The 288,358-nt window shown below is 41.3% G+C and overlaps 1 protein-coding gene across 2 annotated transcripts; it reads left to right on the top strand.

Moving 5' to 3' along the window:
• Positions 1-21,965: 21,965 nt before the first annotated feature.
• Positions 21,966-235,716, top strand: GOLGA3 (golgin A3). Of its 2 annotated transcripts, none has more exons than XM_053701891.1 (24): positions 21,966-22,308; positions 22,593-22,937; positions 63,827-64,096; positions 78,443-78,555; positions 108,112-108,791; positions 110,320-110,431; positions 123,733-124,039; positions 151,712-151,914; positions 152,061-152,198; positions 152,839-153,000; positions 153,113-153,481; positions 153,653-153,730; positions 160,038-160,301; positions 161,640-161,734; positions 173,733-173,949; positions 188,321-188,464; positions 198,038-198,235; positions 199,107-199,223; positions 199,324-199,463; positions 212,315-212,447; positions 212,719-212,841; positions 213,069-213,233; positions 214,211-214,371; positions 234,726-235,716. In XM_053701891.1, the coding sequence occupies exons 2-24, from the start codon at positions 22,805-22,807 to the stop codon at positions 234,928-234,930; spliced, it is 4,527 nt and encodes a 1,508-aa protein (XP_053557866.1). In that variant the 5' UTR covers positions 21,966-22,308; positions 22,593-22,804; the 3' UTR covers positions 234,931-235,716. The 2 variants fall into 2 exon arrangements, with proteins under 2 accessions (XP_053557866.1, XP_053557867.1); XM_053701892.1 differs by having other exon boundaries at positions 63,827-63,982.
• The last annotated feature ends 52,642 nt before the right edge of the window (positions 235,717-288,358 follow it).

Consider the following 288,358-nt stretch of genomic DNA (forward strand, 5'->3'; position numbering starts at 1 on the left):
TTTCGAGCGGTGTTACTGATGCCAGGATGTCCAGAGAGGGGACTATCATGAGCCCAATATAGGATCTTGGAACGAAGACGTTCAGGAACAAAGAGTAGACCATCAGGAGGTTTACAAGACAAAGGAAGGTTCTTCTGAGCAGACTGTAAATCTTGCAACCAAGAAGTTGATAACTGGGCTATGACTTCATGAGGTTGGAGAATGGTACCAGAGTCAGGAACTGAAGTATCTTGAAATTGTCTGGAAAGGGCGTCGGCTTTAATATTTTTTGAACCGGGTATATAAGACAAATTGTACTGAAAACGTGAGAAGAATAAAGACCAACGTGCTTGCCTGGAATTCAATCGTTTGGAGATAAAGGAGGTTTTTATGATCTGTGAGTATAGAAAACGGCAAAGAAGTACCCTCCAGCCAATGCCTCCATTCACCCAGGGCCATTTTAATGGCAAGCAACTCTTTATTGCCTACGTCATAGTTCAATTCAGAAGGAGTGAACTTCTTGGAGAAGAATCCAACAGGATGGATTTTCCCAGTATCAGGTATTCGTTGGGAAAGAACAGCCCCAGCCGCAACAGAGGAAGCATCAACTTCCAAGATGAATTGAAAATCTGGATTTGGGTGACGGAGAATAGGTGCAGAAGAAAAAGCTTCTTTGAGAGACTCAAAAGCTTCAACAGCCTCAGGAGGCCATTCTTTACAATTTTGCTCCTTTCTAGTGAGAGAAGTAATAGTCGCAAAATTTTTTATGAATTTCCTGTAATAGCTGGCGAAGCCCAGAAAATGTTGCAGAGCTTTCAGAGAATCCGGTCTAGGCCAATCCAAAATGGCAGAAAGTTTAGTAGGATCCATTTCAAATCCAGATTCAGATATTACATAACCCAGAAAGGGTATGGATTTTTGATGGAAAGAACATTTCTCCAGCTTAGCAAACAGATGGTTTTCTCTTAAACGTTGAAGTACCCTCTTGACGTGGTGCACATGATCTTGGTGGTTTTGAGAAAAAATCAGGATATCGTCAAGGTATATAATGAAAAATCTCATTCACAAAATGTTGAAAAACCGCAGGAGCATTACATAGCCCAAAAGGCATGACCAGATACTCGTAATGCCCAAATCGAGTGTTAAAAGCCGTCTTCCATTCATCACCCTTGTGCATACGGATAAGATTGTATGCACCACGTAGATCTAGTTTGGTAAATATGGTGGATCCTTGAAGGTAAGTAAACAATTCAGGAATAAGGGGTAGAGGATAACTGTTCTTGATGGTAATTTGATTTAGTCCTCTGTAATCAATACAGGGTCGCAGTCCGCCATCCTTCTTTCCTACAAAAAAGAAACCAGCCCCTACAGGGGAAGAGGTCGAATAAATCCTCTAGCCAGATTGTCTTCTTTAATATATTCTACCAAAAGCCACGTTTTCGGGTCTGGAAAGTGGATACGTTTTGCCTCGAGGATAAGTAGCCCCAGGAAGGAGATCAATGGGGCAATCAAAAGGACGGTGAGGAGGAAGACGTTCAGCCTCTTTCTTGGAAAATACATCTACAAAGTCATGATAAGGCATAGGTAGAGAGTCCGGGGTTTCGGTAGTGAGAGCGATAGTAAGTGGTAACTTAGTAATCCTTTGAAGACAATTAGTCTGGCATGCTGATCCCCAGGAGGTAAGTTCACTATAAGTCCAAGAAAAAATAGGATTATGTAATTGGAGCCAGGGAAGTCCCAAGATTATGGGAAATTGAGGAGTATAAATGACATCAAAACATATTGTCTCCGAATGAAGAATTCCAACAGAAAGAAGTAAAGGTTTAGTAGCAAACTGAATGTATCCGGAACCCAAAGGATCTCCAGTAACCGTAGAGACAGAAATAGAATACCTTTTCTTTAATAAGGGTATTGTGTGCGAAGTCACAAACGTGGAGTCAATGAACACTCCTCCAGCACCAGAGTCAATAAGAGCTTGGGTATGTATCTTACTATGTCCAAATTGAAGGGTTACTGGAACATAGAGTTTCTTGTATAGGGAATGACTACTCTTTTGGCTTAACTTGACAAAAGTTAAGCCCTGGCTTTTACTGGTCTGGTTGGACAATCCCTCAATAAGTGCCCTTTAAGGCCACAATACAAACACAGACCAAGAGAACTGATACAAAGATTTATTAAAGCTTCTAGAGATTCTGGAAGTTCCTGATACACCAATTCATCCTTGAGATGCTCAGAAAGTCCTTTACGGAAAGCAGCTCTTAGTGCTCCCTGATTCCAAGTAGTTTCAGAGGCAAGAGTGCGGAACTCAATAGCATATTGAGAAACTGGTTGGCTACCTTGTCGTAGATCTAAGAGAGTAGCTTCAGCATTGGAAGATCTTCCAGGTTTATCAAATACATTTGAAAATACAGAAAGAAAAGCATCTACATCCAGTAGTATAGGATCATTCTTTTCTAGTAAAGGTGATACCCAAGCCAAAGCTTTTCCTTTCATTAAGGAAATGAGAAATGTAATTCTAGAAGAGGGTGTAGCAAAAAGGGTAGGGCTATTTCGGAAATGAAGACGGCATTGATTCAGAAAACCCCTACAGTCTTCAGGATTCCCATCATATTTGTCCGGAAGAGGTATCCTGGGACTCAGTTGTACTTGAGACTGGTTGTTAGGAATCGAAGGAGGTAATGCCTCAATAGGATTTAGATTGGGAGGTGTAGGAGCAACCAAGCTCTGTAACAATGTAGTTATTTGATCAAGTTTGGGGTCCAGGGATTGCAAGAGGGTAGCATAAGATCCCAGTAGTTGTCCCTGGTGGGCCACGGCCATGGATAATTCAGTGGGGTCAATTTATGGCCCGTTTGTAATGTCAGCCGTTTAGAAATCTGTCCTGGGTTTAACCCAACTGCTAGCGAGAAAGGTAAAACACACGCTAGCACACTGAGAAATAACCAGGACGTGACCCACTCAGGAAACAAATAAGGTAGGATGCAAAAATATAAAAGTTCTTTTAAGCAGGTTAGCAACAGAAGAGTTAACGTACTTTGAAGTAGATATGAATCAAACAGAAAACAAGGTTCCTTTAAGCAGGTTTGAAGTGAATAAAAGTAAATCCCTTTAAGCAGGTTTGCACAAACAAATAATAAAGTTCTCTTTGGCAGCTTGTAAAAGTAAATGTCCCTTTAAGCAGGCTTGCAACAGACAAATGTTAATGTTCACTTTAGCAGCTTGTAAAAGTAAATGTCCCTTTAAGCAGGTTTGCAACAAACAAATATAAATGTTGACTTTAGCAGCTTGTAAAAGTAAATGTCCCTTTAAGCAGGTTTGCAACAAACAAATATAAATGTTGACTTTAGCAGCTTGTAAAAGTAAATGTCCCTTTAAGCAGATTTGCAACAAACAAATGTCAAATGCTCACTTTAGTCAGGACTGTAGAAGACTCAGACAGGCAAAGGAAAAATATATATCCAGGAGATAGTTTGAGGGTCCAGGCAAAAGCAAGGTCAGGCAGGCAATAGTCGGTATCCATCAGTCAGAAGAAGGGTCTAGGCATAAGCAAGGTCAGGCAGGCAATAGTGAGTATCCAGGAGTCAATATAGAGGAAAGGAAGGCTTGGTCAGGAAGGAATAAATGAGTACTCACAGCACCGGAGATAATTAGACAAACGGGCACTGAGAAGATCTCCCGCCGAAGTTTAAAAGGCAGGAGCAGTGAAGTCATCGGAGAGAGTGTCGGAGGACGCGTCACGTTGCTAGGCAACGTGACGTCATTCACAAAGAGAAGATCCGGGAGCCGCTGCGACACGGCGATGAACGGTAGGATCATGATACCATGGTAACTAGGTTGTGTTAAGTAGTACTGTTCTTAGCAGTTTAATACCTGTTACTCCCCATATCGGGGGAGGTCTATATAGCCTGCATGATTACCCTGACAAAGTATAATAATAAAATATGCGGTCTGGGACCCATCATAAGTAGGTTGTGTTTAGTAGTACTATTCTTAGCACTTTAATCCTTTTTACTCCCCTATCGGGGGAGGTCTATATGGCCTGCCTGATTACCCTGACAAAGCATAACAACAAGACATGTGGTCTGGGACCCATGGTAACTAGGTTGTGTTAAGTAGTACTGTTCTTAGCACTTTAATACCTGTTAGTCCCGATATCGGGGGAGGTCTATATGGCCTGCATGATAACCCTGACAAAGTATAATAATAAAACATGCGGTCTGGGAGCCATGGTAACTAGGTTGTGTTAAGTAGTACTATTCTTAGCACTTTAATCCCTGTAACTCCCCCTATCGGGTGAGGTCTATATGGCCTGCCTGATTACCCTGACAAAATATAACAATAAGACATGCGGTCTGGGAGCCATGGTAACTAGGTTGTGTTAAGTAGTAGTATTCTTAGCACTTTAATACCTTTTACTCCCCTTATCGGGTGAGGTCTATATGGCCTGCCTGATTACCCTGACAAAGTATCACAGCAAGACATGCGGTCTGGGACCCATGGTAACTAGGTTATGTTAAGTAGTACTCTTCTTAGCAGTTTAATACCTGTTACTCCCCATATTGGGGGAGGTCTATATGGCCTGCCTGATTACCCTGACAAAGTATCACAACAAGACATGCGGTCTGGGACCCATGCTAACTAGGTTGTGTTAAGTAGTACTGTTATTAGCAGTTTAATACCTGTTACTCCCCATATCGGTGGAGGTCTATATGGCCTGCATGATTACCCTGACAAAGTATAATAATAAAACATGTGGTCTGGGACCCATCATAATTAGGTTGTGTTTAGTAGTACTATTCTTAGCACTTTAATCCCTTTTACTCCCCCTATCTGGGGAGGTCTAAATGGCCTGCATGATTACCCTGACAAAGCATTACAACAAGACATGCGGTCTGGGACCCATGGTAACTAGGTTGTGTTAAGTAGTACTGTTCTTACCACTTTAATACCTGTTAGTCCCGATATCGGGGGAGGTCTATATGGCCTGCATGATTACCCTGACAAAGTATTATAATAAAACATGCAGTCTGGGAGCCATGGTAACTAGGTTGTGTTAAGTAGTACTATTCTTAGCACTTTAATCCCTGTAACTCCCCCCTATCGGGTGAGGTCTATACAGTACAGGTATGGCATCCATTTTAGGAACCCGGAGATAATTTTTAGGAACCGGGAGATGGAAAAAGATGCTTGGACACCCAGTACAGCTCGTTCTCCTTCAGCCTTTTTATACGAGGGTCCCGGACCCTCAACAGAAACAACAGCATGAAACACCACATATGCCATCCTTTTGAACAATCCAGTACATGTATGGCATCCATTTTAGGAACCCGGAGATAATTTTTAGGAACCGGGAGATGGAAAAAGATGCTTGGACACCCAGTACAGGTCGTTCTCCTTCAGCCTTTTTATACGAGGGTCCCGGACCCTCAACATAAACAACAGCGTGAAACACCACATATGCCATCCTTTTGAACAATAGAGTACAGATATGGCATCGATTTTAGGAACCCGGAGATAATTTTTAGGAACCGGGAGATGGAAAAAGATGCTTGGACACCCAGTACAGCTTGTTCTCCTTCAGCCTTTTTATACGAGGGTCCCGGACCCTCAACAGAAACAACAGCATGAAACACCACATATGCCATCCTTTTGAACAATCCAGTACAGGTATGGCATCCATTTTAGGAACCCAGAGATAATTTTTAGGAACCGGGAGATGGAAAAAGATGCTTGGACACCCAGTACAGGTCGTTCTCCTTCAGCCTTTTTATACGAGGGTCCAGGACCCTCAACATAAACAACAGCGTGAAACACCACATATGCAATCCTTTTGAACAATAGAGTACAGGTATGGCATCGATTTTAGGAACCCGGAGATAATTTTTAGGAACTGGGAGATGGAAAAAGATGCTTGGACACCCAGTACAGGTCGTTCTCCTTCAGCCTTTTTATACGATGGTCCACGACCCTCAACAGGCACAACAGCATGAAACACCACATATGCCATCCTTTTGCACAATAGAGCACAGGTATGGCATCGATTTTAGGAACCTGGAGATTATTTTTTAGGAACCGGGAAATTGATCAAAAAACGTGCTTGGACACCCAGTACAGGTCGTTCTCCTTCAGCCTTTTTATACGATGGTCCACGACCCTCAAAAGGCACAACAGGATGAAACACCACATATGCCATCCTTTTGCACAATAGAGTACAGGTATGGCATCGATTTTAGGAACCCAGAGATAATTTTTAGGAACCGGGAAATTGAAAAAAAAACGTGCTTGGACACCCAGTACCCTCAACAGGCACAACAGCATGAAACACCACATATCCATCCTTTTGCCCAATAGAGTACAGGTATGGCATCGATTTTAGGAACCCAGAGATAATTTTTAGGAACCGGGAAATTGAATAAAAAACGTGCTTGGACACCCAGTACAGGTCGTTCTCCTTCAGCCTTTTTATACGATGATCCACAACCCTCAACAGCCTCTTAGCACTTTAATCCCTTTTACTCCCCCTATCTGGGGAGGTCTAAATGGCCTGCATGATTACCCTGACAAAGCATTACAACAAGACATGCGGTCTGGGACCCATGGTAACTAGGTTGTGTTAAGTAGTACTGTTCTTACCACTTTAATACCTGTTAGTCCCGATATCGGGGGAGGTCTATATGGCCTGCATGATTACCCTGACAAAGTATTATAATAAAACATGCAGTCTGGGAGCCATGGTAACTAGGTTGTGTTAAGTAGTACTATTCTTAGCACTTTAATCCCTGTAACTCCCCCCTATCGGGTGAGGTCTATACAGTACAGGTATGGCATCCATTTTAGGAACCCGGAGATAATTTTTAGGAACCGGGAGATGGAAAAAGATGCTTGGACACCCAGTACAGCTCGTTCTCCTTCAGCCTTTTTATACGAGGGTCCCGGACCCTCAACAGAAACAACAGCATGAAACACCACATATGCCATCCTTTTGAACAATCCAGTACATGTATGGCATCCATTTTAGGAACCCGGAGATAATTTTTAGGAACCGGGAGATGGAAAAAGATGCTTGGACACCCAGTACAGGTCGTTCTCCTTCAGCCTTTTTATACGAGGGTCCCGGACCTTCAACATAAACAACAGCGTGAAACACCACATATGCCATCCTTTTGAACAATAGAGTACAGATATGGCATCGATTTTAGGAACCCGGAGATAATTTTTAGGAACCGGGAGATGGAAAAAGATGCTTGGACACCCAGTACAGCTTGTTCTCCTTCAGCCTTTTTATACGAGGGTCCCGGACCCTCAACAGAAACAACAGCATGAAACACCACATATGCCATCCTTTTGAACAATCCAGTACAGGTATGGCATCCATTTTAGGAACCCGGAGATAATTTTTAGGAACCGGGAGATGGAAAAAGATGCTTGGACACCCAGTACAGGTCGTTCTCCTTCAGCCCTTTTATACGAGGGTCCAGGACCCTCAACATAAACAACAGCGTGAAACACCACATATGCAATCCTTTTGAACAATAGAGTACAGGTATGGCATCGATTTTAGGAACCCGGAGATAATTTTTAGGAACTGGGAGATGGAAAAAGATGCTTGGACACCCAGTACAGGTCGTTCTCCTTCAGCCTTTTTATACGATGGTCCACGACCCTCAACAGGCACAACAGCATGAAACACCACATATGCCATCCTTTTGCACAATAGAGCACAGGTATGGCATCGATTTTAGGAACCTGGAGATTATTTTTTAGGAACCGGGAAATTGATCAAAAAACGTGCTTGGACACCCAGTACAGGTCGTTCTCCTTCAGCCTTTTTATACGATGGTCCACGACCCTCAAAAGGCACAACAGGATGAAACACCACATATGCCATCCTTTTGCACAATAGAGTACAGGTATGGCATCGATTTTAGGAACCCAGAGATAATTTTTAGGAACCGGGAAATTGAAAAAAAAAACGTGCTTGGACACCCAGTACCATCAACAGGCACAACAGCATGAAACACCACATATCCATCCTTTTGCCCAATAGAGTACAGGTATGGCATCGATTTTAGGAACCCAGAGATAATTTTTAGGAACCGGGAAATTGAATAAAAAACGTGCTTGGACACCCAGTACAGGTCGTTCTCCTTCAGCCTTTTTATACGATGATCCACAACCCTCAACAGCCACAACAGCATGAAACACCACATATGCCATCCTTTTGCACAATAGAGTACAGGTATGGCATCGATTTTAGGAACCCGGAGATAATTTTTAGGAACCGGGAAATTGAAAAAAGAAACGTGCTTGGACACCCAGTACAGGTCGTTCTCCTTCAGCCTTTTTATGCAATGGTCCACGACCCTCAACAGGCACAACAGCATGAAACACCACATATGCCATCCTTTTGCACAATAGAGTACAGGTATTGCATCGATTTTAGGAACCCAGAGATAATTTTTAGGAACCGGGAAATTGAATAAAAAACGTGCTTGAACACCCAGTACAGGTCGTTCTCCTTCAGCCTTTTTATACGATGGTCCACGACCCTCAACAGCCACAACAGCATGAAACACCACATATGCTATCCTTTTGCACAATAAAGTACAGGTATGGCATTGATTTTAGGAACCCGGAGATAATTTTTAGGAACCGGGAAATTGAACAAAAAACATGCTTAGACACCCAGTACAGGTCGTTCTCCTTCAGCCTTTTTATACGATGGTCCACGACCCTCAACAGGCACCACAGCATGAAACACCACATATGCCATCCTTTTGCACAATAGAGTACAGGTATGGCATCGATTTTAGGAACCCGGAGATAATTTTTAGGAACCGGGAAATTGAATAAAAAACGTGCTTGGACACCCAGTACAGGTCGTTCTCCTTCAGCCTTTTTATACGATGGTTTACCCTGACAAAGTATTATAATAAAACATGCAGTCTGGGAGCCATGGTAACTAGGTTGTGTTAAGTAGTACTATTCTTAGCACTTTAATCCCTGTAACTCCCCCCTATCGGGTGAGGTCTATACAGTACAGGTATGGCATCCATTTTAGGAACCCGGAGATAATTTTTAGGAACCGGGAGATGGAAAAAGATGCTTGGACACCCAGTACAGCTCGTTCTCCTTCAGCCTTTTTATACGAGGGTCCCGGACCCTCAACAGAAACAACAGCATGAAACACCACATATGCCATCCTTTTGAACAATCCAGTACATGTATGGCATCCATTTTAGGAACCCGGAGATAATTTTTAGGAACCGGGAGATGGAAAAAGATGCTTGGACACCCAGTACAGCTCGTTCTCCTTCAGCCTTTTTATACGAGGGTCCCGGACCCTCAACATAAACAACAGCGTGAAACACCACATATGCCATCCTTTTGAACAATAGAGTACAGATATGGCATCGATTTTAGGAACCCGGAGATAATTTTTAGGAACCGGGAGATGGAAAAAGATGCTTGGACACCCAGTACAGCTTGTTCTCCTTCAGCCTTTTTATACGAGGGTCCCGGACCCTCAACAGAAACAACAGCATGAAACACCACATATGCCATCCTTTTGAACAATCCAGTACAGGTATGGCATCCATTTTAGGAACCCGGAGATAATTTTTAGGAACCGGGAGATGGAAAAAGATGCTTGGACACCCAGTACAGGTCGTTCTCCTTCAGCCTTTTTATACGAGGGTCCAGGACCCTCAACATAAACAACAGCGTGAAACACCACATATGCAATCCTTTTGAACAATAGAGTACAGGTATGGCATCGATTTTAGGAACCCGGAGATAATTTTTAGGAACTGGGAGATGGAAAAAGATGCTTGGACACCCAGTACAGGTCGTTCTCCTTCAGCCTTTTTATACGATGGTCCACGACCCTCAACAGGCACAACAGCATGAAACACCACATATGCCATCCTTTTGCACAATAGAGCACAGGTATGGCATCGATTTTAGGAACCTGGAGATTATTTTTTAGGAACCGGGAAATTGATCAAAAAACGTGCTTGGACACCCAGTACAGGTCGTTCTCCTTCAGCCTTTTTATACGATGGTCCACGACCCTCAAAAGGCACAACAGGATGAAACACCACATATGCCATCCTTTTGCACAATAGAGTACAGGTATGGCATCGATTTTAGGAACCCAGAGATAATTTTTAGGAACCGGGAAATTGAAAAAAAAAAACGTGCTTGGACACCCAGTACCCTCAACAGGCACAACAGCATGAAACACCACATATCCATCCTTTTGCCCAATAGAGTACAGGTATGGCATCGATTTTAGGAACCCAGAGATAATTTTTAGGAACCGGGAAATTGAATAAAAAACGTGCTTGGACACCCAGTACAGGTCGTTCTCCTTCAGCCTTTTTATACGATGATCCACAACCCTCAACAGCCACAACAGCATGAAACACCACATATGCCATCCTTTTGCACAATAGAGTACAGGTATGGCATCGATTTTAGGAACCCGGAGATAATTTTTAGGAACCGGGAAATTGAAAAAAGAAATGTGCTTGGACACCCAGTACAGGTCGTTCTCCTTCAGCCTTTTTATGCAATGGTCCACGACCCTCAACAGGCACAACAGCATGAAACACCACATATGCCATCCTTTTGCACAATAGAGTACAGGTATGGCATCGATTTTAGGAACCCGGAGATAATTTTTAGGAACCGGGAAATTGAATAAAAAACGTGCTTGAACACCCAGTACAGGTCGTTCTCCTTCAGCCTTTTTATACGATGGTCCACGACCCTCAACAGCCACAACAGCATGAAACACCACATATGCAATCCTTTTGCACAATAGAGTACAGGTATGGCATTGATTTTAGGAACCCGGAGATAATTTTTAGGAACCGGGAAATTGAACAAAAAACATGCTTAGACACCCAGTACAGGTCGTTCTCCTTCAGCCTTTTTATACGATGGTCCACGACCCTCAACAGGCACCACAGCATGAAACACCACATATGCCATCCTTTTGCACAATAGAGTACAGGTATGGCATCGATTTTAGGAACCCGGAGATAATTTTTAGGAACCGGGAAATTGAATAAAAAACGTGCTTGGACACCCAGTACAGGTCGTTCTCCTTCAGCCTTTTTATATGATGGTCCACGACCCTCGACAGCCACAACAGCATGAAACACCACATATGCCATCCTTTTGCACAAGAGAGTACAGGTATGGCATTGATTTTAGGAACCCAGAGATCATTTTTAGGAACCGGGAAATTGAGCAAAAAACATGCTTAGACACCCAGTACAGGTCGTTCTCCTTCAGCCTTTTTATACGATGGTCCATGACCCTTAACAGGCACAACAGCATGAAACACCACATATGCCATCCTTTTGCAAAATAGAGTACAGGTCTGGCATCGTTTTTAGGAACCCATAGATAATTTTTGGAACTGTGAGATGGAAAAAGATGCTTGGTCGGTCCTCCTACTTCAAATTTGGGGCACTGCGCGTGCAATCTACTGTGCCACCAGATATGAGTGGTGTGTTAATGAGTACTATTCTTAACAGTTTCATCACTGTTATGTGCCTTTTTTTGGTTTGGGTTTTGTAGCCACAGTGCAGCACCAGAGGCAAAATTGATGTTTGTAAAACAGTTAGAAAGTGCCCTAAAACCTTGCGGCTTGAACACTAGTTGTTGGCGGATAAGTCACGCAAGTCATCCGGCATTCTAAGAAAAAATACGGCAGCGTGTGTACCATTTGTAGCCCAAGGCAGCTCATCTCATCATCAGGCCTTTTTTACTCAAATGTATCGCCCAATGTCAGTCCCTTCAGGATCCATCCCTCATTCATTTTAATAAAGGTGAGATAATCAAGACTTTTTTGACCTAGGCGACTTCTCTTCTCAGTGAAAAAACCTCCTGCTGCACTGAAGGTCCTTTCTGACAGGACACTTGAAGCGGGGCAGGCCAGAAGTTTGATTGCAAATTGGGATAGCTCAGGCCACAGGTCAAGCCTGCACACCCAGTAGTCAAGGGGTCCATCGCTCCTCAGAGTGTCGAGATCCGCAGTTAATGCTAGGTAGTCTGCTACCTGTCGGTTGAGTCTTTCTCTGAGGCTGGATCCTGAAAGGCTCTGGCGATGCATAGGAGTTAAAAAGGTCCGCATGTCCTCTATCAACAACACATCAGGAAAGCGTCCTGTCCTTGCCGCCATGGTCGTGGGAGGAGGAGGATTACTTTCATCTCTTCCCCTGTTAGATTCCCTTTGTGCTGTGAAATCACCCTTATACGCTGTGTAAAGCATAGTTTTTAATTTATTTTGGAACTGCTCCATCCTTTCCGACTTGCGGGAATTTGGTAACATTTCAGTCACTTTATGCTTATACCGGGGGTCTAGTAGCATGGACACCCAGTACAGGTCGTTCTCCTTCAGCTTTTTTATACGAGGGTCCCTCAACAGGCACGACAGCATGAAAGACCCCATTTGCACAAGGTTGGATGCCGAGCTAATCATGTCCCGTTCCTCGTCCTCACTGATGTCACTGAAGGTATCTTCTTCCCCCCAGCCACGTACAACACCATGGGTACCAGATAGGTGACAACAACGAGCACCCTGGGATGCCTGTTGTGCTTGGTCTTCCTCCTCCTCCTCAAAGCCACATTCCTCCTCTGACTCCTCTTCCTCACAATCCTCTTCCTGCGTTGCCGCAGGTCCAGCAAGCAATGCTGATAAAGCTGTTTCTGGTGGTGATGGACACCACAACTCTTCCTCTTCACGCTCATCTACGGCCTGATCCAGCCCTCTTCGCAGGGCACGCTCCAGGAAGAAAACAAATGGTATGATGTCACTGATGGTGCCTTCGGTGCGACTGACAAGGTTTGTCACCTCCTCAAAAGGACGCATGAGCCTACAGGCATTGCGCATGAGCGTCCAGTAATTTGGCAAAAAAATCCCCAGCTCCCCAGAGGCTGTCCTAGCACCCCAGTCATACAAATACTCGTTAACAGCTTTTTCTTGTTGGAGCAGGCGGTCGAACATTAGGAGTGTTGAATTCCAACGTGTCGGGCTGTCGCAAATCAAGCGCCTCACTGGCAGGTTGTTTCGACGCTGGATATCGGACAAGTGCGCCATGGCCGTGTAGGAACACCTGAAATGATCACACACCTTCCTGGCCTGCTTCAGGACGTCCTGTAAGCCTGGGTACTTATGCACAAAGCATTGTACAATCAGATTACACACATGTGCCATGCACGGCACATGTGTCAACTTGCCCAATTTCAATGCCGCCACCAAATTACTTCCATTGTCAGAAACAACCTTGCCAATCTCCAGTTAGTGCGGAGTCAGCCACTGATCCACCTGTGCGTTCAGGGCGGACAGGAGTGCTGGTGCGGTGTGACTCTCGGCTTTCAGGCAAGTCAACCCCAAGACGGCGTGACACTGCCGTATCCGGGATGTTGAATAGTACCTGGCGAGCTGGGGGGTGCCGTTGATGTGGAGCAAGACACAGCAGCAGAAGAGGACTCAGCCGAGGAAGAGGTTATGGAAGAGGATGGAGTAGGAGGAGTAGAGGAGTTAGCAGCAGGCCTGCCTGCAAGTCGTGGCGGTGTCACCAACTCCTCTGCAGAGCCACGCATTCCATGCTTGGCAGACGTCAGCAGGTTTACCCAATGCGCAGTGTAGGTGAAATACCTGTCCTGACCATGCTTTGCAGACCAGCTATCAGTGGTCATATGGACCCTTGCCCCAACGCTGTGTGCCAGACTTGCCATTACTTCCTTTTGCACAATCGAGTACAGGTTTGGGATTGCCTTTTGTGAAAAGAAATTTCGGCCAGGTACCTTCCACTGCCGTGTCCCAATAGATACAAATTTTTTGAAAGCCTCAGACTCCACCAGCTTGTATGGTAAAAGCTGGTGGGCTAAGAGTTCAGACAAGCCAGCTGTCAGACGCTGGGCAAGGGGGTGACTTTGGGAAATTGGCTTCTTACGCTCAAACATGCCCTTGACAAACACCTGACTGTGGGCAGATGACCAGGAACTGCTACGTAAGAGAGACTGAGTGGAGGATGGTTGAGAGGGGGCAAGGAGGACAGCAGTGGTTGACGTGGCTGAAGATGCTGGAGGAGGAGGGTGGCTTTGAGTTTGTGTGCTGCTTTTACTCATGTGTTCTTCCCATTGGCGTTTGTGATGTGAGATCATGTGCCTTCGCAAAGCAGTTGTAGCTAGGTGGGTGTTGGACTTCCCATGACTCAGTTTCTTTTGGCACAGGTTGCAAATGGCATTGCTGTTGTCAGAGGCAGACACACAAAAAAATGCCACACTGCTGAGCTCTACGATGACGGCATTCTGGTGGTGTCAACAGCATGCGTTGATTGGCGTGCTGTCTGGCCGACCCCGGGTGCCAATGCATGCTGTCTGACTGTGCCACTAGCTCCTTGCGACGACCTCCCCCTGCTTCCAACTCGTCTCCTCCTCCTCTCTGTCTCCCCATCTGAACTTTCCCCCTCTTCTTCTTCTCTTCTAGTGGGCACCCACGTGACATCCACGGACACATCATCATCAACCGCTTCACTTGTATCTGACACATCAACAAAGGAAGCAGCAGCAGGTACATCATCATCATCACACCGTACGTCCATGTCTGTAATGCTGCCTGACTGAGACATATCACTGTTATCTACATCCTCTGTCAATGATGGTTGCGCATCACTCATTTCTTCCAACTGATGTGTCAATAACTCCTCTGACAGATCAAGTGAAGCGGCTGTGGTGCTAGTGTTGGTGGTGGCGACAGGCGGGCGAGTGGCACTGGTCACTTGAGAGGTGCCCAAAGCACAGGTGGAGGTGGATGGTGCGTCAAGGTTAGGACTAGGAGCGGAAGCTGTAGAAGATTGGGTGTCCTGTGTTAGCCATTCAACTAGGTCCTCCTCAGAACTTTTCGCATCCCTGGCCTCTGAACACTGTGCATAGTTATAGGGTCTAAGGGAATCACAGCACCACGACCACAACGGCACCTGCGGGGTGGCCTGCCTCTGCCTGTCATTTTTTTTAAAATGTACACTTACAATACTATTAAACAAATTATGAGTGATGACACTGGGCAAGTGGGCACAGTATACGCTGTGAGCCTGACACAAAAAAGCAGACTGATGTTTCAAAGTCAAAAATGTTTATTTTTTAAATATTAAAAGTACTGTGACAACAAATATGAGTGGTGCCACTAACTTGGCAAGTGGCTCTGGCACACACCCTGGCAGGCAGGCAACTTCAATTAGATTACTATAGTAGACTGATGTTTCACAGTCAATTTTTTTTTTTATTAAATATTTAAAATACTGTTATAACAAATATGATTGGTGGCACTAGTTGGCAAGTGGGCCTGGCACACACGCTGGCAGGCAGGCAACTGCAATTCAATTGCACTAGCAGACTGATGATTCACAGTCAAAAAAGTTTTTATTTTAAATATTTACACTACTGTTATAACAAATATGATTGGTGGCACTAGTTGGCAAGTGGGCCTGGCACACACGCTGGGAGGAAGGCAACTGCAATTAGATTACACTAGCTGACTGATGCTTCACAGTCAAAAAAGATTTTTTTAAAAATATTTACACTACTGTTATAACAAATATGATTGGTGGCACTAGTTGGCAAGTGGGCCTGGCACACACGCTGGCAGGCAGGCAACTGCAATTCAATTGCACTAGCAGACTGATGATTCACAGTCAAAAAAGTTTTTATTTTAAATATTTTCAAAACTGTTATAAAAAATTGGATTGGTGGCAATAGTTGGCAAGTGTGCCTGGCACACACGCTGGCAGGCAGGCAAGTTCAATTAGATTACACTAGCTGACTGATGTTTCACAGTCAAAAAAGATTTTTTTAAAAATATTTACACTACTGTTATAACAAATATGATTGGTAGCACTAGTTGGCAAGTGGGCCTGGCACACACGCTGGCAGGCAGGCAACTGCAATTCAATTGCACAAGCAGACTGATGATTCACAGTCAAAAAAAGTTTTTATTTTAAATATTTACACTACTGTCATAACAAATATGATTGGTGGCACTAGTTGGCAAGTGGGCCTGGCACACACGCTGGCAGGCAGGCAACTGCAATTCAATTGCACTAGCAGACTGATGATTCACAGTCTAAACAATTTTTATTTTAAATATTTACAATACTGTTATAACAGATATGATTGGTGGCACTAGTTGGCAAGTGGGCCTGGCACACACACTGGCAGGCAGGCAACTGCAATTCAATTGCACAAGCAGAGTGATGAATCACAGTCAAAAAAGTTTTTATTTTAAATATTTTCAAAACTGTTATAACAAATATGATTGGTGGCAATAGTTGGCAAGTGGGCCTGGCACACACGCTGGCAGCCAGGCAACTTCAATTAGATTACACTAGCAGACTGATGTTTCACAGTCAAAAAATATATTTTTTTAAATATTTACACTACTGTTATAACAAATATGATTGGTGGCACTAGTTGGCAAGTGGGCCTGGCACACACTCTGGGAGGAAGGCAATTGCAATTAGATTACACTAGATGACTGATGTTTCACACTCAAAAAAGTTTTTATTTTAAATATTTACAATACTGTTATAACAAATATGATTGGTGGCACTAGTTGGCAAGTGGGCCTGTCACACACGCTGGCAGGCAGGCAGGCAACTGCAATTCAATTGCATTAGCAGACTGATGATTCACAGTCAAACAAGTTTTTATTTAAAATATTTACACTACTGTTATAACAAATATGATTCGTGGCACTAGTTGGAAAGTGGGCCTGGCACACATGCTGGCAGACAGGCAACTGCAATTAAATAACACTAGCAGACTGATGTAAAAGTTTTTTTTTTTAAAAAAGTTACACTAATGTTACAACAGATAGGAGTGGTGGCACTCAGGATAGAAGTAGGCACAGTATGTGCTGGCAGCCTGACACACAGGCTGGCACTAGTGGCAGGCTGGCCTGGCAACTAAAATTAAATAACACTAGAAGAGGACTGATGTAAATTTTTTTTATTTTTTTTTATTTACACTAATGTTACACCAGATATAAGTGGTGGAAAACAGAGCTATTAATCACAGTATATGATGTGGGCCTGACACACAGGCTTGATGGAAAATGAAATTAGATTACACTAGCAAAATGATGTAAAAGTTTTTTTTTAATTTTACACTAATGTTACACCAGATATCAGTGGTGGCACAGAGCAATTAACCACAGTGTATGCTGTGTGAGCCTGACACACAGGCCTGATAGAAAATGAAATTAGATTACACTAGCAAAATGATTTAAAAGTTTTTTAAAAAAAATTACACTAATGTTAAGCAGATATGAGTGGTGGCTGGCACAGAGCAATTAATCACAGTATATGCTGTGTGAGCCTGACACACAGGCCTGATAGAAAATGAAATTAGATTACACTAGCAAAATGATTTAAAAGTTTTTTTTTTAAATTTACACTAATGATTGTTAAGCAGATATCAGTGGTGGCACAGAGCAATTAACCACAGTATATGCTGTGTGAGCCTGACACACAGGCCTGATAGAAAATGAAATTAGATTACACTAGCAAAATGATTTAAAAGTTTTTTTTTTAAAATTTACACTAATGATTGTTAAGCAGATATCAGTGGTGGCACAGAGCAATTAACCACAGTATATGCTGTGTGAGCCTGACACACAGGCCTGATAGAAAATTAAATTAGATTACACTAGCAAAATGATGTAAAAGTTTTTTTTTAAAATTTACACTAATGTTAAGTAGATATGAGTGGTGGCTGGCACAGAGCAATTAACCACAGTATATGCTGTGTGAGCCTGACACACAGGCCTGATAGAAAATGAAATTAGATTACACTAGCAAAATTATTTAAAAGTTTTTTTTTTTAAATTTACACTAATGTTAAGCAGATATCAGTGGTGGCACTAATTATAGTATATGCTGTGAGCCTCACACACAGGCTGAGAGCCAGGCAAATGTAAATAAAATTACAAATAAAAAATAAAAAATAAACGACTGAAGTTCTAGCCCTAAAAAGGGCTTTTTGGGCTGAAGTTCTAGCCCTAAAAAGGGCTTTTTGGGGTGCTGTCCTTACAGCAGAGATTAGATGAGTCCTTCAGGACTGTAGTGGACACTAAATACACTAGCCTAGCTATCTATTTCCCTATAATATCAGCAGCAGCAGCACTAAACCTCCTCTCACTAACAATGCAAGATCGTAATGAATCTAAAATCGCTGCTGCCCAGGAGCTGGGAGGGTCTGTGAGGGAGTGTCTGCTGCTGATTGGCTCAAATGTGTCTGCAGGCTGTGAGATACAGGGTCAACGTTTCCTCAATGATGATGAATAGGGGGCAGATCGAACATCGCATATGTTCGCCCGCCGCGGCGGACGCGAACAAGCTATGTTCGCCGGGAACTGTTCTCCGGCGAACTGTTCGCGACATCACTAATTGGAACCAGACATTTATACTACCTCCTTTTGTTCAGGCTAGTATCTCTAATAATAATCCAGTACATACGGTTGTTGAGTGCTATGTATGTACACTCCTCAGTCCAGGACTGAATCTTTTTTGTGCATATTCTACGATGTGAAGAACATTGGAATGTGAAATATTCATATTTCATGTTGGGTTAGTGAGCTTGAGTCAATGCATTGGGTTTGTGCGCGAGCAAGGGTTGTTAGTTTCCCCCCCCCCTTTTCACGCTCCATTGAAGTCTATGGGGGGAATACGTTAATGTTTTCTCAATATTCGAAGTTCGGCTTTGTGTGCCCATTGGGTTAGCGTTCATGTGAAATCTTTTTACTTTCAGCTTGTAATATGCGCGCTACCTGACACACGGAAAAAAACGTACTTCTAGTGAAAATATTTATTGTTTATAAAGATAGATATAGATATTGAATTAGTACACTTTTTACCTCTGTGATTACCTTGCATCTAAGCCCCTGCAGACTGCCCCCTTATCTCAGTTATTTTAAATAACTTGCATTTTAGCCAATCAGTGCTGACTCGTAAATAACTCCAAGGGAGTAATAACAATGTTATCTATATGGCACACGTGAACTAGCACTGTCTAACTGTGAAAAACTGTCAAAATGCACTGAGATAAGAGGCTGCCTTCAACAGCTTAGAAATCAGTTTGAGCCTACATAGGTTTAGCTTTCAACAGAGAATACCAAGATAACAAAGCAAATTTGATCATAAGAGTAAATTGGAAAGTGTTTAATATTGCATGCCCTATCTGAATAATTAAAGTTTATTTTTGACTTGACTGTCCATTTAACCCCTTAACGACCGAGGACGTGCAGGGTACATCCTCTAAAAAAATACCCTTAACGACCAAGGACGTACCCTGCACGTCCTCGGTCTGGAAAGCAGCTGGAAGCAATCCTGCTCGCTTCCAGCTGCTTTCCGGTTATTGCAGTGATGCCTCGATATTGAGGAATCCTGCAAAAACCCTTAGTAGCCATCCGATGCAGAGAGGGCCACTCTGTGGCCCTCTCTGCACCGGACATCTATGGCTTTCATCGTTGGTGGGTGGGAGCGTGTATGGGAGGCGGGTGGCGGCCATCGATGGCCCAGATGATGTGGAGGGGGGCGGGATTGTGGGCGGGGATGCCCTGGGGCGCACACGGATGCGCGCACGTGCACGGGGAGGCGGGGGCGTGCACTGGGAGGGAGCGGTGGGAACCGCTATACTACAGAAAATAATATAAGTAAAAATGTAAAAAAATAATAAAAAAAAGGTCATCAGCGAATGTTGGATGCTCTGTGGAGGGAGGGAAGCTACACTACAGAAAAAAAATGGGAGAGAAAAAAAATAAAACCATTTTTTTCTGCAAACTGGGTACTGGCAGACAGCTGCCAGTACCCAAGATGGCCCCCAATAAGGCAGAGGGGGAGGGTTAGAGAGCTGTTTGGGGGGGGATCAGGGAGGTTGGGGGCTATGGGGGATTCTACAAAGCAGCATATGTAAATATGCCAAAAAGAACAAAAAAACCCCCCAAAAAGATACCTTTTATTTTAGTACTGGCAGACTTTCTGCAAGTACTTAAGATGGCGGGGACAATTGTGGGGTGGGGGAGGAAGCTGTTTGGGAGGGATCAGGGGGTGTGATGTGTCAGGTGGGAGGCTGATCTCTACTCTAAAGCTAAAATTAACCCTGCAAGCTCTCTACAAACTACCTAATTAACCCCTTCACTGCTAGCCATAATACATGTGTGATGCGCAGCAGCATTTAGCGGCCTTCTAATTACCAAAAAGCAACGCCAAAGTTATATATGTCTGCTATTTCTGAACAAAGGGGATCCCAGGGAAGCATTTACAACCATTTGTTCCATAATTGCATAAGTTGTTTGTAAATAATTTCAGTGAGAAACCTAAAGTTTGTGAAAAAATGTTTTTTATTTTTTTTATTTGATCGCATTTGGCGGTGAAATGGTGGCATGAAATATACCAAAATGGGCCTAGATCAATACTTGGGGTTCTCTACTACACTACACTAAAGCTAAAATTAACCCTAAAAGCTCCCTACATGCTCCCTAATTAACCCCTTCACTGCTGGGCATAATACACGTGTGGTGCGCAGTGGCATTTAGCAACCTTCTAATTACCAAAAATCAAAGCCAAAGCCATATATGTCTGCTATTTATGAACAAAGGGGATCCAAGAGAAGCATTTACAACCATTTATTCCATAATTGCATAAGTTGTTTGTAAATAATTTCAGTGAGAAACCTAAAGTTTGTGAAAAAAATTTGTGAGAAAGTGAACAATTTTTTTTATTTGATCGCATTCGGCGGTGAAATGGTGGCATGAAATATACCAAAATGGGCCTAGATCAATACTTTGGGATGTCTTCTAAAAAAAAATATATATACATGTCAAGGGATATTCAGGGATTCCTGAAAGATATTAGTGTTCCAATGTAACTAGCGCTAATTTTGAAAAAAAAAAAGGGTTTGGAAATAGCAAAGTGCTACTTGTATTTATGGCCCTATAACTTGCAAAAAAAAGCAAAGAACATGTAAACATTGGGTATTTCTAAACTCAGGACAAAATTTAAAAACTATTTAGAATGGGTGTTTTTTGGTGGTTGTAGATGTGTAACAGATTTTGGGGGTCAAAGTTAGAAAAAGTGTGTTTTTTTCCATTTTTTCCTCATATTTTATATATTTTTATAGTAAATTATAAGATATGATGAAAATAATGGTATCTTTTGAAAGTCCATTTAATGGCGAGAAAAACGGTATATAATATGTGTGGGTACAGTAAATGAGGAAGAGGAAAATTACAGCTAAACACAAACACTGCAAAAATGTAAAAATAGCCTTGGACCCAAACGGACAGAAAATGGAAAAGTGCTGTGGTCATTAAGGGGTTAAAGGGACTGTATACACCAATTTTCATATAACAGCATGTAATAGACACTACTATAAAAACGAATATGCACAGATACTGATATAAACATTCAGTATAAAAACTTTTAAAAACTTCCTTAGAAGCTCCCAGTTTAGCACTGTTGATGAGGTTAGGCTGGGACACCCAGTGAAAGGGGCTGAGGAAAACAAGAATAAGCAGACACCCCCCTTCGCAGCATATGATAAGATCCATTAAACAAACAGGAGCAAACTTGAATCTGTAGTCATCAGTACACATCTACAACTTTGGGGCTTGGTTAGGAGTCTGAAAATCAGTACAATGTTATTTAAAAATAAGCAAAATTATACATAGTTACAAAAACACTCCTAGAGTACAATGTCCCTTTAAGTAATAAAACGTGTATTTACAAACACGAATAGATTTGATTACTCCTACAATCATGGTCTCCAATCATAACAATATAACTGTCAAGCTGATAGCGGACTACATAACTGTCAAACCTGTCTCTAAATATTGTGGTTTAGAAAAAGGTTAATCTAACCACGCCTTTTTCTCCAGGTGTCACCGGAAGTGCTGTGTCCGACATTGTTCTTCTTCCGACAGAAACAGTCAGCTGAGAATTGTACAGTAAACATATCGTTTCACGTAATGGAAGACATTAAATATAAAAGCAGCACCCTCAGTAAGATTAAGTAAGAGAGCGACTTCGACATAGTACTAAACAACTATAATGGTGGAACCGGGTCGTTAGGTTTATTTAGTTCCGTGTAGTTTGTGTTTTCGGTGGGGAAATAAAATTAAGAAACATCTAATTGGTCGCCAAGAGCCACGTCTAGTGGGAGAGGCCAAGGAAGAGAGGAGTCTGGAGAACTGAAGAGGAATCACTGAACGCTGAGTAGCGGGGGTCTGGAGGGCCGAGGCTGAATACCTCCCAGGTGAGGTGCTTGACTGTCACCTCCCCTGTCGCACTTGTTGCCTGACAGACACGTAGCAGAATCGCCGCATATCCTGCTTCTTTCCATACAGTCTTTTTTTCAGACTGTCACAGACACTACCCTTGTGCCCTGTGTAAATATAACATAGCCCTCTCTTACACAAAAAATGTATATTGCACACTATCAATTTGTAGTTTACATTTTTGTTTTCTGAATCTAGAACATGCATATAACTGTTAGGGTTATATTTAACAGCTTCTGTCTTAATGTTTTTGTCTTATCAGGGAAGAACCATATTCTAGTGACTTTTTTATGCAGTCACATGACCGTCAGCTGCAGTTTTAGAATGCATTGCAAATCGGTGTTTCTGAAGAAATTCAAAATAGTTCCAGGACTTCCATGCTGCTCCTGATGGAAATAATCAACACGTTGTAGTTTATTCAGAAGCAAAGTGATTATACAAGCATTTATTATAGTACACTAGGTAGCCTTAGCAATGGAAACGAAAACTGCCTCTGAAAACAACCTCCATGACACTGTGGTTGAAAATGGGATTTCTGTCAGTCAGGGAGAGCAATCTGATGCCAAAGCTAAATTAAACATGCCTCTTGAAGGGGAGGGGACAACTGGTAAGCAAATCATTTTATTATGTTATTTATAAAATTGTACATGGGATAATATAATGTCAACCACAAATAATTAGTATATAACTCACAAGGTACTCTGTGTCATATTCAAGTATAACAGGGGTGTACATAGTTTAGTGATGTGTTGTCTACATTTTTTGAGACGTTTGTCAGTGTGATCTATGTGCTATCCATAGGAAAAATAGAATGTACTTGAGCAAAACACAATTTTAAATTTCTTTTAACTTGAGTACATTCTATCACTACAGTGTGGCAGGGAAATGGAAAAATCACAGTAGAAGTACTGTTTAGGGCCCACAGAGCATATGATTTTTGGGTTATTATTGCCCTTTAAAGTCCTAAAAGTTTAAAGTGTTTTGCACTGTATGTAATGTCGATTTTGGGAATGTATTTCTCACAATATTCAGCATTCCAAAAAAAAATCCAAACATATTTTGTCACATGCTATAGTATAAAAATGGTTTTGTGTTACATGCATAATTTTTTTTTTTATATTTTCAGTAGTATAGCTTGGGTGCATGGCTGATGTTGTATCCGATTTTTAAAAAAAAATAAAAAAAAAAATATGTTTTTCAGGACAAAGCTGAATATTATTAGCACTGTACTATTTAGATGTTTCACATTACATTTTGTTTTATAATTTTTTTTAATGCTGAAATCCTTCCTATGGTGAACAAAATTAAACAGCAACTTAAAATGTGTTAAATCAACGTAATGTGTAGAGAGAGAGATCTCTCTCTGATTGGCTGAACTGCCCCTTTTGGAAGATGGGAAACAAAAAAAGCATTTGGCGGGGGGTGCTTGCAGGAACGCACACACTAAATTTAAGTTAAAGGGTCACTGAACCCAAACTTTTCTTTCATGATTCAGATAGAGTATGCAATTTTAAGCAACTTTCTAATTTACTCCTATTATCACATTTTCTTAATTTTCTTGGTATCTTTTTATTTGAAAAGCAAGAATGTAAGTTTAGATGCCGGCCCATTTTTGGTGAACAACCTGGCTTGTTCTTGCTGATTGGTGGATACATTCACCCACCAATTAACAAGTGATGTCCAAGGATCTGAACCAAACATTGTCTGGCTCCTTAGCTTAGGTGCCTTCTTTTTCAAATAAAGATAGCAAGAGAACGAAGAAAAATTGATAATAGGAGTAAATTAGAAAGTTGCTTAAAGATTACATGCTTTATCTGAATCACAAAAGAAATAAAAAATTGGGTTCAGTGTCCCTTTTAAATGTCAGTGCAGAGGCTGTGAAAATGAAGTAGTGTCTCTATCCTGGATTATTAGTGACAGCTGCGCCTAATTGCTGTTATGTTTTTTTTATATATTAAAGGGACACTGAACCCATTTTTTTTTCTTTTGTGATTCAGATAGAGCATGCCATTTTAAGCAACTTTCTAATTTACTCCTATTATCACATTTTCTTTGTTCTCTTGGTATGTTTATTTGAAATGCAAGAATGTAAGTTTAGATGCCAGCCCATTTTATGTTGAACAACCTGGGTTGTTCTTGCTGATTGGTGGATACATTCATCCACCAATAAAGTGCTCTCCAGAGTTCTGAACCACAAAAAAAAAGCTTAGATGCCTTTTTCAAATAAAGATAACAAGAGAATAAAGAAAATTGATATTAGGAGTAAATTAGAAAGTTGCTTAAAATTGCATGCTCTGAATCATGAAAGAAAAAAATTGGGTTCAGTGTCCCTTTAAGGTAAACACCAGGGTGGGTATTGGAGGGCTAGTGCTTGCAGAGCAGGGTAAGTTGTGTAGTTAGAGTTGCAGCTGTAAGAAAGAGAATGGTAAGGTGAAAAATCCTGGTTATAAAGTAAGGGGGAGGTGTAGTTTGAGACAGGGTAGAAAAGGAGACAAGGGATTGGAATGTTACAATAATAAAAGTTAAAAGTAATTCCATATTAGCCCAACAGATATAAGAATAAGACATAAATGCACTCATTGTCTTGATTGGAGTTATCTTTCAGATGAATTGCCTTTTAAAATGGTTTGCAGAGCAGGGTACGTTGTGTAGTTAGAAAACATTTATTTAGTATGCAGATGTTGTGCAATTCAGTGATTTATTTCTGATGAGTATGCAAAGCAACGGCTTTTTTATCCTTTAAAGGGACAGTGTACACTAATTTCTATATAACTGCATGTAATAGACACTACTATAAAGAATAATATGCATGTATACTTATATAAAAATCCAGTATAAAACTTACTTAGAAGCTTCCAGTTTAGCTCTTTTTAAAAGGTTACTGGAACACCCACTGCAAGTGGAAAATATCAGACACTTCCCCCCCCCCTTCCTTTGTATATGAAAATACTCTTTACACAAACAGAAGCAAGCTGGAGTAGGTATATGTCAGTATTCTCCTAAAACTTTGGGGATTGGTTAGAAGTCTGAGAATCAGTGCAATGTTATTTAAAAATAAGCAAAACTATCCATTAAAAAAAACAAAACTTTATGGGCTATATAAATAGATCATCTACAACATTTGTGCAAAGAAAAAAAACTAGTGTATAATGTCCCTTTAAAGAAGGAGAGAAGAGGAATTTTTACTCCAGTCAATAAAGTTGCAGGCGTCATTTTCAGCATTCTTTATATATGCACCACCTGAAGAGTTTCTTGACTTTGTACAAGTAAAATGTTATTAACATTTTGTTAAAACGTGTTATTGTGCTTTCAAATCTCAGTTACCTTAGAGATACTTTTCAATATTTCCTGTCAAGTCTGATTTTGAGCTGATGTTGAGAAACACTGCCTTTTGGGAGCATGTCTGTAATAACACACAATTAGTTTGAGAGTAACTAAGTGATTCTTTCTTTGCTATGACAAAATAGTGGTCTTCATTCCCTAGAAGTAGTTTTAAAATGTGTCCATAGTTGTGTCCCCCCCCCCCCCCGCTACCTTTTTATCCTGAGCTCTTTTGTGTTGTTACATCACATAAAATGGTTTAAAATGACCTTTGAATAATGTTGCTGATTATGTTACTGGTTATACATGTTTACATTTATGCCACTATTTGTATGATTTAGTAGTTTTACATGGTTGTATATCTGCCCACTGTTTTGTTATGGTTTACCAGTTTGTTACTTTGGTGACTAAAAATGATCTATCTTGTTAGCATAAAGCAATTTCAAGTTAAATGGACAGTCACACAAAAATTAAACTTGCATTATTCAGATAGGGCATGCAATTTTAAACAACTTTCCATTTTACTTTTCTAAACAAATTTGTTTTTGTTCTTTTGGTATTCTGGCCTTTTTTTAGGTTCTGCACCATGGATAGCACTTGCTTTTTGGTGACTGAGATTTAGCCACCAAAAAGCAAGCATAATCCAGGTTCTGAACCAAAAATGGGCTGGCTCCTATGCTTTACATTCCTGCTTTTTAAATAAAGATGGCAAGAGAGTGAAGAGAAATTGATTATAGGAGTGAATCAGAAAGTTGCTTAAAATTGCATGCACTGGACTTCCGGAAGGCGGCTCACCAATATGGCCACAGCTTCACAATGCTCCGTGACTGAAACTTGCTTATGAATGCAGTGTGGCAGAATATCCATCCATCCATACCTCTCTTGGCAGTAAGTGTGCCCGGGAAAGCTACAGGATCAGGACATTGTAACTCCTTGCCTCCGAGAAGGCACTAAAATGTTAAAATTTGTCTTTGGGCCTGCAAACCTGCTTACTCCGATAAACCGGATGGCGCACATTACTGAGGCCCTAATAGATGTCTTTGCGCCACGATTGGATTCCCTAACAGCTATGGGGGAACTCCTCTGTGAAGTGCAAGATCTTTGCACACCCGAACACACTAAAATAATTCCTATTTGTCTAATTGCACCTCGGCAGATCTCCAACTAATCTGAACGCAGGCACTCTGGATATCGGCATTATAGCACGGATGGAGGAGCCACACTCCCCTATCCTTCTATCCCAACCAAGCTACCTGGTCATGTTGGAAGCGGGGATAATAAACAACATGAATGTCTCCCATACACTGACTTACCCCAAACTTACTCCTACAGAAATACACCAGATTTCAGGATTCCTAGCCTTCAGTGGAGGTGGGGTCGCTGACGGCTTCACGGTCTGTGTCCCAGGTCCTTTTCGGTCCTGCTCTCATGCCGTCGACATGGCTGAACATTGTCTTAGGTGGAAAAGAACGACGCCACAACTCCTGAGCCTACTGATGCTCGGGCTGAATTATATACACGGGGAGCAGACGGCAGCTTTGTGATCCATGCTGCAAAGCGGAGGGGACAAGCCGCAGCTGTAATTGACCCACTGCAGGATACCACTTTTCTGAAAGCCTTGAAGTCTGACTCAATAGGTGGCGGCTGCCCTTCAGTTGCACTGCTGTATCTAATTCCCGCTATTAGGCAGCCCCTTTTCCCTCCGTAAAACAGCTGCATTCTTCTGAGGCATGGATGCCATGCTCCATCCCGTGCTGGGGTTGGGTAATCTGTTTATTGTTACAGCCCTATGTACCAGCTGACTGTTTAACAAAATAGTTATATGAGCTAATATCCTCGTCTAGTTTATATACAACTGTAAAATACCTAGCACCTTTGAATATCCGCATGTATTTGTTCAATCCCATCCAATATGCAAACTTGTTAGTCAGTGGATGCCCCAACTTGTTTTAAACCTGACTGTTATGTGTGTGTTGTTACATATATGTTTGGTTTTAGTCGTTTTACTGTTTTTATTATTTTTACCTCCTAAGATATACTGTGCGCAGAGTAGCGGGAGATTTGTAACCACCCATATCCGCAACGCTGTATTCATTATAAGCAGAACCAACCAATCACCCTGTATTTCTATGAACTAGAGCTCTATTTAATATTTGTATGTCATTCATTATACTCTTTTTAGACAGCCGGTGGTGGAGAGTGGAAGGGAGATTTTAACCTGCTTACGTAATGCTGTTTTTCTCTCTCTATTTTTCTTTATCACTTCTCATGGATGTTGGTGAAAACGGTTGGTTGTTTTCTGTGAGTCCCAGTGCCCTGTTAAATTTTAATATAATTAATTCATAATCGCCCTGGTCATCCCCAAGAACTTGATTTTTTTATACGCGCTTTAAGCCACGGGCAATAAAATCTGTACTCAGGAGAGTCACACCTTAAAGTCACGGTAATTTAGTCTCCTCCATATCCTTTTAAACAAGCATATTCTGGCTGGTGGTTTGTGCATTGCCAATATTATCCTCTTTAGGCATATCATGAAACATAACAGGTTTTTGCAGGCGTACATTTCACCACCAACTCAAATGGATTATTTAACTCTAAGTCAACTGGGCTCTTACATAACATACACATTTATATTTCCTTAGTGAACCGCTAGAACACTGCTTATTAAAGTAAAACTTTTGGAGAGTACAATTCATTAGCAGCATTGTATACTCATACTAATTAAATCTCGGTAGGCTCATTGTTTAATCATAAGCATAGGTTTGTTAACCTTACAATACTGGATAGCACAAATATTGTCCTTTTTTCCTATATACATAATGGGGATGGCACACCTCTATAGTCTCTGGATCAATTAGGGAGGTGTTTAGTTGACATATTTTGGTTTGGTTAAGATGTTATGTTTATTGTATTATATAAAAATAAGGAACACGGATTGTACAGGAACTGTTAACTGACTGCATTGATAAAGCTTTTCTTATAAGGATATACCTATTTCGAGCATTATCAAAGGACTATAACGATTTCTAACAAAATGGCATTCTGCAGCCTTTATTTGAAGCCTGCGGTAATAGCTGCATGATGGTTACGGTTTTCTGTAATGTTTAATGCAACTCCGCATTGTGAACTGTTTATAACCTCATTCTGTATATGCATACAGTTGTTTAACTGTACCTGTGTTAATTCAATTAAAAAAATAAATAAAAAAATTGCATGCGCTATCTGAATTAAAAAAATTGGGTTTAGTATCCCTTTAAGAGTAAGGGATAGTTATCTGTATATTGATATATAAAGAATAATACAAAAGTTTTTAGGAGCCAGAAGATGATTCTCGGATCTTTGTGATATCTAATCAGTGGTGTATCTGGTGTGTATTACTTATTTGTAATTTGTGTTTTGGTGAATATATTTCACCTTATGTACTGTAGGGGATTGTCTTGAATGTCGGTTTATGGCATTGTTTTTGTTAATATATTACAGATAAAAGTAAGAAGTACTATTTGCTTAGAAATCTATACTTGGAGATGTGGTCATCTTGCTAAATCGGGCCTGATTTGTCTTCAAGGATATAATTAAAAAGGTCATGCTTGAATGGAGAAGTCCCCCCCATAGAAGTCAATGGAGCAAAAAAAGTGGGGGGAAAAAAAGCTAAGACCCTACTCGCACGGAAACCTGATTGTATATTTTCAAGTGCGCTAAACCAAATGAAAATATTATTTCACATTCCAATGTTCTTCACATAGAATAATATGTTCAAATTATTTATAAATAAATATTTCTATATCTGGTATTTTTTACAAATATATTTTTATGCCTAAATACATATACATGATTGTGTGTATATGGGTGCAAGAATCATAGGGAAAATTACAAAACAAATTAATACGACACACAGAGAAAGTCCAGCACTCACTTACAAGCTCACAACTAAGATAAAAAGCAAAAATGGAAGGGTTAGTTACCGCATCTGGCCAAATGGGACAAGCCCAGGTACCACATCAAGGTCTCTTCCAAAACCTGGGACCCTAAAACAGCCACACAATGCAAGCTCTCAATCCAACAAACTGGGAGAAAGTGAAGGGTGCACAGGCTTATGTAATCTCCCTAGACCTATTTAAAACACGGAAGGGGACTCTTAGACTGGACTGGGTACACATCCCATGACCCTGCAACATGCTCAGCCCTGGGTGCTCACTGGCACTCACAGGAAACTGTGCTGTCCCCAGAGTCACAGGCATTTAACCCCAGACAGGTCTGGGTGCAAGAACCATAGGGCTAAGCATGTTGCAGTGTCATGGGATATGTCTGAGTGTAGTTCCGTGTTTTGTATATGTCTAGGGTGATTACATAAGCCTGTGCACCCTTCACTTGCTCCCAGTTTGTTGGATTGAGAGCTTGCATTGTGTGGCTGTTTTAGGGTCCCAGGTTTTGAAAGGGACCTTAATGTGGTACCTGGGCTTGTCCCATTTGGCCCTTCCATTTTTGCTTTCAATTTTGAGAGAGAGATATCATTTATTTACATCTTAAGTTTAAAGAAAATATACACAGTAAAACAGTATTTTATTTATTGAATAGGAACACGTTACCAGTATTTAACACTTTTTGGATATCAATTATGCAGTTAGTCCTTCTTTTGATGGCATATGTTATATGCTCACAGAAGTATTGAAAACTATTTTGTAGTTATACCATAAATAAAAAACGAACTAGGAGACTGATGGGATCACCATCTCCCCTGCACAACAATGGTAACAATAATTGATTAAATTAACACATGAGTGTATAGAAAGGAAGATAAAAACTTAGTGATATTTAAATTGCAGCCAGAGTCCTAGGAGCAAGAAAATGCACAATGTCAAAAAAGGCATAAAAAAATAGCATATTTGAAATAGCATTATCGAATTTAACAGCTGTCGATAATATTGCATGACATTGGACGTCGTCGATAACGTCCCGATTATAGGATGCACCCCTAATTTAAAGATTTAAATTAGGGATGAAAAGTGCGGCCTATACTCGGGACAATACGGTGTGTGTGTATACGCACACATTTATTTATATTAACCAGACTAGAGAGTGCTTCCATTTTGTTTTCAGAAAACTTAAACTTCATAGGATTATAAAAGGACCAGAGAGTGCTTCCCTTTCGTTACTGCATTTGAACCGTTAGAACCCTGGCAGTTGTGGATGAAAGTGAGATTGTGCTTTACTGGACTATGTTACTATGTTAAAGCTCTTTGCCTGCCTTTTTTTCTTCTAGCACCTGAGACCTCATATCTTTAAGCCCTTAACTTTTTTGTGCAATATTTAAAAAAAATAAAAATATATATTTTGTTATTGTGTTGTTTATGAATGTAAGTGTACTTTTCAATGTATTTTTGATGTGTTTTGTGATACTTTCTTTGCGAAACAGTTAACCAAAGTTCTGAGGATGCAGTATCCTGAGGAGCGTTAAATTCAATTGCACTCAAGCGATCGAGTTTACTTTCAACTTGTAATACGAGTGAAAAAGCTGATGCGAGCACACCCGCGATAAACCCCTTTTTACTTATGCATAACTGTTAGCGCTCCACTCGTAATCTGGCCCTAAATATGATAGAGGAGGGAAAATAGAATAAACTTTGAAATTTTCCAGAAAAAAAATCTACTTATTTTTATTATGTATTTGTAGATTATGCAATTCTACTATAATTAAAGTGATGGTAAATTCTAACAAATAAGTTTGAATATCCTAAATTTAAATAATTTAACAGGACACTAAAGTTAAAAGAGCACGCACTTTTAAGAGGCTTTCCAATTTACTTCTATTATGAATTTATGCTCAGTCTTTTTTATATGCACGCTGCTACTGAGCATGTGCAAAAGCTCAGTGTATACTTATGATTCAGGGATTGGCTGATGGCTGTCACGTGATATAGGAGGCCAGCAAATTTAAAATACATTTTGAAATGTGTCCAAAAAAAAAGTTTACTGCTCTTTTAAAATTCAGAGTAAGTGCTATTGCATTATCTTTTCATTATGCACTTGTTGATTTTGCGGATATACTGTATTTTCTATTCCCTATGTTTTCTGCAATTTCCCTTTCCTGTTATTCTCAAATTCTCTTGGTATCCTTTCCACCACTGCAACACTGGGTAAGCTCTGGAGCAAGCATTACATAGCAGCAGTGTTTGCCTTATAGCATTCAAGACATGTGTATGCTCCTTAACCTGTATGCTGTCATGGAAAGGAGCTAAGCTTTTCAAAAAGATACCACAAGATTAAAGGTATTCTAATGCAAAAAATGACCATCTCTAATTTTCTAGCACATGTAATTTGTGCATTAGTAGCGCAATCCTGCTATGTGCTAAAGGGATATGAAACTCAATTTTTTGTTCCTTTCATGATTCAGGTAGAGCATGCATTTTTAGTTTTCCAATGTATTTCTATTTAGTTTCTGTGTATCCTTTGGTGAAAAGTATACCTAGTTAGGCTGAGAAGCTATTGATTGGTGGCAGCCCACATATGCCCTTTTGTCATTAGCTTTCAGCTAGCTAAGTTCCCAGTAGGGCATACGACTCCTTCAACAAAGGATACCAACATAATTAAAAGGATTGGAAAGTCAAGATTAAACTTGCATGATTCAGATAGTGCATGTAATTTTAAGACATTTTAAAATCACTTCTATTTTCAAATGAGCTTTGTTTTTCTTGGTATCCCTTGTTGAAAAACAACACACACACATCCTACACTAGTAGGAGGTAGCTGCTGATTGGTGCCTGCACACATTTGTCTCTTGTAATTGGCTGACTAGATGTGTTAATCTAGCTGCCAGTAGTGCAATGCTGTTCCTTTTTAGTAAAGGATAATAAAAGAATGAAGCAAATTTGATCATAGAAATTAATTGGAAAGTTGATCAAAATTGTATGTTCTATCCAAATCATGAAATAAAATGTTGGGGTTTCCTGACCCTTTAAGCAAATTTAGATAATATAAGTACATTTGTAAGATCTACCTGAATCATGAATGTAACATTTTGGGGTTTCATTTCCCTTAAACTCTCTGAAAGGGGTTAAACTTGTGGGTTAGTTCCTCCTATGTAAGGACGGCAACATTCTTTGTACTCTTGGGTGCTTTGTTTTGCCAACTCATGTCAGTCTAAGACAATGCACAACTATTTTTGGCTTTCAGATCTTGTTTAGCTGTAATGTTACGTGACATCAAGAGGAAGATATAGAATATAACCTTATATCAGCCCTAACCAGTTAGTTCAGCTAGATAGACAGGATCTGTCAAGCAAAGATCACCATGCTAACCATTTTTACATCAAAGTAATGTAGTGGTTATTGTGATGTATGCTTTTTTTTTTCTCTAATTATCTGACCCCTTATCCCTGCAGCACATTCAGTGAACGATCACAGTTATGTTATGTAAAATGTGAATGTTATGTAAAATGTAAGTTGATTTTCAAAGATTTGAGGGAGGGGCAGTAGTACGACACCCCCACTAATCGCCACCTGTGTTCACCTTAGGAGCAGCAAAGCTTCTGTCTCCTGAGCAGCACTTTTACCTATGTGTTTAAAGGGGCAGTATACACCAATTTTCATTTAACTGCATGCAATAGACATTACTATAAAGAATAATATGCACAGATACTGATCTATAAATTCAGTATAAAACAGTTTAAAAACTTACTTAGAAGCTCCCAGTTTAGCTTTGTTACAAATATTAGCTGGAACACCCACTGCAAGTGGGAAATAGCAGACCCCCTTCCTCTGCATATGAAAAGACTTTACACAAACAGGAGCAAGCTGGAGTAGATATACATCAGTATTCTCCTAAAACTTTGGGGCTTGGTTAGGAGTCTGAAAAAAAAAGTGCAATGTTATTTATTTTTTTTTTTTTAAAAAGAAACGCTGTATAGGTTATATAAATGGATCATCTACAAAACATTTATGCGAAGAAAAATCTAGTGTATAATGTCCCTTTTGTTGGATAAACACATAGTTTTCAACAGTGGGTGCTGAAGGGAGTACATGTTCTAACCAATTACAGCATGTCCTTTTTTTCACTGTCCCTTTAAATAGTAGTGCTGCACAAAGACATAAGGGGCTTTTGTGTATGCAAATTAAGTTTTGAAAGCAAATGGGGAAAACATGTAAACTTTGTGTTTAGCAAAATGCAGTAAGAGTTTATCTGCTTACCATTTATGTTCAGCTATGGAAAAGTTCACAAATCATTGACCACTCAATTGTTGTTGGAGGAACAATGCAGTGTAAAATTGGCTTCCCCATAATGTGTTTCCAATTACTTGTTATACCAGTTTTATAATTTGTATGATAAACTTAACATTGACTCTTATTTCAGAGAGTACAGATCTCATTGTGTTATAACTTTATATCAGGGATTTTCAGTGTTTTAGGCAGTGAGCCTCCCCTCTGGCAAAATTCACAAGACAGGCCCCTCCCCATAACAGTTGTTACTTTTTTTTCTCTTTAAAGAAAATTGTAATATTTATTTTATTTATTTAATTTTGGGGATTTACATCTGATCCAGGGTTCACACACAGCTCTCAAGAGCCAAAAAAGTCGATTTTTTTTTTTTTTTTTTTTCACCTTAATACAGGGAGAGTCCACAGCTGCATTCATTACTTGTGGAAAATACTGAACCTAGCCACCAGGAGGAGGTGAAGACACCCCAGCCAAAGGCTTAAATACCTCCCTCTACTTCCCTCATCCCCCAGTTATTCTTTGCCTTTTGACACAGGAGGTTGGCAGAGAAGTGTCCGAAGATTTCAGAGTAGTTCCTTAGGAAGGGTATCTACCCTTCAAATTGGGACTGGAGTTTTAAGTAGTCTTGTCAGCCTCTCAGTGAAAGCATTGATGAAAGTTAGAGTCTGGAGATGCAGGGATAGTCTTCCTGTGAAACCATCCAGACTCATATTAACAGCTCCTAAGCAATCAGCGTTGACGAGTTTTGCTGCCTGCTTTTCTTCACTGAAGTCCATGTCAGAAGCAGCGCTACAGTCTGTCAATCTTTGAAGGACTGTTTTCTCTTCCACCGCATAGATTCCGGTAATATCGTTTCATTTTTTTATACATATGTTAATGATAGAAGACAGGGTCACAGTGGGACTCCTTTTATCTTTATGGAATCAAGGGTTAATATCCCCTGAGGGAGATTATTGAACAGTGGGGTTTGTTAATCATTTGTTATGTGATTTCGGTTGCTTTATGTCTAGAGATGTTTGGGCTCATAGGCTGATCGGAACGTACAGGTTAATATTTTATTTTTATTTTTTTATTATTCATATTTGAGAGCTGCGCAGTTTTATTAAGCTGGCACGCATTTCCTTAGCAGGGGTGGTCCCGCATTTCCTATTCCTGACAGAGTGTCTGCGGAGAGGAGCAAGTTTTCTCTATCTGTCTGGGTCATAGATGGTGGTGAGTGCCCCAGAAAATGAGGGGTATAAGGTGCCAGTTATTTTTTTTTTTTTTCTAGAATTTAAATTCGACAAGTTATGGAGGATTCTGATAATTTAGAGGGGGTTCCCTCTAATAGAGAATTTGATACCTGTGTATATTATGAGGAGGCCCGGATAGTCCAGCCCTCTCAATTATGTTCCGTATGCCCCTACAGGGTGTTCTCATCAATGTTGAGATGTTAGAGACCACTGAGCCCTCCGCCTACTGAAGATTCCTCGTCTGGTGAGGTGTGTTCCCTAGAATCTTCTGTTCCTACACATGCAGTTTCCCCAGGTTCCGCTGATCCTTCACCTGAAGGGGGCTTTTTTCCACCAGATCTTACTGCGCAGTTCCGCATGGCCATCTCTACGACCTTAGCGATTTTTGTCTCTTCCTGCTACATGCAAGCGAAGGGTTAATCCATGTAAATTGACGATTTGTATTAGATCAGTCATCTGGGGATGCGGTTCCCTCTGAGGCTTCAGAGGTGGGACCTCCAGAGTCTGATGATTTGATTCCTCCAACTGAAGAGGATTAAGATTTAGAATGGCACGCCTGTGTTTACTTCTGAAAGAAGTTTTGGCGATGTTAGAGATTCCTAGTACTGATCTGTCAGTCAAATCTCAGTCCACTAAATCAGATGGCGATCTTGATTAGACGGGGGGAGTAGGATGGAGATCTTATTCCTTCTTGTGTGTGTATATGTATATGTATATATATATATATATATATATAGTTATCTCTATCTATCTATATCCTCCATAACTTGTCTAATGTATATGTGTGTGAATTAGCCCGTGGCCTAGCACTCCAACCTTGGTGTTGTACTGACCTGGGTGCAATCCTCAAATGAAACTTGTTTCAAGCTATAAATAAGTTTTATTCTGATGACATCAGAATTATATTTACAGAAGATCCCAGTCGACGTTTCTTCAAGACAAAACATATCTAGAAAAAGAACAAAAGAAGAAAACCTTACACTCAATATATGATCAGTGATGACCTATAACAGAAACACCCAGCACCATACATACAATTTAAAAATACTGATGGATAAACTAACTCAATACAGATGAGAGGCCAAACACCCACAGCAAGTCAAAGTACTAGAATTATGTAATACAAGCGGAAATAGTAGCGCTCTGCTAGAATACACCAGCTCATAATAGAGCCAGTCGGCATCTGTCAGAATAAACATATTCATCAAACATAAAAGTTATATAGGGACAAGACATCTGTAATACCGAAGTGGTTAAACATAACACCACATGACCTAGAATTAGTACTGAGCCATATATAACATGAAAATAACTACACATTCAGGGAAAACCCACATATAATAAAGCTGCTATAGATTGTTACAAGCAGAACATATAATCGGACAAGGAAAGCTAGAAAAATTCACAGAACAAGTGACTCAACATTGTAAGTCACTGCATAGTTACAGTAAACTAATGGCAGAGCACTTATTAGCTGCTAAAGACAGAATAACTGCCAGGACACTGGCTAACCCAGTAAAGGACAGGGGAAACATATAGGGAATCACAGCATAGTTGTTAAAGCCTGCGTAACCTCAAACTGTATGCCTAACTAATTGTCCACCATCCCCGCCATATTACAAAAGAGTCATCACACGCAATAGGGAGGAAGCTCAACCAATAGGAGAGTTGAAAATCTAAATGCACTGAAAACTGAGATTAAATCTAGACAACATGAAGTAACCATGCTCCAATCAGTATCTTAAAGGACCAGTAAACACATTAGATTTGCATAATCAACAAATGCAAGATAACAAGACAATACAATAGCATTTACTATGAATTTCAAATGAGTAGTAGATTTTCTTATAACAAATTTCAAAGTTATGTATATTTCCACTCCCCCTGTACCATGTGATAGCAATCAGCCAATCACAAAAGCATATACGTATAGTCTGTGAATTCTTGCACATGCTCAGTAGGAGCTGGTGACTCAAAAAGTGTAAATATAAAAGACTGTGCACATTTTTTTTAATGGAAGTAAATTGGAAAGTTGTTTAAAATTACATGCTGTATCTGAATCATGAAAGTTTAATTTGACCTGAGTGTCCCTTTAAAGATATCACTGAATGTAACCCGTGATAGTATGTAAGGCCTACAGGCCAAGCTCTAACATGTTGTCATCGGTCATAAACAGATATAATGGAAAACGGACAAACGCTTCCTAACCCACTGCATGACACGATCCATATTAAATAGTGCTATGCGAATAATAGCAGAGATATAGATTTCACTAAAAACTGCTATCAAGGCGAACCCATAAGCGAAAAATAGACATGTAGTGCATGAGCCACCGGCTCCTCCATTACTAGCTAAAATCACGTTACCGCTAAAACATGTTTTTAAAAAGATACGTTATCTGCACTGCTGCTGCTGTCAAAACCTCTAAACACAGCCTCAGTTAGGAGACCTGTTAATCCCACACTAGCAAAATTACACCATCCTTGTGGTGAAGCAACACCCTGCTGGAAGGGAGACCCCAGTGTACGGGCACAATCATAAAAAGCCTCCTAGGTTGCGAAAACAATCAAACATGTAATATCCCTGTAACAGCTAAGATACAGAACTTACCGTTAGTCGCCTATTAAGCCGTACACCCAGGCGAAAAAGTGAATATACACTATATGAGCTGCCTGCTTCTCCTTAAATAGCGTCAATCACGTAACTATGGGATTGACATCCGCTGTCTACACTCCAGCAGCTGTCATACACCTGATGGCTGTCTCAGCCCAAAGCCCTGATGAACATTCCACATAACCAAAGGACAAAAGGATAACCTGCAGTACAAGAAACCCAGTGAATTACAATATAAAAGCTGTAGCGAGTGTATATATATATGTGGAAGAACCGCCAGGTAGAAAAAGAAAAAAAAAACTCTAATAAGTTTAAGCCATATAAACACTAACCACCCAATTGGACAGATAAACAAGTTATCAATAAGAAATATGCGTAGCCCGCTAGACTCACCATAGTGTTGTATAAGATGCAAGGATCTAAGGTAGTACACCTAGAGTGCCACCAGGACAGATCTGACTAAACTGGTGTGACATATAGTATGCATAAATTGCTTAAAGACAGACGACGAGCACCTGTAAGGCAATGCTCTATAGCGGAACTCTCCGCACGTCTTTAGCAGGGATCAACAGGTTCATTGAGTCAGATGAAGAGGACAACCTCAAAGACTATATAGGTAAACTCATTGCAATAACCAACCCCTAACCAAGAGGGTAGCTATGAAGGTGTACGAAGCACATCTGAGTTAAAATCCCAGGAGATCCAAGGCAGTGCCACGTACAACTAAAATCAAGAAAACAGGTCAGAAGAAAAACTTCAATAAATGCCCCAAATTTGGTCACGTTGCTATAACATGGTCTCCCTGGAGTGTTTGAAATCCATATCTTCCAGGAGCACACAGTACACAGGTACTAATATGCATGACTCAAGATTCTAATCCGCCCATACTCCAGTACAGTACGTGTCAACCCCTATCAGGGGACCAAATTAACCCGCAGCTGGGAGAAAAAGTACAAACCTCTAAAAAAGGGTCTATCCATCAGACTAAACCTAATATTATGGTGCGGGTGCCTCACAACAAATAAAGGCATATGTGGATTAAACAGAGGCATAACCTAAAACTAGCAAAACATTAATAAAACAGAGTAGTCAAGGTGTACATTTAGCCCCTGGGGGGCAAGGGTATTTGTTACGGTACCAACAGTGTACCAAGGGTTAATACCTGGGAACAATGTCCTGCATACAGAATCAGCACTTCACAACCTCGATCAGTTTCCCTGCAAACATGAGACCAAGCTCCACATTTCAGGTTTAAAAAAGAATATATTTATTAAAGGCTGAATGCCTAGTATTTATACAGGTTTTGACCCCAGATGGGGGGGTTGAATATAACCCTGGCTTCAGGTTACAGAGGGCATTGGTTAAACAGTAAAGCAAACATATGAACAATGCATCAAACCTCTAACAATTGTCTATTCACAGGTAAAACAGATTAACATATTAAGTACTCAGACAATCTGATGTTGGGCAGTCTAGTTAACATAATCACACAAAACCCAATCAGTTTACCTAGACAGACTCCTGAGACACAATCAGATCTTAAACATACATAGAATACATCTTATTACAGAATATAGGAACAGTTCTTATTAGCTATAAAGTCTTTTATGCCCACTTGGGTTATAGAGTCACAATTGCTCCCACAAGGGGCACTCACACCCTGTACCCATCCTGTATTTATGGATACAGGGTGACATAGACATAAGAGAGTTATGAAAGTACATGGGGTATCCAGCATATAAAATTCCATATTTCCATGCAGTCTCTGGGTATCCTTAAGCCCATGTACCTCCAGCCCAAAGAATGTTCCATAACAGGCCCTCCAATGTACAGTGGCGAGATTGGTTTTGTCACAGTATTCAATCTGAAGATCCACTTTGTCTCACAGCGGAGCAATTCCCTGTCTCTATTGCTTCCCCATTTTAAGGGGGCCACTCTGTCAATTAACATCGCTCTCAATGAGGCTATGGGGTGTTTGAGTTCCGAAAAGTGCCGGGCATCTGCTTGATCTGATTGTTCATCCTTAAAGGCTGCCCTTATTGCACTCTTATGGTTTGCTAGTCGTTCCCAGAAAGACGTGCTGGTCTTTCCAACATAGTAGCGACCACATGGGCAAGAGAGAAACTAGATCACATACTGTGACGTACAAGTGAGCCGGTGTCTGATCAAATATGTTTTAGTGGAGTTAGGGTGATGAAATTTTGGGCCAGTCAATAAAGAACTACAAGTCACACAACTGCCACACTTGTAGCAGCCATTTTTAGTCTTGGCTAACCACGTCTTATCACTGCGCCATGGATCAGTCTTCATTAGTAATGTTTTCAGACTCCGTCCACTCCTGTGTACCACACTGGGGGGGGGGGGGGTGTATCGCTGAATGGTAAAGATTGCTCCTATCTGACCAAGTGCCAATTCCTCCTGAGGACATCCCCAACCTGCTTAATGATAGGGGTATAATTGATAATGAAATTGATGGTTGTATCTATCCTTGTCATTCTCAAATTTCTGTTTCTTTTGTATTAGAGCAACTTGATCTAGATTAACAGATAAAGAAGTAACAGTGATAGACAAATCACTGTGCTTCTATAGGAGGCGCTACAAAAATTATAAGTAAATATGTCAACACATAAATACAAGGTTAATAATATAAATCCCTAAATAGGCAAGTGATATAGTAATAATAAACAAATAATTAATAAAACAAAAGGAATAGACAAGCCAGATAAAGAAAGTCCAACAGGTGTCTTCAACGTCCCATAACTTGATAGGCCGCTCTCTGTCGTCACCCAAAAGGATGATGCACTTCTATGATGATGAGATAAAGACAAAAACAGAGGCGCCACATGTGTAGGTCAATAAAAACAAATGAATCCAAACAGCAGCAGAATAAGGGTACTCACAAAAGTGGCGGCACTCTATTATGCCAACAGGGACGGGCTGGTGTTCTACATCAAACCAGCTAGCTGTGTAAAAGATCCCCACCGGATACGTTCAGCGCTGGAATTCTCTGCCTTTGGGGCCTCTAGCCAATGTTCCCAGTGTAATATTTCCCCTCAACTGGAGCTGCAGATAGAACGGGGAGAAGGGCAGCTCCCAGGGGATTGACCGCCTTTCAAACTCTTGCTCCTGCGGTATACTCAGCCGACCTCAGCTATGAACGAAGCGGGAATATCCTCTCACTCGCTTCAACTTGTTCCAGCTCACAGGTTACTTAAGGCTAGCCCCGCAGTGTATACCACCAATGCCTCACGTTGCTCCGACCTCACATACACTGCGGGGCTAGCCTTAAGTAACCTGTGAGCTGGAGGTCGGCTGAGTATACCGCAGGAGCAAGAGTTTGAAAGGCGGTCAATCCCCTGGGAGCTGCCCTTCTCCCCGTTCTATCTGCAGCTCCAGTTGAGGGGAAATATTACACTGGGAACATTGGCTAGAGGCCCCAAAGGCAGAGAATTCCAGCGCTGAACGTATCCGGTGGGGATCTTTTACACAGCTAGCTGGTTTGCTGTAGAACACCAGCCCGTCCCTGTTGGCATAATAGAGTGCCGCCACTTTTGTGAGTACCCTTATTCTGCTGCTGTTTGGATTAATTTGTTTTTATTGACCTACACATGTGGCGCCTCTGTTTTTGTCTTGATCTTGATTAACCATTTAATTTCATATTTCTGTAACCATGTTCAGACCGTAACCCCTCTCAAGGAACTTGTTCTTCATCTCATTCAATTGTACCCCTTTAAGGTCGGGTTCTGAATTCTTCCGGATAGCCCTCAGGAATTGAGACTTAATTATTCCTTTTTTCAGCTGTGCAGGGTGGAAACTGGTACATTGTAATAGTGTGTTACGATCTGTCAGTTTAGAGAAGAGGGTGGTTTTCAGAAGACAGCCACCTTCAGTGTCACTCCTTGAAGATGCATAGATCAAGAAAGTGGATTTTAAGTTCATTGCTCTCACTTTTGAGGGATATAGACGCTTCTACCCGATTGAGGAACTGGATCCACTCAGTAAGTTCCTGTCGGGTGCCACCCCATACCACAAAAAGGTCATCAATATACCTACAGTATAGTAGGACATTGGAATTCTTATTTGTAAAGATGTATTTTCCCACAAACCACGCCATGAACAGGTTGGTGTACACTCCAGGGAGACACAGGTTGGTGTACTCTCCAGAGAGGGTTTGTTATTGCAATGAGTTTACCTATAAAGTCTTTGAGGTTGTCCTATTCTTCTTTTCATCTGACTCATTGAATCTGTTGATCCCTGCTAAAGACGTGCGGAGAGTTCCGCTATAGAGCATTGCCTTACAGGTGCTCGTCGTCTGTCTTTAGGTGAATTATGCATACTATATGTCACACCAGTTTAGTCTAGGTGTACTACCTTAGCTCCTTGCATCTTATACAACAGTATGGTGAGTCTAGCGGGCTACGTATATTTCTTATTGATAACTTGTTTATCTGTCCAATTGGGTGGTTAGTGTTTTTATGGCTTAAACTTATTAGAGTTTTTTTTTCTTTTTCTACCTGGCGGTTCTTCCACAAATATACTCGCTACAGCTTTTATATTGTAATTCACTGGGTTTCTTGTACTGCAGGTTATCCTTTTGTCCTTTGGTTATGCGGAGTGTTCATCAGGGCTTTGGGCCGAGACAGCCATCAGGTGTTTGACAGCTGCTGGAGTGTAGACAGCTGATGTCAAACCCATAGTTACTTGATTGACGCTATTTAAGGAGAAGCAGGCGGCTCATATAGTGTATATTCACTTTTTCGTCTGGGAGTACGGCTTAATAGGCGATTAATGGTAAGTTCTGTATCTTAGCTGTTACAGGCATATTACATGTTTGACTGTGTTAACGTAGGAGGCTTTTTGTGATTGTGCCCGTACACCGGTGTCTCCCTTCCAGCAGGGTGTTGCTTCACCACAAGAATGGTGTAATTTTGCTAGTGTGGGATTAACAGGGCTCCTAACTGAGGCTGTGTTTAGAGGTTTTGACAGCAGCGGCAGTGCAGATAACGTATCTTTTGTTTTAGCTGTTATGTGATTTTAGCTAGTAATTTAGGAGCCGGTGGCTCATGCACTACATGTCTATTTTTCACTTATGGGTTTGCCTTAATAGCAGTTTTTTAGTGAAATCTATATATCTGCTATTATTCGCATAGCGCTATTTAGTATGGATCGTGTCATGCAGTGGGTTAGGAAGCGTTTGTCCGTTTTCCATTATATCTGTTTATGACCGATGACAACATGTTAGAGCTTGGCCTGTATGCCTTACATACTATCACGGGTTACATTCGGTGATATCTTTAGATACTGATTGCTGATTGGAGCATAGCATGGAGCCATTGTTGTCTTAGACAAACCTGAGTACATGGCAGAAATTAATAGACAGTTAGCTGACAATCAGGTCTATCAGGTATTAAGTAGAGATCCAACTGCTCAGATAAATAGAGAAATTAGGAACATCTTAGATCTTGCTGTTTAAAAGAGAAATAATAACTGAGACTTTTAAAGAAGCCTTATATGTTGATAATCCAATAAGACCAGTAATATGTCTTACCAAAAATCCACAAGGCAAAAGAGAAACCCCCTGGTAGGCCCATTGTGGCAGGGATGGGCTCTATTTTTTCTTCTATCTCTGTCTTTTTGGATAAAGCGTTGCAGCCATTTGTTAAAAAAGCAACTTCATTTGTCAGAGATACTAATGATTTTTTATCTAAGCTGAAAGATCTTGGATATGTTGGGGAAAAGTGTATTTTATTTACTTTAGATGTCTCCAGCTTATATACCTCTATAAAACACATATAATTATTTTTTGTTTGGAGACACATATTATTTACAAAGACAGGGGACGGCAATGGGCTCCAACATCGCCCCCACATACGCCAACATTTTCATGAATAGTTTTGAGGAATACTATGTATATCCTCATCCTTTGTTCTAACGCGCCTCCTGGTGGAGGTATATTGATGATGTGTTTGGCGTGTGGGGGGGGGGGCGACGTTGGTAGCCTCTTGTCTTTTGTACAAGCTCTAAATAATTCAGTCACATGACTTAAATTTACCCTAAATATGAACGAAATAGGTATTGAATACTTGGACACATTTGTATATAATAAAGGAGGATTCTTGAATACAGATCTTTACATCAAGAGTACAGATAGAAATAATCTGCTAAAATATGGCAGTTATCATCCTGAAAGTATATTTAAGGCTATTCCCAGAAGCCAATTTACCAGAGTTAAACGTATCAGATAAAGATCAATGTAAATATAGGCTGGAACAGATGACCAATAAATTCATAAATAGGAATTATCCTCTTACATTAATTGCAAAACAACTAGATGCAATCACTAAGGATATTGATGTAGAAAATAAAAATAAAAAACAGGAATTAAATTGTATGATGTTTGTTACACAATTTAATAGGGTAAGCAATAGAATCCATGCTACCCATGTCTGAATTTCAGCAACTGCAGTTCTATGATAAAAGGAGAGAATTTCTATCATCCCATCAGTGGGAAGAAATTTAAAATTAACAAATATTTAACCTGCAGGACAACACGCTGTGTTTACCTTATTAAATGCCCTTGTGGCAAAATTTACATTGGCGAGACCTGTAGAGAGGTAAGGGAAAGAATAACTGAACATAAGTCCAACATAAGATGTAAAAATAAAGAAGCTCCAGTTTCCTCTCACTTCCTCTCTATGGGTCATAACATCAGCCAACTTAGGTTTCAAATTTTAGAACAGGTAGATAGGCCCAGAAGAGGTGGAGGTAGGAAGCGATTATTAAAAACCATGGAAATGTTTTGGATATATAAATTAGAATCAATGAGGCCAAAAGGAATGAATAAGGATTTTGATTGGAGTCTTTTTTTTTTTTTTTTTTTTTTTTTTTTTTTTCTAGAAAATAATTCTTTTGTGTAAAGGGATTTTTTTTACATTTCTAAGAAAATATGTAAAACATTGAGTTGATCAAAATGTTTTGTGTAAGAGTTGTGCACAGTACCTCTTTTTAACTTATATGTACATGGGTTTTATGTTTTTTTAAAATTTGTTTTGTATATACATTTATTCACCTCCTGTGATAACTTTGTGATGCATTGCTTTTTTGTATCCACAAGATGGCACTGTTCAATTAGTTTAACACAGGATGATGAATAACAGCTGAGGGTATATAAAGACCTTTACATGTGTATGTCCAATTATACATGACTAAGAGCCTGTTGATGCTTGAAACGTTGTATGTTTGTTGCTGAGGACCCTATGTGGAAATAAAGGTTCTTTTAAAGAAATTTGGTGGCTGGAATCTACTTTGTTCTTGGAGCATAGCTACTTCAGGTTGTCTAGATTTAATCTCAGTTTTCAGCGCATTTAGATTTTCAACTCTCCTATTGGTTGAGCTTCCTCCCTATTGCGTGTGATGACTCTTTTGTAATATGGCGGGGATGGTGGACAATTAGTTAGGCATACAGTTTGAGGTTATGCAGGCTTTAGCAACTGTGCTGTGATTCCCTATATGTTTCCTCAGTCCTTTACTGGGTTAGCCAGAGTCCTGGCAGTTATTCTGTTTTTAGCAGCTAATAAGTGCTCTGCCATTAGTTTACTGTAACTATGCTGTGACTTGAAACGTTGAGTCACTTGTTCTGTGAATTTTCCTAGCTTTCCTTGTCCGATTATATGTTCTGCTTGTAACACTCTATAGCAGCTTTATTATATGTGGGTTTTCCCTGAATGTGTAGTTATTTTCATGGTATATATGACTCAGTACTAATTCTAGGTCATGTGGTGTTATGTTTAACCACTTCGGTATTACAGATGTCTTGTCCCTATATAACTTTTATGTTTGATGAATATGTTTATTCTGACAGATGCCGACTGGCTCTATTATGAGCTGGTGTATTCTAGCAGAGCGCTAATATTTCCGCTTGTATTACATAATTCTAGTACTTTGACTTGCTGTGGGTGTTTGGCCTCTCATCTGTATTGAGTTAGTTTATCCATCAGTATTTTTAAATTGTATGTATGGTGCTGGGTGTTTCTGTTATAGGTCATCACTGATCATATATTGAGTGTAAGGTTTTCTTCTTTTGTTCTTTTTCTAGATATGTTTTGCCTTGAAGAAGGCTCGTATAGGAGCCAAAACCTCGACTGTGATCTTCTGTAAATATAATTCTGTCGTCAGAATAAACTTATTTATAGCTTGAAACAAATACCCTTAGAGTGCCATTCTTTACAAATATATTATTTATTTATATATATATATATGTATGTGTATATATATATGTATATATATGTATATGTATATATAGCCACACTTGATGTAAATCTGCCCTCCAACGGCCAACCACCCGGATGTTCTGTGGAAATAATGCAGCTTCACAACAACAGCAAACAAACGAGAATTTCTTCAAAGTGAGTCAAGTTTATTAACGTTTCGGGAAGTAAACCTCCCCTTCCTCAGAGCATAAAGTGTACAAATACACAAACGTTTAAATAAGTGAACTAATATACAGTAACCTCCTACATCCTGTTCAAAAAAATGGGCCAACATTACATCATGTCTGGTTTCACCCTACCTAGACCTGGAAGTTTACATATCAATTACTTTCGGTGTCATCACTGCCTATTACATTTACCTAGTGTTTAACATCAAACTCATTTATTGACATATTCCATCTCTAATTCAAATATGCAAATTTCTGTGTCCACACCCATATGCATCAAAACAAAACCTCTCTTGTTACCCTTATCACCTCAGTGATTGCTACTTACTACTAACGTGTATACGGTATAGGAAGTTACGTCACTTAATGCGGAGATACGTCGGTGCTGACGTTATTCTGTATTAATGTTTATCAACATTCTCGTGTCATATCAGTACCTCCTAGTCATCACAAAATGTGTCCTAAATGAAAACGTTTACACCTTCACTGAACAGGTAGTATAATGTGGACAATACACTCGTGGAACATTGGGAATAGTGTAATCAAAAACCATAGTGAATCAAACATAAATAACATTAAAAATTGAGGCAAAAACCTCAACTAAATAACTGGTCAAACAAGAAAGATATATATATATATATATATATATATATATATATATATATATATATATATATATATATATTCTCTTTTAGAATCCCAGTTCCAAGCTCTATAGGGGTGTTTGTGTCATATGACAGGCAGGTCCTGTTTTTTTGCAAATTCCTTCTTGGTTATCACTTTTTGTGCACTTACCTATTTTCTTTTTCTAGTCCGTTTCAGGATAGTTTTTTGTTTAGAGCTCTTGGTTGTTGTAGACACTCTCTTTTTAGGAAGACGTTTCGTCATATGGGATATTAGATATGGACGACTTCAGTTGTCACAATCTCTGGAGAGACTACCTTTGGAAGCATCTCAGTCTCAGTTCGAGGTGATGGTTCCCTCGATATTTTCAAGACAGATTTTAAGACATGGAGCTTATACTTAATTATCTGAATTATTCTCAGTCTTCTAGCATAATCTGGAACTTCAGAATTTTCTGTTTAGTCCTTGAGTTGCTCTGGCAGATATGTTGGTTAATTCTACTCTTTCCTTCTACTCGTGTTGACCTGAACTATTCCGGTTAAGTCCATGCAGAGCAGGTCCATGTAACCTAGATGACAGGAAGATCCTGTTTTTAGGTACTGCCTTGGATAGGTGCTTGATTCTGAATCATATAGGATCCAGGAGTCCTAGAGGCCAGAGCTAGTTTTTTTTTTTTTGAGGGGATCTGAAGTTTAACTTGGCAGTATCCTGATTCCAGAATTATCAGTAGCGCCCTGGTCTTGGTGATTCTGGTTTACTTACCATCTTCTGTTAGAAGACTTGTAGGGATTTTCATATGTCTTCTTTGATCCTCAGAGATGGATCTAGACCAGAGTTCTCTGGTATAGGCACCAGGGTGGATCCCTGGATGCTAAATTGGTCTTTACAGTCAGGAAGATTTTTCCTTGGTTCTTGTGAAGTTAGTTTACTTCATCAGGTTGTGCCCTCCAGACCCCCTTCAGGCCATCGCTGGTACTGTGGTGGGGGGTGATGTTTTTGGTCTTGGGGTCCTTCTTGGGTTTCTTTCCTTTGACAGGTCTCATCTCAGCTGAGACATAGGCATGGTGCTGTTTTGAATCTGTCTTAACAGATTTATCTGGAATACCGGTTGGGAGAATCGCTCTCCATTGTCCTTGTCCAGATCTCCCTGTCCTGAGGGACATTTCTCTTAGCTCTCCCGGGGCGGTTTTGACTTAAGTCTCAAGCCTGTCAGTGTGGGGAGAGCGTGTCCTATGTGCGACCGTGGATTCAGGAGATTCCCTCCTGATTTATTCTTATGGTTCCTCAGGCAAGCATTTTACTCTGAGGGTTTGGTCTTCTGGGTTCGTTCCAGTTTATGGATTCTAGTCAGCCTTTTTCTCTCAGTATATTATATCCTTTTTCTGAGAGAGAGATTCTCCTGCATAGAGGGTAGTATCTCGAGTTTGGTGTTGGGCGGCAGCCCACTACTGCTCGTTGTCAGCGATACACTCTGAGTGTGATCCTTGGACGGATGTTCCCTAAAAGCATTCCCTTGATCTGGGGAAAAGCTCTCTATCCGAAGGTTTTCGGATGTTTGTATCTGAATGGGGACGCCGTTCGAGAATCTCAGGATGTCCATACCTATCCCATGTAACCCATTAATGGGTCGTGGTTTAGGGATCCTCGGGCGGAGCTAATGGATCGTTAACGGCGCCTTGGAGGTTCAATACAACATTTTTCTTCTGCCTTATCACTCTTTCTTGAGTGATGGCTCGATCCTAGTAGGAGCAGGCGTCGGACTGATTGCTCCATTTGTGACCGCGGTATGGTGTTCGTGGTCTAGGGGTTTAGCCTCCATGGGGGTTACCTTGTCACAGGGATCTGCTGGGTCAAGGCCACTTTTTGCTTTATTGAATCTTATTCTGCTGAGGCAGACTGCGAGAGGTTGCTTAGTCTTAGCCGAGAGAGGTTTTTCTTTCTAATGACACGATGAGTCCACAAATCATCTAATTACTAAAGGGATATATCACTCCTGCCCAGCTGGAGGTGGCAAAGAGCACCACAGCAAAGCTGTTAAATATCACCTCCCTTCCCTCCCACCCCAGTCATTCTCTTTGCCTGTGTTAGAGCAAGGAAGTGGTAAAATTCGGTGTTAGAAAATTATTCTTCAAGCAAGATTTTATTAGTTTTTTAAGTAGTGCAAGATTGTGCTGCTTTGTGCTAGGGTGTAGCCGTAGTCCACATCAGTCTCTTCAGTAGGGCAGTGGTGGCTTTAGAGCAATTGGAACTTGTGGGACATAATTCTCACTGCGCCTCCCATATAATTTATGCTGCCCTAACTCTGAAAGCCTGATTGAAATTACTCAGTCTTTATTCTTTCCACAGGTCTATGTGAGGGAGAGGACCAAACCTGGTGAGCTGCCTTGCTGTCGGCAGATTTGTGAGGTAAGTGCTGACTTTATTTCTGGGAAGGAGAAGACACTCAGAAAAAGTGGGCACTTTATTTCAAAGAGAGAAGAAAAAAGGGGGCCATTTTATTTTAAGTCACTTTAATTTAAATAAGGGACACTTAAACTCTCCTATACTGGAGAGGACTTTCAGATAGCAGTTTATGCAGGCACTGGGGCTGAGAATAGTCTGCTTGGTATTTAAACAGTGGTGGTTCCCCTTCTCCCGGCGGTTAAACTTTAAACAATATGCCGACCGGAAGATTATTGTTGTTGTCCCATGAGGGGAGGAGCTAAGTGAGGCGTCAATCTGCATTGCGCGCCACTTTATTCACTTCCTAGTGCGGAGGATCAGAATTTCCAGGGTCTGTCTAGAAACGCATGATTTCTGAAAGAATGTGTTTCTAGGACCGGAGAACGGCTCATTTCATCTGCTGCTGGAGTCCGGATCGTTTAACTACTGAAAGGGGACCAAACTCTGGTGTAGCAGGAAAGGTTGGCACCTTGGCAAAGAGGTGCAGAGCTGTGTCTTTTCTGTTATTTAGCTTAATACCTCATTCTGCAGTCTTAAGTAAAAAAAAATTTCAGTTTAAAATTTAAAGGGACAGTAACGTTTTTTTTCTATTATAATTTTTATTAAAAAATTAAGGTTATTTGTTAATTTGATCCATTGTGAGTCAGAATGGACCAAGAGGCTTTGCAAAATATCACTTGTTCTTTGTTTTTTGATGCCAATGTGGAACCAACAATCCCTTTCTGTTCTCATGTATTGAGAGGACTTTAAATTTATAAGGATAGACGTTTTTCTGAGCCAACATTTTCCAAGGAGGATGCTGTTCAGGAGTCTAATGACAATGTTCAATATATGCCGCAGCTTTCTCCTCAAGTGTCCCAAATTTTACCGCCCACACATGCAGTGCCCTGCGCTTCCTCCCTAGCTCCTCCTGGAGTTACGTTGCAAGACATCGCTTCTCTCATGTCTTCTTCAGTTTCTGATGCGTTGTCTGCTTTTCCCATGTTGCAGGGAAAGCATAAGAGGAAAAACAAAGATTCAGTAAGCGAGGTTTCTGACGCAGTTGTTGCTATTTCGAATGCCCCCTCCCAGAAGCCTGAGGAGGAAGATACTTCGGTAGCATCTGAAGGTGAAATTTTAGATTCTGACAGTGTAATTCCTCATGCTGATACTGAAGTTGTTGTATCTTTCAGGTTTAAGCTAGAACACCTCCGTCTGTTACTCAAGGAGGTTTTAGCTACATTGGATGACAGCGACACTATGGTTGTAGTTAATCCTTAGAAATCCAGTAAGCTAAATAAATATTTTGATGTACCTTCCTCGGTAGAGGTTTTTCTAGTACCAGACCGAGCTTCTGAGATCATTGATAAGGAATGGGAGAGACCTGGTATCACTTTTTCTCCATCTATATTTAAAAAAATGTTTCCCATAGCGGACTCTATCAAGGAGGCTTGGCAAACAGTACCCAAGGTGGAAGGAGCTGTCTTCCACTCTTGGTCTGCAGATGTGTCATCTAAGTCTAAACTTTTAGCGATTCCTTACAACCGAAAGACCTTGTTTAGACCAGGTTTGACGGGAAATAATCTCTGATATTACGGGAGGAAAGGGTCCTCTTCTCCCTCAGGATAAGAGAAATGAGCAAAAGGGTCGTCGGAGTAATTTTCGCTCCTTTTAAAATTTCAAAGGAAATTCTTCCACTTCCTCTTCCAAGCAAGAACAGTCTAAACCTTCCTGGGGACCCAATCAGTCTTGGAACAAGGGAAAACAATCCAAAAAGCCTACTATTGAATGAAAGACAGCATGAAGGGCCTGTCCCCAATCTGGGACTGGATTTTGTGGGGCAGGCTTTCCTTCTTTGCTCAGGCTTGGGTTCGAGATGTTCAGAATTTTCCTCCCAGAGGCAGGTTTCTGCTTTCAAGATTATCTGTAGACCAGACAAAAAGAGGTGTTCTTACACTGTGTACGGGACCTCTCTGACCTGGGAGTGATAGTTCCTGTTCCGATGCAGGAACAGGGTCTGGGGTTTTATTCCAATCTGTTTGTGGTTTCCAAAAAGGAGGGAACCTTCAGACCAATTTTAGATCTCAAGAGTCTAAACAAATTCTTCAGAGTACCGTCCTTCAAGATGGAAACTATTCGTTCCATTCTTCCTTTGGTCCAAGAGGGTCAATTTATGACAACGGTGGTTTTTAAGGACGCGTACCTGCATGTTCCCATTCACAGTGATCATCACACGTTTCTAAGGTTTGCATTTCTAGACAAACACTTCCAATTCGGGGCTCTTTCTTTCGGCCTTGCCACAGCTCCCAGAATTTTCTCAAAGGTTCTGGGATTCCTGTTAGCGGTGCTTCGATTACGGGGTATTGCAGTGGTTCCCTATCTGGACGACATCCTGGTTCAGGGGCCATCTTTTCAACAAGCAAGGTCCCACACGGAAATGTTGTTATCCTTCCTGCAATCTCACGGATGGAAGGTAAATTTGGAAAAGAGCTCCTTGGTTCCAGATACAAGGGTAACTTTCTTGGGAACCATAATAGATTCTCTATCAATGAAGATTTTTCTAACAGAAGTCAGGAAATCAAAGATTTTCGATTCTTGCCTAGCGATTCAGTCTGCTCCTCGGCCATCAGTGGGTCAGTGCATGGAGGTAATCGGGCTGATGGTGGCGGCAATGGACATAATTTCGTTCGCTCGTTTCCACCTCAGACCTCTGCAGTTAAACATGCTCAGTCAATAGAACGGAGAATATGCGGATTTGTCTCCACGAATACAGCTGGAGCAAGAGACAAGGGATTCTCTACTTTGGTGGTTGTCTCAAGATCATCTCTCCCAGGGAACCTGCTTTTGCAGACCATCTTGGGTAATTGTGACAGACTCCAGCCTTCTAGGATGGGGGAGCAGTCTGGGGCTCTCTAAAGGCGCAGGGAACTTGGACTCAGTCAGAGTCTGTTCTGCCCTTAAACATTCTGAAACGGAGAGCAATCTTCAATACTCTTCTGGCCTGGCCCCAGTTAGCCTCGGCCTGGTTAATCAGGTTCCAGTTGGACAACATAACTTCAGTGGCTTACATCAACCATCGGGGAGGAACGCGGAGTTCCTTAGCCATGACAGAGGTAGCCAAGATAATTTGGTTTGCGGAGACCCACAATTGTTGTCTGTCGTCGATCCACATCCCAGTGGTGGACAACTCGGAGGCAGACTTCCTGAGCAGACAGACCTTACACCCGGGGGAGTGATAACTCCATCCGGAAGTGTTTTCCAGCCTGATTCTCAAATGGGGTCAGCCGGAATTGGATCTCATGGCATCTCGGCAGAATGCCAAGCTTCCGAGGTACGGGTTGAGGTCAAGGGACCCTCAGGCTGTACCTTGGAATTTCAGTCTTGTATACCTATTTCCTCAGTTAGCTCTTCTACCTCGGGTCATTGCTCGAATGAAGCAGGAGAGGGCGTCAGTGATCCTCATTGCACCGGCATGGCCTCGCAGAATTTGGTATGCAGATCTGGTGGACATGTCATCTCTTCCACCTTGGAGACTCCCGTTGAGGAAGGACCTTCTACTTCAAGGCCCTTCCTTCATCTAAATCTAGTTTCTCTTAATCTGACTGCTTGGAGATTGAACGCTTAATTTTATCCAAGCGGGGATTTTCATAATCTGTCATAGAGACCATGATTCAGGCGTGTAAACCTGTGACTAGAAAGATTTACCACAAGATATGGTGTAAATATCTATATTGGTGTGAATCCAAGGGCTACTTTTGGAATAGAGTTAGGATTCCCTAGAATTCAATCCTTTTTCCAAGAAGGTTTGGAGAAGGGCTTATCGGCAAGTTCCCTAAAGGGTCAAATATCTGCCTTGTCTATTTGTTACATAAATGTCTGGCGGACGTACCAGACGTGCAATCGTTTTGTCAGGCCTTGGTCAGGATCAGGCTTGTGTTCAAACCAGTTGTTCCTCCCTGGAGTCTTAACTTAGTTCTTAAGGTTCTTCAAGGGGCTCCGTTGGAGCCTATGCATTCCTTAGATATTAAGTTGTTATCTTGGAAAGTTTTGTTTCTTGTTATTTCATCTGCTCGTAGAGTGTCAGAGCTCTCGGCATTGCAGTATCAGTCTCCTTACCTTATTTTTCATTCGGATAAGTTAGTTTTACGTACCAATTTAGGGTTTCTCCCTAAAGTAGTTTCTGACTGGAACGTTAATCAGGAGATTGTTGTTCCTTCTTTATGTCCTAATCCTCCTCAGAAGGAACGGCTTCTGCACAATCTGGACATGGTACGTGCACTTAAATTTTATTTACAGGCGACTAAGGATTTTAGTCTGTCTTGTTTGTGGTTTTCTCAGGAAAACGTAAGGGACAGAAAGCTACGGCTACTTCTCTTTCTTTTTAGCTGAAGAGTATCATACTCTTTTGCCTATGAAACTGCTGGACAGCAAACTTCAGAGAGAGTTACGGCTCATTCCACAAGAGGTGTTGCTTTTTCATAGACATTCAAAAATGAAGTTTCTGTGGAACAGATTTGCAAGGCTGCGACTTGGTCCTCTCTTCAAATTTGATACTTTTGCATCTGCTGAGGCTGCTTTTGGAAGGTTCTTCAAGCAGTGGTGCCTTCCGTTTAGGTTCCCTGTCTTGCCCCTCCCTTATCATCTGTGTACTCTAGCTTGGGTATTGAATCCCATTAGTAATTAGATGATCCGTGGACTCATCGTGTCATAAGAAAGAAAACAAAATTTATGCTTACCTGATTTATTTATTTCTTGACACGATGAGTCCATGGCCCTCCCTGTTTTTTAGACAGGGTATGAGTATGTTATAAACTTCAGACACCTCTGCACCTTGTTACTTCCTTTCCTTCCTTACTTCGGTTGAATGACTGGGGTGGGAGGGAAGGGAGGTGATATTTAACAGCTTTGCTGTGGTGCTCTTTGCCGCCTCCTGCTGGGCCAGAGTGATATATCCCATTAGTATTTAGATGATCCGTGGACTCATCGAGTCAAGAAATAAATTTATCAGGTAAGCATAAATTTTGTTTTTTTTCTGAGAGGTTATGGTCCTTTCCTTCAGCGCCTAAGCTGGTTCCTTGTCCTCTGTCATAGGTGTGGAGGACACCTTCTGTCGAGAAGGGCAAGCTTCGTCCTGGCGCTCTATTCTGGCCTGCCAGGGTTCCCTTTTTTTCCTACATGATGATCTGGAGAAGGCCTTCTTAGCTAGTTACTTGTTGGAACAGTTTTCTGGGTCCTGTTTGTTTCTTCTGCTCTAGAGGCTTGTTGAGCTTCTGGGCATACAGTTTTTTTTTGCTAGGGCTCTGACTGCATTCAGGCCCGTGAGTCAATCTGATGCTCCTTCCTGCTTCTACGTGCAATAGTCTGTGTTGCAACCTTGCAATACATACTCCTTATTGGGTTTTCCTCTATAAGAAGTCTGTTCTAGGACCCTAGTTAGGTTTTTCTTCCTAAGGTTGTGTCTATTTGTGACTTCAATTGAGAGGTTGTGGTCTTTTTTTTTTATATGTCCTATTCCTTCTCTAGAGGGAGAAGGTTTTCTCTTTTTATGGAATCGTGCCTTAATGTCTTTTTCAGGCTACATAAGATTAGACAGATTTCTCTGTTGAATATTTGTCTCTGGGAAGCGTGAGGGTCAGAAGGCATTGGCGACTTCCTTATTTTTAGTTGAGTGTCTTCCGCTTGACATAGGAGATAGTGGGGCACATGCCTCCTCTGAGGTTTACGGCTCATTTTGAGAGCAGTGATGTCATTTTGGGTCTCTGGCATGAGATCTCTATGGATCTGGTTGTTGGGTGGCTACTTGGTCCTCCTTACTTTCTTTTTGCTTCGGTTGAAGCAGCCTTCGGAGAATGGGTTTTTGCAGGCTTTGGTGCCCTCAGATGGGGGCCGCCTCTCCTTTTGCCCTTCCGTTAGCATTCAGTGTCCTCTGTAGCTTGGGTATAGTTTCCCACAAGTAATGGATCTATACACCAAAACCTGTTGAAGACGCGTGCCAAACTCTAGGGGGCGCTATATAAAAGTAATCTATATAATAGAACTATATTGACCAGTATATCTAATCATATAAAATAAAGTAATAAAAAACATACATACATACATACATACATACATACATACATACATACATACATACATACATACATGTTAATCCAATGTTAGGCAAAAAACCTCCTTATGTAGTCACGGCAGCTCCTCTCAGATAGTAGAACAAAAACCAGGAATCTGAGTGGAGAATCACAAAAAAGAGGGTGCCTCCTAGTGTGATACTGCGATGATGGTTAAATTAAACGTAACTTGTACTGTGGTTATACTCACAAATAAAGCAGTACCCAGTGTGCTAATTGACGCAAGCTGGGAACTCCGTGTCCCAGCAAAACTGATCCCAAGGCACAGGATACCAAGTGCTAGGAATGATGATTCACGCTCAGGCTTCCATATAATCCAAAATATATTTTTATCAAAACAGGTAATATAAAAACCTATGGGTATTGATGTGACCCAAGGTATATAAAAACAAATATTTTGTAACAGATTGCTTGTTATAAAATTTGTTTCTTTTTAAAGACACAATGAGTTCACGGATTTCATCCTTACTTGTGGGATATTCACCTCCTGGTCAGGAGGAGGAGGCAAGAGCACCACAGCAGAGCTGTATACATAGCTCCTCCCACTCCAGTCATTTTCTTTGCCTACGTTAGTGATAGGAAGAGGTAAAGTGAGGTGTTAGAAAGATTCTTCAATCAAGAGTTTATTATTTTTAAAGTAGTGCCAGAGTGTGCTGCTTTATTCTAAGGTGTAGCCGTAGTCCATATCAGTCTCTACAGTAGAGCTTTTGATGGCTTTAAAGCAATGGGAACTTGTGGGACATAATTCTCACTGCGCCTCCCAGAACTTATTTGCTGCTCTAATCCTTCAGTCTGAGGTAGTGGTTCAATCAGCATTTCGTTTTTCCTCAGGTCGATGTGAGGGATAGGACCTCTCAAACCTGAGAGCTGCTTTTACTGCCAGGCAGAAGACAAGGTAAGTGCTGCCTTACATTCTGGGATTAAGGACTCAGGTTTATTTTTCAGCATCAATAAGACAGACCTAAAGGGCTTATTTTATTGCATAGTACTTTATGTGGGGACACAAATACTTTCTGGCCAGAAGGTTATATTGGGCAGTGTAAGGAACAGGGCACTGGGGCTAGAGAAAGCGGTACTTGCTAGAGGATTGTTTATTTAGGCTCCGGTGGTTTCACAGTGTATGTGTAGGACACGCCCACGATGACTAAGTGTGCAGTTTCCCGGTCTGCTCTGGAATAGCATGATAGTCATGTTTTTCTAGTGCAGACACGGATTTGTTACGGATCGTTTTGCTTTACTTCTCAATTTGTATTGACAAGGGATCGTTCTTATACTAAGCAATATTAGCACTTCAGCAGAGTGCTGAGGTGCTGGTGTTATTATTTTCTTCATAAGAGAATTGAAAACGCTTGCAATGTGCATAAAAATCATTAATTTCACATTTTTGCAGCAAAAAAGAAGAGTTTTAAATTTAAAGAGACGGTAACGTGTTTTTTTTTTTTTGTCAATTTTTATTTGGATATTGAAAAATTGTGTGCAAGCATGGTCCAAGGAGACCTACAAGATGTCACCTGTGCTTTGTTTTGATACTAATGTGGAACCACCAGTCCCTTTATGTCCTTCATGTATGCAAAGTATTTTAAGTTATAGAGATCTAAAAAAATAAATAAATTTCAGAGCCAATCTCCTCTAAGGCAGATGTTGTCCAAGAGTCTAATGTTGAAGGTCAATTTATGCCGCAGCTTTCTCCCCAAACGTCCCAAATTTTACCGCCTTCACAAGCAGTGCCCTGCAGTTCCGCTATAGTGCCTTCGGGGATTTCATTGCAAGACATAGCCTCTCTTATGTCTTTAACTATTTCTGATGCCTTGTCGGCCTTTCCTATGTTACAGGGTAAGCGTAAGAGAAGGGCCAGACATTCAGGAAGCGAGGTATCGGACGCCATTGTCGCAATTTCAGACATCTCACAGCAACCAGAAGAAGAGGGTTCTACAGTAGCTTCTGAAGGAGAAATTTCAGATTCAGAGGGTTGATTACCCCTGACAGATTCGGAGGTGGTATCTTTCAGATTTAAGCTAGAACACCTTTGTCTGCTCCTTAGGGAGGTTTTGTTTACCTTGGACGATAGGGACTCCACAGTGGTGGTTGTCCCTCAGCAGTCTAGTAACCTGGACAGATATTTTGAGGTTCCTTCCTATACTGATGTATTTCCAATCCCTAAAAGAGCTACTAAAATCATTGCTAAGGAAAAATCCACAGTAGTGGTGGCCACTTTAAAGTCTAGTAAACTGGACAAATATTTCGAAACTCCTTCTTACTCAGACGTATTTCCTGTTCCAAAGTGAGCTTCAGAGATCGTTACTGCAGAATGGGAGAGATCAGGGATCCCCTTTTTCCCTCACCTATCTTTAAGAAGATGTTTCCATAGCTGATGCCTTCAAGGAGGCTTGGCAGGCTGTTCCTAAGGTGGAAGGGCCTGGTCCCACCTTAGCCAAGAGAACTACTATTCCCATAGAGGACAGTTGTTTTTTCAAAGATCCTATGGCTAAAAAGGTAGAGGGTCTACTTAAGAAGATTTATGTTCACCAGGGTCTGCTATTACAGCCTGCTGCGTGCATTGCTACCGTCACGTGTGCAGCAGCATACTGGTTTGATGATCTATCGGAGTCTCTCAGGACCGAAACTCCCTTGGAGGAGATCCAAGACAGGATGAAAGCTCTGAAGCTAGCTAATTCCTTCATTACAGATGCTTCTCTTTAACTCATCAAACTGGCAGCTAACAGTTCAGGTTTCTCTGTTCTAGCCCGCAGAGCCCTATGGTTTAAACCTTGGTCTGTGGACGTGTCATCTAAGTCTGAACTTCTAGACTTTCCTTACAAGGGGAAGACCTTGTTTGGCCCCTGCTTGCCGGAAATTATTTATGATATAGCGGGAGGTAAGGGTTATCTACTCCCTCAGGATAAGAGAAACAAGCAAAAGGGACGACAAAATATTTTTCGAAATTTCAAGGGAATTTCTTCCTCTTCCTCCTCTAAGCTGGAACAATTCAAGCCTGCATGGAGACCCAACCAGTCTTGGCACAAGGCCAAACAGTCCAAGAAGCCTGCTGCTGATTCCAAGACTGCATGAAGGGCATGCTCCCAGTCCGGGTCCGGATCTGGTAGGGGGCAGACTATCCTTCTTTGTTCCTACCTGGGTTCTGGACGTTCAGGATCCCTGGGCAATAGAGAGAGTGTCCCAGGGATACAAATTGGAGTTCAAAAGTTTGCCTCCCAGAGGCAGCTTTCTACTTTCAAGATTATCTGCAGACCAGATAAAGTAAGAGGCGTTCTTACATTGTGTAAAAGACCTCTCTATCATGGGAGTGATTGTTCCCGTCCCAGTACATGGACAAGGTCCAGGTTTTTTATTCCAACCTGTTTGTGGCCTCAAAAAAGGAGGGAACCTTCAGACCAATTTTAGATCTCAAGAGTCTAAACAAATTTCTCAGAGTTCCGTCCTTTATGATGGATACTATACGTTCCATTCTCCCATTGATCCAAAGGGGTCGATTTATGAATTTAAAGGACGCATATCTACATGTTCCCATTCACAGCGATCATCACAAGTTCCTAACGTTTGCCTTCAAGGACTAGCACTTCCGGTTCGTGGCTCTGCCTTTTCGGTCTGGCCACGGCTCTAAGAATATTTAAAATGGTTTTGGGGTCTCCGACCACAAGACCTAGTTCAGCCGCCATCTTTTCCACAAGCAAGATCCCATACCGACCTGGTGTTACCTTCCTAAGAACTCACGGGTGGAAGATAAATTTGGGAATAAGTTCCTTGACTCCAAGTACAAGGATTACTTTCTTGGGAACCATAATAGATTCCCTATCCATGAAGATCTTTCTGACAGAAGTCAGGAGATCGAAGATTATCGATACTTGTCTAGCCCTTCAGTTCTCTCTTCGGCCGTCAGTGACTCAGTGCATGGAAGTTATCAGCAATGGATATCATTCCATTTGCTCGGTTCCATCTCAGACCTCTGCAGCTAAGCATGCTCAGGCAATGGAACGGGGATTATGCAGACTTGTCTCCTCAGCTAAATCTACAATGATGGTTGTCTCTGGATCATCTTTCCCAGGGAACCTGCTTTCGCAGACTGTTTTTGGTGATTGTGACAACAGATGCCAGCCTTTTAGGGTGGGAAACTGTCTGGGGCTCTCTAAGGGCTCAGGGACTTGGACTCAATCAGAGTCTGTTCTTCCTATAAACATCCTGGAACTGAGAGCGATCTTCAATGCTCGCCTGGCCTCAGTTAGCCTCGGCCAAGTTTATCAGGTTCCAATCGGACAACGTTATTTCAGTAACCTACATCAATCATCAGGAGAGTTCCTTAGCGATGACAGAAGTAACCAAGATAATACAGTGCGCAAAGACGCATTCTTGCTACCTGTCAGCGATCCACATCCCAGGGGTGGACAACTGGGAGGCGGACTTTCTGAGCGGACAGACCTTTCATCTGGGGGAGTGGGAACTCCATCCGGAAGTGTTCTCCAGTCTGATTCGCAAATGGGGTCAGCCGGAGTTAGATCTCATGTCATCTTGACAGTATATAAAGCTCCCTAGCTACGGGTCGAGGTCCAGGGCCAACCAGGCGGACCTGGTAGATGCCCTGGCGGTTCCTTGGAACCACATTCTTGTATACCTATTTCCTCCGTTTACGCTTCTTTCTCGAGTCATTGCTTGAATCAAACAGGAGAGGGCATCAGTGCTTCTCATTGCTCCTGCATGGTCTCGCAGGATTTGGTATGCAGATCTGGTGGACATGTCATCTCTGCCACCTTGGAGACTTCCGTTGAGGAAGGACCTTCTCATTCAAGGGTCCTTTCTTCACCCAAATTTAGTTTCTCTGAAGCTGATTGCTTGGAGATTGAACGCTTAATTCTAAGCGTTTTCTGGTCATAGAGATCATGATCCAGGCTCATAAACCTGTGACTAGAAAGATTTTTCCATAAGATATGGCGTAAATATCTTTATTGGTGTGAATCCAAGGGCCACTCATGGAGTAGAGTTAGGATTCCCAGAATTTTGTCCTTTCTCCAAGAAGGATTGGAGAAGGGTTTATCAGCAAGTTCCCTAAAGGGTCAGATCTCTGTCTTATCTATTTTGTTACACTAACGTCTGGCTGATGTCCCAGATGTTCAATCCTTTTGTCAGGCTTTGGTTAGAATCAGGCCTGTGTTTAAACCAATTGCTCCTCCATGGAATCTGAATTTAGTTCTTAAAGTTCTTCAAGGGGCTCCGTTTGAGCCTATGTTATCTTGAAAAGTTTTATTTCTTGTTGCCATTTCTTCAGTTTGAAGAGTGTCTGAGCTTTCGGCATTGCAATACAATTTGCCTTACCTTATTTTCATTCGGATAAGGTAGTTTTATGTACTAAACTAGGGTTCCTTCCTAGGGTTGTTTCAGACAGGAACATTAATCAGGAGATTGTTGTTCTTTCCTTGTGTCCTAATCCTCCTTCTCAAAAGGAACGTCTTTTGCACGTTTTGGACGTGGTTTGTGCTCTGAAATTTTTATTTACAAAGCGACTAAAGACTTTCGTCCGTCGTCTAATTTGTTTGTCGTTTTCTCTGGAATGCGTAAGGGTCAAAGACTACGGCTACCTCTCTTTCTTTTGGCTGAAGAGTATCATCCGTTTTGCATATGAAACTGCTGGACAGCAGCCTCCTGACAGTTACGGTTCATTCCACTAGGGCTGTTGCTTCCTCATGGGCATTCAAACATGAAGCTTCTGTAGAACAGATTTGCAAGGCTGCAACTTGGTCTTCTCTTCACACTTTTTCAAAAATTTTACAAATTTGATACTTTTGCCTCGACTGAGGCTGCTTTGGGAGAAAGGTTCTTCATGCAGTGGTGCCTTCCGTTTAGGTTCCCCGTCTTGTCCCTCCCTTATCATCCGTGTACTCTAGCTTTGGTATTGTATCCCACAAGTAAGGATGAAATCCGTGGACTCATCGTGTCTTTAAAAAGATAAGAATATTTATGCTTACCTGATAAATTTGTTTCTTTTTAGACACGATGAGTCCACGGCCCGCCCTGTTCTCTGAGACGGGTTATTAATTTTGGTAAACTTCAGACACCTCTGCACCTTTAAAAATAAAACAAAGAAAGAGGCGCCGTATGTGTGAATTTAGTGTAGTTCCCTACTATGGGTATAACAGTAAGGTAGGACTGTCTCACATATATTATATAACTGTGTATATTGATTGTTGTTAGTTACAGAGAGCATCAAATGAATTATAAATAAGAATGTGTTAGAACAGATGTATATGTGTAGTGCATTGATGTGTGTATTCATACTACTATAGATTTAATTATTATATCACAATAATATGCACTATGAGAAATGTCCAGGTGTTTCACCTCATTAGCAATTAAGCAAAGGGCTATTTTGATTGGTGTACTGGTTTTATGGGTGTGGGTGGGGACAGGTAGCTTAGCCCTATTTAAAGGTCTTATTCATAACATAACACATGCCTGATGAAACGGTTTACACTGTGAAACGCGTTGCATGCTATACACTTATTCTGCATGAGTGATATATTTTATAATTGTTTTTATCTTATATTAAATTCATTTTTATCATATATCCTCATTGCTGATTGTTATTTTCTGAGCTACCTGTCAATTCCACTGCTTGGGGAGTTCCCGTATTTTGCCTTATACAGCCAGCTGGTTTGCTGTGATAACCAGCCTGCCTCTATAGGCACATTGGAGTGCCGCTACAGAATGTGAGTACCTAGTACTTGTTTAAACAACCAATTGGGTGATTACAGATTCACACAGTCTGCGTGCCTTTCTGTGTCCTTGTGCTCAGCTCCAGATCTCCTTACCACGGGATGGAATGCTAATACCTAGTTGAAGCACCTGTGGACTCTGCATTCTGTGATATCCTGCTTGTGCCTTGTACAGCTAGCTGGTTTGCTGAGAACACCAGCCCGCACCTACAGGTACAATTTGAGTTCCGCTCCATATTGTGAGTACCCTGCACTTGTTCTATTTTGGTTGCTGCAGATTCACACATACGGCGCCTCTTTCCTTGTTTTATTTTTAGATATGCTGACCTTTGCATCGTGAAGATTGAGTGCTGCCTTCAGATCTTTTGGACAGTTATACTGGACTATTCACCATAATCTTTCATTCTCATTAAGGACTCTGATATCCATTGGTGATTTTATATCCACCTTGTGTTTTCTTATATACAATGATGTATGGTATTTTGTATATATATTAGCGCCCCCTATTGGCTTTATTACCCTTGCTACCTCTGCACCTTGGCTTTTCCTTTCTCTTCCTAACTTCGGTCGAATGACTGGAGTGGGAGGGAAGGGAGGAGCTATATATACAGCTCTGCTGTGGTGCTCTTTGCCTCCCCCTGCTGACCAGGAGGTGAATATCCCACAAGTAAGGAAGAAATTCGTGGACTTACAGTGTCTAAAAAAGAAACAAATTTATCAGGTAAGCATAAATTTTCTTTTTTATATACCTTGGGTCACATCAATATCCATAGCTTTTTATATTACCTGTTTTAATAAAATATATTTTGGATTATATGGAAGCCCGAGCGTGAATCATCATTTCTAGCCCTTGGTATCCTGTGCCTTGGGATCAGTTTTTGCTGGGACACTGTGAGTTCCCAGCTTGCGTCAATTAGCACACTGGGTGCTGCTCTATTTATGAGTATAACCACATTACAAGTTCTGTTTAATTTAACCACCACCGCAGTATCACACTAGGAGGCGCTGTCTTTTTTGTGATTCTCCTCTAAGATTCCTGCCACAAGTAATGAATGCAGCTGTGGACTCTCCCTGTATTAAGAAGGAAAACATAAATTATGCTTACCAGATCATTTCCTTTCCTTCTGTACAGGGAGAGTCCATAGCTCCCGCCCGTGTTCTCCGATGGGCGGCCCTAAATGTTATCTTGTTTCTTCTCGCACCTTTTTCACCTGATATTCCTCCTACTGTTCCTTGTTCCCTTGGCAGAATGACTGAGGGAAGTGGGGGAGGTATTTAAGCCTTTGGCTGGGGTATCTTTGCCGCCTCCTGGTGACCAGGTTCAGTATTTTCCACAAGTAGTGAATGCAGCTGTGGACTCATCCTGTACAGAAGGAAAGGAAATTATCTGGTAAGCATAATTTGTTTTTTTGTTCTAACAAATTCCATTATGTCTATTTCCACTACTCCTGTATCATGTGACAGCCATCAGCAAATCAGAAATGCATATATATCTTGCACATGATCATTAGGAGCTGGTGACTACAAAACGTGTAAAAATAAAAACTGCACATTTTGTTAATGGAAGCAAATTTGTTTAAAATTGCTGCTTTATCTGACTCATGGAAGTTTAATATTGACTTGAGTGTCCATTTTTAAAACAGCTATTTCAAATGACAAAACAAATGCAATTGAGCTGTTTGTAAACAATGTAATACACACAGCAGGTTAAATGGATATTTGGGAGCACATTTAAAGAGTTAAAAATATACAAGGTTGCTGTGTATTAACACTTTTTTTTTTCTCCTCTAGTAACCAGTATTAATTCAAATGAATTGCCAAAGGAAGGTGCTGGAATGCAGATAAAGAAGGAAGACACTGTTCAGAATGGAGCACAGCACCATTATCCAGAGCCCCTTTTACCTGCGCCCATCACCAGCGACAATCCTACTACTGCATATTCCCCAGGTGTGGCTGGTTCCCATAACACCCTAATGGAGTCTAGCTTTGAATCCCTAGATCTTAGAAAAGAAGCTTTGCAATCGCTGAAATTAAGCCTTCATATGCAGGAAACTGATTTATGTAAGCATTTCTTTCACTGTAGAGCAGCTTCACCCTTTTGCTTTACTAACATTTCTTATAAAGTGCATGGAATGTTTCTGGCTTGAGGTCATCAGTGACCTATTAATACAGCTATTTATTCTCAAATTGGTGCTAAAATGAAAGGTTGGGAGTGGCTAATTTAAGAAACAACTAATCCGATTACTAACGGAATATTTATGTTGTAGCTGATTCCTCATGCTAAAAAGTTAAGGCAGACAACAAGTATCTGCGTTTTGTGCCCCATGAAGTTGGTGCCGTATCTTCGTTATATGACAGGAGGGATATGAAAACCCAATAAATTGTTTTGTGATTCAGACAGAGCATACAATTTATAAAAAGTTTCTTATTTACTTCTATTATAAAATTTGCTCTGTTGTAAAGGCGATGCCTAGATTGGTGTCTGGAGCACTACGTGGCAGGAAATAGTACTGCTATCTAGTGTTCTTCAAACGTGCCTAAGCTTATGTCCCTGCTTTTCAGCTAAAGATACCAAGAGAACAAAGAAAATTAGATAATAAAAGTAAATTAGAAAGTGGTTTAAAATTGCATGCTTCATGTGAATCATGAAAGAGAAACATTTTAATTTTCATGTCCCTTTAGAAAGGAAAATTCCACTCTATATTATGTGGCTATATGTATTAGGGTGGCATCCTCTGAACCCACCGTAAAGGGATTCAAGCAGAACATGGAGTTTTAACCCCTTAATGACCGGACCATTTTTCAATTTTCTTACCCTTAATGACAATGGCTATTTTTACATTTCTGCAGTGTTTGTGTTTAGCTGTAATTTTCATCTTACTCATTTACAGTACCCACACATATTATATACCGTTTTTCTCGCCATTAAATGGACTTTCTAAAGATACCATTATTTTCATCATCCTATATTATAAAAGGCCAAGTGTTTGTCTGAAGCCGTCATGCGCAGTAGAGACAAACACTTGGCCTTGAGATAGGGAGCGCGAGGTACACAAACAGCTGTGAGGTCTGGGGAGCGCGAGGTAAGCTGATTGAAACAGCCTGTGGCAAGAGATATTGAGCGCGAGCTACTCAACAGCTGTGAGGTGTGCTGCGTGAGAAGCGGCCGCACGCTCCCCAGACCTCACAGCTGTTTGTGGCCGACGGGAGCGTTGCGATGGGGGCGTGGCCGGGCGGGTGCCGCCGCGATGGGGCGTGGCCGGGCGTTGCGATGGGCGTGGCCGGGCGGGTGCCATCGCGATGGGGCGTGGCTGGGCGGGGTCCCGCGATGTGAAGACTTCAAGCCAGAGCCAGAGAGGGAGCAGGAGAGGGGGGGAGAGAGAGCCAAAGAGAAGGGGGGAGAGAGAGCCAAAGAGAAGGGGGGAGAGAGAGCCAAAGAGAAGGGGGGGGGAAGAGCCAAAGAGAAGGGGGGAGCCAAAGAGAAGGGGGGGGAGAGCCAAAGAGAAGGGGGGGGGCAGAGCCAAAGAGAAGGGGGGGGGGCAGAGCCAAAGAGAAGGGGGGGGGGCAGAGCCAAAGAGAAGGGGGGGGGCAGAGCCAAAGAGAAGGGGGGGGGAGAGCCAAAGAGAAGGGGGGGGGAGAGAGCCAAAGAGAAGGGGGGGGGGCAGAGCCAAAGAGAAGGGGGGGGGGGAGAGCCAAAGAGAAGGGGGGGGGGAGAGAGCCAAAGAGAAGGGGGGGGGAGAGAGCCAAAGAGAAGGGGGGGGGGAGAGCCAAAGAGGAAAAAGAGCCAAAGAAGGGGGGAGAGAGAGCCAAAGAGAAGGGGGGGGAGAGAGCCAAAGAGAAGGGGGGGGGCAGAGCCAAAGAGAAGGGGGGGGGCAGAGCCAAAGAGAAGGGGGGGGAGAGAGCCAAAGAGAAGGGGGGGGGGAGAGAGCCAAAGAGAAGGGGGGGGGGGGAGAGCCAAAGAGGAAAAAGAGCCAAAGAAGGGGGGAGAGAGAGCCAAAGAAGGGGGGAGAGAGAGCCAAAGAAGGGGGGAGAGAGAGCCACAGAGGGGGGAGAGAGAGCCACAGAGGGGGGAGAGAGAGCCACAGAGGGGGGAGAGAGAGCCAAAGAGGGGGGAGAGATAGCCAAAGAGGGGGAGGGAGAGCCAAAGAGGGGGAGGGAGAGCCAAAGAGGGGGGGAGAGCCAAAGAGGGGGGAGAGAGAGAGCCAAAGGGGGGGGGGGGGGCAGAGCCAAAGAGGGGGGAGAGAGAGAGCCAAAGGGGGGGGGGGGGCAGAGCCAAAGAGGGGGGAGAGAGAGAGCCAAAGGGGGGGGGGAGAGAGCCAAAGAGGGGGGAGAGAACAAAAGAGGGGAGAGAGAGAGCAAAAGAGGGGGGGGAGAGCCAAAGAGGGGTGAGAGAGAGAGCCAAAGGGGGGGGAGAGAGCCAAAGAGGGGGGAGAGAGAGCCAAAGAGGGGGGGAGAGAGAGCCAAAGAGGGGGGGAGAGAGAGCCAAAGAGGGGGGAGAGAGAGCCAAAGAGGGGGGAGAGAGAGCCACAGAGGGGGGAGAGAGAGCCAAAGGGAGGGGGGCATAGCCAAAGAGGGGGGGAGAGCCAAAGAGGGGGGAGAGAGAGAGCCAAAGGGGGGGGGGCAGAGCCAAAGAGGGGGGAGAGAGAGAGCCAAAGGGGGGGGGGGAGAGAGCCAAAGAGGGGGGAGAGAACAAAAGAGGGGAGAGAGAGAGCAAAAGAGGGGGGGGGAGAGCCAAAGAGGGGTGAGAGAGAGAGCCAAAGGGGGGGAGAGAGCCAAAGAGGGGGGAGAGAGAGCAAAAGAGGGGGGAGAGAACAAAAGAGGGGAGAGAGAGAGCAAAAGAGGGGGGGGAGAGCCAAAGAGGGGGGAGAGAGAGAGCCAAAGGGGGGGCAGAGCCAAAGAGGGGGGGAGAGAACAAAAGAGGGGAGAGAGAGCGCAAAAGGGGGGGGGGGAGCCAAAGAGGGGGGGCAAAGGGGAGGGGAGAGCCAAAGAGGGGGGAGAGAGAGAGCCAAAGAGGAAAGAGAAAAGAGAGCCAAAGAGGGGGAGAGAGCCAAAGAGGGGGGAGAGAGACAAAGAGGGGGGGGAGAGAGCCAAAGGGGGGGAGAGCCAAAGAGGGGGGAGAGAGAGAGCCAAAGAGGAGAGAGAGCCAAAGGGGGGGGGGGGCAAATAGGGGGGGAGAGAGCCAAAGAGGGGGGAGAGAGAGCAAAAGAAAGGAGGGAGAGAGCAAAAGAGGGGAGAGAGAGAGAGCAAAGGAGAGGGGGGAGAGAAAGCAAAAGAGAGGGGGAAGAGAGAGCAAAAGAGAGGGGGGAGAGAGCAAGGGGTGGGACCACTGTACTGCAAAAAATGGCCCGTGTACACGGGCTTTAGTACTAGTATCTTATAATTTACTAAAAAAAATAAGATAAAATATGAGGAAAAAATTGAAAAAAACACACTTTTTCTAACTTTGACCCCCAAAATCTTTTACACATCTACAATCACCAAAAAACACCCATGCTAAATAGTTTCTAAATTTTGTCCTGAGTTTAGAAATACCCAATGTTTACACATTCTTTGCTTTTTTTGCAATTTATGGGGCAATAAATACAAGTAGCACTTTGCTATTTCCAAACCACTTTTTTTCAAAATTAGCGCTAGTTACATTGGAACCCTGATATCTGTCAGGAATACCTGAATATCCCTTGACATGTATATAATTTTTTTTTAGAAGACAACCCAAAGTATTGATCTAGGCCCATTTTGGTATATTTTATGCCACCATTTCACCGCCAAATGCGAGCAAATAAAATTTTTTTTTTTACATTTTTCACAATTTTAGGTTTCTCACTGAAATAATTTACAAACAGTTTGTGCTATTATGGCAGAAATTGTTGTAAAAGCTTCTCTGGGATCCCCTTTGTTCAGAAATAGCAGACTTATATGGCTTTGGTGTTGCTTTTTGGTAATTAGAAGGCCGCTAAATGCTGCTGCGCACCACACGTGAATTATGCCCAGCAGTGAAGGGGTTAAATTAGGTAGCTTGTAGGGAGCTTGCAGGGTTAATTTTAGAGATCAGCCTCCCACCTGACACATCCCACCCCCTGATCCCTCCCAAACAGCTCTCTTCCCTCCCCCACCCCACAATTGTTACCGCCATCTTAAGTACTGGCAGAAAGTCTGCCAGTACTAAATAAGTTTTTTTTTTTTTTTTTAAATAAAAATAATAAAATCTTTTAGCTGGGATGGACCGCTGCCTTAGCCCCAACCTCCCTGATCCCCCCCCTACCTAATTACCGCCATCTTAGGTACTGGCAGCTGTCTGCCAGTACCCACTTTGGCCCCAAAAAACAAAGTATTTTTATTTTATTTTTTAATTAACTCTTTCTGTAGTGTAGCAGCCCCTCCACAATACCCCCTCCCAGATCCATTTATATTTAAAAAAAAATTTTTTACCTTTCCCTGGCTTTCTGCCCTCATTGGTGTCAGTGTGGCTAATGCGCGCGCGTGCACGTGTACATGCGCGGGCGACTCGTGCACGTGCACTATGTTCACGCGCACGCACGCGCATCTCGTGCACGCGCACGCTCCCTCCCACCCGGACAACGGCACCATCACTACCGGTGCAGAGAGGGCCACAGAGTGGCTCTCTCTGCATCGGAGGCTTGTAAAGGGGTATTGCAGGATGCCTCCATATTGAGGCATCACTGCAATACCCTCAGAGCTGCTGGAAGTGATTGTGATCGCTTCCAGCACTCTGTTAGACAACTGACGTACCAGGTACGTCCATTGTCATTAACTGTTAGTTTTTGCATGACGTACCTGGTACGTCAGTTGTCATTAAGGGGTTAAAGGGGCACTAAAGACTTATGCACCTCCCTCTAATCATGGGTGCTGCCATTATGGAACCTAGGTTACACTGCAGGTATGTGAAGGAGATTTGTGCACGTCAGCACTGCAATATAGAGCAAGTTGGATTTCAACATTGCAGCACTTAATGCTAGAGAGAGGCTTGGTATAACCTCAATACTTTGCTTGTAAAATGTATTTAGTGTTACCTGTCCCTTTTTAAACTACTTTCCAATGTACTTCTATTATCAAATTTGCTTTATTCTCTTGGTATCCTATGTTGAGGAATACGTCTAGGTATGCTTAAAGTAGCTCAGGAGTGTGCATGTGTCTTTAGCAGTCTAATACAGCAGACTTTGTTTATAGCAATGTTATAGATAGTTACAATGTTGCAAACACTGCTGCGAAATGGCTGAAGACATGTGCACACTTCTGATCAAATTGATTATAGAAGTAAACTGGAATGCTGTCCAATACATTTAAGTGTAATTTCACTTGACTGTCCCTTTAAACATTTAAACCATTAAAATCAAGCTTATACGGAGAACATAAATATATATTATATAAATAAAAGTTGGTAGGGCTTAGCACTCTCACCTCTTTGGATGTCTGCTGGGGTTTCTTGAATGGTAGATTATAACATCTCTCTGGGCATGCAAGGGAATCATAAAACATTATTTTAAAGGTGATGTTTCAGGGCACAATAACCCCTTCTGCCCTGAAACATCACCTTCAAGGAAAGTTTTTTTTTCTCCAACATAGGTGTGTCCGGTCCACGGCGTCATCCTTACTTGTGGGATATTCTCTTCCCCAACAGGAAATGGCAAAGAGCCCAGCAAAGCTGGTCACATGATCCCTCCTAGGCTCCGCCTACCCCAGTCATTCTCTTTGCCGTTGCACAGGCAACATCTCCACGGAGATGGCTAAGAGTTTTACTTCACAAAAGGCTGGCAGCTGTGCCAGACGTTCAAGCGTTTGTTCAGGCTCTGGTTAGAATCAAGCCTGTTTACAGACCTTTGACTCCTCCCTGGAGTCTTAATCTAGTTCTTTCAGTTCTTCAAGGGGTTCCGTTTGAACCCTTACATTCCGTAGATATTAAGTTATTATCTTGGAAAGTTTTGTTTTTGGTTGCAATTTCTTCTGCTAGAAGAGTTTCTGAGTTATCTGCTCTGCAGTGTTCTCCGCCCTATCTGGTGTTCCATGCAGATAAGGTGGTTTTGCGTACTAAGCCTGGTTTTCTTCCGAAAGTTGTTTCCAACAAAAATATTAACCAGGAGATTGTTGTACCTTCGTTGTGTCCGAATCCAGTTTCAAAGAAGGAACGTTTGTTACACAATTTGGACGTAGTCCGTGCTCTAAAATTCTATTTAGAGGCTACTAAAGATTTCAGACAGACATCTTCTTTGTTTGTTGTTTATTCTGGTAAAAGGAGAGGTCAAAAAGCAGCTTCTACCTCTTTCTTTTTGGCTTAAAAGCATTATCCGATTGGCTTATGAGACTGCCTGACGGCAGCCTCCTGAAAGAATCACAGCTCATTCCACTAGGGCTGTGGCTTCCACATGGGCCTTCAAGAACGAGGCTTCTGTTGACCAGATATGTAAGGCAGCGACTTGGTCTTCACTGCACACTTTTGCCAAATTTTACAAATTTGATATTTTTGCTTCTTCAGAGGCTATTTTTGGGAGAAAGGTTTTGCAAGCCGTGGTGCCTTCCATTTAGGTGACCTGATTTGCTCCCTCCCTTCATCCGTGTCCTAAAGCTTTGGTATTGGTTCCCACAAGTAAGGATGACGCCGTGGACCGGACACACCTATGTTGGAGAAAACAGAATTTATGCTTACCTAATAAATTACTTTCTCCAACGGTGTGTCCGGTCCACGGCCCGCCCTGGTTTTTTTAATCAGGTCTGATGAATTATTTTCTCTAACTACAGTCACCACGGTATCATATGGTTTCTCCTATGCATATTTCCTCCTGTACGTCGGTCGAATGACTGGGGTAGGCGGAGCCTAGGAGGGATCATGTGACCAGCTTTGCTGGGCTCTTTGCCATTTCCTGTTGGGGAAGAGAATATCCCACAAGTAAGGATGACGCCGTGGACCGGACACACCGTTGGAGAAAGTAACTTATCAGGTAAGCATAAATTCTGTTTTTTTTTTATGATTCACTTGCAAGCCCAGAGAGTGCAGAACGTTTTGATAATTCTTGATATAGACACACACACAGGCTCTTGATAATGTGCATTAAAGTACTTATTATTAAAGTGAAGGTAAAGTCAAACGCCTTATTACAAATAATTAGAGATATGATGGCAAATAAATATGTTTCATTCATCAATTTGTTATAAAACATATATTACCTGTGATATCTAATGTTTTTATCATCTAATCGGCTTTCCGAAAAACAACCCGTACATTTATCTTTTTTTCTAAATACCTATAACGTGCTTCAGAGATCCAATTGATTTTCTGGCCGTTAGGCGGCCGTCAAATTTCGTCATCAACATTGCGGTTTACATGCGCATGCGTGACAATTTCTCCTCCTCAATTTGCAAGCGAGCGCGTCCTCGTTTCGAGCATGCGCATTACCAAATTTGGGTTGTAGTCATTGAAGGAGCTGCCAAGTTTTTTCGCATGCGCAGTAGAGCCAAACAAAACAGATTAACGCCTGCACAAAGATCACTGTCTATAATTGATGCGCATGCGCGGTTAATCCGTGCTCGATGTGCACGAGTATGCAAAACACGTATAGAGCGGATGGGACCGCTCTATACGTCAGAGTGTCTTAAAACAGGAAATGGAGCGTGGGAGGAGATTATTCAAGGAACGGTAGGAAATATAAAGTTATAAATAGAACATAATAGATAAAAAAATTTAATAAAAAAAACCTAGCGACTGCATTGGGGTTATTAACAGTAACATAAAAACGATTGCTGGTTAGAACAACTTTACCTTCACTTTAATTTATAGTCAGAAGTGTTTTTTGCTGATAAAGCGCATTTGGTGGTTTGTTGATATAATTTCATTATGGGCCTAACACCTTGGTAGTTAGAATGGTTGGAGTAAGAGTAAGGATAGTAATCAAAATTTAGTAGCTGTATATAGTTTTTCATCTTAATACGAGGAGAGTCCACGGCTTCATTTATTACTTGTGGGAAATACAGAACCTGGCCACTAGGAGGAGGCAGACACCCCAGCCAAAGGCTTAAAGTGAAGGTAAAGTTACCTTGACTATGATCCACAATCCAATTCTGTGTTAAAAATCAATAGGACTTTAATTCATATTTTTTTTTTTAAATATTTATTCTAAACCAAGTAATCTCACTTTTTTAAATACCCTTTTTGATGCTCTAAAAAATCAACCCTTTTTTTTTTTTTTTTTTTTTTTTGAATTCTGGGTCATGTTGTGTTTTTTTTTTTTTTTTTAACAGCCAGATGAAAATCTGGCCGTTAGGCGGCTGTGACCCTACATCATCCGCCTACTTGTTGATATGCGCATGCTCTATAGTCTAATTATTCCTCTCATAGTACACGCGCGTACTAGTTTTGCAATACTTGTTGTTCTCCTCTTAGGGTAGTCAGTCGGTCCCAATCTCACACCATGGAGGGAATGAGGGTGAGCGGCACAAGCAGTGCAAAAAAAGAGAATTCCATGTTTATTTTGGGTAAATGCTATTAGGCTGCCGCAGGCATTACAAGAATTAAAAATGGTATCGTGCTTTAATCATGTGTTGTATAGCTATTTGCCTTTTAGGATGGAACTTTTCCGAGTACACTGTTAATCAAATGCCGATACGTGACGCTACCTCTGTTGCTCATGTTTTTGGATAGTACTCCGCTGTGCTGAAGTCTGGAGAGAATTTTAGTTTTGTGCACCTGTCAGAGAGATTACTCCCACGGCTGTTAGACATGCAGCATCTCGCTATGAAGGATTGATTGCTTTATTGTGTTTTTTGTTGCGACATGTGTGAGATGTGGCTCTGGCAATGTGTGAACAGTCAAGTTCTTCATTCTTTTGGATTATTGCGCAGCCTGTTTAGTTTGGCACGCTTTTGCTTGGCTGCAGGGGCGGTCCTGCATGGCACTCCATGTGACCGGGTGTGGCCTCATTCTCTTCCTTTTCCTGACCTTCGGTTGCAGGAGACGAAAGCAGTTTCTCTGTGGGCCTGGGTCATAGGAGATGGTGAGTGCCCCGGCCATTGGGGTATAAAGGTGCCATTTATATTTTTCTATAGTCCATATTAAAGGCGCAAGCTATGGAGGACTCTGATGCGTTAAAGGGTACTCCCTCTCTGCCTAAATCTAATGCCTGTGTTTATTGTGAGGAGGCTACGGTATATCCGCCGGCTCAACTATGTTCCACATGCCTTGATAAAATAGTGAGATCTAAAAAGAACAAGATGTTTAGTACGACTGAGCTGTCCACCTCTGAGGGGTCTCCGTCCCGTGAGGTGCGTTTCCTACAATCATCTCCAATTACGGGAGGGGCCCTGTGGCCGCCAGATTTTGCTGATCAGTTGCAAACGGCGGTGTCTGCGGCCTTAAGTGCTTTACCTCGTACTGCTAAGCGCAAGCAAAAGGTTAAACATTGCTTTCCTTCCCAGGGGTCATCTACTCCGTTGGATTTATCTGAGAATAGTTTATCTGCTGATGCAGAAGACTCCGATACTTCAGAGGACTCTTTCTCTGGGTAGGAATCTGTGGCCTCTAAACCTCCGACTGCGGAGGAACCAGACTTTAGGTTTAGGATGGAACACTTATGCTTTTTATTAAAAGAAGTGTTGGCTACTCTAGAGGTTCCGGAACCGAAGTTACCGGAGGAACCTTCTATTCCTAAGCTTGATAAAGTTTATAAAGACAGAGTGGTGCCCCAGACTTTCCCGGTTCCCTTAAAGATGGCGAATATTATTAAGAATGAATGGGAGAGACTTGGTTAATCTTTCTCCCCTTCTTCATTTAAAAAAACTGTTCCTGATTCTCAGCTAGAATTGTGGGGATCTGTCCCTAAGGTGGATGGAGCTATCTCCACGCTCGCTAAGCGCACCACAAGGGTGCCTTTCTACCGCAGGATAAGAAAAATAAACCTAATCTAATTTTCATCCCTTTCGTTCGGATAAGTCCCAACGACAGCAGCCTGCTGCGAAGCCCGAGCAGTCCAAGGGATCTTGGAAGCCTTCTCAGCAGAGCAAGAAGCCCGCCGAGACAAAATCGCCATGGATGGCCCCCGATCCGTCTCTGGATCTTGTAGGGGGCAGACTATATCCTTGTGTTCTGGAGGATATTGCCCAGGGTTACAGGATAGGTTTCAAAACTCATCCTCCCAGGTGTAGATTCCTCTTGTCAAATCTATTGTCAAGACCAGAGAAACCAGATGCCTTTCTAGAGTGCATGAGGGATCTCTCCTCTCTAGGCATAATTGTACCGGTACCTCTAGCAGAAAGAGGTCTAGGGTACTATTCAAACCTTTCTGTGGTCCCAAAGGAGGGCACGTTTCGCCCGATTCTGGACCTAAAGTGCTAAAACAAACACGTTTCTGTCAGTCCCATCGTTCAAGATGGAGACGATAAGGTCTATTCTGCCCTTAGTTCATAACTACGATAGACTTGAAGGACGCTTACCTTCATGTGCCAATACACAAGGATCACTTCAAGTTCCTAAGATTCGCTTTTCTGGACCAGCACTTCCAGTTTGTAGCTCTCCCCTTAGGTCTGGCTACTGCCCCAAAAGTCTTTTACAAAGGTTCTGGGAGCTTTGCTCGCGGTGGCGAGATCCATAGGTATTGCAGTAGCACCTTATCTGGACGACATACTGGTACAGACTCGGTCCTGCTGGCTGGCGGAGGACCATTCAAGAGCTCTTCTTCAATCTCATGGATGGAAGATGAACTCAGGAAAGAGTTCTCTGGTTCCCAGTACGAGAGTGGAGTTCCTGGGCACGATAATAGACTTTATATCCATGAAGATATTCCTGACAGATTAGAGACGTTGCAAAATTGCCTCCAGCTGTCTTACCCTTCAAACCTCAAGGCCATCTGTGGCCCGGTGTATGGAGGTGATTGGGCTCATGGTATCCAGTATAGATGTAATTCCATTCGCCAGGTTCCATCTCCGACCTCTTCAGTTGTGCATGCTGAGGCAATGGAACGGCGATCACTCGGATCTATCCCAACAGATCTGTCTGGACAACTGGTCGAGGGAATCCCTCTCTTGGTGGATTTGTCCAGATCTGCTGTTCCAGGGGACATCCTTCCTGAGACCATCCTGGGAGATTGTGACTACGGATGCAAGCATCTCCGGATGGAGAGCTGTTTGGGGAGCCAGTAAGGCACAGGGCAGGTGGAATCGGGAGGTGTCGCTTCTTCCGATCAACATCCTGGAACTTCGATCGATCTTCAACGCTCTGAGGGCTTGACCCTCCTGGGTTCGTCCCAGTTCATCAGATTCCAGTTGGACAACATTACCTTACATCCACCACCGGGGGGGGTTGGGGGGAAACGAGAAACTCGCTAGCCATGAGGAAAGTATCTCGGATTCTGAATTTGGCGGAGACCCACAACTGCTCGCTGTCAGCGATTTACATCCCAGGTGTGGACAACTGGGAAGCGGATTTTCTCAGCAGACAATCGTTTCATCCGATGGAATGGGCGCTTCACCCCGAAGTGTTTGCAGAAATTTGCAACAGATGGGGGACTCCGGAGATAGATCTTGTAGAATCTGCTAACTTTTTAGTTACTGTTTCCTCACTAATATTACCTTTATCTTAGTAAATCAGGACGCTGCTTGATGACATTATTTATTTTATTAGACAGAAAATAAGTATTTACATAGAAACAAGTTACTGACTAATGTAAGGAAAGGGAAGGGGGAGAGAGAAATGGAAGGGAAGAGGTGAGTGAGAAGAGAGCTTAGCCTAGCCTACATACAATGGCAACTAATTTATATAGTCATTCATTCACTCACCCAGCCCACACTCAGTTGTAAATTCCTCATTCGGAGACAAGATGACATCATTAGATCAATGGGGGTAGAATGTCACTTCCTTAGGCTATTGCTGGTAGATAAAATCAGGGCCTTGTACACCATCTGTGCTGAAATGCTAAATGTTGTAAGGGTTGTAAAATTTCTTAGTAAATCCTGTGGTATCCTTTTGATCTATTGTTTACATACAGTGGTTGATCAGATTTCCAACTGGTTTTCACCAAACTTTGTCTTGTAACCTCTGAACTGGAAAAGCTGGTAAGTGTAGGTCAGTCTGCATTTAACCCTTTGTATCCTTGATGTTGTAGAGAAATGTCCCTTAGCATTTCAATATCCTATAATGTCCATGAAAAAAAGTCTGATTTTAAAATTAGGTGTGTTCATAAAATACAACAGATCTCATGGTCTCCAGACTCAACCTCAAGCTACCCAGATAGGGTCGCAGTCCAGGGATCCCCAGGCAGAACTGATAAATGCCTTGGCAATGCATTGGGGATTCAACCTAGTTTACATATTTCCTCCGTTACCACTTCTACCTCGTGTAGTGGCCCGCATCAAGCAGGAGCAAGCATTGACTATTCTGATTGCTCTGTTGTGGCCACGGCGGATGTGGTTTGCGGATCTGGTGGGGATGTCATTGTCTCCTCCGTGGAGGTTGCCCTGTCGCAGGGATCTGCTAGTACAGGGCCCCTTTGTGCATCAAAATCTAGTTTCTCTGAGGTTGACTGCGTGGAGATTGAACGCTTAGTCTTAGCCCAGAGAGGGTTTTCTGAGAGGTTGAATGATACTCTCGTTTAAGCCAAGAAGCCGGTCACCCGTCGCATCTATCATAAGGTGTGGAGGACCTACTTACTCTGGTGTGAGACCTGTGGATATTCTTGGCACAAGGTCAGAATATCCAGGATCTTTTCCTTCTTCCAGGATGGTTTGGAGAAGGGACTTGCCGCTAGTTCCTTGAGGGGACAGATTTCGGCTTTATCTGTGTTACACAAGATGCTTGCGGAGCTTCCTGATATACAGTCTTTTGTTCAGGCTCTATCCAGGAACAGGCCTCTATTCAAACATTCTACTCCTTGGAGTTTGAATCTGATTCTTAGGGTTTTGCAGAAGACCCCTTTTGAGCCTATGCATTCTCTTGACGTTAAGATACTGTCTTGGAAGGTTCTTTTTCTACTGGCTATTGCTTCAGCACGCAGAGTCTCTGAGTTGGCGGCCTTGCAATGTGAGTCTCCTTACTTGTTTTTCATACCAATTAGGCTGTCCTTCCTACTGGGTTGGGATTTCTCCCTAAGGTTATGTCTGATCGCAACGTTAATCAGGAGATTGTAGTTCCTTGTGTCCTAACCCTTCTTCAAAAGAACAGTTACTTCATAACTTGGATGTGGTTCGAGCTTTGAAGTTTTATCTTTAGGCTACGAAGGATTTCTGACAGACTTCAGCATTGTTTTTTGTCTATTCAGGAAAGTGCAAAGGGCAGAAGGCTTCTTCCACTTCCCTATCCTTTTGGCCGAGGAGCATGATTCACCTGGCTTATGAGACAGTGGGATATAAGCTTCCTCAGAGGATTACGACTCACTCAACTAGAGCTTTGGCTTTTTCTTGGGCCTTCAAGAATGAGGCCTATGGAGCAGATTTGTAAGGTGGCTACCTGGTCCTCCTTACATACTTTTTCAAAGTTTAACAAATTTGACGTGTTTGCTTCGGGCTGAAGCAGCTTTTGGGAGAAAGGTTTTGCAGTCTAGGGTCTGCCTCCTTTTTTTTTTTTTTTTTTTTTTTTTTTTTTTCCATTCAGTGTCCTCTTGAGCTTGGGTATTTGTTTCCCACAAGTAATGAATGAAGCCGTGGACTCTCCTCGTATTAAGAAGGAAAACCTAAATTATGCTTACCTGATCATTTAATTTCCATCTGTACGAGCTTCCGCCCGGTTCTCCATTGGGCGGACCTAAAAAATTTTTTTTCTTCTTCTAGCACCATTTATACCCTGATATTTCTCCTACTGTGCCTTGGGGGATGAGGGGAGTGGGGGATGAGGGGAACGGGGGAGGTATTTAATCCTTTGGCTGGGGGTGTCTTTGCCTCCTCCTGGTGGCAAGGTTCTGTATTTCCCACAAGTAATGAATGAAACCGTGGACTCTCCTCGTACAGATGGAAATGAAATTATCAGGTAAGAAGATTTTATGTTTTTTTTGTTTTTACTATTGTGGTGAGACCGTCTTTGTGTTTGTGCATAGAGGGGCTGTTTGCCAGTGTTGCACAAATAAGAATACTTGATTCTTCTCAACTGTTTCTATTAAAAAAAAAAACAATTTTGTATGGTAACAGAGAGACTGCAATACTCCGAATAGAGGTACAAAGTTCCTGTGGGAGAAACTTTAAAGACATAGCATATTACAGAGGGAGAAAGTATTCTTTTGAATATAATTTCTTGCTCTGTATTCCTATTTTATATTAATGTATAATGCTCTTATGCTTGTGCATGCTATTTCTAAATGTGTTATTGGTTCTGTTTTTTGATTATTATTACAAAACAGAATTGGAATCAGTCAGATTATCTTTACCCTTTTTCCCCTCACATTGCTTCCCCCCCCCTATTTTCTCTTACAACTGTAGGTTCCCATGATGCACCACTTCCCCCAGAGAAAGAAGAGCAGATCCGAATGCAGGCTCGACGCCGCTTGGAAGAACAGCTAAAACAGTATAGAGTGAAACGTCATCAAGAGAGAGTAAAGTATTGTAGTTTATATTTCCATACATACTTGTTGGATATTGGGGTTATGCCAAATTGCTAAATGAATAATTGTCAGACTGCAAAATCTTCTGTATAAAACACATCCTCTGCTAGATTTTTCTAATAAAGTAAATTGTTAGGCACACAAGTATATTGACAATCACTGTATGTTTTAAATAATTTTGTAAAATGTAAGAGCGGCAAAAACAGATTAAATAAAATAATACATCACTACACGTATACTACTGGGCATAATATTGGCTAATCTACAAAAATGACAAAAGCACTTGCCAATAGTCTCACGAGTTGTTTTAAATATGGAAGGCACAAGCCTGTAATGCAAATCAAAAGACTATGGAGTTGAGTTAAGGACAATATGTCATAAAATGTTTTTCCCTTAATGTTTTTCTGATAGCTTCATTTACCAGTTGCGGATTATACGAAATTAGTTTATTTTTGCTCTTTTAAACCACAGCCATTAAAATGGGCTGAACTTAAGCTGTCCTGATATTTTTTTATTTTTTTTTTATTTGATTTTTTAAAATTATTATATCGGTCTTTTGATACAATGAAACAACAATGCTGTTACAGTACAATTATTTTCAAGATAGTACAGGTCATCACATTTGTAACGTGGTAAATCACAACCAGCTGCAAAGTCTATTCAATCTGAATGTCCAAAGTGTTCCTTCCTGATAACAGTTGACTCGCAGTGGTTAAACAAAAAGAAAAAAGTTAAATTGGTCCATGATAAACAGTATCACAGACATAACAAATAAACTTATAACTATGCCGAATCTCTCAAAGCAAAAAAAAAATAATTGGATACATCTTTAGCTCCTCCCATACCCTTCAAACCAATCCTTATGTATATGTAAAATAATTAGTGTGTTGGTCTAGGGATTAGGCATGGGAAAGAGGAGAATGAAAATGAAAGTGAGAATGATGGGCAGAGGCAAGATCACCACTTGTGATTTCCTCAGTAAGTTCAAATGCAGGTAATAACTCCTCATGTTACCCCAGAGTCCTGCACCTCTCCTTATTTTATCATGTTTTATGCACAGAAATGCTTCTTTCTTTTACAAGATATGAAGAGTCCACGGATTTCATCCTTACTTATGGGATATCGCCTCCTGGTCAGCAGGAGGAGGCAAAGAGCCCCACAGCAGAGCTGTATACATAGCTCCTCCCTTCCCTCCCACTCCTGTCATTCTCTTTGCCTGTGTTAGTGATAGGAAGAGGTAAAGTGAGGTGTTAGTTAGATTCTTCAAGAAAAGTTTATTATTTTTAAATGGTACCAGTGTGTACTATTTTTTTTTTTCTCAGGGCTAGCACTTCTGGCTTTTCAGCAATGAACAAGGGGAGATCTTTATTCTACTAAAACGCTCCCATATTGGTTGATGCCCTGCTGATGGTCCTAGCAGATATTATCTAAGACCCTAGTTGTTTCCCACTGATGTGCTGAAGGTGAGGAAAAGGAACATCTTCATTGTGTGGGACAGCGTCATACTGCATTCAGCATTGAGGTATGTACAGTCATTTATTTCTGGGGAGACTGAAGTATCTCAGAATAGACTAACACTCCCGGTACAGGGAAGGGGTAATCGTTTATGCACAGGGTCGAGTTATGTGCATAAGTATTGCCTTTTTTATTTGGATGATCAGTGGCCTAATAAAGGGTTAACCGGTGGCTATTCTTTTATTATGGGCTTGACGCTGGGGTTTGGCATGCGCGGCAAAAGTGTTCTATATTATGGCAAATATCAGAATATGTGTGTTTATTGTGAGGGGACACATTGGTGGTTAGCGGTACTTGTTTAAAATACACCGACATGTTTATTTCCAATGCGGTTCTTCTCTAGCCAGGGACTTTTGTTTGCGCCCACGATGGGCGGGGCTTAGAGTTTCGCGCGCTCAGACTCGCATTTACTATTCAGAGCCTGTCTTGGAGCAGCATGTGTCTACGCTCCGGTGTGGCCTAAGTCGCTTGGGTTCAGTCATCACAAGCGGCTTTAGGAGCACCGTTTCCACGTCTAGTCAGTGTTCGATTGGGGCAGGCAGGTGCCACAGCAGAGCTGTGGTGAGGTGCAGAGGGTTAATTAAGGCCTAATTTTGTAATTATTCGTTCATACACTTACAGTATAAACTTGTCAAAGTATTTGAGTGCTTCCAAATTACTGCAGTTTTATTGTAAAGTGGCAAATGCATATATGATTTTACTTTTTAAAGAGACAGTACACTCGTTTTTCAGCAACTTTGCTTATTAAAATTTGTTGAATTTTTAGTATAAAACGACCAATATTGCTAGTTTGTTTGTCATGGCTGAACTTCAGGAAAGTACATGCTCTATGTGTCTAGATGCCAATGTGGAACCCCCTATTACCTTTTGTCCCTCATGTACTGAGAGGGCTTTACAATGTAAAGAACAAATTTTCTTTAATGCAAGTATGTCTAAGGATGCTTCTCATACTGATGAGAATCGGGGTATGCCACAGCTTTCTCCCCAAGCGTCACAACCTTTAACGCCCACCCAAGTGACGCCGTGTTCCTCAACCGCGTCCACTTCATTCACTCTGCAGGATATGGCTGCAGTTATGTCATCCACTCTTACAGAAGTTTTATCTAAGTTGCCAGTGTTACAAGGCAAATGCAGCAGGTCAGAGGCCCATGTGGTCCCTGCGACTTCTGATGCTTTGAGCTATCTCCAATGTACCCTCCCAGGGCTCTGAATTGGGGGGGTAGGGAGACCCTGTCTGAGGGGGAACTGTCTGACTCAGGAAGTGCGTTGCCCCAGACAGATTCGGACGTCATGTCTTTCAGATTTAAGCTTGAACACCTCAGTCTGTTACTGCGAGAGGTTTTGATGACTCTGGACGACTGTGACTCTATTGTGGTCCCACCAGAGAAATTGTGTAAGATGGACAAATACTTAGAGGTCCCTTCTTATTCCGATGTTTTTCCAGTTCCTAAGAGAATTTCGGAAATTGTTACAAGGGAATGGGGAAGACCGGGTATTCTGTTCTCTCCCTCCCCTATTTTTAAGAAAATGTACACTATAGCTGACACCATCCGAGGCTCTTGGCAGACGGTCCCTAAGGTGGAGGCAGCTATCTCTACTCTGGCGAAGCGTACGACTATTCCTATTGAGGACATTTGTGCTTTTAAAGACCCCATGGATAAGAAGTTGGAGGGTCTTCTCAAAAAACTCTATGTTCATCAAGGGTTTTTATTGCAACCAGCGGCCTGAATTGTAACAGTCACGACTGCAGCTGCTTTTTGGTTTGAAGCTCTAGAAGAGTCTCTTAGGACTGAGACTTCCTTGGAGGAAATACAAGATAGAATTAAGGCCCTTAAGCTGGCTAATTCTTTTATTACGGATGCTGCCTTTCAGGTCACCAAATTGGCGGCTAAGAGTTTGGGATTCTCGATCTTAGCACGGAGAGCCCTATGGTTGAAATCTTGGTCTGCGGATGTGTCCTCTAAATCCAAGCTTTTGGCTATTCCTTTCAAGTCAAAGACCCTATTCGGGCCTGACTTGAAAGAAATCATTTCTGACATTACGGGAGGTAAGGGTCACCTCCTCCCTCAAGATAAGGCATCTAAGCAAAGGCGACGACAAAATAATTACTTTCGTAATTTCAAAGGAGTCCCCCCTTCCTCTTCTGCTAAACAGGAAGGGAATTATCCTCAAGCCAAGCTCACCTGGAGACCCAACCAGGCTTGGAACAAGGGTAAACAACCCAAGAAGCCCGCTGCTGCTCCCAAGACAGCATGAAGGGCAGCCCCCGATCCGGGACCGGATCTAGTAGGGGGCAGACTTTCTCTCTTTGTCCAGGCTTGGATAAGAGACGTTCAGGATCCCTGGACACTAGAAATCGTGTCCCAAGGGTATCAGTTGGAGTTCAAAAATTCCTTCCCAAGGGGAAGGTTTCTTCTTTCACGATTGTCTGTAGACCACATAAAGAGAGGCGTTCTTACGTTGTGTAAAAGACCTCTCCACTATGGGAGAAATTTGTCCCATTCCAGAACAGGGGCAGGGGTTTTACTCAAATCTTTTCGTGTTTCCCAAAAAAGAGGGAACTTTCCGACCCATTTTAGATCTCAAGAGTCTAAACAAGTTTCTCGGAGTTCCATCCTTCAAGATGGAGACTATTCGGACAATTCTTTTTATTGATCCAGGAGGGTCAATATATGACTACCGTGGACTTAAAGAATGCATATCTTCATATTCCTATCCACAGAGATCATCACAAGTTTCTGAGGTTTGCCTTTCTGGACAAACATTTTCAGTTCGTTGCCCTTCCTTTCGGGCTGGCCACGGCACCCAGGATTTTCACAAAAGTTCTAGGGTCTCTGCTGGCTGTTCTCAGGCCGCGGGGCATTGCAGTGGCGCCTTATCTGGACGATATTCTGATCCAGGTGTCGTCTTATCAGCTGACAGTCTCATACTGACATGGTTCTAGCCTTTCTAAGGACTCACGGGGGGAAGGTGAATCTAGAAAAGCATTCACTAATTCCACAAACAAGGGTTCCTTTCCTGGGAACTCTAATAGACTCTAACCATGAAAATCTTCTTGACGGAAGTCAGAAAGTTAAAGATTCTGAATTCATGCCGATCCCTTCAGTTCAATCCTCGGCCATCAGTGGCTCAGTGCATGGAGGTAATTGGATTGATGGTGGCGGCAATGGACATCATTCCGTTTGCTCGTTTTCATCTCAGACCTCTACAACTGAGCATGCTCAGACAGTGGAATGGGGATTGTGCAAATTTGTCTCCTCAGATAGATCTGGATCAGGAGACAAGAGACTCTCTTCTTTGGTGGTTGTCGCAGGATCATCTGTCCCAAGGGACGTGCTTCCACAGACCCTCATGGGTGATAGTGACAACGGACGCCAGTCTACTAGGATGGGGTGCAGTCTGGAATTCCCTGAAGGCTCAGGGTGTGTGGACTCGGTCGGAATCTCTACTTCCAATCAATATTCTGGAGTTGAGGGCAATATTCAATGCGCTTCAGGCTTGGCCTCAGTTGGTTTCGGCAAAAGTCATCCCATTTCAGTCGGACAATATCACGACTGTGGCTTACATCAATCATCAGGGAGGAACAAGGAGTTCTCTAGCGATGACAGAAGTATCCAAGATAATTCAGTGGGCGCAAATTGAACGCTTGATTTTATCCAAGCGAGGGTTCTCTGATTAGGTCATTGATACCTTGATTCAGGCACATAAGCCTGTTACTAGAAAGATTTATCATAAGATATGGCGTAAATATCTTTATTGGTGCGAATCCAAGGGTTACTTATGGAGTAAGATTAGGATTCCTAGGATTTTGTCCTTTCTCCAAGAAGGATTGGAGAAGGGGTTATCAGCAAGTTCCTTAAAGGTACAGATTTCTGCTTTATCTATTTTGTTACACAAACGTCTGGCAGATATTCCGGATGTTCAATCCTTTTGTCAGGCTCTGACTAGGATCAGGCCTGTGTTTAGACCTATTGCTCCTCCTTGGAGTTTGAATTTAGTTCTTAAAGTTCTTCAAGGGGTTCCATTTGAACCTATGCATTACATAGATATTAAGTTGTTATCTTGAAAAGTTTTATTTTTGTTTGCTATTTCTTCTGCTCGCAGAGTTTCTGGGCTTTCGACTCTACAATGTGATTCTCCTTACCTTATTTTTCATTCTGATAAGCTAATGTTACGTACTAAACCTGGTTTTCTTCCTAAGGTTGTTTCCAACAAAAATATTAACCAGGAAATTATTGTTCCTTCATTGTGTCCCAATCCTTCTTCTAAGAAGGAGCGTCTGTTACATAACTTGGACGTGGTCCGTGCCCTGAAGTTTTACTTGCAGGCGACTAAAGAATTTAGTCAATCATCTTCATTATTTGTTGTTTTTTTCCTGAAAACGTATGGGCCAGAAAGCTACAGCTACCTCCCTTTCTTTTTGGTTGAAGAGTATCATCCGTTTTGCATATGAGACTGCTGGACAGCAGCCTCCTGAAAGAATTATGGATCATTCTACTAGGGCTGTGGCTTCCTCGTGGGCATTTAAAAATGATGCTTCTGTTGAACAGATTTTCAAGGCTGCAACTTGGTCGTCTCTTCACACTTTTTCCAAATTTTCCAAATTTGATACTTTTGCTTCGTCCGAGGCTGTGTTTGGGAGAGAGGTTCTTCAAGCAGTGGTTCCTTCCGTTTAGGTTCCTGTCTTGTCCCTCCCTTTCATCCGTGTCCTATAGCTTTGGTATTGTATCCCATAAGTAAGGATGAAATCCGTGGACTCTTGTAAAAGAAAAGGAAATTTATGCTTACCTGATAAATTTTATTTCTTTTACGATATGACGAGTTCACGGCCCACCCTGTCATTTTCTAAGACAGGTCTTTATTTTTGATAAACTTCAGTCACCTCTGCACCTTGGATTTTCCTTTCTCTTTGCCTCCTCCTGCTGACCAGGAGGCGATATCCCATAAGTAAGGATGAAATCCATGGACTCGTCATATCGTAAAAGAAATACATTTATCAGGTAAGCATACATTTCCTTTTATCTTTTCTCTGTCTGTATTACAAATCCCAGTATTTAGAGAGGACAATAGAAAATAAACATTTTATTACACGTCATTTCTTTTTTTGTTTTGTTTTTTTGTCACTTGGAAAATTGTTTACTAAGTCGGTGCAGTACAGAAAAGTTTTCTACTCCTGTATAAAATAAAGTTAAAGGGACAATATACACCATTTTTTATATAACTGCATGTAATAGACACTACTATAAAGAATAATATACACAGATACTGATATAAAAATCCAGTGTAAAACCGTTTAAAAACTTAGAAACTTCCAGTTTAGCTCTGTTTAAAAGGTTACTGGAACACCCACTGCAAGTGGGAAATATCAGACACTCCCCCCTTCCTCTGCATATGAAAAGACCCTTTACACAAACGGAAGCAAGCTGGAGTAGGTATACGTCGTATTCTCCTAAAACTTTGGGGCTTGGTTAGGAGTCTGAAAATCAGAGCAATGTTATTTAAAAATAAGCAAAACTATCCATTTAAAAAACCAAAAAAAAACAAAAACTTTATAGGCTATATAAATAGATCATCTACAAAACATTTATGCAAAGAAAAAACTGTGTATAATGTCCCTTTAACTGTACAAATAGAAGTGGTAAAAGTATTAGCAGCAATCAGTGATCCAAATGCTATACTGAGTTCTCTTAATGTTCTTACATTATTCCAGAAACCAAGATCATATTCCATTTCAGCTCATTTGCTTTAGAAATATAGGCAGTCATGGCATCTGATTTGGAAATACCTTTCTTTAACCCCTTAATGACTGGACCATTTTTCCGTTTTCTTACCCTTATTTTTACATTTCTGCAGTTAGTGTTTAGCTGTAATTTTCCTCCTACTCATTTACTGTACCCACACATTATATACCGTTTTTCTCGCCATTAAATGGACTTTCTAAAGATACCATTATTTTCATCATATCTTATAATTTACTATAGAAAATATATAAAATCTGAGGAAAAATGGAAAAAAACACACTTTTTCTAACTTTGACCTCCAAAATCTGTTACACATCTACGACCACCAAAAAACACCCATGCTAAATAGTTTCTAAATTTTGTCCTGAGTTTAGAAATACCCAATGTTACATGTTGTTTGCTTTTTTTGCAAGTTATATGGCAATAAGTACAAGTAGCACTTTACTATTTCCAAACCACTTTTTCTCTTGTTAAGTGTATCCAGTCCACGGATCATCCATTACTTGTGGGATATTCTCCTTCCCAACAGGAAGTTGCAAGAGGATCACCCACAGCAGAGCTGCTATATAGCTCCTCCCCTCACTGCCATACCCAGTCATTCTCTTGCAACTCTCAACTAAGATGGAGGTCGTAAGAGGACTGTGGTGTTTTATACTTAGTATATTTCTTCAATCAAAAGTTTGTTATTTTTAAATGGTACTGGAGTGTACTGTTTATCTCAGGCAGTATTTAGAATAAGAATCTGCCTGCGTTTTCTATGATCTTAGCAGAAGTAACTAAGATCCTTTGCTGTTCTCACATATTCTGAGGAGTGAGGTAACTTCAGAGGGGGAATAGCGTGCAGGTTTTCCTGCAATAAGGTATGTGCAGTTAAAATAATTTTTCTAGGGATGGAATTTGCTAGAAAATGCTGCTGATACCGAAGTAATGTAAGTAAAGCCTTAAATGCAGTGATAGCGACTGGTATCAGGCTTATTAATAGAGATACATACTCTTATAAAAGTGTATTTCTCTTGTTAAGTGTGTTCAGTCCACGGGTCATCCATTACTTATGGGATATATTCTCCTTCCCAACAGGAAGTTGCAAGAGGATCACCCAAGCAGAGCTGCCATATAGCTCCTCCCCTCACATGTCATATCCAGTCATTCTCTTGCAACCCTCAACAAAGAAGGAGGTCGCGAGAGGAGTTGGAGTTTTTACTTAATTATTCTTCAATCAAAAGTTTGTTATTTTAAATGGCACCGGAGTGTGCTGTTTTTTCTATCTCAGGCAGTATTTGGAAGAAGAAACTGCCTGCGTTTTCTATGATCTTAGCAGGCGTAACTAAGATCCACTGGCTGTTCTCGACATTCTGAGGAGTGGGGTAACTTCAGAAAATGGGAATAGCATGCGGGGTCCCCCGCAAATGAGGTATGTGCAGTACAATATTTTCTGGGAATGGAATTGACTAAGAAAACACTGCTGTTACCCGTATGATGTAAGTACAGCCTTAAATGCAGTAGTAGCGACTGGTATCAGGCTGATAAATGTATGCACAGTAGAGTTATTTTCTAGGGACTAGAATTTGACTGAGAAAATACTGTTAATACTGAAATAATGCTAAGTGATAACTTTGCATGACATTAAAAAAGTGTGTTTTTAAAACGTTTACTGGCATGTTATTCGTTTTGTGAGGTACTTTGGTGATAAATCCTTTTGGGCATGATTTTTTTCCACATGGCTAACGTATATTTCTGCATAGAAACCGTTATATCAGGTCTCCCACTGTTGTAAATGAGTGGGAGGGGCCTTTTTTAGCGCCTTGTTGCGCAGTTAAAATTCTAGCACAGTCTTCCTGCTTCTTCCTCCTTGATCCAGGACGTCTCTAGAGAGCTCAGGGGTCTTCAAAATTCGTTTTTGAGGGAGGTAATCAGTCACAGCAGACCTGTGACAGTGTGTTTGACTGTGATAAAAGCGTTAAATCTTAATTTGATATCCGTTTTTGGGTACTGAGGGGTTAATCATCCTTTTGCTAATGGGTGCAATCCTCTGCTAATTAATACATTTAAAGAATTGTTGACTATAACTGAATAGTTCTTTGTTATGCAACTGTGTTTTTAAAAGCGCTGCAGCGTTTTTTATATTGCTTGTAAACTTATTGAAAGTAATTTCCAAGCTTGCTAGCTTCATTGCTAGTCTGTTTAAACATGTCTGATACAGAGGAATCTGCTTGTTCATTATGTTTAAAAGCCGATGTGGAGCCCAATAGAAATATGTGTACCAATTGTATTGATATTACTTTGAATAAAGGTCAATCTGTACCGATAAAGAAATTATCACCAGACAACGAGGGGGAAGTTATGCCGTCTAACTCTCCTCACGTGTCAGTACCTAAATCTCCCGCTCGGGAGGTGCGTGAGATTGAGGCGCCAAGTACATAAAGGCCCTTACAAATCACTTTACATGATATGGCTAATGTTATGAAAGAAGTATTATACAATATGCCCAAGTTAAGAGGCAAGCGCGACAGCTCTGGGTTAAGGACAGAGCGCGCCGATGACACGAGAGCCATGTCTGATACTGCGTCACAATTTGCAGAACATGAGGACGGAGAGCTTCATTCTGTGGGTGACGGTTCTGATTCGGGGAGACCGGATTCAGAAATTTCAAATTTTAAATTTAAGCTTGAGAACCTCCGCGTGTTGCTAGGGGAGGTGTTAGCGGCTCTGAATGATTGTGACACTGTGGCAATCCCAGAGAAATTATGTAGGCTGGATAAATACTATGCGGTACCGGTGTGTACTGACGTTTTTCCTATACCAAAAAGGCTTACAGAGATTATTAGCAAGGAGTGGGATAGACCCGGTGTGCCTTTTTCCCCTCCTCCGATATTTAGAAAAATGTTCCCTATAGACGCCACCACATGAGACTTATGGCAGACGGTCCCTAAGGTGGAGGGAGCAGTTTCTACTTTAGCCAAGCGTACCACTATCCCGGTGGAGGATAGCTGTGCTTTCTCAGATCCAATGGATAAAAAATTAGAGGGTTACCTTAAGAAAATGTTTGTTCAACAGGGTTTTATATTACAGCCTCTTGCATGCATTGCGCCTGTCACTGCTGCAGCGGCATTCTGGTTTGAGTCTCTGGAAGAGGCGATTCGCACAGCACCATTGGATGAGACTTTGAGCAAGCTTAGAACCCTTAAGCTGGCTAATGCGTTTGTTTCGGATGCCGTAGTGCATTTAACCAAACTTACGGCTAAGAATTCCGGATTCGCCATACAGGCGCGCAGAGCGCTATGGCTTAAATCCTGGTCAGCAGATGTAAATTCTAAGTCTAAACTACTGAACATTCCTTTCAAAGGGCAGACCTTATTGGGGCCCAGCTTTAAGGAAATTATTGCTGACATTACTGGAGGTAAGGGCCACACCCTTCCTCAGGACAGGGCCAAATCAAAGGCCAAACAGTCTAATTTTCGTGCCTTTCGTAATTTCAAGGCAGGAGCAGCATCAACTTCCTCCGCTCCAAAACAGGAAGGAACTATTGCTCGTTACAGACAGGGTTGGAAAGGCAACCAGTCATGGAACAAGGGCAAGCAGGCCAGAAAGCCTACTTCCGCCCCTAAGACAGCATGAAGACAGGGCCCCCTTTCCGGAGATGGATCTAGTGGGGGGCAGACTTTCTCTCTTCGCCCAGGCTTGGGCAAGAGATGTACAGGATCCCTGGACGTTGGAGATTATATCTCAGGGATACCTTCTGGATTTCAAAACTTCTCCTCCACAAGGGAGGTTTCATCTGTCAAGGTTATCAATAAACCTAGTAAAGAAAGAGGCATTTCTACAATGTGTACAAGACCTCTTAGTGATGGGAGTGATCCACCCAGTTCCGCAAGCGGAACAAGGGCAAGGGTTTTACTCAAATCTGTTTGTGGTTCCCAAAAAAGAGGGAACCTTCAGACCAATCTTAGACTTAAAAATCTTAAACAAATTCCTAAGAGTTCCATCGTTCAAGATGGAAACCATTCGGACCATCCTACCCATGAACCAAGAGGGTCAATATATGACCACAGTGGACTTAAAGGATGCCTACCTTCACATACCGATTCACAAACATCATTATCGGTACCTAAGGTTTGCCTTTCTAGACAGGCATTACCAGTTTGTAGCTCTTCCCTTCGGGTTAGCTACGGCCCCGAGAATTTTTACAAAAGTTCTGGGATCACTTCTGGCGGTACTAAGACCACGAGGCATAGCGGTGGCTCCGTACCTAGACGACATTCTGATACAAGCTTCAAGTTTTCAAAATGCAAAGTCTCATACAGAGATAGTTCTAGCATTTCTGAGGTCGCATGGGTGGAAAGTGAACGTAGAAAAGACTTCTCTGTTACCACTCACAAGGGTTCCTTTTCTAGGGACTCTTATAGATTCTGTAGAGATGAAGATTTACCTGACGGAGTCCAGGTTATCAAAGATTCTAAATGCTTGCCGTGTCCTTCACTCCATTCCAAGCCCATCAGTAGCTCAGTGCATGGAAGTAATCGGCTTAATGGTCGCGGCAATGGACATAGTGCCATTTGCGCGCCTGCATCTCAGACCGCTGCAACTATGCATGCTAAGTCAGTGGAACGGGGATTACTCAGATCTGTCCCCTTTGCTAAGTCTGGACCAGGAGACCAGAGATTCTCTTCTCTGGTGGTTGTCACGGGTTCATCTGTCCGAAGGAATGACCTTTCGCAGACCAGATTGGACGATTGTAACAACAGATGCCAGCCTACTGGGCTAAGGAGCAGTCTGGAACTCCCTGAAGGCTCAGGGATCGTGGACTCAGGAGGAGAAACTCCTCCCAATAAACATTCTAGAATTGAGAGCAATATTCAATGCTCTTCTAGCTTCGCCTCAGTTGGCAACACTGAGGTTATTAAATTATAACTCCAGTCACCACTGCACCCTATAGTTTCTCCTTTCTCGTCTTGTTTCGGTCGAATTACTGGATATGACATGTGAGGGGAGGAGCTATATGGCAGCTCTGCTTGGGTGATCCTCTTGCAACTTCCTGTTGGGAAGGAGAATATATCCCATAAGTAATGGATGACCCGTGGACTGAACACACTACAAGAGAAATAAATTTATCAGGTAAGCATAAATTATGTTTTTAAAACGTTTGCTGGCATGTTTAATCGTTTTTTACATATGTTTGGTGATAAAACTTATTGGGGCCTAGTTTTTTTCCACATGGCTGGCTTGAATTTGGCCTAGAAACAGTTCCCTGAGGCTTCCCACTGTTGTAATATGAGTGGGAGGGGCCTATTTTTGCGTTTTTTTGCACAGCAAAAATTACAGACACAGACATCCAGCTTCTTCCTGCATGATCCAGGACTTCTCTGAAGGGCTCAAAAGGCTTCAAAAGTCGTATTGAGGGAGGTAAAAAGCCACAGTAGAGCTGTGGCAGTTGTTGTGACTGTTTAAAAAAACGTTTTTGTCATTTGTTATTCCTTTTTTGGTATTAAGGGGTTAATCATCCATTTGCAAGTGGGTGCAATGCTCTGATAACTTATTACATACACTGTAAAAATTTCGTTAGTGTAACTGCATTTTTTCACTGTTATTTCAAAATTTGGGAAAATTTGTGTTTCTTAAAGGCGCAGTAACGTTTTTTTATATTGCTTGCAAACTTGTTTTAAAGTGTTTTCCAAGCTTGCAAGTCTCATTGCTAGTCTGTTTAAACATGTCTGACACAGAGGAACCTACTTGTTCATTATGTTTGAAAGCCATGGTGGAGCCCCATAGGAGAATGTGTACTAAATGTATTGATTTCACCTTAAACAGTAAAGATCAGTCTTTAACTATAAAAGAATTATCACCAGAGGGTTCTGTCGAGGGGGAAGTTATGCCGACTAACTCTCCCCACGTGTCAGACCCTTCGCCTCCCACTCAGGGGACGCATGCTAATATGGCGCCAATTACATCAGGGACGCCCATAGCGATTACCTTGCAGGACATGGCTGCAATCATGAATAATACCCTTTCAGAGGTATTATCTAGATTGCCTGAATAAAGAGGCAAGCGCGATAGCTCTGGGGTTAGGAGAGATACAGAGCGCGCAAATGCTGTTAGAGCCATGTCTGATACTGCGTCACAGTATGCAGAACATGAGGACGGAGAGCTTCAGTCTGTGGGTGACTCACAGATTTCTAATTTTAAATTTAAGCTTGAGAACCTCCGTGTATTGCTTGGGGAGGTATTAGCTGCTCTGAATGACTGTAACACAGTTGCAATTCCAGAGAAATTGTGTAGGCTGGATAGATACTATGCGGTGCCGGTGTGTACTGACGTTTTTCCTATACCTAAAAGGCTTACAGAAATTATTAGCAAGGAGTGGGATAGACCCGGGTTGCCCTTTCCCCCACCTCCTATATTTAGAAAAATGTTTCCAATAGACGCCACTACACGGGACTTATGGCAGACGGTCCCTAAGGTGGAGGGAGCAGTTTCTACTTTAGCAAAGCGTACCACTATCCCGGTTGAGGACAGTTGTGCTTTTTCAGATCCAATGGATAAAAAATTGGAGGGTTACCTTAAGAAAATGTTTATTCAACAAGGTTTTATGTTACAGCCCCTTGCATGCATTGCGCCTGTCACTGCGGCGGCATTCTGGTTTGAGGCCCCGGAAGAGGCCATACAGACAGCTCCATTGAATGAAATTATTGACAAGCTTAGAACGCTTAAGCTAGCTAACTCATTTGTTTCTGATGCCATTGTTCATTTGACTAAACTAACGGCTAAGAATTCCGGATTCGCCATCCAGGCGCGTAGGGCGCTATGGCTTAAATCCTGGTCAGCTAACGTGACTTCAAAGTCTAAATTACTCAACATTCCTTTCAAGGGGCAGACCTTATTCGGGCCTGGCTTGAAGGAAATTATTGCTGACATTACTGGAGGCAAGGGTCATACCCTTCCTCAGGACAGGGCCAAATCAAAGGCCAAACAGTCTAATTTTCGTGCCTTTTGAAATTTCAAGGCAGGAGCAGCATCAACTTCCTCCGCTTCAAAACAAGAGGGAACTTTTGCTCATTCCAGACAGGCCTGGAAACCTAACCAGTCCTGGAACAAGGGCAAGCAGGCCAGGAAGCCTGCTGCTGCCCCCAAGACAGCATGAAGGAACGGCCCCCTATCCGGAAATGGATCTAGTGGGGGGCAGACTTTCTCTCTTCGCCCAGGCATGGGCAAGAGATGTTCAGGATCCCTGGGCGTTGGAGATCATATCTCAGGGATATCTTCTGGACTTCAAAGCTTCTCCTCCACAAGGGAGATTTCATCTTTCAAGGTTATCAGCAAACCAGATAAAGAAAGAGGCATTCCTAAGCTGTGTGCAAGACCTCCTAGTAATGGGAGTGATCCATCCAGTTCCGCGGACGGAACAAGGACAGGGATTTTATTCAAATCTGTTTGTGGTTCCCAAGAAAGAGGGAACCTTCAGACCAATCTTGGATCTAAAGATCTTAAACAAATTCCTCAGAGTTCCATCATTCAAAATGGAAACTATTCGGACCATCCTACCCATGATCCAAGAGGGTCAGTACATGACCACAGTGGACTTAAAGGATGCCTACCTTCACATACCGATTCACAAAGATCATCATCGGTTCCTAAGGTTTGCCTTTCTAGACAGGCATTACCAATTTGTAGCTCTTCCCTTCGGGTTGGCCACTGCCCAGAGAATTTTTACAAAGGTTCTGGGCTCACTTCTGGCGGTTCTAAGACCGCGAGGCATAGCGGTGGCTCCGTATCTAGACGACATCCTGATACAGGCGTCAAGCTTTCAAATTGCCAAGTCTCATAAAGAGATAGTTCTGGCATTTCTAAGGTCGCATGGGTGGAAAAGAGTTCTCTATCACCACTCACAAGAGTCTCCTTCCTAGGGACTCTTATAGATTCTGTAGAGATGAAAATTTACCTGACGGAGTCCAGGTTATCAAAACTTCTAAATGCTTGCCGTGTCCTTCATTCCATTCCACGCCCGTCAGTGGCTCAGTGCATGGAAGTAATCGGCTTACTGGTAGCGGCAATGGACATAGTGCCATTTGCGCGCCTGCATCTCAGACCGCTGCAATAATGCATGCTAAGTCAGTGGAATGGGGATTACTCAGATTTGTCCCCTCTACTAAATCTGGATCAAGAGACCAGAGATTCTCTTCTCTGGTGGCTTTCTCGGGTCCATCGGTCCAAGGGTATGACCTTTCGCAGGCCAGATTGGACGATTGTAACAACAGATGCCAGCCTTCTAGGTTGGGGCGCAGTCTGGAACTCCTTGAAGGCTCAGGGATCGTGGACTCAGGAGGAGAAACTCCTCCCAATAAATATTCTGGAGTTAAGAGCAATATTCAATGCTCTTCTAGCTTGGCCTCAGTTAGCAACACTGAGGTTCATCAGATTTCAGTCGGACAACATCACGACTGTGGCTTACATCAACCATCAAGGGGGGACCAGGAGTTCCCTAGCGATGTTAGAAGTCTCAAAGATAATTCGCTGGGCAGAGTCTCACTCTTGCCACCTGTCAGCGATCCACATCCCAGGCGTAGAGAACTGGGAGGCGGATTTTCTAAGTCGTCAGACTTTTCATCCGGGGGAGTGGGAACTCCATCCGGAGGTGTTTGCTCAACTGGTCCATCGTTGGGGCAAACCAGAACTGGATCTCATGGCGTCTCGCCAGAACGCCAAGCTTCCTTGTTACGGATCCAGGTCCAGGGACCCGGGAGCAACGCTGATAGATGCTCTAGCAGCTCCTTGGTTCTTCAACCTGGCCTATGTGTTTCCACCGTTTCCTCTGCTCCCTCGACTGATTGCCAAAATCAAACAGGAGAGAGCATCGGTGATTTTGATAGCGCCTGCGTGGCCACGCAGGACCTGGTATGCAGACCTAGTGGACATGTCATCTCTTCCACCATGGACTCTGCCTCTGAGGCAGGACCTTCTAATACAAGGTCCTTTCAATCATCCAAATCTAATTTCTCTGAGACTGACTGCATGGAGATTGAACGCTTGATTCTATCAAGGCGTGGCTTCTCCGAGTCAGTCATTGATACCTTAATACAGGCTCGGAAGCCTGTCACCAGGAAAATCTACCATAAGATACGGCGTAAATATCTTTATTGGTGTGAATCCAAGAGTTACTCATGGAGTAAGGTTAGGATTCCTAGGATATTGTCCTTTCTCCAAGAGGGTTTGGACAAAGGCTTATCAGCTAGTTCTTTAAAAGGACAGATCTCTGCTCTGTCCTTTTGCACAAGCGTCTGGCAGAAGTTCCAGACGTCCAGGCATTTTGTCACGCTTTGGTTAGGATTAAGCCTGCGTTTAAAACTGTTGCTCCCCCGTGGAGCTTAAACTTGGTTCTTAAAGTTCTTCAGGGAGTTCCGTTTGAACCCCTTCATTCCATTGATATTAAACTTTTATCTTGGAAAGTTCTGTTTTTGATGGCTATTTCCTCGGCTCGAAGAGTCTGAGTTATCTGCCTTACATTGTGATTCTCCTTATCTGATTTTTCATTCAGACAAGGTAGTTCTGCATACCAAACCTGGGTTTTTACCTAAGGTGGTTTCTAACAGGAATATCAATCAAGAGATTGTTGTTCCATCATTGTGTCCTAATCCTTCTTCAAAGAAGGAACGTCTTTTGCATAATCTGGACGTAGTCTGTGCCTTGAAGTTTTACTTACAGGCTACTAAAGATTTTCGTCAAACATCTGCCCTGTTTGTCGTTTACTCTGGACAGAGGAGAGGTCAAAAAGCTTCGGCAACCTCTCTCTCCTTTTGGCTTCGGAGCATAATACGCTTAGCCTATGAGACTGCTGGACCGCAGCCCCCTGAAAGGATTACAGCTCATTCTACTAGAGCTGTGGCTTCCACCTGGGCCTTTAAAAATGAGGCCTCTGTTGAACAGATTTGCAAGGCTGCGACTTGGTCTTCGCTTCACACCTTTTCAAAATTTTACAAATTTGACACTTTTGCTTCTTCGGAGGCTGTTTTTGGGAGAAAGGTTCTACAGGCAGTGGTTCCTTCCGTTTAAGTTCCTGCCTTGTCCCTCCCATCATCCGTGTACTTTAGCTTTGGTATTGGTATCCCACAAGTAATGGATGATCCGTGGACTGGATACACTTAACAAGAGAAAACATAATTTATGCTTACCTGATAAATTTATTTCTCTTGTAGTGTATCCAGTCCACGGCCCGCCCTGTCCTTTTAAGGCAGGTCTAAATTTTAATTAAACTACAGTCACCACTGCACCCTATGGTTTCTCCTTTCTCGTCTTGTTTTGGTCGAATGACTGGATATGGCAGTGAGGGGAAGAGCTATATAGCAGCTCTGCTGTGGGTGATCCTCTTGCAACTTCCTGTTGGGAAGGAGAATATCCCACAAGTAATGGATGATCCGTGGACTGGATACACTACAAGAGAAATACATTTATCAGGTAAGCATAAATTATGTTTTTTCAAAATTAGCGCTAGTTACATCGGGACACTGATATCTGTCCGGAATCTCTGACATGTATATATGTTTTTAGAAGACAATCCAAAGTATTGATTTATGCCCATTTTGGTATATTTCATGCCACCATTTCACTGCCAAATGCGAGCAAATAAAAAAAATTGTTCACTTTTTCACAAATTTTGTCACAAACTTTAGGTTTCTCACTGAAATTTACAAACAGTTTGTGCAATTATGGCACAAATGGTTGTAAATGCTTCTCTGGGATCCCCTTTGTTCAGAAATAGCAGACATATATGGCTTTGGCATTGTTTTTTTGGTAATTAGAAGGCCACTAAATGCTGCTGTACACCACACATGTATTATGCCCAGCAGTGAAGGGGTTAATTAGGGAGCTTGTAGGGACCTTGAAGGGTTAATGTTAGCTGTAGTGTAGTATACAACCCAAAGTATTGATCTAGGCCCATTTTGGTATATTTCATGCCACCATTTCACCTCCAAATGCGAGCAAATAAAAAAAAAAAGTGACTTTTTTCACAATTTTAGGTTTCTCACTGAAATTATTTACAAACAGCTTGTGCAATTATGGCACAAATGGTTTTAAATGCTTCTCTGGGATCTCCTTTGTTCTGAAATAGCAGACATATATGGCTTTGGCGTTGGCGTTGCTTTTTGGCAATTAGGAGGCCGCTTAATGCTGCTGCGCACCACACTTGTATTGTGCCAAGCAGTGAAGGGGTTAATTAGGTAGCCTGTAGAGAGCTTGCAGGGTTAATTTTAGGTTTAGTGTAGAGATTAGCCTCCCACCTGACACATCCCACCCCCTGATCCCTCCCAAACAGCTCTCTTCCCTCCGCCACCCCACAATTGTCCCCACCATCTTAAGTACTGGCAGAAAGTCTGCCAGTACTAAAATAAAAGGTGTTTTTTATTTTTATTTATTTTTTTAAATTATTCAGCTGTGATGGACCCCTGCCTTAACCCCCAACTTCCCTAATCCCCACTCCAAACAGCTCTCTAACCCTCCCCACCTACCTATTTGCCACCATCTGCCAGTACCCAGTTTTCCCCAAAAAATAAAGTTTTTATTTTTATTAGTTTTTTCTGTAGTGTAGCTGCCCCCCAATACCCCCACCCCCTATCCCTATTAGATCCTATTAATTTTTTTTTTAAAAACGTTTTATGCCCCCCTCCCTCTTAACAGTAATCATTGGGGGCAGTGGTTGCTGCGTGCACGCGCGCACACGCAGGCCCCCCCTCCGCGCGCCCCCAGCATACGGCGTGCACAATGCACTTACAGGAACCGGATGCCGGGTAGCGATGGGCCGCCCACCCTCCTCCCTTGTAAGCTTCCACCCACCATCGAACGGCACCATCGCTACCGGTGCAGAGAGGGCCACAGAGTGGCTCTCTCTGCATCGGATGCTTTTTAAAGGGTATTGCAGGATGCCTAAATATCGAGGCATCACTGCAATACCCTGAGAGCTGCTGGAAGCGATTGCGATCGCTTCCAGCACTCTCTTCGACAACTGTTTTTGAGGGACGTACCTGGTACGTCGGTTGTCATTAAGGGATTCAATTCCATGCTTCCCTCTTTGCTTTTTCCTTCAGATCTAGACCTCCAGGACATTCTATATTTATGTCCCCAACAGTTGACTGCTTGTTAAGGCCATACAGCTCCTTCAGTTCATCATCAGTTGGTTTGGTTTTCAGCTTCTTTACATCCTGTGCTGCCTTGTCAAAGTTGGCCTGGGGAGATATGTCAGATGCAGGATGTTGCAGATCAGCTGGCGGTGATAATAGTACAGTGCTACTCCAACACTCGTATAAATGCATTTTACGTTTAAGTAAAAACAATTTTTGCAATATTCTTCCATTGGCAAAAATGCTTCTAGAAAAAGTTATTATTGATTCAGGGGCATTTGCACATATGCTACATGTGACTAGCTGTTCAGGATTCAAACATTATGCCTGCTCAGAGAACTGGTGATGGTGTGTATTGTTTCAGTGAAGACTTAATTTGTGTCATAAAAACACTGCTGACTCTCTAAAAAGGTGTTGTGTGCAACAGGCACTCACAAAATAGGTGCATATGTCCCTGAAAAATAATACTAACTTTTAGCAGAAGACTTTTTGCTAATAGAATTTTAATACAAAAATGTATTTATTTAAAATGTAAATACACCCATGCATATTCCAATTTTGACCTTCCTATCCCGTTTAGTATTGAAATTTTGAGTATAGATAGTGGATTCAACATGAAAAATCAACTACTTCATTGAACAAAATAAAGATATGAGGTACCAGCAAGATGGAAGTTTTATTTTTTAGGGTAATGATCGATTTTTATGGAGCTTTTGGTTGTTGTGGCGATTATCTGTTTTTCTTTTGGAGTAAGATTTGAGGATCGTTCTCCTATTTGTTGAAGTAGTGGGGATCTGTATTGGAGTCAAATTCTAAAAAAAGTTTATAGAATAGTGATAAGTGTCTTGCTGCAGTCCCAGAGCTACAATTTTGCTCAAATGTAGTGAAAGGGCAAAGGAAATTGGTCTTGTGCTTATGTGAGTAACACAGTTTCTTACTTGGAAATATGATAGCCAGTGTTTGAATGGGTGACTAAATTCTTCAAGTTCTATCAGATATTAACCAGAATGGCTAATTTTAAAAATTGGAATTTTACATGTGAAGTCTGAAGGGGTATTGGGTGAAGGTATTTTACAAAGGGGAGATTCAGATTTCTTTCCTAAGATAAAGAGAGTCCACAACGTCATTCAGTTACTAGTGGGAATATCACTTCTGGCCAACAGGAGGAGGCAAAGTGCACCACAGCAAAGCTGTTAAGTGTCACTCCCCTACCCATAATCCCCAGTCATTCTCTTTGCCTCTGTCAATGGAGGAGGTGAAGTTTGGTGTCTGAAGAAATGAATTCCTTTTTTGGGTACTTTTCCGTGCAAACAAGGATTTGGGTTTAGCTGAGTCCACATCAATCTCTTCAGTAGAGTAGTGGTGGCTTTTAAGCAGTTAGGAAGTTGTGAGTTAGTCCTTGTTTTGTTTCCTAACACATTGCTGCCCATAGTATAGAAAGCCAGAGTTGGTTACTCTGTTCTTTCTTTTTCTACAGGTCTCTGTAGGGAGTATGTGTCCTTTCATTCCTTTGTGAGCTTGTTTTCTTGCTAGACTGCTGGTAAGTGCTTTTGTCTTCTAGGTCTTGGAGACTTTCACTTCAGAAGAATATGTCATATGCAGTAGATGGGGACATTTTTAAAATCCTTTTATACAGGATTTTCTTTGGCAGTGGGCAGGCACATTATGTATGTTGAGACTAGGGGTTAATCTTCCCTTTATTGCAACGTTTTTCCTCTTTGGGCTTATTTTGTTGAAATACTTTATTAGTATGTGTGTGGCTTATGTTTTATACAGGGATTTATGTATAAACTTAAAATTTGACAGTTGGTTTTCTTTGCTTGCTTAGCTAGAACAGGCTAACTGACAGACTGCTTGAGCGTTTGTGTAAATTAAGCTCCGGTGTTGTAGGCAGAGGGAAACGCCCGCCTTTTACTTGCTGCGTAGTTTCTGCTCTCTGCCGGTCATGTGACTTCTTTCTGCTGTCGGATATTCATGGAGTGGAGCGGCGTCTTTGATGTTCAGTCTCTTCAGTGTTGATCTACTATATGATCGTTTTAGAGACTTCTGGCAGCCACATTGTGTATAAGTGTTACGGTAAGGCACCTCAGCCTGTCTGAGGTGTAGGGGGCCTGATTGGTTTATTATTTTAGAGAATTTTTGCATAACGTTAAGTGACTGTGGTATTAAAAATTCTTAAAGTGACCGTGTATTTAAAACATTTCTACAATTTGGGGAATATTTTATTTAGTATTATGGACCAAGACTCTGTAAATGCTTGTTATGCCTTGAGGCACAAATTGTTTTGCCTATGCAATTCTGTGCTGCATGCTTAGCTACAACACTTCAATTTAAAGATAAATTGTTGCCCTCTGAGCCCAATGTCTCTCAGGATGATGCTCTTCAGGCAATGCCACAGCTTTCTTCCCAAGCCTCCATGGTGTCACATATAGTGCCCTGCAGTTCTTCTCAGCCTCCTGGAGGAGTTTATTTGCCTGCAAATTTTGCTACACAGATATCTTCTGCTGCATTATCTGCTTTTCCTATGCTGTGAAAGCGCAAGAGGAAAATTAAACATTCAGATAGTAAGGTTTCTGTTCCACCTACTGCTACGCAGGTTGCCCTCCCTCATAAGTCTGAGGAGGAGGATACATCGGTAGCCTCTGAGGATGAATTCGGGCAGTATTATTCCATCATCTGATACTGAAGAAGTAAACTTCAGATTTAAGCTTGAACACCTTTGTGTACTGTTAAAGGAGGTATTGGCTACTTTGGACAACTCCGATACTTCTGTCATTGTCAACCCTAAGACGTCTAGTAAACTTAATAATAAATACTATTATGTTCCTTCCTCTGTGGAAGTTTTTCCTGTCCCAGACCATGTGACGGAGATTATTTCACAGGAATGGGAGAAGCCAGGGATTACTTTCTCCCTGTCTCCGGTATTTAAAAAGATGTTTGCCGTTGCTGACTCCATTAAAGATTCTTGGCGCACAGTGCCTAAAGTAGAAGAGGCTATTTCTACCTTGGCTATCCTATAGAGGATATCTGCTCCTTTAAGGATCCCATGGACAAAAAGCTGGAAGTTTATTTGAAGAAGATGTATGTTCAAGGTCTTTAATGGCAACCTGCAGTTTGTATTGCCACAGTAGCAAGTGCGGCATCTTATTGGTGTGACGCCTTGTCTGAATCAATTTTAGTAGAGACTCCGTTGTGGGAGATACAAGATAGGACTAAGGCTCTCAAACTACCCAACTCCTTTACTGGGAGCCAAGATGTCTGGCTTCTCTGTCCTAGCCCGTAGGACATTGTGGCTAAAATCTTGGTCAGCTGATGTTACCTCTAAGTCCAAGCTTCTGTCGCTTCCTTACAAGGGTAAGACCTTGTTCGAACCTGGTCTGGCAGAAATAATTTCTGATATTATGGGTGTAAAAAGGTCTTTTCTACCTCTAGACAAGAAGAACAGACTCAAAGGACGTCAAAGTAATTTGTTGTTCCTTTCGTAACTTCAAAGGTCAAGTCTTCCTCTCCCTCTTCCAAGCAGGAGCAGTCCAAGTCTTCTTGGAAGCCCAATCAGTCTTGGAATAAGTGGAAGCAATCAAAGAAACCCTCAGCTGAGTCTAAGCATGAAGGGTCGGCCCCCGGTCTGGGATCGGATCAATTGGGGGCCAGATTTCCCTGTTTTGTCAAGCGTGGAGGCGAGATGTCCCAGATCCTTGGGCTGTGGACATAGTATCTCAGGGTTACAAAATTCCTCCCTGGAAGTGATTGTTCCAGTAAGGGAACAGGGTCTAGGATTCTATTTAAATCTGTTTGTGGTGCCCAAAAAAGAGGGAACTTTTCAACCAGTTTTAGACCTCAACAAGTTTTAGTGCCTCAACAAGCTTCTCAGGGTACCGTCCTTCAAAATGGAAACCATTTGTTCCATTCTTCCTTTGGTCCAAAAAGTGATGGTATGGTTGATATTTTTGGACTTTTATATACAATCTTTTCCCAGACTTTCATGGAGGCTGATATTAAATAGTCTGCACATACTTCATAAATTGCTAAGACATAAGGTCTTCTTCTAGACCCACCCATTGATTCTCTGCACGACCTCTATGCCAGTTCCAAACACGTACCAAATGGGAAGCTTAATAGTAGATTGATATATTAGGTGCTCCCAAGCCCCCTTTTCTTCTGTTAAGTGTGATCAGTCCACGGGTCATCATTACTTCTGGGATATTACTCCTCCCCAACAGGAAGTGCAAGAGGTTTCACCCAGCAGAGCTGCATATAGCTCCTCCCCTCTACGTCACTCCCAGTCATTCTCTTGCACCCAACGACTAGATAGGATGTGTGAGAGGACTATGGTGATTATACTTAGTTTTAGATCTTCAATCAAAAGTTTGTTATTTTAAAATAGCACCGGAGTGTGTTATTATCTCTCTGGCAGAGTTTGAAGAAGAATCTACCAGAGTTTTTGTTATGATTTTAGCCGGAGTAGTTAAGATCATATTACTGTTTCTCGGCCATCTGAGGAGAGGTAAACTTCAGATCAGGGGACAGCGGGCAGATGAATCTGCATAGAGGTATGTAGCAGTTTTTATTTTCTGACAATGGAATTGATGAGAAAATCCTGCCATACCGATATAATGTCATGTATGTATACTTTACACTTCAGTATTCTGGGGAATGGTACTTCACTAGAATTACACTGTAAGAAATACATAAAGCTGTTTAATAACTAGAGATTATGTTTAACGTTTTTGCTGGAATGTAAAATCGTTTTCATTTACTGAGGTACTGAGTGAATAAATGTTTGGGCACTATTTTTCCACTTGGCAGTTGCTTAATCTGTTTTTCTGACAGTTTCTGTTCTCCCTCACTGCTGTGTGTGAGGGGGAGGGGCCGTTTTTTTGGCGCTTTTACTGCATCAAATATTTCAGTCAGCAACTCATTGTATTCCCTGCATGATCCGGTTCATCTCTACAGAGCTCAGGGGTCTTCAAAACTTATTTTGAGGGAGGTAATTTCTCTCAGCAGAGCTGTGAGAATTATAGTTTGACTGAGATAAAAAACGTTTATTCTGTAATTTGTTTCCTGCTTTCAGAATTTGTTATCTTTGCTAATGGGATTAAACCTTTGCTAAAGTTGTGTTGTTTACAAGGATTGAGGCTATAACTGTTTCAATTTATTAATTTTCAACTGTCATAGATCTTCTGTGCTTCTTAAAGGCACAGTACGTTTTAATATTATTCTAATTGAATTGTATTTCCAAGTTGCAAGTTTATTTGCTAGTGTGTTAAACATGTCTGATTCAGAGGATGATACCTGTGTCATTTGTTGCAATGCCAAAGTGGAGCCCAATAGAAATTTATGTACTAACTGTATTGATGCTACTTTAAATAAAAGTCAATCTGTACAAATTGAACAAATTTCACCAAACAACGAGGGGAGAGTTATGCCGACTAACTCGCCTCACGTGTCAGTACCTACATCTCCCGCTCAGAGGGAGGTGCGTGATATTGTAGCGCCGAGTTCATCTGGGCGGCCATTACAAATCACATTACAGGATATGGCTACTGTTATGACTGAGGTTTTGGCTAAATTACCAGAACTAAGAGGTAAGCGTGATCACTCTGGGGTGAGAGCAGAGTGCGCTGATAATATTAGGGCCATGTCAGACACTGCGTCACAGGTGGCAGAACATGAGGACGGAGAACTTCATTCTGTGGGTGACGGTTCTGATCCAAACAGACTGGATTCAGATATTTCAAATTTTAAATTTAAACTGGAAAACCTCCGTGTATTACTAGGGGAGGTGTTAGCGGCTCTGAATGATTGTAACACAGTTGCAATACCAGAGAAAATGTGTAGGTTGGATAAATATTTTGCGGTACCGACGAGTACTGAGGTTTTTCCTATACCTAAGAGACTTACTGAAATTGTTACTAAGGAGTGGGATAGACCCGGTGTGCCGTTCTCACCCCCTCCGATATTTAGAAAAATGTTTCCAATAGACGCCACCACAAGGGACTTATGGCAAACGGTCCCTAAGGTGGAGGGAGCAGTTTCTACCTTAGCTAAGCGTACCACTATCCCGGTGGAGGATAGCTGTGCTTTTTCAGATCCAATGGATAAAAAGTTAGAGGGTTACCTTAAGAAAATGTTTGTTCAACAAGGTTTTATATTGCAACCCCTTGCATGCATTGCGCCGATCACGGCTGCAGCGGCATTCTGGATTGAGTCTCTGGAAGAGAACATTGGTTCATCTACTCTGGACGACATTACGGACAGGCTTAGAGTCCTTAAACTAGCTAATTCATTCATTTCGGAGGCCGTAGTACATCTTACTAAACTTACGGCGAAGAATTCAGGATTCGCCATTCAGGCACGCAGGGCGCTGTGGCTAAAATCCTGGTCAGCTGATGTTACTTCTAAGTCTAAATTGCTTAATATACCTTTCAAAGGGCAGACCTTATTCGGGCCCGGGTTGAAAGAGATTATCGCTGACATTACAGGAGGTAAAGGCCATGCCCTGCCTCAGGACAAAGCCAAAGCCAAGACTAGACAGTCTAATTTTCGTTCCTTTCGTAATTTCAAAGCTGGAGCAGCATCAACTTCCTCTGCACCAAAACAGGAAGGAGCTGGAAACCTAACCAGTCCTGGAACAAGGGCAAGCAGACTAGGAAACCTGCTGCTGCCCCTAAGACAGCATGAATTGAGGGCCCCCGATCCGGGATCGGATCTAGTGGGGGGCAGACTTTCTCTCTTCGCCCAGGCTTGGGCAAGAGATGTTCAGGATCCCTGGGCGCTAGAGATAATATCTCAGGGATACCTTCTGGACTTCAAATTCTCTCCTCCAAGAGAGAGATTTCATCTGTCAAGATTGTCAACAGTCCAGACAAAGAAAGAGGCGTTTCTACGCTGCGTACAAGAGCTCTTGTTAATGGGAGTAATCCATCCAGTTCCACGATCGGAACAGGGACAGGGGTTTTACTCAAATCTGTTTGTGGTTCCCAAAAAAGAGGGAACTTTCAGACCAATCCTGGACTTAAAGATCCTAAACAAATTCCTAAGAGTTCCATCGTTCAAGATGGAGACTATTCGGACAATTTTACCTATGATCCAAGAGGGTCAGTACATGACCACTGTAGATTTAAAAGATACTTGCCTTCACATACCGATTCACAAAGATCATTATCGGTACCTAAGGTTTGCCTTCCTAGACAGGCATTACCAGTTTGTGGCTCTTCCATTCGGATTGGCTACAGCTCCAAGAATCTTCACAAAGGTTCTGGGTGCTCTTCTGGCGGTACTAAGACCGCGGGGAATCTCTGTAGCTCCATACCTAGACGACATTCTGATACAAGCTTCAAGCTTTCAAACTGCCAAGTCTCATACAGAGTTAGTGCTGGCATTTCTAAGTTCACATGGATGGAAGGTGAACGAAAAGAAAAGTTCACTCGTTCCACTCACAAGAGTTCCCTTCCTGGGGACTCTTATAGATTCTGTAGAAATGAAGATTTACCTGACAGAGGACAGGCTAACAAGACTTCAAAGTGCTTGCCGCACCCTTCATTCCATTCAACACCCGTCAGTGGCTCAATGCATGGAGGGAATCGGCTTAATGGTAGCGGCAATGGACATAGTACCCTTTGCACGCTTACACCTCAGACCACTGCAACTGTGCATGCTAAGTCAGTGGAATGGGGATTACTCAGACTTATCCCCTTCTCTGAATCTGGATCAAGAGACAAGAAATTCTCTTCTATGGTGGCTTTCTCGGCCACATCTGTCCAGGGGGATGCCATTCAGCAGACCAGACTGGACAATTGTAACAACAGACGCCAGCCTTCTAGGTTGGGGTGCCGTCTGGAATTCTCTGAAGGCTCAGGGACAATGGAGTCAGGAGGAGAGTCTCCTGCCAATAAACATTCTGGAATTGAGAGCAGTTCTCAATGCCCTCCTGGCTTGGCCCCAGTTGACAACTCGGGGGTTCATCAGGTTTCAGTCGGACAACATCACGACTGTAGCTTACATCAACCATCAGGGAGGGACAAGAAGCTCCCTAGCTATGATGGAAGTATCAAAGATAATTCTCTGGGCAGAGTCTCACTCTTGCCACCTGTCAGCAATCCACATACCGGGAGTGGAGAACTGGGAGGCGGATTTCTTAAGTCGTCAGACTTTTCATCCGGGGGAGTGGGAACTTCATCCGGAGGTCTTTGCCCAAATACTTCGACGTTGGGGCAAACCAGAGATAGATCTCATGGCGTCTCGACAGAACGCCAAGCTTCCTCGTTACGGGTCCAGATCCAGGGATCCAGGAGCAGTCCTGATAGATGCTCTGACAGCACCTTGGGACTTCAGGATGGCTTACGTGTTTCCACCCTTCCCGTTGCTTCCGCGATTGATTGCCAGAATCAAACAAGAGAGAGCATCAGTGATTCTAATAGCACCTGCGTGGCCACGCAGGACTTGGTATGCAGACCTGGTGGACATGTCATCCTGTCCACCTTGGTCTCTACCTCTGAAACAGGACCTTCTGATACAGGGTCCCTTCAAACATCAAAATCTAACTTCTCTGAAGCTGACTGCTTGGAAATTGAACGCTTGATTTTATCAAGACGTGGGTTTTCTGAGTCAGTTATTGATACCTTAATACAGGCTAGGAAACCTGTTACCAGAAAGATTTACCATAAGATATGGCGTAAATACCTATATTGGTGTGAATCCAAAGGTTACTCTTGGAGTAAGGTTAGGATTCCTAGGATATTGTCTTTTCTACAAGAAGGTTTAGAAAAGGGTTTATCTGCTAGTTCATTAAAGGGACAGATCTCAGCTCTGTCCATTCTGTTACACAAACGTCTGTCAGAAGTTCCTGACGTCCAGGCTTTTTGTCAGGCTTTGACCAGGATTAAGCCTGTGTTTAAAACTGTTGCTCCACCATGGAGTCTAAACCTTGTTCTTAATGTTTTTCAGGGCGTTCCGTTTGAACCCCTTCATTCCATTGATATAAAGTTGTTATCTTGGAAAGTTCTATTTTTAATGGCTATTTCCTCGGCTCGAAGAGTCTCTGAATTATCAGCCTTACATTGTGATTCTCCTTATTTGATTTTTCATTCGGATAAGGTAGTCCTGCGTACTAAACCTGGGTTCTTACCTAAGGTAGTTACTAACAGGAATATCAATCAAGAGATTGTTGTTCCTTCTTTATGCCCAAATCCTTCTTCAAAGAAGGAACGTCTACTGCACAACCTGGATGTAGTCCGTGCTCTAAAATTTTACTTACAGGCAACTAAGGAATTTCGACAAACGTCTTCTCTGTTTGTCATTTACTCTGGGCAGAGGAGAGGTCAAAAAGCTTCCGCTACCTCCCTTTCTTTTTGGCTTCGTAGCATAATTCGTTTAGCTTATGAGACTGCTGGACAGCAGCCTCCTGAAAGAATTACAGCTCATTCTACTAGAGCTGTGGCTTCCACTTGGGCCTTCAAGAATGAGGCCTCTGTTGAACAGATTTGCAAGGCTGCAACTTGGTCTTCGCTTCATACTTTTTCCAAATTTTACAAATTTGACACTTTTGCTTCATCGGAGGCTATTTTTGGGAGAAAGGTTCTTCAGGCAGTGGTTCCTTCTGTATAAAGAGCCTGCCTATCCCTCCCGTCATCCGTGTACTTTTGCTTTGGTATTGGTATCCCAGAAGTAATGATGACCCGTGGACTGATCACACTTAACAGAAGAAAACATAATTTATGCTTACCTGATAAATTCCTTTCTTCTGTAGTGTGATCAGTCCACGGCCCGCCCTGTTTTTAAGGCAGGTAAATATTTTTTAATTTATACTCCAGTCACCACTTCACCCTTGGCTTTTCCTTTCTCGTTGGTCCTTGGTCGAATGACTGGGAGTGACGTAGAGGGGAGGAGCTATATGCAGCTCTGCTGGGTGAATCCTCTTGCACTTCCTGTTGGGGAGGAGTAATATCCCAGAAGTAATGATGACCCGTGGACTGATCACACTACAGAAGAAAGGAATTTATCAGGTAAGCATAAATTATGTTTTTCTTAGCATGGAATTTTAATTAATATTGAAATACATTATGAAAATGCATATATAATAAATTGCCTGTCTCATTGCCCTTCATTTGCAGTTTTGATATTTACCATTTTCTTGTTTTTTTTCTTTTTTTTTCTTGCACCTTCTTGGAAATGTTTTGATTTTCCAGTCCAATCAGTCTACTCCCAAAAGTCGCCCCTCTAGTACCTTGGACCCAGAACTTATGTACAATCCAGAGAACCTTCCAAGAGCCAGCACTGTTGCTATGACAAAAGAATATTCCTTTATGCGCACAAATGTTCCAAGGGGGCCAAAATTAGGCAGCTTAGGCCTTCCATCGTCTTCCAAAGATAAGAAGTCATCTAAATCCTCAAAGTCTTCCAGCAAGATTAGATCGCTGGCAGACTATCGAAAAGAATCCTCAGAAGCCAGCAATATGAGCCCGGGCTACGTTGATTCATCCCCAGGATCCCTGAAGCCTAATAGGGGTAGCCTAACATCTGTCGTGTCTGAAATCAGCCTAGAGGGGGAACGCCTTGAGACCTTAACTTACAGTGGAGACAATACTTCAGAGTTTGATGGTAGTGATATTGGGACAAAGCATGATGGAAATGAGAGTGACAGTTCCACTCATAGCAGTGTGTCTACTGGTAGAGGGGCTTACCTTAGCACTCCATCCAGAAAAAGAGGAGAGGATTACACTGTGAATGGCCAGATTATTGCAGCAGAGGATGTAGGACTGTATCCATCACTGAAAGAGGTGTTGCAGGCTGCAGCAGCTGAGCATCATGCGCAGGAAGATGTGGTCAATGGGGAACCCAGGAGCCGAAGAGACAGCATTTCAAGCAGGTTTGAAATAATCTTATTTAGCTTGTTAACTGCCATATCATAAGAACAAGTAGACACAGAGCTACTAAATTGACTGTAGTCGAATATCATTCAGGAAACTGAAGACTGTATATTTATGTCTATTAGGGTTGTGCATTTTAATCTTTTGTGAGGATCTGAATGCAGGCATAAGCAGCGGTTAATGCCCTTCGGATATTTTCGTAGCTGGATAGATTCTTATAAAAGATCCCCATTCTAAGATATGGATTTGCATAGATCTTCCTGTGGGGATCTTTAAAAGGAATCAATCTGGCTATGAAAATATCCAAAGGGCACAAACTGATGCTTAATTCCGCATTTGGATCCTCACAAAAGATCAGAATGCGCATCACATGCAGGCATGCATACATACATACATATCTCTCTCTCTCTATCTATCTATTTATATCTATCTATTTATATCTATCTATTTATATATATATATATATATATATATATATATATATATATATATATATATATATATATATATATATATATAATATATATATATATATATATATAAAAGCAACAAACTTGCACTCACTGGTCCTTTTTTTTTTTTTGTGAAATAATTTTACTGAAAACTGTGCTGCTGGTCTGACGTGTGACTCGATGCTATTGGTCACTACGGCAACGGTAAACAATTCCGGTGATTGGCCGATTGCCTCCCTAGATATAATACTGAGCAGTAAATGGCGGTATGAATGATTAATTGGAAACCGTTACTCCATCTTTTGTGTGATCTGTCTGTGTTTCATGTGTGCCTCCATTCGCTTCACAGTTCCCCTATTGTGCACTTGGGCTGTCACTGTTATGTTAGAGCCAGGATGGCTCACGTATAGTTTTTAACATATGATAACACTTGTTTGTTTATAATGTGACTCAATGGTCACCATAGTTACCTGTTTGGCGGTTTTTTGATCTAATTGAGGGGAGGGGTTGTTTTACACAGTGTATAAATTCACTATTGTTTGTTACACACATTGTCTGAAGAAGGGGATTTTTTGTCCTCGAAACGTCAACAGTTTTCAGTAAAATTATTTCACAAAAAAAAAGGACCAGTGAGTGCAAGTTTGTTGCTTTTCTACATTGATTCCTACTAGCACCCTGGCAGTTGTTACTAAGTGAGAGTGCACATCTCTGCTATTGAGATATATATATATATATATATATATATATATATATATATATATATATATATATATATATATATATATATATATATATATATATATATATTTATAATATCTATATATATATATATATATATATTTATAATATCTATATATATATATATATATATATTTATAATATCTATATATATATATATATATATATATATATATATCTATCTATATCTATATATCTATATATCTATATCTATCTATATCTATCTATATATATCTATATCTATCTATATATCTATCTATAGATCTATCTCTATCATCTCTCTATCCAACTTTAAATAGTTTATTTTCTCTAATGCACTCTCTACTGTGATTTGTAGTGTCTCCATGGAAAGCTCTATTGCTGGAACTCATGATGAGCTACTGCAGGTTTTAAAGGAGAAGATGAGACTGGAAGGACAGTTGGAATCTTTGTCTGCAGAAGCTAGTCAGGTATTTCTAAATAAGTTTAAAAACACTTTGCTCTTGGCTTTTAAATAAAGCCATGAATTATGTGCAACACAATTATTTTCCTAAGAGGGATATAAAAGCAATAAGGCTGCAATTTGCCTAATTATTTTTAATGAATTTATTGTATTTTTAGTCAAAATTTAAAGGGACTTAACACCAGAATTTTTGTTGTTTTAAAAGATGGATAATCCCTTAAGTACCCATTCCCTAGTTTTGCATAACAAACAGGTATAATAATTCACGTTTTACCTCTAATTACCGTGTATCTAAGCCTCTACAGACTGCCCCCTTATTTCAGTTCTTTTGACAGACTTGCATTTTAGCTAATCAGTGCTCACCCCTCGGTAAATTCAGGTGCATGAGTTATCTATATGAAAAACATGAACTAACACCCTCTAGTGGTGAAAAACTGTCAAATGCAAAGGCGGCCTTCAAGGTCTAAGAAATTAGCATATGAACCTCCCTAAGTTTAGCTTTCAACTAAGAATACCAAGAGAACAAAGCAAAATTTGGAGATAAAAGTAGATTGGAATGTTGTTTAAAATTACATGCCCTATTTGAATCATGAAAGTGTTTTTATTTTTTTACTTGACTGTCCCTTTAATTGCACAATACAGAATAAACAAACAACTCAGATCATGCATCATTAGGCTGATATTCAGAAGAGAGTAGACAACAGCTTGTATCATAGTATACACATTGATTGTTCTCCCTAGGACTCATTTAGGGCCAGATTAAAAGTAGAGCATTAGTTAATGCTCCTGCTCGAGAGTTAAGTGCGCTAGAAGTTAGCTTTTTGCGTGCATCTGGTTGTGCTTGTATTGCAAGTTGAAGGTAAAAAGTTATCGCTTGTGCTCTAACCCGACATATGCAAAAAGCCAAACTTAGAATATTGCGTGCACATTCACGTATTCCCCCGTAGAAGTCAATGGAGCAAAAAAAGTGTGGGGGGGAAACAATCACCCTACTCGCACGCAAACCCAATCGCATATTCTCAAGTGCATTAACCCGATATGAAAAAAATTAATATTTCACATTTCAATGTTCTGCACATAGCAGAATATGTTCTATGTATGCATAGATACATATTTCTTTATATATCTGATGGTATTTTGCACAAATATATATCTATATATAGATTATTACAGATGGTCAGTCTCCCTGGTAATTTTAAATACAAATACCAAATTTGTTTTTTTAGCACACCTTACAAAAAGTTTAAATCCACATCTGGGAGTGCTGCCAATATGACCCAGTAATTACACAAACAAAGAGGTATCAGCGCACATCCATTTTCCAAAGCACAACATATTTTTTTACTGCTGCAAAAATTGCCTGCAAATACATCAAGAGACAACTATTCTTTTTTAAATAATATTGGGAACTTAGTCACACAATATGGCCATATTCTGCTTAGCCAGTCACCACTTTCAAGGTGCCCCAATTCGACTGGTCCTACTCTACAGTCCTTTTGCCACAGAGGGCTGAAACATTCCTGCTTTTACTCTTCATAATAGAATGAGACTCCCTGGCTTTTTACTCACAACTCTATAACACTGTTATGAGCACACATATATATATATATATATATATATATATATATATATATATATATATATATATATATATATATATATATATATATATATATATAATGTATGTCCCAAAATAAAGAGCACTCACTAGGGCTTATATTAATATAGCAATCAAAGCTTTTATTCCATAAAGTGACGTTTCGGGGGTTTTAACCCTGTCCTCAGACCTTACAGCAATATACATACCTCATAACTTATATATCCTTCACCGACTATCATCGCCGATGTACGGGAAGTCACCCGGCGTCCTGATCACACAACTGCGCATGCTCAGACCGTCGGCATGGCAACAGGCCGCGGCGTTGGCTAAAAAACACAGAAAATGTGATTAAGAAGATTACAACATGGGAACAACGTATATCGCTTAGGTTATTAGCATTTAACATCAATTAAATATGTGAGCCACTGTTGTCAATAAGCAGTACTTCAAACATTCAGAGTCCCTATATTAATTATGCATTCTTAGGTGCACCGTAACAGTCTATATACTATATTGTTACACATACTTGAGTAGGACTGTCATAATATTAATATCTATCTTATGAATTGTTACTCCCAGCATTACTGTTAAACATTCCATATCTACAATACTTTTCAAAAAGGGGCAGATCTAGCTAGCTAACATGTTCTATCTTATTTACAGAATATTATTAAGTAAATTCACTGTATTCATATTGAATTCATGCTATAGATATATGTAGATCCTAAACCTTTTTACAAAAACTAATTTATCTATAAACAATCCATATTATAGAAAACAGTGCCAGTCTAGGTGGGTATTCAGCCCACCAGGCACCAAAGTGCCCAAATTAAAAATCCATCTAGACTCACACTGTAATTGTAACCTGCTCCTATCCACACCCCTCATTAAGGGTGGAATGTGATCTATAATCACATAGCTCAAATCCGCCACCACATGGCCTGGCCCATCAGCGCAAAGTGTCGTGCCACAGGTTGTTCAGAACCCTTCTTGTTTATGGCTGACCGAATGGCAGCGCAATGATTGGCCATACCGGTGTGGAGATCATCTGTAGTCTTTCCGACATAGAATAACCCACACGGACAATGCAACAAATACACTATGTGTGGTCGTGCAGGTTACCCTATGTTGAATAGTGTATCTGATTGGTAGCCGGGTAGGTAAAAAACTTAGCATTGGAAAGACCGTTGCACATAGTACAACCAACACATTTGTAACATCCAGGTTTGGCTGTATGTAACCAGTTCGTTTTGCCATAGCTCTGAACTGGGTCCACCTTCACCAAGATGTCTCATAGCGATCTGGATCTTCTGTATCCCACCTGTGGGTGTGTTAAACCCTGAAACTGTAGGTTCTTCTCACTCTCCACTATGTTCCAGTTCTTCTTTACCAACTGTTGTAGGTTCTGTTTATCCGAAGTATATGTAGTGGTAAGAATCATTATTTTTTCTTTATCTCTTAACGTTGCAGCTTGTAGGGCTGTATCCTGATCCATCGAGACGAATCTTTCGAAATGTTGATCGATATGTTTCTCATGGTAACCCCTCTGGAGAAACCTCATTCTCATCTCCCCCAGTTGTTGTTAAGCATAACCTTGTTTGCTGTTATTTCGTATGACCCTCTTAAATTGGGAGATTGGAAGGGCATTCTTTAGTGATGGTGGATGGCAGCTTGTAGCCTCCAACAGCGAGTTCCTATCAGTCTCTTTCTTAAATAAGATTGTACACAGCATGTCCTCTTCCAGGGATATTCTCAAATCCAGAAAATCCACAGCTGTGGAACTCTGGGTCATCTTAAACTGTAGATTAGAAGAAACGGCATTCAACTTCAAAAAACAATTTTCCAATTTAGATTCCGTGCCAGACCACAGGATGAACAAATCATCTATGTAACGTCTGAAATACCTGATGTGATGGTATGCAAATATGTCAGTGTCTCTCTCCTCAAACTCGGCCATATTGGACCCCATCGCCGTCCCTTTTAGTTGCAGACAAAATGACTTTTCGAATTTGAAGTAGTTTCTACTGAGATATAATTCCAATAGTTCCAAAATCAATTTTACCTGTGGGCCCACATATGGGTACCGGTTTAGTTGTTTATGGACGGCCAAAGTCCCTTGTCCATGTGGGATAGCGGTATACAGACTTACATCTAATGTTACCAAGATGATCGGCTCTTCAATTTTGGGGAACAATTTTATTTCTTTAATTAGACTAATGGAGTCTAGAAGAAATGAGGGCATATTTTGTACAAATGGCTGTAGGATAATATCCAAAAATATTGCAATGGGCTGTAGAAGGGATCCTATAGAGGACACTATAGGTCTTCCAGGTGGACTAGTGAGGTTCTTATGGACTTTTGGTAGCTTATAAAATGCAGGTGTCCGAGGATGTTCCAATGCTAAGTTTTTTTACCCACCCGGCTACCAATCAGATACACTATCCGACATAGGGTAACCTGCATGACCACACATATTGTGTATTTGTTGCATTGTCCGTGTGGGTTATTCTATGTCGGAAAGGCTATAGATGATCTCTGCACCCGTATGGCCAATCATCGTGCTGCCATTCGGTCAGCCATAAACAATAAGGGTTCTGAACAACCCGTGGCACGACACTTTGCGCTGATGGGCCATGCGGTGGCGGATTTGAGATATGTGATTATAGATCACATTCCACCCTTAATGAGGGGTGGGGATAGGAACAGGTTACTATTACAGTGCGAGTCTAGATGGATTTTTAATTTGGGCACTTTGGTGCCTGGTGGACTGAATACCCACCTAGACTGGCACTATTTTCTATAATATGGATTGTTTATAGATAAATTAGTTTTTGTAAAAAGGTTTAGGATCTATATATATCTATAGCATGAATTTGATATGAATACAGTGAATTTACTTATTAATAATATTCTGTAAATAAGATAGAACATGTTAGCTAGCTAGATCTGCCCCTTTTTGAAAAGTATTGTAGATATGGAATGTTTAACAGTAATGCTGGGAGTAACAATTCATAAGATAGATATTCATATTATGACAGTTCTTCTCAAGTATGTGTAACAATATAGTATATAGACTGTTACGGGGCACCTAAAAATGCATAATTAATATAGGGACTCTGAATGTTTGAAGTACTGCTTATTGACAACAGTGGCTCACATATTTAATTGATGTTAAATGCTAATAACCTAAGAGATGTACGTTGTTCCCATGTTGTAATCTTCTTAATCACATTTTCAGCATTTTTTTAGCCAACGCCACGGCCGGTTGCCATGCCGACGGTCTGAGCATGCGCAGTTGTGTGATCAGGACGCCGGGTGACTTCCGGTACAGCGGCAATGATAGTCGGTGAAGGGTATATAAGTTATGAGGTATGTTTATTGCTGTAAGGTCTGAGGACAGGGTTAAAACCCGCGAAACGTCACTTTATGGAATAAAAGCTTGGATTGCTATATTAATATAAGCCATGGTGAGTGCTCTTTATTTTGGGACTTTATATTTATATTTGCATTTGCATTGGATGCACCCCAGGCAGTTGCTCAGCGAAGTGAGTGCAGAGTTCATCTGGGACTGTTTTATTTATATATATATATATATATATATATATATATATATATATATATATATATATATATATATATATATATATATATATATATATATATATATATATATATATATATATATATATATATATATATATATATATATATATATATATATATATATATATATATATATATATATATATATATATAATATATATATATATATATATATATATATATATATATATATATTAATAATAATAAAATTATTAACCTGTTAAAACACAAAAAATAATAAGGCAAATAGAAAACAATGTGTTAGTGCAAAAAGCATAAGTCCAAAAAAGTCAATTGCAGAATAAGTCTCAACTGCAAATGTGCATAAGTGATCCCAGGGATTACTTCTCAGTGAAGATGAATGCTGCAGTCGAACTCCAATGCTTAATCTCAAATAAAACAGATCAATGCTGAAGTCCTGTGAGACTACAGGGTTAATTCACATGTAAGTTGTATACTCACATACTGCAGAGCTTCACATCAAGCTCTAGGTGTATATATAGAGAGATATCTATTTATAAATACATACATACTTATCCATCCTTAGACATGTATATGTATGTATCTCTATGTTAAAGCCCTTTGCCTGCATCATATCTTTGAGCTTTTATAACTTTTTTTTTGTGAACAATTCTTATTAGATGGTGTTACTCTTCTGTGTAATGTGTTTTGTGACACTTTTTTTGTTTTGTGAAACAATTAACCAGAGCTCTGAGGATGCATGGTAATCATTCTAGCATAAATCGCGATTGCACTCGTGATTGTGTGCACTTTCAACTTGTAATACGAGAGGAAAACATGACGTGTGCAAACACCTGCGATAAACCACTTATTGCTTGCGCGCAACTGTTAACACTCCACTCATAATCTGGCCCTTAATGAGCCGCCTGATTTTACTGACCACCCTGCTAAAATTAGCTATTATATATATATATATATATATATATATATATATATATATATATATATATATATATATATATATATATATATATATATATATATATATATATATATATATATAAAACTCATTGTGTAGTTCATTAACAAATTTAGACAGGCCCAGAGGCTTGTTTTCCCACAGAAAACCTCTGAATTCCATTGTTTCCAATGCAGCAAAGGATTCTGGGTAAGCTATGCAAATTAACTACACAATGACTCACTTTTCTCCAACATAGGTGTGTCCGGTCCACGGCGTCATCCTTACTTGTGGGATATTCTCCTCCCCAACAGGAAATGGCAAAGAGCCCAGCAAAGCTGGCCATATAGTCCCTCCTAGGCTCCGCCTACCCCAGTCATTCTCTTTGCCGTTGCACAGGCAACATCTCCACGGAGATGGCTTAGAGTTTTTTGGTGTTTAAATGTAGTTTTTGTTCTTCAATCAAGAGTTTGTTATTTTAAAATAGTGCTGGTATGTACTATTTACTCTGGAACAGAAAAGAGATGAAGATTTCTGTTTGTAAGAGGAAAATGATTTTAGCAACCGTTACTAAAATCGATGGCTGTTTCCACACAGGACTGTTGAGATGAAGTAACTTCAGTTGGGGGAAACAGTGGGCAGACTTTGCTGCTTGAGGTATGACACATTTCTAACAAGACTTGGTAATGCTGGAAGCTGTCATTTTCCCTATTGGAACCGGTAAGCCATTTTCTTAGTTTAAGTAAAAGAATAAAGGGCTTCATTAGGGCTTAAAAAACTGGTAGACATTTTTCTGGGCTAAAACGATTACTTTACTAAGTATATTTGGCAGATTATTACTTTTAATAGTTGTTAAATCTTGGGGATTGTTTTAATAAAAACGGCAGGCACTGTATTGGACACCTTTTTCACTGGGGGCCTTTTCTAGTCATAGACAGAGCCTCATTTTTGCGCCTCTAATGCGCAGTTGTTTTTGGAAAGCATGGCATGCAGATGCATGTCTGAGGAGCTAAGAACCACTGAAAAAGCTTATAGAAGGCATCATTTGGTATCGTATTCCCCTCTGGGCTTGGTTGGGTCTCAGCAAAGCAGATACCTGGGACTGTATAGGGGTTAAATGTAAAAACGGCTCCGGTTCCGTTATTTTAAGGGTTAAAGCTTTCAAATTTGGTGTGCAATACTTTTAAGGCTTTAAGTTACTGTGGTGAAATTTTGGTGAATTTTGAACAATTCCTTCATACTTTTTCACATATTCAGTAATAAAGTGTGTTCAGTTTAAAATTTAAAGGGACAGTAACGGTTTTATTGTAAAAGTTTTTTGTGCTTTGTTGACAAGTTTAAGCCTGTTTAACATGTCTGAACCATCAGATAACGATGTTCTATATGTATGAAAGCCAATGTGTCTCCCCTTTTAAATATTATGTGATATATTTGTGTCATAATGTCCAAACAAAGTAGGGATAATAATGCCATAGATATGATATTGCCCAAGATGATTCCTCTAATGAGGGGAGTAAGCATGGTACTGCATCATCCCCTTCTGTGTCTACACCAGTTTTGCCCACACAAGAGGCCCCTAGTACATCTAGTGCGCCAATACTTATTACCATACAACACTTAATGGCTGTAATGGATAATTCTATTGCATGCATTTTTTCCAAAATGCCTACTTATCAGAGAAAGCGTGATTGCTCTGTTTTAAACACTGAAGAGCAAGAGGACGCTGATGATATCTGTTCTGGCATACCCTCACACCTATCTGAAGGGGCCAGGAGGGAGGTTTTGTCTGAGGGAGAAATTTCAGATTCAGGGAAAATTTCTCAACAAGCAGAACCTGATATTGTAACTTTTACATTTAAATTAGAACATCTCCACGCACTACTTAAGGAGGTATTATCTACTCTGGATGATTGTGACAATTTGGTCATTCCAGAGAAATTAGGTAAGATGGACAAGTTCCTAGAGGTTCCGGTGCCCCCCGATGTTTTTCCTATACCCAAGCGGGTGGCGGACATAGTAAATAAGGAGTGGGAAAGGCCCGGCATACCTTTTGTCCTCCCCCTATATTTAAGAAATTATTTCCTATAGTCGACCCCAGAAAGGACTTATGGCATACAGTCCCCAAGGTCGAGGGGGCGGTTTCTACTCTAAACAAACGCACTTCTATTCCTATAGAAGATAGTTGTGCTTTCAAGATCCTATGGATTTAAGGTTAGAGGGTTTGCTTAAAAAGATGTTTGTTCAGCAAGGTTACCTTCTACAACCAATTTCATGCATTGTTCCTGTCACTACAGCTGCGTGTTTCTGGTTCGAAGAACTAGAAAAGTCGCTCAATAAAGAATCTTCGTACGAGGAGGTTTTGGACAGAGTTCAAGCTTTTAAATTGGCTAACTCTTTTATTTTAGATGCCGCTTTGCAATTAGCTAGATTAGCGGCGAATAATTCAGGGTTTGCTATCGTGGCGCGCAGAGCGCTTTTGCTTAACATCCCTTTCAAGGGTAAAACACTGTTTGGCCCTGACTTGAAAGAGATTATTTCAGACATCACTGGGGGAAAGGGCCACGCCCTTCCTCTGGATAGGTCTTTTAAGGCTAAAAATAAACCAAATTTTCGTCCCTTTCGCAGAAACGGACCAGCCTCAAATTCTACACCCTCTAAGCAAGAGGGTAATACTTCTCAAACCAAGCCAGCCTGGAGGCCGATGCAAGGCTGGAACAAGGGTAAGCAGGCCAAGTCACCTGCCACTGCTACCAAAACAGCATAAAGTGTTGGCCCCCGATCTGGGACCGGATCTGGTGGGGGGCAGACTTTCTCTCTTTGCTCAGGCTTGGGCAAGAGATGTTCAGGATCCTTGGGCGCTAGAAATAGTTTCTCAAGGTTATCTCCTGGAATTCAGGGAACTACTCCCAAGGGGAAGGTTCCACAGGTCTCAATTATCTTCGAACAGGCATTCTTACACTGTGTAGAAGACCTGTTAAGCATGGGAGTGATTCATCCTGTTCCATTAGGAGAACAAGGGATGGGTTTTTACTCCAACCTGTTCATAATTCCCAAAAAAGAGGGAACATTCAGACCAATTTTAGATCTCAAGATTCTAAACAAGTTTCTAAGGGTTTCATCGTTCAAAATGGAAACCATTCGAACGATCCTTCCTACCATCCAGGAAGGTCAATTCATGACCACGGTGGACTTAAAGGATGCGTACCTACGTATTCCTATCCACAAGGAACATTTTCGGTTCCTAAGGTTCGCCTTTCTGGACAAGCATTACCAGTTTGTGGCACTTCCATTCGGATTAGCCACTGCTCCAAGAATTTTCACAAAGGTACTAGGGTCCCTTCTAGCGGTGCTAAGACCAAGGGGCATTGCAGTAGTACCTTACTTGGACGACATCCTGATTCAAGTGTCGTCTCTGTCAAAAGCAAGGGCTCATACGGACATTGTCCTAGCCTTTCTCAGATCTCACAGGTGGAAAGTGAACATAGAAAAAAGTTCTCTGTCCCCGTCAACAAGAGTTCCCTTCTTGGGAACAATAATAGACTCCTTAGAAATGAAGGTTTTTCTGACAGAGGCCAGAAAATCAAAACTTCTAAGCTCTTGTCAGGTACTTCATTCTGTTCTTCTTCCTTCCATAGCGCAGTGCATGGAAGTAATAGGTTTGATGGTTGCGGCAAGGGACATAGTTCCTTTTGCACGAATTCATCTAAGACCATTACACCTGTGCATGCTCAGACAGTGGAATGGGGATTATACAGACTTGTCTCCGACGATACAAGTAGATCAAATAACCAGAGATTCACTCCGTTGGTGGCTGACCCTGGACAACCTGTCACAGGGAATGAGCTTCCGCAGACCAGAGTAGGTCATTGTCACGACCGACGCCAGTCTGGTGGGCTGGGGCGCGGTCTGGGAACCCCTGAAAGCTCAGGGTCTATGGTCTCGGGAAGAATCTCTTCTCCCGATAAACATTCTGGAACTGAGAGCGATATTCAATGCTCTCAAGGCTTGGCCTTGACTAGCAAAGGCCAAATTCATAAGGTTTCAATCAGACATCATGACGACTGTTACATATATCAACCATCAGGGGGAAACAAGGAGTTCCCTGGCGATGGAGGAGCACCCGGGGGAGTGGGAACTCCATCTGGAAATCTTTGCCCAAATAACTCAATTATGGGGCATTCCAGACATGGTTCTGATGGCCTCTCGTCAGAACTTCAAGGTCCCTTGTTACGGGTCCAAATCCAGGGATCCCAAGGCGACTCTATTGGATACAATAGTAGCACCTTGGATCTTCAACCTAGCTTATGTATTCCCACCGTTTCCTCTCATTCCCAGGCTGGTAGCCAGGATCAATCTGGAGAGGGCTTCGGTGATCTTGATAGTTCCTGTGTGGCCACGCAGGACTTGGTATGCAGACCTGGTGAATGTGTCATCGGCTCCACCATGGAAGCTACCTTTGAGACAGGACCTTCTTATTCAGGGTCCATTCGAACATCCGAATCTGGTTTTCCTCCAACTGACTGCTTGGAGTTTGAACGCTTGATTTTATCAAAGCGTGGGTTTTCAGATTCTGTAATAGATACTCTTATTCAGGCTAGAAAGCCTGTAACTAGAAAAATTTACCATAATATATGGAAAAAATATATCTGTTGGTGTGAATCTAAAGGATTCCCATGGAACAAGATAAAAATTCCTAAGATTCTTTCCTTTCTACAAGAAGGTTTGGAGAAAGGATTTTCTGCAAGTACAGATCTCTGCTTTATCTGTTTTACTTCACAAAAGGCTGGCAGCTGTGCCAGACGTTTAAGCGTTTGTTCAGGCTCTGGTTAGAATCAAGCCTGTTTACAGACCTTTGACTCTTCCCTGGAGTCTTAATCTAGTTCTTTCAGTTCTTCAAGGGGTTCCGTTTGAACCCTTACATTCCGTAGATATTAAGTTATTATCTTGGAAAGTTTTGTTTTAGGTTGCAATTTCTTCCGCTAGAAGAGTTTCTGAGTTATCTGCTCTGCAGTGTTCTCCGCCCTATCTGGTCCATGCAGATAAGGTGGTTTTACGTACTGAGCCTGGTTTTCTTCTGAAGGTTGTTTCCAACAAAAATATTAACCAGGAGATAGTTGTACCTTCTTTGTGTCCGAATCCAGTTTCATAGAAGGAACGTTTGTTACACAATTTGGACGTTGTCCGTGCTCTAAAATTCTATTTAGAGGCTACTGAAGATTTTAGACAAACATCTTCTTTGTTTGTTGTTTATTCTGTTTAAAGGAGAGGTAAAAAAGCAACTTCTACCTCTCTTTCCTTTTGGTTTAAAAGCATCATCAGATTGGCTTTTGAGACTGCCGGACGGCAGCCTCCTGAAAGTATCACAGCTCACTCCACTAGGGCTGTGGCTTCCACATGGGCCTTCAAGAATGAGGTTCCTGTTGACCAAATTTTTTTTAAATTATATACTTTTGCTTCTTCGGAGGCTATTTTTGGGAGAAAGGTTTTGCAAGCCGTGGTGCCTTCCGTTTGGGTGACCTGATTTGCTCCCTCCCTTCATCCGTGTCCTAAAGCTTTGGTATTGGTTCCCACAAGTAAGGATGACGCCGTGGACCGGACACACCTATGTTGGGGAAAACAGAATTTATGCTTACCTGATAAATTACTTTCTCGAACGGTGTGTCCGGTCCACGGCCCGCCCTGGTTTTTTAATCAGGTCTGATGAATTATTTTCTCTAACTACAGTCACCACGTTACCATATGGTTTCTCCTATATATATTTCCTCCTGTCCGTCGGTCGAATGACTGGGGTGGGCGGAGCCTAGGAGGGACTATATGGCCAGCTTTGCTGGGCTCTTTGCCATTTCCTGTTGGGGAGGAGAATATCCCACAAGTAAGGATGACGCCGTGGACCGGACACACCGTTGGAGAAAGTAATTTATCAGGTAAGCATAAATTCTGTTTTTTACTTCAGTCTGCTTTTCAGCAGGTTCCCTTTACGCCAAAGTATCACTGTTTACACAGCTTATAAACTTAGCTAGGGTTAGTTCAGTGATTCATAACCATCCCAGGACGTGGTTTTTGCCACTCATCAGCTGGGAGAAGATTAGAATCACTGCTGAGTGAAGTTGATTCCAGGCAGAATACAACAACATTTTAAATTAGGGGGAGATAAAAGGCGAGTTTAAAATCCTCCACTACGCACAAAATATAGAAAATATAACTCATTGTGTAGTTCATTAACAAATCTAGACAGGCCCAGAGGCTTGTTTTCCCACAGAAAACCTCTGAATTCCATTGTTTCCAATGCAGCAAAGGATTCTGGGTAAGATATGCAAATTCGGTACACAATGACTTGGCGTAAAGGGAACCTGCTGAAAAGCAGACTGAAGTAAAAAGGTGTGTCGTGTACTGAATTTGCATATCTTACCCAGAATACTTTGCTGCATTGGAAACAATGGAATTCAGAGGTTTTCTGTGGGAAAACAAGCCTCTGGGCCTGTCTAGATTTGTTAATGAACTACACAATGAGTTATATTTTCTATATTTTGTGCGTAGTGGAGGATTTTAAAGTTGCCTGGAATCAACTTCACTCAGCAGTGATTCTAACCTTCTCCCAGCTGATGAGTGGGAAAAACCACGAAACAGTCTGTCCTGGGATGGTTATGAATCACTGCACTAACCCTAGCTAAGTTTATAAGCTGTTTGAACAGCGATACTTTGGCGTAAAGGGAACCTGCTGAAAAGCAGACTTGTAAAAAGGTGTGTCATTGTGTACTTAATTTGCATATCTTACCCAGAATCCTTTGCTGCATTGGAAACAATGGAATTCAGAGGTTTTCTGTGGGAAAACAAGCCTCTGGGCCTGTCTAGATTTGTTAATGAACTACACACTGAGTTATATTATCTATATTTTGTGCGTAGTGGAGGATATATATACATCAACATACACAATGCTAATTTTTTATAAATCTTCAGCTTCTCTAAAAATGCTAGAATTTAAATTATAAAAAAAATTTACTCAGCTGGTATCTCACCCCAGCATGTTTAAATAAAAAATAATTATATATCTATATATCTCTATCTATATATCTATCGTTTTATAGTATTTGTTATTTTATACTTTTGTTTGGGAAATCACAAAATTGCATGACTGACATTGTTTACTAAATAAATATTTATAATGCTTTTTCCCTCTCCTTTCTAGGCTTTGAAAGAAAAGACAGAGTTGCAAGCCCAACTGGCTACAGTAAATACTAAATTCCAAGCTGAGCTTGAGCACAGCCAGATGAGCCAGCAAAAGCAGGAATCTCTGAGCAGTGAAGTGATCATTCTTAAGAAATCTTGTTTAGATTTGGAGAGGGCAATGGCTGATCTTCAGAGCAACTTGGAGGCAAAGAATGGCAGTTTGGCGTCTTTGAGCAATGATCTTCAGTTGGCAGAGGAACAGTATCAGAGACTGATGGGGAAGGTAGAGGAACTGCAAAGAACAATCCTCCAGAAAGACAACTCTGGTAAGCTATATAGTGCCTCTACAGTAGAACTTTATAAAGTGTGAGCTATGAGTGGAGATTATACTTTTGATGACTATTCAGGACATGAAATCATTACCTGTTATTACTTAGTAGGTTGTTCACTGAATAAAATAGGACAATAACTCTCACAACTAACACCTCTCCAAAGCAGGTTGAAACATTAACTGGAGCATGTTGGGCGATATTGTTGAGTTAAAGGGGTATTAAGCCCAAAAGTTTTCTTTCTTTTTTTTATTTTCAGACAGAGCATACAGTTTTTAAAAGAGTTTCTAATTTACTTTTATTGTCAAATTTGCTTTGTTCCCATGGTATTCTTTTTTGAAGAGGTACCCAAGTAGTTGTCTGGAGCACACAATGGTAGGAGCTAGCGCTGCCATATAGTACTTTTGCAATTTAATAAGTCTCGCAAAACTGCTGCCATCAAGTTCTCCAGACACATGTATTCTCCTGAGTGAACAAGGAAAATTAGATAATATGAGTAAATTAGAAAGTTATTTTATTGTTAACCAAACATTAATGCCAGGATGTTGTCCACAATATATAACCATTGTTTTAAAAAACTTTTAACACTAGTCCTCATGATTAAGTTTTCAAATTGGTGCGAAGGTTTATCATAATGTCTCTGTGTGTATCTTATAACAGTATGTTAAGTTGCAGCATGTGTGTAATGCATACATTTAACTGACAATAGTCTTGTTTCTTTCTAATGACACAGTGAGTCCACGGATCATCTCTAATTACTATTGGGAATATCACTCCTGGCCAGCAGAAGGAGGCAAAGAGCACCACAGCAAAGCTGTTATGTATCACCTCCCTTCCCTCCAACCCCAGTCATTCGCTTTGCCTATGTGAAAAGCAAAGAGGTAGTAAAGTTTAGGTGTCTGAAAGAAGATTCTTCAATCAAGATTTTATTATTTTGAAGCAGAGCAAGATTGTCTTGCTTCCTCCTGGGGTTTAGCCGTAGCCCATATCAGTCTCTTTTTAGTAGAGCAGTGGTGGCTTTTAAACAATTGGGAACTTGTGGGGTATAAACCCCACTGTGCCTCTCAATCAGTTATTGCAGCCCTAATTTGAAAGCCTGAGTAAGTTTATTCAGTCTTTCTTTTCACAGGTCCATGTGAGGGAGGAAGCTCTCTCAAACAAGGTGAGCTGTCCTGCTGCCGGGCAGATTTACATTCAAGTAAGTGCCCATTTTTATACAATCAGCCTATTAGGGGTCATTCAAGTAAGTGCCCATTTTTATACAATCAGCCTATTAGGGGTCATTGTATGGCAGTTATGCAGGCACTGTGGACGATATAGTGCTTATCCCCTCTCTTTTCTTGTGCTCTTTGGAATGCTCGCTCTGTAACAAATTTACAACTGTTCATGATCTGTTTGTTTCTAACACCTTCAATCTTCTAGAAATTACTGAAACCTACCTATCCACCCCTTCACTCTTTCCTTCTGTCCTTTCTCACATCAGTGTCTGCTTATCTGGCATTTCTTCTTGGATGCCCTCTCACCACCTAAAAATCAATATGTCCAAGACTGAACTCCTTCTAATGCCCCCTCTCTAATACTACCCCGGTTCCTAACTTTTCAATCACTGTTGGTGACACCACTATCTCCCCATCACCCCAGGTCCGCTGCCTAGGAGTTAAACTTGACTCCAATCTGTCCTTCATACCCCACATCCAATTGCTCTCTTCCTCCTGTCGCAACCACCTACGCAATATCTCCAAAATTCGTCCGTTTCTCAATGCTGAAACTATTAAACAGCTAATCCACTCCCTGGTAATCTCCCGACTTGACTACTGTAATAACTTACTAACTGGCCTCCCTCTCTCCCGCCTCTCCCCTCTTCAATCCATCCTAAATGCCTCTGCTAGGCTAATCCACCTCTCCCGACGCTCTGTATCTGCTGCACCTCTCTGCAAGTCCCTTCACTGGCTACCCATCCACAGTGGAATTAAATTCAAAATTCTCATCCTGACCTACAAAGCCCTTACCAACGCAGCCCCCCCTACCTGTCCTCACTCATCAACAAATACACTTCAGCCCGCCCCCTAAGATCCAACAATGACCTGCTCCTTGCATCTTCTACCATCACCTCCTCCCATGGTAGGCTACAAGACTTCTCTCGTGCGGCACCAACCATCTGGAATACACTTCCTAGAGCTGTCAGACTCTCCCCTAACCTTTCCTCCTTTAAATGCTCCCTAAAGACCTTTCTGTTCATGGAAGCCTATCTCCAAATCAGTAACAAATTAATTCCACTTGCCTAATTGCTGCCCCCATCTAACTCCACACTAACATCATTCTCACCTTTGCAGTCCCCACCTCCTGTTTCTCACCCTCCTACCCATCCAGATTGTAAGTTCTCACGGGAACAGGGCCCTCAATTCCCCCTGTATTTGTTTGTTAAACTTTGGTGTCTTTTATATTGTACTGTACTTTTATTTTTGTACCCATGGACAGCGCTGCGGAATCTGTTGGCGCTTTATAAATAAAGAATAATAAAAATAATATAAAAAACCAAAAAGGGTACAGGACAAATGGCTACTATAAATGTCTTTTTCCATGGAAAAAATTATCAAAATTTAGAAAACATTAATGTTATGTTAGATTATAATTTTAATGTGGTGCAGACCCTATAAAAAAAAATTTCTTCAACAAACTACAAGAGGAGAACAAGGATCATCAAAAATTTCCTAAGGCCCTGTATAGATAGGGAATCAAGCACTCTTTCTCCTGTTAAGTGTAGTCAGTCCACGGGTCATCCATTACTTATGGGATTATATCTCCTCCCTAACAGGAAGTGCAAGAGGATCACCCAAGCAGAGCTGCTATATAGCTCCTCCCCTCTACGTCATACCCAGTCATTCTCTTGCACCTAACTAATAGATAGGACGTGTGAGAGGACTGTGGTTGTTAAACTTAGTTTTTATTTCTTCAATCAAAAGTTCGTTATTTTAAACAGCACCGGAGTGTGTTGTTTTTTCTCAGGCAGCATTAGAAGAAGAATCTACATGAGTTTGTGTATGATCTTAGCGGTCGTAACTAAGATCCATTTGCTGTTCTCGGCCATTCTGAGGAGTGAGGTAACTTCAGAACAGGGGACAGCAGGCAGGGTTCACCTGCAAGGAGGTATGTTGCAGTATATTATTTTCTAAGGAATGGAATTGACTGAGAAAATACTGCTAATACCGATGTAATGTAAGTGCAGCCTTAAATGCAGTAGTAGCGACTGGTATCAGGCTGATATGTATGTATGTTTACACTGAGGTATTTCTAGGGAATGGAACTTCACTAAGAAAATACTGTATACATTTAAGTTATATTTGAGCCTCCACTGCAGTGAAAGCGACTAGCAGCAGGCTTATTAATAACATTTCATAATTTTATTTTTTAAAAACGTTTACTGGCATGTTAATCGTTTTTTTCTGAGGTACTTGGTGATAAAACTTTATGGGCATGATTTTTACCACATGGCTGTCGTTTGTTTATGAATAAAATCAGTTTACTGAGCTTCCCCACTGTTGTATTATGAGTGGGAGGGGCCTATTTTAGCGCTTTATTGCGCAGTAAAAATTCAGTCACAGTCTTCCTATTTCTTCCTCCATGATCCAGGACGTCTCTACAGAGCCCAGGGGTCTCCAAAACTAGTTTTGAGGGAGGTAATCACTCACAGCAGACCTGTGAGAGTGTGTTTTGACTGTGATAAAAACGTTTATATTAAATTGTTATCCGTTTTTTGGGTACTAAGGGGTTAATCATCCATTTGCTGGTGGGTGCAATCCTTTGCTAACTTAATGCATTTACTGTAAAAATTTGGTTGCTATAACTAATTTGGTTCATTGTTATTTCAACTGTGACAGTTTTTTGTGCTTCTTAAAGGCACAGTAACGTTTTTTATATTGCTTGTAAATTTATTTGAAAAGTATTTTCCAAGCTTGCTAGTCTCATTGCTAATTTGTTTAAACATGTCTGACACAGATGAATCTCTTTGTGCAATATGTTTAAAGGCCAATGTGGAGCCCAATAGAAATTTGTGTACTAATTGCATTGATGCTACTTTAAATAAGCCAATCTGTACATGTAAAGAAAATTTCACCAGACAACGAGGGGGAAGTTATGCCGACTAACTCTCCTCACGTGTCAGTACCTTCGCCTCCCGCTCAGGAGGTGCATGATATTGTGGCGCCAAGTACATCAGGGCGGCCCTTACAAATCACTTTGCAAGACATGGCTAATGTTATGACTGAAGTACTATCTAAATTGCCAGAATTTAGGGGTAAACGCGATCACTCTGGGGTAAGAACAGAGTGCGCTGATAATATTAGAGCCATGTCTGATACTGCGTCACAATTTGCAGAACATGAGGACGGAGAGCTTCATTCTGTGGGTGACGGATCTGATCCAAGTAAACTGGACTCAGACATTTCAAATTTTAAATTTAAGCTTGAGAACCTCCGTGTATTACTAGGGGAGGTTTTAGCGGCTCTGAATGATTGTAACACGGTTGCAATTCCAGAGAAAATATGTAGGCTGGATAAATATTTTGCGGTACCGGCGTGTACTGACGTTTTTCCTATACCTAAAAGGCTTACAGAAATTGTTAACAAGGAGTGGGATAGACCCGGTGTGCCTTTTTCACCCCCTCCTATATTTAGAAAAATGTTTCCAATAGACGCCACCACACGGGACTTATGGCAGACGGTCCCTAAGGTGGAGGGAGCAGTTTCTACTCTAGCTAAGCGCACCACTATCCCGGTGGAGGATAGCTGTGCTTTTTCAGATCCAATGGATAAAAAGTTAGAGGGTTACCTTAAGAAAATGTTTGTTCAACAAGGTTTTATATTACAACCCCTTGCATGCATTGCGCCTGTCACGGCTGCGGCGGCATTCTGGTTTGAGTCTCTGGAAGAGACCATTATCTCAGCTCCATTGGATGAGATTATAGACAAGCTTAAAGTCCTTAAGCTAGCTAATTCATTTATTTCTGATGCCGTAGTACACTTAACTAAGCTTACGGCTAAGAACTCCGGATTCGCCATTCAAGCGCGTAGAGCGCTGTGGCTTAAATCCTGGTCAGCCGATGTGACTTCTAAATCTAAATTGCTTAACATACCTTTCAAAGGGCAGACATTATTCGGGCCCGGTTTGAAAGAAATTATCGCTGACATTACTGGAGGTAAGGGCCATGCCCTGCCTCAAGACAGGGCCAAACCAAGGGCTAAACAGTCTAATTTTCGTGCCTTTCGTAACTTCAAGGCAGGAGCAGCATCAACTTCCTCCGCTCCAAAACAGGAAGGAACTGTTGCTCGCTACAGACAGGGCTGGAAACCTAACCAGTCCTGGAACAAGGGCAAGCAGGCCAGAAAGCCTGCTGCTGCCCCTAAGACAGCATGAAGTGAGGGCCCCCGATCCGGAAACGGATCTAGTGGGGGGCAGACTTTCTCTCTTCGCCCAGGCTTGGGCAAGAGATGTCCAGGATCCCTGGGCGTTAGAGATCATATCTCAGGGATATCTTCTGGACTTCAAAGCTTCTCCTCCAAAAGGGAGATTTCATCTTTCAAGGTTGTCAGCAAACCAGATAAAGAAAGAGGCGTTTCTACGCTGTGTACAAGACCTTTTACTAATGGGAGTGATCCAACCAGTTCCGCGGTCGGAACACGGACAAGGGTTTTACTCAAATCTGTTTGTGGTTCCCAAAAAAGAGGGAACCTTCAGACCAATATTGGACTTAAAGATCCTAAACAAATTCCTAAGAGTTCCATCGTTCAAAATGGAAACTATTCGGACAATCTTACCTATGATCCAAAAGGGTCAGTACATGACCACAGTGGATTTAAAGGTTGCCTACCTTCACATACCGATTCACAAGGATCATTACCGGTATCTAAGGTTTGCCTTCCTAAACAGGCATTACCAGTTTGTAGCTCTTCCCTTCGGGTTAGCTACGGCTCCAAGAATCTTTACAAAGGTTCTGGGCTCTCTTCTAGCGGTACTAAGACCGTGAGGAATAGCGGTAGCTCCGTACCTAGACGACATTCTGATACAAGCGTCAAGTTTCCAGACTGCCAAGTCTCATACAGAGTTAGTTCTGGCATTTCTAAGGTCGCATGGGTGGAAGGTGAACGTAGAAAAGAGTTCTCTATTGCCACTCACAAGAGTTCCCTTCTTGGGGACTCTTATAGATTCTGTAGAAATGAAAATTTACCTGACAGAGGACAGGTTATCAAAACTTCTAAATGCTTGCCGTGTCCTTCATTCCATTCAACACCCGTCAGTGGCTCAATGCATGGAGGTAATCGGCTTAATGGTAGCGGCAATGGACATAGTACCTTTTGCACGCCTGCATCTCAGACCACTGCAATTGTGCATGCTAAGTCAGTGGAATGGGGATTACTCAGATTTGTCCCCTATGCTAAATCTGGATCAAGAGACCAGAGATTCTCTTCTATGGTGGCTTTCTCGGCCACATCTGTCCAGGGGGATGCCCTTCAGCAGGCCAGATTGGACGATTGTAACAACAGACGCCAGCCTGCTGGGTTGGGGCGCTGTCTGGAATTCCCTGAAGTCTCAGGGATCATGGACTCAGGAGGAGAGACTCCTTCCAATAAACATTCTGGAATTAAGAGCAGTTTTCAATGCCCTTCTGGCTTGGCCTCAGTTAGCAACTCTGAGGTTCATCAGGTTTCAGTCGGACAACATCACGACTGTGGCTTACATCAACCATCAGGGAGGGACAAGGAGTTCCCTAGCGATGATGGAAGTCTCAAAGATAATTCGCTGGGCAGAGTCTCACTCTTGCCACCTGTCAGCGATCCACATCCCAGGCGTGGAGAACTGGGAGGCGGATTTCCTAAGTCGCCAGACTTTTCATCCGGGGGAGTGGGAACTTCATCCGGAGGTGTTTGCCCAACTGCTTCAGCGTTGGGGCAAACCAGATCTGGATCTCATGGCGTCTCGCCAGAACGCCAAGCTTCCTTGTTACGGATCCAGGTACCAGGGACCCGGGAGCGGTACTGATAGATGCTCTGACAGCACCTTGGGTTTTCAACATGGCTTATGTGTTTCCACCCTTCCCGATGCTTCCTCGATTGATTGCCAGGATCAAACAGGAGAGAGCATCGATAATTCTAATAGCTCCTGCGTGGCCACGCAGGACCTGGTATGCAGATCTAGTGGACATGTCGTCCTGTCCACCTTGGTCTCTACCTCTGAGACAGGACCTTCTGATTCAGGGTCCTTTCAAACATCCAAATCTAATTTCTCTGAGGCTGACTGCATGGAGATTGAACCCTTGATTCTATCAAAGCGGGGATTCTCGGAGTCAGTGATTGATACCTTAATACAGGCTAGGAAACCTGTTACCAGGAAAATTTACCATAAAATATGGCGTAAATACTTACATTGGTGCGAATCCAAGAGTTACTCATGGAGTAAGGTTAGGATTCCTAGGATATTGTCTTTTCTACAAGAAGGTTTAGAAAAGGGTTTATCTGCTAGTTCGTTAAAGGGACAGATCTCAGCTCTGTCTATCCTTTTACACAAACGTCTGTCTGAAGTTCCAGACGTTCAGGCTTTTTGTCAGGCTTTGGCCAGGATTAAGCCTGTGTTTAAAACTGTTGCTCCGCCATGGAGTTTAAACTTAGTTCTTAACGTTCTGCAGGGTGTTCCGTTTGAACCCCTTCATTCCATTGATATCAAGCTGTTATCTTGGAAAGTTCTGTTTTTAATGGCTATTTCCTCGGCTCGAAGAGTCTCTGAGTTATCGGCCTTACATTGTGATTCTCCTTATCTGATTTTTCATTCAGACAAGGTAGTTCTGCGTACTAAACCTGGGTTCTTACCTAAGGTAGTTACTAACAGGAATATCAATCAAGAGATTGTTGTTCCATCATTGTGCCCTAACCCTTCTTCAAAGAAGGAACGACTTCTGCACAATCTGGACGTCGTCCGTGCCCTGAAATTTTATTTGCAGGCAACTAAAGATTTTCGCCAAACTTCTTCCCTGTTTGTCGTTTATTCTGGACAGAGGAGAGGTCAAAAAGCTTCGGCTACCTCTCTCTCTTTCTGGCTTCGTAGCATAATACGTTTAGCCTATGAGACTGCTGGACAGCAGCCTCCTGAAAGAATTACAGCTCATTCTACTAGAGCTGTGGCTTCCACTTGGGCCTTTAAAAATGAGGCCTCTGTTGAACAGATTTGCAAGGCTGAAACTTGGTCTTCACTTCACACTTTTTCGAAATTTTACAAATTTGACACTTTTGCTTCTTCGGAGGCTGTTTTTGGGAGAAAGGTTCTACAGGCAGTGGTTCCTTCCGTGTAAAGATCCTGCCTGTCCCTCCCGTCATCCGTGTACTTTTAGCTTTGGTATTGGTATCCCATAAGTAATGGATGACCCGTGGACTGACTACACTTAACAGGAGAAAACATAATTTATGCTTACCTGATAAATTCCTTTCTCCTGTAGTGTAGTCAGTCCACGGCCCGCCCTGTTTTTACGGCAGGTCTAAAAAAAAATTTTTTGTATTTTTTTTTTTTTTGTATTTTTTTTTTGAATCAACAATTTTTATTGAGGGAATACAATAAAAAGAAAGAACATGAAGACAATGTACATTTTGCATTACCTTGGAAATTTTTGCATATAAGACATTGTTTATCTATTGAATGCTGAAACCTTTACAAATAAGAGAATAAAGAGATCATAATTCAAGTACTATATATGAATCTCACTAATCAAACAGAAATCATAGAAAACATTGTATGCATATACAAAATCAAATATATAAAATCAAGCATTCCCTCTTTTTTTTCCTTTTGTTTCCTATGTAGATACATAATAAAATGATAGAATTTAAACAACCCTGGTAAATTATACTTCCTATAGAGTGATACATTAATTATAATAGAGCTGTATTTATTTTTGAAGGATTGACAAATTATAGGGAATCATAACAAGTTGCTCCTATTAGATTCATGTGAACAGGGGGCAAAGAGCCTCATTTTCATGATAAACAAAAGACTAAGAGCAACTTATGACAAAGTGATGTTTGTGGCGGGTTAATACCGCTTATTTATCCACCTAATATAAGAGTGGACTATAGCTATGGGGGCGGGGGGCGGAGCTATAGATTCTATTAGAGTTTACAAACTTTCCAGGCTGTCATCATTATAGCTGAACTCTATGCATACGCTTACGTAGAAAACTGCTCAAGTATCCTGGGTTTTAGTGTATAATACGGGTCAGATTACATTCTAGAACAATTATTCTCATAGCAGAGTATCAGGATGTATGTAACATGAGATATAAGGTATATAATATGGAACATAGTATAAAACGAGATATAAAGGGCTTCTAGAGGAGCTCCTCTCCTGGGGAGATGCCATCTACCGGCGACAAGGGAAAAGGGAGTAGGGGTATGACCCGCAGGCAACAAGTACCGGCAGGAAAGGGAGGAGAGGAGTCCCTTCTGTATTATTTACGTATAATGCCAATTCCACTGGCCCGGCCGCAACCAGCAGAACAAGCCTAGATTAGTATACCGAACCCTTCCAAGTAAACATACATTATCCATGTACACTGCAACATCCTGACTCACAATTAGGGTGTCTATAGTGAACTTTCTAACTTAGAATGATTTGAAAGTATAACCTTGACAGATGTCAGTGAGATACTAAGAAAAGGTTACCTATCTGGAGCAAGCTTATGTTATTGAATAGGAGCCCTATTGAAGTGCATTTAAATGTAAGCAATGAAATCAACTTGGGGTGTCCTTTTTAGATTACCTGCTTCCAAAGTAGGAAATGGATATGCTTAAATGCAATTCGGGGCCCTATGAGGCATCTTAATCTGTAGACTATTGATAAAAATAATCAGTATTATATAGAAAATGAACTAGTATTGGGCAAAGGCTGAGCTCAGAAATTATATCTCACATAAACCAGCAAAAGACGTGCACACTGTTAGCAAGTAAAACTAAGTCCCTGCTAATAATATAAAAATAAAACAGTACATGCAAATAGACACTGGACATGGGAGTCATGACAGAATACCTATGACAAACAAATATACATTAGTACAACTACTAGGTCATGTGTGATCCTAGTGGCCTCTAATAGTGTCGGATAACTTCTTAACTATGGGGGAGGGGATGCAGCAGGCAAAAGCCGAAAATATATGGGCATGTTATGGAAGGAATAAGTAGAAGGCTTGACGGTCAATAGTGGTTCCCCTATGTACTACCATAGTAACACTGATGTTTCTATACCCCACAACACTAGTACAATTTGAGGGAGATAAGCAGCAAGCTAGGGTATGAAGTCTGTTGAAATTACTAATATTATGTAGGTGTTCAAGATAGTTGGGGGTATGTTAGCATATGAGCACTAAACTAACAACCTGGGAAAAATGTGTATTTTCTGCAATCAATAACAGCCTTCAGGACTGCAATAGGTAGAGATTGGGGACTCCCAGATTAAACTCAGTAGGAATGTGGTTAAACAGAACTTTAGCATATAACACACAATAAGAGTCCTGACAGAAGGTATTCAATAAAACAGGGAAAACCGATAACATAGGGGGACAGAATTATACTAGCAAGTGCAGTAAACAGAATTGTCATCAGTCCTGAATAAAACTTGAAGCGTGAGTGTAGTTAGAGTCTGCATGCACCCTGCTATATATTGACGATCAGAACAGTAGACTGGGGGTTGTAAATAGTGGATCTTCATCCTATACCCTAAGCGGATCAGTCATTTGCCCATAAACCCGTTCTCCTGATCTGTCCGGGACCCAACGATATGAATGTTTACCCGATTCCAGCTCGAGCATCAGGACATTCCTCTCTGGAGCGGTAGGCTTGACTTTTAGGTAACACAGGCAGGGAATGTCGTCTAGAAGTAGGCTCCAAGTGGGTCACAACCTCTAATCTATTAGAACCTATAGTGCGGTACACCGGTGATCCATTTTCACATCCTATAACCTTATTTCCGACGGCTAGTAAAATTGGGGAGGCCAAACCAGAGTCACTGTGAACACAGGGGTCGGAAGTGTCCCCCAGCCCTGCGAAATGCTTGCTGCTGCTGGAGTCGGAATCCGGTGACTCTGCTAGGCTGCGTGTGCTCCCTGTAGACCAAGTGGTACTCTCTAAGGTGAAAGGTAAGTGAGCGCCCATGCTTGCATGAGTGAGGCAGTTTTCAGACTTGAGCCCCTGCGCTTGAAATGGGGAGGAAGCGACTGAGAAATCATCCAGATGCGGAGGTTGTGTTGTGAAAGGACCGCAATCCTCTCCTGCAGCTTTCCGCTTCAACGTAAGTTCCTCGCGCAGCTTGAAAAAGTGGGTGTCCATCTTGGCCTCCAGTTGTTGCAATAAAAGTAGGACCGTCGCCATCTTGTTTAGGATTCCTCTCTAGTGTACTATAGCAGCCCTCATGAGAAGTTAACCGTATAGGTGGTTATAGCAATAAGAGTGTTCACTGAGAGGCTTGCTGCTGGATATAAGCCACATTAACGGCTGGCTCTTTAGTTTATGACATGCTTTGTCGCGTGATGGTTCCTTGGCAAATGTGCTAAAACCTCCGTCAAATCTCCACACCTCTGATGTTTCCCCAGCTCAGTGTTCATTCCTAATCCATCTGAGATTCAAATTGATAAAGCTTGGGGATAGTTTTTGAGGATATTAGCTGCTGGAAAGTAGATAATGTCTGGAGCTTCATTAAAACATGTCTTGCTTCTTCAACGGCTAGCTCCGCCCCCAGGTCTAAATTTTAAATTAAACTCCAGTCACCACTGCACCCTATAGTTTCTCCTTTCTCGTTTGGTTTCGGTCGAATGACTGGGTATGACGTAGAGGGGAGGAGCTATATAGCAGCTCTGCTTGGGTGATCCTCTTGCACTTCCTGTTAGGGAGGAGATATAATCCCATAAGTAATGGATGACCCGTGGACTGACTACACTACAGGAGAAAGGAATTTATCAGGTAAGCATAAATTATGTTTTTTTTATAAAAATAGCTCAAAAGTGTAGTTAAATTAAACAAATGGAATGAATCTCTGACCAGTACAATCACAGAGAACCAAAAAACAATTTATTAATAGTACAGAAAGAAGTAAATCCTAACTGTCCAAACATAGCAATAGGCCAGTTGTGCGCTGGCCTCGGGTATATGTTAGCAACACAAAGTAAAGTATGTTGAACAAACAATATAGTGCATGTGGCCAATTAAAACCCTGAAGATGTGCACATCATAATCATAATATTGGCAAAAATACAATCCAAAGACACCTAGTACACCTAGTTGACTTCAACCCTCTGCCTACCTTGCAATCAAAACTTTTCACAATTTTGAACGATGCCAGAAATGATGGGACAATTACTAATACAGAATTTGGTTATTTGATGGTAGACAATCCAGTTATGCCTATATTTTACTGTATACCTAAGATTCATAAGAACATTAAGAATCAGCCTGGACGTCCCATCATTTCTGGCATCGGGAGTCTGGTTGAACATGTAGGTCACTTTATTGATCATGCTCTGCGTCCTTTCTTGGTGACTTTACCGTCATTTGTTCTTGACACAACCGACTTTTTGAAAAAAATTAATGGGATGCCAGTTGACAAAGAATCACTTTTAGTGACAATGGACGTAGAGGGACTTTATTGCAGTATCCCACATGATACTGGTATAAAAGCCTGTGAAAGTTTCCTGTCAAGCAGAGGTACAAAATTTTCCAAACATACTGAGCTCATTGTTGACCTTCTAAGATTCATTCTCAATAATAATGTTTTCATGTTTAATAACAGAATTTACAAGCAATTAAGAGGAACAGCCATGGGGGCCACATGTGCCCCCACATACGCCTGTTTACAGGCAAATGGGAGATGGATTCAGTCTATCAACACGATTTGTTCACTAAATATGTCAATTTCTGGCTGAGATATGTGGACGATGTATTCCTCATTTGGGAGGGTGATCAAGTTGAATTATTGCAGTTTGTCAATAGTTTAAACCAAAATGATCTAAATATACGACTTACTATGCACTTTAGTAAATCTGAGATTGATTTTCTTGACATTAAGGTCAAAAATGTGAACAATATGTTGGTCACTGAAAATTTTAGAAAGGCTACGGTTACTAATAGCCTGTTACTGGCAAGCAGTCACCATCCCCGACACCTTATAGGAGGAATTCCTAAAGGCCAATTTCTTCGGCTACGCCGCAATTGCTCGTCGAAAGAGAAATTTGAGGAACATGGAAAGCTCATGCAAGACAGGTTTCTTGAACGTGGCTATTCACGGCTTAAGATTAAAAAAGCTATTACTCACGCAAGAAAAATTGATAGAGATGATCTCCTGTTTAAGAAGACTAAACAAAGTCAGTAATACGATTAACCACGACTTATAATTGTCATTGGCAAACCATTAAGTCAGTTCTCAATAAGCATTGGCCAATCCTTTTAAGTGATGGCAACATTGCTGAAGAAGTTGGGACCTATCCCAGCCTTACAGCAAAAAGAGCAAAAAATCTTAAAGATAACCTGGTCTCGAGCCAATTTAAACCCACAGAAAAAGAAGGAAATTGGCTTAAGAAGCACATCCCTAATGGCAACTTTCCTTGTGGAAAGTGCGTGACATGTGAATTTATGAAAAGGACCAAGACATTTTCTGGCAATAGTAAAAAATCTTTTCAGATTAATTACTTCTTCAATTGCAATACGGAGGATGATATAAAAGGTAAAATACAATCTAGCAGCATTGCGAGACATTACCAAGCTGTACATAACAGCAACCCAGGTTGTCTACGCTTTACAGGTATAGACAAAGGTATTGTGCATGGAAGAGCGGGGGACAACGATAAAAGTCTGCTCCAAAAAGATTGTAAGTGGATATTTACTTTGAACACTCTTTCGCCAGTTGGTCTTAATGAAAAGTTGGATATGGCTAGTTTCATCTAAAAAAGCCCCTTTCTATTATAATATTCATGTATATTAGAGTATTTGGATGTTATTAAAGTGAATAGCTTTCTAACATCACTACTTGCTCCCTGAGTTTCTATTTTTAATCTTAATTAAAGATTACTTATTTCATTCTTTTGCTTATCTTTTGTTTTTCATTTTTTCATTTTTTTTTATTTATTTTTTTATTTGTTTGTAATTTTGAACGTCATTAACTAATTTGACTTATGTCTCATCAATTTTTTGCTATTTACTTCTCTATTTACCTTCTTCTTTAGGAATAGTTAGGTTTGGTATGTATGTTACACATTGTTTAGCATCAAGATTAAGGTACATAATTGGTTAGAACTGGGAGGAGTCTTTGTGGATATATTCCCTCCCAGCAGGGCTAAGATCCATCCGCCCTGAGGAAGCCCCGTCTATCATTTGGCATTGTGGGTGAAACGATCAGGATCGTAGGCATTGGATCACGGACACACATGTGACCAACCAGGAAGTAAGCACGCAGTCCTACCACGCTGCAGTTTCAGCGTGTAGCATTCAACTGGCTCAGCAAACTCAATTATAAGGCAGTATTTCAGGAGGCAACCGGTAACAAACAGCGGACCTCAATTGTGGACACCTCCAGAATCAGATAAGTGCATGCTTACGGCTTAACATAGGAATATAGCTGCTTTCACATGCAATATGGGGGGTTAGCCTGGACTGACTCCCACTGCTCATTTGGCTTGTTTGCTGTTTTCACACATCTTCAGCAATAAGACATACTATGCTTTACTAACACGCATGCAGCTTTGGCAGCACTTATCCCATTTTGCATATCTTGGACTTATGCTAAGTTTGGCTGAAAACAATACCGCTATATGTGGAAAATCATCCTGGTGTGATTTGGATGTTTTCTTCAGCAATACACTCTTGTGAGAATTTTATCTCAATATATGCAGGCATCTCTATGTAAACTGCTGTGTCTCTATGTAACTGCTGTACTGAGGCAATTCATTATGGAGGATGTATTACTATGTATTACTATGTTCCACTATCTATCTTATTGCTAATAACCATTGCAATAGTTATTCTTCATACTTGTATATAACTCACTATCTATCTTATTGCTAATAACCATTGCAATAGCTATTCTTCATACTTGTATGTAATTCTTTGTAATTGTTGCTATACTGCCATTATTGTTGTTCCTGAAATCTTTACAAAGCACCTATCACTACTTAGATCCCTAAAAATTTACCTGTCCGGTAACTATCCCTTGTATTGACTTGGGTACCGTGTACAGCTTGGGTGTAGCAGTGTACTAGGTGTCTTTGGATTGTATTTTTGCCAATATTATGATTATGATGTGCACATCTTCAGGGTTTTAATTGGCCACATGCACTATATTGTTTGTTCAACATACTTTACTTTGTGTTGCTAACATATACCCGAGGCCAGCGCACAACTGGCCTATTGCTATGTTTGGACAGTTAGGATTTACTTCTTTCTGTACTATTAATAAATTGTTTTTTGGTTCTCTGTGATTGTACTGGTCAGAGATTTATTCCATTTGTTTAATTTAACTACACTTTTGAGCTATTTTTATAAAAAAAGAGTGCTTGATTCCCTATCTATACAGGGCCTTAGGAAATTTTTGATGGTCCTTGTTCTCCTCTTGTAGTTTGTTGAATAAAAATAATATATGGAGGTTCAGTTTAATTGGAGTGTATAAGTATCTGTGTTTGGGATATTATGCAACACTGTTGTGTAAGATCAATTTTTTGACTTGCTTTATGTACTATGATGAGGGTACAGTAAATGCAGCTTTACTTCTCTCTCCCTGCGTTTTTTCCCTAAAGGGAAGTTAATGGCGACCGGAAAGTTCAGTTAGCCGCGCCCACGAAGCGGCAAGGACATTTCTCTGCGCGCCTTTTTTCTGCTTCCTGTGTGTCCCTGATGCTGAATATCCGTTGCATAGCTTCTCAGAGGACGGTTCAGCGATCTCTAGAGCTGGCTGGTGCAGCTGTGGTGGGAGTTCGGATCGCTATCTGCTATTGATTCCAGCAGGACAGGTAGGCACCTCAGCAGAGCTTGCTGAGGTGTGGAGGTTGCCTGTTTTTTCTGTAGAGCCGCTGCTCTGCTTTTAAAGAAATAAAATGTCTGTTTGAATTTAAAGAGACAGTAACTTTTTGTCACAATTAAATTCTGAGTTGATATGGTTTTTTTTGTATTGCTGCCCTACTGTTAAAGAAATAAAGTGACTGTTTAAATTTAAAGGAACAGTAGCGTTTTTGTCACAATACAATTCTAAGTTGATATGAGTATTTTTTTGACTGGGGATTTTCTTTTGGGTAAAGATGCACCAAGAGGCCCTGCAAAATGTTACTTGTGGTTTTGATGCTAAAGTAGAGAACATTGCATTACAAGTATAAACCTTTTGATACTGAGCCATCATTAACTAAGGCGTAGGTTGTTCAGGAGACTCCTTGACATGCCGCAGCTTTCTCCTCAAGTGTCCCAAACCTTATCGTCCACACATGCAGTGCCCTGTGTTTCCTCTCACACTCTGGTTGGTGTTACTTTACAAGACATTGCTACCCACATATCCTCTGCGGGAACCGATGCGCTGTCTGCTTTTCCCATGCTGCAGGGAAAGCACAAGAGGAAATATAAAGAATCGGTGAGTAAGGTTTCTGACAGTCATGGCTATTCCGAATGTTCCCTCCCAGAAGTCTGAGGAGGAGGATACTTTGGTGGCATCTGAGGGTGAAATCTCAGACTCAGTGTAATTCCTTCTTCTGATGCTGAAGTTGTATCTTTCAGGTTTAAGCTAGAACCCTTCTGTTTGTTACTTAAGGAAGTTTTGGCCACCTTGGACGACTCTTGACATGACGGTCGTAGTCAATCCTAAGAAGTCTAGTAAGCTAAACAAATACTTTAATGTACCTTCCACGATGGAGATTTTTCCTGTACCAGACCGGGCTACAGAGATTATTGCTCGGGAATGGGAGAGACCTGGTATTCCCTTTTTTCCATCCCCAGTTTTTAAGAAGATGTTTCCAATAGCTGACTCTATCAAGGAGTCTTGGCAGACCCTCCCTAAGGTGGAGGGAGCAATTTCCACTTTGGCTAAGAGAACCACTATCCCCATAGGATAGCTGTTCTTTTAAGGATCCTATGGATAAAAAGTTGGAGGGGTTGCTTAAAAAGATGTGTGTACACCAGGGTTTCCATTGGCAACCTGCAGTATGTATTGCTACCGTCACCAGTGTGGCAGCATACTGGTTTGATGCGTTTTCTGATTCTATTCAGACAGATACCCCTCTTGAAGAGATCCAGGATAGCCTTAAAGTTGGCCAATTCCTTTATTACGGATGCTTCCCTTCAAGTTTTTAAGTTGGGAGCAAAGATTTCTGGGTTTGCAGTACTGGCTCACAGAGCTTTATGGTTGAAATCCTGGTCCGCGGATGTATCGTCTAAGCTTTTGGCGATTCCCTACAAGGGTAAGACCTTGTTTGGGCCGGGCTTGGCTGAAATTATTTTAGACATTATGGGAGGAAAGGGTAATTTCCTTCCTCAGGATAAGCGGTATAAGCAGAAGGGAAGTCAGAGTCATTTTCGTTCCTTTCGAAACTTCAAGGGTAAAAATTCTTTTCCCTCTGCCAAGCAGGAACAGTCCAAGCCTTCCTGGAGGTCCAACCAGTCTTGGAACAAGGGAAAGCAATCTAAGAAGCCCGTTAGTGACTCAAAGTCAGCATGAAGGGTCTGCTCCTGATCCGGGACCGACTTTCTTTCTTCGCTCAGGCCTGGGTTCGGGATGTGCCGGATCCCTGGGCGGTGGACATCGTGTCCCAGGGATACAAACTAGAGTTCAAAACCTTTCCTCCCAGGGGCTGGTTTCTGCTCTCAAGGTGGTCTGTAGACCAGATAAAGAGGCGTTCTTACACTGTGTCAGGGACCTTTCCGACTTAGGAGTGATAGTTCCTGTTCCAATGCATGAACAGGGTTTGGGATTCTACTCCAATCTGTTCGTGGTTCCCAAAAAAGAGGGAACAGTCAGACCAATTTTAGATCTCAAAAGTCTAAACAAGTTCCTCAGAGTACCGTCCTTCAAGATGGAAACTATTCGTTCCATTCTTCTCTTGGTTCAAGAGGGTCAATTCATGACAACAGTAGATTTAAATTATGTGTACCTACATGTTCCCATCCACAGGGATCATCGTAGGTTTCTGAGGTTTGCCTTTCTAAACAAACACTTCCAGTTTGTGGCTTTTCCATTCGGCCTTGCCACAGCTCCCAGGATTTTCTCAAAGGTCCTGGGAGCCCTGTTGGCGGTGCTCCGATTGCTGGGCATTGCTGTGGCGCCTTATCTGGACGACATTCCGGTCCAGGCACCTTCCTTTCAACAAGCAAACTCTCACACAGAGATGTTATCTTTTCTGCGTTCTCACGGATGGAAGGTGAATTTGGGAAAGAGTGCCTTGATTCCTGCCACAAGGGTAGTGTTCCTGGTAACCATAATAGATTCCTTATCAATGAGAATATTTCTGACAGAGGTCAGAAAATCAAAGATCATCGACTCCTTGTCTGGCCCTTCAGTCCTCTCCTCGGCCGTCTGTGGCTCAATGTATGGAGGTGATCGGTCTGATGGTAGCGGCCATTTGCCCGGTTCCATTTCAGACCTCTGCAGTTATGCATGCTCAGGCAATGGAACGGGGATTATGCAGACCTGTCTCCGCAAATTCTTCTGGATCAGGCGACAAGACACTCTCTTCCTTGGTGGTTGTCTCTGGATCATCTCTCCCAGGAACCTGCTTTCACAGACCCACCTGGGTGATTATAACAACGGACGCCAGCCTGCTGGGATGGGGAGCAGTCTGGGGCTCACTAAAGGCTCAGGGGACATGGAATCAGGAGGAGTCTGTTCTCCCCATAAACATCCTAGAGCTGAGGGCAATCTTCAATGCTCTTCTGGCTTGGCCTCAGTTAGCTTCAGCCCAGTTTATCAGGTTCCAGTTGGACAACATAACTTCAGTGGCTTACATCAACCATCAGGGAGGAACTCAGAGTTCCTTGGCCATGACAGTGGTAGCCAAGATTATTCAGTGGGCAGAGACCCACAACTGCTGTCTATCTCCGATCTACATTCCAGGGGTGGACAATTGGGAAGCCGATTTTCTGAGCAGACAGACTTTTCACCCGGGGAGTGGGAACTCCATCCGGAGGTGTTTACAAACTTGATTCTCAAATGGGGACAGCCAGAGCTGGATCTCATGACATCTTGACCGAATGCCAAGCTCCTGAGGTACGAGTCGAGGGATCCTCAGGCTGTACTAATAGATGCTCTGGCGGTCCCTTGGAATTTCAGTCTAGCATATCTATTTCCTCTGTTCGCTCTCCTTCCTCGGGTCATTACTTGAATCAAACAGGAGAGGGCGCTGGTGATCCTCATTCCACCGGCGTGGCCTTGCAGGATCTGGTATGCAGATCTAGTGGAGATGTCATCTCTTCCACCTTGGAGACTTTCATTGAGGAAGAACCTTCTACTTCAAGGGCCTTTCCCTCACCCAAATCTCGTTTCTCTGAAGTTGACTGCTTGAAGATTGAACGCTTAATTTTATCTAAGCGTGGTTTTTCTGAGTCGGTCATTGAGACCATGATTCAGACTCGTAAACCTGTTACCAGAAAGATTTACTATAAGATATGGCGTAGATATCTGTATTGGTGTAAATCCAGAGGTTACTCTTGGAGTAGATTTCGAATTTCTAGGATTTTGTTTTCTCTCCAGGAGGGCCTGGAGAAGGGATTATCTGCTAGTACCTTGAAGGGTCAAATATCCGCCTTGTCTATTTTGTTGCATAAATGTCTGGCGGATGTACCAGACGTGCAATCTTTTTGTCAGGCCTTGGTCAGAATCAGGCCTGTGTTCAAACTGGTTACTCCTCCCTGGAGTCTTAACCTTATTCTTAAAGTTCTTCAGCAGGCTCCATTTGAGCCTATGCATTCCTTAGATATTAAGATGTTATCTTGGAAAGTTTTTGGTTTCTTATTGCAATTTCTTCTGCTTGCAGAGTCTCAGAACTCTCGGCATTGCAGTGTGAATTCCCTTACCTTATTTTTCATTCTGATAAGGTAGTTCTGCGTACTAAGTTAGGTTTCCTTCCTAAAGTGGTTTCGGATAGGAACATTAATCAAGAAATTGTTGTTCCTCCTTTGTGTCTTAACCCTTCTTCTCATAAGGAGTGTCTGCTGCACAGCCTAAATGTGGTGCGTGTGTTGAAATACTATTTACAGGCGACTAAGGACTTTTGCCAGTCTTCTGCCTTGTTCATTGTTTTCTCTGGGAAACGCAAAGGTCAGAAAGCTACGGCTACTTCTCTTTCTTTGTGTCTGAAGAGTATAATTCGTTTGGCCTATGAAACTGCTGGACAACAGCCTCCTGAGAGAATCGTGGCTCATTCAATGAGGGCTGTTTCTTCTTCCTGGGCATTCAAAAATGAAGCTTCTGTGGAACAGATTTGCAAGGCTGCAACTTAGTCCTCTCTACACACTTTTTCAAAATTCTATAAATTTGATACTTTTGCCTCGGCTTCTTTTGGGAGGAAGGTTCTTCAAGCAGTGGTGCCATCCATTTAGGTTCCCTGTTTTGTCCCTCCCTTATCATCTGTGTCCTCTAGCTTGGGTATTGATTACTAATAGTAATTATTTATTTATTTCTTGACATGGTGAGTCCACGGCCCGCCCTGTTTGTTTAAACAGTTTTTTGTGTTCTAAACCTCAGGCACCTCTGCACCTTGTGTTACTTCCTTTCTCTCTTTTTCCTTCGGTCGAATGACGGGTTGGAGGGAAGGGAGGTGGTACTTAACAGCTTTGCTGTGGTGCACTTTGCCTCCTCCTGCTGGCCAGGAGTGATATTCCCAATAGTAATTAGAGATGATCCGTGGACTCACTGTGTCAAGAAAGAAATACATTTATCAGGTAAGCATAAATTTTAGTTTTTGCTACCTAAAATTTTCACACTTCATATTTTTTCATCTACACTAAAAAAAATTCCACTTTAATTTGTTTCCAATGATCCATTTACCTGCTGGAGTGTATTAAATTGTTTTTAAATATCTCCTTTTATCTGTGAAGTATAGAAACAGAGGCGCCAAATGGCCTAATACAGTCTTACATTGAGATAAATATATAGCTGATTCACTACTCACATAGCAGAAGCACCTAGAAGGCGCTTAAAAAGCGGCTGGCACTTCACAGTAGTCCAGCTAACTGGTTGGCGTTTGTGCATGTCCGCTGAAAATGATGATGGAAAAATTCAATGCTATGTTAGGGACCCCTATAGTGATGAAACACAAAGCCAAATAGCCCAACACCGTTTGAATAGCAAAGGAATCAAGATTAAACACACATCTCTGTAGCACCAATAGGTGCTGTGTAAACAGCCTGGAACTTCTCAGCCGCCCAGCTGACTGCTCTCCGGTATGATACAGGAATCGATCCAAAAAGAGCAAAAATGATCCATATCCAGGACAAGCAAGTGTATAAAATAAAACTTACATTTATTAAAAAGAGCAACACGTTTCTCAGCCAATACAGGGCTGCTTCCTCAGGCTATACTTCAGATATTCCTTGTATCAAGTGCCTGACCACCTCTGGACAGAGAGCTGCCGTGACGTACTAGTACATTGGAGGATCACAAACTTTCATTGATTATTTATTTACTTACAATTATTTTTATTCATATGATTGATTATTTATCTTCTACAAGATACGACGAGTCCACGGATTCATCCTTTACTTGTGGGATATTATCCTCCTACTAACAGGAAGTGGCAAAGAGCACCACAGCAGAGCTGTCTATATAGCTCCTCCCTTGACTCCACCCCCCCCAGTCATTCTCTTTGCCTATACTAAGTAATAGGAAGGGTAAAGTGAAAGAGGTGATAAAATGTTGGTTTTTATTTTCTTCAAGCAAGACTTTTTTTATTTTAAATGGTACCGGTGAGTGCTATTTTTTCCCAGGCAGCAGATGGATGAAGGAGACTGATGATATTAGCAGTTGTCACTAAGATCCCGTGTAGTTCCCACAGAATGGCTGAGGAGTACTTAAGAAACTTCAGTGTGAGGAACGGTTTTCATGCTACAAGCATTGAGGTATGTTCAGTCATTTGACAGTATCCCCATGAGGGAAGGGGTAAGCAGTAATCCTAATGTGAAAGAGAAGGGTATTACTGGACCTGTATGTTGGGCTGTAAAAAAATGGTTGACACTGATAACATAATGTTTGTGGGCAAACGATTATATGTTGGGAGGTAAATTAATGTTTTTTTGTGACAAACGTTTTCATTTTTATTGGCAATGGAGGGTACACATGGCTTCAGTTAGACTTGGGTATATGAACCCACATGGCTAGGTTTTTAGACCGCTTTGTAGCGGTTCTTTTGCAAGGCTGTGAGACATCGAGGTAGATGGACGGGGCCTATTTTCGCCTCAGTTGCGCAGTTGTATTCCCCATGCAAGCAGCAAGCTCCGGTGGGCCCTTCAGGAAAGTTTGGGCCTAATCGAAGGGTTAATCTGATTTTGCAGACCCCTGACTGCAGGTAGGAGCCACAGCAGGGCTGTGTCGAGGTGCGGGTTTTTTTTTTTTACTAATCATAACGTGTTTTTTTTGTCTAACGTTTTTATACATAAGAGTTAAGTGATCCTTTTCTTGTGGTGCAATCTTAGCTGGCAAGTTAGGATACATATATAATAAAATTGAGATAATTTTATTATTTTGAAGCAGTTTTGGAAAAATTGTATGCTTTTTTTCTCTTAAAGGCGCAGTACCGTTTTTTCAGATTATTTTTTCCACTAAATAAAGTGTTTTCAAGCCTGTTTGTGGTCATTACTAGCCTGTTTAACATGTCTGACATTGAGGAAAGCCAATGTTCCATGTGTTTAGAAGCCATTGTGGAACCCCCACTTCAACTGTGTCCCTCATGTACTGAAAGGGCCTTACATTGCAAAGAACATATTTTAGCTGATAAAAGTATGTCTCAGGGTGATTCGCAGTCAGAAGAGAATCAGGTTATGCCATTAAGTTTAAGCTTGAACACCTCCGCTTGTTACTCAGGGAGGTCTTAGCGACTCTGGATGATTGTGACCCTATTGTCATCCCACCAGAGAAACTGTGTAACGTGGATAAATATCTAAAGGTCCCTACTTACACTAATGTTTTTCCAGTCCCTAGAAGAATTTCGGACATTGTTACTAAGGAATGGGATAGACAGGCATTCCGTTCTCTCCCCCTCCTACTGTTAAGAAAATGTTTCCCATATCTGACACCATTCGGGATTCGTGGCAGACGGTCCCTAAGGTGGAGGGAGCTATTTCTACCCTGGCTAAGCGTACAACTATACCTATTGAGGACAGTTGTGCTTTCAAAGATCCTATGGATAAAAAATTAGAGGGTCTTCTAAAGAAATTGTTTATTCATCCAGGTTTTCTTCTACAACCTATAGCGTGCATTGTTCCAGTAACTACTGCAGCAGCTTTTTGGTTCAAGGCTCTAGAGGAGTCTCTCAAGGTTGAGACCCCATTAGATGATATTTTGGATAGAATTAAGGCTCTCAAGCTAGCTAATTCTTTTATTACAGATGCCGCTTTCCAAATGGCTAAATTAGCAGCAAAGAATGCAGGCTTTGCCATTTTAGCGCGTAGAGCGTTATGGCTTAAGTCGTGGTCTGCTGATGTGTCCTCTAAATCCAAGCTTTTAGCTATTCCCTTTAAGGGTAAGATCCTATTCGGGCCTGAACTAAAGGAGATCATTTCTGACATTACTGGAGGTAAAGGTCATGCCCTTCCTCAGGACAAGACGGTTAAAATGAGGACCAAACTGAATAATTTTCGTTCCTTTTGAAACTTTAAAGGCGGTTCCTCTACTTCCTCATCCGCCTCCAAGCAGGAGGGGAACTTTGCTCAATCCAAGTCAGTCTGGAGACCTAACCAGACCTGGAATAAAGGTAAACAGGCCAAGAAGCCCGCTGCTGCTACCAAGACAGCATGAAGGGGCAGCCCCCGATCCGGTAGTAGGGGGCAGACTTTCTCTCTTCGCTCAGGCTTGGGCAAGAGACGTTCAGGATTCCTGGGCATTAGAAATTGTGACCCAGGCGTATCGTCTAGAATTCAAGGATTCTCTACCAAGGGGGAGATTTCAGCTTTCGCGTTTGTCTGTAGACCAGACAAAAAGAGAGGCGTTCTTACGCTGTGTAGAAGACCTATATACCATGGGTGTAATCTGCCTAGTTCCAAAATTAGAACAAGGGTAGGAGTTTTACTCCAATCTGTTCGTGGTTCCCAAAAAAAGAGGGAACCTTCAGACCGATTTTAGATCTCAAAAGTCTAAACAAATTTCTCAGAGTCCCATCGTTCAAGATGGAGACCATTCGAACAATTTTACCAATGATCCAGGAGGGTCAATATATGACCACCGTGGATTTGAAGGATGCGTATCTTCACATTCCTATCCACAGAGATCATCACCAGGTTCGCCTTCCTGGACAAACATTACCAGTTTGTGGCCCTTCCTTTCGGGTTGGCCACAGCTCCCAGAATTTTCACAAAGGTTCTAGAGTCCCTTCTGGCGGTTCTAAGGCCGCGGGGCATAGCAGTGTCGCCCTATCTGGACGATATTTTGATTCAGGCGTCAACTTACCATCTAGCCAAATCCCACACGGACATCGTGTTGGCTTTTCTAAGAATTCACGGGTGGAAGGTGAACATAAAAAAAAGAGTTCACTTGTTCCTCTGACAAGAGTTCCATTCCTAGGAACTCTGATAGACTAGTATGACATGAAGATTTTTCTGACAGAGGTCAGAAAATCAAAGATCTTAACTACTTGCCGAGCACTTCATTCCATTCCTCGGCCGTCAGTGGCTCAGTGTATGGAGGTAATTGGATTAATGGTAGCGGCAATGGACATAGTTCCGTTTGCTTACTTACATCTCAGACCACTGTAGCTGTGCATGCTCAGACAGTGGAATGGGGATTATGCGGATTTATCTCTGCGGATAAATCTGGATCTAGAGACCAGAGACTCTCTTCATTGGTGGTTGTCACAGGATCATCTGTCCCAGGGAATGTGCTTCCGCAGGCCAGCATGGGTCATAGTGACGACGGACGCCAGCCTCTTGGGCTGGTGTGCAGTCTGGAATTCCCTGAAGGCTCAGGGTGTGTGGACTTAGGAGGAGTCCCTACTACCAATAAATATTCTGGAACTGAGAGTGATATTCAACGCGCTTCAAGTGTGGCCTCAGCTGGCTTTGGCCAAATTCATAAGATTCCAGTCGGACAATATCTCGACTGTAGCATATATCAATCATCAAGGGGGAACAAAGAGTTCTCTAGCGATGATAGAGGTTTCCAAAATAATTTGATGGGCAGAGACTCACTCTTGCCATCTATCAGCGATATATATCCCAGGAGTGGAGAACTGGGAAGCGGATTTTCTAAGTCGTCAGACTTTTCATCCGGGGGAGTGGAAGCTCCATCCAGAGGTGTTTGCAAAATTGATTCATCAATGGGGCACACCGGAATTGGATCTGATGGCATCTCGTCAGAATGCCAAACTTCCTTATTACGGCTCCAGATCAAGGGATCCTCAAACAGTACTGATAGATGCTCTAGCAGTACCTTGGTCATTCAACCTGGCTTATGTGTTTCCTCCTTTTCCTCTCCTTCCTCGTCTGATTGCCAAAATCAAACAGGAGAGGGCTTCGGTAATCTTGATAGCGCCTGCGTGGCCACGCAGACTTGGTATGCAGACCTAATGGAAATGTCACCTCTGCCACCGTGGAAACTGCCACTGAGACAGGACCTTCTCATTCAGGGTCTGTTCCAACATCCAAATCTAATTTCTCTGCAACTGACTGCCTGGAGATTGAACGCTTGATTTTATCTAAGCGTGGATTCTCTGAGTCGGTCATTGATACCTTGATTCAGGCTCGAAAGCCTGTCACTAGGAAAATTTACCATAAGATATGGCGTAAATATCTTTATTGGTGCGAATCCAAAGGCTACTCATGGAGTAAGATCAGGATTCCTAGGATTTTGTCCTTTCTCCAAGAAGGATTGGAGAAGGGGTTATCAGCTAGTTCCTTAAAGGGACAGATTTCTGCTTTGTCAATCTTACTACACAAGCGTCTGGCAGACGTTCAGTCGTTTTGTCAGGCTTTGGTTAGAATTAAGCCTGTGTTTAAACCTGTTGCTCCGCCATGGAGTTTGAATTTAGTTCTTAATGTTCTTCAAGGGGTTCCGTTTGAACCCATGCATTCCATAGATGTTAAATTTCTATCTTGGAAAGTTCTGTTTTTAGTTGCTATCTCTTCTGCTCAAAGAGTTTCTGAGCTATCTGCGTTGCAATGCGACTCGCCTTATCTTATATTCCATTCTGATAAGGTGGTTTTGCGCACTAAACCTGGATTCCTTCCTAAGGTTGTTTCAAATAAGAATATTAATCAGGAAATTGTTGTTCCTTCTCTGTGTCCTAATACTTCTTCTTAGAAGGAGCGTCTGTTACATAACTTGGACGTGGTTCGTGAAGTTTTACTTGCAAGCGACCAAGGATTTCCGTCAAACATCTTCTCTATTTGTTGTCTATTCTGGAAAGCGTTAGAGGTCAAAAAGCTACGGCTACCTCTTTCTTTTTGGCTGAAAAGCATCATCCTTTTGGCATATGAGACTGCTGGACAGCAGCCTCCTGAAAAAATTACAGCTCATTCTACTAGAGCGGTGGCTTTCACATAGGCTTTTAAAAACAATGCTTCTGTTGAACAGATTTGTAAGGCTGCGACTTTGTCTTCCCTTCATACCTTTTCCAAATTTTCCAAATTTGATACTTTTGCTTCTTCTGAGGCTATTTTTTGGAGAAAAGTTCTTCAAGCAGTGGTGCCTTCTGCTTAGGTATCTGTCTTGTCCCTCCCGTTCATCCGTGTCCTGTAGCTTTGGTATTGTATCCCACAAGTAAAGATGAATCTGTGGACTCGTCATATCTTGTAGAAGAAAGAAGAAATCAATTTATCAGGTAAGCATAAATTTCCTTAAGATACGACGAGTCCACGACCCTCCCTGTCAATTTTAGACAGATTATATTTTTTTGTTTAAAACTTCAGTCACCTCTGCACCTTTTAGTTTCTCCTTTTTCTTCCTATACCTTCGGTCGAATGACTGGGGGGTGGAGTCAAGGGAGGAGCTATATAGACAGCTCTGCTGTGGTGCTCTTTACCACTTCCTGTTAGCAGGAAGATAATATCCCACAAGTAAAGGATGAATCCGTGGACTCGTCGTCGTATCTTAGAAGAAATCAATTTATCAGGTAAGCAGCCCCTAGTGGCTACAAGTGTATGTATTTTGTATATCGTATATAGCCTATCTCTTAACAATATCTCCTTTTACTCTATTTCGGCATTTGAAATAGCTGATTGTTCCTGTGGTATCCATTTCTATTCTAAAAGTTTCTATACTTTGAGTATACATTAAAGAAAACCAGCAGAAGAAATTCCTCCCAGTAGAAGAGAGAGAGCACATTTTGTATGCATGCAAAGTTAGTTTACTTTGATTTCTGCCACTTAAATGTTAAAGTGTGGTTTTTTTTTGTGTGAGATCTTCTTTCACTTATTCCTTGTAATACATTGGTTATATTTGGTTACCAACTTTTAATTTTTTTATTTTTTTTAGTGCATGATTTGCGCCAACAAACAGTATCATTGCAATATCAGCTACAGCAGGTACAGCTGGACCGCACTACATTGACTAACAAACTAAAGGCTTCTAAGACAGAAATCTCATCACTGCAGCAGACACGCGACTGGTACCAGCAACAGCTAACACTTGCACAAGAAGCCCGAGTCAGACTACAGAGTGAGATGGCAAACATTCAGGTAAAACCTTCACAAAGACATTTCCTATTTAATTCAGAATATGTATAATATATAAAGAATAAACCACAATGGTGTTGTCTTATGCAGGTGTGCTGCAAAATGTCTACATTTGTATGTATATTTGAACTTTTTTTTTTTTTCCCCAGACAGGACAGATGACTCAGGCAGGAGTTCTGGAACACCTCAAACTAGAGAATGTATCTCTTTCACACCAGCTGACTGAGACCCAGCATAGGTCTATCAAGGAAAAAGAACGCATAGCTGTGCAGCTACAGAATATTGAGGTATAAGCAATTGTGGTGCTTTCTTATCAATTTAGCCTAGGCATTTCATCGACTGTAAAATTGTGGTTTAGATGGTATGCAATTTTAAAAACTTTTACATTTACTTCTGTTCTTTTGGTATAATTGTATACATTGTTTTAAACACTGCTGCCATAAGAGTTTAAAGACATGGGCACACTCCTGAGCCAAGCTAAGTTTGCTCATTAAAAATTTTGAATTTTTACTTTACTGTCCCTTTTGATTGTGTGCCAAACAGAAAAATGTCTTAAGTTAGACTTTAATGATGACTCCAGCTAGATCTAATACACTTTATCTCTATTATTATTATTATTATTATTATTATTATTATTATATGTCGGTGGCATGTATTTGTAACCAGCAGGTAAAATGGATCACTTGGAATAGATTGTGGAGAAAATTTTACAGTACACGGTCACTTTTAATGTGTTTGAATAAAACTCTCATTTTTATCTTTAGTGCCCTGTAAGCTTAATAACAAAATGCTTATAAGAGCACTTATGGACAAAAACAAGCATTGAAAGTATTAACATCACAAATGATTGTGTGCCTTTCACTGGTCTTGGTATGAAAATGTCTTTATGGACTGCTTACTAATCATAAAATGCCATTTTGCTCTCAGGCTGATATGTTGGACCAAGAAGCTGCATTTCATCAGATACAGGAAGCTAAGAGCATGGTGGAGGAGGATCTTCAAAAGAAGTTGGAAGAGTTTGAGGATGAGAAAGAGCAGCTACAAAAACTAGCAGATTCTGCCACTGCTTTAGAACGGGAAATTGAGCAGGTGCCATGATTTATGTGTAGCTTTTATACATTTGTTGTCCAGTTCTAATTCTTGTGAATCTATAATATTCAACACTTGTTGGCTCCTACTTTTATTATATCCTTTACTGTAGTTGAAGCTTACATTGCACCAGCGAGACTTGCAACTTGAAGCTCTTCAGCAAGAGCACCTTGAAGTATTGAAACAGCTCTCCTTGACTCAAGAAACTCTACACACCAAAGATCAATCACTCAGTGATCTACAAATGAGATTTGATGAGCTAGAGGCCAGGCTCACAGAGCTCCAAAGTGAAGGTACTACTAAAGATGACACCATACAGTATCTCCAGAATCAGAAAATTGTCCTAGAAGTTGCCCTGCAAGCAGCTAAAGTGGAACAAGAAGGATTAGACCAAGGTGTCAAGGACATGGAAGAAGGGGCAGGAGCAGCTGCAGAAGTATTGGAAAACCTGAGGCATGAACTTGCTGTTAAGTCTGGTCAGGTAACAACACATGTGAATTAGTTGCAATTATTATTATTTTTTTTATTATTTAATCTTTTGAGGAAGTTGACATTTAAAAAATATATTCATTGTCTTACCTTCTTGCATATTTAGTGTGTAGGTTCTTAGGATCCATCATTTGCTATAATTGTATCTTTCAATGCTTTGCAGGTTGAAACTCTTCAGCAAGAAAATGCTACACTAAAGAGACTAGCCCAGAAAGTGAAAGAACAGTTACTTCAGCAGAAAGTGAGATTTGTTATGTCATGTTTTATTCATTTTATTGTTATTCTTGGTATAATGATTAATAGTGTTAAAGTTTTCAACATTCTTAGGTTCCCCAAATAAATGGAAATTTTACAATAAAACCCTATGACCTTTCAGATATAATCACATAATATAGATGCCTTTACATGGTATAACATAGTGTTTGCATTGAGACTGACTGATACAGATTTAAACAAAAAGAATATTATACTAATTACACAACCCTTAGCGCTAAAAAAAAACCTACCCCTACTAGATACAAAATACTAGCTTTTTATTTCTCCAACATTGGTGTGTCCGGTCCACGGCGTCATCCTTACTTGTGGGAATATCTCTTCCCCAACAGGAAATGGCAAAGAGTCCCAGCAAAGCTGGCCATATAGTCCCTCCTAGGCTCCGCCCACCCCAGTCATTCTCTTTGCCGTTGCACAGGCAACATCTCCACGGAGATGGTTAAGAGTATGTGGTGTTTAAATGTAGTTTTTTTATTCTACTATCAAGAGTTTGTTATTTTAAAATAGTGCTGGTATGTACTATTTACTCTGAAACAGAAAAAGATGAAGATTTCTGTTTGTGAGAGGAAGATGATTTTAGCAGACAGTAACTAAAATCGATTGCTGTTTCCACATAGGACTGTTGAGATGAAGTAACTTCAGTTGGGGGAAACAGTTATCAGACTTTTCTGCTTAAGGTATGACTAGCCATATTTCTAACAAGACTGTGTAATGCTGGAAGGCTGTCATTTCCCCTCATGGGGACCGGTAAGCCATTTTCTTAGTCTCAAACAGAATAAAGGGCTTAATATGGGCTATAAAACTGGTAGACACTTTTATGGGCTAAATCGATTGCTTTATTTGGACATTTTATACATGTTTATGCTGATAATTCACACTTATAAACTTGGGGAACGTTTTTTAACGTCAGGCACTATGTTAGACACATTTTCCAGTCAGGGAGGGCCTTCCTAGTTGTAGGCTGAGCCTCATTTTCGCGCCATTACTGCGCAGTTGTTTTTGAGAGCAAGACATGCAGATGCATGTGTAAGGACCTGAAAGTGGTTGGAAAATTTTCTAGAAGGCGTCATTTGGTATCGTATTCCCCTCTGGGCTTGGTAAAGTCACAGCAAAGGCTGTAGCTGGGACTGTATAGGGGTTAAATTTGTAACCGGCTCCGGTTTCGTTATTTTAAGGGTTAAAGCTCTGAAAATTGGTGTGCAATACTCTTAATGCTTTAAGACACTGTGGTGAAATTTTGGTAAATTTTGAACAATTCCTTCATACTTTTTCACATATTCAGTAATAAAGTGTGCTCTGTTTAAAATTTAAAGAGACAGTAACTGTTTTGTTTTAAAACGGTTTTTGTGCTTTATTGACAAGTTTAAGCCTGTTTAACATGTCTGTGCCTTCGGATAAGCTATGTTCTATATGTATGAAAGCCAATGTGTCTCCTCATTCAAAATTGTGTGATAATTGTGCCATAGCGTCCAAACAAAGTAAGGACAGTACTGCCACAGATAATGAAATTGCCCAAGATGATTCCTCAGATGAGGGGAGTAGACATGATACTACATCATCTCCTACTGTGTCTACACCAGTTTTGCCCACGCAGGAGGCCCCTAGTACTTCTAGCGCGCCAATGCTTATTACCATGCAACAATTGACGGCTGTAATGGATAACTCCATAGCAAATATTTTATCCAAAATGCCTGCATATCAGAGAAAGCGCGATTGCTCTGTTTTAAACACTGAAGAGCAGGAGGGCGCTGATGATAATCGTTCTGTCATACCCTCACACCAATCTGAAGTGGCCATGAGGGAGGTTTTGTCAGATGGGGAAATTTCAGATTCAGAAAAAATTTCTCAACAAGCTGAACCTGATGTTGTGACATTTAAATTTAAATTAGAACAACTGCTTAAGGAGGTGTTATCTACTCTGGATGATTGTGACAACTTGGTCATTCCAGAGAAATTATGCAAGATGGACAAGTTTCTAGAGGTTCCGGTGCACCCCGACTCTTTTCCTATACCCAAGCGGGTGGCGGACATAGTGAATAAGGAGTGGGAGAAGCCCGGCATACCTTTTGTTCCCCCACCTATATTTAAGAAATTATTTCCTATGGTCGACCCCAGAAAGGACTTATGGCAGACAGTCCCTAAGGTCGAGGGGGCAGTTTCTACTCTAAACAAGCGCACTACTATTCCTATCGAGGATAGTTGTGCTTTCAAAGATCCTATGGATAAAAAATTGGAAGGTTTGCTTAAAAATATTTTTGTACAGCAAGGTTACCTTCTACAACCCATTTCGTGCATTGTTCCTGTCACTACAGCAGCGTGGTTCTGGTTCGAGGAACTAGAAGTCGCTCAGTAGAGAGACTCCATATGAGGAGGTTATGGACAGAGTTCACTCACTTAAGTTGGCTAACTCCTTTATTTTAGATGCCGCTTTGCAATTAGCTAGATTAGCGGCGAAAAATTCAGGGTTTGCAATTGTGGCGCACAGAGCGCTTTGGCTAAAGTCTTGGTCAGCGGATGTATCATCCAAGACAAAATTGCTTAACATCCCTTTCAAAGGTAAAACTCTCTTTGGGCCAGAATTGAAAGAGATTATCTCAGACATCACTGGGGGAAAGGGCCACGCCCTTCCACAAGGTAGGCCTTTCAAGGCCAAGAATAAGTCTAATTTTCGTTCCTTTCGCAATTTCAGGAACGGACCGGCCTCTAATTCTGCATCCTCTAAGCAAGAGGGTAATGCCTCACAGCCCAAACCAGCTTGGAAACCTATGCAAGGCTGGAACAAGGGTAAGCAGGCCAAGAAGCCTGCTGCTGCTAACAAAACAGCATGAAGGATTAGCCCCCGATCCGGGACCGGATCTAGTAGGGGGCAGACTCTCTCTCTTTGCTCAGGCTTGGGCAAGAGATGTTCAGGATCCCTGGACGCTAGAAATAGTTTCTCAGGGTTATCTTCTGGAATTCAGAGAACTACCCCCAAGGGGAAGGTTCCACATGTCTCTCTTATCCTCAAACCAAATAAAGAGACAGGCGTTCTTACATTGTGTAGAAGACCTGTTAAAGATGGGAGTGATACACCCAGTTCCAATAACGGAACAAGGAATGGGATTTTATTCAAATCTGTTCGTAGTTCCAAAAAAAGAGGGAACCTTCAGACCGATTTTGGATTTAAAGATCCTAAACAAATTTCTCAGGGTACCATCGTTCAAGATGGAAACCATTCGAACGATTCTACCCACTATCCAGGAAGGTCAATTTATGACTACCGTGGATCTAAAGGATGCGTACCTACATATTCCTATCCACAAAGAACATCAAGCGTCGTCTCTTTCAAAAGCAAAGGCTCATACAGACATCGTTCTGGCCTTTCTCAGATCTCACGGATGGAAGGTGAACATAGAAAAAAGTTCTCTGTCTCCGTCAACAAGAGTTCCCTTCTTGGGAACAATAATAGATTCCTTAGAAATGAGGATTTTTCTGACAGATGTCAGAAAGTCAAAACTTCTAAGCGCTTGTCAAGTTCTTCACTCTGTTCCACGTCCTTCCATAGCTCAGTGCATGGAAGTAGTAGGGTTGATGGTTGCAGCAATGGAAATAGTTCCTTTTGCGCAAATTCATCTAAGACCATTACAACTGTGCATGCTCAAACAGTGGAATGGGGACTATACAGACTTGTCTCCAGTGATTCAAGTAGATCAGAAGACCAGAGAATCACTCCGTTGGTGGCTGACCCTGGACCACATATCCCAGGGAATGAGCTTCCGCAGACCAGAGTGGGTCATTGTCACGACCGACGCCAGTCTAGTGGGCTGGGGCGCGGTCTGGGAATCCCTGAAAGCTCAGGGACTATGGTCTCGGGAAGAGTCTCTTCTCCCGATAAACATTCTGGAACTAAGAGCGATATTCAATGCTCTCAGGGCTTGGCCTCAGCTTGCAAAGGCCAGATTCATAAGATTCCAATCAGACAACATGACGACCGTTGCGTATATCAATCATCAGGGGGGAACAAGGAGTTCCCTGGCGATGAAAGAAGTGACCAAAATAATACAATGGGCGGAGGATCACTCCTGCCATCTATCTGCGATCCACATCCCAGGTGTGGAAAACTGGGAAGCGGATTATCTGAGTCGTCAGACATTCCATCCGGGGGAGTGGGAACTCCACCCGGATATCTTTGCCCAGTTGACTCAATTATGGGGCATTCCAGACATGGATCTGATGGCGTCTCGTCAGAACTTCAAGGTTCCTTGCTACGGGTCCAGATCCAGGGATCCCAAGGCGACTTTAGTGGATGCACTAGTAGCACCTTGGACCTTCAACCTAGCTTATGTGTTTCCACCGTTTCCTCTCATTCCCAGGCTGGTAGCCAGGATCAAACAGGAGAGGGCCTCTGTGATCTTGATAGCTCCTGCGTGGCCACGCAGGACTTGGTATGCAGACCTGGTGAATATGTCATCGGTTCCACCATGGAAGCTACCTTTGAGACAGGACCTTCTTGTTCAGGGTCCATTCGAACATCCAAATCTGGTCTCCCTCCAGCTGACGGCTTGGAGATTGAACGCTTGATTCTTTCAAAGCGTGGGTTTTCAGATTCTGTGATAGATACTCTGGTTCAGGCCAGAAAACCGGTAACTAGAAAGATTTACCATAAAATATGGAAAAGATATATCTGTTGGTGTGAATCCAAGGGATTCCCATGGAATAAGATAAAAATTCCTAAGATTCTTTCCTTTCTGCAAGAAGGTTTGGATAAAGGATTATCTGCGAGTTCTCTAAAGGGACAGATTTCTGCTTTATCTGTCTTACTACACAAACGACTGGCAGCTGTGCCAGATGTTCAAGCATTTGTTCAGGCTCTGATTAGGATCAAGCCTGTTTACAGACCTTTGACTCCTCCCTGGAGTCTAAATCTAGTTCTTTCAGTTCTTCAAGGGGTTCCGTTTGAACCTCTGCATTCCATAGATATTAAGTTATTATCTTGGAAAGTTTTGTTTTTGGTTGCTATTTCTTCTGCTAGAAGAGTTTTAGAGTTATCTGCTCTGCAGTGTTCTCCGCCCTATCTGGTGTTCCATGCAGATAAGGTGGTTTTGCGTACTAAGCCTGGTTTTCTTCCAAAGGTTGTTTCTAACAAAAATATTAACCAGGAGATAGTTGTACCTTCTTTGTGTCCGAATCCAGTTTCAAAGAAGGAACGTTTGTTACACAATTTGGACGTAGTCCGTGCTCTAAAATTCTATTTGGAGGCTACAAAAGATTTCAGACAAACATCTTCTCTGTTTGTCGTCTATTCTGGTAAAAGGAGAGGTCAAAAAGCGACTTCTACCTCTCTTTCCTTTTGGCTTAAAAGCATCATCCGATTGGCTTACGAGACTGCCGGACGGCAGCCTCCTGAAAGAATCACAGCTCACTCCACTATGGCTGTGGCTTCCACATGGGCCTTCAAGAACGAGGCTTCTGTTGATCAGATATGTAAGGCAGCGACTTGGTCTTCACTGCACACTTTTGCCAAATTTTACAAATTTGATACTTTTGCTTCTTCGGAGGCTATTTTTGGGAGAAAGGTTTTGCAAGCCGTGGTGCCTTCCGTTTAGGTAACCTGATTTGCTCCCTCCCTTCATCCGTGTCCTAAAGCTTTGGTATTGGTTCCCACAAGTAAGGATGACGCCGTGGACCGGACACACCAATGTTGGAGAAAACAGAATTTATGCTTACCTGATAAATTACTTTCTCCAACGGTGTGTCCGGTCCACAGCCAGCCCTGGTTTTTTAATCAGGTCTGATGAATTATTTTCTCTAACTACAGTCACCACGGTACCATATGGTTTCTCCTATATTTTTCCTCCTGTCAGTCGGTCGAATGACTGGGGTGGGCGGAGCCTAGGAGGGACTATATGGCCAGCTTTGCTGGGACTCTTTGCCATTTCCTGTTGGGGAAGAGATATTCCCACAAGTAAGGATGACGCCGTGGACCGGACACACCGTTGGAGAAAGTAATTTATCAGGTAAGCATAAATTCTGTTTTTGTAGGTGCCAGTGCTATTATTATAAAGGTTCATTTTGGAAACTTGACTGTCATTGCAGTTAAAGGTGATGTACTTCAACTGTTACATAGAAAGTATTGTTGGAAACATTGACAAGTATTCTGGATTAGTGTTACTTTAGAATAAGGTTGTTACTTTGTCAGTGTACAAATAATTTTACTGTTCATACAATATACATATAAAAGTCTGATTTTATCCTTTTTAAGGCTGTTTTTACTTTTTTGTGGCTATATTTTGCAGGTGATGGTGGAAGCATATCGCAGAGATGCCAGCTCCAAGGATCAGCTCATTACTGAGCTGAAGACAACTAAAAAGAAGCTTGATACTGAAGTGAAAGAGTTAAGACGGGCGCTGATTCAACTTCAGGGTGAAAAGTCAGCAGCAGAGCTAGATCAAGCACGGTTACGGAAAGAGATGTCTCAGCTTCTGCAACAAATGGAAGAACTTGAATCCCATCTAAAAGAAGCACAAATAGACCGGGATGAGATGGAAAGCCGCGTACAGGTTTGTATTTTAAGGTAGTCTTTTTCATAGGAAGGCTATAATGAAAAATGTATGCTTTACATGATTGTTTTGCTGCTTTCCTCCTTTTAAACTCACTATTATATAGTGATAAACCCAGCCAAAATTTGATCTGTTTTCTTAAACTTCATATAAAGGCTAGACAACCGTTTTGGATTTGTATTGACCTATATATAACCTATAACTTGGCTTCATAGTGTATCTTTATATACTGTTTACTACAAGTTAAACATTGTATGAAACCATTTTAAAAGCTGCAGGCTCATGCTCTTTTCCTCCTGTGCTTTCTATTAAGTTATCTCACATTAGCTAGAACTACTGAGAAATAAAAGAAGCAGAAATGTTTCTCTATTTTTTTATTTTATTTAACAGAGCAGCTATTTCAAATGCAGTTTCTTATTTCTCATCTAGGGGCTAATGATTAAAAACTCTCCGGCACGAAGAGAGATCACATTAAATCTATGGGGGCTTTTTTAAAAGTGATAGTAAATCCTAGAGTTTTTGAAATGCTAGGATTTACCAGTGCAACAAATAAAGGGGACTTTCAGTCATGAAGTATAAAATCTATGATTAAAAACTCTCCGGCACGAAGAGAGATCACATTAAATCTATGGGGGCTTTTTTAAAAGTGATAGTAAATCCTAGAGTTTTTGAAATGCTAGGATTTACCAGTGCAACAAATAAAGGGGACTTTCAGTCATGAAGTATAAAATCCTTCATGCTGGAAGTATCTTTATTTGTCTGCAGCATTCGCCGCGCTGAGCACCTCTGGCAGCCCATGGCAGAACGCTCTTTTATCACTGAGGCGATTTTAGCCAACAGCGTGCTAGCTATCCGGCATAATGCAAGCTGGCCCGGACAGCTATTGGCTAAGAGGTGGAATCGTCACCTCACTGAAAAATAGCATTCTGCCATGGGCTGCCTGTGGAGCCGAGTGCGGCGAACACTTCACACAAATAAAGGAACTTTCAGCATGAAGTATTTTATACTAGGATTTACTATCACTTTAAGCATGATATTACAATGAATGCATCTCTCCTTTACACCCAGAACCCTTTATAGTTAAACAGCTCTCAAGATAAAATTATCTGACAGACCTCATCATACTGACGTGATGCCTTAGAGAATGTCGTCAGATCAGAGAGTTTTAGATCATCAGGTCTGTAGTATGCACATCATTATTGTGGAAACCTTACAAACCACTAAGAGAAATGGAGTCTTGGGATGTTTCCTTCTAGATTACCATTAATCTACACATTTGTTTTACTACTTTGTCTTTATTCCATGTCCAATTTAATTTTTTTTATTTACCTCCTGCAGTCCATGCAGTTTGACAAAGACCAGATGACTATTCTTACTAAGGACAATTCAGAACTGAGGCAACAATTAGAGCTAATGCAAAATGAAGCAAAAACGTAAGTTTGTAACAAGTACAGTTCACCAATTCAAATTCTGTCATATGAGGTAGAATAATAATGCTATGTTTTGATAGATTTACATTAACCCAAAATTAGCTTGAGATCCATTTTCTTTTACAAAGATATGACGAGTCCACAGATTTCATCCTTACAGGAAGTGGCAAAGAGCACCACAGCAGAGCTGTATATATAGCCCCTCCCCTTCCCCTCCACCCTCAGTCATTCTCTTTGCCTGTGTTATACTAGGAAGACATGGTAAAGTGAGGTGTTAGTTTTAGTTTCTTCAATCAAGATGTTTTTTTATTTTAAAGGGTACCGGTGCGTACTATTTTCCTCACTGGGATATGGAAGAAGATTTCTGCCCTGAGGTTTGATGATCTTAGCATTTGTAACTAAGATCCACACTGGTTCCCACAAGACTTCTGAAGGTAACCATGAGACATCTTCAGTGTGGAGACCTATTTCATGCTACAAGCAGCATTAAGGTATGTGCAGCCTTTTTTCTGAGGAGACTTGGTGTATCAGAACTGGCTGTCATTATATCCCTGTATGGGAATGGGGTAAGCAGTAAAACCTATTTTAATAAGAGGGGTGTTATTGGAGTCCCTATTTTATATTTATCATTAGTTAATATTTGGGCATTATGTGACATGGGAGACAATATAAAAAACAATGTTTTATGTTTTTTATTTTTGGCACTTAAAACTTACTGGTTTTATACTTGAGGGTTATATTGTGTGTGTATTTTTACTTTAGTGCAAAACTGCATTTCCATGCGGTGTTGTTTGGGCCTACTCCGACTTTTGACCTTAAGGGGCGGAGCCTATTTTGGCGCAATTTCTTCAGGCTTAGCAGCAGCAAACAGTGACTCGGTGGCTCCTGGACTGTGTAGCTGGTCTGAAGGGTTGGAAACTTGATTCAAAGTACCCTGGGGGCAGGTAGGCACCACTGCAGAGCTGTGGCGAGGTGCAGAGTGTATTTGTATCTACATGTTGATATAAGTACTTCTAAAGCCTTATTTCTGCCCTTGCTTCTGGGTGCAGTAATTCTTGGATTAACCAACGATATTAAGTTAAATTTTGGAATAATTTAACGTTTTTTGTGCATTTTGGAAAAATTGTTCACTTTTTCTTTTCTTAAAGGCACAGTGTACGTTTTTTCTAAAAAATTTTAATGCTATAAATAAGTGTTTAAACGACTTTTGTGGTATTACTAGTCTGTTCAACATGTCTGACATTAAGGTTTCTCATTGTTCTATGTGTTAAGAAGCTATTGTGTAACTTTTGTACTGAAAGGGCTTTACAATGTAAAAAGCATATTTTAAATAAAGTAAGTGTGCCTAAGGATGATTCTCAGTCTGAAGTGAATCAGGATATGCCATCCAATTCTCCCCAAGTGTCACAACCTTTTATGCCCACACAAGCGACGCCTAGTACTTCTAGTGCATCTAATTCCTTTACTCTGCAGGAGATGGCTGCAGTTATGTCAACTACCCTTACAGAGGTATTATCTAAATTACCAGTGTTGCAGGGTAAACGCAGTAGGTCAAGTATTAATGTAAATACTGAATCCCCTGATGCTTTATTAGCTATTTCCGATGTTCCCTCAGTGCTCTGAGTTGGGGATCAGATTCGGATGCTATGTCATTTAAATTTAAGCTTGAACACCTCCGCCTGTTGCTTAGGGAGGTTTTAGCAACTCTGGATGATTGTGATCCTATTCCTATTGTGTCCTCCATAGAAATTGTGTAAAATGGATAAATATTTGGAAGTTCCTACTTACACTGATGGTTTTTCCGGTTCCTAAGAGAATTTTGGAAATTATTAGTAAGGAATGGGATAGACCAGGTATACCGTTTTCTCCCTCTCCTAATTTTAAGAAAATGTTTCCTATATCAGATACCATTCGGGACTCATGGCAAACGGTCCCTAAGGTAGAGGGAGCTATATCTTCCCTAGCTAAGCGTACTACTATACCCATTGAGGATAGTTGTGCTTTCAAGGATCCTATGGATATAAAATTAGAGGGTCTACTAAAGAAATGTATTTGTTAATCAGGGATTTCTTTTACAACCTACGGCTTGCATTGTTCCAGTAACTACTGCATCAGCTTTTTGGTTTGAGGCTCTAGAAGAGTCTCTTAAGGTTGAGACTCCATTAGACGACATTCTAGATAGAATTGAGGCTCTTAAGCTAGCTAATTCTTTTATTACTGATGCCGCTTTTCAAGTTGCTAAATTAGCGGCAAAAAATGCAGGATTTGCTATTTTAGCAAGTAGAGCATTGTGGCTCAAATCTTGGTCTGCTGATGTGTCATCAAAACATAAGCTTTCTCTTGTTAAGTGTGTTCAGTCCACGGGTCATCCATTACTTATGGGATATATTCTCCTTCCCAACAGGAAGTTGCAAGAGGATCACCCAAGCAGAGCTGCTATATAGCTCCTCCCCTCACATGTCATACCCAGTCATTCTCTTGCAACTCTCAACAAAGAAGGAGGTCGTGAGAGGAGTTAGGAGTTTTTTACTTAATTATTCTTCAATCAAAAGTTTATTTTAAATGGCACCGGAGTGTGCTGTTTTTTCTCTCAGGCAGTATTTAGAAGAAGAATCTGCCTGCGTTTTCTATGATCTTAGCAGACGTAACTAAGATCCACTGGCTGTTCTCGCACATTCTGAGGAGTGGGGTAACTTCAGAAAAGGGAATAGCATGCGGGGTCCCCTGCAAATGAGGTATGTGCAGTAAAATATTTTCTAAGGAATGGAATTGACTAAGAAAACACTGCTGATACCCATATGATGTAAGTACAGCCTTAAATGCAGTAGTAGCGACTGGTATCAGGCTGATAAATGTATGTGCAGTAGAGTTATTTTCTAGGGAATAGAATTTGACTGAGAAAATACTGTTAATACTGAAATAATGTATGAGCCTTAACTGCAGTAGAAGCGACTGGTAGCAGGCTTAGTGTTAACTCTACATAACATTTGAAATGTTTGTTTAAAACGTTTACTGGCATGTTAATCGTTTTGTGAGGTACTTTGGTGATAAATCTTTTGGGGCATGATTTTTTTCCACATGGCTAACGTATATTTCTGCATAGAAACGGTTATTTCAGGTATCCCACTGTTGTAATATGAGTGGGAGGGGCCTTTTTTAGCGCCTTGTTGCGCAGTTAAAATACAATCACAGTCTTCCTACTTCTTCCTCCTTGATCCAGGACGTCTCCAGAGAGCTCAGGGGTCTTCAAAATTCATTTTTGAGGGAGGTAATCAGTCACAGCAGACCTGTGACAGTGTGTTTGACTGTTAAAAAAAAACGTTAACTGTTAAATTGATTATCCGTTTTTGGGTATTAAGGGGTTAATCATCCTTTTGCTAGTGGGTGCAATCCTCTGCTAATTTAATACATTTACTGTAAAAATTTGGTTGCTATAACTGAATTAGTTCATTGTTATTTCAACTGTGACAGTTTTTTTTTGTGTTTTTAAAAAGCGCAGCAGCGTTTTTTATATTGCTTGTAAATTTATTGAAAGTATTTTCCAAGCTTGCTAGCCTCATTGCTAGTCTGTTTAAACATGTCTGACACAGATGAATCTGCTTGTTCATTATGTTTGAAAGCCAATGTGGAGCCCAATAGAAATATGTGTACCAATTGTATTGATGTTACTTTAAATAAAAGTCAGTCTTAACCGGTAAAGAAATTATCTCCAGACAACGAGGGGGAAGTTATGCCGCCTAACTCTCCTCACGTGTCAGTACCTTCGCCTCCCGCTCAGGAGGTGCGTGATATTGCGTCGCCAAGTACATCAAGGCCCTTACAAATCACTTTGCAAGACATGGCTAATGTTATGACAGAAGTATTATCTAAATTGCCTGAGTTAAGAGGCAAGCGCGATAGCTCTGGGTTAAGGACAGAGCGCGCCGATGATATGAGAGCCATGTCCGATACTGCGTCACAATTTGCAGAACATGAGGACGGAGAGCTTCATTCTGTGGGTGACGGATTTGATCCAGGGAGACCGGATTCAGAAATTTCAAATTTTAAATTTAAGCTTGAGAACCTCCGTGTATTGCTAGGGGAGGTGTTAGCGGCTCTGAATGATTGTGACACGGTTGCAATCCCAGAGAAATTATGTAGGCTGGATAAATACTATGCGGTACCGGTGTGTACTGACGTTTTTCCTATACCTAAAAGGCTTACAGAGATTATTAGCAAGGAGTGGGATAGACCCGGTGTGCCCTTTTCCCCTCCTCCGATATTTAGGAAAATGTTCCCAATAGACGCCACCACACGAGACTTATGGCAGACGGTCCCTAAGGTGGAGGGAGCAGTTTCTACTTTAGCCAAGCGTACCACTATCCCGGTGGTAGTTGTGCTTTCTCGGATCCAATGGATAAAAAATTAGGTTACCTTAAGAAAATGTTTGTTCAACAAGGTTTTATATTACAGCCCCTTGCATGCATTGCGCCTGTCACTGCTGCGGTGGCATTCTGGTTTGAGTCTCTGGAAGAGGCTATTCGCACAGCTCCATTGGATGAGATTATGAACAAGCTTAACGCACTTAAGCTAGCTAATGCATTTGTTTCGGATGCCGTTGTGCATTTAACCAAACTAACGGCTAAGAACTCCGGATTCGCCATCCAGGCGCGCAGAGCGCTATGGCTTAAATCCTGGTCAGCAGACGTGACTTCTAAATCTAAATTGCTTAATATTCCTTTCAAAGGGCAAACCTTATTCGGGCCCGGCTTGAAAGAAATTATTGCTGACATTACTGGAGGTAAGGGTCACACCCTTCCTCAGGACAGGGCCAAATCAAAGGCCAAACAGTCTAATTTTCGTGCCTTTCGTAATTTCAAGGCAGGAGCAGCATCAACTTCCTCCGTTCCGAAACAGGAAGGAACTGTTGCTCGTTACAGACAGGGTTGGAAAGGCAACCAGTCCTGGAACAAGGGCAAGCAGGCCAGAAAGCCTACTTCTGCCCCTAAGACAGCATGAAGAAAGGGCCCCCTATCCGGAAACGGATCTAGTGGGGGGCAGACTCTCTCTCTTCGCCCAGGCTTGGGCAAGAGATGTCCAGGATCCCTGGACGTTGGAGATCATATCTCAAGGATACCTTCTGGACTTCAAAGCTTCTCCTCCACAAGGGAGATTTCACCTGTCAAGGTTATCAACAAACCTAATAAAGAAAGAGGCATTTCTACAATGTGTACAAGACCTCTTAGTAATGGGAGTGATCCACCCAGTTCCGCGGACGGAACAAGGGCAAGGTTTTTACTCAAATCTGTTTGTGGTTCCCAAGAAAGAGGGAACCTTCAGACCAATCTTGGACCTAAAGATCTTAAACAAATTCCTAAGGGTTCCATCGTTCAAAATGGAAACTATTCGAACCATCCTACCCATGATCCAAGAAGGTCAGTATATGACCACAGTGGACTTAAAGGATGCCTACCTTCACATACCGATTCACAAAGATCATTATCGGTACCTAAGATTTGCCTTTCTAGACAGGCATTACCAGTTTGTAGCTCTTCCCTTCGGGTTAGCTACGGCCCCGAGAATTTTTACAAAGGTTCTGGGCTCGCTTCTGGCAGTGCTAAGACCGCGAGGCATAGCGGTGGCTCCGTACCTAGACGACATTCTGATACAAGCGTCAAGTTTTCAAAATGCAAAGTCTCATACAGAGATAGTTCTAGCATTTCTGAGGTCGCATGGGTGGAAAGTGAACATGGAAAAGAGTTCTCTATTACCACTCACAAGGGTTTCCTTTCTAGGGACTCTTATAGATTCTGTAGAGATGAAGATTTACCTGACGGAGTCCAGGTTATCAAAACTTCTAAATGCTTGCCGTGTCCTTCATTCCATTCCAAGCCCATCAGTAGCTCAGTGCATGGAAGTAATCGGCTCAATGGTCGCGGCAATGGACATAGTGCCATTTGCGCGCCTACATCTCAGATCGCTGCAATTATGCATGCTAAGTCAGTGGAATGGGGATTACTCAGATCTGTCCCCTCTACTAAATCTGGATCAGGAGGCCAGAGATTCTCTTCTCTGGTGGTTATCTCGGGTCCATCTGTCCAAAGGAATGACCTTTCGCAGGCCAGATTGGACGATTGTAACAACAGATGCCAGCCTGCTAGGCTGGGGCGCAGTTTGGAACTCCCTGAAGGCTCAGGGATCGTGGACTCAGGAGGAGAAACTCCTCCCAATAAACATTCTGGAATTAAGAGCAATATTCAATGCTCTTCTAGCTTGGCCTCAGTTAGCAACACTGAGGTTCATCAGATTTCAGTCGGACAACATCACGACACTGGCTTACATCAACCATCAAGGGGGAACCAGGAGTTCCCTAGCGATGTTAGAAGTCTCGAAGATAATTCGCTGGGCAGAGTCTCACTCTTGCCACTTGTCAGCGATCTACATCCCAGGCGTGGAGAACTGGGAGGCGGACTTTCTAAGTCGCCAGACTTTTCATCCGGGGGAGTGGGAACTTCACCCGGAGGTCTTTGCTCAACTGATTCTTTGTTGGGGCGAACCGGAACTGGATCTCATGGCATCTCACCAGAACGCCAAGCTTCCTTGTTACGGATCCAGGTCCAGGGACCCGGGAGCGGTGCTGATAGATGCACTAGCAGCCCCTTGGGTTTTCAACATGGCTTATGTGTTTCAACCGTTTCCGTTGCTGCCTCGACTGATTGCCAAGATCAAACAGGAGAGAGCATCGGTGATTCTGATAGCGCCTGCGTGGCCACGCAGGACCTGGTATGCAGACCTAGTGGACATGTCGTCCTGTCCACCATGGTCTCTACCTCTGAGGCAGGACCTTCTAATTCAGGGTCCTTTCAACCATCCAAGCCTAATTTCTCTGAGGCTGACTGCATGGAGATTGAACGCTTGATTCTATCAAAGCGTGTTTTCTCGGAGTCGGTTATTGATACATTAATACAGGCTCGGAAACCTGTTACCAGAAAAATTTACCATAAGATATGGCGTAAATATTTATATTGGTTTGAATCCAAGAGTTACTCATGGAGTAAGGTTAGGATTCCTAGGATATTGTCTTTTCTACAAGAGGGTTTAGAAAAGGGCTTATCTGCTAGTTCATTAAAGGGACAGATTTCTGCTCTGTCTATTCATTTACACAAACGTCTGGCAGAAGTTCCAGACGTTCAGGCTTTTTGTCAGGCTTTAGCTAGGATTAAGCCTGTGTTTAAGACTGTTGCTCCGCCGTGGAGCTTAAACTTAGTTCTTAAAGTTCTCCAAGGTGTTCCGTTTGAACCCCTTCATTCCATTGATATTAAGCTGTTATCTTGGAAAGTTCTGTTTTTGATGGCTATTTCCTCGGCTCGAAGAGTCTCTGAGTTATCTGCCTTACATTGTGATTCTCCTTATCTGATTTTCCATTCAGACAAGGTAGTTCTGCGTACTAAACCTGGGTTCTTACCTAAGGTAGTTTCTAACAGAAATATCAATCAAGAGATTGTTGTTCCATCATTATGTCCTAATCCTTCTTCAAAGAAGGAGTGACTTTTGCATAATCTGGACGTAGTCCGTGCCCTGAAGTTCTATTTAAAGGCAACTAAAGATTTTCAGCAAACTTCTTCCCTGTTTGTCGTTTATTCTGGACAGAGGAGAGGTCAAAAGGCTTCGGCCACCTCTCTCTCTTTTTGGCTTCGTAGCATAATACGTTTAGCCTATGAGACTGCTGGACAGCAGCCCCCTGAAAGAATTACAGCTCATTCCACTAGAGCTGTGGCTTCCACCTGGGCCTTTAAGAATGAGGCCTCTGTTGAACAGATTTGCAAGGCTGCAACTTGGTCTTCACTTCATACCTTTTCAAAATTTTACAAATTTGACACTTTTGCTTCTTCGGAGGCTGTTTTTGGGAGAAAGGTTCTACAGGCAGTGGTTCCTTCTGTTTAAAGTTCCTGCCTTGTCCCTCCCATCATCCGTGTACTTTAGCTTTGGTATTGTTATCCCATAAGTAATGGATGACCCGTGGACTGAACACACTTAACAAGAGAAAACATAATTTATGCTTACCTGATAAATTTATTTCTCTTGTAGTGTGTTCAGTCGACGGCCCGCCCTGTCTTTTTTTGAGGCAGATCTAAATTTTAATTAAAACTCCAGTCACCACTGCACCCTATAGTTTCTCCTTTCTTGTCTTGTTTCGGTCGAATGACTGGATATGACATGTGAGGGGAGGAGCTATATAGCAGCTCTGCTTGGGTGATCCTCTTGCAACTTCCTGTTGGGAAGGAGAATATATCCCATAAGTAATGGATGACCCGTGGACTGAACACACTACAAGAGAAATAAATTTATCAGGTAAGCATAAATTATGTTTTTAGCTATTCCCTTTAAAGGTAAGACCCTTTTTGGGCCAGAATTGAAGGAGATCATTTCTGATATTACATGGGGTAAGGGCCATGCACTACCTCAGGATAGGTCGGTTAAAATGAGGGGTAAACAGAATAATTTTCGTTCCTTTCGGAACTTTTAAGGAGGACCCCCTGCTTCTTCTTCCACAAAGCAGCATGAAGGGTTGGCCCCCGATCCAGGACCGGATCTAGTAGGGGGGCAGACTTTCTTTCTTTGCTCAGGCTTGGGCAAGAGATGCTCAGGATTCCTGGGCACTAGAAATAGTGACCCACGGTTATCAATTGGAATTCAAGGATTTTCTCCCAAGAGAGAGATTTGTTCTTACAAAATTATCTGCAAACCAGATAAAGAGAGAGGCGTTCTTACGCTGTGTAAAAGACCTTTTTACTATGGGAGTAATTTGTCCTGTTCCAAAATTGGAACAGGGACAGGGGTTTTACTCAAACCTATTTGTGGTCCCCAAAAAAAGAGGGAACTTTCAGACCCATTTTGGACCTAAAGTGTCTAAACAAATTTCTAAGAGTTCCATCATTCAAGATGGAGACAAGTCGAACGATTTTGCCAATGATCCAGGAGGGTCAATATATGACTACCATGAATTTGAAGGATGCTTACCTTCATATTCCAATCCACAAAGATCATCGGTTTCTAAGGTTTGCCTTCTTGGACAAACATTATCAGTTTGTGGCTCTCCCTTTTCGGGAATCTTCACAAAGGTTCTAGGGTCTCTTTTGGCGGTTCTCAGACCGCAAGGGATAGCGGTGGTGCCTTATCTGGACGATATTCTGATTCAGGAGTCAACGTAGCATCTGACAAAATCTCACACGGACACAGTGTTGTCTTTTCTGAGAACTCACGGCTGGAACGTGAACATAGAGAAGAGTTCACTTGTTCCACAGACAAGGGTTCCTTTCTTGGGAACTCTGATAGACTCGGTAGACTTGAAAGTATTTCTGACGGAGGTCAAAAAATCAAAGATTTTGAATACTTGCCGAGCACTTCTCTCCATTCCTCGGCCATCAGTGGCTCAGTGTATGGAGGTAATCGGATTAATGGTAGCGGCAATGGACATCGTTCCGTTTGCTCGCTTTCCTCTCAGACCACTGCAACTGTGCATGCCCGGTCAGTGGAATGGGGATTATGCGGATTTATCTCCAAAGATAATTCTGGATCAAGAGACCAGAAACTCTCTTCTTTGGTGGTTGTCGCCAGATCATATATCCCAGGGGACTTGTTTCCGCAGACCCTCGTGGGTGATAGTGACAACAGATGCCAGCCTTCTGGGCTGGGGTGCAGTTTGGAACTCCCTGAAGGCTCAGGGTATTTGGACTCAGGTGGAGTCTCTACTTCCAATCAATATTCTGGAACTGAGAGCAATATTCAATGCGCTTCAGGCGTGGCCTCAGTTGGCTTCGGCCAAATTCATCAGATTCCAGTCGGACAACATAACAACTGTGGCATATGTCAATCATCGGGGAACAAGGAGTTCCTTAGTGATGATAGAAGTATTCAAGATAATCAGTTGGGCAGAGGCCCACTCTTGTCATCTGTCAGCTATCTACTTCCCAGGGGTAGAGAACTGGGAAGCAGATTTTCAAAGTCGACAGACTTTTCATCCGGGGGAGTGGGAACTTCACCCGGAGGTATTTGCCTCATTGATTCTCCGATGGGGCAGACCGGAATTGGATTTGATGGCATCTCGTCAGAATGCCAAGCTTCCAAGATACGGATCCCGGTCAAGGGATCCTCAGGCCGAACTGATAGATGCCTTGGCAGTACCTTGGTTGTTCAGCCTAGCTTATGTGTTTCCGCCGTTTCCTCTCCTCCCACGCGTGATTGCTCGAATCAAACAGGAGAGAGCTTCAGTGATCCTGATAGCGCCTGCGTGGCCACGCAGGACTTGGTATGCGGACCTAGTGGACATGTCCTCTCTGCCACCATGGAAACCTCCGTTGAGACAGGACCTTCTCATTCAAGGTCCTTTCCAACATCCAAATCTAATTTCTCTGCAACTGACTGCGTGGAGATTGAACGCTTGATTTTATCGAAGCGAGGATTCTCTGATTCAGTTATCAATACTTTGATACAGGCTAGAAAGCCTGTCACTAGAAAGATCTATCATAAGATATGGCGTAAATATCTTTATTGGTGTGAATCCAAGAGTTACTCATGGAGTAAAGTTAAGATTCCTAGGATTTTGTCTTTTCTCCAAGAAGGATTGGAGAAAGGGTTATCAGCAAGTTCCTTAAAGGGACAAATTTCAGCTTTGTCAATTCTGTTTCACAAACGTTTGGCAAATGTATCAGATGTTCAGTCTTTTTGTCAGGCTAGAATTAAGCCTTTATTTAGACCTATTACTCCTCCCTGGAGTTTGAATTTAGTTCTTCGAGTTCTGCAAGGGGTTTCGTTTGAACCTATGCATTCCATAGATATTAAACTATTATCTTGGAAAGTTCCGTTTTTGGTTGCTATTTCTTCTGCTCGAAGAGTTTCTGAGCTTTCAGCATTACAGTGTGATTCGCCTTATCTCATATTTCATTCTGCTAAGGTGGTTTTACGTACCAAACCTGGGTTCCTTCCTAAGGTTGTTTTGAATAAGAATATTAATCAGGAAATTGTTGTTCCTTCCTTGTTTCCTAATCCTTCTAAGAAGGAGCGTCTCTTACATAACTTGGACATGGTCCGTGCCTTAAAGTTTTACTTACAGGCAACTAAGGATTTCCGTCAATCATCTTCATTATTCATTGTTTATTCTAGAAAGCGTAGGGGTTAGAAAGCTACGGCTACCTCTCTTTTTGGCTGAGAAGTATCATCCGCATGGCATATGAGACTGCTGGACAGCAGCCTCCTGAAAGAATTAAGGCTCATTCTACTAGGGCTGTGGCTTCCACATGGGCTTTTAAAAACGATGCATCTGTGGAACAGATTTGTAAGGCTGCGACTTGGTCGTCCCTTCACACTTTTTCCAAATTTTACAAATTTGATACTTTTTGCTTCTTTTGAGGCTTTTCTTTGGGAGAAAGGTTCTTCAAGCAGTGTGGTGCCTTCCGTTTAGGTTCCTGTCTTGTCCCTCCCTTTCATCCTTGTCCTATTGCTTTGGTATTGGTTTCCCACAAGTAAGGATGAAATCCGTGGACTCGTCATATCTTTGTAAAAGAAAACTAAATTTATGCTTACCTGATAAATTACTTTCTTTTACGATATGACGAGTCCACGGCACCCCCTGTTCTTTTTAAGACATTTTTTTTTTATATATTTTTTGTAAACTTCAGTCACCTCTGCACCTTTTAGCCTTTCCTTTTTCTCTTCCTATACCTTCGGCCAAATGACAGGGTGGAGGGGAAGGGGAGGGGCTATATATACAGCTCTGCTGTGGTGCTCTTTGCCACTTCCTGTTAGCAGGAGGTTAATATCCAGCAAGTAAGGATGAAATCCGTGGACTCGTCATATCGTAAAAGAAAGTAATTTATCAGGTAAGCATAAATTTTTTTTGTTGTTTTTTTTTTGGGGGGGGGGGGGGGGGGGGGTTCCCCAAGAAAAGGGTTGCATAGAGAAGCTTGCTAGGTGGCTGCATGTCGGTTTGTTGGTTAATGTTACTTGTTTTTTGCACCATAAGGGCGATTACAGAGCAGAAACATAGGATGAAGCGGCTTGGCTCAGACTTGACTAGTGCTCAGAAGGAGATGAAAGCAAAACACAAAGCATATGAAAATGCAGTTGGGATACTAAGTCGCAGGCTACAGGAAGCATTGACTGCAAAAGAATCTGCTGAAGCTGAGCTAAATAAACTGAAAGCACAGATCACTGAAGGTGAAAACATCCAAGTGTTCAAGGTATGGCAAGCATGAGAATGGGCACAGCCTGGCATAGAATATTATTATAATATTCCTGAAAGGATTTTGTTTAAAGAACCTTAAATTGTTTAAGAACAAGTATCTGAGCACTCGAGGGGGCAAAATAAAAGTAAAAATTCTTTATTGAAAAATGTTTAAAAGATGCATAAATATGCAAGAGAGCAAGGATAGCTGTCCTGGTGCGTTTCGCGCCCCCTAGTGGTGCTTAGTCAAGGTGTCAGCTTGGACTTAAAGGGACCCCCAACCAATCAGAGCCCTGAATCACAGCACCCATGGGAACGCCTCCTCCAAGCCCAAGGTGGCATCTACAAAGTATAGTAAAATAACAATGTGTGATAAAACTACATTACAAAATCCTTGTATATCTGCTAACAGGCTCTATGATATGTACTAAAGGACAAGCACATACAAGTATCAAGTACAAATCCATAGAAAGTTTTACAATTAAATCTACCTAGGATGTTTATGTATCTCATTAACTACTTATATGGTTGATGTTAATGAATTTTGGTGTGTATTGATCTGGAGTAATTAAATATAATTGATATTGCATACAATAATATTATTATTATTATTATTTAAAGAAAGGGCTCAATACATATAAGGGGGAGAAAGTTATGTGTTAATAGGTCAATCCATGAAATAGGAGACATCCCATTCTAGGTTGATACCATTTGGGTGTCTCGTTTCAAAATCCAAAATAGTTCACTTTTGGTTAAAAGTTTGTGCCTATCACCCCCCCTAGGACTCCTATGAACAATTTCAATGATCTGTACTCCAAAACTGGGAACACCAGTGAGATGCAAGCCATTAAAATGTTTGGATATGGCTGAATCTTTGTTAAAGTTCTTTACATCCCTAAGGTGCACTCTAACCCTGTCGCTGAATTCGCAGGAAGTTTGGCCAACATTTTGTTGTTGACAATGTTTACAGGTGAGAAGGTATACTACCCATTTGGTTCTACACGTAGCGTATTGATTAATTTCAAATGTTCTTTGTGTGACACTAGAGTAAAGATGTTGTCCTAGTGTCAATGTTTTACATGCTTTGCAATTAAAATTGCCCTTACGATTACAATGGAGCCATGTAGTGCTATTCGGTTTAGTTGTTTGGACCATGCTAGGGACAAGTTTTGAGCCCAAGGTCTCAGGTTTTCTGGATACAAATTTACAATGGTCTACTGAAGTTGACAATAAATGGTCATTTTTAAGTAATGGAATATGTTTTCTTAAAATGTTGACAACTTCATTGAACTGAGCAGAATAGGGAGTGCTAAAAACCACTGATCCTTCTGTGAATTGGTTTCTCAGTTAAACTTTTGTTATAGGACAGCCCCTAGCGTCTTCTTGTGCCGCAGCCAGGAGACTGGGATCATAACCCCTATCAAGGAGTCTGTCCTTTAAATCATTAGATTGTTTCTCATATGTTAAATCACAGTTAGTGTTTCTTCTCAATCTGAGAAATTGAATTTTGGGAATGGACCTTAGGAGGTGGCATGAAGAATGGTATTGCCCACAGTGGGTTTTCTATAGGTGCTCGATATGATAGTGCTTTTGTCCGCCATACCTTCCAAGGTAAGGTCCAAAATGTTTACTACTGAATAATTTGATTCTCCAGTAAATCTTAGTTTGTTCTCATTTGTGTTAAGATAATCAAGAAAATCCGAGATGGAGAAACTTTCTCTCGGGTTGGTATTATCCATGATAAATATCCAGGGCAAAGTAACTGAGTGTGATCACCCCCTCTGCCTTCATTTGGGACACAGGCATTAGGTAAAGTGAACTTCTTGCTTTATGTCTACAAGTAGCGTATAGGTTAATTTCAAATGTTCTTTATGTGACACTAGAGTAAAAATGTTGTCCTAGTGTCAATGTTTTACATGCTTTGCAAATAAAATTGTTACATTTGAAATTGCCCTTCCGATTACAATGGAGCCATGTTGTGCTATTAGGTTTAGTTGTTTGGAACATGCTAGGGGCGAGTTTTGAGCCCAAGGTCTCAGGTTTTCTAGATACAAATTTACAATTGTCTACTGAAGTTGACAATAAATTGTCATTTTTAAGTAATGGAGTGTGTTTTCTTAAAATGTTGACAACTTCATTGAACTGAGCAGAATAGGGAGTGCTAAAAACCACTGATCCTTCTGTGAATTGGTTTCTCAGTTTCTTAACTTTTGTTATAGGACAGCCCCTAGTGTCTTCTTGTGCCACAGCCAGGAGACTGGGATCATAACCCCTATCAAGGAGCATTAGATTGTTTCTCATATGTTAAATCACAGTTAGTGTTTCTTCTCAATCTGTGAAATTGACTTTTGGGAATGGACCTTAGGAGGTGTGGCGGATGGGCAGATTTGGTATGAAGAATGGTATTGCCTGCAGTGGGTTTTCTATAGGTGCTCGATATGATTGTGCCTTTGTCCACCACACCTTCCAAGGTGAGGTCCAAAAAGTTTACTACTGAATAATTTGATTCTCCAGTAAATCTTAGTTTATCATTTGTGCTAAGATAGTCAAGAAAATCCGAGATGGAGAAACTTTCTCTCTGGTTGATATTATCCATGATAAATATATCATCGATAAACCTATTATAAAGAATAGTATTACCGATGTATGTATTGTGATCTGAGAAAATGTATTGGAGTTCCCACCAACCCACATAAAAATTTTACGTAAGTGGTGGCAAACTTTGCCCCCATCGCCGTTCCACAAAGTTGGAGATAGAACTCCTTGTCAAATAAAAAGTAATTGTGGGTTAGTAGGAACTCCAAACATTTGCATAGGAAGATCTTCTCTTCCTGTTGGTATGAGGTTTCTCTATCTAAAAAACAGCCCTGATTCCTTGATCATGTGGGATAAATGAATACAGGGATTATATGATTTTATATATATATATATATATATAATTACAGCCCAACTAAATGTATCCTTCCAGGTAACATTTTTTTAAATTTTCAAGCGATACAGACTAGTGACAAGGGGTTGGAGGATGGAGTCCATCCACTCGGATAAAGGGAGCCAATACCCAAGATGATGGGCCTACCAGGGGGTGATTGCAAATTTTTGTGAATCTTAGGAACATGATGGAAGATAAGAATGACAAGGGACTTAGGTACCAAAAATTTGAGTTCTTTTCTTTGTAAAATGCCCAATGCCACACGATCCTCCAGGAGGCTCACAAGATCCTTTTTGAAAATATTAGTAGGGTCTGAGGGCAGACTTCGATAGGTAGATGGATCTGAGAGCTGTCTTTTAGCTTCGAGTAAGTAGCTAGTTTTTCTTTTACAAGATATGACGAGTCCACGGATTTCATCCTTACTTATGGGATTACGCCTCCTGGTCAGCAGGAGGAGGCAAAGAGCACCACAGCAGAGCTGTATATATAGCTCCTCCCTTCCCTCCCACTACAGTCATTCTCTTTGCCTGTGTTAGTGATAGGAAGAGGTAAAGTGAGGTGTTAGTTTAGATTCTTCAATCAAGAGTTTTTTTTATTTTCAAACGGTACCGATGTGTGCTGTTTTTTATTACAGAGCAGCTTCTGAATAGTCTTCTAGACTATGGGAACTGGGGGATTTTTGTATCTGCTGCACCTCCCATATTTGTGCTGCTTTATCTGTATATGGTCTTGTGAAGTTGTAACCAAGACCTTGCTTTTTCACAGGACCTCAGGAGGAAGATTGGACCTCTTGATACTGTGAAGTAATCATGCTGTACCTTCAGCATAGAGGTAAGTGCAGTTTTTATTCTGGGTATCTCAGACTAACTGTACTGACCAGATATATATTGGGAAGGCTCCCTTTATACTTTACCCCAGACATTAGGGCAGTCTTGCATTTCCTAAGAGCACTGGGGTATGTGTACATTGCAGGTCTTAGTTTATGTTACACAGAGGACAGACCGGATCTGGCATAGAGTACGCACTTGTACCAGACACTCTAGCAAGGATGTGTGATCTAGAGGCACTGGGAGTGTTTGTGTGCACAACGGGCTGGCTGACGCTGGGGATTTTTTATTTATAAGGCTCCGGTTCTTGGGGTGGCTATCTCTGAGGTGTATCTGTTGTTAGTTCAGTCGCCTAAGGCGCTGCTGTATAAAGATATATGTTCGACATTTTGAGGTGTTTTTTTTTTTTTTTTTTTTTTTTTTTTTTTATGTGATTACACCCACGAAGGGCGGGGCTTATTTTCGCGCACTCTGACAGCGCATCTCTCCCTATTCCGGTGGCTGCATCGCATCGGCTCCTAAGTGAACTTGTCAGAATTTCAAGTGCCTTAGGTGCACAGTGTGGCGGTGTTTTGAGTTGATCAGGAGGCAGGTAGGAGCCGCAGCAGAGCAGGGTGAGTGGGTATTACAAAAGTAAAGCAGTACAAAAGGAAAAACGTACTATGCTTTATAAAATTTGTACACATGGGTAATTGACCCTCTGCCTTAGTATATATATTTAATTGCGGACTGCAAATAAAGATATAATTCAGTAGATCGATATAAGCTTCAGATCGTTTTCTTAAAGATACAGTACAACAGATCTTTTTGTCACGGATTTGACCAAGATTGCTTTTTGTTTAGGTTATCATGGATGACCTTGAACAAAATACATGTCCTATGTGTTTTGATGCCATTGTGGAACCCCCTGTTACACTATGTGAAAATTGTGTTGAGAGAGCCTTACAATGTAAAGAGAAAATATTTTTTAATAAAGATATGCCTAAAGAATGTTCTCAAACCAATGAGATTCAGGGTATGCCGCATTCTTCTTCTCCCCAAGCGTCGCAGCCTTTAACGCCCGCTCAAGCAACGCCATGTTCTTCAACTGCGTCTACTTCTTTTACTTTGCAGGATATGGCTGCAGTTATGTCATCTACCCTCACAGAGGTTTTTTTCTAAGTTGCCAGTGTTACAAGGCAAACGTAGCAGGGCAGAAACACAGGGGGCCCCTGCAACTTCTGATGCTTTGATGGCTATCTCTGATGTACCCTCCCAGACCTCTGAATTGGGGGGTAGGGAGACACTGTCTGAGGGGGAACTGTCTGACTCGGGTAGTGCGTTGCCCCAGACAGATTCGGACGTCATGTCCTTTAAATTTAAGCTTAAACACCTCCACCTGTTACTTCGGGTGGTTTTAGTGACTCTGGAAAACTGTGACTCTATTGTGATACCTCCAGAGAAATTGTGTAAGATGGACAGATATCTGGAAGTCCCTTCTTATTCCGATACTTTTCCGGTTCCTAAGAGAATTTCGGAGATTGTTACTCGGAAATGGGAAAGACCGGATATCCCGTTCTCCCCTTCCCCTATGTTCAAGAAAATGTACCCTATAGCTGACACCGTGCAGGATTCTTGGCAAACGGTCCCTAAGGTGGAGGGAGCTATATCTACCCTAACTAAGCGTACGACTATCCCTATTGAGGACAGTTGTGCTTTCAAAGACCCTATGGATAAAAAATTGGAGGGTCTTCTAAAAAAGCTATTTGTTCATCAAGGGTTCCTCTTACAACCGACGGCCTGCATTGTACCAGTCACAACTGCGGCTGCCTTTTGGTTTGATGCCTTGGAAGAATCTCTGAAGACTGAGACTTCTTTGGAGGAAAAGATGGATAGGATTAAGGCCTTAAAGGGACATTATACACTCATTTTTTCTTTGCATAAATGTTTTGTAGATGATCTATTTATATAGCCCATAAAGTTTTTTAAAAACAATAAATGTATAGTTTTGCTTATTTTTAAATAACATTGCTCTGATTTTCAGACTCCTAATCAAGCCCCAAAGTTTTATGTGAATACCGTCAGCTACCTTCTCCAGCTTGCTGCTGTTTGTGTAAAGGGTCTTTTCATATGCAAAAGAAGGGGGAGGGGGAGTGTCTTATTTGCCACTTGCAGTGGGCTTTCCAGCTACCTTTTCAACAGAGCCAAACTGACAGCTTCTAAGTAAGTTTTTAAACAGTTTTATACTGGATTTTTATATCAGTATCTGTGCATCTTATTCTTTATAGTAGTGTCTATTACATGCAGTTATATGAAAATGAGTGTGTACTGTCCCTTTAAAGTTGGCTAATTCCTTTGTTACAGACGCCGCCTTTCAGATCGCCAAGTTGGCGGCTAAGAATGCAGGTTTTGCCATTCTAGCGCGCAGAGCCTTATGGTTAAAATCTTGGTCTGCGGATGTGTCCTCTAAATCCAAACTTTTGACTATTCCTTTCAAGGGAAAGACTCTATTCGGGCCTGACTTGAAAGAGATCATTTCTGACATTACGGGAGGTAAGGGCCATCTCCTACCTCAGGATAAAACATCTAAGCAGAGGGGCAGACAGAGTAATTTTCGTTCCTTTCAAAATTTCAAGGGAGTCCCCTCTTCCGCTAAACAGGAAGGGAACTTTGCACAAGCCAAGTCCATCTGGAGACCCAACCAGGCTTGGAACAAGGGTAAACAACCCAAGAAGCCTGCTGCTGCTCCCAAGACAGCATGAAGGGGCGGCCCCTGATCCAGGACCGGATCTTGTAGGGGGCAGACTTTCTCTCTTTGTCCAGGCTTGGATAAGAGACCTTCAGGATCCCTGGACACTAGAAATCGTGTCCCAGGGGTATCAACTGGAGTTCAAAAATTCCCTCCCAAGGGGAAGGTTTCTTCTTTCACAATTGTCTGTAGACCAGATAAAAAGAGAGGCGTTCTTACGTTGTGTAAAAGACCTCTCCACTATGGGAGTAATTCGTCCCGTTCCAATACAGGAACAGGGGCTGGGGTTTTACTCAAATCTTTTCGTGGTTCCCAAAAAAGAGGGAACGTTCAGACCCATTTTAGATCTCAAGAGTCTACACAAGTTTCTCAGAGTCCTATCCTTCAAGATGGAGACGATTCGGACAATTCTTCCATTGATCCAGGAGGGTCAATATATGACTACCGTGGACTTAAAGGATGCATATCTTCACATTCCTATCCACAGAGATCATTACCAGTTTCTAAGGTTTGCCTTCCTAGACAAACATTTTCAGTTTGTGGCTCTTCCTTCCACCCAGGATCTTCACGAAGGTTCTAGGGTCTCTACTGGCGGTTCTCAGACCGCGGGGCATTGCAGTGGCGCCTTATCTGGACGACATTCTGATCCAGGTGTTGTCTTAGCAACTAACAAAGTCTCACACCGACATGGTTTTGTCTTTTCTAAGGGCTCACGGGTGGAAGTTGAATCTAGAGAAGAGTTCACTAATTCCTCAGACAAGGGTTCCTTTCTTGCGAACTCTAATAGACTCTATTTCCATGAAAATTTTCTTGACGGAGGTCAGAAAGTTAAAGATTCTGAATACATGCCAAGCCCTTCAGTCCAATCGTCGGCCATCAGTGGCTCAGTGCATGGAGGTAATTGGATTGATGGTGGCGGCAATGGACATCATTCCGTTTGCTCGTTTTCATCTCAGACCTCTACAACAGAGCATGCTCAGACAGTGGAATGGAGATTATGCAAATTTGTCTCCTCAGATAGATCTGGATCAGGAGACAAGAGACTCTCTTCTTTGGTGGTTGTCCCCGGATCATCTGTCCCAAGGGACGTGCTTCCGCAGACCCTCATGGGTGATAGTGACAACGGACGCCAGTCTACTAGGATGGGGCGCAGTCTGGAATTCCCTGAAGGCTCAAGGTGTGTGGACTCGGTCGGAGTCTCTACTTCCAATCAATATTCTGGAATTGAGAGCAATATTCAACGCACTTCAGGCTTGGCCTCAGTTGGCTTCGGCAAAATTCATCCGATTTCAGTCGGACAACATCACGACTGTGGCTTACATCAATCATCAGGGAGGAACAAGGAGTTCCTTAGCGATGACAGAAGTATTCAAGATAATTCGGTGGGCTGAGACGTTTCATCCGGGGGAATGGGAACTCCATCTGGAGGTCTTTGCCACCCTGATTCTCAGGTGGGGCAGACCGGAATTGGATCTGATGGCGTCTCGTCAGAATGCCAAGCTCCCAAGATACAGATCCAGGTCCAGGGATCCTCAGGCCGAGCTGATAGATGCCTTGGCAGTGCCTTGGTCGTTCAACCTAGCTTATGTGTTTCCACCGTTTGCTCTCCTTCCCCGTGTGATTGCTCGTATCAAACAGGAGAGGGCTTCAGTGATTCTCATCGCTCCTGCGTGGCCTTGCAGGACTTGGTATGCCGATCTGGTGGACATGTCCTTTCTGCCAGCGTGGAAGCTTCTATTGAGGCAGGACCTTCTCATTCAGGGGCCCTTCCATCATCCAAATCTAGTTTCTCTGCAGCTGGCTGCTTGGAGATTGAACGCTTGATTTTATCTAAGCGACGGTTCTCTGATTCGGTCATTGATACCTTGATTCAGGCACGTAAGCCTGTTACTAAAAAGATTTAGCATAAGATATTGCGTATTTATCTTTATTGGTGCGAATCCAAGGGCTACTCATGGAGTAGGGTTAGGATTCCCAGGATTTTATCTTTTCTCCAAGAAGGTTTGGAGAAAGGGTTGTCAGCAAGTTCCTTAAAGGGGCAGATTTCTGCTTTGTCTATTTTGCTACACAAACGTCTGGCAGATGTTCCAGATGTTCAATCTTTTTGTCAGGCTCTGAATAGAATCAGGCCTGTGTTTAGACCAATTGCTCCTCCTTGGAGTTTGAATTTAGTTCTTAATGTTCTTCAAGGGGTTTCGTTTGAACCTATGCATTCCATAGATATTAAGTTGTTATCTAGGAAAGTTTTATTTTTGGTAGCTATTTCTTCTGCTCGCAGAGTTTCTGAGCTTTCTGCTTTACAATGTGATACTCCTTATCTTATTTTCCATTCTGATAAGGTGGTCTTACGTACCAAATCTGGTTTCCTTCCTAAGGTTGTTTCTAATAAGAATATTAATCAGGAAATTGTTGTTCCTTCCTTGTGCCCTAATCCTTCTAAGAAGGAGGGACTGTTACATAATTTGGACGTGGTTCGTGCCTTGTTCTACTTGCAGGCAACTAAAGATTTTCATCAATCATCTTCATTATTTGTTGTTTGTTCTGGAAAACGTAGGGGCCAGAAAGCTACGGCTACCTCTTTCTTTTTGGCTGAAGAGTATCATCCGTTTGGCATAGGAGACTGCTGGACAGCAGCCTCCTGAAAGAATTACGGCTCATTCTACTAGAGCTGTGGCTTCCTCATGGGCATTTAAAAACGATGCTTCTGTTGAACAGATTTGTAAGGCTGCAACTTGGTCTTCTCTTCACACTTTTTACAAATTTTACAAATTTGATACATTTGCCTCGTCCGAGGCTGGTTTTGGGAGAAAGGTTCTTCAAGTAGTGGTGCCTTCCGTTTAGGTTCCTGTCTTGTACTTCCCTTTCATCCGTGTCCTATAGCTTTGGCATTGTATCCCATAAGTAAGGATGAAATCTGTGGACTCGTCATATCTTGTAAAAGAAAAGGAAATTTATGCTTACCTGATAAATTTATTTCTTTTACGATATGACGAGCCCACGGCCCACCCTGTCATTTTCTAAGACAGGTCTTTATCTTTGTTAAACTTCAGTCACCTCTGCACCTTGGCTTTTCCTTTCTCTTCCTAACTTCAGTCGAATAACTGGAGTGGGAGGGAAGGGAGGAGCTATATATACAGCTCTGCTGTGGTGCTCGTTGCCGCCTCCTGCTGACCAGGAGGCGTAATCCCATAAGTAAGGATGAAATCCGTGGACTCCTCATATCGTAAAAGAAATAAATTTATCAGGTAAGCATAAATTTCCTTTTTTCCATGAGGACAATGGCTCCTCCCTTATCGGCATTTCTTATCACTAGGTTTTTGTTTAGTTGTAATTTTTTCACTGCTGTTGATTCTCTGTGGGATAAATTGTTATAGATATATATTTGCTGACTTTTTTCTTCTGCATTGCTAGCTAGTTTTATCAAATCCCTTTCAACACTATTTTGAAAAGCATTAAAGGGACACTGAACCCAATTTTTTTATTTTGTGATTCAGATAGAGCATGCAATTTTAAGCAACTTTCTAATTTACTCCTATTATCAATTTTTCTTCGTTCTCTTGCTATCTTTATTTGAAATAAGCCATCTAAGCTTTTTTGGGTTAAGAACTCTGGACAGCACTTTTTGATTGGTGGATGGATTTTTTCCACCAATCAGCAAGGACAACCCAGGTTGTTCACCAAAATGGGCCGGCATCTAAACTTAGATTCTTGCATTTCCAATAAAGATACCAAGAGAATAAAGAAAATTTGATAATAGGAGTAAATTAGAAAGTTGCTTAAAAATTCATGCTCTATCTGAATCACAAAAGAAAAATTTTGGTTTCAGTGTTCCTTTAATATATGGCCCTCTAATTTGTATGGGATAAAAATCCTTATTTTTTGTTATAGGAGGGATGACAATGCGTTCCGAGACCATTGAATTGGTCCCCACTGCAAGATAGCTCTCTCATGACCTCCAGAGCACAATAATCCTTAAAGTCCTTTAATTTCTCTCAATGGCTAAGTTTTGTAGGGGAGGTGGGACTGATGCTTTCTTGTTCATCCTGGCTTTGTTTGTCTTCTGTGAAGAATTTTTTGAGGGTTAATTTCCAGACAAACTTATTGATGTCCATGATGGTCTCAAAGACTGAGAATCTATTGGTTGGGGCAAAACCCAAGCCTCTTTACAGGAGGGTTTTTTCTTTTTCTGTCAATTTATAGTGGGAGAGATTGACTATGCTGGGGCTGTGCTCCATTATTTCTTGCTTTTGCGAAGATGCTTTTTTGTTCCTCCTTTGGGGCCTCCTTGTCCTACGCCTAAAGGGACACTTTTCTGTGTGGGGGTTGGTGCATTGGTAGCTGCTGTTTCATCATCCGAATCTTCCAATGAGGATGTAGTTGCTGACCCACTATAGGGTACTGACGAGCCTATTGAATTAGGTTCAGGGTCTGATGATTCTGTTAAAGAGAGACAATTTCTTGTCTTTGTTCTTCTGTTTGTTCTTTAATATTGATTTTGGAGTTTCTTTATCTTTAGCATCCTTTTTCTGACCGGAGTAACGTCTAAATCTTCTGTTGCCGTATTGAGGCCAGAAGTATACTCTGTTGTTCTCATAATCTTTACGATCCCGATCGAACTTGTTTCTTTTGAAGTTGGCCAATTTATTGTCAAGTTTTTGAATGGGTTCCTTCATTTGACCCTTTAGGGTGGTGTATGATTCATTGTCTTTGAGACTTTTTAGTAGTATCTTATCTGTGAGGATTGTGTCTCTAAGTTTGTCTCTTCTTCTCTGTTTATCTTTTACCAGGATCTTAATAAGAATTTTTGAGCAGTTTGTTAAAGCATCATTCCACTCCTCTATCAAATCTTGATCTTCCAGCTGGTAGGTAGGGAATTTGCGCAAGCCTCTGGGTATTCTGTTGGATTCTAAGTAATGATCAAAAGTCACAATATCCCACATTAATCTCTAGTCTGTAGATAACATTTTTTCATGGGCAGTAAATTTAGATTTAATATCTGGATGCTGTTCAGTTTCATTGTTCTGATTATTGAAAATAGTATTGAAATAAGCCCTTCTATTTTCCAGGTCAAAATAAGAGCCTGTAGAGCAAGATGGTTGGTCTTGCATATTTAAATATCAAAAAAAGTAAAGGTGTATAAAACACCAACAAAACTGGATATATGAACGAATATCTTAGTATGTTTATAAGCTTATATTGCCCCCTCCTAAGAAAAGGCACTGCGAGTAAATAGTGTCTGCTATATTCAGAGTTTATATAAAAATATTCAAAAACTCTATTTTTTTATTTATTATTATTATACATAATGTCAGTATATATGAATGTAGTGCCTGATATGTAAAAGCCACTTGTAGCTGATAGCAAAAAAGTCAATGAGTCACTTAATATTGGCTTATTTGTTTTTTCGGATCTCCTAGTTCATTTAGGAATTGGCGAAGTACAGTGAAAGTATTTGGTTTCAAATCCTGAGACATAAAGCAAGAAGTTCACTGTACCTAATGCCTGTGTCCCAAATGAAGGCAGAGGGGGTGATCACACTCAGTTACTTTGCCCTGGATATTTATCATGGATAATACCAACCAGAGAGAAAGTTTCTCCATCTCGGATTTTCTTGATTATCTTAACACAAATGAGAACAAACTAAGATTTACTGGAGAATCAAATTATTCAGCAGTAAACATTTTGGACCTTACCTTGGAAGGTATGGCGGACAAAAGCACTATCATATCGAGCACCTATAGAAAACCCACTGTGGGCAATACCATTCTTCATGCCAAATCTGCCCATCCGCCACACCTCCTAAGGTCCATTCCCAAAATTCAATTTCTCAGATTGAGAAGAAACACTAACTGTGATTTAACATATGAGAAACAATCTAATGATTTAAAGGACAGACGCCTTGATAGGGGTTATGATCCCAGTCTCCTGGCTGCGGCACAAGAAGACGCTAGGGGCTGTCCTATAACAAAAGTTAAACTGAGAAACCAATTCACAGAAGGATCAGTGGTTTTTAGCACTCCCTATTCTGCTCAGTTCAATGAAGTTGTCAACATTTTAAGAAAACATATTCCATTACTTAAAAATGACCATTTATTGTCAACTTCAGTAGACCATTGTAAATTTATATCCAGAAAACCTGAGACCTTGGGCTCAAAACTTGCCCCTAGCATGGTCCAAACAACTAAACCTAATAGCACTACATGGCTCCATTGTAATCGTAAGGGCAATTTTAATTGCAAAGCATGTAAAACATTGACACTAGGACAACATTTTTACTCTAGTGTCACACAAAGAACATTTGAAATTAATCAATAAGCTACGTATAGAACCAAATGGGTAGTATACCTTCTCACCTGTAAACATTGCCAACAACAAAATGTTGGCCAAACATTCTGTGAAAGAGTTAGAGAGCAAATTAGGGATGTAGAGAACTTTAACAAGGATTCAACAATAGCCAAACATTTTAATGGCCTGCATCTCACTGGTGTTCCCAGTTTTAGAGTACAGATCATTGAAATTGTTCATAGGAGTCCTGGGGGGGGGATGATAGGCACAAACTTTTAACCAAAAGAGAACTCTCTTGGAATTTGGTATCAACTTAGAATGGGATGTCTCCTATTTCATAGATTGACCTATTAAAACATAGCTTTCTCCCCCTCCTATGTATCAAACCCTTTCTTTAAATAATAATAATATTATTGTATGCATTATCAATTATATTTAATTACTCCAGATCAATACACACCAAAATTCATTAACAACATCAACCATGTAAGTCGTTAATGAGATACATAAACATCCTAGGTAGATTTAATTGTAAAACCTACTATGGATTTGTACTTGATACTTTTATGTGCTTGTCCTTTAGTACATATCATAGAGCCTGTTAGCAGGTATACAAGGATTTTGCAATGTAGTTTTATCACACATTGTTATTTTACTATACTTTGTAGATGCCACCTTGGGCTTGGCGGAGACGTTCCCATAGGTGCTCTGATTCAGGGCTCTGATTGGTTGGGCGTCTTTTTAAGTCCAAGCTGACACCTTGAGCATGTATTCCTATGACTAAGCACCACTAGGGGGCGCGAAACGTGTCATGACAGCTATTCTTGCACTCTTGCATATTTATGCATCTTTTAAACATTTTTCAATAAAGAATTTTTACTTTTATTTTGCCCCCTCGAGTGCTCAGATACTTGCTCTTTGACTTATGTTGGCGGTTTTGTTCCTATCGCCTTTCTGAAGCACTGCACTGCTAAGTCATTAGCTGCTAATTCAGCTACATCCGGAGTCAGTATACTTTTTCCGCACCGGCCTCTCCGTTTCCAGTTGCAGCAACCACTGATAACCTTAAATTGTTTCTCAACTATAGACCTCTGGACACCCCATTATGCTCACACCCAAGGATGACTTTTCTTGAGAACAGGTGGAACAATCAAATTAGATGAGTTTTAAATCATGAACTGTTGGGTGATCCCAAGGACTAGAGCAGAAAAATCATTTTTTAAACTTGCACATCTATTTATTTTTGTAATTGATAAGGTGCTTTATTTGTTTGATAACTTCTTCCATGCCTACTTCTAGAGGTAGAACACACACACACCTCCCTATGCTTCAAGTTCTGTATTTGTTTCCTTCTATTAATGACACACTAATACTCTATTTTGGCTCACATTAACACTTATGGTGTACCTACAAGACTGCTACAGCACTTCCTAAAAGGTTTATAAATATTCAATATTTGTTGGAAATATATATATATATGAGAATCTGGGTCTTTATATGATAAATCTATACAGGGATTGCCTTTTTAGTCTTCCCCTTTTTATCTGCAAATGCTTTTTAATAAGCCATTATTTTATAAAGAACAGGACAATTGACGGATTTTTTTTTTTTTGTGTAGGAAAAGCTACAAGGGCTGCAAAATGAGCTGCAGGTAGTGAGTCACAGCAAAGCAATGCTGGAACGTGAGCTGCAAGAGGTAATTTCTCTTACTAGTCAAGAGCTTGAAGAATACAGAGAGAAGGTCCTTGAACTAGAAGATGAGGTAAGCACAGCCTGTCTCTCCTTGCAGTTATGTTGTCATAGATTCATGTATTTTATTAAAAATAGCAGTTTTCACACCAGGGTAATAAAGGTTGGAGGGCTCTAAAATTGTGTGTTTGTATCAGTAAAAAAAAAAAAAATGAATGGGGGCGGAGCCTAGCCACAATCCGACATGGCTGCATTCTAAAAGAGCTCTGTAGTCCCTAATGTAATTTCGCAAATAAACCGGTTGACCCGACATCATTTTCAGTTATTACCAGACAAGATACTGTTACGGTAACTTTTGGGGGCCGGAGACTCGAGTTTTTATAGCGGAGCAGCGCAACCCAGCTGAGCACTACACGGAGGAAGACTACCGCTCTGAGTGAGTACCGGACTTTGCTGCAAAGCTTCTGAGCCCCGAACCAATGCCCCACTAGCACGTTACTACCCTTGTGGGATAAGCCACCAGTACCTGAGACACGGGAAGCGGTGTTGCTGGGTTTGTGGCGTGATCGCATTCTTTCATTTATAGCTGCGACACCCGGGCTGCGACCACGTGGCTGCAAAAGGGACCGGAATACACAAGCTGGCCTAGAGTGTCCTTTATTTAACGGGGCCGCTATTTAGACTGATTCCTCGAGGAGCCCAACCGAAGAACAGCCTGAGGGCTTTGTGGTGCTGGGGTGAGTCCTGCATATGACCGGTGTGAAGCCCGGTAGCAACAGTTTACCTTTTTAAACATAGAAACATAGATATTGACGGCAGATAAGAGCCATAGGCCCAGCAAGTCTGCCTGACCTTACCTAACAGTATAAACTTATCTAGTTCGTAGGATAGCCCTATGCTTGTCCCATGCATTTTTAAAGTCCCCCACAGTGTTTGTTGCTACTACCTCTTGAGGAAGTTTATTCCATAAATCAATCACTCTTTCTGTAAAGAAGTGCTTCCTCAAATTACTTCTGAATCTACTACCCTTTAGCTTGAGCTCATGACCCCTTGTTCTTGAATTTTCCATTTTATGTAAAATACCCACAGCCTCAGTTTTACTAAACCCTTTAATGTACTTGAAAGTTGCTATCATATCACCTCTTTCCCTTCTCTCCTCTAAGCTATACATATTTAGGTCATTGAGCCTATCCTGGTAAGTTTTATTTTTTAGACCATGTACCATTTTGGTAGCCCTCCTTTGCACAGATTCAAGTTTGTTAATATCCTTCTGAAGATATGGTCTCCAGAACTGCACACAATACTCAAGATGAGGCCTAACTAATGATCTATAAAGTGGCATAAGAACCTTACTATTTCTGCTGCAAATACCTCTACCAATACATCCAAGCATTCTGCTAGCCTTACTCGCTGCATTACTACATTGTTTACTAAGTTTTAAATCATCTGAAATAATAATTCCCAAGTCCTGTTCCTCGTCTGTAACAGTCAGTAAAGTGTCATTGAGTCTGTAATTAACATTTGGATTTTTCTTCCCTAAATGCATTATTTTACACTTTGCTGTGTTAAACTTTAGACCCCAGTCATTTGTCCAATCCTCCAATTGTTGTATATCACTTTTCATTTTGTCTACCCCCCCTGGAACATCCACTCTGTTGCAAATTTTTGTATCATCTGCAAAGAGACATACTTTCCCCTGTAGCCCTTTGCTGATATCGCAGATAAATATGTTAAACAAAACAGGCCCCAGAACTGACCCCTGAGGAACACCACTAGTAACAGCCCCCTCTGCTGAATGAACTCCATTTACTAAGACACTTTGTTTTCTGTCCTTAAGCCAGCATTCCACCCAGTTCACAATTTTTGAATCTAGACCAAGGAGATATAGTTTGTGAATAAGTTTATTGTGTGGGACGGTGTCAAATGCTTTGCTGAAATCTAGATATGCTACATCAACTGCTCCTCCCTTGTCTAATACTTTTGTTACATAATCAAAGAAGTCAATTAGATTAGTCTGACATGATCTAATTGACTTCTTTGATTATGTAACAACATCGCCATTTTAGGCGGCAGCTTTGACCTGGGGGACTTTACCCACTGACATTAGAGGCTGATAAGTTACTGGAACCTCTGTCTCCAGATATACTCGGCTGATTAAGGAAGCATAGAGGGGCAATTCATCTGGTCCTGAATCTCTATTTATACAAAAGAGAAGACGACACAGACTGGAAAGCTTTTGGGCACTCTGTATATGGGAGGCATAAAGGGATAAGCCACAACTATAATTTGCACAGTAGTTGACTAACAGAGCCTTTCACAATATCTAGCAGGGAGGATAAGCATCTTAGAAGCACTGGGTTCACATCGGACATGTCCAGCAAGAGAAACCATAAACCCCAACCACGCAGCCTTCTAGTATGGAGAGCTACCTGATACCCACTGATCCGGCATTGCTATCTAATAGACCAACACAGGGCCCAATTGCTGCAGCTCAGATTCATGAACAAAGGTGTAGTTCACACACCCCTACATATCTCACTAAAAATGATATCACTCATCTATCCTCCAAAGAGGATATTAAAAACGTGATGCAGGATTTTAAAAATATGTTTGGGGAGATCAAAAGAGACATAGTAGCCATTAACCATAGAGTTACCCAGGTTGAAGAAAAGCAAGAGACACTTAGCTCCGATATGCAGCAGCAAACCAGTCTACTACAGGCACAGGAGGGCACGGTCCAATCTCTTCTGGACCGTATAGAGGACTTGGAGAATAGGAGCAGAAGGAGCAATTTGCGTCTACGTGGTATACCTGAGTCTGTTGATCCTCCAGCCCTGCTGCCCTATATTCAGGACCTCTTTAGATATCTCAAAAATAATGAATCGGCCCAGGAAGTTCAGATAGAACGGGCTCACAGGGCGCTGCGCCCCAAGCCACCAAGCAGGGCCCCCCCTAGGGATATAATTATTAAATTTTTATCTTTTCGGGACAAAGAAGAAATTTTGAAGACGGCCAGAACAAAACACCCCATTACTTTCAGGGGCACAGAGGTTCAGGTATATTCAGACCTGTGCCCTACAACGCTACAAAAAAGAAGGGATCTAAGATATATCACCGCAGTTCTAAAGGAAAAAAGGATCCCGTACAGGTGGGGCTTCCCTACCTGTTTAATTGCCTCAAGAAACAACATCGCACATACCCTCAGGAGTCCGGAGGACCTCCCTAGTTTCAATCAAGCGCTGGGTCTGGAGATTGAGCCCCTGCGCCATGAGGATGTTGCACGCTGTGCCCCCAATGACATTGACCACGGAGAGGCACCACAGCTCCGTGGCTGAGATAATGGGTACGGTAATCCTTAGGTTTCTCTTAGGTTCCTATTACCTGATCTATATGGACCCTGGTGCCTAATGGACTAATGTTTGGAATGGACTCCTATGCCCTCTCAGGGATCATTTAGGTCGTATGTATTGTATAACCTCTTTATTGTTGTTTATATCATTTACAGTTTATAGTTTTATTCAGTTTTGAAAAAAAGGGGGGGGGGAATGTACACTCATTTTAAAAGTTGATGTACTTTCCTGCACTTGCCATAACAAAGACTGGAGCGCTTAGCTCAAGTAGGAACCCAGAACACGGTTGTTCTTATTTACTGCCTTTTATCATTGTAACACTCATATTACTGCTTATCTGATGGAGAAAGGAGGGTCAATGGAAATATAGAGGACATGATATTATATTACATTTGTCAGGCTGTACACGTGTAAATCCTGGTTCTCTGGTGGAGACGTAATGAAATACCCGTTATGAGATAGGCGGTATTGAACGGAAGGGATACACATGTATAATAGAACACAATTAGTTTGCCTTCAACACCCTTCACCCCATAAGCCATGTAACTACACCTATTGATTAGAGGCACTAGAAGATAACCTATCCAGCAAAATAACGAACAGTACTTTAGCACCTTACCCCTATACAATTGACATTTAATCCATCCAAACACTTCACCAGAGAATAGGGAAATATCAGAGATATACGCAGGGTATTATAAGACTGGACTTAACTAGCACCAGAATACACTAGTTGCAATTATCAAAAATAGAGGTGAAGCAAGCATTCTTGGAGGGGATGGGGGACGGGAGAGCAATGCGGCTGCATGTTGCTCATATAATAAATGTTTAACCATTTGGGTACAGAGTAAAAACATAAGAAATCTGGAACAATTCACCAGAGTCTTAGGGTCAATCAGTTCTTCAAAAGAATACATTACCTGTTTATGCTTAATGCGAAATGCACAGGGACAACTACCCCTGAATTGTTGAAATAGTTGTTACAGTTTTCCTTTTTTCTGTTGTTGCAGAGTTATAATTGATTGTCATTATTGTTTAAGGTTATATCGACTAGTTTATAATAAGTGATATTAATATACTGTTATCTTAGTCTTCACAAAGGAGACTCCTTTCTTCTCATTCTACCTAACCCTGTCGTCTTCTCACTCTTCTGCTTTCCCTCACTTCTCTCTTTCACCTCCCCCCACCCTTTTTTTTTTTTCTCACATTTCCCTCCTGCTTCCCTCCCCCACTCCCACTGCTGAGTATTCTGGGGGACCATGGCAGGTCAGCGCACTAGACACAGGCCCTACCCATTAGAACTTATTACTATCAACACGAAAGGATTTAACAGTCCCTCCAAACGCTCCATAGTATTAAAAGATTTGCAAAGAATGGGTGGGAACATAGTTTTCATACAGGAAACTCATTTTGCTATAGACCACGAACCCAAATGGTACAACCGCCAATATCCTGTGGCTTATTTTGCGTCTGGCCCAAAAAAGAAAAACGGAGTTGGGATCATTTTTAGCGCAGGAGTGCCCTTTCAGCTCTAAAACTGCTATAGAGACCAAGAGGGTAGATATATAATACTCACAGGTACATTGTTTAACAGGCCCATCACACTTGTTAATATATACTGCCCGAACACATCCCAGCACTTCTTTCTCCAGAAGATCACCGTAGGATTCTTGAAATGCAAACACGAATCTTGTTTCTTGGAGGGGATTTCAATACACCTCTCAGCCCCACTCTTGACACCTCCAATGGCCTCTCCAGCGTCCCATATAAAACACTTAAAAGAATGTCTACTTCACTAGCTGAATTGGCGATACACGATATTTGGCGCACGCATCACCCAACGGACAAAAATTATACTTTCTACTCACACCCACATCGCAAATATTCCAGAATAGACTATATATTTACTGACACCACAGGGTTAATAATCACTAAGAGTAGTAGAATCTTTGCGATCACCTGGTCCGACCACGCCCCAGTTGGTTGTACCATTCAGTGGCCAAATGCGCCTATCACTCCCTTTGTGTGGAGACTTGATGATACGCTTCTAGACGACCCAGTGTTCAGTATAGACATTAGAAAGTCACTGAGTTTTTTCGCTTAAATGCGAACGACCGGTTAGAGGGCCCTATCATATGGGAAGCACACAAATGCACGATAAGAGGTCTTTTGATAGAGCGCAAGGCAAGGCTCAGGAAAATGCGGAGAGAACGGAATAAAAATCTGCTACTACAAGTTGAAGAAGCAGAACAATGTCACAAAAAACACCCGCAAGACGATCCGGGATTGGGGCGTCTGAATAAGGCCAGGAAAGACTTTCTGCAGGAGGACTATCAAAAACAGGCTCTCATACTAAGACAGCTGTTTTTTGAACAAGGTGACAAACCAGGTAAGCTCCTTGCAATAGCAAGGAAAAAGCTAAATGCCTACGTGCATCACATGATAGATGCAGAAGAGAGAGTAGTGGCAGATGCCAACTCCATTGCTGGGATTTTTAGGAGATACTACAAATCCCTTTAAAATCTGAAAAGTCTAGAAGGAAATGGAGGGGCTTCTCCTGTATCTCAACAGGAAGAAGACGACGTTCTCAGATATTTACGGACCACTGACATCCCAGAAATATCTGACGAGGACAGAAAAACTTTTGATCTTCCAGCAGACGAAGTTAAGAAAGCCATCAAAGATCTACCTTCGGGTAAAAGTCCAGGGCCTGATGGCTTCGGTCTGAAATATTACAAGATATATGCGGATGTCCTTGTTCCTGAACTAACAAGCTTGTTTGCCTCCTTATCGGAGACCCCTAGACTCCCTAACTCCATGTTAGCGGCTCATATTGCAGTTATCCCTAAGCCAGGGAAATCCCCTGATAGGCCTGAAAATTTTAGGCTGTTATCCCTCCTGCACTCAGATGTGAAGATTCTTGAGAAAGTCTTGGCGGCACGTCTGAATAGGCTCCTTCCTGAGCTGATCTCTGCCGACCAAGTTGGATTTATTCCCGCACGAGAGGCCAGAGACAATACCCTTAAAGTACAACAAATGATCACCTACGCTCACATACATAAATTACCCCTCACTCTAGTAACAACGGACGCGGAAAAAGCGTTTGATCGGGTCAGCTGGACGTTTATTCGATTGACGCTTGAAAAGTTTGGCTTTGGACCTGGCTTTATAAATATTGTTATGTCCTTATATTCGGCGCCGAATGCGCGAGTGAGAGTGAATGGTACTCTCTCAGACACGTTTTTAATCGGAACAAGACAGGGGTGTCCTCTGACGCCCCTCCTGTTTGCCCTCACAATTGAGGTACTTGCCAATAGGATCAGATCTAACCCGGAGGTGAGAGGATTCTTAATTGGCGGAACCGAACACAAACTCTCAATGTATGCCGACGATGTCCTCCTTACATTGTCGGATTCTGCCACATCACTACAGGAGGCAATAATGGAATTCAAAAATTACGGAGTGGTATCAAACTTCCTCCTTAATCCCCTGAAATCCGAAATTTTAAATATCACTGAACCCCCGGATCGGTTTGCTATCTCAACTGCCCAATAAAAATAGCTAAGCATAGCATAAAATATTTGGGTATCATGGTTACATCTAGCCCCCAAGAAATAGTCGACCTGAATTACAAAAAATTTGTTATGAAGTTCTTGGGCATCTGTCCAACTGGAAGAAAAAAACAATATCATGGATGGGGAGAATAGGAATTGTCGAGATGAATGTCTTACCAAGAAACCTTTATATTATGCAGACTATCCGGGCAGTTTCGGCCTCTCAATACCTCCAACAAATGCAAACGGGCATCGAAGTATATATCTGGAACTGTATCAGGCCTCGGATCAGAAGGTCCACAATATATATGTCTAGAGACAGGGGTGGACTGGGGATCCCGCTCTTGAGAGAGTATCAAAGAGCTATATTTTTGCAGAGGGTTGTGGAATGGAACCGTAACTCCTGCAACAAATTATGGATCCAAATCGATAACGAAATTTTGCAACATAGAAATGTCGGGGCACTGGCCTGGATTACAGTTAAAAACCGGCCAGAGCATATTGCAATGTATCCAATGATAAACGACACCTTTAAGGTATTGGATAGGACACTGGATGAGGGCTCCTATGTTTCCACACGCATTTCGCCAATTATCCCTATATGGGAAAATTCTGATCTGGGAATCGCGCTCCCAAGGCGAGTTATGGGAGAAACCCAAACTCTTGCAGAAATAGCCTTCTCCAATGCCTTGCAACAAGATAAACTCAAGACGCAAGCGGAATTGGCCGACTGGGACCAGACGGTCTTTGCGTCCTGGTATAGAGTGGCGCAAATCACGCATTACTTTAACACCTGTAAAGACCGAGGTGCACTGACTAGACATAGAACATCTTTTGAGGCTTTGTGTATCACCCAACAAACACCAACACACCTTATCTCCCATTTATACCAGCTAGTAATGTGCAAGGGGGCTATTACCCTTCCGGAATATACGTCTAATGGCAAGCAGAACTAGGAATAGATATATCAGATGGGGACTGGATGAAAATCTTTAAAAAAAATCCAGAAAAGCGTCTATATCAGCGAGAGTCCAAGAAATGCACTACAAAACACTCAGTAGGTGGTACCTAACGCCCCAGAGATTGCAGAAAATGTACCCCCACACAGATTGGGGGTGCTGGAGGGGCTGTGGAGGAGAGGGATCCTTTCTGCATGTCTGGTGGACGTGCCCACAGATAAGATCTTTCTGGGACGGAGTGCTGGGAGAAATGAGCAAAATTCTTAAAATCATTATCCCTCCCAAACCGGCATACCTGATCTATCACGAGCTCCCTAAGATAGTGGGATTGGACAGGCACTTACTTTTTCTCCTGATGCTGAACGGTGCGAAAGGACTTATCCCAGCACACTGGAAGAGCCCTCGGGTTCCCACTGTCCAAGAATGGAAGAGTAAGGTGGAAGGCCTACTTAGATTAGAACGATATCACTTTCTTAAAACAGGGAGACTAGCCACCCACGAAATGATGACCTTAACTTGGGAAGGCAAGGAGCTGTAACTTACCCAGGCTGGGGATACCCCTTCAGGGACTTCCCCTCCCCCTCCTCCCTTTTTTTTTCTTTTTTTCTTTCCCTCCCCCTTCACACTACTCCAACTTCTTCTTCTCTTACTCTGCCTTTTTTTCTGTTTACACTACCCCCTGCGGGTAGAGACATCAGACCATAAGAGACTTTCAGCAGTGTAAAGTAAATATGCTGAAAAGTAATACGTATACCTTTGTTTAGGCATCTGATGTAAATACCTACGTTTATATTAAATTTGGTTATAATGAATATTTAACACCACGAGCATATAGTTCGTAGAAAACAAGCTCAAGATTCATACAGTGATACTGGACATAAAATATTGACAAGAGAACATCTGAACTATTACAAACTTGTTATCTTCTATTTGAAATTTATGTATCAAGACTGATGTAATAGCAATAATATGGAAATTTATTTGTTTTGTCATCAAGATTATTGCATACTGAATTTACAAGTAATGTATACTGTTTTCGTTGTTGTTCCTACTTCCTGTCAAACTCGATAAAGCTTGTTTAAAAAAAAAAAAAATGAATAACAGCACCCATAAGGTCGCTTACTTTTTAAATTACCATCTAGTCAGCACACGGTTCAAATAAAGATTTCATCTTCTTAACCCATAAAGTAATAGTAGGTGAGAATGTGAGGAAATATCCATCTTTTTGTTAAACATTGCATCTCTACAGGTACAAATGACCAAATCTGGAATTCCAAAATCCAAACTGTTTAATTGATATATATTTTTTTAAATTCATAATCTTCTCTGCCTGTGTCTTTTTGGTTTACTTTTTTGTGTTCTAAAAAAAATAGTCTGTATTTAAATAGTCTGTATTTATTTAAAACCTCAAATATTACCTTTTTGATTACAGTACTGTACTATCTTTCTGATTTTTCTATGTATAAAAAAGTATTAAAAATTATACAAAACTACCTTTTTGGTTACATGTATAATCTATATTATAACATGTAAATATTGCCTAAATTTTATTAGATATTGTCGTTTACACTTTGTTCAATCCCCTCTCCACACTATCCCATTTTACAGGTAACAATGTTCCAAAATCCAAACTATTCTGAAATCCAAACCTTTTCCGGTCCCAAACAGTTTGGATAAAGGGTTTTCTAACCTGTACTTCCATGTACAGTATATCCTAATGAAAAAAATATTATTGTTGGGTTTTAGTATTAATTTTTTATAAACTATTATGTTTACAAAATAGCTCCAGGAATCCCGTGGCTTTAGAAGGAAGATTAAACGTCTGGAAGAAATAAACAAGAAACTGACACTTGAGCTGGAACATGAGCGAGGGAAAGTAACAGGGCTCAATCAGTCCAATGCTTCTCTCCGTGAACACAATAATATACTGGAGGCTGCTTTGGCAAAAAGAGAAGCTGATCTTGTACAACTTAACCTGCAGGTATTCATGCAACTGTTCATATCACTTTGTTTTAAGCAGTTAATGCCTTGTTTAAAGTCTTACTTATTTCTAAAGAATAATATAACAGACCTGCTTCTAGAGGTGACAAAAAATGGCTTTAGGAATTTGTGCCCATTCAGCCAAAAGCACATCTGTGAAGTCAGGCACTGATGTTGCTGGCTTGCAATTGATGTTCCAATGCTCAATTCATCCCAAAGGTGTTCAGCAGGGTGGGTTAAGGTTGGGCCTCTGTGCAGTCCACACAATTTCCTTCACACCAAACTCATCAGTACCATGAAGACCTGGTACTGATGAGTTTGGTGTGAAGGAAACAGGGGCACATTCATGCATGGAATAGGAAAGGTCCTTCCCCACACTGTTGCCACAAAGTTGGAAGAACCCAATTGTCTAAAATGTCTTTGTATCCTCTAGTATAAAGATGAACCTTCACTGAAATTTAGGGGCCTAGCCCAAACACAAGCATCAGACCATTATCCATCCTCCATTAAACTTTACAGTAGGCACTTTGCATTCTGGTAGGCAGAGTTCTCCTGTTATGCAATATTTGTTATTTCTCTCACATTCATTAATACCATCCACAAAGCAGGAGATAGTGATTTATTATCATTGGCTTAATATTTATCCTTACTACAAACAAACTTTTGAACAGAAAACTGATATTTGGGCAATACACCATTTTGTAGCAGTCTTTAAACCCATTTCAAATTTTGTAAATGTACTCTGATATATGATCTCCAGAACTGTGCATAGTACTCAATCATATGGCTGACAAATTATCTGTAACATTGAATTAGTGTCTCTTACTGCTTTTGATACATATTAATATTTTATATTATAATTATTTACACAGGTGCAAGCAGTCCTCAAACGCAAAGAGGAGGAAGATCAGCAGACGAGGGAACTAGTTAAGTCTCTTCAAGATGCATTAGAAAAAGAAAGAGCCAAAGTTAGCAGTCTGGCAGAACAGGTAAAAAAGAGTTTGTGATTCCCTAAGTCACACAGCTGCTGCTCAGCTGGATAATACCAGCCCAAGAGGATTATTAAAAGAAATACTGTCATCTATACAGGTAGCAGCAGCCAAGTCCGAATCTGCACACAACCGGCGACACTACAGGGCAGCAGCACTTGAACTGAGTGAGGTGAAGAAAGAGCTACAAGCCAAAGAACTTCTAGTGCAGGCACTGCAGGCTGAAGCCAACAAGCTGCAGTAAGTACATGTTTTGTTTATTGCCATTAAACTTTGCATTAAAAGGCTGCACATATCCAAATACTATATGGAAATGTATGTATCCAAACAAGCATACAGCTCTGCCTTGTCTTTAACAAATCCCAAATGATTAAAACCATTTGAAGGAGATGTTAATGGAATTTTACATGAATTGATAATTTTCACAAATTGATTTAATCTCTTCACAAATTGATTTAATCTCTATCTGTAAGAACCTATGTATCTGCTCTAATGAAATCTAGCGTTTCCTCACAGCAGCAATGTTTAGACATAGGGTGTTGGTGCTGTAATAAGTGGAACAAAGAATTGAGCTTGAGGGTGTTATCTTGGAGGGATTTGAAGGAAAGAGACATATAATACTAAAAAGAACAAGCTTGTGTGATTTCTGCCCCTAGTTTGTGTTAATATTACTAGTATTTATAAACTAGGAAGAAATGTACAGAAAATAAGTGATTAAAGGGATAGTCTAAATCATCTGGAGGGCCGGTAATTGCCCACCCCTGGTCTAAAAGGAAGTCTTTAAAGCTGTTAGGTCAATTCACCAATTTTTTTTAATTTTTTATTAAAAAAAAAAAGTTTGGTAATAGCTGATCTATAGCACAACTGTCCTTCCCTTGTAAATATTGAATTTGGGTTATTGGCTTCCCTGATTTCCAAGATGCCACCTTTAGAGTCAAGAAAATGCTTACCTGATAAATTATTTTCTTCCCTGGCATGGAGAGTCCACAAATCCATTCTAATTACTAGTGGGCATTCAACTCCTGGCCACCAGGAGGAAGCAAAGAACACACTAGCAAAGCTGTTAAGTATCACTCCCATTTCCCATAAACCCCCAGTCATTCAGCTGAAGGAATATGGAAGGAGAACAGGAGAAAAAGGTTATAGAGGTTTAGAAAATGACAAAAGCCATCTTAAAACAAATTTAGGGTGGGTCATTGACTCTCCATGCCAGGAAAGAAAATTTTTTATCAGGTAAGCATACATTTTGTTTTCTTTCCAATAGCATGGAGAGTCCACAAATCCATTCTAATTACTAGTGGGAACCAATACCTAAGCTAGAGGACACAGAATGGAAGAGAGGGAGAACAAGACAGGCAGACCTAAACAGAAGGCACCACTGCTTGAAGAACTTTCCCCCCAAAAGAAGCCTTAGCCGAGGCAAAAACATTGAAGTTGTAGAATTTAGAAAAAGTATGCAACAAGGACCAAGTGGCCGCCTTGCAGATTTATTCCACAGAAGCCTCATTTTTAAAGGCCCAGGAAGAAATGACAGCCCTAGTTGAATGAACCGTATTCTCTCAGGAAGCTGTTTTCCAGCTGTCTCATAAGCCAACCGAGTAACACTTCTCAACTAAAAGGAAACCATAGAAGAAGTGGCCTTCTGGCCATTACGTTTACCAGAGAACACAGCAAAAAGAGCAGTAGATTGTCGAAAGTCTCTAGCTGCCTGCACATAGAACTTCAGAGCACTCACAACATCCAGGTTATGCAACAGACGTTCCTTCTGAGAAGGATTAGGAGAGAATGAAGGAACAACAATTTCCTGATTGATATTGCGGTCCGACACCACCTTAGGAAGAAATCCCAACTTGGTACGAAGGACCGCCTTATCCTCATGAAAAATAAGGTAAGGGGGTCACATTGCAGAGCCGAAAGCATGCATAACTGTAGAGGTCTCAGATGGAAACAAGCAAACAGAATAATGTCCATGGAAGCCACCATGAGACCAATCACTTCCATACCCATTGCCACAGATGGACGGATAGAAAGCCAGGCAGCAAGAAGTTTGGCTTTTCTGACCTCCGAGAAAATCTTCATGGAGATCAAGTCTATGATCGTCCCCAGAAAACATACCCTGATATTTGGTACCAAGGAACTCTTTTCCAGATTCACCTTCCACCCGTGAGAACGAAGAATCGACAACAGAGAATCTGTATGGGATCTTGCTAAATGAAAAGATGGCGTCTGAACCAAGATATCGTCCAGGTACGGATCCACTGCAATTCCTTGAGATCTGGCTACTGCCAAAGGAGCACCTAGAACCTAAGTTAAGATTTGAGGGGCAGCGTCTAGGCTGAAAGGTAGGGCTACAAATTGGAAGGGTTTGTCCAAAAAGGCAAACCGCAGGAATTTGAAATGTGCCCTGTGGATAGGAACATGAAGATATGTTTCGTTCAGGTCTATTGGTTCATAAACTAACCCTCCTGAACTAAAGAGAGAACAGATAGTCTCAATTTGAAGGACATGATCTTGAGAAATTTGTTGACACTTGAGGTCTGGAATAAGTCGAAAAGTTTCCTCTTTTTTGGTAGCCACGAACAGATTGGAATAGAATCCTTGGCCCTGTTCCGCCAGAGGAACTAGTACAATAACTCCAATAGAAGCAAGATCTTTTACACCGTTTAAGAACGTCTCTCTCTTTATCTTGTTTGAGGGGACAAGATTGGAATCCTATCCTGGATCCCTGGTAGTCTACTTCCACTGCCCAAGGATCTGGGACTGGATCGGGGGCAGCCCCTTCATGCTGACTTAGACTCAGAGGAAGGTTTCTTGGATTGTTTACCCTTATTCCATGGCTGACTAGACCTCCATGAGGTCTTCGATTGCTCAGCCTTGGAAGAAAAAGATGATTTTTGTCAGAAGCTTGGACTTGGATGTTACATTAGCAGACCAAGACTTTAGCCATAGGGCTCTGCGTGAGAAAACGCCAAAGCTAGAAATCTTAGCCCCCAAACGAACTACCTGCATGCTGGCATCACAGATAAAGGTATTAGCCAGCTTTAAGGCCTTGATCATATCCTGATATCCTCTATTGTAGTCTCCTCCCGAAATAATATCATAGACAAGGAGTCACACCGATAAGAGGCTGCACCGGCAACTATCGCAATACTAGCAACTGGTTGCCATTGAAGACCCTGGTGAAGAAACATTTTTCTTAAACTGACATAAAACAAATTGGGATAGAGACAAAATATAATATGTACTTTAATTATTTTACCTGCAAATTTATACTGCAGTGCCTTTCCATTAACACTTTCTTTTAAGTGTCTGAATTGTACAGCTCTAGCTTACCCCACACAATTCCTTTTATGGCTGCATATATATCCACCATTGATATGGTAGAATGCAAGACTTTAACAGTCATTATCTGCTGGAGCATGCCTAGAAGCAAATACGCTGCTGTGAACTCAGTTAAAATACAATGCCTGTGTTTATGATGTTAAACACTGATAAGGGGGGGGGGGGATCAGTCTACTCCAGGAAGCATAGCTATGTAAGTCATTTTGCTTATTTTTAAAAATAATTTTAAAATACTTGCCTGCAATTTTTAAACATGTTTCTTTCCTAAGATATAGTGAGTCCACAACCTCCTTAATTACTAGTGGGAATATCACTCCTGGCCAGCAGGAGCAGGCAAAGAGCACCACAGCAAAGCTGTTATGTATCACTTCCCTTCCCACAAATCCCAGTCATTCTCTTTGCTTTGGTGCATGGAGGAGGTGAAGTTTTGGTGTCTGAAGAAAACTGAATTTCTTTTGCTTCAAACAAGAATTTTGGGTTTAGCCGTAATCCACGTTAATCTCTTCAGTAAGGGTAGTGGTGGCTTTAAAGCACTAAGGAACTTGTAAGGTTTCCTAACATTTTGCTGCCCTAGTATAGAAAGCCAGAATAGGTTTACTCTGTTCTTTCTCTTTCTACAGGTCTCTGTTGGGAGTATTCTAGATGCTGATAAGTGCCCTTTTGTCTTCTAGGAGTGAAGATAGGCGAAATTGAGCTGCATCTTTATGGGACATAAATATATCCTTATACAGGGTATTTATATAGGCATGAAGCAGGCTTTTTGTGACTTAGAGACGAAGGGGTTAATTATTTTATTCAGAAATTTTAAAGTAATCCCCTTTTTATTCATGGTGGGCATTCAAAAACGTATGTTTCATTAAAATAAGCAGGCTACTTGTTTTTGAGGTCTGTTTATTGGTGTGTTGGTTTATTCACGGAGCAAAGTCAATCTCTCTGACATTGGGCTAATAGTTTTTAACTTTGCTGTCGAGCACTTGCCTTGTAAGTTGTATAAGACAATGTTAATGCGGTTGGTGCTTCTACTAATTCAGGTCACTGTTCCTGAGGGAGAAACGCACCTTTAGAACATGGATGTTTTTACTACGCAGTTTCTTTTAACCCACGTGACCCGCTTCTGGTTTCTTCAAAGCGGAGCGGAGTCCTCTCTGCTGCCGCCATTTTGCGATCCTTGTTCGGCAGGGGAGTTTTTCCTGCAGCTTGTTCTGAAGTAGATTCTGTGCTGTATGGTTCTAAAGGTGGCTAGCTAGTTATCGCTAACCTATCTCAAATTTCTCATGTAAAAATTTTAAAGCGACAGTACCGATTTTGTTTTTGTTTCTCTCTCCCCCCCCCCCCCCCCCCCCCCGGTAATAATATGACAGTGTTTAATAATTTCTATGTTACTTCATGGAGTATGGACAGGGATGTTTATGGGTCCTGTGATATTCCTATTTTGCCCTAATGCTCACTTTGTCCCAAGTTTTAGTTTATGCTTACATATGAAGAGCTGGCGTTACCTGCGTATACTCAACCAGCCAAGAGTACACCTGCTCATGATAGAATTTCCTTCACTTAAGGAATTATTTAAAGTATTAGTTACTTTTTAATAACTATCCCAATAAATAATTTTCTATAATTAGAGAATTGGGATTATTTTCATGTTATACTACAGGAGCATAAGATTGGAACAGAGGTCTGTTCCTATTTATATTTTTCCTGTTTTAAGACAAGCCTCTATACTCTTAAAGTGACGGTGTTAATTTTTAAGTATTTTAATTTTCAATAATGATCGCAAATATATTTTAATAGCCCCATGTCTCTCAGGATGATACTGTTTAGGCAATGCCACAGCTTTCTCCTCAATCGTCCCAAGCCTTTATGGCATCACATGCAGAGCCCTGTGGTTCCTCCCAATCTCCTAGAGGAGTTATTTGCCTGCAGAATTTGCTGCCCAGGTATCTTCTGCGGTATCTGTGGCATCATCTGCTTTTCCTTTACTAAAGGGAAATCGCAAGAGGAATATTAGTGATTCAGATAGTAAGGCTTCTGTTCCACCTGTTGCTACGTAGGTTGCCCGTCCTCATAGGTCTGATGAGGGTGAAATCTCAGATTCGGACAGTATAATTTCTTCATTTGATGCTGAAGTAGTATCCTTCAGATTAAAGCTATATTTTAGGGAGGTTTTGCGTACTTGGACGACTCTGATACGCCTGTCGTTGTTAACCCTAAGAAATCTAGTAGAGTTTTTAGTTACTACGATGTTCCTTCCTCTGTAGAAGTGTTTCTGTTACAGACCGTGCAACTGAGGTATTTTGCAGGAATTGGAGAAGTCAGGGATTCCTTTTCACTGTCTCCTGTATCAAAAATGTTTTCTGTCGCTGACTCCATTAACTGTTCATGGTGCACAGTGCCTACAGTAGAAGGGGCTATTTCTACTCTGGCTAAGAGAAGTATGATCACTATAAAGGATAGCTGCTCTTTTAGGATCACTGGACTAAGCTGGTGGCTTATTTTATCTTTGTATTGCTACTGTGTCAAGTGCGGCATTTTTTGGGTGCAACGCCTTAGCTGATTCAGTTTGGTAGAAACTCCTTTGGGAGATCCTGGCAGAAGCCAATTCTTTTATTTCTGATGCTACCTTACAAGTTATTAACCTGGGAACTAAGATATCTGGTTTCGCTGTGCTAGTCAACAGGGCGTTGTAGTAAATTCTTGGTCAGTGGAATTTTTCTCTAAGTCCAAGCTTCTGGCACTTTCTTACAAGGGTAAGACCTTGTTTGGTCATGGTCTGGCAAAAAAAAAATCTGATTTTACGGGTGGAAAAGGGTCTTTTCTACCACAAGACAAGACGAATAGACCTAAAGGACATCTGAGTAGAAAGTCGCAGCGGAGTCTAACCCAGCATGATGGGTTTGCCCCTGATTTGGGATTGGACTAGTGGGAGGCTGAATTTCTGTTTCTTCAGGATGGATACGAGTTGTCCCAGATGGGCTGTGGACTTAGTATCTCAGAGTTTCTAAATAGATTCAAAACCTTTCTTCCCAGAGGCAGGTTCCTCCTCTCAAGTTTATCTACAGTCCAGATAAGAGGCGTTTTGGAATTGGGTTTGGTATTTTTTTCTCTCTGGGAGTGATAGTTACGTTCCTGTAAGGGAACAGGGTCTAGGATTCAAGATGGAAATCATTTATTACATTCTCCTTGGTCCAAGAGGGTCTGTTCCTGACTACCATAGACATGAAGGGTGCGTATCTTCAAGTTCATGAGATTTGCCTTTCTGGACAAACTCTTTCAGTTTGTGGCTATTTCCTTTGGCCTTGCCATGACTTCCAGAATTTCCTCAAAGGTTCTGGAGACTAGAATTGCAGCGGTGCTCCTTTCTAGACGATATATGGTTCAGGCACCATCCTTTCACAAAGCAAATTCTCAACTGAGATCTTGTTGTCCTTTCTGCATTCTTCCGGGTGGAAAGAGAATCTGGAAAAGAGGGGTATTTTTCTTAGGGAAAACTATTATGGTCCCTATCTATGAAAATATTCTGGCAAAGTTCAGAAAATCAAAGACTCTGCAGTCTACTATTTGGCCATTAGTGGCTCATGGTATGGAGGTAATTGGTCCGATGGTTGCTTACATGGACATCATTCTCTTTGCTCTTTTTCTGTCTGAGTTCTGCAGTTATGCATACTCAGACAATGGAACAGAGACTATTCGGATCTGTCTCGGAGGATAGATCTAGATCAGTCGACAGATTCTCTTCTGTGGGGTTTTCTCAGGAGCATCTGTCTCAGGGCACATGCTTATGGAGACTTTTTCCTGGGTGATAGTGACCACCGACTTCAGCTTGCTGGGCTGGGGAGCAGTCTGGGACTCGTTTAAGTCGCTAGGACTTTGGACTCTGAGTCTGCTCTCTCCATAAACATCTTGGAGTTGACAGCGATTTTCTATGCTCTGATGGATTGGCCTCAGTTGTCCTTAGCCCGATTTATCAGATTACAGTTGGATAATATCACCTCCGTGGCTTACTTCATTTTCCTGGGAAGGAACTCTGAGTTCCTTAGCCCTGAAGGAGGTGTCTCGGATTGTTCAGTGGGTGGAAGCTCACAATTGTTTATCTGCCATCCACATTCCAGGACAACTGAGAAGCGGATTTCCTGAACAGACAGATTTTGCTTCCGGAGAGTAGACTCTCCATTCAGAGGTGTTCTCCAGGTTAGCCCTCAAATGGAGGGTGCCGGAGTTAGACTTGATGGTGTTTCGGCAGAACGCCCAGCTTCCAAGGTACGGTTCAAGGTCAAGAGTTCCACAGGCTGCCCTGATAGATGACCTGGCGGTTCCTTGGGTTTACTGTCTAGCATACCAGTTTTATCCATTTGCTCTCCTTTCACGAGTCATTGCTTGTATCAATCATGAGAGAGCATTGATAATTTTAACAACTCCTGCGTGGCCTCGCAGGATCTGGTATGCACACCTAGTGGAGATGTCATCTCTTCCACCTTGGAGGTTGCCTCTGAGGAAGGATCTTCTAACTAGGGTCCATTCCTTCTCCCAAATCTCGTTTCTCTGAAGCTGTCTGCTTGGAGATTAAACGCTTAGTTTTGTCTAAGCGTGGTATTTCAGAGACGGTCATTGGCACCATGATTCAGGTTCGCTAGCCTCTTTCTAGAAAGATTTTCAATAAGATATGGCGTAAATATCTTTCTTGGTATGAATTTGAGGACTACTCTTGGAGTAGTGTCAGGTTTCCTAGGATTTTTTGTCTTCTCTCCAGGGAGGTCTGGAGAAGGGTTTGTCAGTCAGTATTCTGAAGAGTCAGATTTCTGCATTATCCGTTTTGTTGCATAAGCGTCTGGCAGGACACTTCAGATGTGCAATCTTTTTTTACATCTTTTGCTCCTTTTTGGAGTTTCACTTTTGTTCTCTTAGTTTTGCAGCAGGCTCCGTTTCAGCCTTGCATTCCATAGATATTGAATTATTTTCTTGGAAGGTTTTGTTTCTTTTTGCTATCACTCTGCTCAGAGAGTTTCGGATCTCTCGGCCTTGCAGTGTTATTCGCCTTATCTTCTCTTTCATGTTAAGTCGGTTCTTCGTTCTAAGTTTTTTTTTCTTCCTAAAGTGGTTTCTGATAGAAATGTTAATCCGGAAATTGTTGTTCTTTCATTTAATCCTCCTCATAAGGAACGTTTGTTGCACAACTTAGATGTTGTGCGTGCTCTAACACTCTACCTATAGGCGACTTTCGCCAGTCTTCTGTCCTGTTTGTTTGCTTCTCAGGAAAGTGTAGGGGTTAGAAAGCTACTGCTACTTTTTTTTCCCTCTGGTTGAGAAGTGTTTTTGTTTTGCTTATGAGACAGCTGGTCAGCATCCTCTTGGGAGAATTAAAGCTCATTCCATAAGGGCTGTATCCTCTTCTTGGGCCTTCATAAAGGAAATTGTGGATCAGGTTTGCTAGACTGCAACTTGGTCCTCTCTGCATACTTTTTCCAAATTTGATTCTTTTGCCTCGGCTGAGGTTTCTTTTGGGAAAAGGTTCTTCAAGCGGTGGTGCCTTCTGTTTTGGTCTGCCTGTCTTGTTTTCCCTCCCTAGTCATCTGTGTCCTCTAGCTTGGGTATTAGTTTCCACTAGTAATTGAGGACGTTGTGGACTCCCCATATCTTGGGAAAGATAACAAAATTTATGCTTACTTGATAAATTTATTTCCGGATATGGCGAGTCCACGACCCCACCCCTTTTTTATAAAGACAGTTATTTTTTACTTTACGTCAGGCACCTCTACGCCTTGTATTATTCCTGTTTCAATTTCCCTTTGGTCGAATGACTGGGGTTTGTGGGAAGGGAAGTGATACTTAATAGCTTTGCTGTGGTGCTCTATGCCTCCTCCTGCTGGCTAGGAGTGATACACTAGTCATTGAGGACGTCATGGACTCACCATATACGGAAAGAAAAACATTTATCAGGTAAGCATAAATTTTGTTTTTAATGCAAACTAATTTTACTTAATTAGCCCTTTTAGAATATGCACAGATCTCAGCATGTTTTATGGCACTTTAAATAACCTTCCAGTTTCCTAACCATAGGGTCCTTAAATGAAGAACTATCCTCAATATTGGTTCTCTTGGCTAGAGTGGATATAGCGCCCTCTACCTTAGGAACAGTGCGCCAAAGATCACGCAAAGAGTCAGCAACAGGAAACATCTTTTTTAAAACAGGAGCCGGTGAAAAAGGAACACCCGGCTTCTACCATTCTTGAGCTATAGTGTCAGACATGCGATCTGGAATAGGAAATACATCCACAGATGTAGGTTTGACATAAACTCTGTTAAGCTTATTAGCCCTTTTAGGAGTCTCTGCGACTGTAGTGTCGGAATACTCCAATGTAGCTAGAACCTCTTTCAAAAGTAAACAGAGGTGTTCAAGCTTAAATCTAAAATTTACCTCCTCAGAGTTCACTGTACTAGCAACAGCAGATTCAGAATCGAATATCTCACCCTCAGAAGCCACTGAGGAATGTTCCTCAGATAACCGAGACAGACTGACTAACGCAGCCTTGGCGGAGTCAGAACTCTTAGGTTTAGATATGTTCTTAGTTTTTCCTCTTTCTCTTACCAGCAATAGGTAAGGTAGTCAAAGCTGCAGAGACTGCAGAAGTCAATTGCGCAGCAAAATCACCTGGTAAATATACACCCCCAGGAACTGGTTGAGAGGAACCGCAGGGCACTGCTTGTGAAACTGCTAAAGCTTGGGACGTTTGAGGGGAAAGCTGAGGCATAATACGGGCAACATTAAACTGAGAGACAGATGACTCTGAGAGGGTATCTTTATCTTTAGATAGTTACATTTTATTTAAACGTGGAGCAAAACTGCACAGGAGGAATGATTTGAGCCTCCGAGCAATACAAACATTTGTCAAAGGATTATTCTAGATTTTTATCAGGGTCCATAATGATACATATTGGTTCCCAATAGAAACTAAATATTAAAGGGACATAAAACAGATTGACATCTGTGCATGTCCTAAAAGGGCTTATTAATTAAAAATAGTTTGCATAAAAAAATTGTTTTAAAATTGCTTGCAAGTATATTTTAAATTTTTCAAAAATAAGCAATGAGCAGCCTAACTCCACCCACCCTTATCAGTGTTGAGACACAGGCATTGTATTTCAACTGAGTTCACAGATTCTAGGCATGCTCCAGCAGATAATCGCTATGCATTTTTGCATTCTTCCAAAACAACAATAGATATAGATACAGCCATAGAAGGTATTGTGTGGAGGGAGTTAGAGCTTTACAATTCAGAAACTAAAAAGAAAGGGTTAATGGTGAGTCACTGCAGTATAAATTTGCAGGTAAAGTAATTAAAGTACATATTATATTTTGTCTCTATCACAACTTGTTTTATGTCCCTTTAATCTCAGACTATAGTAACAATTATTAATCTCAAACTGCAGTAACAATCTCTTATACTTTTAAATTAAAGATAATACAAGTTTTCTAATGCAGTTTGCAAGGAAAAAAGTCTTTAAATATTAAGAAATTAGCACTGCTATAACATCAGCTCCTGCTTACCGCTCCGGTGACCAGAAGCCAATTCCCACTATAGAGTCTAAGATGGATTCCTCTATTAGACTTAAAATTGGCCCAGAACATAACAGGATCGCCTAGTCTCCGATCTCAAGCTTGCTCCGATCTTCGTCAGACAAACAATGAGGACTAAAGCACTTCAGTCGGCTGTGAAAGAAAGAGGAAGAGCAGAGAGCGGTCATGACCGCATCAGAGAAAAAACAAACAAATGCGCCACAGGGAAAAGCGTGCGAGTTACGCTGCACTGCCGGCCTCTGAGGAAGGATCTTCTAACTAGGGTCCATTCCTTCTCCCAAATCTCGTTTCTCTGAAGCTGTCTGCTTGCTTCAGTCGGCTGTGAGAGGAAGAGCGGAGAGCGGTCATGACCGCATCAGAGAAAAAACAAACAAATGCGCCACAGGGAAAAGCGTGCGAGTTACGCTGCACTTCCGGCCTCTGAGGAAGGATCTTCTAACTAGGGTCCATTCCTTCTCCCAAATCTCGTTTCTCTGAAGCTGTCTGCTTGCTTCAGTCGGCTGTGAGAGAAAGAGGAAGAGCGGAGAGCGGTCATGACCGCATCAGAAAAAAACAAAACAAATGCACCACAGAGTTAGGCTGCACTGCCGGCACAGTAATAATAAAGGAAAAAGCAAATGTCCATAGGGAGTTCTAGCCCTGAAACATATCCCACATAATGTCTAGCATAGTTTTTAAAATAAAAAATAAAAATATGTCCCACTCTCATAGCCAGCCTCAAATTAAAAAGGGGGATATATTAACTCCTTAAACTCCTCTGCAGATTCAGTGCCCTGTCAATGCTGCCTTAACTATCTCTTCATTTGGAGATATATTAAAGTCCCAATTAAGGTCCACTGAGGAATTAACCTCAAACGTGCTGAAAACTTCTAACCCAGAATGCAAAAGCACTTACCTGTGGATCCAGCTGCAGGGCAGAAAACCGCTTCTCAGGTATGAAAGACTCAACCGACCTCTGACAGGGACCTGAAGAAAAAAGAAAAGCAGAGTAACCAACCCTGGTTTTCTATATAGGGGTAGCATCAATGTTGGAAGGGAAGCTAGGACTACCTTGCCGTCCAACTGCTAAAAGCCACCATTACGCTTACTAAAGAGGATTACATGGACACAGCATAACCCCAATCCTTGCTTACAGGGAAAAGTACCCATTAAAGGGACACTCAAGTCAACATTAAACTTCATGATTCAGATACAGCATGCAATTTTAAACAACTTTCCAATTTACTTCCAATAACAAAATGTGCACAGTCTTTTTATATTTACACTTTTTGAGTCACCAACTCCTACTGAGCATGTGCAAGAATTTACAGCATATACGTATATGCATTTGTGATTGGCTGATGGCTGTCATATGATAAAGGGGGAGTGGAAATAGACATAACTTTGCAATTTATTTAACAAAAATCTACTACTCATTTGAAGTTCAGAATAAGTGCTATCGCATTGTCTTATCATGCAGTTGTTGATTATGCAAATCTACAGTGTTGACTGGTCCTTTAAAGAATTAATATCTTTAGACCACCATCTTCGCACATCCTCCTGATGTACAAGGCAAAGAATGACTGGGGGTTTATGGGAAGTGGGAGTGATACTTAAAGGTACACTGAACCCATTTTTTTTTCTTTTGAAGTTCAGATAGAGCATGACATTTTAAGCAACTTTCTAATTTACTCCTATTATCAAATTTTCTTCATTCTCTTGGTATCTTTATTTGAAATGCAAGAATGTAAGTTTAGATGGCGGCCCATTTTTAGTGAACAACCTGGGTTGTTCTTGCGGATTGGTGGATAAATTCATTCACCAATAAAAAAAAGTGCTGTCCACGGTTCTGAACTAATAAAAAAGCTTAGACATCTTCTTTTTCAAATAAAGATAGCAAGAGAATGAAGAAAAATTGATAATAGGAGTAAATTAGAAAGTTGCTTAAAATTACATGCTCTATCTGAATCGCAAAATAAAACAATTTGGTTCAGTGTCCCTTTAACAGCTTTGCTGGGGTGTTCTTTACCTCCTACTGGTGACCAGGAGTTGAATTCCCACTAGTAATTAGAATGGATTTGTGGACTCTCCATGCCATTGGAAAGAAAAGGTTATCTTACTTGACAGATAAACGAGTTTGTGTACATCTTTGTCTTACAAATTTATGTATTTTGGCTTTAAAACGTTGCATTTTACACAGATCTCAGGATGAAAAACATTCCCAGGAACTATCACAGTTTCAGCAAGAGTTGTCAGACGCTCGATCCCAGCTACAGCTGTTACAGAAGGAGCTTGATGAGCAGCTGAGCAACAAGCCAATAATAAATCAGGAGGTAAAAAGAACGCCTGTGTTTTTATTTAGACATTCTCTTATCACATTCCAAGCAGATCTATTATTTTATGTTAACTTTTATTAGCAAAGCAGTTGCATATAGTATTAATAAAGGAAAGCACTTTGCTATGCTTAGGGCTATGATGCATATTTTGTCTGGTTAAATGTATCATTTAACTTTCTGCAAGGTACTTGCTGATTTTTGGTAGCTGAGAATTTTTGTTGACTTTTATATTAAATGTAGGTTTTTGTTTTGATTTTTCTTACTCCAGGTTGAGGATCTGAAGTGGGAGGTGGAGCAGAAGGAGCGTGAGATTCAGTCTATGAGGCAACAGTTGGATATGACTGAGCAACGTAGCCAGAGAGAATTGGAGAGTGTTCAGTTATTATTGCAGGTATGCGGAGAAGTAGCAGTGTGTTTAAATAACTACCATATTTAAATATTCACTATACGCAAATCATCTTCTTTATTAACTTGACTTAGTGTGTGTGTATAAAGTAAAACAAATGACAACACTTGAAAATATATTCTCTCACCACTAGCATAAATTATTTTATGCATATTGAATTAAAAACAGTCTCTTATTTGTATAAGCATTTGACACATTGTCTCTATGCCCAGAATCTCAAAGCTGAACTAGAGGTTGTGCGTGATGACCTTACTATGACTCAGAAAGACAAGTTCATTCTTCAAGCAAAGGTATCAGAGCTGAAGAACAGCATGAAGAGCCTGTTGCAGCAGAACCAGCAACTGAAAATGGACCTTAGGCAGAGCAAGATTAAAAAGGTGGGTGGATGGCCCAGTGGGTAGTAGGGGTGGGGGAGGGTTAAAGAGCTGTTTGGGGGGATCAGGGAGGTGGGAGGATGAGGAGGGACACTACAGAAATGAATACATTTTTCTATTTATTTACTGTCAGACTGTCTGTCAGTACCCAAGATGGTGGTGATCAATGGGGGTGAGGGGGGTTGAGGGAAGAGAGCTGTTTGAGAAGGATCAGGGAGTGTGAGGTGTCAGGTGGGAGAGCAAATATTAACCCTACAAGCTAATGATAAACCCCTGCCTTCTAATTGCCAAATTAGTGGCCTTCTAATTGCCAAAAAACAATGCAAATACATGCATCTCAGCTATTTCATAACAGAGGGGATCCCAGATAAACTTTTTTTTTTTTTATCTTATGATTGCAGTAGTTGTGTGTAAATAATTTCAGTGAGAACCCCAAAGTTTTTTTTATTTTTAAAATGATTGTATTTAGCGGCCAAATAGTGGCATCAAATATACCAAAATGGACCTGCCTTGGGTTGTCTAAACAGAGTGATAGCAAAAAATTATTTGGGCAATTCTTTCTCTGTAAATTATGGTATTGAAGTTGTTAAACAGGAACTAAAATATATATATATATATATATATATATATATATATATATATATATATATATATATATATATATATATATATATATATATATATATATATATATATAAAAAACATTTTTTTAAAAATCTACTCTTTAAGAAGGGGCAAGACATTTAATCAGTATAAAAGATGAGTGCTATTTTATTTTTTCTTTTCATGATGTGTATGCATGTTATGCAGCAGTTATATAGTCCCTTGGTTTCCTTATATTGTATTCAAGTGCTTAAAGGGACAGTCTAGTCAAAACTAAACTTTAATAATTCAGATATGCTCTATCTGAATCATGAACAAACAAATTTTATGTAAGCTCTTCTTTGTTCTGAATGGATGATGTCTTTGCTTTTCTGTAGAGGAAAGAACTAAAAGGTGATGTTACGTCTTCCAATCCAGTGACTCCAGTGAAAATCCCTGATTGCCCAGTGTCACCTTCACTTTTAGAGGAGCTGCTTAAACCTTCAGTAAACTGCAAAGAACCTCTAAACAACCTGAACAGCTGTCTCCGCCAACTCAAGTAATATGTTGTCCATATTCTACAATATACTGCAAATGGACTTAATATCGAAATATCCTTTTTTTTTTTTTTTTTTAAAGTTGTCTCTCTTGCAAGAATTATCATAGAATTTAGTATATGTTTGTGTAACAAAAGTTAAGTGATCTATATCGATCTCTCTCTCGATCAATCTCTCTCTCTCTCTCTCTCGATCAATCTCTCTCTCTCTCTATCAATCTATCTCTCTCGATCAATCTATCTCTCTCGATCAATCTATCTCTCTCGATCTCTCACTCTCGATCAATCTATCTCTCTCGATCAATCTATCTCTCTCGATCAATCTATCTCTCTCGATCAATCTATCTCTCTCGATCAATCTATCTCTCTCGATCAATCTCTCTCTCGATCAATCTCACTCTCGATCAATCTCTCTCTCGATCAATCTCTCTCTCTCTCTATCAATCTATCTCTCTTGATCTCTCTCTCGATCAATCTCTCTCTCTCGATCAATCTCTCTCTCTCGATCAATCTATCTCTCTCTCGATCAATCTATCTCTCTCTCGATCAATCTATCTCTCTCTCGATCAATCTATCTCTCTCTCGATCAATCTATCTCTCTCTCGATCAATCTATCTCTCTCTCGATCAATCAATCTATCTCTCTCTCGATCAATCTATCTCTCTCTCGATCAATCAATCTATCTCTCTCTCGATCAATCAATCTATCTCTCGATCAATCTATCTCTCTCTCGATCAATCTATCTCTCTCTCGATCAATCTATCTCTCTCTCGATCAATCTATCTCTCTCTCGATCAATCTATCTCTCTCTCGATCAATCAATCAATCTATCTCTCTCTCGATCAATCTATCTCTCTCTCGATCAATCTATCTCTCTCTCGATCAATCTATCTCTCTCTCGATCAATCTATCTCTCTCTCGATCAATCTCTCTCTCTCTCGATCAATCTCTCTCTCTCTCGATCAATCTCTCTCTCTCTCGATCAATCTCTCTCTCTCTCTCTCGATTAATCTCTCTCGATTAATCTCTCTCTATCAATCTCTCTCTCTCAATCAATCTCTCTCTCTATCAATCTCTCTCTATCAATCTCTCTCTATCAATCTCTCTCTATTAATCTCTCTCTATCAATCTCTCTCTCTCTTGATTAATCTCTCTCGATTAATATCTCTCTCTCTTGATTAATATCTCTCGATTAATATCTCTCTCTCTCTCTCTCTCTCTCGTTTAATCTCTCTCTCTATCAATCTCTCTCTATCAATCTCTCTCGATTAATCACTCTCTCGATTAATCTCTCTCGATTAATCACTCTCTCGATTAATATCTCTCTCTCTCTCGATTAATATCTCTCTCTCTCTCGATTAATATCTCTCTCTCTCTCTCGATCAATCTCTCTCTCTCTCGATCAATCTCTCTCTCTCTCGATCAATCTCTCTCTCTCTCGATCAATCTCTCTCTCTCGATCAATCTCAATCTCGATCAATCTCTCTCGATTAATCTCTCTCTCGATTAATCTCTCTCTCGATTAATCTCTCTCTCGATTAATCTCTCTCTCGATTAATCTCTCTCTCGATCAATCTCTCTCTCTCGATCAATCTCTCTATCAATCTCTCTCTATCAATCTCTCTCTATCAATCTCTCTCTCTCTCTTGATTAATCTCTCTCTTGATTAATCTCTCTCTTGATTAATCTCTCTCTTGATTAATCTCTCTCTCTCTCTCTCTCGATCAATCTCTCTCTCGATCAATCTCTCTCTCGATCAATCTCTCTCTCTCTCGATCAATCTCTCTCTCTCTCGATCAATCTCTCTCTCTCGATTAATCTCTCTCTATCAATCTCTCTCGATCAATCTCTCTCTCTCGATTAATCTCTCTCTATCTCTCTCTATCTCTCTCTCAATCAATCTCTCTCTCGATTAATCTCTATCTCTCTCTCTCTCGATTAATCTCTCTCTCTCTCTAAATCAATCTCTCTCTCGATCAATCTCTCTCGATCAATCTCAATCTCGATCAATCTCTCTCTCGATTAATCTCTCTCTCGATTAATCTCTCTCACGATCAATCTCTCTCTCGATCAATCTCTCTCTCTCTCTCGATCAATCTCTCTCTCGATCAATCTCTCTCTCTCGATCAATCTCTCTCTCTCGATCAATCTCTCTCTCTCGATCAATCTCTCTCTCTCGATCAATCTCTCTCTCGATTAATATCTCTCTCTCTCTCGATTAATATCTCTCTCTCTCTCGATTAATATCTCTCTCTCTCGATTAATATCTCTCTCTCTCGATTAATATCTCTCTCTCGATTAATATCTCTCTCTCGATCAATCTCTCTCTCTCGATCAATCTCTCTCTCTCTCTCGATCAATCTCTCTCTCTCTCGATTAATATCTCTCTCTCGATCAATCTCTCTCTCGATTAATATCTCTCTCTCTCTCGATTAATATCTCTCTCTCTCTCGATTAATATCTCTCTCTCTCTCGATTAATATCTCTCTCTCGATTAATATCTCTCTCTCGATTAATATCTCTCTCTCGATTAATATCTCTCTCTCTCTCTCGATTAATATCTCTCTCTCTCTCTCGATATATCTCTCTCTCTCGATATATCTCTCTCTCTCGATCAATCTCTCTCTCTCGATCAATCTCTCTCGATCAATCTCTCTCTCTCTCGATCAATCTCAATCTCGATCAATCTCAATCTCGATTAATCTCTCTCTCGATTAATCTCTCTCTCGATCAATCTCTCTCGATCAATCTCTCTCTCTCGATCAATCTCTCGATCAATCTCTATCTCTCTCTCGATCAATCTCTCTCTCGATCAATCTCTCTCTCGATCAATCTCTCTCTCGATCAATCTCTCTCTCGATCAATCTCTCTCTCTATCAATCTCTCTCTCTCTCGATCAATCTCTCTCTCTCTCGATCAATCTCTCTCTCTCTCGATCAATCTCTCTCTCTCTCGATCAATCTCTCTCTCTCTCGATCAATCTCTCTCTCTCTCGATCAATCTCTCTCTCTCTCGATCAATCTCTCTCTCTCTCGATCAATCTCTCTCTCTCTCGATCAATCTCTCTCTCTCTCGATCAATCTCTCTCTCTCTCGATCAATCTCTCTCTCTCTCGATCAATCTCTCTTTCTCTCGATCAATCTCTCTCTCTCTCGATCAATCTCTCTCTCTCTCGATCAATCTCTCTCTCTCTCGATCAATCTCTCTCTCTCTCGATCAATCTCTCTCTCTCTCGATCAATCTCTCTCTCGATCAATCTCTCTCTCGATCAATCTCTCTCTCTCTCTCGATCAATCTCTCGATCAATCTCTCTCTCGATTAATCTCTCTCTCTTGATTAATATCTCTCTCGATTAATCTCTCTCTCTTGATTAATATCTCTCTCTCTCGATCAATCTCTCTCTCTTGATCTCTCTCTCTCGATCAATCTATCTCTCGATCAATCTCTCTCTCGATCAATCTATCTCTTTCTCTCTCGATTAATCTCTCTCTCTCTCTCGATCAATCTATCTCTTTCTCTCTCGATTAATATCTCTCTCTCTCGATTAATATCTCTCTCTCTCGATTAATATCTCTCTCTCTCTATTAATATCTCTCGATTAATATCTCTCGACTAATATCTCTCTCTCTCGATTAATCTCTCTCTCTCTCGATCAATCTCTCTCTCTCGATTAATCTCTCTCTCTCGATTAATCTCTCTCTCTCGATTAATCTCTCTCGATTAATCACTCTCTCGATTAATCTCTCTCTCTCTCTATTAATATCTCTCTCTCTCGATCAATCTCTCTCTCTCTCGATTAATATCTCTCTCTCTCTCGATTAATATCTCTCTCTCGATTAATATCTCTCTCTCGATTAATATCTCTCTCTCTCGATTAATATCTCTCTCTCTCGATTAATATCTCTCTCTCTCTCTCTCTCTCGATCAATCTCTCTCTCTCTCTCGATTAATATCTCTCTCTCTCTCTCTCTCGATTAATATCTCTCTCTCGATTAATATCTCTCTCTCTCTCGATCAATCTCTCTCTCTCGATTAATCTCTCTCTCTCTCTCGATCAATCTCTCGCTCTCTCGATTAATCTCTCTCGATCAATCTATCTCTCTCTCTCTCGATTAATCTCTCTCTCTCTCGATTAATCTCTTTCTCGATTAATCTCTTTCTCGATTAATCTCTCTCTCGATTAATCTCTCTCTCGATTAATCTCTCTCTCTCGATTAATCTCTCTCTCTCTCGATTAATCTCTCTCTCTCTCGATTAATCTCTCTCTCTCTCGATTAATCTCTCTCTCTCTCGATTAATCTCTCTCTCTCTCGATTAATCTCTCTCTCGATTAATCTCTCTCTCGATTAATCTCTCTCTCGATTAATCTCTCTCTCGATTAATCTCTCTCTCTCTCGATTAATCTCTCTCTCTCTCGATCAATCTCTCTCTCTCTCGATCAATCTCTCTCTCTCTCGATCAATCTCTCTCTCTCGATCAATCTCTCTCTCTCTCGATCAATCTCTCTCTCTCTCGATCAATCTCTCTCTCTCTCGATTAATCTCTCTCTCTCGATTAATCTCTCTCTCTCGATCAATCTCTCTCTCTCTATCAATCTCTTTCTCTCGATCAATCTCTCTCTCGATTAATCTCTCTCTCTCGATTAATCTCTCTCTCTCGATTAATCTCTATCTCTCTCTTGATCAATCTCTCTCTCTCGATTAATCTCTCTCTCTCGATTAATCTCTCTCTCGATTAATCTCTCTCTCGATTAATCTCTCTCTATCAATCTCTTTCTCTCGATCAATCTCTCTCTCTCAATCAATCTCGATTAATCTCTATCTCTCTCTCGATCAATCTCTCGCTCTCTCGATTAATCTCTCTCTCGATTAATCTCTCTCTCGATTAATCTCTCTCTATCAATCTCTTTCTCTCGATCAATCTCTCTCTCTCGATCAATCTCGATTAATCTCTATCTCTCTCTCGATCAATCTCTCGCTCTCTCGATTAATCTCTCGCTCTCTCGATTAATCTCTCTCTCTCGATCAATCTATCTCTCTCTCGATTAATCTCTCTCTCTCTCTCTCTATAAATCTCTCTCTATAACTCTCTCTCTCTCGATTAATCTCTCTCTCTCTCTCTCTCTAAATCTCTAAATCTCTCTCTCTCTCGATTAATCTCTCTCGATTAATCTCTCTCTCTCGATCAATCTCTCGCTCTCTCGATCAATCTCTCTCTCTCTCTCGATCAATCTCTCTCTCGATCAATCTCTCTCTCTCTCTCGATCAATCTATCTCTCTCTCTCTCTCGATCAATCTCTCTCTCTCGATCAATCTCTCTCTCGATTAATCTCTCTCTCTCTCGATTAATCTCTCTCTCTCTCGATTAATCTCTCTCTCGATCAATCTCTCTCTCTCTCGATTAATCTCTCGCTCTCTCGATTAATCTCTCTCTCTCGATCAATCTCTCTCTCGATCAATCTCTCTCTCTCGATCAATCTCTCTCTCTCTCGATCAATCTCTCTCTCTCGATCAATCTCTCTCTCTCGATCAATCTCTCTCTCTATATCTCGATCAATCTCTCTCTCTATATCTCGATCAATCTCTCTCTCTATATCTCGATCAATCTCTCTCTCTATATCTCGATCAATCTCTCTCTCTATATCTCGATCAATCTCTCTCTCTATATCTCGATCAATCTCTCTCTCTCTCTCGATTAATCTCTCTCGATTAATCTCTCTCTCTCTCTCTATAAATCTCTCTCTATAAATCTCTCTCTCTCGATTAATCTCTCTCTCTCGATTAATCTCTCTCTCTCGATTAATCTCTCTCTCTCTCTCTCTAAATCTCTCTCTCTCTCTAAATCTCTCTCTCTCGATTAATCTCTCTCGATTAATCTCTCTCTCTCGATCAATCTCTCGCTCTCTCGATTAATCTCTCTCTCTCGATCAATCTATCTCTCTCTCTCTCGATTAATCTCTCTCTCTCTCTCTCGATTAATCTCTCTCTCTCGATTAATCTCTCTCTCGATCAATCTCTCGCTCTCGATTAATCTCTCGCTCTCTCGATCAATCTCTCGCTCTCTCGATTAATCTCTCTCTCTCGATCAATCTATCTCTCTCGATCAATCTATCTCTCTCGATCAATCTATCTCTCTCTCGATTAATCTATCTCTCTCTCGATTAATCTCTCTCTCGATTAATCTCTCTCTCTCTCGATCAATCTCTCTCTCTCTCTCTCTCTCTCTCTCTCTCTCTCGATCAATCTATCTCTCTCTCTCTCTCTCTCTCTCGATCAATCTCTCTCTCTCTCGATCAATCTCTCTCTCTCTCGATCAATCTCTCTCTCTCTCGATCAATCTCTCTCTCTCTCGATCAATCTCTCTCTCTCTCGATCAATCTCTCTCTCTCTCGATCAATCTCTCTCTCTCTCGATCAATCTCTCTCTCTCTCGATCAATCTCTCTCTCTCTCGATCAATCTCTCTCTCTCTCGATCAATCTCTCTCTCTCTCGATCAATCTCTCTCTCTCGATCAATCTCTCTCTCTCGATCAATCTCTATCTCTATATCTCGATCAATCTCTATCTCTCTCTCTCGATTAATCTCTCTCGATTAATCTCTCTCTCTCGATTAATCTCTCTCTCTCTCTCTCTCTAAATCTCTCTCTCTCGATTAATCTCTCTCTCTCGATCAATCTCTCGCTCTCTCGATTAATCTCTCTCTCTCGATCAATCTCTATCTCTCTCTCGATCAATCTCTATCTCTCTCTCGATCAATCTCTCTCTCTCTCTCGATTAATCTCTCTCTCTCTCGATTAATCTCTCTCTCGATTAATCTCTCTCTCTCGATTAATCTCTCTCTCGATTAATCTCTCTCTCGATTAATCTCTCTCTCGATTAATCTCTCTCTCTCTCGATCAATCTCTCGCTCTCTCGATTAATCTCTCTCGATCAATCTATCTCTCTCTCGATTAATCTCTCTCTCTCGATTAATCTCTCTCTCTCGATTAATCTCTCTCTCGATCAATCTCTCTCTCTATATCTCGATCAATCTCTCTCTCTATATCTCGATCAATCTCTATCTCTCTCTCTCGATTAATCTCTCTCGATTAATCTCTCTCTCTCGATTAATCTCTCTCTCTCTCTCTCTCTCTAAATCTCTCTCTCTCGATTAATCTCTCTCTCTCGAGATCAATCTCTCGCTCTCTCGATTAATCTCTCTCGATCAATCTATCTCTCTCTCGATCAATCTCTCTCTCTCTCTCGATTAATCTCTCTCTCGATTAATCTCTCTCTCTCTCTCGATTAATCTCTCTCTCTCGATTAATCTCTCTCTCTCGATTAATCTCTCTCTCGATCAATCTCTCTCTCTCGATTAATCTCTCTCTCTCTCGATTAATCTCTCTCTCTCTCGATTAATCTCTCTCTCTCTCGATTAATCTCTCTCTCTCTCGATTAATCTCTCTCTCTCTTGATTAATCTCTCTCTCTCTCTCTCGATTAATCTCTCTCTCGATTAATCTCTCTCTCTCGATCTCTCTCTCTCTCTCTCGATCAATCTCTCTATCTCTCGATCAATCTCTCTCGATCAATCTCTCTCGATCAATCTCTCTCTCGATCAATCTCTCTCTCTCTCTCTCGATCAATCTCTTTCTCTCGATTAATCTCTCTCAAGATCAATCTCGATCTCTCTCTCTCTCTCTCGATTAATCTCTCTCTCTCGATCAATCTCTCTCTCTCTCTCTCGATCAATCTCTCTCTCTCGATTAATCTCTCTCTCTCGATTAATCTCTCTCTCTCGATTAATCTCTCTCTCTCGATTAATCTATCTCTCTCTCGATCAATCTATCTCTCTCTCGATTAATCTCTCTCTCGATTAATCTCTCTCTCGATTAATCTCTCTCTCGATTAATCTCTCTCTCTCTCGATTAATCTCTCTCTCTCTCGATTAATCTCTCTCTCTCTCTCTCGATCAATCTCTCTCTCTCTCTCGATCAATCTCTCTCTCTCGATTAATCTCTCTCGATCAATCTCTCTCTCTCGATCAATCTATCTCTCTCTCGATTAATCTCTCTCTCGATTAATCTCTCTCTCGATTAATCTCTCTCTCGATTAATCTCTCTCTCTCTCGATTAATCTCTCTCTCTCTCGATTAATCTCTCTCTCTCGATTAATCTCTCTCTCTCTCGATTAATCTCTCTCTCTCTCGATTAATCTCTCTCTCGATTAATCTCTCTCGATTAAGCTCTCTCTCTCTCGATTAATCTCTCTCTCTCTCGATTAATCTCTCTCTCTCTCGATCAATCTCTCTCTCGATCAATCTCTCTCTCTCTCTATATCTCTCGATCAATCTCTCTCTCTCTCTCGATCAATCTCTCTCTCTCGATCAATCTCTCTCTCTCGATCAATCTCTCTCGATCAATCTCTCTCGATCAATCTCTCTCTCTCGATCAATCTCTCTCTCTCTCGATCAATCTCTCTCTCTCTCGATCAATCACTCTCGATCAATCTCTCTCTCGATCAATCTCTCTCTCTCTCTCGATCAATCTCTCTCTCTCTCTCTCGATCAATCTCTCTCTCTCGATCAATCTCTCTCTCGATCAATCTCTCTCTCGATCAATCTCTCTCGATCAATCTCTCTCTCGATCAATCTCTCTCTCTCTCTCGATCAATCTATCTCTCTCTCGATTAATCTCTCTCTCGATTAATCTCTCTCTCGATTAATCTCTCTCTCGATTAATCTCTCTCTCTCTCGATTAATCTCTCTCTCTCTCGATTAATCTCTCTCTCTCGATTAATCTCTCTCTCTCTCGATTAATCTCTCTCTCTCTCGATTAATCTCTCTCTCGATTAATCTCTCTCGATTAAGCTCTCTCTCTCTCGATTAATCTCTCTCTCTCTCGATTAATCTCTCTCTCTCTCGATTAATCTCTCTCTCTCTCGATTAATCTCTCTCTCTCTCGATTAATCTCTCTCTCTCTCGATTAATCTCTCTCGATTAAGCTCTCTCTCTCTCGATTAATCTCTCTCTCTCTCGATTAATCTCTCTCTCTCTCGATTAATCTCTCTCTCTCTCGATTAATCTCTCTCTCTCTCGATTAATCTCTCTCTCTCTCGATCAATCTCTCTCTCGATCAATCTCTCTCTCTCTCTCTATATCTCTCGATCAATCTCTCTCTCTCGATCAATCTCTCTCTCTCGATCAATCTCTCTCTCTCGATCAATCTCTCTCGATCAATCTCTCTCGATCAATCTCTCTCGATCAATCTCTCTCTCTCGATCAATCTCTCTCTCTCGATCAATCTCTCTCTCTCTCGATCAATCTCTCTCTCTCTCGATCAATCACTCTCGATCAATCTCTCTCTCGATCAATCTCTCTCTCTCTCTCGATCAATCTCTCTCTCTCGATCAATCTCTCTCTCGATCAATCTCTCTCTCGATCAATCTCTCTCTCGATCAATCTCTCTCGATCAATCTCTCTCTCTCTCGATCAATCTCTCTCTCTCTCTCGATCAATCTCTCTCTCGATCAATCTCTCTCGATCAATCTCTCTCTCTCGATTAATCTCTCTCGATTAATCTCTCTCTCTCGATTAATCTCTCTCGATTAATCTCTCTCTCTCGATCAATCTCTCTCTCTCGATCAATCTCTCTCTCTCGATCAATCTCTCTCTCTCTATAAATCTCTATAAATCTCTCGATCTCTCTCTCGATCAATCTCTCTCTCTCGATCAATCTCTCTCTCTCGATCAATCTCTCTCTCGATCAATCTCTCTCTCTCTCTCTCTCTCGATCAATCTCTCTCGATCAATCTCTCTCTCTCTCTATTAATCTCTCTCTCTCGATCAATCTCTCTCTCGATCAATCTCTCTCTCTCTCTCTCGATCAATCTCTCTCTCTCTCGATCAATCTCTCTCTCTCTCGATCAATCTCTCTCTCGATCAATCTCTCTCTCTCTCGATCAATCTCTCTCTCTCTCTCTCGATCAATCTCTCTCTCTCTCTCTCTCTCGATCAATCTCTCTCTCTCGATCAATCTCTCTCGATTAATCTCTCTCGATTAATCTCTCTCGATTAATCTCTCTCTCTCGATCAATCTCTCTCTCTCTATAAATCTCTATAAATCTCTCTCTCTCTCTCTCGATTAATCTCTCTCTCTCGATTAATCTCTCTCTCGATTAATCTCTCTCTCTCTCTCTAAATCTCTCTCTCTCGATTAATCTCTCTCGATTAATCTCTCTCTCTTGATCAATATCTCGCTCTCTCGATTAATCTCTCTCTCTCGATCAATATCTCTCTCTCGATCAATATCTCTCTCTCGATTAATCTCTCTCTCTCTCTCGATTAATCTCTCTCTCTCTCTCGATTAATCTCTCTCTCTCTCTCGATTAATCTCTCTCTCTCTCGATTAATCTCTCTCTCTCTCGATTAATCTCTCTCTCGATCAATCTCTCTCTCTCGATCAATCTCTCTCTCTCGATCGATATATCAATCTCTCTCTCGCTCGATCAATCTCTCTCTCTCGATCGATATATCAATCTCTCTCTCGCTCGATCAATCTCTATCTATATCTCTCTCACAATCTCTCTCGCACACGCATAGAGCTAGATTACGAGTGGAGAGGTTAAAAATGTTAGCATTCTATTTTTTTAATATTTTTTTTAGCGTTGCATATTACAGGTACCGTATCCTCATTTTGAAGCAAAATAGCGTTGTTCAAGCAATTCAACTTTAAATACATAAAGTAAAAGAAAGGAATTTCTTCTGTTAAGTGTGATCAGTCCAGGGGTCATCATTACTTCTGGGATATTACTCCTCCCCAACAGGAAGTGCAAGAGGATTCACCCAGCAGAGCTGCATATAGCTCCTCCCCTCTACGTCACTCCCAGTCATTCTCTTGCACCCAACGACTAGATAGGATGTGTGAGAGGACTATGGTGATTATACTTAGTTTTATATCTTCAATCAAAAGTTTGTTATTTTAAAATAGCACCGGAGTGTGTTATTACCTCTCTGGCAGAGTTTGAAGAAGAATCTACCAGAGTTTTGCTATGATTTTAGCCGGAGTAGTTAAGATCATATTGCTGTTCTCGGCCATCTGAGGAGTGAGGTAAACTTCAGATCAGGGGACAGCGGGCAGATGAATCTGCATAGAGGTATGTAGCAGTTTTTATTTTCTGACAATGGAATTGATGAGAAAATCCTGCCATACCGATATAATGTCATGTATGTATACTTTACACTTCAGTATTCTGGGGAATGGTACTTCACTAGAATTACACTGTAAGAAATACATAAAGCTGTTTAATAACTAGAGATTATGTTTAACGTTTTTGCTGGAATGTAAAATCGTTTTCATTTGCTGAGGTACTGTGTGAATAAATGTTTGGGCACTATTTTTCCACTTGGCAGTTGCTTAATCTGTTTTTCTGACAGTTTCTGTTCTCCCTCACTGCTGTGTGTGAGGGGGAGGGGCCGTTTTTTGGCGCTTTTACTATGCATCAAATATTTCAGTCAGCAACTCATTGTATTCCCTGCATGATCCGGTTCATCTCTACAGAGCTCAGGGGTCTTCAAAACTTATTTTGAGGGAGGTAATTTCTCTCAGCAGAGCTGTGAGAATTATAGTTGACTGAGATAAAAATCGTTTATTCTGTAATTTGTTTCCTGCTTTCAGAATTTGTTATCTTTGCTAATGGGATTAAACCTTTGCTAAAGTTGTGTTGTTTACAAGGATTGAGGCTATAACTGTTTCAATTTATTAATTTTCAACTGTCATAGATCTTCTGTGCTTCTTAAAGGCACAGTACGTTTTAATATTATTCTAATTGAATTGTATTTCCAAGTTGCAAGTTTATTTGCTAGTGTGTTAAACATGTCTGATTCAGAGGATGATACCTGTGTCATTTGTTGCAATGCCAAAGTGGAGCCCAATAGAAATTTATGTACTAACTGTATTGATGCTACTTTAAATAAAAGTCAATCTGTACAAATTGAACAAATTTCACCAAACAACGAGGGGAGAGTTATGCCGACTAACTCGCCTCACGTGTCAGTACCTACATCTCCCGCTCAGAGGGAGGTGCGTGATATTGTAGCGCCGAGTACATCTGGGCGGCCATTACAAATCACATTACAGGATATGGCTACTGTTATGACTGAGGTTTTGGCTAAATTACCAGAACTAAGAGGTAAGCGTGATCACTCTGGGGTGAGAACAGAGTGCGCTGATAATATTAGGGCCATGTCAGACACTGCGTCACAGGTGGCAGAACATGAGGACGGAGAACTTCATTCTGTGGGTGACGGCTCTGATCCAAACAGACTGGATTCAGATATTTCAAATTTTAAATTTAAACTGGAAAACCTCCGTGTATTACTAGGGGAGGTGTTAGCGGCTCTGAATGATTGTAACACAGTTGCAATACGAGAGAAAATGTGTAGGTTGGATAAATATTTTGCGGTACCGACGAGTACTGAGGTTTTTCCTATACCTAAGAGACTTACTGAAATTGTTACTAAGGAGTGGGATAGACCCGGTGTGCCGTTCTCACCCCCTCCGATATTTAGAAAAATGTTTCCAATAGACGCCACCACAAGGGACTTATGGCAAACGGTCCCTAAGGTGGAGGGAGCAGTTTCTACCTTAGCTAAGCGTACCACTATCCCGGTGGAGGATAGCTGTGCTTTTTCAGATCCAATGGATAAAAAGTTAGAGGGTTACCTTAAGAAAATGTTTGTTCAACAAGGTTTTATATTGCAACCCCTTGCATGCATTGCGCCGATCACGGCTGCAGCGGCATTCTGGATTGAGTCTCTGGAAGAGAACATTGGTTCAGCTACTCTGGACGACATTACGGACAGGCTTAGAGTCCTTAAACTATCTAATTCATTCATTTCGGAGGCCGTAGTACATCTTACTAAACTTACGGCGAAGAATTCAGGATTCGCCATTCAGGCACGCAGGGCGCTGTGGCTAAAATCCTGGTCAGCTGATGTTACTTCTAAGTCTAAATTGCTTAATATACCTTTCAAAGGGCAGACCTTATTCGGGCCCGGGTTGAAAGAGATTATCGCTGACATTACAGGAGGTAAAGGCCATGCCCTGCCTCAGGACAAAGCCAAAGCCAAGACTAGACAGTCTAATTTTCGTTCCTTTCGTAATTTCAAAGCAGGAGCAGCATCAACTTCCTCTGCACCAAAACAGGAAGGAGCTGTTGCTCGCTACAGACAAGGCTGGAAACCTAACCAGTCCTGGAACAAGGGCAAGCAGACTAGGAAACCTGCTGCTGCCCCTAAAACAGCATGAATTGAGGGCCCCCGATCCGGGATCGGATCTAGTGGGGGGCAGACTTTCTCTCTTCGCCCAGGCTTGGGCAAGAGATGTTCAGGATCCCTGGGCGCTAGAGATAATATCTCAGGGATACCTTCTGGACTTCAAATACTCTCCTCCAAGAGAGAGATTTCATCTGTCAAGATTGTCAACAATCCAGACAAAGAAAGAGGCGTTTCTACGCTGCGTACAAGAGCTCTTGTTAATGGGAGTAATCCATCCAGTTCCACGATCGGAACAGGGACAGGGGTTTTACTCAAATCTGTTTGTGGTTCCCAAAAAAGAGGGAACTTTCAGACCAATCCTGGACTTAAAGATCCTAAACAAATTCCTAAGAGTTCCATCGTTCAAGATGGAGACTATTCGGACAATTTTACCTATGATCCAAGAGGGTCAATACATGACCACTGTAGATTTAAAAGATGCTTACCTTCACATACCGATTCACAAAGATCATTATCGGTACCTAAGGTTTGCCTTCCTAGACAGGCATTACCAGTTTGTGGCTCTTCCATTCGGATTGGCTACAGCTCCAAGAATCTTCACAAAGGTTCTGGGTGCTCTTCTGGCGGTACTAAGACCGCGGGGAATCTCGGTAGCTCCATACCTAGACGACATTCTGATACAAGCTTCAAGCTTTCAAACTGCCAAGTCTCATACAGAGTTAGTGCTGGCATTTCTAAGGTCACATGGATGGAAGGTGAACGAAAAGAAAAGTTCACTCGTTCCACTCACAAGAGTTCCCTTCCTGGGGACTCTTATAGATTCTGTAGAAATGAAGATTTACCTGACAGAGGACAGGCTAACAAGACTTCAAAGTGCTTGCCGCACCCTTCATTCCATTCAACACCCGTCAGTGGCTCAATGCATGGAGGTAATCGGCTTAATGGTAGCGGCAATGGACATAGTACCCTTTGCACGCTTACACCTCAGACCACTGCAACTGTGCATGCTAAGTCAGTGGAATGGGGATTACTCAGACTTATCCCCTTCTCTGAATCTGGATCAAGAGACCAGAAATTCTCTTCTATGGTGGCTTTCTCGGCCACATCTGTCCAGGGGGATGCCATTCAGCAGACCAGACTGGACAATTGTAACAACAGACGCCAGCCTTCTAGGTTGGGGTGCCGTCTGGAATTCTCTGAAGGCTCAGGGACAATGGAGTCAGGAGGAGAGTCTCCTGCCAATAAACATTCTGGAATTGAGAGCAGTTCTCAATGCCCTCCTGACTTGGCCCCAGTTGACAACTCGGGGGTTCATCAGGTTTCAGTCGGACAACATCACGACTGTAGCTTACATCAACCATCAGGGAGGGACAAGAAGCTCCCTAGCTATGATGGAAGTATCAAAGATAATTTGCTGGGCAGAGTCTCACTCTTGCCACCTGTCAGCAATCCACATCCCGGGAGTGGAGAACTGGGAGGCGGATTTCTTAAGTCGTCAGACTTTTCATCCGGGGGAGTGGGAACTTCATCCGGAGGTCTTTGCCCAAATACTTCGACGTTGGGGCAAACCAGAGATAGATCTCATGGCGTCTCGACAGAACGCCAAGCTTCCTCGTTACGGGTCCGGATCCAGGAGCAGTCCTGATAGATGCTCTGACAGCACCTTGGGACTTCAGGATGGCTTACGTGTTTCCACCCTTCCCGTTGCTTCCGCGATTGATTGCCAGAATCAAACAAGAGAGAGCATCAGTGATTCTAATAGCACCTGCGTGGCCACGCAGGACTTGGTATGCAGACCTGGTGGACATGTCATCCTGTCCACCTTGGTCTCTACCTCTGAAACAGGACCTTCTGATACAGGGTCCCTTCAAACATCAAAATCTAACTTCTCTGAAGCTGACTGCTTGGAAATTGAACGCTTGATTTTATCAAGACGTGGGTTTTCTGAGTCAGTTATTGATACCTTAATACAGGCTAGGAAACCTGTTACCAGAAAGATTTACCATAAGATATGGCGTAAATACCTATATTGGTGTGAATCCAAAGGTTACTCTTGGAGTAAGGTTAGGATTCCTAGGATATTGTCTTTTCTACAAGAAGGTTTAGAAAAGGGTTTATCTGCTAGTTCATTAAAGGGACAGATCTCAGCTCTGTCCATTCTGTTACACAAACGTCTGTCAGAAGTTCCTGACGTCCAGGCTTTTTGTCAGGCTTTGACCAGGATTAAGCCTGTGTTTAAAACTGTTGCTCCACCATGGAGTCTAAACCTTGTTCTTAATGTTTTTCAGGGCGTTCCGTTTGAACCCCTTCATTCCATTGATATAAAGTTGTTATCTTGGAAAGTTCTATTTTTAATGGCTATTTCCTCGGCTCGAAGAGTCTCTGAATTATCAGCCTTACATTGTGATTCTCCTTATTTGATTTTTCATTCGGATAAGGTAGTCCTGCGTACTAAACCTGGGTTCTTACCTAAGGTAGTTACTAACAGGAATATCAATCAAGAGATTGTTGTTCCTTCTTTATGCCCAAATCCTTCTTCAAAGAAGGAACGTCTACTGCACAACCTGGATGTAGTCCGTGCTCTAAAATTTTACTTACAGGCAACTAAGGAATTTCGACAAACGTCTTCTCTGTTTGTCATTTACTCTGGGCAGAGGAGAGGTCAAAAAGCTTCCGCTACCTCTCTTTCTTTTTGGCTTCGTAGCATAATTCGTTTAGCTTATGAGACTGCTGGACAGCAGCCTCCTGAAAGAATTACAGCTCATTCTACTAGAGCTGTGGCTTCCACTTGGGCCTTCAAGAATGAGGCCTCTGTTGAACAGATTTGCAAGGCTGCAACTTGGTCTTCGCTTCATACTTTTTCCAAATTTTACAAATTTGACACTTTTGCTTCATCGGAGGCTATTTTTGGGAGAAAGGTTCTTCAGGCAGTGGTTCCTTCTGTATAAAGAGCCTGCCTATCCCTCCCGTCATCCGTGTACTTTTGCTTTGGTATTGGTATCCCAGAAGTAATGATGACCCGTGGACTGATCACACTTAACAGAAGAAAACATAATTTATGCTTACCTGATAAATTCCTTTCTTCTGTAGTGTGATCAGTCCACGGCTCGCCCTGTTTTTAAGGCAGGTAAATATTTTTTAATTTATACTCCAGTCACCACTTCACCCTTGGCTTTTCCTTTCTCGTTGGTCCTTGGTCGAATGACTGGGAGTGACGTAGAGGGGAGGAGCTATATGCAGCTCTGCTGGGTGAATCCTCTTGCACTTCCTGTTGGGGAGGAGTAATATCCCAGAAGTAATGATGACCCGTGGACTGATCACACTACAGAAGAAAGGAATTTATCAGGTAAGCATAAATTATGTTTTTGTTGAAAAAAAAAAATACTAATATTTTAATAGAATAAGAAGTCTAAGGGACAATTTTCATTCTTTTCGTTCTGATAAAGCCTATTGTCAGCTGTCCTCTTTTAAGCCAGAGCAAACTAAGAGCTCTTGGAAGCCGGCTCAGTCCTGGAATTAATCCAAGCAGAGCAAAAAGCCCTCTGAATCTAAGTCCTCTTCAGGATCGTGTAATGGACAAACTGTCGCTCTTTTCAGTTGCTTGGTTCAGGGACGTGCAGGATCCATGGGTCCTGGAGGTCATAGCTCAGGGTTACAAGATAGGTTTCAAGTCTCAGCCCCCCAGGGGCAGATTCCTACTCTCAAACCGGTCTTCCTGACTTTCTGGGGTGCGTACGGGATCTGTCCTCCTAGGAGTTGTTTTCCCGGTGCCTATCACAGAGAGAGGTTTGGGATACTATTCAAACCTTTTTGTGGTCCCAAAGAAGGAGGGAACTTTCCATCTGATTCTGGACCTAAAGTGCTTAAACAAGTTTTTATATGTCCCCTTGTTCAAGATGGAGACAATAAGGTCCATTCTTCCCCTCGTTTGAGAAGGGCAGTTCATGACCACGATAGATCTGAAGGATGCTCCCTTCACGTACCAATCGTCAAGGACCACTTCCCGTTCCTAAGGTTTGCGTTCCTGGACCAGCACTTCCAGTTTATTGAATTTCCATTGGGTCTAACTATGGCTCCAAGAAATTTTTCGAAAGTGGACCATTCGGAAACTCTCCTGTCTTCTTTGATCCCATGGATGGAAGACAAATCTAGAGAGAGTTCTTTTATATCAAGTACCAGGGTAGAATTCCCGGGTACTATAATAGACTCTATAGACATGAGAATATTTCTAACAGACCAGAGACGTTGCAAGTTAACTTCAACATGTCTTGACCTCCTTAAGACCATCTGTGGCTCGGTGTATGGAGATGATTGGTCTCATTATGTCCAGCATGGACATCATTCTTTTGCCAGGTTTCACCTCAGGCTGTTGCACTGCGCATGCTGAAGTAGTGGAACGGCGATCATTCGGATCTGTCTCAACAGATTTCTCTGGACAACTGATTGAATCACTCTCTTGGTATTTTTGTCCGGATCTCTTGTCTTAAGACCATCCTGGGTGATTGTGACTATATGGTTGCGAGTCTGTCTGGATGGGGAGCTGTTTGGGGTGCCAGGAAGGCACTGGGCCTATGGACTCAGGAGAAAAGCTCCCTCCTGATCTTATTTTGGAACTTCGGGCAATATACAATGCTCTGAAGGCTTGGCCTCTGCTAGGTTTGTCCCAGTTTATCAGATTCCAATCAAACAATATAACCTCTTGGCTTACATCAACCATCAGGGGGAACGAGAAGCTCCCTAGCTATGAGGAAAGTATCTCGGATTCTGGAGTGGGCGGAGACCCACATCTGTTCGCTGTCAGCGATCCACATTCCAGGTGTGGACAACTGTGAAGCGGATTTTCTCAGCAGACAATCCTTTCATCCGGGGGAATAGTTTGTCCATCCTTAAGTGTTTGTGGAGATTTGCAAAAGGAAGATCTTAAGACGTCTCAATACCAAGCTACCCAGATATGGATTGAGGTACAGGGATCCTCAGGCAAAGCTAACAGATGCATTAGCGGTGCCTTGGAGGTTCAATCTAATTTAATTTATCTTTTCCGGACGTTAACCACTACTTACTCATGTAGTGGCTCGAATCAAGCAAGAGCAGGGATCGGTAATACTGATTGCTCCATCTTGGCCGCGAAGGATATGGTTCACGGATCTAGTGGGGATGTCCTCATCTCCTCTGTGGAAGTTACCTTGTTGCAGGGATCTGCTGACCAAGGTCTCTTTGTTCATCAATGTCTAGATTCTCTGAGGCTGAATGCGTGGAGATTGAACGCTTAGTCCTAGCCAAGAGAGGGTTTTCTGAGAGAGTTATTTTTACTCTCATTTAAGCTCGTAAGCTGGTTGCTCGTCGCATCTATCATAGGTGTGGAGGATCTACTTATTCTGTTCTCCAGGATGAACTGGAGAAGGGCTTTTCTGCAAGTCCCTTGATGGGACAAATTTCGGCCCTGTCTGTGTTACTGCACAAGAGGTTCGCTGAGCTTCCGGATGTGCAGTCATTTGTTAAGGCTCTGCTAGGTTCAGACCTGTGTTTTAGATCTAATGCTACTCCTTGGGAGTTTAAATCTTGTTCTTAAAGTTTTGCTCCGTTGGAGCCTATGCATGAAGTAGAGATTAAATTGTCTTGGAAGTTTCCTTTTCTACTATCTGTGATTGCTACCTTGCAATGCGTCCCTCCTTATCTGGCTTTCCATGCAGATAAGGCTGTTCTACAAACCAAGTTAGGTTTTCTTCCTAAGGTTGTGTCAATTCGCAACATCAATCAAGAGATTGTGGTTCCTTTCTTATGTCCTAATCCTCCTTCGTCGAAGGAACTTTTACAACGTAATTCTGTATGTGGTTTGTGCCTTGAAGTTCTATCTTCAGGACACAAAGGAATTTAGACAAACTTCTTCCTCTGTTTGTTCTCTTTTTCCGGGAAGCGTGGGGGTCAGATGGCCTCTTCAAATTCCTAATCTTTTTGGCTAAGGAGTGTCATCCGTTTAGCATAGAGACAGCGGGACATAAGCCTCCTATAAGTTGTTTGTATTTGCTTCTGCTGAAGCAGCCTTCGGAAGAAAGGTTTTGCAGGCTGTGGTGCCCTCAGATTAGAGCCCCCCTCTCTCTTTTTTTTCCCCTCGCGTTAGCATTCCGTGTACTCTAGAGCTTGGGTATATGTTTCCCATAAGTAAGGAATGCAGCTGTGGACTATTCCCATATTAAGAAGGAAAACTTAAATTATGCTTACCTGATGATAATTTCCTTTCCTTCTGTATGGGAAGAGTCCACAGCTCCCGTCCATGTTCTCCGATGGGCGGCCCTACATTTAAATTTAGTCTTCTGGCACCTTTTCCACCCTAATATTTCTCCTACTGTTCCTTGTTCCCTCGGCAGAATGACTGGGGTTATGAGGAAGTGGGGGAGGTATTTAAGCCTTTGGCTGGGGTGTCTTTACCACCTCCTGGTGGCCAGGTTCAGTATTTTCCACAAGTAAGGAATGCAGCTGTGGGCTCTTCCCATACAGAAGGAAAGGAAATTATCAGGTAAGTATAATTTGAGATATATATCACACACACACTCACATACATACATACACATATATATATATATATATATATATATATATATATATATATATATATATATATATATATATATATATATATATATATATATATATAGTACAGCACACAAGCGGTATCAAGCCCGCACGGAAAAAAAGTTAGAGGGAACATTGGTTGTGTAATAACTGTTTTCATTCTTTTCTTCTCCCTTATTTGTTTTAAAGGGGCAGTAAACCTTTCTGTTGTCTTGCAATAGAAGAACATACCAGCCAAATCTAAAAAAAAAAAAATTAAAACAAATTAATACTTGGTTTGCTGCAGTTGGTGTTTAAAAGCCAGACTTCACCTATCCTAATAATGAAAGTATATTGCAAAGTTGTTTTATTATGCATAAATATTTTATATAGGAATATCAAGGTGTTCACTGTCCCTTTCATTATGTTTTATGTATGCTTCTTATCCAAACATATGTTGCTAAACAGGCTACAGTGTTTGCTTAAAGGGCAATTGGATATAAGGCATAGATAATTCAATATAATGTATAATAATGTATTCATTTTGTATTTCTAGGCAAGAAATGGACAGCCTCCAGCGACAGATGGAGGAGCATACTATAACAGTCCATGAATCCATGACCTCTTGGAATCAGATTGAAGGGCAGCTTCAGAACTTTACAGAAACTGAACCTCAAATGCTGCCCATTTCAAGCCTCCATCTGGAGCACCAGGACGCTAACCAAATTGATCCAGGAACCGGAGAACACAGATTGTTATAGGCTAGCCTGGTAGCTCCTAGAAGGAAGTATGTGGTCTTGTGACCCTGCAGTTATTTATTTGTTTAGGAATTCTATTGGACACCGCAAGAAATCACATTACATGGAAGAAATTACATATTCAAAGTATTGCTGCAATTTGTTTTATGAGAAATCAACTGAACTCTTAAAAGGCTTGAATGAACATGTTTATTTAAAGGCAGCAGAGAAATGTGATTACAAGGAACCTTTTGGGGCATATAACAAGCAGAAATGCATTGATGGAGGAGGAAAGTATCTGCAGATATTTTAAGTACTGTGTCTTTTGATCTTCAAAAGCTTAGTTTGTGAACTGCAGCGTTCTGGGAAAAAACAGTTTGCACAAATTTATTGAGATATGAGGGTCACCAAAGTTTACCATTACAGAGAAACTTCAATTTTAGCACCTTTTTTTAAGTTTTAATTAATACAAACAAGATATGAATGACATCGGGAATGTTTCTTTTTAATGTGTTTTAATGTTAAATGATGATTATTGTTCTATCACAGTTCTAGGCATTTGTGTTTTTTTCTGTATGTTACATTTGTTTGGTATATTTGTTTTGGTTAATGTTGTTAAGGATGTAAGAGGGTTTTTAAGACCCTGATCCATAAACCTATTTATATGAACTTTCATAGAAGGTTATCAAATACTATTTTATTATTTTGTAATGTTTGCTTTTTTGCCCAGGCAAGCTGTAAAGGAATTTAACCCTGATTTCTCCAACATAGGTGTGTCCGGTCCACGGCGTCATCCTTACTTGTGGGATATTCTCTTCCCCAACAGGAAATGGCAAAGAGCCCAGCAAAGCTGGTCACATGATCCCTCCTAGGCTCCGCCTACCCCAGTCATTCTCTTTGCCGTTGTACAGGCAACATCTCCACGGAGATGGCTTAGAGTTTTTTAGTGTTTAACTGTAGTTTTTCATTATTCAATCAAGAGTTTGTTATTTTCAAATAGTGCTGGTACGTACTATTTACTCAGAAACAGAAAAGAGATGAAGAATTCTGTTTGTATGAGGAAAATGATTTTAGCAACCGTAACTAAAATCCATGGCTGTTCCACACAGGACTGTTGAGAGCATTAACTTCAGTTGGGGGAACAGTTTGCAGTCTTTGCTGCTTGAGGTATGACACATTCTAACAAGACGATGTAATGCTGGAAGCTGTCATTTTCCCTATGGGATCCGGTAAGCCATGTTTATTACGATTGTAAATAAGGGCTTCACAAGGGCTTATTTAGACTGTAGACATTTTTTGGGCTAAATCGATTGATATTAACACTTATTTAGCCTTGAGGAATCATTTATTCTGGGTATTTTGATATAATAATATCGGCAGGCACTGTTTTAGACACCTTATTCTTTAGGGGCTTTCCCAAAGCATAGGCAGAGTCTCATTTTCGCGCCGGTGTTGCGCACTTGTTTTTGAGAGGCATGGCATGCAGTCGCATGTGAGAGGAGCTCTGATACTTACAAAAGACTTCTGAAGGCATCATTTGGTATCGTATTCCCCTTGGGTTTGGTTGGGTCTCAGCAAAGCAGATACCAGGGACTGTAAAGGGGTTAAAAGCTTAAAACGGCTCCGGTTCCGTTATTTTAAGGGTTAAAGCTTCCAAATTTGGTGTGCAATATTTTCAAGGCTTTAAGACACTGTGGTGAAAGTTTGGTGAATTTTGAACAATTCCTTCATGTTTTTTCGCAATTGCAGTAATAAAGTGTGTTCAGTTTAAAATTTAAAGTGACAGTAACGGTTTTATTTCAAAACGTTTTTTGTACTTTCTTATCAAGTTTATGCCTGTTTAACATGTCTGAACTACCAGATAGACTGTGTTCTGAATGTGGGGAAGCCAGAATTCCTATTCATTTAAATAAATGTGATTTATGTGATAATGACAATGATGCCCAAGATGATTCCTCAAGTGAGGGGAGTAAGCATGGTACTGCATCATTCCCTCCTTCGTCTACACGAGTCTTGCCCACTCAGGAGGCCCCTAGTACATCTAGCGCGCCAATACTCCTTACTATGCAACAATTAACGGCTGTAATGGATAATTCTGTCAAAAACATTTTAGCCAAAATGAACCCTGTTCAGCGTAAGCGTGGATGCTCTGTTTTAGTTACTGAAGAGCATGACGACGCTGATATTAATATCTCTGAAGGGCCCCTAACCCAATCTGAGGGGGCCAGGGAGGTTTTGTCTGAGGGAGAAATTACTGATTTAGGGAATATTTCTCAGCAGGCTGAATCTGATGTGATTACTTTTAAATTTAAATTGGAACATCTCCGCATTTTGCTTAAGGAGGTATTATCCACTCTGGATGATTGTGAAAATTTGGTCATCCCAGAGAAACTATGTAAAATGGACAAGTTCCTAGAGGTGCCGGGGCTCCCAGAAGCTTTTCCTATACCCAAGCGGGTGGCGGACATTGTTAATAAAGAATGGGAAAGGCCCGGTATTCCTTTCGTCCCTCCCCCCATATTTAAAAAATTGTTTCCTATGGTCGACCCCAGAAAGGACTTATGGCAGTCAGTCCCCAAGGTCGAGGGAGCGGTTTCTACTTTAAACAAACGCACCACTATTCCCATAGAGGATAGTTGTGCTTTCAAAGATCCTATGGATAAAAAATTAGAAGGTTTGCTTAAAAAGATGTTTGTTCAGCAGGGTTACCTTCTACAACCCATTTCATGCATTGTCCCTGTCACTACAGCCGCATATTTCTGGTTTGATGAACTGATTAAGGTGCTCGATAGTGACTCGCCTCCTTATGAGGAGATTATGGACAGAGTCAATGCTCTCAAATTGGCTAATTCTTTCACTCTAGACGCCTCTTTGCAATTGGCTAAGTTAGCGGCTAAGAATTCTGGGTTTGCTATTGTGGCGCGCAGAGCGCTTTGGTTGAAATCTTGGTCGGCTGATGCGTCTTCCAAGAACAAGCTACTAAACATTCCTTTCAAGGGGAAAACGCTGTTTGGTCCTGACTTGAAAGAGATTATCTCTGATATCACTGGGGGTAAGGGCCATGCCCTTCCTCAGGATCGGCCTTTCAAGGCAAAAAATAGACCTAATTTTCGTCCCTTTCGTAAAAACGGACCAGCCCAAGGTGCTACGTCCTCTAAGCAAGAAGGTAATACTTCTCAGGCCAAGCCAGCTTGGAGACCAATGCAAGGCTGGAACAAGGGAAAGCAGGCAAAGAAACCTGCCACTGCTACCAAGACAGCATGAAATATCGGCCCCCGATCCGGGACCGGATCTGGTGGGGGGCAGACTCTCTCTCTTCGCTCAGGCTTGGGCAAGAGATGTTCTGGATCCTTGGGCGCTAGAAATAGTCTCCCAGGGTTATCTTCTGGAATTCAAGGGACTTCCCCCAAGGGGAAGGTTCCACAGGTCTCAGTTGTCTTCAGACCACATAAAAAGACAGGCGTTCTTACTTTGCGTAGAAGACCTGTTAAAAATGGGAGTGATTCATCCTGTTCCATTGAGAGAACAAGGGATGGGGTTCTACTCCAATCTGTTCATAGTTCCCAAAAAAGAGGGAACATTCAGACCAATCCTAGATCTCAAGATCTTAAACAAATTTCTCAAGGTCCCATCTTTCAAGATGGAAACCATTCGAACTATCCTTCCTTCCATCCAGGAAGGTCAATTCATGACCACGGTGGATTTAAAGGATGCGTATCTACATATTCCTATCCACAAGGAACATCATCGGTTCCTAAGGTTTGCATTCCTGGACAAACATTACCAGTTCGTGGCGCTTCCTTTCGGATTAGCCACTGCTCCAAGGATTTTCACAAAGGTACTAGGGTCCCTTCTAGCTGTGCTAAGACCAAGGGGCATTGCAGTAGTACCTTACCTGGACGACATTCTGATTCAAGCGTCGTCCCTCCCTCGAGCAAAGGCTCACACGGACATCGTCCTGGCCTTTCTCAGATCGCACGGCTGGAAAGTGAACGTGGAAAAGAGTTCTCTATCCCCGTCAACAAGGGTTCCCTTCTTGGGAACAATTATAGACTCCTCAGAAATGAGGATTTTTCTAACAGAGGCCAGAAAGACAAAGCTCCTGGACTCTTGTCGAATACTTCATTCCGTTCCTCTTCCTTCCGTAGCTCAGTGCATGGAAGTGATCGGGTTGATGGTAGCGGCAATGGACATAGTTCCTTTTGCGCGCATTCATCTAAGACCGTTACAACTGTGCATGCTCAGTCAGTGGAATGGGGACTATACAGACTTGTCTCCAAAGATACAAGTAAATCAGAGGACCAGAGACTCACTCCGTTGGTGGCTGTCCCTGGACAACCTGTCACGAGGGATGACATTCCACAGACCAGAGTGGGTCATTGTCACGACCGACGCCAGTCTGATGGGCTGGGGCGCGGTCTGGGGATCCCTGAAAGCTCAGGGTCTTTGGTCTCGGGAAGAATCTCTTCTACCGATAAATATTCTGGAACTGAGAGCGATATTCAATGCTCTCAAGGCTTGGCCTCAGCTAGCGAGGACCAAGTTCATACGGTTTCAATCAGACAACATGACGACTGTTGCGTACATCAACCATCAGGGGGGAACAAGGAGTTCCCTAGCGATGGAAGAAGTGACCAAGATCATTCTATGGGCGGAGTCTCACTCCTGCCACCTGTCTGCTATCCACATCCCGGGAGTGGAAAATTGGGAAGCGGATTTTCTGAGTCGTCAGACATTGCATCCGGGGGAGTGGGAACTCCATCCGGAAATCTTTGCCCAAGTCACTCAACTTTGGGGCATTCCAGACATGGATCTGATGGCCTCTCGTCAGAACTTCAAAGTTCCTTGCTACGGGTCCAGATCCAGGGATCCCAAGGCGGCTCTAGTGGATGCACTAGTAGCACCTTGGACCTTCAAACTAGCTTATGTGTTCCCGCCGTTTCCTCTCATCCCCAGGCTGGTAGCCAGGATCAATCAGGAGAGGGCGTCGGTGATCTTGATAGCTCCTGCGTGGCCACGCAGGACTTGGTATGCAGATCTGGTGAATATGTCATCGGCTCCACCTTGGAAGCTACCTTTGAGACGAGACCTTCTTGTTCAGGGTCCGTTCGAACATCCGAATCTGGTTTCACTCCAGCTGACTGCTTGGAGATTGAACGCTTGATTTTATCGAAGCGAGGTTTCTCAGATTCTGTTATCGATACTCTTGTTCAGGCCAGAAAGCCTGTAACTAGAAAGATTTACCATAAAATTTGGAAAAAATATATCTGTTGGTGTGAATCTAAAGGATTCCCTTGGGACAAGGTTAAGATTCCTAGGATTCTATCCTTCCTTCAAGAAGGATTGGAAAAAGGATTATCGGCAAGTTCCCTGAAGGGACAGATTTCTGCCTTGTCGGTGTTACTTCACAAAAAACTGGCAGCTGTGCCAGATGTTCAAGCCTTTGTTCAGGCTCTGGTTAGAATCAAGCCTGTTTACAAACCTTTGACTCCTCCTTGGAGTCTCAATTTAGTTCTTTCAGTTCTTCAGGGGGTTCCGTTTGAACCCTTACATTCCGTTGATATTAAGTTATTATCTTGGAAAGTTTTGTTTTTAGTTGCAATTTCTTCTGCTAGAAGAGTTTCAGAATTATCTGCTCTGCAGTGTTCTCCTCCTTATCTGGTGTTCCATGCAGATAAGGTGGTTTTACGTACTAAACCTGGTTTTCTTCCAAAAGTTGTTTCTAACAAAAACATTAACCAGGAGATTATCGTACCTTCTCTGTGTCCGAAACCAGTTTCAAAGAAGGAACGCTTGTTGCACAATTTGGATGTTGTTCGCGCTCTAAAATTCTATTTAGATGCTACAAAGGATTTTAGACAAACATCTTCCCTGTTTGTTGTTTATTCAGGTAAAAGGAGAGGTCAAAAAGCAACTTCTACCTCTCTCTCTTTTTGGATTAAAAGCATCATCAGATTGGCTTACGAGACTGCCGGACGGCAGCCTCCCGAAAGAATCACGGCTCATTCCACTAGGGCTGTGGCTTCCACATGGGCCTTCAAGAACGAGGCTTCTGTTGATCAGATATGTAGGGCAGCGACTTGGTCTTCACTGCACACTTTTACCAAATTTTACAAGTTTGATACTTTTGCTTCTTCTGAGGCTATTTTTGGGAGAAAGGTTTTGCAAGCCGTGGTGCCTTCCATTTAGGTGACCTGATTTGCTCCCTCCCTTCATCCGTGTCCTAAAGCTTTGGTATTGGTTCCCACAAGTAAGGATGACGCCGTGGACCGGACACACCTATGTTGGAGAAAACAGAATTTATGTTTACCTGATAAATTTCTTTCTCCAACGGTGTGTCCGGTCCACGGCCCGCCCTGGTTTTTTAATCAGGTCTGATATTTTATTTTCTTTAACTACAGTCACCACGGTACCATATGGTTTCTCCTATGCTATTATTCCTCCTTAACGTCGGTCGAATGACTGGGGTAGGCGGAGCCTAGGAGGGATCATGTGACCAGCTTTGCTGGGCTCTTTGCCATTTCCTGTTGGGGAAGAGAATATCCCACAAGTAAGGATGACGCCGTGGACCGGACACACCGTTGGAGAAAGAAATTTATCAGGTAAACATAAATTCTGTTATTGTCAATATAACCTTGTTTCTATGAAGTGAATCTGTTTAAGGAAGTATTCTATTTAGCTGTTCTAAGAAGTAAAACCGTGTATTTTTAAATTCAGAATAAGGTGCCTTACAACAAACCAGTGAAGCACAAATTGCAGGTACTTCTATTTACTGTAAAAATAAAGGTATCCATTGTGTTGTGCTTCAGTGTCATGGAGCCAGATTTGATTTATCCAGTTGCAATATGAAGTGTCAATGGTACATGGAAGTGATGCATTTGTTTTATTGCAAGAAGCTTAATCAAAACATTAAGGGTTTTTTTCTTGATAATCTCACCTCCCATTTAACATTACCCCCTCACAAAAAAGAGATAAATATTCATGCAAAAGGATAGGAAAACTGAAGTTATCTGTGAATGGGCAGAATGTGCAGTAGCCGTTGTCTCTCTACAACATCAGGAAGACAACACAGCACTACCCCACTTGGCCAATACAACCTTGAGTTTGCTGTACAAACCTATATTTTATGGTTATTTGTGTTGTATGTGTATTTCCTTCTTAATATAAGGAACCACAGCATCATTCCTTACTGTTGGGAAATACTAAACCTGGCCACCAGGAGGAGGCAAAGACACCCCAGCCAAAGGCTTAAATACCTCTCCCTTTTCCCACATCCCCCAGTCATTCTTTGCCTTTTGTCACAGGAGGATGGCAGAGAAGTGTCAGAAGATTTCGGAGTCGTTCCTTAGGAGGGGTATCTTAGGAGGGGTAAATTATCTGTTATAATAATTTATGTTTTTACAACAACAAAAATACACAAATTTTAAATTAAGCTTCTTATACAACCATGGTTTTGTTGCTGTCAGGTAAACCTGATAAGTGATTATTTATTCAGGTGTTTGCTGGCAGAGTTGGTTTTTATGGCGTACCTATATGCCATCAATTGCCTTACCTGATTAAGTGTGGTTTAAGGACAGTATAATAACCTAAAAATGTAGTCCATTAAAAGGGCAATGCACTTTAAAACTGGTTTCCCCTTAAAATATTTACACTGACTGTAGAGTTTAAACTGTATGGAAATTGTATATGTGCATGAAATAGCTTTATGTGCTATTTGAAACCACAATCCAATCATATAGGGCAGAGATTTCAGTGCGAGCAGACCTCCGTTTAAAGGGATACTTAACCCAATTTTTTTTCTTTCATGATTGAGATAGAGCATGCAATTTTCAGCAATTTTATAATTTACTCCTATTATCATTTTTCTTTGTTATCTTGCTATCTTTATTTAAAAAGCAGGAATCTAAGCTTAGGTGTGGGCCCATTTTTTGTTTAGCACCTGGGTAGTGCTTGCTGATTAGTGGCTAAATGTAGCCTCCAATCAGCAAGCACTCTCCAGGGTTCTGAACAAAAAATAGAATGGCTCCTAAGCTTACAATCTTGCATTTTCAAATATAGCAAGAGAACGAAGAAAAATTGATAATTGAAGTCAATTAGAAAGTTGCTTAAAATTGAATGCTCTATCTGAATCACAAAATAAAATATTTGGGTTCAGTATCTCTTTAACTCTCTATGTTTACACAAAATCTTTCTTATCTCTCTATACACGGTGAGACCAATAGAAAGTTAAAATTTAAGTATCTCTCTGTCCAAACCCCCACAATTTTTTGTTTTGTTTACATAGCTTTCCTATGACCAGTACTTAAGTATTGAAATTTCAGTATCGGTGAGAAATATAACAAGCAAAGCAGCTATTTGAAATGACAGAGTTAAATAGCTATTCGTAAACCATGTAATAAAGTCCAGCAGGTAAAATGGATCATTGGACACATATTAAGGAGAGAGAAAAATACTGTAAGCTGTCCCTTTATTTTGACATACAGCTATTACAGAACAGTCTTACCCTTTTTGATTTTTTTAAGCTTATTCACCATGTTTACTTAAAGAATAATCCTGTTTCTCAATGTTTTATTTAGTCTTCAACCTGGAAAAAAAGACTATCTTGGCTTGGTCATTTTCGACCCTGTAAAGCCCCTGAAATTGCAGTGTGTATGTAAGTTTGTGGTAATTGCCTAATTAGGGTTGGGACCCTAACTGAGCAATACATAGAAAAACTTCTGAGAGGGGCAGAAACCTCTCAGAATTATATGCACATACCTTTTAGTTAATAATGATGGTGATGATCTTTTGCTACTGTAAGGTGATTAAAAAAACTGTTTTATAGACTGCTCATATGTACCCATAAGTTCTAAAGTTCCTTAGTAAATATTTTACTTCTGTTTTTGTATTTTTCCAATTATAAGCCAGCCTTAATCTTTTTCTCAATATATTATCATTTACAGGACCCCTGTAGTACGGGAGCATCTTGTTCCTAATATAATTAACGTGACAATTACTACATTTCCAGAAAGTTAGTGTCATTTCCGAATATGCTGTTTTATTTGAAATACTGTAAGGCTTTCAAATGTATCCCTTGCATTTTGCTGTATGTATTAAAGAATAAACATTGTTTCTTCATGCAGACTTTTACATCTAAGTGTGTAGTTTGCATATGTCACATTGTTAGAGACATGTTAACACCCTGCCGTTTGTGAATTGTACTGTTAAATGATACTTTAAATGCAGAATTTTGCATTCTCTGTAAGTGGGCAAGCGCTCTTTTCTTGAATTCTTCTTTGTCACAAAGTTTATTTCAGCAAATGATTGACTTTGTCTTTGCATAAAGAAGCATTGGATAGAAGGTATCATACTCTGCTACATGTTTCTCTGTTACGTATGTATGCAGAGCTTTATACAAATATAAGAATTTGTTTTGTTTGCTCCAGTTGTAGTGACGTGGTATGTTTCTAAGCAGTGAAGAAACTAGTTGCTGCTCTTTGCACATAACTTTAAATATGGTGATGTTTATGTTAAAGTTGACCCTCTGAATTCCTTTTATATTGTTGCCAAACGGTATGGCAACAAACTGCAAGCCTCTCACACTGTAGAAGGCTAGAATTTGTGCCCATAAGGGGATGTTATGATATGCATATACTCCTATTATAGTATACACGATACCAGTCATATAATGCAAACACCATTGTAGCTGTATACATATACAGCTGGCTTAAAGGTACGATTTATGCCTTCAAAGGGCTACAAATATTTAGCTAGTTTGACTCTGCAATTCAATATTTAACACTCACAAAGCACAGAGATATAAAAAAAAAATCAGTTAAGTACTTGACTTTGTCTCTGATAGGTAGCACCATGGCAGGCGATAACAAAATCATTAACTTAAGAGCTGGCAAAGACTATTAAAAGAGCTAGCAACATATACATGTAGAATAATTCAAATGCTAAGTGTCAGAAGTGAAATGATATCCATTTGTGAAGTTTCAGAATGTCTATCAATTTAACGTGGGCATTTATTTTAAGACATTGTCTTCATTATTGTAAGAAATAAAATGAGCAGAATGTGTATTGTCGTGTAGCTGTAATGAAAGTCAGGAACGCATTGACAAGTTCAGGTGGTTGGCTTTATGTATTGTACTCTTTGGAAACCTTTCCAAAATTAATATAAAAAATGTTTAATTGTGGATTTATTTATAAAAATTGTATCTGACGCAAGTTTATTATGAAACTGCAAATTCCTATATAATATAAAGAGAAACCTTTTAAACTGTTAAAATGTATATATGCATTAACTGAACTGTAAAGCATGTGGATAAAGGGTTAATATGTGCATACAATTCTTTCAAAGTTTTTTGTTCAATAAACTATTTTTGTTAAACTGTTGTATAGTTTGTTTGTTTTTTCTCCCCCAAAATATTAATTTCTTTTTATGACACGATGAGTCCACGGATCATCTAATTACTATTGGGAATATCACTCCTGCCCTGCAGGAGGTGGCAAAGAGCACCACAGCAAAGCTGTTAAATATCACCTCCCTTCCCCCCGACCCCAGTCATTCTCTTTGCCTACGTTAAGTGCAAGGAGGTGGTAAAGTTAGGTGTTCTTCAATCAAGAATTTATTATTTTAAAGTAGTGCAAGATTGTGCTGCTTTGTCCTGGGGTGTAGCCGTAGTCCATATCAGTCTCTTCAGTAGAGCAGTGGTGGCTTTAGAGCAATGGGAACTTGTGGGACATAATTCTCACTGCGCCTCCCATATATTTTATGCTGCCCTAATTATGAAAGTCTGAGGGGAAATGCTCAGTCTTTTTTATTTCCACAGGTCGATGTGAGGGAGAGGACCTCTCAAGCCTGGTGAGCTGCCCTGCTGTCGGGCAGATTTGTGAGGTAAATGCTGATTTTATTTATTTCTGGGAAGACAAGTCACTCAGAAAAAGTGGGCACTTTATTTTCATAGAAGGGGCCGTTTTAAAGAACTTTATTCTCACAAGGGACATTTTAACTCTCCTTACTGGAGAGGACTTTTTACAGCAATGTTATGCAGGCACTGGGGCTGAGATAGCTGCTTATTGTGTTAAACTATGGCGGTTCCACTTCTCCCGGTGGTTAAACTTTAACAAATATACCGACCGGGACATCGTTATTTACAGACGCCCGATTGTTATTTAGAGACGCCCACGAGGGGCGGAGCTAAGTGAGGCGGTAATCTTGGCATTACGCGACATTTTTCCTGCATCTGAGAGCGGAGGAGACTGAGTTTCAGGGGGTTGACTAGAAATGCATGGTTTCCTGGAAGCATGCGATTCTAGGAGCAGAACTCGACTAGGATAGTCTCCTGCGGGAATCTGGATCGTTTAGGCTGCTAAAGGGACTAATCTTGCAGGGCAGGTAGGCACCTCAGCATAGAGCTGAGGTGTAGAGGTGTCTTTATTTTCTATTATTTAACTGTATATCGCATTCTGCAGTTTAGAGTAAAAAGTTGCGGATTAAATTTTAAAGAGACAGTAACATTTTCTCCAACATTGGTGTGTCCGGTCCACGGCGTCATCCATAACTTGTGGGAATATTCTCTTCCCCAACAGGAAATGGCAAAGAGCACAGCAAAAGCTGTCCATATAGTCCCTCCTAGGCTCCGCCCACCCCAGTCATTCTCTTTGCCGTTGCACAGGCAGCATCTCCACGGAGATGGTGAAGAGTATGTGGTGTTTAGTTGTAGTTTTTTATTCTACTATCAAGAGTTTGTTATTTTAAAATAGTGCTGGTATGTACTATTTACTCTGAAACAGAAAAAGATGAAGAGTTCTGTTTGTGAGAGGAATATGATTTTAGCAGCAGTAACTAAAATCGTTTGCTGTTTCCACATAGGACTGTTGAGATGAAATAACTTCAGTTGGGGGAAACAGTTAGCAGACTCTTCTGCTTAAGGTATGACTAGCCATATTTCTAACAAGACTGTGTAATGCTGGAAGGCTGTCATTTCCCCTCATGGGGACCGGTAAGCCATTTTCTTAGTCTCAAACAGAATAAAGGGCTTAATATGGGCTATAAAACTGGTAGACACTTTTATGGGCAAGATCGATTGCTTTATTTGGGCATTTTATACAGCTTGATGCTTGAAATTCACACTTATAAACTTTGGGGAACGTTTTTTTACGTCAGGCACTGGTTTAGACACCTTTCCAGTCAGGAAGGGCCTTCCCTGTAGTAGGCTGAGCCTCATGTTCGCGCCATTATTGCGCAGTTACTTTTGAGAGCAGGACATGCAGCTGCATGTGTGTGGGTCTGAAAGTAGTTGGAAAGGTTCCTAGAAGGCTTCATTTGGTATCGTATTCCCCCCTGGGTTTGGTAAAGTTGCAGCAAAGGCTGTAGCTGGGACTGTAGAGGGGTTAAATCTGTAACCGGCTCCGGTTAACTCATTTTAAGGGTTAAAGGTCTGAAATTTGGGGTGCAATGCTTTGAATGCTTTATGACACTGTGGTGAAAATTTGGTAAATTTTGAACAATTCCTTCATAGTTTTTCACATATTCAGTAATAAAGTGTGCCCTGTTTAAAATTTAAAGAGACAGTAACGGTTTTGTTTTAAAACGTTTTTTGTACTTTATTGACAAGTTTAAGCCTGTTTAACATGTCTGTGCCTTCAGATAAGCTATGTTCTGTATGTATGGAAGCCAATGTGTCTCCCCCTTCAAAATTGTGTGATAATTGTGTCATTGCGTCCAAACAAAGTAAGGACAGTACTGCCACAGATAGTAAAGTTGCCCAAGATGATTCATCAGATGAAGGGAGTAGACATAGTTCTACATCATCTCCTTCTGTGTCTACACCAGTTTTGCCCACGCAGGAGACCCTTAGTACTTCTAGCGCGCCAATACTTATTACTATGCAACAATTGACGTCAGTAATGGATAACTCAATAGCAAATATTTTATCCAAAATGCCTGCATTTCAGAGAAAGCGCGATTGCTCTGTTTTAAACACTGTAGAGCAGGAGGGCGCTGATGATAATTGCTCTGTCATACCCTCACACCAATCTGAAGGGGCCATGAGGGAGGTTTTGTCAGATGGGGAAATTTCAGATTGAGGTAGAATTTCTCAACAGGCAGAACCTGATGTTGTGACATTTAAATTTAAATTAGAGCATCTCCGCGCACTGCTTAAGGAGGTGTTATCTACTCTGGATGATTGTGACAACCTGGTCATTCCAGAAAAATTGTGCAAGATGGACAAGTTTCTAGAGGCTCCGGTGCACCCCGACGCTTTTCCTATACCCAAGCGGGTGGCGGACATAGTGAATAAGGAGTGGGAGAAGCCCGGCATACCTTTTGTTCCCCCTCCTATATTTAAGAAATTATTTCCTATGGTCGACCCCAGAAAGGACTTATGGCAGACAGTCCCTAAGGTCGAGGGGGCAGTTTCTACACTAGCCAAGCGCACTACTATTCCTATCGAGGATAATTGTGCTTTCAAAGATCCTATGGATAAAAAATTGGAGGGTTTGCTTAAAAAGATTTTTGTACAGCAAGGTTACCTCCTGCAACCTATTTCGTGCATTATTCCTGTCACTACAGCAGCGTGGTTCTGGATCGAGGAACTAGAAAAGTCGCTCAATAGAGAGACTCCGTATCAGGAGGTTATGGACAGAGTTCACGCACTTAAGTTAGCTAATTCCTTTATTTTAGATGCCGCTTTGCAGTTAGCTAGATTAGCGGCGAAAAATTCTGGGTTTGCAATTGTGGCGCGCAGAGCGCTCTGGCTAAAGTCTTCGTCAGCGGATGTATCTTCCAAGACAAAATTGCTTAATATCCCCTTCAAGGGTAAAACTCTCTTTGGGCCAGAATTGAAAGAGATTATCTCAGACATCACTGGGGGTAAGGGCCACGCCCTCCCACAAGATAGGCCTTTCAAGGCCAAGAATAAGTCTAATTTTCGTTCCTTTCGCAATTTCAGGAACGGACCGGCCTCCAACTCTGCAGCCTCTAGACAAGAGGGTAATGCTTCGCAAACCAAACCAGCTTGGAAACCGATGCAAGGCTGGAACAAGGGTAAGCAGGCCAAGAAGCCTGCTGCTGCTAACAAAACAGCATGAAGGAGTAGCCCCCAATCCGGGACCGGATCTAGTAGGGGGCAGACTCTCTCTCTTCGCTCAGGCTTGGGCAAGAGATGTTCAGGATCCCTGGGCACTAGAAATAGTTTCTCAGGGTTATCTTTTGAAATTCAAGGAACTACCCCCAAGGGGAAGGTTCCACATGTGTCACTTATCTTCAAACCAAATAAAGAGACAGGCATTCTTACATTGTGTAGAAGACCTGTTAAAAATGGGAGTGATACACCCAGTTCCAACCGTGGAACAAGGAATGGGGTTTTACTCAAACCTGTTTGTAGTTCCCAAAAAGGAGGGAACTTTCAGACCAATTCTGGATTTAAAGATCCTAAAAAATTTCTCAGAGTGCCATCGTTCAAAATGGAAACCATTCGAACGATTTTACCTACAATCCAGGAGGGTCAATTTATGACTACCGTGGATCTAAAGGATGCGTATCTACATATTCCTATCCACAAAGATCATCATCAGTTCCTAAGGTTCGCCTTTCTGAACAAACATTACCAGTTTGTGGCTCTCCCATTCGGGCTAGCCACTGCTCCAAGGATTTTCACAAAGGTACTCGGGTCCCTTCTAGCGGTTCTAAGACCAAGGGGCATTGCAGTGGCACCTTACTTGGACGACATTCTGATACAAGCGTCGTCTCTTTCAAAGGCAAAGGCTCACACAGACATCGTTCTGGCCTTTCTCAGATCTCACGGATGGAAAGTGAACATAGAAAAAAGTTCCCTGTCTCCGTCGGCAAGAGTTCCTTTCTTGGGAACAATAATAGATTCTTTAGAAATGAAGATTTTCCTGACAGATGTCAGAAAGTCAAAACTTCTAAACGCTTGTCAAGTTCTTCATTCTGTTCCACGTCCTTCCATAGCTCAGTGCATTGAAGTAGTAGGGTTGATGGTTGCAGCAATGGACATAGTTCCTTTTGCGCGAATTCATCTAAGACCATTACAACTGTGCATGCTGAAACAGTGGAATGGGGATAATACAGACTTGTCTCCAGTGATTCAAGTAGATCAGAAGACCAGAGACTCACTCCGTTGGTGGCTAACCCAGGACCACCTGTCCCAGGGAATGAGCTTCCGCAGACCAGAGTGGGTCATCATCACGACCGACGCCAGTCTAGTGGGCTGGGGTGCGGTCTGGGACTCCCTGAAAGCTCAGGGGCTATGGTCTCGGGAAGAGTCTCTTCTCCCGATAAACATTCTGGAACTGAGAGCGATATTCAATGCTCTCAGGGCTTGGCCTCAACTAGCAAAGGCCAGATTCATAAGATTCCAATCAGACAACATGACGACTGTTGCTTACATCAATCAGGGGGGAACAAGGAGTTCCCTGGCGATGAGAGAAGTGACCAAAATCATAAAATGGGCGGAGGATCACTCCTGCCACCTATCTGCAATCCACATCCCAGGAGTGGAAAACTGGGAGGCGGATTATCTGAGTCGTCAGACATTCCATCCAGGGGAGTGGGAACTCCACCCGGAGATCTTTGCCCAGTTGACTCAATTATGGGGCATTCCAGACATGGATCTGATGGCGTCTTGTCAGAACTTCAAGGTTCCTTGCTACGGGTCCAGATCCAGGGATCCCAAGGCGACTTTAGTGGATGCATTAGTAGCGCCTTGGACCTTCAACCTAGCTTATGTGTTTCCACCGTTTCCTCTCATTCCCAGGCTGGTAGCCAGGATCAAGCAGGAGAGGGCCTCGGTGATCTTGATAGCTCCTGCGTGGCCACGCAGGACTTGGTATGCAGACCTGGTGAATATGTCATCGGCTCCACCATGGAAGCTACCTTTGAGACAGGATCTTCTAGTACAAGGTCCATTCGAACATCCAAATCTAGTTTCCCTTCAGCTAACTGTCAAGGTATTTGAAATATTATTAAATAATATATAGAAGTATATTTATCTTTATTTAATAAATCTGTGGATGTGCACATGGTCTGTAGACAAAGGTTTGTTCCTAAGAGATCTCCAACACTCATTATGTAAAATTATGCTGAACACACAGGGGGAGACAATGGAACATTTGGCCTGCCAAATTTTAGAACAGTCACTTAGAGGAATGTTGGGGGAAGTAATTTTGAAAGGAAATGGAAACTAACACAGTTTCAGGATACGGCAAATATATGGATTTCCTCCAAGAGAAATGCCGATCCGTCTGAAGAAATGTGAGAGATACAAACATTCTTCAAAGGACTGATAATTAGCACAAATTTATTTGAATGGCTCATGCTGTGTGAGTACTAACCCTGGGAAATACCAGATGTGGTGATTAAGATAACACAGAGAAAAACACAGACAAATGCTAAGGTGTGACTCTGGAAGCTCACATAAGCAGGCAGCAAATAGACATCAATTTATTTTATTTTTATTTTCTGTTTGAATGCATGCCTCAGAATGTATCAAATATAGAAATTGAAAATTGTCTAATTCTCTATTATTACATGGATATTTGCTAAGCTTGGGAGGTAACTGTTTTAGTCAGTCAAAAATGTGTAATAACCTCTGTTTTGCTTATATTTTTCAGACAGATAATCTCAAATCTACATAGAAATGAATGTGCATGTATGTCTGTATATATATATATATATATATATATATATGTTTTGAAAACATAAAAGATCTTACTTAGCCTCTGTGTGTTTAAGAACATGAATAGATGTTTATGGACCTGAAGAGAAGTGATCATTAACATTTATTTTTATTTCAGATCTACATAGACAGGATTTATGTATTCAGGAAGAAACACACAGAAATGTCACATACTATATCTGGGTGAATGCAGAATATCAGGAGTTTTAAATACTACCAATCTGGAGATATAAAAATAAGCTGTTATTTGCAAAGAAATGCCAGAATACTGATAAAATTATAATGCATTTTAAGCTAATAACTAGCAGTATTAAATTACCTTAATATAATAAAATGTTAATAATATAACATATTTGGTATCAGAATAATCAGAAAAAATAACCTAATATTAACCATCTGTAATTGGGGTTATACATATTTAATGCAGAGAGTGTAATCTGATTAAATAACCACTTTATGAAAATAATTAAGTTGTTTAAAAAAAAAGTTCAGAAACGCTGTATTGTATTGCTATGTTGTACTGTATGCTGCCACCCGGTGTTGCCACGAGAGAACTACAGCCAGAAAGATTTTTGGCTGTTGGAAATGGGATATCCAGTTATCCAATAGAGGGACAAGGTTTCGAAGGGCCACCCATATTTCACACCAATGATTAAACTATATAGTGGATGCAGAAGGAAGAAGAGGGACACTGGCTGCAAAGTTTGGTAACTGACTGAAACTGTTTTGCGTGGGACACAGTCAAACTACAAAAACAAAGTGGGCTATATTTCTCCTATTCCATTGCAATTACACTTATTTTATATGAGGTGTGAAATTGGATCCGTTGCGAAAATTGGGAACTGGATTGCTGTTATTTGGTGATGTATATAAAAGTTTTATTATAAGATAAGTTATATGCATAGTCAATTTGTATTTAATAGATTTAAAGAAACAGTATGTTTTAGTTAGCATTTCACAGCCTATATATATATATATATATATATATATATATATATATATATATATATATATTGTTTAAATCTGCGTCTGATTGACCAAGTAACTCATCTATGCAAGTTCTGATATTGTCAGTTAATTTTGTATTAGGATAAATTGCAGTTAAATAGCAGAATATATATATTATCCTATTGTTTTATAAACACTGTTTAGAATTTTATTGCTTGGATGTTAAAGGTTTTTAGTCCCATTGTGTTAAATAAATAAAAGGCTGAATTGTGAAGGTATATCTTTCTGGGTTTTGTAAGAAGGATAGCATATCTTAAGAGTTGGTTTTAACGCATATAAATTTTGTTTCATTTCCTTTTATTGCGAATATACTTCAATATGTTTATGGATATTAACTAAATAAAAGAATTCAGATATTTATATTAATTGTATGGTCTAGTAGATGCATGGTTGATTAGGGTTTCAATTTTTAAGGAAAATTATTTTAAGATTGTGTTTATAACCCTGCCATAAACTTATATATTATTTGGATAGCACTACTAAGATTTTCATAAATATACTGACATAATAATTGGAGGCACTGTTCTGAAATTTAATAATATCCATCATAATTGATATAATATATTTGTAAGTAAATAGAAATTATTATAAAAGAGGAAAAAAAAAAATTCATATTTCGATATTAATATTTTGATATAATTTTTTTTGAAAGGTTGAAATATTAATTTTCATATTTTGAGATTGACATTAATATCTTGAAATATTATTAAAGATTAATTTTGAAAAATTAATAAAAATATTAATTTTTCATATTTCAAAATTAATCAAAAATATTGATTTTTCATATTTTCAAAGTTAATAAAAAATATTAATTTTTCTATCCTAACATGCAAGCTGGACCATACTGACCACACTTTAGTCTCTATCTATCTCCCTAACTCACACCAACCCAGATACCTCAAACGGATCCTACACACAGTTGACCGGATAAAAATAGGCAGAGTCATCCTAGCGGGGGACTTTAATATGACTTGGGACCCGGAGCTAGACAGGAAAAGAATCACCCGCACAAAACACGCTACCCCTTCTGCTCAACTCTCCCAAAAGTTCAGACAACTTATTACCCATTTCTGCTACTATGATATTTGGCGATCACTCCACACTAGAGACAGAGACTACACTCACTTCTCATTCCCTCACAAAACGTACTCCAGACTCGACTATGTCTTCTGCTCAGCAGAAACCCTTGACCAAGTCAAACACTCTAACATCTCCCTGTGCCCATGGTCTGATCATGACCTAGTCTCAGTAACTTTCCGCTCAACGGAACGACAAAATGCGAGGCCTTCATGGCGCCTCCCACATGATATCTTGCAGGATGCTGCATTCAAAGAAACTCTTAGAAAAGACATCACATTTTACTGCCAAACTAATGATAATAATCAGGTTAGAGACAACACACTCTGGGGTGCGGCAAAGGCCACCTTTAGAGGTCTTATACTCAAGAGACAAGCATACCTTAAAAAACTATCTGGCTTACCCCTCTCTAAATCTCATATCGAACTACGCCGACTAGAACTCCTCAACAGACACACACCCTCAGACAGCGCCATGGCTCAAATTATAAAAATCAAAAACCATATTAACCAGCTAGAACTGAAACGCACCCAAGCTAATTTATTCAAATTGAAACAGATTACTTACCACAAGAGTAATAAAGCAGATACATTACTAGCTAATAAACTCAAAAACAGAGCGAGTACCTCAAGAATTAACCAAATCCATTTTGGAAACCAGACCTACCGTAAACCTTCAGACATTGGCGCATGCTTTGAGAAATTCTACTCAAATCTATATAATTTAGAAAAAAAAGCAAGCCACAAACTAACTCCTGCCGGCAATATTTGCTCTTTCCTCCGCAACTTAAATCTCCCCTCACTGTCGCCTGAGGATCAAGAAAAGCTTTCATCTCCCTTTACCCCTAGGGAAATTAAACACGTAATAACACATTTAAAATCGTTTAAAGCCCCAGGCCCAGATGGCTACTCAGCAGCCTTCTATAAAACTTACATAAATGAGCTCACCCCGCTACTCCTAAGATTCTTTAATCACGCTAGAGAACAGGGAAGTTTCAGTAAGGAATTCTTGGAAGCCACGGTGATAACTATTCCTAAGCCACAAAAAGACCCATCCTTATGCTCCAATTACAGACCAATTTCCCTGATCAATCTAGATGTTAAAATTTATGCCAAATTACTTGCTACACGCATCTCTAAATTACTCCCGCAACTTATAAACTTAGACCAAGTAGGATTCATTCCCCATCGCGAAGGTCCTGACAATACTAGGCGTCTCTTAAACATCTGCACTGAATCCACCAGACTTAATAGGCCATTCTCTGTAATCTCTTTAGATGCAGAGAAGGCTTTTGACCGCGTTCGGTGGTCCTACTTATGGGAAGTCCTCAAAACCTTTGGTTTCCCAGATCAAATTATCAAAGCGATACAGGCTCTTTACTCTACCCCCTCGGCAGTAGTTAGAGGACTAGGCTTTGTCTCGCCCCCCTTCTCAATCTCCAATGGCACCAGACAAGGGTGTCCACTCTCACCTCTTCTCTTAGCCCTGGCAATCGAGCCATTAGCAGAGCAAATCAGACAAGATAAAAAAATTGATGGAGTTCGTCTACATGGCACTATTCATAAAATAGCGCTCTTCGCGGACGACATCACGATATTCTCCTCAGACCCTCTATCTTCACTCCCGAGACTGATGGAAATATTAGACTCCTTTGGATACATGTCCCTTTACAAATTAAACTTAGATAAGACAGAAATTTTCACATGGGGTTTCTCCCAAGACACAGCTGACACCCTAAAGACCCAATATAGAGTACAATGCGCCAACAACTTTATCTCCCACTTAGGAGTCAAGATTTCGAACAATATCCCTCAGATGATTAAAGACAACTATTTGCCCCTTTTAGCCGAACTGCGAACTCTGAAAGACAAATGGGATTACACTTACATATCATGGATAGGCAGACTAACGGCCCTTAAGATGTCCTTTCTACCCAAAATTACTTATCTATTCAGATGTCTTCCTTTCCGTATCCCGGGGTATCTCCTCCACCAATTTCAGAGTGAATTTACAAAATATATATGGCAGCATAAACCCCCTAGAGTAGCGCATAAAATCCTCCAAAGCCCCCTTAGTAGAGGAGGTATAGCCTCCCCTTCGATAACAAGATATTATGAAGGAGCCATGCTCACTCACATCTCGCAATGGGGTGCGAAGGACTCCCCTAGTAAATGGAAAACCATAGAGCAAGCCTCTCTCCCAAACCACATATTCTTACCGGACTTGATTTGGATTCCTGCCCACTTACGACGGACCACAGACATTAGTAACACCATAATACGAGAATGCCTCGCTATGTGGGATAAGCTGAGACATTATCCACATATCGCCCCACACCCTTCACCTATCACTCCCATGACGGGTCTCCTACGAGGTCTACCTGACTCTCACCCTCATAGCTGGACGCGAATCGGAATACAGTCAGTAGCTGACATTTGGGTCACTTCACCAACCCCGCGCTTCATGACACTCTCAGAAATACAGGTTGGCTTCAACCTACCCAGGCATATGACATTTGAATATACAAGATTAAAGAGCTTTCTTCTTAGCTGGGGTTTCCAACCCGAATTGCACCGACCCCGAACACTCTGGGAAATGACTTGGCAACAAGGTAATAAACTACATAGGCCCCTATCAATACACTACACCTTATTAGGAAACTCAGAATCCGAGAACAAGCTCTCTCACTTACTCAAATGGGAGTCGGTTCTAAATTTGACCGCACCCCCACAGACATGGCAGCATGTAATCTCCCTCACCAAAAAAGTGCTACACTGTGTTACACTCTTCGAAACTTATTATAAACTCTTAACGCATTGGTACCTCACTCCTGCGAAGCTAAACAAAATGTTTGACTCTGCATCTCCTCTATGCTGGCGTAATTGCGGTAAAAAAGGAGATTCCTTACACATATGGTGGGAATGCCCTAAGCTGAGACCTCTGTGGACTACCTGTTTCCGTACACTAGCAAGACTAGGTATAACACTTCCTGTAACCCCTTCCAATGCCCTTTTACACATAGACACTGCTAAATTACCTAAGCATCAAGCATACCTAGCAATCTATTTACTAACAGCTACTAAAGCGACTATAGCCAAGTCATGGAAAACCGAGACGCCTCCAAAATGGCTATGCATCTTAAACTATATGGCATATATCTACAATATGGAGAAACCTATCTTCTACTCCCTAAATAATTCGGACCTGTTTGAACTAGTGTGGGCAGACTGGCAAACTTGTCATAATACAGATTGGTCCCCAAACATTGGTACAAACACGCACTAGATGACCTCTGTTATATACCCTACATATAAAATCTATATCTTTACCCTTAACACCACTGCCACCTTTCCTCTCCTCCCCAGCCCCCCCCCCTACCCCAACTAACCTACCCCCTCTGATAAGAGCTATATCACGCTCATTTTCCATTCTATGAATATATCCCAACCTGAAATGTCGATATTGGTTTAATTTCCTGTTTATATATCTTGAAGGAGCCTGCGTGCTCCAAAAACATTCACTATGTTATCTTTGTAATTGAGATTATTATTCATCAATAAAAATTAAAAAAAATAAAAAAAAAAAAAAATATTAATTTTTCATATTTCGGAATATTAATTTTTCATATTTCAAAATTAATAATATTTTTTTTTGAAATATAAAATTTTTCCTTCTCTTTATTGGCAAAAATTGTATTAGCGTTTTAGTTTAACTAAGTACTAAACCAATATAATAATGTCTGTAGCCAGAAGTGACTCATTTAATTCTATACATAGCAATGAAATTGGTCCCATAACTATACCTATTACTAAAGGTCAGGTCCTTAAGAAAGATATCTTAAGTTACCTTAAAGGGAAGCTTAATATTGCGGGTGAATTAAATGATTTTATGGATATGCTTGAAACTAGGGCTAAAAATATTACCGTTAATAATAATATGTGGAATGAAGAGAATGAATTCTTCCAGGAATTATTAATGATTAATCAATGCAAAGATCCCAAAAAGCGAGAAGAACTAATACTAAAATCTTGGCCCCTTTTAATATGCATAATTGACGAAATGTCGTTTTGTGTCACAGACAAACGATTGCAAATACAGGAACTAGAAAATAGTATTCGTTCCTCACGCAGACGCGAAGAGGGTTTAAAAACAGCCAAAAATAAAATGGATGAATTTGCCCAAAACCTAGCCACCTTAGATAAGCACAATATGGACTTAATCGCGCAGATACAAGATTTAAATAAACAGCTTGCGCAAAGCCAGAGAGAATTAAGCGATTTAAAAAGGTCATATCGCCATAATGAAAACCCCTATATCAGCAATGAGAATAATACAGATAATGCTAACTCCTTTAGCGAACGCGTCAGTGACGAGGTACGAACATATATAGAACAACATAGACAAATGACCCCTAACGGGTCAGAAATAGATTTCCCAAATAGACAATCCCCTCAGGATGTAAATCCAGAGGACAGCTGTAGCGCAGCTGATGCGGGGGAGGGAAACTCTAACAGAGAATCCCAAAATAAGTCTGATAAAGTCTATGATTCCCATAAAATAATCACCTTCGTACAACGCGCAGTACCTATATTCTCCAATAAGGGAACAACATCTGTAATTGATCATTTACAGGCTTTTGAAAATGCGTTAGCTATAATGAATGTTACAAGTGAGAAATTGAAAATTGAATTTCTGCCTTGGGTATTTGACAGTAAGCATCACAAATTCTTTGCCTCACTAAAGGATATGAATATTCATTCCTGGAATGGGGTAAAACAACAATGCAGAAAAGAATTCGGGCAATATCGCACTAAAACTGCCGCGAAGATAGCGGTATATGGTTTAAAGTGTTGTGCGAATCAGAGTCCAATCGAATTCCTTTCTGTATTGAAAAATGCGTACAGTATGGCTGAAGATAATCCCAGATTTGATGGCTCAGAATTTGTAAATTTATTTTTTGAAGCATTGCCTACACCCATCAAAATCAACTTAGCTAGAGATTTTGATGAGGACTGCTCATTGGAATGGCTGATCAAAGAGAGTACGAAGTTATACTCTATTCAGCAGTCCAGTGAGCAGGGGGTTAAAAAGGAATCAAAACCCAAAATTGTAGCAGAAACTAGGGTGTCACCTAAACCCCTCAATTTGGAGTCTAAAAACAAAACTTATGCAGAGGTGGCCAGTCAAAACAGGCCATCTCCACAGAAGTTTAATTCCGCCCCTCCCCCTACACAGGTTGAGGCGCAGGGAGACTATAACCAAAGTGGGGGACATAATCAGGTGAATAATTACTCACAAAGAGAATACCCACCAAATAATTGGTATCCGCGCAAGGGTAGATACAATAGGCGGCGAAGATATTCTCAGGGTAACCAGACACCCCAGGTATATAATGCTCCCCAAAGTACTAATGTTGAACAAGCTAAACCCCAGGGGCAACCACGCCAGAATAGAAATAACGGCCCTGATTCTGAGGGAACCCAATGGTCCAGGAATCAGTACAATGGGGCACCAGGAGATAGGCCCAGGGGTAGAGGTAACTTGTACAATCAGGTAGATATGCTGTTTACCCAGATAAATCAGTTGAGCGAACAAATCGCTAATATGAGTCAAAAATCTACGGCTCAGCAACCGAATAATACTTTTTTAGGGGTACAGCCAGTGGTCAGCAGTGGACCACAGGCACAGTCATAAATACTGCAGTATCACCTGAAGGGGAGGGGAGAGATATGCAAAATGTAATAATAAATATCAATGATACTAATCATGTTCTTTCCCCACAGACCGGAAACGGACAAATTAGCTGTGACGATGAGCGACCTCATCCGGGAAAAACTAACAAACCTCTTCCCTTGCAGCTCTCTCCTAACCTTATCTCCACAGATGCAGTACAAAAGAATCCAACCGACCCTGTCATAGAGGAAACAGGTAGGTATGAAGATTCCTCTGCATCGAATGACACAGCGAATTCAGGTAACACGTGGCGAAGCCCACAGATGTGTGAGAATGCCAATTTTATGTGTGAAATGGTAGAAACTGCAGGAAGATATTATGTATTAGTTGAGCTGCAAGATTCAGTCTCCAACCCTATCAGGGGATTAATTGACACTGGGTCACAGGCGACTATCTTATCCCACAGGTACTACACACAGCTAAATGAGCTAACACCCCACAAACCTAAAATAAGAGTATTTGACGGTTCTCTAATAGGTGTTGGGGGTGACTCCCTAAAAGTTTACGGTACTGCATGGTTAAAATTTAAATTGGGGAACAGGGTCATAAGACACCCTGTCATTATAGTGGATCTGCCAACTGATCGTTTAATTATTGGTAGTGATCTCCTGAAACGATTAAGCACCATAATTGATTGCATAAATAATGTAATTTGGTCACAAGTTAAACGACCTATCAATTATGAAAAATCTGGTATATCTCACGCCCGACATAGCTGTCACGTGGTGGAAGAGAAACCAGATGCTGTGGAGATTCATTTCAGGAATAACTCTGTACCTGAAATCACTATTCTACAAATAGATGATCAGACTCCTTTTAGTGGCTCTGATGGTAATACTTTTAAAATTTCGCCTGGAAAGATAGCGAATATTTCCCTAGATGGCGATGTATTAACCATATCACTCCACAAGGGGGATCATAAAATCCCTAAGGGGGGAGGCCACGCTCAATACCTCACAGGGATTGAGAGAGTTAAAGAGGATCTATTTATCCCTATACAAGTGCATGACCTTGGTAAAACAAAGTATGCTAAAATAAACTTAAAACAGGAAGCTAGCTATATAAGCGAAGGTTTATTAGCGCAAATAGCTGAACCTAAAGTGACTAAATATCTTTCTCCCCAAGACCACTGTGCCAACGGCCTGGATGACAGGTCTGAAAGCTATAACATCACAGCTAAGTGCTTATTATCTATCTCTATTGGTAATAAGTCAGTGAAGCACCTGTTTTTAGTTTTAAATACTCCCCATAATCAGATATACATTGGCAATGATATCTTACATAGATATGCCATACAAATAGATTTGATTAACTCTTGCCTTTGGAGCAGGTTAAAGGGGGACCCTGAAGTATTTCAGGATGAAAATGCAGCCCTGAAATCAAACCAGCAATATGCTGTGAATATGCAGGTATCTAGCGATGTTATAATTCCTGCTGGGGCTGATAAATTTCTTTTACCCTTACAGGTAAAGAGAGGTCAGAAATTAAAAACTTCTGAAACACTGATTTGCCTCTCCCATAGAATACAAAATCTGGGTGTCACAGTGACTTACTCTCCTATGGTGAATATTGGAACTATTCCAATACATATTATTGTACATAACATGACCCCACAGGATTTCACCTTATCCAAGGGAACTACCATAGGATATGCACTGGAATCAAGTTATTACACTTTTGGATTCCAGAATAATGTAATTGGGCTAATACCTGAAGGATAGCTAACTGAAGAACAATTACTAGAACAATCATTTGCATCTATGCCAGAGGGTCTATTTAATATTCAGTCTATTTATCCCTTCAGCTCAGAAGAAGGCATCTGTAAAATTGAAGAAGCCTCTCTAGTGTTTGATCAGCCAATCAAACAGCAAGATTACCCCAATACCCAGAGTCATGGGAGCAATGTAAATTATAATCAAGGGGATCTCACCTCTAGGTTGGAAGAAGCCTATGAAATAGGACAGCCTGAAATCTTTCCAGGATTTCAGCAAATAGTCGAAGAGCAAATATCCTTAGCTAATGGCTGTTCCAGCGATGATGAACGCCAACAGCTGCGAGAACTCCTGATGGAGTACAAGGATATTTTCGCTAAGGATTCTTATGACTGTGGTACTACAGACTTGCACATTGCAAGGATACAAACAGATCCTAATGCGCCACCTGTATTTGTCAAACAATACAGACTTCCCTTAGCCTCATATGATTCTCTTGCAGAGATCATAAGGCATTTGGAAGAAAGAGGTATTATCAGACAGGTGCACAGCTCTTATAATAATCCTATTCTAGGTGTCCTTAAGCCCAATGGACAATGGCGTTTGTGTGCTGACTTAAGACAGCTAAACAAACGAGTATACATGTCTGGCTGGCCTGTACCATACATTGACCAGTGCCTAGCACAAATGCAAGGATCCAAAATATTCACTGCCATTGATTGTGCACAGGGATATTGGACCATAAAGGTACATGAAGAGGACCAATATAAGCTAGCATTCTCCTTCCAAAAGGTTCAGTATGCATTCCAGAGACTTCCATTTGGATACATAAATTCTGGACATGAATTTGCTGTATTCATGCATAAGGCTATGCCTGACGCACTGGAAAGGGGGACCTTATTTTATGTTGATGATGTTTTAATCAAAAGCACAGACTTTGAAAAACACATCACAGAGCTTAAACACGTCCTCAGCCAACTTAAAAGGGCAGGTGTCAAATTATCCCTGCAAAAAGCTCAATGGTGCCGCACTCGTGTAAACTTCTTGGGACATGAAGTTACCTCTGACGGATTAAATCCCCAGAAGAAAAAGGTGGAAGCGATAGTGAATTCTAAAAACCCAACTAACTTAAAGGAATTGAGATCATTCCTGGGTATGACGAATTATTCTCGCAAATTCATTGATAATTATGCGGAATTAGCTAAACCACTACTACTTCTTCTAAAGAAAGATGTGAAATGGCACTGGAGTGAGTCTCAAGAGACAGCCATCAGAGAGCTGAAGAGAAAACTCACTCAAGCACCTTGCTTAGCGTACCCTGAAAGTGGCAAACCTTTCTACTTAGAAACAGGGTACACAGATGTAAGCATGAATGCTGTTTTATACCAAAAGCATGATAATTTGAACAAAGCCATTGCTTATGCGAGCAAAAATCTATCCCCAGTAGAAATGAAATTTAGCGATTGCGAAAAAGCCCTCTTATCTACTGTATGGGCTCTACAAAATTTCTGCAGCTATATACAGGGCGAGAAAATTATTGTAGAAACGGCCCACCAACCTTTGCTATATTTGCAAAGTGAGAGAATAAGAGATGGGAATTTGTCTAATAGCCGCATAACAGCGTGGACTCTTTCCTTGCAAGGCTGGCCATTAGAAATTCGCTACAAGCAGAATAAAAAGAATCCAGTCGCACAAGGGCTTGCTGAGCTCCACGACTGTACTGCTAGAGATCCTGGGGAAGAATTATCAGAAGATGATTTTCTGGAGGAACAATTGCTTTCCCCATATAAAATGTACAATGAGGACCATTGTCAAACATTACCTTGGGTATATGTTGATGGTTGTTCTTACCATGCCACTATCGATAATGAGCGCAGATTAGTCGCTGGCATTGGTATAACGGGGGCAAATGGATTCCCAAATATATCTATAGGTTTCAACATTGGACCAAGATCCAGTCAAGTTGCTGAACTAACTGCTGTTTTCAAAACCATTGAAATGGCTATTGAACACGGTATTCATGAATTTGTGATCATAACTGACTCAAATTATGTGCGTGACAGTTTTGTTGAATACCTGCCAACTTGGAAAAGAAATAGCATGCAGAAAAGCAATAACAAACCAGTCAAGCATGGCAAGTTGTTCAGCGAGATTGATAATCTGGTGGTATCCAACGATTTAACCATACACTGGAAAAAGACCAAGGGTCATTCCAGAGTTCTAGGTCCTGATAAGGAAGGCAATGACCTTGCGGACTCATTAGCCAAACAAGGAGCCATAACTGGAGAACTCCTTAATATTGACCATTTAATGGGTGCAATTCAGGTAGAAGCCATTACCAGGAACCAGGCAAAACAACAGAGTGAGCCTAACTTGGTACAATGGAGTCAGGATTCTCCTAGTGAGGATCTGATCACTAGTCAAAAAGAAGACCCCATTGTAGGCATCTTCTATAAACACATAGAAGATCCTGAAAGCAACCCCATCTCAAAAGATGATTGTATTGGCAATGAAGATCTGAGAATCTTAATAAAATCTAAATCACAATTCAAATTACAGGATGGTTTGTTAATTAGAACCTCCAAAACTGGCATCCAGCAATGGGTAGTACCCACCAAGTTCCGAGGTCTAATGCTTCAACATGCCCATGATGCTCCCACATCTGGTCATCGTGGTGCCAAACTCACGTATGAAATATTGCGTGATTACGCTTTTTGGCCACACATGTTGAAAGATGTTCAAACCTACTGTCAAGGGTGTTTAATCTGTCCACAGTTCCAACCCACTGCACCAACGCATAGAGCGCCATTGCAGAAAAGGGGGATGGTAATGCCATGGTCAGATATACAAATTGATTTTATTGGCCCAGTAACAAGATCATCAAGAGGTAACAAATACATGTTAACCGTGACATGCCTGTTCACTAAATGGGTAGAGTGCATTAGTGCACCTAACAATAGTGCTGAAACATGTGCAGCATTGCTCATCAACCATGTATTTTCCAGATTTGGTTTGCCCCAAAGAATCGAATCAGATCGGGGGACCCACTTCACTAGCGAAGTGATGACCAAAATGTGGAAAATACTAGGGGTTAAAAGAAAGCTCCATATTGCTTATAGAGCTGCCTCAAGTGGTGGTGTAGAGCGTTACAACCAGTCCATTGTTAAAATCCTCAAAAAGTTTGTGAGTGAAACAGGTAAAGACTGGGATGTAAAACTACCTCTAGTCTTAATGGCATTAAGAGCAACTCCAAGTAGTGCTACCAAGATGTCACCTTTTGAACTGATGACTGGTAGAAGAATGGTTCTACCTCAGCATCTGCTGTACCGTACATCAGACCAAAACTTGATAAATGCTGCCAATACACATCAATATGTGGAAAACCTAAGAAAGCACCTGCAATATGCCTTTGCATTTGCTCAAAGGAATTTAGAAAGAGCCGCAACTGCCACTAAAACCTATTATGATCTCAAAACATCCAAAAAGGAGTATGAAATAAATGATAAAGTTTATCTTTATAACTTTGGAAGAGATCAGGTTAGGGAGAAGAAATTTCTTCCCTCATGGAAAGGTCCTTTCGTCATTACTGACAAAATATCTCCAGTGGCCTATAAAATACGGATCCCCAAAAATGAAAGTTTCATAGATAAATGGGTCCATATCAATCAATTGCGAGCGTGTCATCCCAGATCCCAACTACAAGTCATAGAGGGAGAATGAAGTGCCATATCCCCAAATGAACTAAAGACATACTGTAGTTTAAAGATGCCTAACTGATAAACATGAAGGTTCAAAATTGACAGACTATCTACATAGAAGACTATCCATGATGTGTACGGTCAACATCCTCACCAAATACCACTAACTTTGATCCAATTCAAATACATGTGTCCTACATATTTTTGAATTAGAAAGGGGGATTTATGTCAAGGTATTTGAAATATTATTAAATAATATATAGAAGTATATTTATCTTTATTTAATAAATCTGTGGATGTGCACATGGTCTGTAGACAAAGGTTTGTTCCTAAGAGATCTCCCACACTCATTATGTAAAATTATGCTGAACACACAGGGGGAGACAATGGAACATTTGGCCTGCCAAATTTTAGAACAGTCACTTAGAGGAATGTTGGGGGAAGTAATTTTGAAAGGAAATGGAAACTAACACAGTTTCAGGATACGGCAAATATATGGATTTCCTCCAAGAGAAATGCCGATCCGTCTGAAGAAATGTGAGAGATACAAACATTCTTCAAAGGACTGATAATTAGCACAAATTTATTTGAATGGCTCATGCTGTGTGAGTACTAACCCTGGGAAATACCAGATGTGGTGATTAAGATAACACAGAGAAAAACACAGACAAATGCTAAGGTGTGACTCTGGAAGCTCACATAAGCAGGCAGCAAATAGACATCAATTTATTTTATTTTTATTTTCTGTTTGAATGCATGCCTCAGAATGTATCAAATATAGAAATTGAAAATTGTCTAATTCTCTATTATTACATGGATATTTGCTAAGCTTGGGAGGTAACTGTTTTAGTCAGTCAAAAATGTGTAATAACCTCTGTTTTGCTTATATTTTTCAGACAGATAATCTCAAATCTACATAGAAATGAATGTGCATGTATGTCTGTATATATATATATATATATATATATATATATATATATATATATATATATATATATATATATATATATGTTTTGAAAACATAAAAGATCTTACTTAGCCTCTGTGTGTTTAAGAACATGAATAGATGTTTATGGACCTGAAGAGAAGTGATCATTAACATTTATTTTTATTTCAGATCTACATAGACAGGATTTATGTATTCAGGAAGAAACACACAGAAATGTCACATACTATATCTGGGTGAATGCAGAATATCAGGAGTTTTAAATACTACCAATCTGGAGATATAAAAATAAGCTGTTATTTGCAAAGAAATGCCAGAATACTGATAAAATTATAATGCATTTTAAGCTAATAACTAGCAGTATTAAATTACCTTAATATAATAAAATGTTAATAATATAACATATTTGGTATCAGAATAATCAGAAAAAATAACCTAATATTAACCATCTGTAATTGGGGTTATACATATTTAATGCAGAGAGTGTAATCTGATTAAATAACCACTTTATGAAAATAATTAAGTTGTTTAAAAAAAAAGTTCAGAAACGCTGTATTGTATTGCTATGTTGTACTGTATGCTGCCACCCGGTGTTGCCACGAGAGAACTACAGCCAGAAAGATTTTTGGCTGTTGGAAATGGGATATCCAGTTATCCAATAGAGGGACAAGGTTTCGAAGGGCCACCCATATTTCACACCAATGATTAAACTATATAGTGGATGCAGAAGGAAGAAGAGGGACACTGGCTGCAAAGTTTGGTAACTGACTGAAACTGTTTTGCGTGGGACACAGTCAAACTACAAAAACAAAGTGGGCTATATTTCTCCTATTCCATTGCAATTACACTTATTTTATATGAGGTGTGAAATTGGATCCGTTGCGAAAATTGGGAACTGGATTGCTGTTATTTGGTGATGTATATAAAAGTTTTATTATAAGATAAGTTATATGCATAGTCAATTTGTATTTAATAGATTTAAAGAAACAGTGTGTTTTAGTTAGCATTTCACAGCCTATATATATATATATTGTTTAAATCTGCGTCTGATTGACCAAGTAACTCATCTATGCAAGTTCTGATATTGTCAGTTAATTTTTTTATTAGGATAAATTGCAGTTAAATAGCAGAATATATATATTATCCTATTGTTTTATAAACACTGTTTAGAATTGTATTGCTTGGATGTTAAAGGTTTTTAGTCCCATTGTGTTAAATAAATAAAAGGCTGAATTGTGAAGGTATATCTTTCTGGGTTTTGTAAGAAGGATAGCATATCTTAAGAGTTGGTTTTAACACATATAAATTTTGTTTCATTTCCTTTTATTGCGAATATACTTCAATATGTTTATGGATATTAACTAAATAAAAGAATTCAGATATTTATATTAATTGTATGGTCTAGTAGATGCATGGTTGATTAGGGTTTCAATTTTTAAGGAAAATTATTTTAAGATTGTGTTTATAACCCTGCCATAAACTTATATATTATTTGGATAGCACTACTAAGATTTTCATAAATATACTGACATAACGGCTTGGAAATTGAACGCTTGATTTTATCTAAGCGTGGGTTTTCGGATTCTGTAATAGATACTCTGATACAAGCCAGAAAACCTGTAACTAGGAAGATTTACCATAAAATATGGAAAAGATATATCTGTTCGTGTGAATCCAAGGGATTCTCATGGAGTAAGATCAAAATTCCTAGGATCCTTTCCTTTCTCCAAGAAGGTTTGGATATGGGATTATCAGCGAGTTCTCTAAAGGGACAGATTTCTGCTTTATCTGTCTTATTACACAAACGACTGGCAGCTGTGCCTGATGTTCAAGCTTTTGTTCAGGCTTTGGTCAGGATCAAGCCTGTTTACAGGCCTTTGACTCCTCCCTGGAGTCTGAATTTAGTTCTTTCAGTTTTTCAAGGGGTTCCGTTTGAACCTCTACATTCCATAGATATCAAGATGTTATCTTGGAAAGTTCTGTTTTTGGTTGCTATTTCTTCTGCTAGAAGAGTTTCTGAGTTATCTGCTTTGTAGTGTAATCCGCCCTATCTGGTGTTCCATTCAGATAAGGTTGTTTTGCGTACTAAACCTGGTTTCCTTCCAAAGGTTGTTTCCAACAAGAATATTAACCAGGAAATAGTTGTGCCTTCTTTGTGTCCGAATCCAGTTTCAAAGAAGGAACGTTTGTTACACAATTTAGATGTAGTTCGTGCTTTAAAGTTCTATTTAGAAGCAACAAAGGATTTCAGACAAACGTCTTCTCTGTTTGTCGTTTATTCTGGCAAGAGGAGAGGTCAAAAAGCTACTGCTACCTCTCTTTCCTTTTGGCTGAAAAGCATCATCCGATTGGCTTACGAGACGGCAGCATCCTGAACGCATCACAGCTCACTCTACTAGGGCTGTGGCTTCCACATGGGCCTTCAAGAACGAGGCTTCTGTTGATCAGATATGTAAGGCAGCGACTTGGTCTTCCCTGCACACTTTTGCCAAATTCTACAAATTTGATACTTTTGCTTCTTCGGAGGCTATTTTTGGGAGAAAGGTTTTGCAAGCCGTGGTGCCTTCCGTTTAGGCAACCTGATTGGCTCCCTCCCTTCATCCGTGTCCTAAAGCTTTGGTATTGGTTCCCACAAGTTATGGATGACGCAGTGGACCGGACACACCAATGTTGGAGAAAACAGAATTTATGCTTACCTGATAAATTACTTTCTCCAACGGTGTGTCCGGTCCACGGCCCGCCCTGGTTTTTTAATCAGGTTTGATGAATTTCTTTCTTTAACTACAGTCACCACGGCACCCTATAGTTTCTCCTGTTTTTTTCTACTGTCCGTCGGTCGAATGACTGGGGTGGGCGGAGCCTAGGAGGGACTATATGGACAGCTTTTGCTGTGCTCTTTGCCGTTTCCTGTTGGGGAAGAGAATATTCCCACAAGTTATGGATGACGCCGTGGACCGGACACACCGTTGGAGAAAGTAATTTATCAGGTAAGCATAATTTCTGTTTTTTTGTCACTATTTCTTTTTGTTAAAAATTGAACTTAGTATTGCTAAATTTATCCATTGTGAGTCAGAATGGATCAGGAGGCCTTGCAAATTGTCACTTGCTCTTTGTGTTTTGATGCCAATTTGGAACCACCAATCCCTTTTTGTTCCTCGTGTATTGAGAGGACTTTAAATTATTTGGATAGACTTTTTTCGGAGCCAACATGTTCTAAGGTGGATGTTGTTCAGGAGTCTATTGACAATGTTCAATTTATGCCGGAGCTCTCTCCTCTGGTGTCCCAAAGTTTACCGCCCACACAAGCAGTGCCCTGCGCTTCCTCTCTAACTCCTTCTGGGGTTACGTTGCAAGACATCGCTTCTCTCATGTCTTCTGCAGTTTCTGATGCGTAGTCTGCTTTTCCCATGTTACAGGGTTAACGTAAGAGGAAAAACAGACATTGAGTAAGCGAGATTTCTGACGCAGTTGTTGCTATTTCGAATGCCCCCTCCCAGAAGCCTGAGGAGGAGGATACCGTAGTAGAATCTGAAGGTGAAATTTCTGACAGTGTAATTCCTCTTGCTGATACTGAAGTTTTATCTTTCAGGTTTAAGCTAGGACACCCTCCGTCTGCTGCTTAAGGAGGTTTTAGCTACATTGGACGACTGCAACACCACGGTCGTAGTTAATCCTAAGAAATCCAGTAAGCTAAACAAATATTTTGATGTACCTTCCTTGGTGGAGGTTTTTCCTGTACCAGATCGTGCTACTGAGATTATTGCTAAGGAATGTGAGAGACCTGGTATCCCTTTTTTTCCTATATTTAAAAAGATGTTTCCCATAGTACACTCTATCAAGGAGTCTTGGCAAACAGTACCCAAGGTGGAAGGGGCAGTTTCCACTCTGGCCAAAAGAACTACTATACCCATAGAGGATAGTTGTGCCTTTAAGGATCCGATGGCTAAAAAAATTAGAGGGGTTACTCAAGAAGATGTACGTACACCAGGGGTGCACCTGTGGTGTGCATTGCTACCATCACTAGCGAGGCGGCATACTGGTTTCATGCGCTGTCTGCTATTAGTACAGACACTCCCCTTGATGAAATTCAGGATAGGATAAAAGCCATTAAGTTGGCTAATTCCTTTATTACTGATGCTTCCTTACAGGTTATCAAGCTGGGAGCAAAGATTTCAGGCTTTGCCGTCTTATCTCGCAGAGCCTTATGGTTAATACCTTGGTCTGCGGATGTGTCATCTAAGTCTAAACTTCTAGTGATTCCTTACAAGGGGAAGACCTTGTTTGGACCGGGCTTGACGGAAATAATCTCTGATATCACAGGAGGAAAGGGCCTCAGGATAAGAGAAACAAGAAAAAACAAAGAAGACGTCAGAGTAATTTTCGTTCCTTTCGAAATTTCAAAGGAAATGCTTCCGCTTCCAAGCAGGAACAGTTCAAACCCTCCTGGAGGCCCAATCAGTCTTGGAATAAAGGAAAACAATCCAAGAAGCCTGCTATTGAATCAAAGACAGCATGAAGGGCATGCCCCCGATCCGGGACCGGATCTTGTAGGGGACAGACTTTCCTTTTTCGCTCAGGCTTGGGCTTGAGATGTTCAGGATCCCTGGGAAGTAGAAATAGTGTCCCAGGAATACAAACTAGAGTTCAAAAGTTTTCATCCCAGAGGCAGGTTTCCGCTTTCAAGATTATCTGTAGACCAGACAAAAAGAGAGGCGTTCTTACAATGTGTACGGGACCTCTCTGACCTGGGAGTGATAGTTTCTGTTCTGATGCAGGAAAGGGGTCTGGGATTTTATTCCAATGTGTTCGTGGTTCCCAAAAAAGAGGGAACCTTCAGACCAATTTTAGATCTCAAGAGTCTAAACAAATTCCTCAGAGTACCGTCCTTCAAGATGGAAACTATCCGTTCCATTCTTCCTTTGGTTCAAGAGGGTCAATTTATGACTACCGTGGTTTTAAATGATGCGTGCCTGGATGTTTCCATTCACAGGGATCATCACAAGTTTCTAAGATTTGCTTTTCTAGACAAACACTTCCAATTCGTAGCTCTTCCTTTCGGTCTTGCCACAGCTCCCAGGATTTTCTCAAAGATTCTGGGATCTCTGTTGGCGGTGCTTCGATTACGGGGCATTGCAGTGGCGCCCTATCTGGACGACATCCTGGTCCAGACGCCATTCTTTCAACAAGCAAGGTCCCACACGGAAATGTTGTTATACTTCCTGCGATCTCGCGGATGGAAGGTAAATTTGGAAAAGAGTTCCTTTTTTCCAAATGCAAGGGTAACCTTCTTGGGAACCATAATAGATTCCCTATCAATGAGGATTTTTCTGACAGAAGTCAGGAAATCAAAGATTTTCGATTCTTGCCTACCGCTTCTATAACGATACAACTATAAATGTGGAACACAACTGCAGGTTAAAATGATAGATTGTTTTCACTAATGTAGTGGATCCCCTATGGGAAGAGGAGATCCTTTTTTATCAGTGATATTAATATTTTCTTAATACTGTATAGTTGTTACACAGTAATTGGTTGAGAGAAAGAGATGATTCTAGCTCTCTTAGAACTGTATTGCAATGAGAGATGATATGAAAAAAAAGGTAACAGGTGTTAAACACAGGTAACTTCCCAGCAAGAACTAAAGGAAAGTCTCTTTAACAAAAACACAGTTCCTCTGCTGTTGGTCCAAACAGTTACTTAGAAGTGTATTGCAGGGATGTTGGAGAGATAAATTAATCCCAGTGTAATTACAATACAAGCAGTCAGTTCCGTGTGTTAAACAAACACTGATTCAGCAACAAAAGTGTCAAGAAGGATTCCGGCATATGTATCTTATCAAGAGGTTAAATGTAAGTAACAGATCTCAAATGTACCTGAATGTCCAATGAATTGAATACTGATCCGTTCCTCTGCGAGCTTCCCTGCTCGGTAATCTCAGCAATGTGTCCGGGAGAACCGGAAGTGATGTCACGTCAGTCCGGTACAGCAGTTCTTGAGACTTACCGGGTAAGTAAAATAAGAAAGCAAGTTGTTAGTGGAAGTCCCGAATTTACCTGCAGTCTGATTGTCCCAATAGTGAACTGTAGCACACAGCAAAATCAGCAGCTCAGTAGTTAGTGCTTCACGGCAGCTTGTAATACAGGAAGGAAGAGAGACCTCTGTAATCCGTTTTTGGGAGATAGTAGAAATGCTGAAAGAGGAAAATACGAATCAGTGAATAAATTACAACTTTATATTTATCAGGCTTGTATCACACCTAACTTAGGCTAGGTTTCCAGAATACTGAGCAAGGTGTGTTGGGAGAGCACCTGTTTTAAAGGAGGTGTAACCAATCAGCAGCAGGGAGATGAATAATCCTTAAAGAGACAGCGAGAAACCCTGACATGACCCCCCTCTCAGGGTCGCTGTTCCACAGCGAGAGGACGAGGACGTTCAGGGTGTCTGCGATGAAAAACAGAGATCAAACGAGGAGCATTTAAATTGGAAACAGGTTCCCAAGAGTCCTCATCCACCGAGTAGTTTTTCCATCTCACCAGATACTGCAAGACTCCTTTGTGATATCTGGAATCTAAAACTGACTCAACCTCATATTCATCCAAAGCTAGTCCGGGATCAGTTGGTGGGAGTAATACCTGCTCATCTCTTGTCCTTATGTAAGGTTTTACCAAAGATACATGGACAGTAGGATGTATCTTCATTGTTGCAGGTAACTGCAATCGTATAGCATTTTCGTTTACAATTTTCTGAACGGGAAAAGGTCCAATAAAAAGAGTGGCTAACTTTTTTGAAGGGATCAGAAGCTTCAGATTTTTTGTGGAAAGCCACACTAAGTCTCCTATAGAATAGGTTGGTGGTTTCCTTCGACGAAGATCGTAGTAATGTTTCTGAGTATGTTGAGCTCTTAAGATATTTTCTTTTATATGCTTGAAATTTTCTTGTAGGGTGTTACATAAATCGTCAACTAATGGCGAATCGGGTGACCCATTTTTTGACAGTGGGAAATCCGGATGATAAGCGTAGTTCGCATAAAACGGTGTCATCTTTGTAGAGGAGTTAATTGAGTTGTTATATGCGAACTCAGCCATAGAGAGGAATTTTATCCAGTCTGTTTGATGGTATGAACAGTAACATCTGAGGTAATGGTCGAGCCATTGATTGAGTCTCTCAGCTTGACCATTGGTCTGTGGGTGAAATGCTGTGGTATAACGGTGGTCGATTTTAGTCAACTCACATAGCTTGGTCCAGAATTTCGAAGTGAATTGACATCCCCTATCAGTTGTCAAGATGGGGGGTATGCCATGTAACTTAACTATGTGGTCGATAAAAAGATGAGCTGTTTCAGAGGAGGAAGGGACCTTGTGATAGGGAACGAAATGAGCCATTTTAGTGAATAGATCTATGACTACAAAAATAGTTATTTGTTTGTTGGATGGGGGCAAATCAACGATGAAGTCCATTGACACATGTTCCCAGGGTTTCTGTGGAACAGGAATGGACATTAAGAGTCCATACGGTGGTTTCCTCTCAGGTTTGGAAGTGGCACAAACCTTGCACGTCTTGATGTAGTTTTGAACAGTTGTTTTCATCTCAGGCCACCAGAAACTGCGTTTTATTCGCTCCATGGTCCGTCGGACACCAGGGTGTCCAGCAAGGGGTGAATCATGTGTTGACTGTAATAGTTGTAATCTCATATGAGAGGGCAAATAAATTTTATCCCCGTGATAGTATATTCCAGAGGTTTTTAAGAGATTGGGTTCTGGGGAAAGAGGTACATTCCTACAGTAATCCTTGAGTTCATCAAGTAATGGGATGGACAACCCGATAAAACACTCTGGAGGAACAATAGAAGTCCTAGTGTGCAAGGGTGTAGGTTTATTAGGGATGCGAGATAAGGCATCTGCCTTGCCGTTTTTTTCTGCAGGCCTATAAATGATGTTAAAATTGAATCGATCGAAGTAAAGGCTCCATCGTACTTGACGAGCCGAGAGTGTTTTATTCCTTTGGAGGTACTGGAGGTTCTTATGATCTGTGAAGATATTGATTGGTAGTTTAGTTCCTTCCAGGAGATGCCTCCAATGCTCTAGAGATCGGCGGATTGCCAACAACTCCTTATCCCCAATAGCATAATTTCTTTCAGCTGGAGTCATTGTTTTTGAATAGAAAGATATGGGATGTAGCGGTTCTTGTAAGGTTTTCTGTTGGGACAAGACAGCTCCAATTGCATAATCAGAGGAATCGACTTCCAATGTGTATTGATATTGTGGGTTTGGGAATTGAAGAATAGGTGCAGATGTAAACCTGGCTTTTAACAGATTGAATGTGCTTTTGGCATCAGAATCCCATCTGAATACCGCGTTAGAGCCAGTTAATCTTGTCAAAGGTTTTACCAGTGTGGAAAAATTCTTTATGAATTTTCTATAATAGTTAGAAAACCCTAAAAATCTCTGTAGATCCTTTTTTGTTTTAGGTTCTGGCCATTCTAGTACGGCGGTAACCTTTTCAGTCTGCATTTGTACTCCCTTGGGTGAGATGTTATACCCGAGGAAGGAGACATGATTAGTATGGAATTTACATTTTTCGGGTTTGGCATACAGCTTATGGACTCTAAGTCTGGAGAGGACCCAACGCATGTGTTTTTTGTGTTCTTCCATAGTTCTGGAATAAATGAGGATGTCGTCGAGATAGATGACTACGCACACGTCCAACAAATCACGAAACACATCGTTGATGAAGTGTTGGAACGTGGCGGGGGCATTGCATAGGCCGAACGGCATTACCAGGTACTCAAAAAGACCGTACCTGGTCCTAAATGCCGTCAGCCACTCATGACCTTCCTTTATCCGGATGAGGTTGTAGGCCCCTCTTAGGTCTAATTTAGAGAAGATGGTAGCTTCAGAGAGTCTTTCGATCATCTCTGGAATTAGGGGTAAAGGATATCGATTTTTTATTGTGCACTTATTAAGTTCACGATAATCTATTATGGGTCTGAGACTGGAATCTTTATTGCGGACAAAAAATATACCTGCACCAGCAGGGGAGGTGGAACTCCTGATGAAGCCTTTCCGCAAATTCTCCTCCAAATACGTTTTCAGGTGTTCTAGTTCTGGAGGACTTAAGGGATAGAGGTGTCCGCATGGTATCCTTGCACCAGGTTGGAGGTCTATGGGGCAATCGTATGCCCTATGGGGTGGTAAATTCTCAGCCTCAGTTTTGCTAAAGACATCTAGAAAGTCTTTGTATTCTGAGGGTAAATCTTCAGATTGGGGGTTAGTGTGAAATAAGAATTGATCATGGAAACAGGTTTCTTTGCAATAATCTGAAACAAAATTTATTGAGAATGGAGACCATACAATTGAAGGGTTATGGAGTTTAAGCCACTCCAAGCCTATAACCAAAGTAAAATGAGGAGAAGGTAAAACATCAAAAGAAATCATTTCAACATGTCCTGAAATGTTAGCATATAATGGTACAGTCTCTTGAGTAATAGGTCCGGAGGTCATAGGGGAACCGTCTATGACCTTGATTGGAATAGGGACTTTCTTTGTAATCAGTGGAATGTTGTTGGTTAGGCAGAACTCTTCATCAATATAGTTCCCTGTAGCACCAGAATCTATTATGGCGTCGTTAATCGTCAGACGTTTTTGATCCAGCTGCAGGAAGAGAGATAAAGTACAGTAAGAATTTGAAGCTTTCGGCAGAGATAGTATAGAGGTGTATGCTATGTGTGACATACCTTTCTTGGTTTTTGTCAGAAATAGTAGGTGACATGCATTCTTAAATTGCCTATAAGCTTTTCTGTTCCCTGAAAATGTTTCTGGCAATGAAACTTGGGGTTCAGCTAATATTTCCAACTGGTTAGATTTAACAGCAATTGAATCTCTTATGACACCTTTTAAAGCAGCATTTTCTATACGTAGGTCATGCAAGCCTTGGGCTAGCTGATCTACTTTTTGGGATAAGTTGAAAACAATCTGGGGTAACTCTGCTGGTTCCATTTCCTTTTTAGGGCTCAGTATTATATAACGATACAACTATAAATGTGGAACACAACTGCAGGTTAAAATGATAGATTGTTTTCACTAATGTAGTGGATCCCCTATGGGAAGAGGAGATCCTTTTTTATCAGTGATATTAATATTTTCTTAATACTGTATAGTTGTTACACAGTAATTGGTTGAGAGAAAGAGATGATTCTAGCTCTCTTAGAACTGTATTGCAATGAGAGATGATATGAAAAAAAAGGTAACAGGTGTTAAACACAGGTAACTTCCCAGCAAGAACTAAAGGAAAGTCTCTTTAACAAAAACACAGTTCCTCTGCTGTTGGTCCAAACAGTTACTTAGAAGTGTATTGCAGGGATGTTGGAGAGATAAATTAATCCCAGTGTAATTACAATACAAGCAGTCAGTTCCGTGTGTTAAACAAACACTGATTCAGCAACAAAAGTGTCAAGAAGGATTCCGGCATATGTATCTTATCAAGAGGTTAAATGTAAGTAACAGATCTCAAATGTACCTGAATGTCCAATGAATTGAATACTGATCCGTTCCTCTGCGAGCTTCCCTGCTCGGTAATCTCAGCAATGTGTCCGGGAGAACCGGAAGTGATGTCACGTCAGTCCGGTACAGCAGTTCTTGAGACTTACCGGGTAAGTAAAATAAGAAAGCAAGTTGTTAGTGGAAGTCCCGAATTTACCTGCAGTCTGATTGTCCCAATAGTGAACTGTAGCACACAGCAAAATCAGCAGCTCAGTAGTTAGTGCTTCACGGCAGCTTGTAATACAGGAAGGAAGAGAGACCTCTGTAATCCGTTTTTGGGAGATAGTAGAAATGCTGAAAGAGGAAAATACGAATCAGTGAATAAATTACAACTTTATATTTATCAGGCTTGTATCACACCTAACTTAGGCTAGGTTTCCAGAATACTGAGCAAGGTGTGTTGGGAGAGCACCTGTTTTAAAGGAGGTGTAACCAATCAGCAGCAGGGAGATGAATAATCCTTAAAGAGACAGCGAGAAACCCTGACAGCTTCCGTCCGCTCCTCGGCCATCAGTGGCTCACTGCATGGATGTAGTTGGGCTGATGGTAGCGGCAATGGACATCATCCCATTCGCTTGTTTCCATCTCAGACCTCTGCAGCTAGACATGCTCAGTCAATGGAACGGAGATACTGTGGATTTGTCTCCACGAATTCTACTGAAACAGGAGACAAGGGATTCTCTTCAATGGTGGTTGCCTCAGGATCATCTCTCCCAGGGAACCTGTTGTCACAATTACCCAAGAGGGTCTGCGAAAGCAGACGCCAGCCTTCTGGGATGGGGAGCGGTCTGGTGCTCCCTAAAGACTCAGGGAGTTTGGACTCAGTCAGAGTCTTTTCTACCTATCAACATTCTGGAACTAAGAGCGATCTTCAATGCTTTTCTGGCCTGGCCTCAGTAAGCCTCGGCCCAGTTTATCAGGTTCCAGTCGGACAACATAACTTCAGTGGCTTACATCACTCATCGGGGAGGAACGCAGAGTTCCTTAGCAATGAAAGAGGTAGCCAAAATACTTTGGTGTGCGGAAACCCACTCTTGTTGTCTGCCGGCGATCCACATCCCAGGGGTGGACAACTGGGAGGCGGACTTCCTGAGCAGGCAGACCTTTCACTCCATCCGGAAATGTTTTCCAGCCTGATTCTCAGATGGGGTCAGCCGGAATTGGATCTCATGGCATCTCATTAGAATGCCCAGCTTCCGAGGTACGGATCGAGGTCCAGGGACCCTCAGGCGGTACTGATAGACGCCCTGGCGGTACCTTGGACCTTCAGCCTAGCATACCTATTTCCTCCATTTGCTCTTCTTCCTCGGGTCATTGCTCGAATCAAGCAGGAGAAGGTGTCGGTGATCCTCATTGCACCAGCTTGGCCTCACAGGAGCTGGTATGCAGATCTGGTGGACATGTCATCTCGTCCACCTTGGAGACTTCCGTTGAGGAAGGATCTTCTACTTCAAGGGCCCTTCCTTCATCTGAATCTAGTTTCTCTGAAGCTGACTGCTTGGAGATTGAACGCTTAATTTTATCCAAGCGGGGCTTTTCAGAATCGGTCAAAAAGACCATGAATCAGGCTCATAAACTAGGAAAATTTACTACAAGATATGGCGTAAATATCTCTATTGTTGTGAATCCAAGGGCTACTCTTGGAGTAGAGTTAGGATTCCTAGAATTTTGTCTTTTCTCCAAGAAGGTTTGGCGAAATATCTGCCTTGTTAATTTTGTTACACAAGCGTCTGGCAGACGTACCAGACGTGCAATCTTTTTGCCAGGCTTTGGTCAGGATCAGGCCTGTGTTCAAACCAGTTACTCCTACCTGGAGTCTTAATTTAGTTCTTAAGGTTCTTCAAGGGGCTCTGTTTGAGCCTATGCATTCCTTAGATATTAAGTTGTTATCTTGGAAAGTTTTGTTTCTTGTTGCTATTTCTTCTGCTTGTGGAGTGTCAGAACTCTCGGCATTGCAGTATCAGTCTCCTTACCTTATTTTTCATTCGGATAAGGTAGTTTTACGTACAAAGTTAGGTTTTCTACCTAAGGTAGTTTCTGACAGGAACATTAATCAGAAGATTGTTGTTCCTTTTTTATGTCCTAATCTTTCTTCTCAGAAGGAACGGCTTCTGCACAACGTAGACGTGGTACGTGCCTTCAAATTTTAAAGGCGAATAAGGATTTTCATCAGTCTTCTGCTTTGTTTGTGGTTTCCTCGGGAAAACGTAAGGGACAGAAAACTACAGCTACTTCTCTTTCCTTTTGGCTGAAGAGTATTATTAGTTTTGCCTATGAAACTGCTGGACAGCGTCCTCTAGAGAGTGTTACGGCTCATTCCACGAGGACTGTTGCTTCCTCATGGGCATTCAAGAATGAAGCTTCTGTGGAACAGATTTGCAAGGCTGCAGCTTGGTCCTCTCTTCAAACTTTTTCAAAATTCTACAAATTTAACACTTTTGCCTCGGCTGAGGCTGCTTTTTCTTCAAGCAGTGGTACCTTCCATTTCGGTTCCCTGTCTTGTCCCTCCCTTGTCATGTGTGTACTCTAGCTTGGGTATTGATTCCCAATAGTAATTAGATGATCTGTGGACTCATCGTGTCATTAAAAAGAAAAGAAAATTTATGCTTACCTGATGAATGTATTTCTTTTTTGACACAAGTCCACGGCTCGCCCTGTTCTATAGACAGGTTGTTGTTTATAAATTTCCGACACCTCTGGACCTTGTTACTTCCTTTCTCTCCTTTACTTCGGTCGAATGACTAGGGTGGGAGGGGATATTTAACAGCTTTGCTGTGGTGATCTTTGGTGCCTCCTGCAAGGCAGGAGTGATATTCCCAATAGTAATTAGAGGATCTGCGGACTCATCGTGTCAAAAAAGAAATAAATTTATCAGGTAAGCATACATTTTCTTTTTGTTCACGGATCATCTTAATTATTACTGGGAATCAATACCCAAGCTAGAGTACACAGATGATATGGGAGGGACAAAACAGGGAACCTAAACAGAAGACACCCCTGCTTGAATAACCTTTCTCCCAAAAATAAACTTAGCCGAGGCAAACGATCAAATTTATAGACTCTTAAAAAGGAAAGAAGAGAGAACCAAGTTGCAGCCTTGGAAATCTGCTCTACCGAAGATTCAATTTTAGAATCTTTGAGAAGAAAATAAGCCTTGTGGAAAGATCGCAACCCTCTCTGGAGTTTGTTGTCCAGCAGTCTCATAGACAAAAACGTATGATATCCTTCAGTCACAAGAAAGAGAAATAGCTGAAGCATTCTGTCCCTTGCGTTTTTCATAGAAAACCACAAAGGAGGCAGAGGAATGCCAAATAAATCTTATTTGCCTGAGACTAGAATTTTAGCCAAATTGCGTACAATCCGTTCCTCTGATAAGAAGGATCAGGACACAGGGAAGGAACAACAATCACTTGAGTAATATTCCGTTCTGAAACTATTTTAGGGAGAAACCCTAAATTAGTACGAAAAACCACCTTACCCAAATGAAAAATAAGGTAATGAAGCTCATACTGAATTGTCGAGAGCTCTGACTCTCTACGAGCAAGTGAAATAGCAACAAGTAACAACATTTTCTAAGGAAAACATGGCACAAACATAGCCCCTTGAATAACTTAAAAACTAAATAAAGACTCCATAGAGGAGTAACTGTCTTAAATACAGACCTGATCCTGACTAAGGCCTGACAAAAAAAGATTGAACGTTTGGGACTCCTGCCAGACGTTTATATCACAAAACAGACAAGGCAAAAATTGACCCCTAAGGAAATTTGTCGATAAACCCTCCAATCTTCTTGGAGAAAATTCTCCACTCCAAGAGTAGCTCTTGGATTCACACTAATATATATATTCACTCTATATCTAATGGAAAATTCTTCTAGGTATAGGCTTACGAGCCTGAATCATGGTCTCAATGGTCAAATCCGAAATCCATGCTTGAACAATAATAAATGTTCAATCTTCAAACAATCAGCATCAAAGAAACTAGATTTGGATGAAAGAAAGGTCCTTGGAATAAAAGGTCCTTCTTCACCGGAAATCTTCCAGGTGGAAAAATGACATAACTACCAGGTCTGCATACCAATCCTGCAAGGTCATGCCAAAGTAACGAATATTACCAATGTCCTCTCCTGTTGATGCAAGTATGACTCAAGGAAAAAGTGCAAACAGATAAAACTAGGTATGCGAAACCGAATTTTCAGGGTAGCACCCGAACTTTCATCAGTACAGTCTGAGAATCCCTTGATCTTAAACCATACCTTGAAAGCTAGGCATTCTGCCGAAAAACCATGAGGCTATATATCCGACTGAACTAGATGAACCGGGCCTAAGCTAATTGAAACCAGGCCAGTAGAGCACAGAATAATGTTTCTGATTCCAGAACGTTTATGGGAAGTACAAACCCCGACTGAGTCTAAGTTCCCTGAACTTTTGGAAAGCCCCAGTTTGCTCCCCCTCCTAGAAGGCCGGCAACTGTGGTCCCAATCACCCAGATCTCTGGGAGATATGATCTTAAGACCGCTACCAAAGTAGAAAATCCCTTGCCTTTAATCACGAGGACATATCTGTATAATCACCGTTCCACTGCCATAGTATGTTTAACTGCAGAAGTCTAAGGATGGAACGGGCGAACGGGATGATACCCAATGTCGCTACCATCAGCCCGATTACCACCATACACTGAACCTCTGATGGTCGAGAAGAAGACTGAAGAGTTAAACAAGAATCAAATCCTTGATTTGCTGACCCTAGTCAAAAAATCTTGTATATAAAATGGGAGAGATGATCCAGAGACAACCACCATGAAAGAGAATCCCTTGTCTCAGTATTATTTGAGGAGACAAGTCCGCATAATCTCTGATCCATTGTTTGAGCATGATTAACTGCAGAGGTCTGAGGTGAAACCAAACAAATGGGTTGATGTCCATTGCCGCCACCATCAGCCTGACACCTCCATGCACTGAGCCACTGATGGCCAAGGAGTGGACTGCCGAACTATATCAGAATTGAAATCTTTAACACCTTAATGACCACAGCACTTTTCCATTTTCTGTCCGTTTGGGACCAAGGCTATTTTTACATTTTTGCGGTGTTTGTGTTTAGCTGTAATTTTCCTCTTACTCATTTAATGTACCCACACACATTATATACCTTTTTCTTGCCATTAAATGGACTTTCAAAATCTACCATTATTTTCATCATATCTTATAATTTGCTATAAAATAAAATATTCAAAATACGATGAAAAAAATGGTAAAAAACACACTTTTTCTAACTTTGACCCCAAAATATGTTACACATCTACAACCACCAAAAAACACCCATGCTAAATAGTTTCTAAATTTTGTCCTGAGTTTAGAAATACCCAACGTTTACATGTTCTTTGCTTTTTTTTGTGTGCAAGTTATAGGGCAAAAGTAGCACTTTGCTATTTCCAAACCACTTTTTTTTTCAAAATTAGCGCTAGTTACATTGGAACACTGATATCTGTCAGGAATCCCTGAATATCCCTTGACATGTATATATTTTTTTTTAGAAGACATCCCAAAGTATTCTAGACCCATTTTGTCATATTTCATGCCACCAGTTCACTGCCAAATGCGATAAAAAAATTAAAAAAAAATCACAAATTTTTTCACAAACTTTAGGGTTCTCACTGAAATTATTTACAAACAACTTATGCAATTATGGCATAAATGGTTGTAAATGATTCTCTGGGATCCCCTTTGTTCATAAATAGCAGACATATATGGCTTTGGCTTTGCTTTTTGGTAATTAGAAGGCTGCTAAATGCCACTGCGCACCACACGTGTATTATGTCCAGCAGTGAATGGGTTAATTAGGGAGCTTCTAGGGTTAATTTTAGTTTAGTGTAGTGTAGTAGACAACCACAAGTATTGATCTAGGCCAATTTTGGTATATTTCATGCCACCATTTCACCGCCAAATGCGATCAAATAAAAAAAAGCGTTACATTTTTCACAATTTTAGGTTTCTCACTGAAATTATTTACAAACAGTTTGTGCAATTATGGCACAAATGGTTGTAAATTCTTCTCTGGGATCCCCTTTGTTCAGAAATACCAGACATATATGGCTTTGGCATTGCATTTTGGTAATTAGAAGGCCGCTAAATGCTGCTGCGCATCACACGTGTATTATGGCTAGCAGTGAAGGGGTTAATTAGGTAGTTTGTAGGGAGCTTGCAGGGTTAATTTTAGCTTTAGTGTAGAGATCAGCCTTTCACCTGAGACATCACACCCCCTGATCCCTCCCAAACAGCTCCCTTCCCTCCCCCACACCACAATTGTCCCGCCATTTTAAGTACTGGCAGAAAGTCTGCCAGTACTAAAATAAAAGGAATCTTTAAATATTTGTATTTTTTTAGCATATTTACATATGCTGCTATGTAGGATCCCCCCTTAGCCCCCAACCTCCCTGATCCCCCTCAAAACAGCTCTCTAACCCTCCCCCTCTGCATTATTGGGGGCCATCTTGGGTACTGGTAGCTGTCTGCCAGTACCCAGTTTGCAAAAAAATTGTTTTTTATTATTTTTTTTAAAAAAAAAATTCTGTAGTGTAGCTTCCCCCCCCCCACAGACCAACACCCCACCAGCCATCTTGTTAGATCAAATCTAATCCCCCCTTTTTCCCACTTTAAACTATAATTTTTCTGTAGTGTAGCGGTTCCCAACCGCTCCCTCCCCGTGCGCGCCCCCGGCCATCCTCGCCCACGATCCCGCCTCCCTCTGCGTCACAAGGGCCATCGATGGCCGCCACCCGCCTCCCACACCGGCACCCACCAACTAACTTAGCCGTCGATGTCCGGTGCAGAGAGGGCCACAGAGTGGCTCTCTCTGCATCGGATGGCTAAAAATGGTTATTGCAGGATACCTCGATATCGAGGCATCACTGCAATAACTGTAAGGCAGCGAGCAGGATCGCTTCCAGCTGCTTTCCAGACCGAGGACGTGCAGGGTACGTTAACTGCCCTTTACCCCCTCTACACCTCAGCTTAACCCAGCTGAGGTGCCTGTCAGCCCTTCTGCTCAATTCCTGACTCAGCTGAAGCACTGTCTTTTAAGGGCAAACACTCTAACATAAAATTCTCAGTTCCTTCCGATAACCGGAAGTGCTAGGAAAGAGGTGCTGCCTCCTAAACTGAAACACTGACTAAAATACTCTGTTCCTTCTGATAACCGGAAGCCTAGTAAAGAGATGCGCAACTAAATTGGCGCCACAGAAGCTCCGCCCATCGTGGGCATTTCCGGAAGTGCTAGGAAAGAGGTGCTGCCTCCTAAACTGAAACACTGACTAAAATATTCTGTTCCTTCTGATAACCGGAAGCCTAGTAAAGAGATGCGCAACTAAATTGGCGCCACAGAAGCTCCGCCCATCGTGGGCATTTCAATAGCCCTCTCCCGGTTGCCATGATTATCTTATTAAGTTAAGCCACCGGGAGCAAATAACAGACTGGGCAGCCTCAGATTAGGCAGCTGCATAGTCCGTTTGTTAAATTTTAACAGTGAAGCACTCTGCATTACAGCACATCTTTGTCAAAATGTAATCTCCCGGTCGGCTATTATTAGTCATAAAACCGCCGGGAGATGAGAGTCACAATCAGCCCCATTGCCTGCATCCACGCTGCCATCATGACCCCTAATACACTAGGAGAATCTATCTCTGTAACCCCTTAATAAGGAGCCCATTATTACCATGAGGCCTGTATAAAAAATAAAGTGCCCAAACGTTTTCTAAGTTTTCTTTCTACCCCCAGAAATAAAGTCAGCACTTACCTCATCGTCTGCCTGACAGCAAAGGCAGTTCCCAGGTTTGAGAGGTCCTCTCCCTCACATGGACCTGTAAATAAAAGAAAGTCCTGAGTAATATCCCTCAGGTTTTCATTGTAAGGGCAGCATCAGAATATGGGAGGCGCAGTGAGAATTATGTCCCACAAGTTCCCATTGCTCTAAAGCCAACACTGTTCTCCTGAAGAGACTGATATGGACTACGGCTACACCCTAGGACAACGCAGCACAATCTTGCACCGCTTTGCTGTTGTGCTCTTTGCCTCCTGCAGAGCAGGAGAGGTATTCCCAGTAATAATTAAGATGATCCGTGGACTCATCGTGTCATTAAAAACAAATTTGTTTTTTAAGTTAATGTTTAAGGGTTTAGATTAAGGGACTACTATCAATTTATTTGAGAGGGAGCAGCACCTCACATGGACCTGTGAAGAGATAAAAACTGAGTAAACCTTCTCAGGTTTTCTAGTTAGGGCAGCAGATTCTTGAGAAAACGCAGTGAGAATTGTACCTCAGAAGTTCTCAAGTGCTCAAAAGTCAGCACTGCCCTACTGAAGAGACTGATGTGGACTAGGCTAGACCCCAGAAAAGATTTGAAGTCTAATTTATATCCCTGGGAGACAATGTCCACCGCCCAGGGATCCAGTACATCTCTTATCCAAGCCTGGGAAAAAAAGAGAGTCTGCCCCTTACAATATCCGCTCCCGGATCGGGGGCCAACGCTTCATGCTGACTTGGAATCAGCTGAAGGCTTTCTAGATTGCTTTCCCTTATTCCAGGACTGACTGGTTGGGCTTCCAAGAAGGCTTGGCTTGATCTTGCTTGGAGAAAGGGGAGGAAGACTTGCCTTTAAAGTTACGAAAGGAACGAAAATTACTCTACCGTCCCTTCTGCTTATTCTTTTTATCTTGAGGAAGAAAAGAACCCTTCCCTCCAGTAATATCTGAGATAATTTCCGCCAAACCAGGTTCAAACAAGGTCTTACCCTTGTAAAGAATAGCCATGATCTTAGATTTAGATGAAACATCCGTAGACCAGGACTTCAACCACAAGGCCCTGCGGGCTAGGACCGCAAAACCAGAAATCAGCAGGAGGAGGCAAAGATCACCACAGCAAAGCTGTTAAATATCACTCCCCTACCCACAATCCCCCAGTCATTCTCTTTGTCTGTAGTGCAAGGAGGAGGTGAAGTTTAGGTGTCTGATGAGAAGTTTTCTTCAATCAAGATTTTTTTTTTTTTTAGCAGAGTAAGCTTACTCCCAGAGGCAGGTTTCTCCTCTCCAGATTATCTATAGACCAGATAAAAAGAGAGGCGTTCTTACATTGTGTCAAGGACCTTGCCGCCCTGGGGGTAATAGTTCCAGCTCCCTTTCAGGAAAGGGGTCTGGGATTTTACTTGAATCTGTTCGTAGTTTCTAAAAAGGAGGGACACTTTTGACCAATCCTAGATCTAAAATGTTTAAACAAGTTTATCAGAGTGCCATCCTTCAAGATGGAGACTATACGCTCCATTCTTCCCTTGGTACAGTTCATGACAACCATAGACCTAAAGGATGCATACCTTCATGTTCCCATTCACAGGGACCATCACAAGTTTCCGAGATTCGCATTTTTGGACAATAATTTTCAGTTTGTGGCCCTTCCATTTGGCCTTGCCACAGCTCCCAGAAATTTTTCAAAGGTTCTGGGGGCTCTTTTAGCTGTGCTTCGATCTCAGGGCATTGCAGTGGCACCTTATCTGGATGACATTCTGGTTCAGGCGCCATCTTTTCAACAAGCAGAATCTCATACTGAGATCTTGTTGTATTTTCTTCGATCCCACGGATGGAAGGTGAATCGGGAAAAAAGTTCTCTGGTTCCAGCTACAAGGGTCATATTTTTGGGCACCCTGTTAATGAAGATTTTTCTGATGGAGGTCAGATTTTCGACTTTTGTCTTGCCCTTCAGTCCTCTCCACAGCCATCAGTGTCTCAATGTATGGAGGTAATCGGTCTGATGGTGGCTTCCATGGACATCATTTCGTTTGTTAGGTTCCATCTCAGACCTTGGAGCAGTTGGAGACCCACAACTGCTGTCTTTCTGCTATCCACATCCCAGAAGTGGACAATTGGGAAGCGGATTTTCTGAGCAGACAGACTTTTCATCCCGGGGAGTGGGAACTTCATTTGGATGTGTTTTCCAGCTTGACCCTCAAGTGAGGGCAGCCAGAGTTGGATCTCATGGCTTCTCGTCAGAATGCCAAATTCCAAGATACTGCTCGAGGTCAAGAGATCCGCAGGCATTTCTGATCAATGCTCTGGCAGTTCCTTGGAACTTCAGTCTAGCATACCTGTTTCCTCCATTTGCTCTCCTTCCAAGAGTCATTGCTCGAATCAATCAGCAGAGGGCGTCTGTAATTCTCATAGCCCCAGTATGGCCTTGCAGGATTTGGTATGCAGACCTAGTGGAAATGTCATCCTTTCCACCTTGAAGACTGCCTCTGAGGAAGGACCCTCTACTTCAGGGTCCCTTCCTTCATCCAAATCTCATTTCTCTGAAGCTGACTGCTTGGAGATTGAACACTCAGTTTTATCTAAGCATGGATTTTCAGAGTCTGTCATTGAGACCTTGATTCAGGCTCGTAAGCCTGTGACTCGCAGGATTTACCATAAGATCTGACGTAAATACTTGTATTGGTGTGAATCCAAAGGATACTCTTGGAGTAGAGTAAGGATTCCTAGTATTTTTTCCTTTCTCAAGGATGGAGGAGGGTTTGTCAGCAAGTACTCTAAAGGGTCAGATTTCGGCATTGTCTATTTTGTTACATAAGCGCTTAGCGGATGTGCCAGACGTGCAATCGTTTTGTCAGGCCTTGGTTAGAATTCGGCCTGTGTTTAAACCTGTTACTCCTCCATGGAGTCTTAACCTTGTTCTTAAAGTTTTACAACAGGCTCCATTTGAGCCTATGCATTCTTTAAATATTAAGATGTTATCTTGTAAAGTTTTGTTTCTTGTTGCTATTTCCTCTGCTCAGTTTCTGAACTCTCTACTTTACAGTGTGATTCCCCTTATCTTATATTTAACTCTGATAAGGTGGTTCTGCTTACTAAATTTGGTTTCCTGCCCAAGGTTGTTTCGGTCAAGAATATTAATCAGGTAATCGTTGTACCTACTTTGTGTCCTAATCCTTCTCCTCACAAAGAATGCTTGTTGCCTAATCTGGATGTTGTGCGAGCGCTAAAATTTTATTTGCAGGCAACTAAGGACTTTCGTCAGTCTTCTGCATTGTTTGTTTGCTTTTCTGGGAAACGCAAGGCTCAGAAAGCTATGGCTACTTCACTTTCCCTTTGGCTGAAGAGCGTTATTCGCTTGACATATGAGACTGCTGGACAGCAACCTCCTGAGAAAGTCACAGCTCATTCCACAAGGGCTGTTTCTTCTTCCTGGGCCTTCAAAAATTAAGTTTCTGTGGAACAGATTTGCAAGGCTGCAACTTGGTCATCTTTGTACACTTTTCCAAATTCTATAAATTCAATACTTTTGCCACGATATTGATATTGTCTGCTATCCTATGAACGGACACAATATATCTATAAATCCACTTATCAAATATCACACATGATTTTTACTAGAACAATTTATAAATAGCCAGAAAGTTTAACCAATTTAGTAAATAGCTTATTTAATAACGTTTGGTTAACAATGTAATCAAATATTTCAACACAAATTTTACCAAATCTCAATAAATCTAATAGAACTTCCAGAAAAATGTAATTCAACTATTTGGCCCAAATTAGTCTTATAATACTTTAAATAATCAACCAGGGATTGTTACACAATACTATCAATTCAACATATATCCAGTAATATAGTATTAAATAATTCCAATTTAGCCACAATAACTAGTGCAATTTCTAAGAGATATCACAGTGAAATAAAAATGAATTTGTGAATATTAATGGCTAACCCGTTTCTCAATAATTATTGACTATTATATTTAAAGGGATACTAAACCCAAATTTTTTCTTTTGTGATTCAGATAGAGCATGCAATTTTAAGCAACTTTCTTATTTACTCCTATTATCAATTTTTCTTCGTTCTCTTGCTATCTTTATTTGAAAAAGAAGGCATCTAAGCTTTTTTTTATTCAGACCTCTGGACAGCACTTTTTTATTGGTGGATGAATGTATCCACCAATCAGCAAGAACAACCCAGGTTGTTCACCAAAAATGGGCCGGCATCTAAACTTACATTCTTACATTTCAAATAAATAT

Source organism: Bombina bombina, chromosome 2 (assembly GCF_027579735.1).
Source record: "Bombina bombina isolate aBomBom1 chromosome 2, aBomBom1.pri, whole genome shotgun sequence".
Taxonomy (NCBI): Eukaryota; Metazoa; Chordata; class Amphibia; order Anura; family Bombinatoridae; genus Bombina; species Bombina bombina.

What these genes read in the sequence shown, in the direction of transcription:
- GOLGA3 (XM_053701891.1), top strand. Translation starts at nt 22,805, where the DNA reads ATGGAAACGAAAACTGCCTCTGAAAACAACCTCCATGACACTGTGGTT. An exon ending in TTGCTGTTAAGTCTGGTCAG is followed by an intron (nt 153,482 to 153,652) that starts GTAACAACACAT and finishes AATGCTTTGCAG; the next exon opens with GTTGAAACTCTTCAGCAAGA. An exon ending in AGCCAATAATAAATCAGGAG is followed by an intron (nt 212,448 to 212,718) that starts GTAAAAAGAACG and finishes TTCTTACTCCAG; the next exon opens with GTTGAGGATCTGAAGTGGGA.